The 260858-nt window shown below is 34.1% G+C and overlaps 3 protein-coding genes and 1 pseudogene across 6 annotated transcripts; 1 reads left to right on the plus strand and 3 right to left on the minus strand.

The window, feature by feature from the left end:
* Window positions 1-31339: 31339 nt before the first annotated feature.
* Dtwd1 (DTW domain containing 1) lies at window positions 31340-48986 on the minus strand. 4 transcript variants are annotated; one of them, XM_047538491.1, is made up of 6 exons: window positions 48770-48947; window positions 44673-44725; window positions 43707-44017; window positions 39874-40017; window positions 38307-38562; window positions 31340-31795 (listed from the first exon to the last, which is right to left on the minus strand). In XM_047538491.1, exons 3-6 carry the CDS (start codon window positions 43962-43964, stop codon window positions 31548-31550), a joined length of 906 nt encoding a protein of 301 aa, XP_047394447.1. In that variant the 5' UTR covers window positions 43965-44017; window positions 44673-44725; window positions 48770-48947; the 3' UTR covers window positions 31340-31547. The 4 variants fall into 4 exon arrangements, with proteins under 4 accessions (XP_047394447.1, XP_047394446.1, XP_047394445.1 ...); XM_047538490.1 differs by lacking the exon at window positions 44673-44725 and adding an exon at window positions 44920-45014; XM_047538489.1 differs by lacking the exon at window positions 44673-44725 and having other exon boundaries at window positions 48886-48986.
* Window positions 48958-239147, plus strand: Fam227b (family with sequence similarity 227 member B). Its single transcript, XM_047539284.1, has 12 exons — window positions 48958-49070; window positions 58741-58860; window positions 61128-61181; window positions 94187-94424; window positions 95932-95996; window positions 98580-98615; window positions 99099-99203; window positions 100752-100850; window positions 107605-107731; window positions 127547-127684; window positions 234720-234808; window positions 238956-239147. Exons 2-12 carry the CDS (start codon window positions 58813-58815, stop codon window positions 239145-239147), a joined length of 1191 nt encoding a protein of 396 aa, XP_047395240.1. The 5' UTR covers window positions 48958-49070; window positions 58741-58812.
* Window positions 145606-201731, minus strand: Fgf7 (fibroblast growth factor 7). Its single transcript, XM_047538492.1, is given in 5 exon segments — window positions 145606-149326; window positions 150392-150495; window positions 200325-200525; window positions 200528-200876; window positions 201470-201731. Coding segments are annotated over 4 exon segments (582 nt in total). The 5' UTR covers window positions 200610-200876; window positions 201470-201731; the 3' UTR covers window positions 145606-149131.
* LOC124975957 (casein kinase II subunit alpha-like) lies at window positions 232818-233972 on the minus strand (annotated as a pseudogene).
* Window positions 239148-260858: the final 21711 nt, after the last annotated feature.

Here is a 260858-nt window from a genome sequence, read left to right on the forward strand (position 1 = left end):
TGCTCTTTAGCTCAAGGAAATTTGCTGTCATTTTTATTTGTATTTGTTCTAATTAGTTATACATGACAGTAGAATGCATTTTGATACATCATACATAAATAGAATATAACTTCTCATTCTTCTGGCTAAACATGATGTAGAATTACATTGGTTGTATAATCATATATGCACATAGGGTAATAATGTTTGATTCATTCTCCTATCCTTCCTACCCCCATTCCCCCTTTCCTCTCTTCATATCAATGATTATAGCAGTTCAATTCACAATAGCTAAACTACAGAGCCAATCTAGGCTCCCTTCAACAGATGAATGGATAAAGAAAATGTGGTATATATACACAATGGAATATTATTCAGCCTTAAATAAGAATGAAATTACTGCATTTGCCAGTAAATTGATGGAGCTGGAGAATATCATGCTAAGTGAAATAAGTCAATCCCAAAGGAACAAAGGCAGGCTGAATGTTTTCTCTGATATGCAGATGCTAATTCACAATAAGGGGGCAGGGTGGGGCGGGGCTAGGGAAGAATAGAGGTACTTTGAAATATGTTGTTTTTAATTTGCATTTCTAAGAGAATATTCTGACCTTTTCATAGTGATTTCCAATTTCATTGCATGTAGGTCAGAGAATGTGGTTTCTTGAGATTTCTTCTTTGGATAATTTATTATGATTTATCTCATGGTCTATCTGATCACATATTTTAACAAGTCAAGAGTATTTGAACAGTCTATTCTCTGTTCTATGTATATATCTACCACTGCATTTTAAAACTTGCCTCTTTAATAATCTTTCTTTTTTTGTTCATCAGTTTCTAAAACATGTTAAAGGCTACTCTAAGTACCTGAAATTTGAATTTCTATAAATCTCTTTTTGTGTTTCTAAGGTATTTTGAAATACATATTCTATGATTACACTTGATGCATAAGCATTTTTGCTTTTATATACTTGTATATATTTAATGGTCTTTTAAAATATTACCTTAATATTAATGTTGCTCTTTTTACTTTATTTGAGCTAACTTTTGTTAAATTCAACTCAATCCATTCCTTATTTTTCAAAAATTTAGGGCAACACTTGGAGTCAGTTACTAAGAACAAGTTTAGCATGGGGTACAAATGAGAGTAGCAAACGCCTCAGCACAGATACCCAGAGTTTTATAGAGGAGATGCATGTGCTAAGCTTTGGTTTCCCAACACTTCTTTCCCCTTCCTTAGTCACTGACGAGACATAGTGATAAACTACTCTTTTTATTCCTTTGTTCTGGGACCTTAATAACTTTTTTTTTTTTTCAATGAAATGGTAGAAAGTAGGAAGGGAGAGACAGTAGGCTTAAGCTGGTTGGATTTAAAAAAAAAAAAAGGAAGAAAGAAGAAGATGACTTGTGTGGGGAGAAAAAGCAGTTATTCAACTGACCAAGTGGGCAGGCGGTAATGGACTTGAGAAACGAGTGAAGCAAGAATACAACCTCTACAAATTCCTCTGGCCCTAACCTTGTACCTGAAAGTTATGTGTTCTCAAGCAAATGCTCAAGGACCCTGGGCTCCAGTTCTGTGATGAGATGCTGCAGATAAGTCCATGAGAAGGTTGTAGACGTAGAACCAGTCAGAGTATCTACAGCTACATCATCTTCCACCGACAACTTCCTTAACCCTTTGGTCCTAGAGATGGACAGGCCATGCACCTCAGTACCTTGTCCATATGACATATTTTACAACTACAAGTGCTGACATTTTAATTGCAAAGTATAGCAAAGAGGTGGTGTTGGGGAGGGTCAGTTGCATTCCTCCTTGCTGTTCTCTGATCTGGTGAAGGTTTCACCAACGTTTTTGGTTTTATTGCTTTAAATTTTTATTGCTTTAAAATTATCCACAAAAAATGTACTCTCTAATTGCCTGTACCCAAAGCATATTATTCCCACATCTTCCACCATTACCTCCCCTTGGGAAGCCACTGCTGAGTTCTAACATAGATATCAAAAATTCACAATGGCAGTTCCCAGAAAACTTCCTCATGCTCTTTCATCAAAATTCCTTCCATAAACTATCAGCAATGCGAAGAAAGAGCCTACAGAGTGGGAGAAAATCTTTGCCAATCATACTTCAGATAGAGCACTAATCTCCAGAATCTATAATGAACTCAAAAAACTCTACACCAAGAATGCAAATAATCCAATCGACAAATGGGCTAAGGAAATGAACAGACACTTCACAGAAGAAGACCTACAAGCAATCAACAAACATATGGAAAAATGTTCAACATCTCTAGAAATAAGAGAAATGCAAATCAAAACCACCCTAAGATTCCATCTCACCCCAATTAGAATGGTGATTATCAAGAATACAAGCAACAACAGGTGTTGGCGAGGATGTGGGGAGAAAGGTACACTCTTACATTGCTGGTGGGGCTGCAAATTAGTGCAGCCACTCTGGAAAGCAGTGTGGAGATTCCTTAGAAAACTTGGAATGGAACCACCATTTGACCCAGCTATCCCACTCCTCGGCCTGTACCCAAAGGACTTAAAATCAGCATATTACAGAGATACAGCCACATCAGTGTTCATAGCTGCTCAGTTCACAATAGCCAGATTGTGGAACCAACCTAGATGTCCTTCAATTGATGAATGGATAAAGAAAATGTGGTATATATATATATATAATGGAATATTACTCAGCCATAAAGAATGATAAAATTATGGCATTTTCAGGCAAGTGGATGAAACTAGAGAATATCATGCTAAGTGAGATAAGCCAATCTCAAAAAACCAAAGGATGAATGATATCGCTAATAAGTGGATGATGACACATAATGGGGGGTGGGAGGGGTTAGTGTTAGGGTTAGAGTTAGGGTTAGGGAGAGGGGCAAGAATGGAGGAAGGAAGGACTGTATAGAGGGAAAAGAGGGGTGGGAGGGGTGGGGGGAAGGGAAAAAAATAACAGAATGAATCAAACAACATTACCTTATGTAAATTTATGATTACACAAATGGTATGCCTTTACGCCATGTACAGAGAAACAACATGTATCCCATTTGTTTACAATAAAAAAAAAAATTCCTTCCATAGACCTCCCAATTTTATCGGCAGTTGGAGGAAAGCTGAGAAACATCATGCTTTCATGCCTGCAAGAGACTACACGAGAAGGATGGGTTTTATTTTCTGGGTTAAAAGGATAGGCAGGATTAGTCAGGAAGATTTTTACCAAAAAGGCTTTGATTACAGCTTGCAGTCAAGAAAAAAAAAAAGAAAAAAAAAAAAGAGAGAGAGAGAGAGAGAATTGGACACAATGATTGTTGACTTGGATGCATCATATTGATTTGTATGAAGTGGAAATTCTATATTGGAAACCAGGAGACCTGGATCCAGACCCTAGTATCACCATTAACTTTTTCAATTATCTTGAACAGGCTATTAGATGTGTCTTAGTCTCTTTTTTTAGGTGGGTTAATCTTATCGTCTGTCTTTCCCAAATGGTTGTTCTGTAATAGTTTGAAGATGATTAAAATGGTTGGGCAATAAGAGTTGAAGAGAACCTTCCCTGCCTTACTACTCACTGAAAAACGGGCCTCTTCAGCTGGCTTCTGGGTCTCTGTTTCCAAAGTAAATAAGTGAGCTCTTACTAAGAGGCATATTCCACAATGCTTCTACTGGGTATAATCATTGATTTTACAGATAGACTTGGAGTTACTGTTTTTTATATTCTTTGTGCTACCTGAAGATAAAAAGCTGTGTTTTGAAACAACATACCTTTGATAACTTGATTTTTATAATCATCATAATTATTTATTTTCATTGAATTAAAACATACATAAGAAAAACAGATAAATCATAAGGATATAAATTGTCATAAATTGAACAAATCCATGAACTAGCACTGAGATCAAGAAATAGAACATGAGCAGTACCCTAGAAATCTCACTTGTGCCTAGTTCCCTTCTTCCTACCCTTCTTTTCAAAGGTATTCCCTATCTGACTTCCACTACTTATAATAATTTTCCTGGTATAATGACTTGGATATGAGGTGTCCCCTGAAGCTCATGTGTGAGAAAATGCAGGACTGTTCAGAGGCAAAATGAGTAGATTATGAGAGCTGCAACTAATCAATGGGTTAATTCATTTGATAGATTTATAATTTGAAAGGACTACTGTACTGGGTGGTAACTGTAGGTGGGAAGGATGCGGCTGAAGGAAGTACCTCACTGGCTGTGTGCTCCTTGGGTTTATGTTTGTCCCTGTCTCCTTGCTCTCTCTCTCTCTGCTTCTTGGCTGCCATGAGCTGAGGCACTTTCCTTCACCACCCCTTCAGTTATAAAGTGCTGCCTCACCTGAGCCCAGAGTACTAGCACTGGCTAACCATGGGCTAACCCCTCTGAAATCATGAGCCCAGATAAACTATTCCTCCTCTAAGTTTTCTTGTCAGGTATTTTGGTCACAGTGACAAAAAAACAAAACAAAACAAACAAACAGAAAAACAGACTAACACACCTGGTAGCTCTTTTACAGGAGAGATATGCTACTTCTATACAGTTGTTACCCTCTCTCAAAATTACAGATTAAGAAACAAGTATGTTTTTTGGTGATTTAATAAAAGACAGGGAGAGAGATAGGTCAAGTGAAAGAGCATACACAAAAGATCAGACTGGAAATTATCTTTTCCATAAAATATTGTCAGTTAAGGCTACGGTGTCATTTCTAGCAGGCATACAATCTTCTAAAATTTTGGAAAAGGAAAGTTTAATTAAGTTGGAACATTTGTATTTCTTTTGTCTCTGATATATTGCAAAATACCATTTATAGAAACTTTTATTTTTTAAAAAGGAAAGCATTTCTTTGTGGCTTAACTTGGTACTTGTCCTTCTTTGGTGAAAGTTAGAGATTTTTCAATATAATATTAACATCTTTGATTTTTTTAAGGTCATTTACCACAATATTTCCAAGAATACAAACAGAATCCAAATGCCAAATCTTGCCCAAATCACCAATGTATTTCTGAGGTGATGATGAGAGGTTGGGAAAAGGGAGAGTGACAAGGGGAGGGACCAGGGTCTATGAACCAACTGCCTCAGGGCAGGAAACTTGGTTTCCTTGACTTTCCCCCCCATATTGAATCCTTAACTGCATTCCATTTTCCGCTGGGCTGCCACAGCTATAGCTGTTTCCAAAATGAAGATGGAATTTAGCCACACTTGGATTTAGTATTCTCTAGAACTACTGTTCCTCTGGGCATTATTTTCCAAAGAATCACATTGCATACGGGCTTGATTTTCCTAACTAGCTTTCAAATCCCAAGATATAAAAGATTCATGTAAAAGTCTTCTGTTCATTACATTTTCTTTTGGGATATCCTTATCTAAGTGGAAAAAAGAGTGTGATTTCTTGGATCCAGCTATCTGCCTAACAATAATTCTGCCTAGCAGATAAACCATATATCATAATAGCTACAATACAGCATGGTATTTGACATAAGAGTTTATGAAGTGAAAGACTCCATGGCAACTTCTTATTATATGATCTGTTCAACTTAGATCAACCAACATTTTCTAAGAGCCTGCACTGTACAGGTAGTATTGGATACAGATGACAAAATAACAAGACATTGTCCCTGCCACAAGGAGTGCATAGATCAATGTGAAAACAAATATAAAACCAATAATAACCACATAGTAATTGCTAGCTGAAATGAAAGTGGTATGTACAATATTTTGCAGAGGAAAAAGTGATTAAGTCTCCCTAAATGCATAGTCAGGGACGACATCACAGAAAAGGTGTTAAAGAATAACTGACCAGTAGAAATGAGAACCATACATGCCAGGCAAAAGGAATAGAAAATGTTAAGAATACAGAGGAATGACATAGCATAATGTTCTTCAGCAACTCAAAAGGAGATACAAATTATTTAAGCATAAGGTAAAGAATGGCAGTCACAGGGCCTAATGCAGAAGTTTGAGTTAATTTCATGAGGTACTTCATCCTCTAGAGTTTTAAGCAAAGGACCAACAGTTAAATTTGCAGTTTAAAGATTGACTCTGACAAAGAAACTCTACTCTCTTGCCTACATCTCTCTTCTGTTTTTATTATTGGCCTTCTTCCTCCATACTTCTATGGGCCGTCATTTTATTTTATGTAACACTATAAATTTTTAAGACAATTCTTAAAAAATCCTGTATTACTTTACAGCTAATATGTTCAAACTCCAAAAACACTTAGAAAAAATGTGGAGGGTTAATATAACCCATTGAAATAATATGCTAAATTTTCTATTATAAGTATCTAGGAAAAGGTCTTGTTAAAAAATAAATGTGTCTGGTAGTCCCTTTGCTGGCTCTGTGTGAGTGATAGCAGAGTTGTTAGCAGAACCATATATGATTTCATTACACTAATATACAACTAAGAAGAAAGTTTCTCATTACTACTAATAATGCCTGGAGAGCTTACTTGGTCTTCAGCCCTTAGACAACCAGCTCTGATAATTCACTAGCTATAACACAAGTGATTCCACTACACACTTCTGTATGGGTTAGTTGGTTTCCTTGTGGCCTGCTCTCTCTGAAAGAAAGAGAAAAAGGAAGACAGGAGAAAAGGAAGATACCATCTATGGGAGTGGTCTGCTCCACTTCTGAGAATACAGATGAGCCACAGTCAGACCAGTTAGGTTAGAAAAAACTTTAAGGAGGAAAAGAAGCCTACCCAAAGACCTCAAGATGGGTCAGGTATAAATATGATGGAGAGAAATAAATTTCTTTCAACATGAGGTGTCACCCTGAAGGAATGTATATAAAATCAGAAGGGCAGGTCATGAAGAATTCCAAAAAAGTCTAAAATTGTTTTTTTTAATTTTTAAGTAAAAAATGTTTCATTTCCTTAGAAAGTTTAAATGTATCAGCAGGAAAGTGCAGGACATTTGTATTTGTACAAAAGGAAACATGGGTTTTGTTTTGTTTTTGCTCTTTCTTTAAAACTAAACAAATGCTGCTTGAACCTACCCCTCTTACTCAAAATGATTAGAAAGAAGTGGTCAGACAAGAGAAAAAGGCTCAAATTTGATACCTGTTACAGTAGTTTAAAAGACTTCTTTCTTTCATTACTGTGGGAAGTAGTGATTTGGATCAGGGTTTCTGATTGCCTCATGGTTTGGGTGTGCTTTCACTGGGAACTTCTGTGCAAAAGTTCAGATCAAGATTGCCTACTTGCTATGGTGAGGCCCCGCTGAAGAGGCCTTATGCAAAAGCACAGTTATGAGTCTTGACCTTAAGCTCAAACACCTGCTCCCACTCCCCAGGGGAAAGAGAATTCTGATCATGAATAATAACCACAATGTTTCACCAGTGCTGTGACCTCCAAACCTGCCCACCTAGTAGAAACTTTGGGCAATGGGCTTTCTGGGTGCCATAGGAAGCTCCTAGTATTGCAACAGTAGAATAGCTACAAAATGTTTCTAATCCTGTAACTTTCTAGTGCACAAAGAAAATGCCTCTATAGTTTTTAACTTCCTGATTGTGAGACTGTATATAATAAACATGCTGTGCCAGCTCTGGGTAACTGCTTCTCCATCAGAGATCAGTGCCCACCTGATTCCAGCTTTCTCTATATAAATGTTTTTGTGTTTTTCTGAATCCCCCACCACCCCTTGCTGGTTTCTAGAGTGTGCAGGTCATGGCACATTATGCCTCAGTTTTTCCCTCTATAAAGTAGTCTGTTGACTCTAGAAGTATCCTTTACACTGATGGCTGAAAGGGAAAGGTTTGCAATTATCTGTTTGCAAAGAATAAATAAAATTTGTACATTACCTAAGTAGTTTTGACTTTTCCTCTTTAAGCAAAAAATAAAATTCACTTCATAAGATAAATTTGGGTTAAGTATTATGTTGCAAATAACAAAAAAGTTTTTAGAGCTTTTAGAAGTTTTTTATGCTTCATCATGGCATAATTAAAAGAATATCAGCTTTGAAGTCAGAAAAATGGGTTCAAACTGCAACTCAAACTTCCATTGCTGGTCAAGACACAGTAAGCCTACAAATACAACCTATCTCCCCCACTGATTATGGAACCCTTGAACAACACAACCAATATGATCTAATTGACATTTAAAGGAAACTCCAAACAATAACATGATATACATTTGTTCTATGCCCATATCAATTCATGAAGATAGATCATATCCTGAAACACAACATAAATAATAGCAAATTTAAAATAACTGAAATCATACAAAATATATTCTCTCATCAAAGAAGAATTAAACTTGGAATCAATAACAAAAACTCTCCATAAAATCACCAAATACATGGAAATTAAATGGCATACTTCTAAGTAACCCATGGGTCAGAGGAAGTTTTCAAGGAATTGGAAATTATTTTGAACTGATTGAAAATGAAAATATAACATGTCAGAATTTGTGGGATACAACTACAGCAACTGGGTATATATCTAAAGGAAACGAATAAGTAATAATAGCCAAAATATGGACTCAACCTAAGTGTCCATCACTTAGGATGAAAAAAATTTGATATGCATATATAATGGAATATTATTCAGTCTTAAAAAGAAGTAAATCCTGTCATTTGTGGCAAAATGGATGAATCTGGAGGACATTGTATTAAATGAAGTAAGTTAGTCATGGAAAGGCAAATACCATAGGATCTCATTTACATGTAAAATCTAAAATATTTGGAATTATAGAAGTAGAGAATGGAATGGTGGTTACCAGAGGCCAACTCCCAACTAGGAGTTGGGGAGATATTGGCCAAAGAATACAAATTTTCAGTTAGATAGGAGAAATAAATTCAATTTATTATACAACATGGTGACTATAGTTAGTAAAAATATACTGTATTAATGAAAATTGCTAACAAGAGTAGATTTTAAGTGTTCTTACCACAAAAATAAGTATCTGAAATGATATATATGTTCATTAGCTCAACTTAGCCATTCTACAATGCATATGTAATTCAAAACAGTTGTACACCATAAGTATATATGATTTTATATGCCAGTTTTAAGAAACAATAAGTGACAGGTGAACAATATTTGTCAATCCAAGGAGGGCATTTACTTTACTGGAAACATAAAAGTATGTACCTTATTTACAAAAACAAACAAACACAACCTAGCAATGAATGGTAAGTGTTCCCACAATGGAGCATAGCCTAGTAGGGGGTGGTGAAATAATAGATGCATTAAGCAGGGTAAAAGCTTTCTTTGGATCAATCGAGTTTTTGATAAAAGGTGGAAAACATGCTTGTATAAAGAGAATGCTAGTGTTTAAAAACTCAGAATGACAAGTGCATGGATTGAGACCTAGAAAAAGAATTTTTTTTATAACAACATAGATTTGTTACTTTCACAATGTTGAGTGAAAATCACCACATATAAAAAATTATAAACTATATGGTTCTATAAGATGAAGTTGGAAAGTATGTAAAACTAATCAGTGATTACAAAGATTACAAGGCCATTCACCCCTGGGAAAGTACTGAGAGGAAGAACAGTAAATATTACTATAGTGCTAGAAACTGTCTATATCTTTTCTTTTTTAAAATAATTTATTCAGGTTATCAAGATGGCGGACTAGAGGGCGGCTGCACTTCATGTTGCTCCAGGACTCAGGATTCAAAAGAGGAGATAGTGAGTGACTTGGGACGAACTCAAAGCCGCCAGGTGAGTCTCTCCCATTGGGGAGGCATCCCGGATGGGGGGTAGTCCCGGAACGCAGGGAACTTTGTAGAGAAAGCTGCTCAGCACAGCGCTTGGTTTCAGAGTAAACTGCCGGGCTTCAGAGGCTGCCCAGAGGACGGCCTGCATAGGCAGGCGATTAGGTGCAGAACAGGGTCCCAGGTCCTAGGCGGCTTTTCAATGGAAGAGCTGCAAAGACAAGCTGAGGAGTGGAGCGAAGGTTCCAGGACTGTGGGCAGATTCTCTGAGGAGAGGCAGCCTAAGGAGACTCGTCTGTGAAGGGTGAGGCTCCCAGGCCCAGGAGGTAGGTCCGGGCCCCTGGGAACGTTGCCTGGGAAGGTTGCCCTGCCCAGGCGGCAAGATACCCTTCTCCCCACTGGAGCAGTGAACATGGACAGCGGGAAACTTTGCAGAGGAGGCCGTGCAGCACAACGCTTGGTTTCGGAGCAACCTGCCGGGGCTCCGGCGGCTGCCAGGGGAAGAGCTGGGCAGCGAGCTGTTTGGACTCAGCAACCTCATGAAAAACGGGGGGGGGGGGGCTGTCCTGAGTGGCTGCCTGGAGGAAGAGGCAAGCGGCGGGTCACTGGGGCTCGGAGCATATGTACGAGGCTCCAGGTGGCTGCTCAGAGGAGGAGTCGCATAGCCAGGCGATTAGGTGCAAAGCACGGTCCAGGGACCTAGGCGCCTTTTGGTGAAAGAGCTACACAGAGACAAGCTGAGGAGCGGAGCGAAGGTTCCAGGACTGAGGGCAGCTTCTCTGAGGAGGGGCAACCTAAGGAGACTCATCTGCGAAGGTTGAGGCTCCAGGCCAGGAGGTAGGTCCGGGCCCCTGGGAACGTTGCCTGGGAAGGCTGCCCTGCCCAGGCGGTAGTTGTGGACTCAGGGGAACCTCTAGGAGGGGAACTGACCAGCGAGACCTCCCCACCGGGTGAGTCTTCCCTATCGGGTGAGGTTTTCCCACAAGGACGGTAAAACCAGAGACACAGGCCCAAACAAGCCTTGCCTCAGCCCGCAGTCTAGTTCCCCTTTGGATGACCATTGGTCAACAAGTGGAGGCACCTCTACCCACTAGCAGGGAATATAACCCACCTGAAGACCACCACCCCTAGAGAGGCAGCTTCCTTGTGGAGCACCGCATTATCAACTTCCTCCAAGACTTCAGGCTACTGAAGGATAAGAGGGGATACACTAGCATCTTCAGGGACATTATAAGTCAATAGAGGAAATCTGCAACTTCTCATCAGTCCACTGATACCTGAACGACATGAGAAAACAAGGGAAGAAAATGCCTCAAACAAATCTGGATGTTACATCAATAAAATCCAATGACAGAATGAAAGAAGAAATGACAGAAAGGGAGTTCAGAATGTACATAATTAACATGATAAGGGAAGCAAACAATGAAATGAAAGAGTAAATGCAGGCATTGAATGAACGCACCAATCGACAGTTAAAAGAGCAAATACAGGAAGCAAAAGATCATTTCAATAAAGAGTTAGAGATATTGAAAAAAAAACAAACAGAAATCCTTGAAGTGAAGGAAACAATAAACCAAATTAAGAACTCCATAGAAAGCACAACCAATAGGATAGAACACCTGGAAGACAGAACCTCAGATATTGAACACAAAATATTTAACCTTGAAAACAAAGTTGACCAAACAGAGAAGATGGTAAGAAATCATGAACAGAATCTCCAAGAACTATGGGATATCATGAAAAGGCCAAATTTGAGAATTATTGGGATTGAGGAAGGCTTAGAGAAACAAATCAAAGGAATGAACAATCTATTCAATGAAATAATTTCAGAAAATTTCCCAAATCTGAAGAATGAAATGGAAAATCAAGTTCAAGAGGCTTATAGGACTCCAAATACACAAAATTACAAAAGACCAAACCAAGGCACATTATAATGAAAATGCCTAACATACAAAATGAAGACAGAGTTTTAAAGGCTGTGAGAGAAAAGAACCAAATTACATTCAGGGGGAAACCAATACGAATATCAGCAGATTTTTCAATCCAGACCTTAAAAGCTAGAAGGGCCTGGAACAACATTTTTCAAGCCCTAAAAGAAAATGGATGCCAACCAAGAATCTTATACCCAGCAAAACTTACCTTCAGATTTGATGATGAAATAAAATCCTTCCATGATAAACAAAAGCTAAAAGAATTTACAAAAAGAAAGCCAGCATTACAGAACATTCTCAGCAAAATATTCCATGAGGAAGAGATGAAAACAAAGAAGCAAATCAGCAAAGGGAGGAGCTATCCTAAAGGAACTCTCAAATAAAGAGGAACCAAGTAGTGTCAAAAATAAACAAATAAATGAATAAAATGAGTCAAATGACCGGGAATACAAATCATATCTCAATAAAACCCTGAATATTAATGGCCTGAATTCATCAATCAAAAGACATAGACTGGCAGATTGGATCAAAAAGAAAGATCCAACAATATGTTGCCTGCAAGAGACTCATCTCATAGAAAGAAATACCCATAGACTAAAGGTGAAAGGATGGGAAAAAACATACCATGCACATGTACTCAGCAAAAAAGCTGGGGTATCCATTCTCATTTCAGATAATGTGGACTTCAAGCCAAAGTGAGTCAGAAGGGATAAAGAAGGACATTTCATACTGCTTAAGGGAACCATAAATCAGCAAGACATAACAATCATAAATATCAATGCCCCAAACAGTGGCTCATCCATGTATGTCAAACAAATCCTTCTCAATCTCAGAAACCAAATAGACCATAATACAATAATACTAGGTGATTTTAACACACCTCTCTCACCACTGGACAGATCTTCCAAACAAAAATTGAACAAAGAAACCATAGAACTCAATAACACAATCAATAATTTAGACGTAACAGACATTTATAGAATATACCATCCAACCAAGAGCGAATACACTTTCTTCTCAGCAGCACATGGACCCTTCTTTAAAATAGACCATATATTATGCCACAAAGGTAATGTTAGCAAATACAAGAAGATAGAGACACTTCCTTGTATTCTATCATATCATAATGGATTGAAATTAGAAATAAATGAAAGAGTAAAAAACAGAAACTACTCCAACATCTGGAGATTAAACAATATGCTATTATATGATGAATGGATAACAGAAGATATTAGGAAGGAAATTAAAAAATTCTTAGAGGTCAATGAGAACAAAGAAACATCATATCAAAATCTCTGGGACACTATGAAAGCAGTACTTAGAGGAAGATTTATTTCATGGGGTGCATTCAAAAAAAGAAGTAGAAATCAACAAATAAACGACTTAACACTACAGCTCAAAGCGCTAGAAAAAGAAGAGCAGACCAATACCTAAAGTAGTAGAAGACAGGAAATAGTTAAAATCAGAGCTGAAATCAATGAAATTGAAACAAAAGAAACAATACAAAAAATTGACAAAATAAATAGTTGGTTCTTTGAAAAAATAAACAAAATTGATAAACCCTTGGCCACACTAACAAAGAGAAGATGAGAGAAAACCCAAATCACCAAAATTCGGAATGAACAAGGAAATATCACAACAGACATGACTGAAATGCAAAACATAATTAGAAGCTATTTTGAAAATCTATACTCCAACAAAACAGACAACCTTGAAGATATCACAAGTTTCTAGAGACATATGAATTGCCTAAACTAAACAAGGAGGACATACACAATTTAAATAGACCAATTTCAAGTAATGAAATAGAAGAAGTCATCAATAGCCTACCAACAAAAAAAAGTCCAGGACCTGATGGGTTCTCAGCCGAGTTCTACAAAACCTTTAAAGAAGAGCTCATTCCAATACTTTTCAAAGTATTCCATGAAATAGAAAAGGAGGGAACTCTCCCAAACTCATTCTATGAAGTCAATATCACCCTGATACCTAAACTAGACAGAGACACATCGAGGAAAGAAAATTTTAGACCAATATCCTTAATGAACATTGACACAAAAATTCTTAACAAAATTTTAGCAAATCGCATACAAAAATGTATTAAAAAGATAGTGCACCATGATCAAGTGGGTTTCATCCCAGGGATGCAAGGTTGGTTCAACATTAGGAAATCAATAAATGTAATTCACCATATCAACAGACTTAAAGTCAAGAATCACATGATTATTTCAATAGATGCAGAAAAAGCATTTGATAAAATACAGCACCACTTCATGCTCAAAACACTAGAAAAAATAGGGATAGTGGGAACGTTCCTTAACATTGTAAAGGCCATCTATGCTAAGCCCATGGCTAATATCATTCTAAATGGTGAAAAACTGAAAGCATTCCCCCTAAAAACTGGAACAAGGCAGGGATGCCCTCTTTCACCACTTCTATTCAACATCATTCTTGAAACTCTAGCCAGAGCAATTAGACAAACCAAAGAAATTAAAGGGATACAAATAGGAAAAGAAGAACTCAAACTATCCCTATTTGCTGATGATATGATTATATACTTAGAGGAACCAGGAAATTCCACCAGAAAACTCTTAGAACTCATAAGTGAATTTAGGAAAGTAGCGGGATATAAGATCAATGCTCATAAATCTAATGCATTTTTATACATAAGTGATGAATCTTCAGAAAGAGAAGTTAGGAAAACTACCCCATTCACAATAGCCTTGAAAAAAATAAAATACTTGGAATCAATCTCACAAAAGAGGTGAAAGACCTCTACAATAGGAACTACAGAACACTAAAGAAAGAAATTAAAGAACACCTTAGAAGATGGAAAGATCTCCCATGTTCCTGGATAGGCAGAATTAATATTTTCAAAAGGCCATACTACCAAACGTGCTATACAGATTCAATGCAATTCCAATTAAAATCCCAACGACGTACCTTACAGAAATAGAACAAGCAATCATGAAATTCATCTGGAAGAATAAGAAACCCAGAATAGCTAAAGCAATCCTTCGCAGGAAAAATGAAGCAGGGGGTATTGCAATACCAGAACTTCAACTATACTACAAAGCAATAGTAACAAAAACGGCATGGTATTGGTACCAAAATAGACAGGTAGATCAATGGTACAGAATAGAGGACACGGACAGAAACCCAAATAAATATAATTTTCTCATACTAGACAAAGGGGCCAAAAATATGCAATGGAGAAAAGATAGCCTCTTCAACAAATGGTGCTGGGAGAATTGGAAATCCATATGCAACAGAATGAAACTAAACCCATATCTCTCGCCGTGCACGAAACTAAACTCAAAATGGATTAAGGAGCTCGGAATCAGACCAGAGACCCTGCATCTTAAAGAATAAAAAGTAGGTCCAGATCTTCAACATGTCGGCTTAGGACCAGACTTCCTCAATAGGACTCCCATAGCACAAGAAATGAAAGCAAGAGTCAACAACTGGGATAGATTCAAACTAAAAAGCTTTCTCTCAGCAAAGGAAACTACCAGCAATGTGAAGAAAGAGCCTACAGAGTGGGAGAAAATCTTTGCCAATCATACTTCAGATAGAGCACTAATCTCTAGAATCTATAAAGAACTTAAAAAACTCAACACCAAGACTACAAATAAACCAATCGACAAATGGTCTAAGGAAATGAACAGACACTTCACAGAAGAAGACCTACAAGCAATCAAAAACATATGGAAAAATGTTCAACATCTCTAGTAATAAGAGAAATGCAAATCAAAACCACCCTAAGATTCCATCTCACCCCAATTAGAATGGCGATTATCAAGAATACAAGCAACAACAGGTGTTAGCGAGGATGTGGGGAAAAAGGTACACTCATACATTGCTGGTGGGGTTGCAAATTAGTGCAGCCACTCTGGAAAGCAGTATGGAGATTCCTTAGAAAACTTGGAATGGAACTACCATTTGACCCAGCTATCCCACTCCTTGGCCTATACCCAAAGGACTTAAAATCAGCATACTACAGAGATACAGCCACATCAATGTTCACTGCTGCTCAATTCACCATAGCCAGATTGTGGAACCAACCTAGATGCCCTTCAATTGATGAATGGATAAAGAAACTGTGGCATATATATACAATGGAATATTACTCAGCCATAAAGAATGATAAAATGATGACATTTGCAGGCAAATGGATGAAATTAGAGAATATCATGCTAAGTGAGATAAGCCAATCTCAAAAAACCAAAGGAAGAATGATCTCGCTGATAAGTGGATGATGATACATAATGGGGCGTGGGAGGGGTTAGTTTTAGGGTTAGAGTTAGGGTTAGGGAGGAGGGCAAGAACGGGGGAAGGAAGGACTGTATTGAGGGAAAAGAGGCATGGGAGGGGTGGGGGGAAGGGAGAAAATAACAGAATGAATCAACCAACATTACCCTATGTAAATTTATGATTACACAAATGGTATACCTTTACTCTATGTACAAATAGAGAAACAACATGTATCCCATTTGTTTACAATAAAAAAAAATAAAAATAATTTATTCATTTTGATTCATTGTAAATAAATGGTGTACAACTTGTTTCTCTCGTTGTACATGAAGTAGAGTCATACCATTTATCTAATCATACATGTACATAGGGTAATGAAGTTTGTCTCATTGTTATTTTTCCTTTTCCCTACCTCTTCCACCCCTCTTTTTCCTCTATACAATTCATCCTTCCTCCATTATTGCCTCCTTCCCACCTCCCATTATGTATCATCATCAATTTATCAGAGACATAATTTGGCCTTTGGTTTTTTGGGATTCGCTTATCTCACCTAGCATGATGTTCTCCAACTTCATCCATTTGCCTGCAAATGCCATAATTTTATTCTTCTTTATGGTTGGGTAATATTCCAATGTGTGTTTGTGTGTGTGTGTGTATATATATATATATATATATATATATATATATATATATATATATATATAAAATCACAGTTTCTTTATCCATTGATCAATTGAGGGGCATCTAGTTTGGTTCCACAATCTAGCTATTGTGACTGCAGCACCTATGAACATTGATGTGGCTGCATCACTGTAGTATGCTAATTTTAAATTCTTTGGGTATAGGCCAAGGAGTGGCATAGCTGGGTCAAATGGTGGTTCCATTTCAAGTTTTCTAAGGAATCTCCACACTGCTTTCCAGAGTGGCTGTACTAATTTGCAACCCCACCAGCAATATATGAGTGTACCTTTTTCCCCACATCCTCGCCAACACCTGTTGTTGCTTGTATTCTTGATAATTGCCATTCTAATTGGGGTGAGGTGAAATCTTAGGGTAGCTTTAATTTGCATTTCTCTTATTACTAGAGATGTTGAACATTTTTTCATATGTCTGTTGATTGCTTGTAGAGCTTCTTCTGTGAAGTGTCTGCTCATTTCCTTAGTCCATTTGTTGATTGGGTTATTTGTATTCTTGGTATAGTGTCGCTGCCCGCGGCAACAATTGCGCGGGTATTTATCGGAGGTGGACTGAAAATAAACTACTTTTCCTATATTCACTATCTTATAGAGGAAGAGAGACTTTGAGAGAAAGTTAGGCTTTGCTTACAGAGAAAGTTTTAGAGAAAGAGAGGCTTCTATGCTTATCAGAGATCTATTTCTTCTTAGAGTTCTACTGCTTCTTCTTAGAGGTGCGTCCTGCATCCTGTGAACTAAAGGGTGCAACCTAGAGGTGTGTTCTCAGTTCTCCGCTTTATGATCTGCCTTTTGCCACTGCCTACTACTTCTTACTGCTAGCTGCTGCTTCTGCTCTCTGCTAGCTGCTTCTTCTAGCTGCTTCTTCTTACTGCTAGCTGCTTTCTCTTGCCTTCCGCCTACTGCCTGCTTATATTCCCTCCAGGAGGCAGAAGGCAGGGCCACGCCAGTTGAGATCAGGCAAGGAGCCAGCTGCCCTATCACGGCAAAGGTTAAAACGAGCAGGCCCAAGCAGGAGCACTCGGGAACACCTGTGCACGCTTTGTGTGCCTGGACTTAATTGAATATGGCCAATGACAAATCACCTGAGTATGCTTATGTTAATCAACCTCCTCACTGCCAATGTGATCAAAACAACCTCCGGCTGGCCTCCAGGCGCCATCCCGGCACAGCCCCCAACAGAGTAGTTTTTTGAGTTCTTTATAGATTCTGGAGATTAGTGCTCTATCTAAAGATTGTGTGGCAAAGATTTTTTCCCCTCTGTAGGCTCTCTCTTCACATTGCTGATAGTTTCCTTTGCTGAGAGAAAGTTTTTTAGTTTGAATCTGTCCCAGTTATTGATTCTTGCTTTTATTTCTTGTACTTTGGGAGTCAAGTTAAGGAAGCTGACATGATGAAGATGTGGACCTACTTTTTCTTCTATAAGATGCAGGGTCTCTGGTCTGATTCCGAGGTCCCTGATCCATTTTGAGTTGAGTCTTGTGCAGGGTGAGAGATAGGGGTTTAGTTTCATTCTGCTGCATATGGATTTCCAGTTTTCCCAGCACCATTTGTTGAACAGGCTCTTTTCTCCATGGTATGTTTTTGGCACCTTTGTCTAGAATGAGGAAATTGTATTATTTGGGTTTGTGTCTGTGTCCTCCATTTTGTACCATTGACCTACCTATTTTGGTGCCAATACCATGCCATTTTTGTTACTATTGCTCTGTAGTGTAGTTGATGTTCTAACCCAAGAAGTGAAAGACCTCTACGATGAGAACTACAGAATACTAAAGAAAGAAATTAAAGAAAACCTTAGAAGAGGGAAAGATCTCCCATGTTCTTGGATAGGCAGAATTAATATTGTCAACATGGCCATACTATCAAAAGTGCTATACAAATTCAATGCAATTCTAATTAAAATCCCAATGACGTACCTCATAGAAATAGAGCAAGCAATCATAAAATTCATCTGGAAAAATAAGAGACCCAGAATAGCTAAAGCAATCCTTAGCAGGAAGAGTGAAGCAGGGGGTATCATAATATCAGAACTTCAACTATACTACAGAGCAATAGTAACAAAAATGTCTATATCTTTTCTTTTCTTTTCTTTTTTTGTTTTTAAAGAGGTCTTTTTAAATGTATGAAGGTAGAAAAAGGGCAGCTTTTTATCTGCATTCATCTGCCCATAAAAGACTTTGAATATCATATCTACAGTCAGTTATTTATCAACCTATAATTAAAACCTTATATACAGAATGTTATATACATTATGGCCTACTTTTTAAGGAACTCAAATTTGAAATATCAAATATTTATGATTATTACTAATATATGGATATAAAAGGTAATTTTCAGCAGTTTGCAAACCCACTTCCAGAAGCAATGTGCTACCCATAATTTTTAATGTGTACATTAAATTTGAAGACCTGATGTGAGCTACCTTGGGGTGGGGGTGGCAAATCTTCAGATTTCATCTATATAGTAAATGCTGTCAAGTAAGGCTACTTTCATATAGCAACAGAATTACTGACTAAATAACGAAAAAATTCAGTCAACCACCTGGTTGCTTGATACAGAGTTTATATGGTGTTTTCCATTCCTCCTCCCTTCCAGTGTAGCTATTTTCAATAGTTGCTTCAAGTGAATGTTAACTGGGGTTACTCTTGTGATTGCATTTACCTATTGATGAAGCAGATCTAGTGGGTTTAAGAAGGCTCTCTTGCTTATCTGAAGCTTTGGTGCTAATGACTGGAACACTCCGGTTATTTCCATACAGACTTTATTTTCTTACAGTGACTTCAGAATCATGCCACCTGGTCCTTTCTAGTCAGATAGCCTAGTTTTCTAAGGATTCCATGTCCAGCTTTAAATACCTCTGTACATTGATTTCACATGAGAAGTAAAATTAATTTACTTTTGTAATAGCTTCTTAACTCCATTGTTAAAATAAATTGAAATGTCCAGACTTAAATTTGGAAAACGTTTTTAACTTTACAAAACATTTTCCAAAAGTAACAAAGACTTCTATTTTTCAAATTCAAACAACATGTGTTCAGGGAAATGTGTCTTGGGGAAGGAAAAAGGAATTCTTTCCCCTAAGATTATAAAACATTAGGACACTTGGTTATGAAATGTTCTTCCTTCCTTTCCTCCTCCTTTCCATCTTTTCTTTCCTTTGGACAAAGTGTTATGAAATCAGAACTGATTGTGCATTGAAGTGTTAGTTTTCTTTAGAGTTTCCTAAACTGTTTGTGAGATATTTGCTTGAAAAACTCAAGGGGGAAAATATTATAATAGAAACATTTAATAATACAAAAGAGAGAGAAGTATCACTATGAAAATATCTTCTATAATAGGTGCTTTAAAAAAGATTAAAAGATTAAGGCATTTTCTCTGAGAATAGAAGAAATCTAAAATTGTTTTTATTTTTGTTTTAGAATCCATTATATTTAGACTTTCAATGTCCTGAAGGCAAAAAAACAATTTATCAGAGTCAGGGAGATTATAAGATTCTGACATATGATGAGTTAAAAAAAACAAAAGGCAATTACTTACAATTAGGAAATCCGATTCAATAATTTAGATTCCATTTGCATCATTGCCAAAGATATATATTTATTTAAATAAACCAATAATTTGATAATAAGATTGAGAACACTAAGTTACTGGTGCTCAAGAGTAAATAAAGTAAATATTATTTCATAAGTATTTGAATTTTTATTTAATTCCTCTCAGAGAACCAGATGGAATCAATATGTTCATATAGCACAAACATGAAGTATTTCTTGGGCTTAGAAATAGTTAGCCTTCACTTTAAAAGATAGTCAGAATTTTTACTTACACTTTTCTGCTTCAAAAATTGATGGTTGGTCAATAGTCATGCTATAATTACACTATATTTCATTAAATATTTATCACACATTTAATCAAATATCAGATATAATCTCTAAGTTTAATTAATATTCATATTAAATGTTATTCTGATTTTATGAATGCTTTAATTGTTTCTATTCATTATTATTTTTATTAATTTTCAGAGCTTTTCATCATGGGTTTAGATATAAAGGTAAAATATGTAGACATCATATCTTCTTATAAATTTTTAGCACATCTAGAGTTAAGTCTTTGAAGTATTCCTTACTGTTTTCTATTCCCAACTTCACCAGCCAGAAAAATATTCTTCTTGTCATTTATGGTCTCAGGGCAAAGAAAAAGTCTAAGGATCTAACAATCCCAGAGTTAAGATAAATCAAAGTCTGCAAAATCTTTTGTGAAGACTTTAGAATCATTTCAAGCAATGCTTCATAAACAGAGACTCCTTTGGACATTTTCTACAGCACCCTGATTCTCAGTCCAAGAAAAGGGGCTTGTTTCAAGACTTACAGAGTAGCTTTTTGTCCAAGGGGCTAATAATTTAGTACAAAGGCTCAAAACCTGTTTATGAAAATGGTATTGATGAAGATACTACCAGACAGTTAGAAAAGAGGTATCTAGCCACCCCACCGCCCAGCAACTACTACAGGTCTTGTCTTCCACCCCCCACCTTAGCCCATCTTCCACAAAACAAAAGTACTGTTGTATAAGTGATCAGCTTCTATGTGATGAAACATCCCAAAACCTAATGGCAAAAAAACAATGATTTTTTAAATTTCTCATGTTTCTGTGAATTGACTAGTGATTCTTCAACTTTAAATGATGCCACTTCAGGTCCCCCATTGAGCTGCATTCAGATGCTGACTAAGCTGAGTTAGAAGGTTCAAAACTACTCACACTTGTCTGGGGACCTGGTACTTTCTATAGATTGAATATTTTTCCTCCCCAAATTCATATGTTGAAGCCGTAATGCTCACTATTATGGTATTTGGCAGTAAGGCTTTAGGAAAGTAATTAGGTTTTGAGAGGTCACTTGATGAAGCCTCATGATGAGACTGATGCCCTTAAGGAGATTAATAAAGAACACTCGATACCATGTGAGGATAGAGCAAGTAGATGGCTGTCTGCAAATCAGGAAGAGAGCTCTTACCAACACCCCCAAACATGCTGGAACCCCAGTCTAATACTTCCAGACTCCCAGCTCCTGAAATGTGAGAAATAAACTTCTGTTATTTAAGTCTCCCAGTCTAAAATTTTTGTTACAGTAACCCAAACTGACTAGGAGTGTTGATACCTGGGGCAACTCAGTTCTTCCCTATGTGGCTTTCCTTCCATGAAGTGGCTCTGTACTCTGCACATTGTCCTCTTTCCAGCAAGATAACTTGGATTTATGGTCGCTCAGGAGAGTGAAAGTAAAACTATCAAAATGTAATTTCATTGTATTAGGTAAATTATGAGGCCACCTCAGATTGAAGGGAAAAGGAAATGAACTTCATTCCCCTGAATAGAGGAGTGGCATGTGTATCAGAGGAATGGGAGAAATTGAGAACTAAATTTGAAGACTATCACTACCCTCTCTGATCATCCACCTCACATGCAAAAATGTAATCATTCTATAACCCAAAATTCTTACTCCATTACAGCATAAATTTGAATTCAGTATCTTATTATCTAAATCAGGTCCATAAATGGATAAAACCCCTGTAATTGTTCCTCAGGTGCAGATGCTGGGAGTGGCTTTTCTCAGCCAATGTTTTGTAGGAAAGGAACACAACAGAAAAGGGGGTCAAGGAAACAGAAGGCATAAAACTAAAATTATTGTCAGGGTCCTCTATATTAAAGGCAGGGAATATTCCTCAATTGTAGTTCAGTTCATTCCTCTGGGAGTAGTTTCCTTTCCATTGCTCTTCTTGCTTCTTGGCTCTTCCCACTGGGATTTTGACTACATGCTCCACTCACCAATTTTCCACAAAAAATCACAAGTAATGGGTTGAAAATATTTCCTCTAAATTCTGCTTTCAAATTGAACAATTTCTTCTTTAGTTCCTTTGTATCTTCCTGTACATCATCATAAGTTCATTGGTACCTTTGATATTCACTTGGAAATCTCCTGAAGAGATCTAAAAGCTCATAAGGTTTATTTTCTATATTTTATATTAAGACAAGCATTCTGTCACTGCAAAGCTCAGTTAATAACTCCAGTATATAATAATTGCTCTGCTTTCCATCTCCTAGTGAGAGTTTGTTCACTATTCCTCAAAACTTGGCTAATAGCTCATTACCGTTTTGCTCTTGCTTCTGTAACAAATTACCACAAATTTAGTATGCTTAAGCAACACAATTTATTATTATACAGTTCTGTAGGTTAGAAGTCTAACACAGATCTCACTGGACTAAAATCAAGATGTTGTCTAAACTAATTCCTTTCTGGAGGCTCTAGAGAGAATGCTTACTTTTTCTAGTTTCTTAGAGATTGTGTGCATTCTTTGGCTTAGGGTTCTCTCTGTCCCTTTGCAAAGCCAGCAATGGTGAGTTAAAAACTCATTTTTCATCACTCTGACTTCCTCTTATGTTATCTTTCTTCCACTTTTAAGGATTCTGGTGCTTGTATTGGGTGTAACTAAGTAATCCAGGATAATCTCCCCATTTCAACGTCCTTCACTTAATCACATCAACAGAAAAAATCCTTTTACCACATAAACAGTATATTCAAGGTTTGGGGATTTGAATATGGACACCTTAAAGTGACAATTATTCTGCCTACACTGTCTTTTCAGCATCCATCAACAGTTTCTTTGCCATTCTTTTAATCTCCAACTGCCACATAGCCCTAAAGTCAATACCATGTTTTAACTTTTTGTTACTGTAACACTCCACACCTGATAACAAGTTCTGCATTTATTACTGAATAACAAACTACTCCCATATTTTGCATTTTAAAATAATTTGTTATTTCTCACAATTCAGTGTTTGAACTTTCAATTGTTTTTCTACCCATATACGCTAGGTAACTTTTGCCTAAAAGAAGAATGAAATCATGGCATTTGCCAGTAAATGGATGGAGTTGGAGAATATCATGCTAAGCAAAATAAGCCAATCTCAAAGAACAAAAGACCGAATATTTTCTCTGATATGTGGATGCTAATTTACAGTAAGAGATAGGGGGATATCTTCTAGGGAACAATAGAGGTACTTTGGATTAGGCAGATGGGAGTGAAGGGCAGGGAGGGGGCATGGGGTAGGAAGGACAATAGAATGAATGGGACATTATTACCCTACATGTACATATGATTACATACTGGTGTAATTCTACATCATGTCCAACCAGAAGAATGAGAAGTTATACTCCATTTATGTATGATGTGTCAAAATGCATTCTACTATTATGTTTAACTAATTAAAGCAAATAAACAAAATAAAAGTACCATATGGAGGATTAAAAGTGATGTTAAGGAGTGGAAAGCACCTCTGCTTCTACCTTTGTACCTAGCCCTAGGAATGAATAGGTTCCTACATGTGCATATTATTCACCTTAGGGCACATGCCATACCAAGGTCTTTGTTCCAAAATATAAACTACATCTTGGAGTATGGTACCCTGCCCTTGCAAGGTATTACCTCTGAACTGATGGTCACTTGTACCTTCAGCAGATTGTTCAAATGCTCTATCAAGCTGGCAGTTTTGAGTGGTGAGAGAAATGATACTCTCAGTGAATCCTGTAGATATGGGTCCACTCTGCTTCATTTTCTATAAAATGGGTCTGACGCGTGCCATGTGGGATCCCATGCTGGTGAAACTAATACTACATAAACACTTAGATGATATTGGCTGAGGATATGTGGGCAGGAAAAGCAAACCCATCAATATTTGCATCTATTTCTGTGACAAGGAACTGCTGGTCCTTCCAGGTTGGAAGGAGCCCAAGGTAGCCAACTTGCCACTTGGTCCTGAGGAATGTTATCATACCAGGGTCTCCTGTTGTTGTCTTGTTGCTGTTAGGTTGGGTGTTTAAAAGTAACAGGAGCTAAATTGGCCTAGATAATTGGAAAAACATGCTGTTGGGCCCATGCTGTCTTCATCCTTTCCATAGTGGACATTCTACTTCCATGCCTATCATACCAACACTCAGCAATGATCAAGGCAAGACAGATTTGTGTCAGCTGGGAAATTTATTTAGTTTACTTTTTTGTTTATTGCCCCTATAGTACTGGATGCTCTCTGGTGGTCATTATATACAATATAAAGACCTTGACTGCTCATTCCCACACTTGGTACATGTATGTCCTTTCACATGCCTCTATTCCAGACTTCCTGTGCTAGATCATCAATATTTCTTCTTCCAGGACAATTATCAGTTCAGGAGTTTGGACTATTAAGTTATGAATGAGTTTTGTATGCAACTAAAGTGGACCTCTTTCTATAAACCATCATCAGTAGCACTTAGGCATCCAATTCTGTTATTCTTACATCCACTAGTTCTTTCATGAGCCTTACTGCACTCACTAGTACATTCTTGTCCACAGGTAGATTCTCTCATTTTACCACCATGAGCCATGGGCTTCTTTTGTTTCATGTGTCACAAGTGATGGGATCCTCATTGGCAGCTCAGACCATTCTTGGTACAAAGTATCATAGGTTGGGTTCTCTGAAGGGAGATGCTGAGATGAATTTTAGGTTTTTCTAGTAAACATTTGTTTACTAGAGAACACACCTTCCAGGGAAGAAGAAGAAACAGAATTGAGCAGAAAAAGAAGTCAAGTTACAATGGAGGAACCTCTGGAATAAGTTTTATGTGCAGTATGATAAATTAGACTGAAATGCCAAGGTCTTTATACCTGCATGGTGCTGTCCTTAGATTAGGAAGCACGTAGCCTCAGGTAAGGTGTTTTTTAATAGCTGCTGCAGATGAAGCACTGCTAGCTGGAAGATATCTATTTTCCACACTCCCTGCAGCTAATCAGCAATTCCTTTCTGGAATACACGGAAGGTAAAAGTTTTAAGACCTCCTATGTCGCACCTGACTATATGATTGGAAATAGAATCCAAGTAGAAAACAGTTTCACTTAGAGAACTGAAGGCAATGCATCTTTCAGTTTCCAGTGTTGTTTTTGAGAAGTCCTCTGACATGTTGATTCTGATATGTATGACCTGCTTTTTCTTTCTGAACACTTTTAGTATTTTTTTATCAGTGGTTAATAAACTTTAATTATCTTTTCTTATTTGTTTCATTATGAAGACTTTTGTCCTCAGTTTTAGGAATTTAAAAAAACAAAAACTCCCTCCACAGTTCCCATTCTCTCTGTAACTCGCATTATTCAGATGAACTTTCTACTTTCTGAGATTTCCTCAAGTGGGAAAAACAAACTTCATGCTAGGGTTAGAAATGACCTTTACAAAGAAAGTCAAAACTATGTCTTATTGATTACCTAGTTAATTCCCTCTTCTAATAGTGGCAGAATCACTGAATAAAGATACAGAGTAACAGGTAACAGATTAACCAGGCAAGTGTTGATAAGAACACTGAAACAAGAGTCACTTTTCTCTTTAGAAAATATGTAATAAACTGGGTGCAGTGGGTCATGCCTATAATCCCAGCAGCCCAGGAGGCTGAGGCAGGAGGACTTCAAGGTCAGCCTCAGGAACTTAGTGAGGCCCTAAGCAACTCAGCAAGATCCTATCCCTAAATAAAATATAAAAAAGAGCAGGAGATGTGGCTCAGTAGTTAAAGCTCCCCTGGGTTCAATCCTCAGAATTTTATTTTATATATGTAATGAGAGAAATACTACTTAATACAGTCAACATGTAAAATAAGACTGTAGCTGTCAGAGCCTCAAATGTATAGTATGAAAATGCCATGGTCAAAAATAATTTGAAGAGAGCAGCTTTGGCCCATCTCAGAAATCCCATAGAAACTCAGTACCACAATGATAATACAGTGTGTATGCAAAGTAATAGTGTGAACAGACTTTTGTTCCATCAAACTAATGCATTTTTTGTGAACTTATGATAGTTATTATGAATCTCTAACCTCTCCTTTACAAAAAGGATTAATAATAGGCACTACTGCCTTTTCATTTGTTTTCTTCTACATTAAAAATAATGCACATGTACCCTATGGCTTCAGTTACAACTTTTAAATAAGAATGGACTTCAGTATTTTAGAATTTTCTATTCTTGTGCAATATTTTACTTCCAACTCCTGTTTTGAATGTTTTTAGCAAACAGGATCTTTTTAAAAGAATTTATTGCTTGCTATTTTTCATACTATCTCATTCTGGTTCTGTGAATATAATACAGTTTTTTTTTTCTGAAAACATTTTTTTTTCTTTTGTTATCTGTTTCCTTTGGATTCTTCTCTCCTTTCCCCTATATTTTTCATGTAGAGGATTGTATCAATTAGCTAGTGATACTTGACTCTTAGTATCTAGTGATACTATGGGTGATTCTTGGTAGTAACTTTTGGTGGTCTTCAATGTAGGTTCATTGAATGTTTAAATAACCTTTCATTGGGGCCTTTTATTATGAGTATTTGGAGAAAAAAAATTAGTAAATTATCCTACAACTGGTAGACAGAAAATGTATATGATGCACTTAAAGCATTTGGTGAGATTTTGAGGCAGAAAAATTTTTAAAGAATAAGTTGGCTGATAGTCACTACAATAGATAAGGTACTACAAGAAAAAGACAAGCTCAAAAAAAGAAAAGGGGGTCGGTATATAAATGAATTTAAAGGATATACAGAGCTTAGGATATTAAGGATTGGAAAATGAAGTTGTTTGTCATCAAGTAAATGTGATCATTAAGCAAAGCCTTAGCACAAAGGAAATCAATATAGCCTCAACAAAAAGGCCAAATAAATACCATAACCATAAAATTCTTGTATAAAACTTCTGGAGGGATTAAGGGGGTACCTGTTTGCTGAACCAAAGGGCTCCTACAAAGATTAAGGGAAAGAGGAGCTTAATATGCTGAAGACTTACATATCTCCATAAACTAAGCTATGGGTAACTTTACATTCAGGTAAGCTCTATTTCCTTTATTAAACTTCTTTAAAAATTATGCAATAATTATGAGTTTGCTTTCTTGACCAAATCTACACTAAAACACCTGGCTTCCTTAGAAAAGAGACTGAGAAAAAGATTAAATCTACTAGTTTATTGAAAAGTATAACTCAGGCTGGTTAAAGTAAAGGAGAAAGGAAGTGAGACTAGCAAGAATAGGAAGCAAATGCAAACTGACAAATTACAGTATAGCAATTGCTACTATTTCATGAAAAGCCATTGTTAATCTTTTACCAAGTATACTTGCTTAGCTGCATGGTACATCTCTAGACAAACAGGATTAAAGACAGTGCTTCTAAACAGTCCATCAAAAGAAGGAAGAGGAATTTACCTGACACTTCTTCTGGTCCATTGACAGTTAACTTTGCTGATCTTCCAGATTGCATCCCCTAGCCCTTCAACAGTCACTAGGGAAGCCCACTGGCATGTATTTCCTGGAGTGCAAAAGTGTTGGGATGGGTCAAGGATTCTGGGCATATGTCTAGTTCACCTAAAGCAGAGCAATCACAAAATCCTGCTAGTAATCTATCACTGCATAAGGCTATAACTAAGGCAAAGCAAGTGGTCAAGGCACTGAGATATACTGAGGCTGAAAACCTTCTCAGGTGCTTGAGATGCATCTGACACACTATCCAACAATGGTATATATATATATATATATATATATATATATATATATATATATTACCACAATAATGTATGATCAACAATTAAACTTCAGTGGCATAACAACAGACATAGCTTGCTTACATGTCTAAAATCGGGTAGGGGTCAATTAGGTGACACTGCTGATGTTGGCTGGGGATAATTTATATATCTAGGAGTTGGCTGGCTATTAGCCAATCTATACAGGATTCAGCTAGGGTGATGGGGCAACCTGGCTCTGCTCTAAGGGTACCTCATCCTCCAGTAGGCTAAAAGTCATGCATGTTTATATGACACACCAGAAGCATAGGAGTAAGTAAAAATACAATAAATTTTTGGAAACACATATGGCTCAGATTCAGAGTCAAAGGGTACTTCAAAGGAAACCAAAAAAGCACCATGAATGGGGAAGAACAAAGAAGTAAAGCCATTATCGTAGTCTATCACACCAAAGGAAAACAAAACAAGTGCAGTCAATTCTTTGTTCTAACAGGTATCATCATCCTCTTTTGGAATGAACTATAGATTTTATTTGGCTTTAGTTGTTTAGTTGAAGTATGTGGGTCATCTTTCTTATGCCAGCTGTGAGAGGGGGGCAGATGAGTGATAGGAATACTCACTCTTCTTTACCTTCTTCCTTTCAACTGTTATGTTTAGTTGGTTTTTAAATGGCAATAGCTTTTGGGCTCAGGGAAGTCCAAATTTAGCCCAAAGAAATCCAACTTTGGCCCTGCTTAAATCAATTCAAACATTCCTCTATTTCCAGGGCCAAGTTTTACATGTGAAGCAATCTATTTTAATTCCATTCTTGTAAAATAACTGCTAATAAGTAAGCCAGTTAGTTAATCTTAGTTACATGTAAGTAAGATTATGGAGCTAGTAATGTTTAAATCTTACATAATCCACTGTTATGATTTGGATGTGAGGTGTCCCCCAAAAGCTCACATGTGAGAAAATGCAAGAAGGTTTGGGAGGAGAAATGATTGGGTTAATGCCTTAACATAATCAGTGAATTAATCCCTGATGGGAATACCTGAGTGGTAACTGGAGGCAGGTGGGGTGTGGCTGGAGGAAGTGGTTCATTGGGGGCGCTGCTATGGGGTCTATATTTTGTATCTGGAGAGTGGAGTCTCTGTTTCCTGATCATCAATGTAAGCTGTGTCCCTCTGCCACTCTTCCATACTCTTCTACCATGACCTCACCTCTAGCCCTGAGGAATGGAGTCAGCCTTCTATGGACCAAGACCTCTGAAACTGTGAGCCCTCAAATAAACTCCCCCCGCCTCTACAATTGTTCTGGTTGGGTCTTTTAGTCACAGTAGCGAAAAAGCTGACTAAAACATCCACATTTGTTTTATGAATAGCAAATATAATGGTGATCTCACTGAACAAAACCAAATCAGAAGTCCAGGACTATCTAGACCAGGTCTGGCCACTAACTATGTGACCTATTGGCAATTTACTTAATCTCTTTAGTTCTGTTGCTCAGGAGCTGCTCTAAACTACAATATACCAAATGTTCTATTTCCATGGATATTAAATAGGCATTAGATATTTAAGGCATACTAAATTAAATAAAGTACAGAATGTTTACTTCAGAACTTTTCAGAATCTTTAATGTGCTGTGCCTTTTGAATCTTCAAGAGGGAAATATAATGTTCAGCAAAACTAATTTCACTAAGGACTGTTTTATTTTTATGAATTTTGTTTTTTATAAAACATGTCCCAATGCACATGCTTTGAGAAATGTACTATAATTCCTAGTGTCTAATACATATTAGTCATAGAGTCCCAGAAAGAAACAGAAACTTCAAATGAAGGAAAGCAAATTCAAGTCATTTTATAAGAGCATAATAAAATGACTATTTATAAAGGTATGGGTAGGGGTACGGAAAATAACAAGTGGTAATCAGCTACCCTGAGACTTGTAACAAGTGGAACTCAATACCATCCTTAAGTGAAAATGTGCAAAGGGAAGGACAGGGATCTGAATCTAGAGAGGAAATTGGGATAACTGCTTGGGAGAGGAAAGGATACCTTATAAGATAGCATTTAGTAGAGGGACACAACCAACCCATGAGGACCTGGCAAGAAAGGAGTAGAGAAATAAATGATTTCATTTTTCTCTCTAATTTCCTGCTGGTGCATCCCATTTGTTGAATCAAACCAATAGTTAGAGAACAAGGGAACCTATTTCATAGGCAGAGAAAAGAATGGAAAAGAGTTAGGGGTAGATACAGAGGGGCAAACAGAAGCTATACAGCTTAATAGGGTTCCATTCACAAGCACCTACATCTGTGCTTATGTCATTGAGACTTGGTTTCTCTTTTTATTTCTCCACTGTTTTCCTCTTCTGGCTTCATTCTAACATTGGTCACTAGCAGCTCCACCTTTAAATCATTCTTAGTTACAATGCCAAATAAATAATAAGGGCTAGGAGTAAGGCACTTAATACTCTAGGTGCTGCTGAAAGCCCTTTTATACATTCATTCAGTTACTCCTCATAGTAATTCTATAAGTAGCTACAGATGAAAAAACTGACATATGGCTGTTACATAAAAAAGCAAAGTTGAAATTTAGATTCACTTATTTAGCTCTAGAATATGTGCATTTAGCCACTGTACCATATTGCCTTTTGAAAAATAAATCACATCTCTGTCTCTCTTTTCAGTTTAAGGATTGAACCAACCCTTTTTGTTTGTTTGTTTGACGCAGTGTCTCACTAAGTTGCCTAGGCTGCTTCAAACCCAGAATCATTCAGCCTTAGCCTACAGAATAACTGGGATGATCATCCTGCACCACTGTGCCCAGCTTAAACCCCACCTCCTACAGCATCCATAGCACTCTTCAAAAAGAACTGCCCTGAACCAGTCACTGTATTTTGGATGGGCTACAACATTCAGCTTGTTAAACTAGGTCACATGTTCATCCTAGTGGAGGACCTCATGAATCTTCCCTTCAAAAAGATAATAGGCAGATCTAAGAGGCAGTAAACATCCATCACAGGCAGTGTAGTCTTAGAGAAATAGCACTAGAAACAATCTAGAGCTCTAATTCTAGTTCTGCCTATGTTTGTCACTAACCTCAGAAAAGTCATATATCACTTATTTTTCAGTATAAACATTTTGACTGCATCTAAATCCAAAGGTGATGAGTATAGTTGAAAATAAAGAACTCTAATCAAATATTTAATTGTAATTACATAGATAAAATAAAATGTAGCAATAAAACAGGTATGACAAAATTGAGCAAATAACTTTCAAAATAAGGTTTTAATCAAATTTATCTCTGAAAAAATGCCTCAGATACAATTTCTTTTTTAAAAAAATAAGAGGTAAAAAGTGAAAATGGAATTTTTTCAAGTGATCTTACAGCTATTATACACTATTATTTCCCAAGAATAAACAAAGCACAACTATAAGTTTATTAATTTTAACAAAATAAAATGACAGGTGGCTTGTTAACAGCTAATGGCTATGTTTTGCTGTTTCCTTATGTCCAGAGCACCTGGCATTCTTTATCAAGTGGTACATAAAAGAATAGAAAAATAAAAGATTGTCATATTGTCCTTTGTATTTTTCTTTTAATACATCAGTATGGTAGTCTACTAGAAAGTAGTAAATGGCTTCAATTGTGGAAAGGAAAGTATCTGGCTTTCCTTTTTGATGGCGCCAAAAGCAAGTTTTTCTTGTTTTCAATTCAACTTGTAACAACCCTGCCAAAAAAAAAAAAAAGAGAGAGAAGAAAAAATATATAAATACTTCTTAACCAAGGGTGTGATACAATAATAATGATTTCTTTTAATTATTTTAAGGACTTTAAAGAAATATAGGTAAATTCCTTCAACTCAAATTCTAAATAGGATATAATTTTAAATGTACTGAAGCAACATAGGATACAGAATGAAATCTTATCCATGACAGTCTTCCACCTTGTACCAATGGAGTAAAAAGTAGCTAACTTTTAAGATATTAATTTCTATTTTCTATCTACCAGTCTTTTTAAACTTTAACCCATGACAAGGCTAAATTCGTCAACATTCAAAAGGATTTCATTTTTTTTGATAAACTGAATTTAAAATGTCATTTTTAAACTTACTGAGAAAGACCAGAAACTTAATGGTCCTTAATATTGGTAAAAGTTTACTTTTAGATTGTCACTTTTAGGTTATATCTTCATGATCAGACTACATAGAGCTATTTCTTTAGCTCCATCACATCCATGCTTCAGAGCCTCAATTACAGTCAGCTAGAATGACTTGCTCTTGTACTTTTAAAGATGAAATGATTAATGATGCAGAACTCTTTTTCTTTTACAACTCAGATGTCAGCATACAAACCCGAATGCTTTCAGTTCATCAGACCAGTACTTAGGCTCGTGTTACATTCATTGGCCATATTTTTAGCATATTATATTTTAAAGGGAAAAGGTAGCATCAAAATCAGCCCACTAGCCAATCAGGGACTTTGAGACATCAAGGATTTCCTACTGTCAGATCTCATTTTCATCCCAAAGCTACCTCAGAAGTATAAAAAGTGACAAGAAATAAGTAAGAAATTTTACGGTATTAAGAGATATGGAGGATCAAATGTCTAACAAAAGTTTAAGAAGGAGAAAATAAAGAATAGAGATAGCATTTAAAGAGATGGTGCCTATGACTTTTCCAGGAATTATTTTGAAAAATACAAAGCCGTAGATACATGAACCATAAAATATCTGAAGCAGGATAAATTCAAAGAAATCTGTCTAGAACCTATACATAGTAATGTAAGTATAAGACATAAAGGATTAAAGCAAAGATTTTAAAAGAGGTTATGTAAAAGGGACAGATCCCATACGAAGGAATGATAAGTAAAGTGACAGGAAACTTTTCATTTGCAACAAAAAAATGTTGAAGACATTGAAATAATATCATCAACCTGTCAAAAAAGAAAAGAAAAAAACTGGCAACTTAAATCGTGTACCCAGCAGAATAATGCATCAAGGAAAAGCATGAAAATATTAAAAATATTAATAGACAAAAACTGAAGCATGCCAACAAAACACCTATTTAAGAGTTCCTAAAGGATGTGTTTCAGCAAAGACAGTATAAAATAAGAGTGCTGAGCAAAGAAAATGGTAAACATTTATGCAAATCCAAATAATGGTTGCCTGTATAAAATAAAAATGAAATAATATCTAATTCATGGGCTAACAATAAAGGACAGAACAAAATAATGAATAGTAACAATAAGATTGTGAACCAGGAGGAGGCTAAATGAAGCTTAAGTGTACCAAGTCCTTATTGTGTTTAAAAGGAGAGGTTAAAATAGTTTGATTTTTAACATCTTAAAGTGACATATACACAATCTTCTGAAAGAATTCAGAAAGGAATATTAAAAAATAGAATTTTTTTATAAAACTTCATTCAAAGAAAAGCCAGAAAAATATATTATTAAAAAAAGGTCAAATAGAAATAAAAATTAAGATGGTAAAAATAGATCCAAATACATCAATATTCACAGCAAATGTAAATAAACTTGCTCTTTAAAAGACAGATTATCAGACTGAAACATGAGAAATATGACCTCTACAGAGTTTTCATTCAATATTGCATTGGAGGTCTTAGCACAGCAAAAAGAAAAATAAAATTAATTAGTTAATGAATTGATTGCATAAGAACTGGAAGGAATACAAGTGACATTATTTCCACAGAAAATGCAAAAAAATACAAAAATTTAAAATATAGTATCTTGAGTTAAAGAAGGATTTAAAATAAAGAAGAGACAAAAAGGTATAAACAAAGATTTATAAATTCCACACTAAGAAAATTTCCTCAAAATCTACCATAAAGAAATTACAAAGATGAATCAGATTACAAAGATATTTCAAAACATTAGAGGATAACTAAAACACTAGAAATTTCACAGAATAGTCCATGTATATGGCAAAATAAACAAAATGCTGCTCAATCCAATTAGTAACTAGAGAAATGCAAATTAACACCATAATGAGATACCATTTATACACAACAGACTTGGAAAAAGCAACATTTGACAATACTAAGGTAGGAGGGATTATGACTCAGTGGGAACTTTTATACATTAATGAGGGAAGTATAAATTTATATACCCATTTTGAAAATAATCTGGCATTGTCTCACAAAGCTGAACATTTTCATATTTAACAAACAACCCAGCAATTCAACTCCTAGGTATGTTTCCTAGAGGAGCTTGCATATGCACAATAATGCTTACAGAAGCACTATTTAGAATTGCAAAACCTAGAAATAACCCAAATGCTTCATTAATAGGAGATGAGACAAACTCTAGTATAGTCATATAGTCAAACATTACACAACAATAAAAAACGGATAAACCTTAGGAGCAAAATGATGAATTTGGAAAGTAAATCCTGAGAAAACAATATACAGATCAAAAACAAAGCAAACAAGACAACACATAGCTTATGGAAACACATGCACTTACCACTACATTCTAAAAAGAAGCGAAAGAATGAAAAACACGGAATTCAGGAAAATAATTCACTGTCAGAGGGAAAGGGGAATGATATGGGATAGAAAAACCAATTGGAATTATTGCTATTATTCTAGTGCTGGGACTCTTAACTGTTCATTATATCACTCTGCTCTATAACTTAATATTATGTATTTTTAAAATATACATAACTTACTTTAAAATATAATACAATATCCCTCACCCTGCTCCCATAAAAAAATCCCAACTCTGCCTATATAGTGACAGAACTGGGCCTGGAAGTCAACTCCCAGTTCAGTTCTTTCCATTACAGTTAGAATAAAAACTAATCATGTCAACCACAGGTTTAAAATTCCTTTGATGATGCCACACCCCTGTGGATAAAAGACCAAATTCCCAGGTATGACATTCAAGGGCATTTATAATTTGAATTTCTCTAGTTTCTTCTACCATCCACATTTTGAATGCTAAATTATTTTTAATCTTTATGCATATGCTATTCCCTTGGTCTGAAGTGTCCCTCCCTCACTACTTTATTCATCAAGATTTCAACAGACATCAACTCTAAAGTCTTTCAGAGATTCCAGGTAGTCTCCTGAATAATGCCACTGCACTCCAAACCCAGTAAATTTTCTTATCTGTTTACCTGTTTGTTTCCTAAAATAGATTGTTTAACAGAAAATGCCTTTTTCAACATCTACTCTTTTTCTCATGTTAACAAACTTTCAATTCTTTTCAGTGTGGCTAAAAAAACAATTATCCAGGCAAGATGTGAACCAGTTCTAGTCAAAAAAAAGAAAACAAATCTGTAGGGAGAACCTTCAGGAAGGTCACTGTTTTCTACTTATTTGGCTTTTGTATTAATAAATACACATACACACACACATACACACTCATTTGCCCCTTGTCTTGCCTGGAATATATACATCCTAACTCCATGACAAGCCACCATCTGATAAGCATGAGGATGGAAGTAACCGTGGATGAGGAAAACAGAGAAGTCTGGGCTCTCAATGGCATTATGAAGTCCCTGTACCAACCCTAGACTATCCACCTCTGAACTTTCTTATGTGAAAATGTAAACCTGATACTTGTTTAAAAGGTTCTAATCAGGTTTCTGTTACATGCAATTGAACACAGCTCTAATTCATAGCCACTGTAATCAATGAGAAGGCAGAGTTTGCCTCTGCTTCCCTCAAATCTAGGACACTGCCTATCTAATAACAGGTATTCAACAAATATATGGCACAATATTCAATAAATAATGGAATAAATGGACAAATTTAAAAAAAAATTCTGCCTTTATTCTATCTAGGTATTTTAAAAACATTTCAATTTAAATAATTCTGATTCAAAGACAAACAATAGTTATAGCAACCAAAGACTAAGTCCTTTTAAATACTTGTATTAATGTTAATTACAATCAAGAGGTAAAGGCAGACATTTGAAAATGTTCTAAGTTCTTAACTATCCTTAAAACTACTGGTTTATCTAATATTTCTAGTATGTTCTAAGCAATGTTAAATATAAAAATAAATGTTTAGTGGTTATCACCACTAATCCAATATGTTTTAAAAATATGTTTGAAAATATATAGGAATCTTTAAAAATATGTTGAATTATATAAAAATGAATATTTTAAAAAATTCAATATATACACTTTAAAAATTCTCTTTGTAGTAGATCTAACAATTAATAACTTTTAAAGGAGAGAATTATAAAGAGCTTTTCCCTCCAAAATTGTTGAATTTCTCCAACCATAAAATGAGGAACTCTTGACCTATCTGTGGTAGTTGTGAGAACTGAATAAGGTAATTTGTACAAATAGTCTCCAATTCAGAATAATTTGACAAGGAATATGCTTTTTGATAGAAACTATTCTTCAAATTTTCATCTTTTCCCAGGCTAATGATATGTGATGTGATACACTGCTAAGGTACTGGGCAGCAGCAGAGAAGTGCAGCTTCAAGTAAGCCATGCAATCTGGAGGGCAAACAACGGTTTTATAGTGTACAGTGTTACTAAGCTATGATGTTTCATAGGTTAAGTACATTAAATTCAATTTCAACTTACTGATCTTACAATTTATGAGTTTATCAGAATGCAACCCACCATAAGTCAATGAGCATCTATATATGATATGATTATTAACACAGTGAGTATAATTTGGCAATGCTTATGATATAAAAAGTATCACTTTACAAGTTTTATCAGTATAATCAGAAAGAAGGAAAACATGACTAATTTTCATAAGAAATTACAGTACACATAATTTTTAATAATTTGGACCAACTACCACAAAAGGAAACCAATTTTCTTCCATATTTTCCCAAAGCTCCCTATGGTCAATCTTCAAAACTTTTATGTCACTCTATTCTTATAGTTTTAAGTTAACCTTTTGTGATTAAATTAGGCACTACACCTTTCTCTGTGTTATGATTTAGATCTTGGTTGTCCCCCAAAAACTCATGTTTAAAACAACTCAAGGAAGTTTAGAAGTGAAATGACTGGGTTATAAGAGTCTTAACCTATATCAGTGCATTAATATTTGAATGGATTAATTGGGTGGTAATTATAGGCAGGTGGTAACTATGGCTGGAGGAGGTCACTAGAGGCATGATTCTGGGGTTTATATTTTATCCTTGGTGAGCCAGCGCTCTCTCTGCTTACTAATTTTCATGTCCTGAACTGCATTCTTACACCCCACCTTCATGCCCTGATGTTCTGCCTTACCTTAAGCCCAGAGGAATGGAGATGACCATCTATGTAATGAGACCTCCGAAACCATGAGTCCCAAATAAACTTTTCTCCTCTAAAATTGTTCTTGTCAGGTATTTTGGTCACTAGTGGTGATAAAGCTAACTAAAACACGCTGTTTTGTTTTGACACACAGAGAAGATTACCTCCAGAAATTTATTTCATGATTTGAAGGGATTCAGAAACCTCTTTTAAAACTTATGATCTAGCACAGAATTGAAACATATACTTTCTATGTGAATTGGGAAGAAGTAACAGAAATCTTTGTACAAATCTATTTTAGGCAAATCTAAAGTACAAGAGACTTTGAATAGTGCCATAATAATCGCTTACATAGTTTTGTCAGGGATTTTCACTTATCTTCTTTGATCAATTCTTGCAATAACCATGTAAGATAATAATTGGTAAAACCCCTATTATTCCCTGCTCCTACTGGCTCTGTATTGTACCACAGGGAATAATTGGGGCTTTCCAAATACTTACACCCTCTATACATGTGAAATACCAATTGCTGAACAAGTTGAGTTACTTCTACAGAACAATCTATTTTTGTTATAAATCACTGGTTTTCTGTTTTAAAACATTTTATCATTTGATAGGATTAAGCTGAACAAACTAACTCCAAATTTCAGTTTAGTGTATTAGAAATTATGTTTTCATTATCTCATGAATGCTGAGCTTAAGAGAGCACCTTTAAAAATGTGAAAATGTATTATTTGCCAGAGTTTACAGAGAAAATAGATCTGGATGTTTTACCAATGTAAAGCATTGAAAAGCCTGCAACTTACTTTCAAATGGTTTAACACAATATATATAAAAATACATATATACATATCTAATACAGAAAGATATATAAAGCAAATGTGGCAAATGTATAGATATTAAATGTAATTTTCCTTTCAATTTATCTACAAATCTAAAGTTTTTTACAATAAACGAATGTAGAGGAGGAATCAAAAGAAAAAAAAAAAAAAAAACCTTTTTTATCCTCACCTTGAAGTCGCTCATCAGAGAATATTTTGTTTGTTTGGTTCCAGGTGCTATCTATAAAGACAATTTTTTTTAGTATTGTGTTTTTGCATATACTGTCATTCAAATCACAGTCCTGTTCTTCAGTTTTTTTGCGTTTAAAAGATGGTTTGTCCAGGTCATTATTTTGGTCTCTAATTTTATTTTGAATCCTTTTTTGCAAATGAAAAGAAATATCTTTTATTGAGATAGACTGAGGTCCAGGAAAAACAAGTGCAACCTAAAACAAAAGAAACTCAGGTTAGTTGTGTGCTGTGATCAAAGTAAGTTCAGAGTGACTTAAAACTTTAGGAAAATAATATGCTGAATATGTGAGAAACAAGTATTAGGTTAGTTCTATTGTATGTGTTTCTTCAATATTCATGATAAAGTTTGTGGCTCCTCCCTAATCTATAATAATAATATACCATCTTAAAGTATTACTTCAAATTAATTTATTTGCTGATTGACAGGGCAAAGTTAATTGTATCTTGAATCAAAAATCAAAACTAATATTTCACAAGATAAAAAGGCAAAGTACATGATACTTTATAAAAGAACTACTGAAAACTGCTCACTGATTAAATGTCATTTTCACCTATATGATAAACAAAGATAAATATATAATATAGTGAATGCTGGAAAGGAAATGGTATAATGGGTCTTTATAGCCATCATTAATGGCAGTGTTAAAAAATATAATACAGTGTGTTCCATTTAATCAATGTAAGTGGTATCTAGATCACCAGAGAAGGAAATACAAATATATTCCTAGATCTACAAGTCAGATATTATTTACCAACACAACTTGGTAAATAAATTCAATCAAAACATATACAGAATGATAAGAAAAGTAAAAATTTACCATGTTCTTTCTGGAACAAATGAATGTATAAATTTTTTATTTTGTTTCTAGATTAACCATACTCACAAATAGCCCTCATGAAACCTAAAAGAGTTTAATGTTTCTTTCAGAAGTACCCAAGACCTAATTTTTTGAGATCTAAAAGACCAGTAATATCCCACCAGTGTAATAATATAAACTATGTGGAAACCAATTAAGAATCTAGATATGAACAAGGAAGACATCTGAGCAGTCAACACATATTACAAAAGCTATGTACTAAGCTTTTAATTTAGAGAAAATTCATGAAAACCTTCTATCTCAGAATTTCTTCTCTTCTTATGGAGATACTCCAACAACATTTCTAAATTGGTTTCCCAGTTTGCCTCAAATTAGACCATCTACATGTATTAGAGGCAGGAAAATGAAGAAAGGAGAAAGCAAAAGTAGGCATAGTAATATTGGCAAGGAGTAAAACCCTAAAAAATAAAGTAGAAAAACTATGAAAATTTAGCATAAGACTCAAAAAAGCATAATAGCTTAGGATCACTTGACGTGTGAAGACACCAATGAACTAAACTACGTATTGTTAAATGTTACATAACACTAGATTAAGAAAAAAATTAAATTATGTTTAAGTTCAGGAAGGCAATTGGAGTTTAAAATTTATATTTAATATGAAGAGTTGTAAAAAAACAAGCTTCCTACTTCATGGTCCTTTTCGTCATATTCTGGAATACAAGGGTATGTGTAAATGTTCACAAATTCAGGTGCTAAGAGTTTTGCATGTATAGCAGTACTTTTGCCATCTGTTTCATTTGGATGTTTAATGATGTCAATCTTCAGTGGAAGCTAAAGTAGGGGGAAAAAAGACAAATGAACAAGACAAATATAAAAATTATAATTTTATGTTAATAAAAAATCTGTAAAACAGCAAGTTCACACTAAGTTTCTATGAAATCATATTCTTCTGATCATAATATTAAGAATGGTGAAAGTCAAAACAAAACCCAAATTTCTTCCTCAATATTGTTAATCACATAGTAGATCAAATATTTTCAACTCATTTTCTAGTGTTATTTTATTTAAATTATATAGGTATTGAGTCTAATTCCTCACATTTCAGTATTTTTTATAATTCCTATAAACTCTAGGATTGTTTATTTTGTGCTATTTTTAAAGGAAATGCAATGCTGAACAATACTTAAGATTTAAAAATCCAGCTGAAATTCTGTTCCTTATAGAGCCTCTCAAGCCAAAGGTATCCTCTCTTTTGAATGCTGTGAGTTTCAGCAATACATTTTAAGAACATAAAGTAAGTACTTGTCAATTAGAATAACAGTAATAGGTCTAAGAGATGTAATCTTTCTATCACAAATAACTTTCTTCAAAATTACCTTGCCCAAATATTTCCCATTCACTTTGTTATGAATTACGCCTGCCTCTGGACAAAAATAATACTCTCTTGGATTTCTTGAGTTAGAGATTTCTGTTATTTTACTTTATTTGGTTTAGCTCTCTTTATAATGCCTATGCATATCTTGTATTCAGCCATGATTATAAAAATGAAAGTCAAGTTACATCTTCCCCATTATGTACATAAGAACCCCTCCTGAGATGGTTCTTTACTTCAGACTTTAAAAGACTTTTTAAAATGCTATTTAAAAAACATATTTCTCACCATCTTCAAGTGCCCATTCCATATTAAACAAGCAGGATTCTAGGAATTTGCCCTGAAATACGAAACTATTTTTCTTGTATTTTAAACTACACATTGTAAACAAAGTTACAATCTAATAATTTTAATTTATATTACAATTGTGAAGCAATCATCACAATCAAGATAATGATTTGCCACTACCAAACTCTTTTAGTGTCCCTCTTTCTCCCCTATCAACCACTACACCCCCAATCCTCAGGTAACCATTGATTAGCTGTCACTTTAGATTGGTTTACTTTTCTAGAATTTTAAAATAAATTGAATCATAAATACTCTTCATCTTCCCTCTTTAACTGAGAATAATTATTTCGAGATTCATCCATATTGTTGTATCATTACTTCCAAAGCTATTTTTAAAAGGAGCAATTGCACACCACTAAGTAGGCCCAATATCATACATAATTTTTTCTGGACAATTATGTAAGGAAAAACGGTGTAAGTAATATACTCCAGAAAGACCTTGGCCCACAAATAAGTATTTTAAATAGTTTTTAATTAGGGTTTTAAACACCAGTATTTCCTACCCTTCCCGCTTAGGCCCAGTGATTGATTATACATTAGAGTCAATTGCTTCAAATCATCAAAACAACTTCTAGTTACTTAAGTAAGCAGTTCACAAATTATTTTATATCAATCTACTTTCTGGCTGAACTCTACATCAGGCTCTCCTCATGGTGCGCAGTATCAGTTGAAACTATATTCCCTCTCCCCAGGAACTCTGATTACCAGCATTATCTTAATCCAGGTAAAGTAGGCAAGAGAAAAGAAAAGGAAAAAATAGAAAGCAGATCAAAAAAGAGTTTTTTTTTTCCAATTCCATTACTAATAAAACTGACTTAATTATATGACTGATGAGTTGAAAATTCCAAAAGCTATAACCAGTATTTCTGACCAGTTGGCTATCTTGAATGACATAATTTATATAAAGGGCACAGAACTCTCATTAATGAATTTTGCAAATAATGTGTCTAGCCTAGTTTATAAATCACACAATAAAAAGAGAAAGCCTTATGGACTAAAGTTTCTAAATATCAGACAATTATGTAAAATTTGTGACCCCAGAACCCAATCCAGGTACCATTAGTTCTCAATAATAAGTCTGAGTTTTCTGATGCTATGAACCACACAGAAACAGATCAAATTATAGAAATAGATGTTTGTGTTCTACATTCACACATTTTGTGATCTAGATTCACACATTTTAAGGAAGAGACATCTTAAATAATTGAGGGGACAGCATTAACACTAATAGTGTTGACAAGAGAGCAGTTTGAGTAGAAATGTTCTGTTTTCAAATATGTAAACAATATCAATCTGTTCTCTAACACCTGTTTTCCACAAGTGGCTTACTATAAACCTTTCTGATCAAATATACCAAAATGCATCTAGTAGAGTGACCTAAGCACTTTCCCATGTGATTATTATTTTTCCCATGTGATTATCACTTTTCCCAAAAAGAGCAAAATGTCCTTTAAATTAGTCTTTTAAACTAGGACTCTAATAAACTTGAAGTTTTCTTTTACTTTCTAATTTTTTGTCTCATTTTAAATAACTCCAAGAGTACAATTTATCTTCACTTATGCATTTGTCATGACTTTAAAAAAGATCACATTCTGCATTAAAACATGGGTATTTATGAATGTATTCCTTGAACTAAAATTTAAACATGGGAGGGACTTTCTCTTTATATTGTTATCTTGCCTTCCCAAACAGGCTATCTAAAGGAAATGCTGAAGAATTTTTTAAAACAAAAATAAGGTAGAAACTAGAAAGATCATTTTTTTTTAGTATTAATATATACTAATATAATGAGTTCTATATGTGGCCACTAAAATATAAACAAACACTTCAGAAAACTTTGCTAAGTCCAGATCATTTAGAAGTGATCAAATACTTGACAGTGTTTTGAGTAATATCTATTTAGTCTTCACTGACTTGGAAAATAATTCTCTGATACTAAATTTCTATAAACGTCTATAAAAATCAGTCCTTTAAATTTATTATCAACTTTTATTTTTCTAATCTGTAATCTTTCTGAACACATCTTAAGATTAAACTTTTAAGGGGACGTCATCTTTATGAGGCTATGATATAAATAGAAGAATAACCATGTATACTTCAAAAACTATACTTTGAAATGTAACATTTCTGCAGGATAATGGGAAATTTTAAAAGAATTATTAATATTTAATAAATTATTCTTTGATTACTGACATGATGATCTATAGATATCTTTATACAAAAATAGTCTTGATAAGCACCAAAAATAATAAAGATAAGCAATTAATTCAAATCAACTTTTAAATCTGGCTTAAAAATCACTATAACACTGCCCAATGAATAGGCTTTAAGAGTTTTTTAAATTTTATTTTAGTTCAGTTTGGGTAACTGAAATCTATTCCATCTCCACATACAGAATGGGGCTAAGTCACAAAAGCCTAGGCAAAATCAACCCTATTTCTGTTAGGATAGTGTTTTCTCAAGGAGCAGTCCAAGAACAGGAGGTAGTTTTCAAAGATCCTTCAGGTGAATCTGTAAACTTGTCTTTTACAGAATTCATGGATATACCACATTTTCTCTGTTATAAATAAATACTTACTGATTTTAAAACATAATTTCAATAAAAACAATACCCAAGTGTTTTTCCAGAAATAATAAAAACAAAAAGGTAGTAGTCTACAGGATTGAATTTTCATTGATAAAATTCATTTTTGTAATGACATTATTTATCCAGCTTATCAATTACATTACAACCAGTATATATGAAACATCTTTTGAAAATCTGTTTTCCTACTTTCAAACAATTTAATTTTTTACCAACCTTCACAAGTGGAATCTGTTCAATAGGTACATTTTCAACTGGGACATAACATGTATAGCAGTAGAACATCCTGGAACCACCACATTTGAGACACTTTGATCTCCCGCTTTGCTGGGCTTTTTGAAGAACTTCTTGAGATGCTAAGCATAAGTTTTGAAGGGGATCCTCTGAAGCTATGGAAGTAGTTTGATTTGCTTTCACAAATTTTGAATTATTTTCTTCAATTTCTTGAAGAAATACAGATGGATTGAGAGACATTCTTCCTTCAAACTGAAGTTTAACACCTATTTCTAAAACATATTATAGGTGTACTGTGGGAAAAAAAAAGTTGAGGGGCACAAAGTTAAAACAGGAAATATGGTAGTTTCTATAAAGAAAACTACTCAATTTAATTCACAAACATGTGCTGGTTTCAGTACTTACTAAGAAATATTAACAAGTTTTAAAACCACTGAATTGGCATACTTTAAAATATAAAAAATAATAAACTCACAATAACAAATTATAGTTGCACCTTTGGGTCCTTCCTTCCATTAAAATAGAAAGGTGTTATCCTAAAAACTTTATTTCAAATATAAAGTTTAGGCACTGACAATCCATTTTCTAGCTCCCTTTTTATTCCAGAGATGGAAATTGTGTTTTATAAATGTTAAGAATTCAGTGGTTTCATGTTAGTATCAGTCAGGAATATACTCAATTCTACAGTGACCTTGAATTGACACTAAATAAGATCATGGCCCTAAATTTCATGCCGAACTCTAAAGAAAGTAGAAGGCTGCAGTGATATCAGTAAATTTTGTTGGATATTGTAATATTATTAAATATATACATATATATATGTATTATATATATATATATATACACACATACATACACACACACAAATATTTCTATCCACAGTTCCTGGTCCATAACTTTTACCCCCTGCAGATCACAGAAATTTTAACCTTAAATTCTCCCACCCACCTTGTCTGATAGTGGATAAGACTCGGGATTCCAGAAAGGATTCTGCCTCATCCCTGGAGGAAAGAAGGCCAAAGAATCTAAAAGGACTTGCTGAAATTCCCCATCCAGTCTATCAGTAATTATGCCTATGCAATACAGTCTCCTTAAAAACCCAAAAGCATTGGGTTTAGGGAGCTTCTGGATAGCAAAACACTTGGAGGTTCCCAGAAAGGTGAATGAAGACTCTTCCACAAGCCAGGAGGCCCACCTCAGTTCCACAAGGATGAAGATCCTGCACTAGGAACCAGACTTTTCCCTGTGTATCACTTCATTTGGCTGCATATTTATGTCCTTTAAAATATCCTTTATTTAAAAAATAGCAAAAGTTAGTATAGTGTTTCCCTGAATTCTGTGAACCACTCTAGTAAATTAATCACATTTGAGGAGGGGACTATGAGAATCCCAATTTATAGCTGATGAGTAAGAAGTTCTGGGGCCCATATTTGCACCTGGGTCTGAAATTGAATCCTCCTTGGGAAGTGAGCTCTCAATCTGTGGAATTTGATCTTATCTCTAGGTACTGTTGGACTGAATTAAATTAGAGGATACACAGCTAGTATCCACAGCAGATGGATGGGGAGAAATCCCTACACCTTTGGAAGTCACAGGAGTTTTCTGTGATTAAGGTGTGAGAGCAGAGGAAAAACCAGACACTTCGCTTTTCCTAACACAGATATGTTCTAAAAGATTTATTCCTCTCAACTTAAAACACATATAATATATCTACTACACAGAGAGAGATCTATTATCAGTTATAATTTATAAAATATCCCATAAGGTGAAATAAATGATATTAAAGCTTTAAAATTTTACACAATAGCATTCTATTAACATTGTCTACTAAAAGACTTTTTACTAAAAATTATACAGCATTCAAATTCCTTAGTACCAAAGATAAAATAGTAAAATAATTTTCCCACTTATATATATTCTTCAAAGAAGCATGATGGCTGCATACCCTGGATGCAAGGTATCTTTCAAAGGAGAACAGAGACTGGGTCCTGTTATTTGATATGCATTCCACAGTTGCAAAATAATTCTCTAACTATAAAGCTATATGGCATTGTGGTGTTTATAACAATGAATATTCAGGCACTTTTGAGTACAAACACTAACAGAAGAAATGTTATAACTCCAACAGGAAATTTGCTGTGGTATCCCAAAGATAAAGTGAACGAAAAGTCCAGAGAAGCATAAAATACAACAAAATTTGCCAACAAGAAGTCTGTGACACTAATTTTAATTATTCATGAAGAGTTTTTTTTAGATTGTAAATCCCAGTGTGTTTGAGACTCAAAGGGATGTAAAGAAAAGAATGCTGGTGGTCACTGAAGGAAAAGGAAAACATATTTGCCAAGTTTATGAAAGACAACCCACCATTCTGCAACCCTGGTGAGAAAAATGTTTTCATTCCTCCTTTTATTCAAATTCCCAAAAAACTAATTATATTCAAACAAAATATGCCATAGTAAATATTTCCACTGACAGGCACAGATTTACATCTGAGGCTGCTCAGCAAAAGTGATTTTTAGAAAATCCATCCAATTCCTCCTTCCTGTCTTACAAATAGAAAACATGTACTCTGAATGCCATTCCAAATTACCTGCCTAAAAGTGGCATTTTCGTGAACAAGCTTTAACAATTAGTAGAGGTTGAGATTAGATATTTAGATACCACCTTTTTTTTTTTTTTTGAGTCTCAGAAGAATTTAGCAATCAGATGAAAATTTTTTTCTTTATCTCTAGAAATGTACATAAGGACCCAAATATTTTCTACACAATTTTGGGTGTTTTACAAAGTGTACCTACAGATTGAGAGAGGAAAAAAAAAAAAAAAGCCTAAGATAAAAAATTCATAGGGACAGAAGCAACATTAAAAGTTTGGGAAGAGATCCTATAAGACCCCAGAAATGAGAACTACAGTCAGCCAACAAAGTTTCAATGATCACAAGCAGTACTGTACTGCCTTGTTGCTTTTAGGAGAGTAATTATGTTATGCCTACACCCTGTCAGTCTGGGTTTGTTCTGGTGTCACGTCAGGTACCTCCTGAAAAGGATTTTAAGACTATCAGTTCTGAGTTACTCAGATCAAGAGACCTACCAAAAGAGAAAAAAAGAAAAAAAAGAAAAAAAAAAAAAAAACTGGACTGGACTAATTCTGGGTATACATGTGCTTGCTACCAAAGGGCCCAGACATAGTGGGGCTCAAGAATCCAATTCCTGGGTATGCTATGAAGTTCACCGTTGATTGCCTGATATTCAACAGAAAATTATTTGTAGACATTCCAGAGCTCACAAAGTATACTCTCTTGAGATGCCTCAGAAATATAACTCTAAATGTCACTGGCCTTCCACTAACATAACCAGGTAGATATCAGCAGAACTTTATATAAATGCTTTTTTTTTTCTCTACAAAAATAAAACAACACAAATATCTGAGATAGTGAAAGGAAAATATTTCTGACTCCTTCCAGTGTCTCATCAACTCATTTTTTTGTGTGTTAGCCACACAAAAAAGGCCAAGAACTTGTAAATCATGGACAGCTCCCTCCAAAAGTCTCTCAAACCACGTGATCAAGACATTTACTCTGACCTAACCAACAGCCTGCCTCAAATGTGTATAAATTGTTTGTTGCAAACATGACTATTCAAAACCTTCAAAACACACTTGCTAAGATCAGTGGGAATTAAAGAGAAAACATTATGACTATTCCTAAGAAACTAACAAATACCTGATGATTTATCTACCATTCTGCAACCCTGGTGAGAAAAATGTTTTCATTCCTCCTTTTATTCAAATTCCCAAAAAACTAATTATACTCACCAAGTTGTACCATTTCTACTTTGCACATAACCTTATCTGTTCAGACTCAAAGTCAGGACACTAATTCAGTTTCTTATGAAGTCATATGTAAGCTGGGGCAATCTCTTACACCTGTTTACCCCTTAATACTTATAACTGATTCCACATATTTGATATTGAAAAAATGTACTTAAAATAGAAGGACCTTTCAGAGAAGATTCACTCCTAACTTTCAATCCTGCAAAAGTAGAATTCTTTCCTGATCAAAGATATTTCCGATTGAAGATATTCCTGATTCTTATGTAACAGGAGATAATCAACAAATACTTGTTAACTAAATCAAAACCATTCTGAGAAAAAGGTATACGGTATGCATCTCATCCCACTACTGAATTACCTGATAAACTACCTTTAAAAATCATCTGCAGCCTGCACAAGCGGCAGCCTGGCAACTTTTCTTCCCACACACTCCCCCACCAAAACATAATGTAAAAGACTCCTAGATTTTCCATTATTCTAAGCTGATTGACTTCCCAGCTAAAATTCCCCTGCCATATGCTGTGTGGGACCATTTCAGTACTGGATAAAAGCTACTTCAAATTTTCTTTCTGGAGTATTTTCAAGAACTGGTCACATAATATGTACAGGTTCAACATTTTTTTATATATATCTAAAATACCGCCCTTTTTTATACAGGACTAATGGCTCCTTCCACAGCACCCAACATATACTAGGCACACGGTCTTAAGTTTTTCAAGGTATACTGGGGTCCAATCAGAAATAGTCCTTAAATGTTGCTATCGTAAGTACTGATTTCATCATTCCACTCCGTGGAACTGGCACGTGAAAATGTTAATATACTTCCTTATTTATCTTACTTACCCAAGAAAGAATTTAGACATAAGAATCAGACTCAAACTCCTCTCTACGCTGATTATGTAACCATAATCTTAATATTTTAAATACACCGTAAGACATAAGTATCCCTGTATCTGTCCTAAGTTCCTCCTTCCATGACTACCAATTCTCCGCAAACCTCTCCAAAGACTAAAAATTAAAGAATGGGGTCCTTAGAGGACTGACTTTGCCATTACAGACTTTACTGGCGGTAAGAAAGCACATGTTGGGGGAGGGTTTTTTGTTTTGTTTTGTTCTGCGGAAAAAAATTGGGAAGCCTTTTGCCCAAATGTCCCTCAAGACTCTCAAGAGCCCGCGCAGGGACCAAAGTCCCCATCACAGGTGACACCCAGCACAACCTCTGCTAGGCTCCTGACAAGGAAGGTCCTCTTCCCGCGGCCGCACCGCTCAGGCCATACCACTGGTCTCTTCACACGCGCAGAGAGCAGCACAGAACCCACTGAGGGACGCAGACCTGCACAACCCGCGAGTCCTCTCACAGATCCACGCGTCTTCCGCTCCGCCCAAGGCCGAGGCGCGCTCCGGGCTGTGATAGCGCGCGGACCAGGCGGAGCGCTTTCCAGGAGACACCAGAGGGCGGAGCCAAACCGTTGCTAAGGCCGTTGCTGGGACTGAGCGCTACACCCGCCCGGAGCAGAGGTAACCCGCCGCGAGGAGAGCGGGGCGGAGTTAGATGGGAAATCCCGCCCAGTCCCTCAAGCCTCTCAAGGCGGTGTAGCCTTTCCTTAGAGAGGTAGGCCGGGATGTCCGCAGCCTGGCGGGAGTCGCCAGGCCCACATAGAGGTCCCTTCCGAGTCTGGGCGGCGCCACTGAACTGGAGGAAGTTCCAGAAGTATACTTTCAAGCCTTAGTTGCAGTGAGTTGTGAAGAAATGCTGCTCCCACAGAACATTTCCCACTTTATCAATCCCCAGAATATTTTAGTCATGAAAATTTAGTTCGATTACTTTTTTGTGACTGTATCAAGATAAATATTCCGTGTGAATAGTTATTGAAAAAGTTGTATATTGATGACTTGGCATGTATAAAAGCATGTATAGAGTTGGTATTTTTCAAATTTGAAATTAAATTTAATATGTGGATAAGTTATTAAATCGTATTTCAACGACCCACAGCAAGGAAATCCAAACTGAAGGAGTGCATGTTACCAATTTTAACATTCAGAAGCACAATAATCAAATACTGAGCAATGTATTTATTAAGTAGTATAAGATGAGTTTAGCAAGTCAGAGCTAAGCAACAAAGCCTTGCCCTGGAAATGTTTATGATGTAAGGTATGAGTTGTACAGAAAATACAATATGGCAGGAATTTCCAATAAAGCTCAGAATAGAGTGGTTAATAGAGTGGTTAATTGATTGGATTTTGGTAAGGCCTCAAATAATGGTTATAATTTAGAGCAGTGTTTGTCAGCTGGAAAGGGGATTGTATAGGATGTGTTGGTAGAGGACACATTTGTAATAAAGAAAATCTCTTTCACTTTTTAAATAGTGAAATAATACAAAGTAGAAATATCAGTGAATGGAACTTAGTGAAGTATTGCTTCATAGAGCTTTTAATTATATATATGCATGTACTAGGTTCTTTTAATTATATGCTTACACTAGGTTTAATTATACACACACATGCACGCATGTGCCTGCACTTGCCCACATACCATGTTGTTCATGTAAAATATATTTCTTATGTGTAGTGCTCTGAAAAGTTTGGAATCCACTAATTTAGGAGAAAGATGAATTTTCTGGGTAGAGAAAACAGCAATGGTGAAAAGTCTCTAAGCCAGGAATAAATAATTCACAAGCATTTTCTTTTTGAAATCTACTCTGTTACCAAAGCAGTTCAGTTATACAGATTAAAAAGCAAATGATACTATTTACTAGAATACCGAGTTGCTATATCTGTGTAATAAATTACTCAAAATATGGTAGCTTGAAACAATCATTATGTTCATAAATTATGTGGTCAGTAGAGCACAGTGAATCAGCTTTTCTCTGGTAACTCAACTGGGAAGTCTGCATGCTAGCAGAAGACCTACTGTAACCTCTCCATGTGGCTGGGCTTCCTCACAGGATAGTCAGACTTCTTAGTAGGCCCAGAGCTCCAAAAGGAGTGTTGCAATTAACAAGGGAGAAACTGCATGTTTTTCTTTCTTTCTCTTTCTTCGTTCCCTTCCTTTCTTCCTTTCTTCCCATTTCTTTCCTTCTCTCTCTCTCTCTCCAACCCTCTAAAAGTAACAGAAATGAATCCTGTCCAGCTTATAGGGGAAGAGACAGATCCCACTTCTCAAAGGATGGTTAATTTGTGGTCACTTTAAAAAAAAATAGTGGAAAATGAAAGAAGCGCAAGGAACCACAGTCCAAAGCTAATCACTGGAGAAGTTCCAGTTTATTTTTAAAATGCACACACTTATATAGGGCCGGGAAGAGGCTGATTGGTTGGGGCATGAAACAGGGTGAGAGTTGATTGGATGAGCCTTGTTGCTAGGGGTCTGGGAGGGGTGTCAAGCGCAGATTGGGTGCCAGTTGGCTCCGGAGGGAGAAGGTCGATAATTGGGTAAGCCTTGTTGCTAGGGGTCTGAGCACCAATTGGGTGCGAGTTCCTGCCATCTGGGAAGAAGTTATGAGGAGTAAAATCAGGAAGAGAAGCTCAGCCAGTGCCATGTTGGCACCTAAGGGGGAGGGGGTGACCTTATAGAGAAGATCCATTGTGAATGTCAGAAGAACAGTTTGACTCAAGAACACGGGCTTTACTTTTCTTTCTTTTTCTTTTTTCTTTTTTATTGGTGGGGGGATGGTTTCTGCCTCCTCCTAGGATTTGGGGTCCATAGCTTATTGATAAGAAGGAAAGGTGAGTGTGGTAGTAGGCACCATACTCTCAGCGGCTCCCAAGCTACCTGGGAGACTGAGGTAGGAGAATTGTAAATTCAGGGCCAGCATGGGCAACTCAGTGAGACCCTGTCTCTAAATAAAATACAAAAGAGGGCTGGGGATGTAGCTCATTTGTCAAGTGTCCCTGAGTTCAATCCCTGGTACCAACCCCAAAAATAAAAAATAAAAATTTAAAAGGGCTAGGTGTATTGGTCAGTGGTAGAGTAAGTGCCTAGCAAGCATCCTAGGTTCAATATCCAGTATCACAAAGTGGGGGTGGAGGAAATGAAGACCAAAGGGGAATCACAAAAATTATAGCAGTCAGCCTTAAAAATTTGATGTATCAATTTGACCAGAATTAGTCCCAGGTTCCCCCCATCTTAAATACAAGGGAGACTGGGAAATGTAGAAAAACTTGTAAACATTGATAATTACTAATAGTTTGCCACCTTCTCAGTTTTTAAACTAAATCCTATGGTCTCTAACCCCTACACTCTGTTCTCAGTTTTTCTCTCCAAAGGAAATTGCTTTCAAATCTTCTATTATTACTTCATGTGTCAAATATACTGCAGTTTCTTGTTTTTCAAATTCAGACATTATCCATTGTCTTTCTCATTTTGAGAAAAATGATCTAGTTAGTTCTTTCTTGACATCACCCCCAAGCATGTGAACTTTCACTCTCTCCCTACGTACACATTCCTCCTGTCCCGTGATCTCAAAATATTGACTGATAATTTTTTGTTAAATAAAAAGTTAGTGTTACCACTATTATGTCTTAAGTAAATGTTCAATCTAGTGTCACATAGTGTACTGTGATCACATTAACTTTTAATATAAGCTTTTATTTTCCTTAATCCCTTTTTATGTAATTATTAGTAATCTGTCCTCAAACACAATCAAAATGATAAAGCATCACAGTCAAATACATCACTCTAGCAGATATTTTCTTTCTTACATATATTCATCTAAGGGTATTACCACCACTAGTCCATTCGAGATGAGTCACTTTTACTAATCTAAAACTACTATCCTCTGTTGGATCACTCATTCCTTTTTCTTTTTTTCTTTGTTTAAACCTTTGTTTTTATGAAAAACATTCTTTAGTACCGTCCTGAAATAATGTAAATGGGAATGTAGGAGACAAAGTTGTGCCCCCCTCCACATAAATCCACATCCTAGTTTTGAGACCCTTGGCAAGAGGAACTATATCTGTAATTACGTTAGATACTGAAATGGAAAAACTATTCTGTATTACCAGGCTTTATAAGAGGGAGAAAGAAGACAGATGGGAAAATATTCTACACTCTTGGCTTTAAAGTTAGAAGACAGAACTGTGAGCAAAGGAATGTAGGTAACAGCTAAAAGCTGCAAAAGAGAAGGAAACAGATTCTTCCCTAGATCCTCAAGAAGCATAGCCCTGCTGACCCATTGCAGACTTCAGACCTCTGAAACTGGCTTAAAAATTTGTATTATTTGAACCACTAAGTTTAAAACAATTTATGACAGCAGTTATATGAAACTAATATGGGGAAAAATGATGATTTTTTTTTTAGTACTTTGCAGATGTGAAAAATATCACAAACATAAATGTTGTCTGTCTATATTTAAATTTATAGATTGAAAGTCATTTTCCTGGAATAATCCTCTAAATTCTTTTTCTTTCTGATTCTTGTTTTCCTTAACATGTTTTTTTTCTAGCTTCTAGATTCCTTTAATATTTTTTCCACATAAACTTTTTGTTGACTATTTAATTTATACCATTATATTCATACTTTTTTTTTCTTATTCTCTATTCATGTCTTTTGTCTTATAACATTGTAGTACCTCCCACTTTCATAAGCAGAATATATTTCCCATCCTTTGGCTCTGGACTTATCCATATGACTTAATATGGCCAATGGGATGTTAGCAGATAAGATGAAAAGAAGAGCTTTTTGTCACTTGTGCCTCTGCCATCATCATGAAAAAGAAGAGCATCTTCCAACTAACCTGCTGGTCCCAGGAGGAACAAGAAACAGCTGGGGCAGAACCGGAAGCAGGGCTACCAAAACAAGTTTAGGAAGTCTACAAGAGATGTATAGCCAGCCAGTTGAGAGACTAGTCTAGATCAATTAAATATAAAATCAACCTACAAGTATATGTGGAAAAAATTATAAGCTATTGAGTTCTAGGGTGGTTTATTACACTGACTAGTCAATACAGAAATACATAGACTCTAAAAAACTAGGTGCAAACACATTAAGCAATATATTTTAAAAAGAGAATACACTAATGACCAAGTGAGGTATATTCTGGGGATTCTAGGTTGGTTTTATGTTTGGAAACCTATCCATATAATTCACCATACTATTAAAGTATGATTATCTCAAAAGGTGTTGAGAAATCATTTATAATGTTTAATACCATTCATGTTAAAACTCATGAGCATTTTAGGACTAGAAGAGAATGTCCTTACTCTGCAAAAATACCTATAGCAAATAATATAATTATGTCAATGTGTTGAAAATTTCCTCTAAATATTGGGAACAGAACAAATACAGTTATTAATGTATTGCCAGTATTATTCAGTATTATTCTATTCAGTATTATGAAGTACTCATTCAGTGAAGTCCATTAAGAAAAAGAAATAAAAGCTATAAGAATGAAAAACAAGAAACTTTCATTACTGGCAGACAACATGGTTCCATTTGTCCAAATTAATCTGCATACCCTGTTAAAATTAACATGTGCATTTAGCAGAGTTACTGGATAGAAAATGAGCACTTAAAGTGAATTGTAAGAACTGATACAATCAGACTTCAAGATTTACTATAAAATAATAGTAATCAAGACAGTATTCACGAAAAAGTAGAGATCTCAGAAATAGAACTGTACTAGTATAGTCAACTGATCCTTGACAAAGGAGGAAAGGTAATACAATGAAGAAAATATAATCTGCTATACATAGTGTTAGAACTGGATATCTTTATGAGAAAAAAAGCAGAATCTAGACAGACCTTACACCCTTCTCAAAAATTAATTCAAATGAACAAGAGACTGAAACAAAATGTGAAAAATTCCTTTAAAATAGGAGAAAACCTGGACCTTGGTTTGGGTGATGATTTTTTTTTAAGTTATATCACCAAAGGCATGATCTGTGAATTGACAGGCCTTATTAAAACTTAAAACTTCATTAAAACTTTAAATTTCTGCTCTGAGAAAGATACTGTCAAAAGAATGAGGAGACTGGGTGTGAGTCAGTTTTTCATTACAATGACTAAAATACCTGAAAAGAACAACTTAGAAAAGGAAAGTTTTATTTTGGTTCATGGTTTCAGAAGTCTTGCTCTATGATTAACTGGGTTCAAGGCAGAAACATCATGGCAGAAGGATGTGGTGAAGAAGGCTTCTTAGCACATGGCAACCAGGAAGCAGAGAGAGGTGAGAGAGAAAGAACAAGTGGTGAAGAGTCAGGAACAAGATGTAGTCCCCAGGGACATGACCCCAGTGATCTATCTGCTCCAGCCAGGTCTCATCTACCTATAATTACTGCCCAGTAGGCCATTCACCTATCACTGGACCTTGGTACATTGGGGATCATGCTATCAAAACATGAACTTTAATACCCAAGACCCTGGATTCAATCCCCAGTACCAAAAGAAAGAAAAGAAAAAAGAAAAATAGATAAGCTTCCAAGGAGACATTCCAGATCCAAATCATATCCTAGGTAAAAATATTTGCAAAAGACATATCTTATAAAGTACTGTTATCCAAAATATACAAATAATTATTAAAACTCAACAATAAAAGGTGAAAGGTTTGTTTTATAACCATAAACATCTTAGAACATTTGGGGAAACAGGAAACTGCTGTTTTCACGTACTGGATAATAAGGAGCTCAGGATTAAACTTTCTAAGAGAAAAATGAAATGAGTCCTACAATACTCTCAACATAATTTCTGAAACACTTTTTAGAACATGTCACTGTAAGGTAAAAAACCAAGCAGAACACATAATTCTTGCTGAATCAAAGAGACAACTATCAGAATTTAAGGAAGCCAAGAAGCTGGATTTTCAGGGAAAATATTGAGAATGTGGAGATAATACAGAGAAACAATGTCTGAAATTAAAACTTCATTAGATGAACTCAATAGCAAATTAGCTATTCCTGAAAAAAAACTCAGTGAACTTGAAGACATGAAATTGAAACTATTCAAACTGAAGCACAGAAAGAAAATAAAAGTTGCAGGGGCACAGGTTTAAGCTCTCTTAAAATAATACAACTAGAGTCCCAAAAGGAAAAAGAGGGGCAGAAGAAAAAACTGAATAAAGAATGTTAGAGGACTGGGGAGATAGCTCAGTCGGTAGAGTGCTTGCCTTGCAAGCATAAGGCCCTGGGTTCGATCCCCAGCACCACCAAAAAAAAAAAAAAAAAAAAAAAAGAATGTTGATATTATCCAAATTTGGTGAAAACCATGAATGTACAGATTTAGAAGTTCAACAAACCAAAGTCAGGTTGAGAAAAGAAAGAAGTAAGGGTAGGATAGAGGGGGGAAAGGGAGAAAGCAATCCCATTAACTGTTGAAAATGATAATAAAGATAATTTTCTTAAAAGCCATCAGAGAAAAGATTACATATAGAAGAACAAAAATAAAATGAGCTAGAAAGTGTTCCCCCTTTCTCTGTTTTCTGCAAGAGTATGTGTAAAATTGGCATGATTTCTTAAAATTTTGATAGAATTTACTGGTAAAACCACTTGTACTTGGAGTTTTATCCATAAAATTTGTCATTACAAATTCAGCTTTTAAAAATTGACATAGGCTGGGTGCAGTGGCACATGCCTGTAAACCCAGTGGCTGCCTTGGGAGGTGGAGGCAGGAGGATTGCAAGTTCAAATCCAGCCTCAGCAAAAGCGAGGTGCAAATCAAAGTGTCATTATGCAGTGCAACACTGTATATACCTTAAACAGTTAAATAGGAAAAGTCATAACTTGTCCACAGAAACACTTGCATGTAATTTTCATAACTTACTTTCATAATAACTTTACTCAAACTCTGAAAACAAACCAAATTATATTTATACACACAACACACACACACACACACACACATGAATACTACACAGCAATAGTATGCAATGAACTCCTGCCACATGGGCTACAGGATGACTCTCAAAAATATGTTGATCAGAAGAAGCCAGACCTAAGAGTACATAACCATGAGTTCTTTCTCATGAAATTCTAGAACAAGCCAAACTAACCTATAATGAACTAATTTTTACACAAACCTAACTAACCTATAATGAACTAATTTTTACACAAGCCCAACTAACCTATAATGAACTAATTTTTACACAGATTTAAAAAATTCATATGGTGAGGATTATCAAATTTTGAATTATACTCAACATTGTTTTATTAAAGATATTATAAAATTATTATAATTTATTTTTTCATCCCCAAGATAAACCTCACTTGAGCATGATTTATTATTCTTTTTAGACCTCTCTGGGTTCAGTTTCCTGGTAATTTGTAAAATGTTTTTTAATTCAATTTTCTTGAGGAATATTTGAATCCATAATTTCCTTTTTTAGTATCCTTGTCAGATTTTGGTGTCAAAATTATACTAGTTTCATAAAATGATTAAGAAACTGTTCCTTCCTCTATTTCTGAGTTTATGTTAAATTGCTATTGTTTCTTTCTTTGATTATTTTATGCCATAGCCATCTTGATCTGGAATTTATAAGAACATTTTTAGTTATGAATTCATATTTTAAAAAATTTATTGAGATATTCAAATTTACTATGTCCATTTTTATTATTTTTAAGGATTTTCCCCCTTCATTTATTTAATTTATTGACATAAAGTTTTTAATTATATGATCTTCAACCCCCTCCATCATTTCTGATATTGGTCATTTATATTTCTCTCTCTCTCTCTCTCTCTCTCTCTCTCTTTTAAATTTACTTCTACTAAAGGTTTCTCAATTTTTTCATCTTTTCAAGGACCAACTTTTGTTTGTTGATTTTTGTTTTCAAAAATTTTTGTTTGTTGATTTTGTTTTGTTTAATTGATTTCTGATCATATCTTTATTTTTATCTTTATATTTTCTTTTCATTGTTTCTCTTCCTAAGCACATAATTTTAGTTATATGACACAAATGTTGATATGTTGTATTTTAATTACCTTTCTCATTCAATTCTAATTGTCATTATTTATTTTCAAGTCATGTCATTTAGAAATGCAGTACTTAATAATGAAGAATTTTTTAATATATTTTCATAACTTCTATTTTCATTCTATTATAGTCAGAGAACATACTCTGAATTCAAATAATTTCTAATAGTTTAATTACTTGAAAATTTTTAAGACTTGTCTTATGGTATAGCATAGGTCTATATTGTTGCATGTTCCATGTTCCATTTACTTTAAAAGACCATTATGTTTACAGTTGTAGGATATGTTTGTTCTATAAACACCAATTGGGGTAAGTTTCTTGATAATGCTGCTCAAATTTCTTATCTCCTTTTGATTTATTTATATGTGTATACTTGATTCATAAATGACTCATAGAAGTACATTAAAGTTCAACTATAAGGATGGTTTATATTTCCCTTTAGTTTTTACCAGTTTCTGCTACATTTATCTTAAAACTGTGTTATTAGTTACAAGCACACTAAGCATTATTGTTTTCTTAACTGACACATTATCAGTATGAAATATCCTTATTTATATCTGATTATACTCTTATTCTTGAAGTCTACTTTCCTTGATATTAATATGGACACACCAGCTTCCTTAGTACTATATGCATTGTTCTATAATTTCTATTTCTTCTGAAATATCCCATGTCTTCTTGCACTATCATCCAATATGTTGTAACATATTTAACATATTTATAGTAGTTGCTTTAAAGTCCTTGTCTACTAATTACAATAAATGTTTTCTCAGTTAATTGATTTATATTGGAAGTGATTTCCCTGGACTATGGATCCCATTTTCCTCCTCCTTTGTTTACCTTGTTCTACTGTGTGTTAGACATTATATAACAAACATTGAGGAGGTTGAAATGTAATTTTGTTTACTTTTCAAAGAGCCTTTTCCTCTGGCATTTAGAATGGGTGGCTCATCTCTTAGAATTCTCCTAAAGTTGATTCAAACTTTGCAGGGTTAGCTGCAACTTTAATTAGATTGAATTCACTTGTGATTAACTCAAACTCCAACCTCTCTTCCTTCACAGCTACCTCTTATATCTTGTCAATATTTCATCTGGGACAAATTTGAGCTGAAGTTTTAGATATGTCCAGGTCCTGGAATCTAAGAATCATGAGAATGTGTTGATCTATACAATTTCTTTCTAGCCCCCTCCTCCACTGCAGCTTTCTTGACAAAATTCAAAACTAAGGTCTGAGGGTAAGGGGAAAGGATTGTTTGAACCATTTGTTTTTGCATTTGGTGTCTTTACAGTTTATTCTCCTAACTCACACTGACGCCTAGAACCTACCTAATTTCTGTTCATTTCTGCAAAGTTACTGCACCATGGCAGTTCAATGGAAGCCTCCAGGGATAAGCAGAAGTGCCTCCCGGGTAAGGAAGATATCACAGCTTTATGATCACTTATTAAAGGGCATATTTCTCTTTGGAATTCAGGTAATCAAAGCTATAAGGCAGGGCTAGACGTGAACTTGAAACCTCTTCTGTTGCACAGGGACTCATGTTTGAAAGGATCCTGCACTCAACTTAATGCTCTAATGTCCATGTCTTTAAATTCTTAAAAGTTTCTGAAAAAGGGAATTTTTATGTAATTGGTTGTGCATTGTGATCCACTGATTTTTATTAACCTCACAGAAAAGTATGATTTTTATTTTGTCCATGTTTTTCTTGTTACCATGGAGCATCATTTTATATCCTACCAAAAGCAGAAGTCTATTTAATTTATGCCTCACCTCCTTTTAAATTTATCCCAGAGAACTTTGGAATTTTATTTTGAGATTAGTTGAAACTTTCCTGTGCAAGTTTTACTTCCTTAACTCATTTTCTTAATTCCATTTAATTGAAATTTATTATTTTCAGTTTGTACTAGAAGTAGTTTGACAGCCATTATAAGAAAAGGTCAATATTTAAATTGTTTTTGTTCTGTGCATTAAAAAATACAAAACAATACCCTGCACTTTAGTTTAATTCTGTGCATTAAAAAATACACTGCTAGTACCTTTTAGTCAAACTGTTATACTCAGTATCCCTGAAGACATTATATCATGAACATTTTTCTGTCTCTAAATCTTTGTCTTCCATCTCTCATATCTCTTACCCTTCTCAATCTGACTAGCCAAGTCCCACTTTTTCTGTAAAACTTAAATGACTGCTCTAGTCATCTTTTACTTTTTTTTTGGTGTGGTAGGTACCAGGAATTGAACTCAGGAGCACTCAACTGCTGAAACACATCCCCAACCCTAGTTTGTATTTTATTTAGGGAAGGGTCTCACTGAGTTGCTTAGCACCTCAAGTTTGCTGAGGCTGGCTTTGAACTTGTGATCCTCCTGAGCCTCCACCTCTTGAGCCACTGGGATTACAGGTGTGGGCCACTGCACCCACCATCTACTCGTCTTTTGTTCTATCTGAACACTTATTTTCTGTAATGGTTGTCATATATGACCTTTATTATTATTTCTTATAAGTCACATATTTATTTATATTCATCATATATTTTAAATAATATTAAGAGAGGTAAACATCACTTTTAATTTAAAATATGTAATTAATTTACCAAGCATATCCCTATGAGTTTTTAATGTGGACCATTTTATATAGTGAAGTGAAATATATGTTTCAGTAAATAAAAACATGATGCAATCTCTTCATCCATGTCCTCATAGCCATTAGGGCATTAAGCTTCTGAATTCCTCTTATTTTTGCCTTCTCATTGGTTTTTTATTCTCTAGAAATATTTTTATGGTTATTTTTCAAATACCTGCACACTTCTTACATTCATCTACTCATTTATTTATTAATTGATGCACACAGCAAATACTTATATATTTGACTGTGGTACAGCCACTCTGAAATTTAGATATTCAGCCATGATCGCACCATCATTTCTATCCTTATAGAGCTATGAAATCTGTTATATGTTACCATGAAGAAACTTTTGGGACCAATAAAGCCTTCCTAGAAAAAGTGACTTTTAATTCAATATTTAACATAAAAACTAAATAGTCCAGAACTGTTTGGAAGGAGAGGTATCAGGACAGGGAGACTTCTAAGCAGAAGAAATAATGTGTGCAAAGTTTCTAAGGCAAGAAGAAGCAAGGCTTGGTTGGTCTCAATTAAAATTACTTTCAACTCACAAAAACTACTAAATAATAAAAACAGGATTATTACTTATTAGACTAAAACATCCAAATATTTAAATTGTTTTTGTGATCTCAGTAGTGTGGCTTTTTGAAATACTGCATCAAGAGGATAATATTATACATACTATCCATAATAGCCCAAAATGTCTTAAAACTCTTGAAGGAATTTGAGATGAGGACATTCAGCAAGAGTCATGTAGAATTTTTTTGTAGATATTATGTATCAAATGCAACCTTTTACAGAATTTGGTTTAGAGGCTCACAATTTAACATTTATCTCTGTTCCTTTTGAAAGTGCAAGGGCTTGCAAAGTCAATATTTAATACCTTATAACTCTGAAATTTGTGCCATATTTTATTTAAATATGTATAAGTATTTAAATATAAGTATTGTGTTTATTTAAATAAATACAAGTTACATATTATAACTTGTAGCATATTTTATTTAAATAAATATAATATAAAATTATATCAGTGAACAATATCTATTTTGCTTCATTAGAAATTTCAAGAACCTCCAAAGAGCACTGAAGAATTCTTTAAACTTCAAAATTGGGTGAGTAGAACATCCTACTTTATACGCCAATATATCTTTCTTTTATAGTTTTAAATTTAAAGTTTTAAATTTACATTTGTAATAATATTGTCTTGTTTGGAAACAGTAATATCTTTTAATATGTTATTAGCATATATGTTATATATTATGTACAATTAGATGTATAAATTAATCATAATTGTATATAATAGTAGGCTTCATTAGGATACCTGTGCATAGTATAATTTGGCCTATTTCATTCCCCAGTGCCTCCCATTACCTTTCCCTTTCCTTTCCCCTTGAACCTAGTTCTTGACTTTACTGATCTCCCTTATTTTTTTGTGGGATCCCTTCTTTCCCCTCTTTTTCTCTCTAGCTCGCATGAATGAGAGAAAACATAGGATCCTTGACTTTCTGAGTTTAGCTTATTTCTCTTAGGATGATGTTCTCCAGTTCCATCCTTTTACCAGCAAATGACATAATTTCATTACTGTTTATCACTGAGTAAAACCCCATTGTGTATATATATTACACTTTCTTGATGTACTAGGTTGGTTTCATAATTTGGCTATTGTGAATTATGCAAATATAAACATGAATATGCTTATATCACTAGAGTATGCTTTCATTCTTTTCAATACATATGGAAGGGTGGTATAAATGGGTCATATGGTGGTTCCATTTCTAGTTTTTTAAGAAACCTCCATACTGATTTCCATAGTGGCTATACCAATTTACTATCCCACCGTCAGTGTGTGTAAGTGTTCCTTTCCCCCCACATCCAAACCATCATTTATTGTTATTTGTATTCTTTTTTATTGATTCTTTTTGCTATATATAACAATAGGATTCATTCTAATGTAATTATAAAAGCATGGAATATAATTTGTTCTAATTCAGTCCCCAGAACTTCCCCCTTGTTATTTGTATTCTTGGTAATGACCATTCTGTGGTGAGATGAAATCTCACTGTAGTTTTGATTTGCATTTCTCTGACATTTTTTTTATGTGTGTGTGACCATTTGTATTTCTTCTTTTGAGAAATGTCTTTTTATTTCATTTGCCCATATATTGATTAGTGTTTTTGTTTTGTTGTGTGTATGTGTGTGTGTGTGTGTGTGTGTGTGTGTGTGCACACACATGCTAAGTCTTTAAATTCTTTTTCAGGATATTAATCTTCTGTCAGGAGAGTAGCTGGTAATGATTTTTTCTCATTTTCTTCACTTTTTATGCTCTTGTTTCTTTTGTTGTGCTGAAGCTTTTAAATTTGATTCCATCCCATTTATTATTTGTTTTCTTTCTTGAATTTCAGGATTCTTTTTGAGGAAGTCACTGCCTGCATCTTTATGTTGGAGTATTGACTCTATTATGTTTTTACTAGCAGTTACAGATTTTCTAGTATGATTCCTAGGTCTTTGATCCATTTTCAGTTGACCTTTGTGCAGGGCGATAGATAAGAATCTATTTTTATATCCAATATTCCCAGCATCATTTGTTTAAAAGACTGTCTTTTATTCCAGATGATGTTTTGGGTAGCTCTGTCAAGAATCGATAGCTTTATGTCTCTGCTTGGTCACAGTGGTGCACGCCTGTAATCCCAGTGGCTCAGGAGGCTAAGGCAGGAGGATCAAGAGTTTAAAGCTGGCCTTAGCCACAGCGAAACACTAAACAACTCAGTGAGACTTTGTCTCTAAATAAAATACATACTAGGGCTGGGGATGTGGCTCAGTGGTTGAGTGCCCCTGGGTTCAATCCCCAGCACCAAAAAAACAAACAAACAAAAAAACTTTCTTTCTCTCGGTGGGTTTGTCTCAGTGCTTTCTGTTCTATTTCATTGGTCTTTGTGTCTGCTTTTATGCCAGGACCATACTGTTTTTATTATTACAGTTCTGTATAATTTGAAGTCAGGTATTATGATACCTCTAACCCTTTTTACTCAGAATTGCTTTGGCTATTCTGGGTGTTTTATTCTTCCATATGAATTTTTTTAGACCTTTTTTTTTTTTTTTTTTTTTTGTCGTGTAATGAATGTCATTGGGTTTTTTGGTGGGAATTTTACTGAATCTGTAGATCACTTTTGGTACTATGGTCATTTTAACAATATTAATTCTATTCAAGTACATGGAGGTCCTTCCATCTTCTGGTGTCTTCTTCAATTTCTTTCTTCAGTGTTCCATAATTTTCATGTAGAGGTCTTTCACAACTTTGCATAGATTTATTTCTAAGTGTTTTATACTTTTTGAGATTATTGTCAATAGGATTGTTTCCCTGATTTTTCAGCAATATTATTTTTAGGATATTATTATTTATATATTTTAGGATGTTGATTTATTTTATTCTGCTACTATGCTGAATTTGTTTATTAGCTTTAGAAGTCTTCTGTGAAGCTTCTTTGATGTTCCAATTATAGGATCACATTATCCACCAACAGTTGTAATTTTGTAATTTGATTTCTTCCTTTCCTATTTGTATCCCTTTTATTCCCTTCTCTTGCCTAATTGCTCTGCCTAAAATTTCAAGTACTATATTGAGTAAGCTTGTGGAGAGTGACATCCTTGTCTTGCTGCTGATTTTAAAGGAAATGCTTTCAGTTTTTGGCCTTTGGTTTGTGGTATAGAACCTTTACAATGTTCAGGGAAATTCCTTCTATCCTAGTTTCTTCAGTGTTTTTATCATGAATTGGTGCTAAATTTTGTTGAAGGTTTTTCTATATCTATTAAGATGATTATGTGATTTTTGTCCTAAATTCTATTTATGTGGTGAATTACATTTATTGATTTGCATATGTTGAACTCTCCTTGCATCCTAGGAATGAAATCAACTTGATCATGATGTATCATGTCCTTAATGTGTTTTTGAAAATAATTTTGATTGATGCATTTTAATTATACATAATAATGGGTTTCATTATACCATATTTGTGCATGCACAAAATATAATTTGATTAATCTCATTCTCTAGTACCATCTCTTTCCTTCCCCTCTTTCCTCCCCCACCCACTAATCAACTCTAATCTACTGATCTTCATTCTGTTATCATTATTATTTGATTAGTATATTATAATTGTATACATGTGTATGTTATTCATTGTGGTGTATGGACATAGCATTTGTTAGGTTTTGTACCCCAATATTTCCCAGTACTCTCCTCTCCTCCCTCCCTCTTGATCCCCTTCCTCTACCCTATTTTCTGCTTCCTGATTTTGTAAGATCCCTTAATTTCTTTTTTTTTTCCTCTCTCCATCTAACTTCCACATGTGAGAGAAAACATTCAACTGTTTGACTTCCTGAATCTGACTTATTGGCTTATTTCTTTCTTTTTTTTTTTATTGTGGTTGTTGTTGTTGTACTGGGATTGAACCCAGAGGTGCTTAACTACTGAGCTACACTCCCCGTTGTTCTTTATTATTAGACAGGGTCTCACTAATTTGCTTAGAACCTTACTAAGTTGCTGAGACTGGCCTCAAGCCTGCGATCTTCTGTTCTCAGCCTCCTGAGTCACTGGGATTACATGTGTGCAACACTACTCTAGGTTTCTAGCTTACTTCATTTGGCAGGATATTCTCCAGTTTCATCAGCCAGTAAATGTCATAATTTCATTCCTCTTTTGTGACTGAGTAAAACTCCATTGTGTGTGTGTGTGTGTGTGTGTCCCATTTTCTTTATCCATTCCATATTTTGACCAGCACCTAGGCTGATTCTATCAAACTTGTGATTTGTGTAGGCAATTATCACCCCAGTATGCTGATTTTAGTTCTTTTGAATAAATACCAAGGAATGGGATAGGTAGGTCATATGGTAGTACAATTCCTACTTTTTTGAGGGATTTCCTTACTGCTTTCTGAAATGGTTGTACAAATTTTCTGTCTAAGCAACAATGTGTGTGTCTTTTTGTCCCACATCCCCCAAGGAATTATTATTTTTATTTTTGGTGGTGACCATTCTAACGTGGGGGGGGGTGGTGAGATGAAATCTCTGTAGTTTTGATTTGCATTTTCCCGATTGCTAAGGATGTTGAACATTTTTTCATGTATTTGTTGACCATTCATATATCTTCTTTTAAGAAATGTCTTTTTATTTCATTTTCCCAATTATTGATTGGCTTATTTTTGTCAAGTTTTTTGAGTTCTTTATGTATTCTGGATGTAAATTTGTCAGAAAAGCAGCTGTCAGAGATTTTCTCCCATTGTATAGGTGCTTCCTTCATGCTCTTATTTCCTGTGGTGTGCAGAAACTTTTTAATTTGATGCATCTCGATTATTGATCATTGGTATTGTTTCTTTAACTATAGGAATCTTATTATAGAAGTCAGCATATATGCCAATACATTAGCAATTTGCTCATATTTTATTAAGGATTTTTGCATTCATGCTTGTCAGGGATATTGGTCTGTACAGGCTTCTTTCCTTGACAGGTCCATATCTGGTTAAATATCAGTGTAATACTGGCTTCATGAAATGAATTTGGGAGTGCTGCCCATATCTATTTCATGGAATAACTTGAGAAATTTTAAAGTTCTGGAAGTATCCCAGCCGAGAATCTAGTCCTGGAATTTACTTTTTTGGAACGCTTTTTATTACTGCTACAATCTCATTGCTTGCTATTTGTCTGTTTAGGTTTTCTAATCCTCTTGTTTAAATTTTAGTGGGTCAAGTGTGTCTGGAAATTTGTCCATTTTTTTTCTAGATTTTCCTGTTTATTGGGATGAGTTTTCAAAGTATTTCCTAATAATCCTCTGTATTTCAGAGATGTCTGTGATGATATCTCCTTTTTCATCTTTAATATCATTTATTTGGATTTTTCTCTCTCTTTTTTTTGTTAATTTGGCTCTTTGTTTAATTGGTCCTTTTATTATTGGTTATTCTGTATTTCAATTATTTTGGCTCTATTTTGGTTTTTTAATAGGGTAAAATAGTTAAGTGCAGGGAAAACTGGTGGGAAATTGTGTGACTCCACCCTCTGCACCTACAGTCCAGTCCCTAACTACAGCCCTACAAAATATATTGGACCTCCAAAATAAGAAGAGGCTTCTTAATCTCAAGATAGTCCACAGGTTCCCTAGAATGTGTATCTACTTCTGTATTTTTATTTGTTCTAATTAGTTATATGTGACAGTAGAATGCATTTTGACACATCATACGCAAATGGAGTATAATTTCTCATTCTTCTAATTGTAATGATGTAGAATTGCACCAGTCATGTAATTATACATTCACAAAGGGTAATAATGTCCATTCATTTACTATCCTTCTTGCACCATACCCTCTCCCCTACCTTTATTCCCCTTTGTCTAATCCAAAGTACCTCTATTCTTTCCTATCCCCTGCCCCATTGTGAATTAGCATCCACATATGGGAGAAAACATATCATTAAGCCTTTGGTTCTGTGGGATTGGCTTATTTCACTTAGCATGATATTCTCCAGCTCCATTCATTTACTGATGCCATAATTCATTCTTCCTTAAGGCTTGAATCATATTCCATTGTGTATGTAAACCACATTTTCTTTACCCATTCATCTGTCGAAGGACACCGACGTTGGTTCCATAGTTTAGTTATTGTGAATTAAGTTGCCATAAACATTGATGTGGCTACATCACTGTGGTATCCTGATTTTAAGTCCTTTGGGTATAAACCAAGGAGTGGGATAACTGGGCCAAATTGTGGGTCCATTCCAAGTTTTCTGAGGAATTTCCATACTGCTTTCCATAGTAGTTGCCCTGATTTCCAGTCCCACCAGCAAAGTGTGAGTGTACCTGTCCCCCCACATCCTTGCCAACATTTATTGTTGCTTGTATTCTTGATAATTGCTCTTCTGACTAGAATGAGATGGAATTGCATTTCTCTTATTGCTAGAGATATTGAACATTTTTTCCTTATATTTTTATCTATTGTATTTCTTCTATGAAGTGTCTATTCAGTTCCTTAGCCCATTTATTGATTGTGTTATTTTTCTGGTGTTAAGTTTTTTGAGTTCTTTGTTTATCCTGAAGATTAATACTCTATGTGAGAAGCAGGTTCTAAAGATTTTCTCCCATTCTGTAGGCTCTTTCTTTGCATTCTTGATTGTTTCCTTTGCAGTGAAGAAGCTTTTTAGTTTGATTCAATCTGATTTATTGACTCTTAATTTTACTTCTTTTGCTTTAGGAGTCTCATTAAGGAAGTTAGTTCCTAAGCCTAGATGATGGAGATTTGGGCCTACTTTTTCTACTCTTAGGCACATTTTTCTACTCTTGTTCCAGTGCCTAAGTCCTTGATCCACTTTGAGTTGAGTTTTGTGCATGATAGGGATTTACTTTCATTTTGTTACATATGGATTTCCAGATTTCCAGCACCGTTTGTTGAAGAGGTTATATTTTCTATAATGTATGTTTTTGGTGATTTGTCTAGTATAACTGTATTTATGTAGACTTATCTCTGTGCCTCCTATTCTGTACATTGGTATATGTCTCTGTTTTGGTGCCAATACCATACTGTTTTAGTCACTATGACTCTGTAGTTTATTTGACTCTGTAGTTTATTTTGAGGTCTGGTATTATGATGCCTCCTGCTTCACTTTTCTTTTTTTTTTTTTTGTTTTTACTTGAAACTCTAATCTTTTACAGTACTTTGTAGATCATAACTCCTCCATAGCTTTTTTTTTATTGTAAACAAATGGGATACATGTTGTTTCTCTGTTTGTACATGGAGTGAAGGCATACCATTTGTGTAATCATAAATTTACATAGGGCAATGTTGTTTTGATTCATTCTGCTATTTTTTCCCTTCCCCCCCACCCCTCCCACCCCTCTTTTCCCTCTATACAGTCCTTCCTTCCTCCATTCTTACCACCCTCCTTAACCCTAACCCTAAACCTAACTCTAACCCTAACGCTAACCCCTCCCACCCCCCATTATATGTCCTCATCCACTTATCAGCGAGATCATTTGTCCTTTAGTTTTTTGAGATTGGCTTATATCACTTAGCATGATATTCTCCAATTTCATACATTTGCCTGCAAATACCATCATTTTATCATTCTTTATGGTGGAGTAATATTCCATTGTGTATATATGCCACAATTTCTTTATCCATTCATCAATTGAAGGACATCTAGGTTGGTTCCACAATCTGGCTATGGTGAAATGAGCAGCAACGAACATTGATGTGGCTGTATCTCTGTAGTATGGTGATTTTAAGTTCTTTGGGTATAGGCCAAGGAGTGGGATAGCTGGGTCAAATAGTGGTTCCATTCGAAGCTTTCTGAGGAATCTCCACACTGCTTTCCAGAGTGGCTGCACTAATTTGCAACCCCACCAGCAATGTATGAGTGTACCTTTTTCCCCACATTCTCGCCAACACCTATTGTTGCTTGTGTTCTTGATAATAGCCATTCTAATTGGGGTGAAATGAAATCTTAAGGTAGATTTGATTTGCATTTTTCTTATTACTAGAGATGTTGAACATTTTTTCATATATCTGTTGATTGCTTGTAGGTCTTCTTCTGTGAAGTGTCTGTTCATTTCCTTAGCCCATTTGTTGATTGGATTATTTGTATTCTTGGTGTAGAGTTTTTTGAGTTCTTTATAGATTCTGGAAATTAGCGCTCTATCTAAAGTATGAGTGGCAAAGATATTCTCCCACTTTGTAGACTCTCTCTTCACATTACTGATAGTTTCCTTTGCTTAGAGAAAGCTTTTTAGTTTGAATCTATCCCAGTTGTTGATTCTTGCTTTTATTTCTAGTGCTATGGGAGTCCTGTTAAGGAAGTCTGATCCTAAGCCAACAAGTTGAAGGTTTAGATCTACTTTTTCTTCTATAAGATGCAGGGTCTCTGGTCTGATTCCGAGGTCCTTGATCCATTTTTGAGTTTTGTGCAGGGTGAGAGATAGGGGTTTAGTTTCATTCTGTTGCATATGGTTTTCCAGTTTTCCCAGCACCATTTGTTGAAGAGGCTATCTTTTCTCCATTGCATATTTTTGGCCCCTTTGTCTAGTATGAGAAAATTGTATTTATTTGGGTTTGTGTCCATGTCCTCTATTCTGTACCATTGATCTACCTGTCTATTTTGGTACCAATACCATGCCGTTTTTGTTACTATTGCTTTGTAATAGAGTTGAAGATCTGGTATTGCGATACCCACTGCTTCACTCTTTCTACTGAGGATTGCTTTAGCTATTCTGGATTTTTTATTCTTCCAGATGAATTTCATGATTGCTTGATCTATTTCTATAAGGTACATCAATGGGCTTTTAACTGGAATTGCATTGAATCTGTATAGCACTTTAGGTAGTATGGCCATTTTGACAATATTAATTCTTCCTATCCAAGAACATGGGAGATCTTTCCATCTTCTAAGGTTTTCTTTAATTTCTTTCTTTAGTGTTCTGTAGTTCTCATTGTAGAGGTCTTTCACCTCTTTTGTGAGATTGATTCCCAAGTTTTTTATTTTTTTTGATGCTATTGTGAATGGGGTAGGTTTCCTGATTTCTCTTTCTGAACATTCATCACATGTATAAAAATGCATTGGATTTATGAGCATTGATCTTGTAATCTGCTACTTTACTAAATTCACTTATGAGTTCTAAAAGTTTTCTGATGAAATTTGCAGGTTCCTAAATATATATTCATATCATCAGCGAACAGGGATAGTTTGAGTTCTTCTTTTCCAATTTGTATCCCTTTAATTTCTTTGGTTTGTCTAATTGCTCTGGCTAGAGTTTCAAGAATGATGTTGAATAGAAGTGGTGAAAGAGGGCATCTCTGCCTTGTTCCAGTTTTTAGGGGGAATGCTTTCAGTTTTTCACCATTTAGAATGATATTGACCATGGGCTTAGTGTAGATGGCCTGTACGATGTTAAGGAATGTTCCCACTACCCCAATTTTTTCTAGTGTTTTGAGCATGAAGGGATGCTGTATTTTATCGAATGCTTTTTCTGCATCTATTGAAATAATCATGTGATTCTTGACTTTAAGTCTGTTGATATGGTGAATTACATTTATTGATTTCTGGATGTTGAACCAACCTTGCATCCCTGGGATAAAACGCAGGGTGCACTATCTTTTTAATGTATTTTTGTATGCGATTTGCTAAAATTTTGTTGAGAATTTTTGTGTCGATGTTCATTAAGGATATTGGTCTGAAATTTTCTTTCCTCGATGTGTCTGTCTGGTTTAGGTATCAGGGTGATATTGGCTTTATAGAATGAGTTTGGGAGGGTTCCCTCCTCTCCTATTTCATGGAATACTTTGAGGAGTATTGGAATGAGCTCTTCTTTAAAGGTTTTATAGAACTCGGCTGAGAACCCATCTGGTCCTGAACTTTTCTTTGTTGGTAGGCTTTTGATGACCTCTTCTATTTCATTGCTTGAAATTGATTTATTTAAGTTGTGTATATCCTCCTCGTTCAGTTTAGGTAATTCATATGTCTCTAGAAACTTGTTGATGTCTTTGAGGTTTTCTGTTTTGTTGGAGTAGAGATTTTCAAAATAGCTTCTAATTATGTTTTGTATTTCAGTCGTGTCTGTTGTGATATTTCCTTGTTCATTCCAAATTTTAATAATTTGATTTTTCTACCTCTTTCTCTTTGTTAGTGTGGCTAAGGGTTTATCAATTTTGTTTATTTTTTCAAAGAACCAACTATTTATTTTGTTAATTTTTCCGATTGTTTCTTTTGTTTCAATTTCATTGATTTGGGCTCTGATTTTAACTATTTCCTGTCTTCTACTACTTTTGGTGTTGGTCTGCTCTTCATTTTCTCGGGCTTTTAGCTGTAGTGTTAAGTCATTTATTTGTTGATTTCTACTTCTTTTGTTGAATGCGCCCCATGAAATAAATCTTCCTCTAAGTACTGCTTTCATAGCATCCCAGAGATTTTGATATGATGTGTCTTTGTTCTCATTTACTTCTAAGAATTTTTTTATTTCCCATCTGATGTCTTCTTTATGCATGCATCATATAATAGCGTATTATTTAATCTCCAGGTATTGGAGAAGTTTCTGTTTTTTATTCTCTCATTTATTTCTAATTTCAATCCATTATAATCTGATAGAATACAAGGTAGTATCTCTGTCTTCTTGTATTTGCTAACAGTAATTTTGTGGCATAAAATATGGTGTATTTTAGAGAAGGATCCATGTGCTGCTGTAAAGAAAGTGTATTCGTTCTTTGTTGGATGGTATATTCTATATATGTCCGTTAAGTCTAAATTGTTGATTGTGTTATTGAGATCTATGGTTTCTTTATTCAATTTTTGTCTGGAGGATCTATCCAGTGGTGAGAGAAGTGTGTTAAAATCACCTAGTATTATTTTGTTGTGGTCTATTTGATTTCTGGAATTGAGAAGGATTTGTTTGATGTACATGGATGAACCAATGTTTGGGGCATAGATATTTATGATTGTTATGTCTTGCTGATTTATGCTTCCCTTAAGCAGTATGTAATGTCCTTCTTTATCCCTTCTGACTAGTTTTGGCTTGAAGTCCACATTCTCTGAAATGAGGTTGGATACTCCAACTTTTTTGCTGTGTCCATGTGCATGGTATGTTTTTTCCCATCCTTTCACCTTTAGTCTATGGGTATCTCTTTCTATGAGATGAGTCTCTTGCAGGCAGCATATTGTTGGATTTTTCTTTTTAATCCAATCTGCCAGTCTATGTCTTTTGATTGATGAGTTCAGGCCATTAACATTCAGGGTTATTATTGTGATATGATTTGTATTCCCAGTCATTTGACTCATTTTTGTTTTTTGACATGATTTGGTTTCTCCTTTATTTGGCTATTCCTTTAGCCTAGCGCCTCCTGTTGCTGATTTGCATCACTGTTTTTCATCTCTTCCTCATTGAATATTTTGCTGAGAATGTTCTGTAATGCCGGCTTTCTTTTTGTAAATTCCTTTAGCTTTTGTTTATCATGGAAGGATCTTATTTTGTCGTCAAATCTGAAAGTAAGTTTTGCTGGGTATAAGATTCTTGGTTGGCATCCATTTTCTTTCAGGGCTTGGTAAATGTTGTTCCAGGCCCTTCTAGCTTTTAGGGTCTGGATTGAAAAATCTGCTGATATTCTTATTGGTTTCCCCCTGAACGTAATTTGATTCTTTTCTCTCGTGGCCTTTAAAATTCTATCTTTATTTTGTATGTTAGGTATTTTCATAATAATGTGCCTTGGTGTGGGTCTGTTGTAATTTTGTATATTTGGAGTCCTATAAGCCTCTTGGACTTGATTTTCCATTTCATTCTTCAGATTTGGGAAATTTTCTGATATTATTTCATTGAATAGATTGTTCATTCCTTTGGTTTATTTCTCTAAGCCTTCCTCAATCCCAATAATTCTTAAATTTGGCCTTTTCATGATATCCCATAATTCTTGCAGATTCTGTTCATGATTTCTTACCATCTTCTCTGTTTGGTCAACTTTGTTTTCAAGATTTAATATTTTTTCTTCAATGTCTGAGGTTCTGTCTTCCAGGTGTTCTATCCTATTGGTTATGCTTTCTATGGAGTTTTTAACTTGGTTTATTGTTTCCTTAATTTCAAGGATTTCTGTTTGTTTTTTTTCAATATCTCTAACTCTTTATTGAAATGATCTCTTGCTTCCTGTATTTGCTCTTTTAACTGTCGACTGGTGCGATTATTTACTGCCTGCATTTGCTCTTTCATCTCCTCCTTCAATGCCTGCATTTGCTCTTTCATCTCCTCGTTGGCTTCCCTGATTGTTTTAATTATGTACATTCTGAACTCCCTATCTGACATTTCTTCTGCTCTGCTGTCATTGAGTTTTATTGATATAGTATCTAGGTTTGTTTGGGACATTTTCTTCCCTTGTTTTCTCATATTGGTCAGATGTCAGTGGGACTCTGAGATATTGCAGATTTCCTCTATTGACTTATAGTGTCCCTGTAGATTTCCAGTATATCACCTCCCAGCCTTCAGTAGCCTGAAGTCTTGGAGGAACTTGATAATGCAGTGCTTCCGAAGAAAGCTGCCCCTAGTCCGCTACTGGTTCCAGGGCTTGGAGCTGGCTCTGTGCAGAAAGGCTCTAACTGGGCGGTCTGCTCCGAGAAGTTGGCCATGAAAGGAGCCTGCTGCTGGAGGGAGCAGGGCTGCTTGGGGAAGTCCCTGGCTGCCCTGTCCTGGTCCCTGAAGCTGCCTGTGGGCCAGAGCTCGCTGCTGGCTCTGGGACATAGAGCTGGTTCTGTGCAGTAAGGCTCTCACTGGGTGGCCTGCTCCGAGAAGCTGGCCATGTGGGAGGAGCCCACCACCGGAGTGCGCAGGGCTGCCTGGGGAAGACTATAGCTGCCCTGCCCTGCTCTGAGAAGCCGCCCCTATCCAGGCCTGCTGCCTGGGCCGAGCTTCACCCGGTGGGGGAGACTCACCCCATGGCTCTTTCAGTCCGAGTCTCTCAATGCCCCCCCTTTTTGAATCCTGGGTTCTGGAGCGACAGAAGATGCAGTCACCCTCTAGTCTGCCTTCTTGTATCGCCCCCCCTGCTTCACTTTTCTTGCTAAGTATTTCTTTGGCTATTCTGGGTCTCTTATTTTTCCAAGTGAGTTTCACAATTCCTTTTTCTAGTTATATAAATAATGTCATTGGAACTTTAATAGGAATTGCATTAAATCTTTATAATGCTTTGGGTAGCATGGCCATTTTGACAATGTTAATTATGCCTATCCAGAAGCATGGGGGATCCTTCCATCTTCTAAGGTCTTCTTCAAATTCTTTTTTAAGTGTTCTGTATTTTTCATTGTAGAGGTCTTTCACCTTTTTTGTTAGATTGATTCCCAAATATTTTAATTTTTTTATGCTACTGTGAATGGAGTAGTTTTCCTAATTTCTCTTTCAGTGGATTCATCACTGATATACAGGAAATTGTTTGATTTATGGATGTTGATTTTATATCCTGTTACCTTGCTTAATTCATTTATTAATTCTAGAATTTTTCTGTTAAAATTTTTTTGATCATCTAAATATAGAATCATGTTATTGGCAAATAATGATAGTTTGAGTTCTTCTTTTGCTATTTGTATTCCTTTAATTTCTTTCTTCTAATTGCTCTAGCTAGAGTTTCAAGGACAGTTTTGAATAGAAGAGGTGAAAGAAGACATCCCTGTCTTGTTCCAGGTTTAGAGGGAATGCTTTCAATTTTTCTCCATTAGAATGATGTTGGCCTTGGTTTTAGCATATGTGGCTTTTATAGTGTTGAGGTATGTTCCCACTATCCCTATTTTTTCTAGTGTTTTGAACATAAAGAGTTGCTGTATTGTGTCAAATGCTTTTTCTGCAACTTGAGATGATCATATGATTCTGAACTTTAAGTCTATTAATGTGATCAATTACATTTATTGATTTCTGTATGTTGAACCAATCTTGCATCCCTGGGATGAACCCCACTTGATTGTGCTGCACTATCTTTTAAATATGTTTTTGCGTGCAATTTGCCAGAATTTTATTGAGAACTTTTGCATCTGTGTTCATCAGGGACATTGGTCTGAAGTTTTCTTTCCTTGATGTGTCTTCGGTTTTGATATAAGAGTGACATTAGCCTCAAAGATTGAGTTTGGAAGGGTTCTCTCCTTTTCTATTTCATGGAATAAATTGAGGAGTATCAATGATAATTCTTCTTTGAAGGTCTTGTAGAACTCAACTGAGAATCTGTCTGGTCATGGAGTTTTTGTAATTGGTAGACTTTTGATGACATCTTTTATTTCATTGGTTGAATTGATCTGTTTATATTGGGTATGTCCTCCTGATTCACTTTGGGTAGGTCATATGTCTCTAGAAATTTATCATTGTCTTCAAGATTTCCTATTTTATTGGAGTATAAATTTTCAAAATGGTCTCTGAATATCTTCTGTATTTCAGTAGTGTCTATTGTGATATTTCCTTTTTCATCACAAATTTTAGTAATCTGAGTTTTCTCTTTCTCTCCATTAGCATGGCTAAGGGTTTATCAATTTTATTTATTTTTCAAAAAAACAACTTTTGTCAATTTTTTGAATTGCTTCTTGCATTTAAATTTCATTGATTTCAGCTTATTTTAATTATTTCCTGTCTTCTACTGCTTTTGGTTTTAATTTGTTCTTCTTTTTCTAGGGCTTTAAGATATAATTTTAGGTTTTTTATTTGTTGACTTTTTATTCTTTTAATTATTGAACTCAATGCAATGATTTTTTCTCTTAGCACTGCCTTCGTAGTGTCCCAGAGATTTTAGTATGTTGTGTAGCAATACTCATTTATTTCTAAGTATTTTTTAATTTCATCCCTGATTTCTTCTGCTATCCATTGGTCATTCAAGAGCATAATATTTAGTCTCCAGGTGTTGGAGTAGCTTCTATTTTGTATTTTATTATTGATTTCTATTTTCATTCCATTATGATCTAATATAATACAGGGTATTATCTATGTTTTTTATATTTGCTAAGAATTGCTTTGTGGCATAAGATATGGTCTGTTTTAGAGAAGGATCCATGTACTGCTGAGAAGAAAGTTTATTCACTTGTTGATGGATGTAATACTCTATATGTCTGCTAAATCTAAATTATTGATTGTATTATTTAGTTCTTTACTTTCTTTGTTTTGTTTCTGTTTGGGGTGAGGTCTCCAGTATTATTGTGTTCTGGTCTATTTGATTCTTAAAATTGAGAAGGGTTTGTTTGATGTATGTAGATGTTCCATTGTTTGGGGCATAAATATTTAGAATTATTAAGTCTTGTTGATATATAGTTCCTTAAGTATGAAATGTCTTTCTTTGTCCTTTCTGATTAACTATGGCTTGAGGTCCACTTTATCTGATATGAGGATAGAAATCCCTGCTTGTTTACATAGTCCACGTGAGGGATGTTATTTCCCATCCTTTCACCTTTAGTCTGTGGACATCTTTGCCTATGAGGTGAATCTCTTGGAGACAGTATATTGTTGGGTCTTATTTTTTAATCCAATCTGATAATCTATGTCTTTTGATTGATGAATTTAGGCCAGTAACATTAAATGTTATTATTGAGATATTATCTGTATTCTGGGTCATTTGGTTTATTTCTAGTTTTTAATTTGAATTAATTTTCCCTTTGATTGATTATTCTTTTAGTGTAGTTCCTCCTTTTGCTGGTTTTCACTTTTTTTTTTTCCATTTCATCTTCACAGAATATTTTGTTGAGAATATTCTGTAGTACAGGCTTTCTAGCTGTGAATTCCTTTGACTTTTGTTTATCGCGAAGGTTTTTATTTCATTTTCAAATATGAAGCTTAATCTTATTGGATATAGAATTCTTGGTTAGCATCCATTTTCTTTCAAAGCTTGGTGTATATTATTGCAGGACCTCCTAGTTTTGAGGGTCTTGGTGAGAAAGCAGCTGAGATCTGAATTGATTTCCCCTATATGTAATCTGTTATTTTTTTCTCATAACCTTCAAAATTCTATCCTCATTTGTATGTTAGGTATTTTCATTATAATGTGCCTTGGTGTGAGTCTGTTGTAATTTTGTACATATGGGGTCCTGTAAGCTTCTAGTATTTGATTTTCCATTTCATACCTAAGGTTTGGGAAATTTTCTGATATGATTTCATTGAAAAGATTGTACACTTTTTTATTTATACAGACTGCATTTTGATTCATTGTACACATATGGGGTACAACTCTTCATTTCTATGGCTGTGCACGATGTAGATTCATACCATTCATTAATCATACATGTACATGGGGTAATGAAAAGATCGTACACTCCTTTGGTTTGTATTATCACACCTTAATCTATCCCAATAAATCTTAAATTTGATCTTTTCATGTTATCCTATAAGTCTTGGAAGCTCTGTTCATAGTTTCTTCACATCTTCTCTGTGTAGTCAACTTTATTTTCAAGATTATATATTTTGTCTTCATTGCTTGAGATTCTGTCTTCTAGGTGGTCTAATGTTAGTGATGCTTTCTATGGAATTTTTAATTTGGTTTATTGATTCCTTCATTTTGAGGATTTCTGCTTGATTTATTTTCAGAATCTTTATCTCTTTATTGAAGTGAGCTTCCACCTGAAGCTTCTCTGATTTCACTCCTTACATCATCCTTTATATCAGGGAAAAATTTAACTATATACATTCTAAACTCTTCTCTGACATTTCTTCTACTGTGTTGTCAATGGAGTCTATTATCAGAGCATCTTTGTTTGGGGTGCTTTGTTCCCTTGTTTTTTCATGTTATTTGTGTGTCTGCTCATATAGTAGTGCAGCTCTGAGGCAGTACAGTTTTTACCCTGTGAACTTATGGTGTTCTTGAAGGTTTCCAGTACCTCATCCTGAAGGGGAAGAAACAGTAACAGCACACAATGCTAACAATGTACAGCCTTAATTCAAACAGCTCAGATTAAGATGTCTAGAATTTTGTTGCATTAAACAGAAATGATGTGTTCAATTATTGTCTACAATATAAACAGTAAGTTTGCAAAGGGTTTACAATTTCAAATGGTGGACAAAGAGAGAACAGAAGTGGTGTAGGATGTAATGTTTATGTGGAAGGAGGGGAGAGGATAGAAGTAAAAAAAATATAGGAAGAATGAAAGAGGGATTAATAGAGGTTGGTTGTTAGGAGAAAAGAGAGAAAGAAAATCCAGGGACACAGACAAGTGAGAGGAAAAAATATATATAATGTAAAGATTTAAAAAATTAAAAATAGAAGAAAGTATAACTAAAAGAATACATAACAAAACTGTAATATACTATTCAGACATCCCAGTCCTCAATAAACTGATGCATAAAAAATACTTGGTTTCAAAAATGGTAGAAATGTGAGAGAAAAAAAGAAAAAGCAAAGAAGAGAGGGGGAAAAGAGAAAAAAATCTTGATGAAAAATTGAACAATTGTTTCTGTCAGAGTTCAAAAGTTTCTCAACTTCCCTTCTCAGCAGTTGGGTGGTGTTGTCTGGGGTTTGATGCTAGCTCCACCCTCAGGATGTTTGTGGTTGCTATGGTGAGAGGGTTAGTCCTGGAGGTGGAACTCCTGGAGGCAGGATGTAGGCTTAGGTATGCTCTTCACTAAGAGCCTATTGGTCTGGAGATTTTAAGTCAGCACATTTCCAATGCATTGAAATTGCCTGTTCACATTGGAAGATTTCACTCCTGGAATCTCTTTTGCATTCTACATGTGTGATGTAGGAGCTTGTTCTTAGCCCACTACTTTGCCTAAGAACCCCAGGATTCCTGGTCTCTGAGTCAGTCCTGCAAACCACTAGATTGGAGGGGAGGGGATAGCCAGGTGGGTTTCCCAACCAGTATTCCCCTGTGTCAATCTCTCTCCCTCCTTGATTTTTCTCCTGGTCACTTAGGCACACTCTCTGTCATGTGTGAGTTTGCCCAGCTCATTTTTCAAGCCAGACTTAGGTCTTCCCAATAATCAGCTCTCCCAGTTGCTGGCCCCATGCTGCAACTAAAAAATGGTTCCTTCTGCTGTCCTCTGAGCATGCCTCAGAAAGAAAGGGCAAGCTTCCCTCTTGTACATGGATACTGTGCAGCACAGTTTACAGCTTGTTTTTTCAAGCAGTGTCTCTGTTCTCTAAGCTCTCTATACCCCAACACACCTCAGGCTTCACTAGAATGGGGGTTCCTTTAATTCCTTTATTACTTTACCGTGTTCACATAGGGACTGTTCTGGTTTGCACCTCCAGCCCCTGTTGGCAGCTGTGGGGCTGGGGATCTTTCTCCCTTATTTTATTATGCAAGATCTCCTGAATTTCCAATGTGTTTTGAGTGTCCAGTATTAAATTCCAGTAAAGACCCCCCAATTCTTGTTCATTCACCCACCTTTTTGAAAAGCTGTCTGTTTTTATTTTTTTTGTTTTGTTTTGTTTTGTTTTGTTTTTCTTTTGTTCATGCCATAGATCCTCCAGGGAAGTAACCTCCCTATTCTACCATCTTACCAGTATCCCTATTTTGATTTTGCCCTAATAATTTCCTTCCTTCTACTAACTTTGGAGTTGGTTTGTTCTTCTTTTTCTAGTACCTGAAGGTGCATGATCACATTGTTGATTTGGGATCTTTCTGATTTTTTTATGTAAGCATTCGAGCTTTAACTTTCCTTTAACAACTGCCTTCATAGTATCCCAGAGATTCTGGTATGTTGTATCTCTGTTCTCATTAGATTCTTGTAATTTTTCAATTTCTCCCCTTATTTCATCTATTTTTCACATTGTTCAAAAGTGTAGTGCTAAAACTACATGTTTTTGTAGTTTCTATTAGTTTTCCTTGCTTTTGATTTCTAATTTCATTTCACTATTATAAGATGCAAGGGATTATATTGATTTTTTTATTTACTAAGAATTTTTTATTACCTAAAATGCGGTCTGTTTGTTAAAGGAGTCATGAGCTACTGAGAAGAAAGTATATTTGGCTGCTGTTGAATTAAATATTCTATAGATAGAATATATTATGTCCACTTGATTTATGATATTTATAGGTCTTAAGAGTCTACCAGTTTTGTATCTGGAAGACCTATGTACTGGTGAGAGATGTGTGCTGAAATCACCAATTATTATTATATTGGGGTCTATCTAAGTTTATACATGAAGTATTTATTGTTTTATGTAAGTAGAAGTACCAATATTTGGGGTATAAATATTTATTACCATTATATCTTCTTGTTGGAGTATTCCCTTTTTTTTTTATTGTAAACAAATGGGATACATGTTGTTTCTCTGTTTGTACATGGCGTAAAGGCATACCATTTGTGTAATCATAAATTTACATAGGGTAATGTTTGATTCATTCTGTTATTTATTCCCCTTCCCCCCCACCTCTCCCACTCCTCCCACCCCTCTTTTCCCTCGATACAGTCCTTCCTTCCTCCATGCTTGCCCCCTCCCTAACCCTAACTCTAACCCTAACACTAACCCCTCCCACCCCCCATTATGTGTCATCATGCACTTATTAGCGATATCATTTGTCCATTGGTTTTTTGAGATTGGCTTATCTCACTTAGCATATTCTCCAGTTTCATCCATTTGCCTGCAAATGCCATCATTTTATCATTCTTTATGACTGAGTAATATTCCATTGTATATATATACCACATTTTCTTTATCCATTCATCAATTGAAGGGCATCTAGGTTGGTTCCACAATCTGGCTATTGTGAACTGAGCAGCTATGAACATTGATGTGGCTGTATCTCTGTAATATGCTGATTTTAAGTCCTTTGGGTATAGGCCAAGGAGTGGGATAGCTGGGTCAAATGGTGGTTCCATTCCAAGTTTTCTAAGGAGTCTCCACACTGCTTTCCAGAGTGGCTGCACTAATTTGCAGCCCCACCAGCAATGTAAGAGTGTACCTTTCTCCCCACATCCTCGCCAACACCTGTTGTTGCTTGTATTCTTGATAATCGCCATTCTAATTGGGGTGAGATGGAATCTTAGGGTGGTTTTGATTTGCATTTCTCTTATTACAAGAGATGTTGAACATTTTTCCATATGTTTGTTGATTGCTTGTATATCTTCTTCTGTGAAGTGTCTATTCATTTCCTTAGCCCATTTGTCAATTGGATTATTTGCATTCTTGGTGTAGAGTTTTTTGAGTTCTTTATAGATTCTGGAGATTAGCGCTCTATCTGAAGTATGATTGGCAAAGATTTTCTCCCACTCTGTAGGCTCTTTCTTCGCATTGCTGATAGTTTCCTTTGCTGAGAGAAAGTTTTTTAGTTTGAATCTATCCCAGTTATTAATTCTTGCTTTTATTTCTTGTGCTATGGGAGTCCTGTTGAGGAAGTCTGGTCCTAAGCCGACATGTTGAAGCTCTGGACCTACTTTTTCTTCTATAAGATGCAAGGTCTCTGGTCTGATTCTGAGATCCTTAATCCATTTTGAGTTTAGTTTCGTGCATGGTGAGAGATATGGGTTTAGTTTCATTCTGTTGCATATGGATTTCCAATTCTCCCAGCACCATTTGTTGAAAAGGCTATCTTTTCTCCATTGCATATTTTTGGCCCCTTTATCTAGTATGAGAAAATTGTATTTATTTGGGTTTCTGTCCGTGTCCTCTATTCTGTACCATTGATCCACCTTTCTATTTTGGTACCAATACCATGCCATTTTTGTTACTATTGCTTTGTAGTAGAGTTGAAGATCTGGTATTGCGATACCCCCTGCTTCACTCTTTCTACCAAGGATTGCTTCAGCTATTCTGGGTTTTTTATTCTTCCAGATGAATTTCATAATTGCTTGCTCTATTTCTGTAAGTTACATCATTGGGATTTTAATTGGAATTGCATTGAATCTGTATAGCACTTTTGGTAGTATGGCCATTTTGACAATATTAATTCTTCCTATCCAAGAACATGGGAGATCTTTCCATCTTCTAAGGTTCTCTTTAATTTCTTTCTTTAGTGTTCTTTAGTTCTCATTGTAGAGGTCTTTCACCTCTTTTGTGAGATTGATTCCCAAGTATTTTATTTTTTTCGAAGCTATTGTGAATGGGGTAGTTTTCCTGATTTCTCTTTCTGAAGATTCATCGCTTATGTATAAAAATGCCTTAGATTTATGTGCATTGATCTTATATCCCGCTACTTTACTGAATTCACTTATGAGATCTAAAAGTTTTCTGGTGGAATTTCCTGGTTCCTCTAAGTATACAATCATATCATCAGCAAATAGGGATAGTTTGAGTTCTTCTTTTCCTGTTCGTATCCCTTTAATTTCTTTGGTGTGTCTAATTGCTCTGGCTAGAGTTTCAAGGACGATATTGAATAGAAGTGGTGAAAGAGGGCATCCCTGCCTTGTTCCAGTTTTTAGAGGGAATGCTTTCAGTTTTTCACCATTTAGAATGATATTAGCCATGGGCTTAGCGTAGATGGCCTTTACAATGTTAAGGAATGTTCCCACTATCCCTATTTTTTCTAGTGTTTTGAGCATGAAGGGGTGCTGTATTTTATCAAATGCTTTTTCTGCATCTAAAGTGTATTCGCTCCTGGTTGGATGGTATATTCTATAAATGTCTGTTAAGTCTAAATTATTGATTGTGTTATTGAGATCTATGGTTTCTTTGTTCAATTTTTGTTTGGAAGATCTGTCCAGTGGTGAGAGAGGCGTGTTAAAATCACCTAGTATTATTGTGTTATGGTGTATTTGGTTTCTAAAATTGAGAAGGATTTGTTTGACATACATGGATGAGCCACTGTTTGGGGCATAGATGTTTATGATTGTTATATCTTGCTGATTTATGCTTCCCTTAAGCAGTATGAAATGTCCTTCTTTATCCCTTCTGACTAACATTGGCTTGAAGTCCACATTATCTGAAATGAGAATGGATACTCCAGCTTTTTTGCTGAGTCCATGTGCATGGTATGTTTTTCCCCATCCTTTCACCTTTAGTCTATGGGTATCTTTTTCTATGAGGTGAGTCTCTTGCAGGCAACATATTGTTGGATCTTTCTTTTTAATCCAATCTGCCAGTCTATGTCTTTTGACTGATGAATTCAGGCCATTAACATTCAGGGTTATTATTGAGATATGATTTGTATTCCCGGTCATTTGGTTCATATTTAAAATTTTATTTATTTATTTATTTATTTTTTGACACATCTTGGTTCTTCCTTTTTTTGACAGTTCCTTTAGGGTAATTCCTCCCTTTGCTGATATGCTTCTTTGTTTTTTATCTCTTCCTCATGAAATATTTTGCTGAGAATGTTCTGTAATACTGACTTTCTTTTTGTAAATTCTTTTAGCTTTTGTTTATCATGGAATGATTTTATTTCATCGTCAAATTTGAAGGTAAGTTTTGCTGGGTATAAGATTCTTGGTTGGCATCCATTTTCTTTCAGAGCTTGAAAAATGTTGTTCCAGGCCCTTCTAGCTTTTAGGGTCTGGATTGAAAAATCTGCTGATATCCGTATTGGTTTCCCCCTGAATGTAATTTGGTTCTTTTCTCTCACAGCCTTTAAAATTCTGTCTTTATTTTGTATGTTAGGTATTTTCATTATAATGTGCCTTGGTGTGGGTCTGTTGTAATTTTGTGTATTTGGAGTCCTATAAGCCTCTTGGACTTGATTTTCCATTTCATTCTTCAGATTTGGGAAATTTTCTGATATTATTTCATTGAATAGATTATTCATTCCTTTGGTTTGTTTCTCTAAGCCTTCCTCAATCCCAATAATTCTCAAATTTGGCCTTTTCATGATATCCCATAGTTCTTGCAGATTCTGTTCATGATTTCTTACCATCTTCTCTGTTTGTTCAACTTTGCTTTCGAGGTTAAATATTTTGTCTTCAGTATCTGAGGTTCTGTCTTCCAGGTGTTCTATCCTATTGGTTATGCTTTCTATGGAGTTTTTAATTTGGTTTATTGTTTCCTTCGTTTCAAGGATTTCTGTTTGGTTTCTTTTCAATATCTCTAACTCTTTATTGAAATGATCTTTTGCTTCCTGTATTTGCTCTTTTAACTGTCGATTGGTGCTATCATTCAATGCCTGCATTTGCTCTTTCATCTCATCATTCAATGCCTGCATTTGCCCTTTCATCTCATCATTCAATGCCTGCATTTGCTCTTTCATCTCATCGTTTGCTTCCCTAATCATTTTAATTATGTACATTCTGAACTCCCTTTCTGTCATTTCTTCTGCCATGCTGTCATTGGATTCTATTGATGTAACATCTAGATTTGTTTGGGGCATTTTCTTCCCTTGTTTTCTCATATTGTTCAGGAATCAGTAGGTCATTAAGATATTGCAGATTTCCTCTATCGACTTATAATGTCCCTGAAGATTGCTAGTATATCCCCTCTTATCCTTCAGTAGCCTGAAGTCTTGGAGGAAGTTGATAATGCGGAGCTCCACGAAGAAGCTGCCTCTCTAGGGGTGGTGACCCTCAGGTGGCGTATATTCCCTGCTAGTGGGCAGAGGTGCCTCCGCTTGTTGACCAATGGTCATCCAACGGGGAACTAGGCTGCGGGCTGAGGCAAGTCCTGTTTGTGCCTGTGTCTCTGGTTTTACCCTCCCTGTGGGAAAACCTCACCCAACAGGGAAGACTCGCTCGGTGGGGACGTCTTGCTGATCAGTTCCCCTCCTAGAGGTTCCCCTCAATCTACAACTACCGCCTGTGCTGGGCTGTCTTCCTCTGCAACGTTCCCAGGGGCCCGGACCTACCTCCTGGGCCCGGGAGCCTCACCCTTCGCAGGCGAGTCTCCTTAGGCTGCCTCTCCCAGAGAATCTGCCCGCAGTCCTGGAAACTTCGTTCCGCCCCTAGGCGTGTCTAGGTGGGGCTCTTCCAGCAAGAAGCCACCTAGCTCCTGGGACCCTACTCTGCACCTAATCGCCTGGCTATGCGGCCCCTCCTCTGAGCCGCCACCTGGAGCCCCGTACAGTAGCTCCGATACCCAGAGACCCGCCACACACCTCCTCCTCCGGACAGCGGCCGGGTTTCCGACGCAGTCACTAGGAGCCCAAGCAATTCACTTCGCGTCTCCTCCTCCCGCCAACCGCCCGCAGCCCTAGGCAGTCACTCCAAGTCCAAGTGACCCACCCTGTTCCTCCTCCTCCTCCTCGGGGTAGCCCCCCGGGGGGTTCAGGAGCGGTGGCTCCAAGACCAAGTGACCCACCACGCTCCTCCTCCAGGCAGGCCACCGGTGTTCAGGAGCGGTCGCTTTTAGTCCAATCAACTCACCACTCGCCTCCTCCTCTGGCAACCGCCTGTGGCTCTGATGCAGTCACTCCTAGACCAAGTGACCCGCCGCGCTCCTCCTCCAGGCAGGCCACTGGTGTTCAGGAGCGGTTGTTCTGAGTTCAAACAGCTCGCCACGCAGCTCCTCCTCTGGCAACTGCCTGTGGCTCCGATGCAGTCACTCCCAGACCAAGCGACCCGCCGCACCTCTCCTCTTCCTCTGGGCACCCCGCCCCCCCAGTGCTCAGAAGTGGTCGCTCTGGGTCCAAATAGCTCGCCACGCAGCTCCTCCTCAGGCAGCCGCCCGGAGTCCCAGTGGTTGTCCGAGTCCAAGCGCTGTGCTGAGCCGCCTCCTCTACGATGATCCCAGTTTTCCGTGTTTACCGCTCCAGTGGGGGGAGGGGCGTCTCGCCGAGCAACTCTACCTCACAAAGTTCCCTGCGTTCCGGGGCTACCGCCCCATCCGGGACACCTCCCCAATGGGTGAGACTCACCCAGCAGCTTTGAGTTGGTCCCAAGTCTCTCACTATCTCCTCTTTTGAATCTTGTGTCCTGGAGCAACGTGAAATGCAGCCGCCCCCTAGTCCGCCATCTTGAAACTCCCTGGAGTATTCCCTTTACCAGTAGGAAGTGGCCATCTTTTATTCTCTGATTATTTTTGGTTTGGTGTCTGCTTTGTAAGATATAAAGTAGCTACTTAGGGGCCCCATTTGCATGCCATATCATTATCCATTTCTCTTTCAACCTGTGGCTTTCTTTACCTATAAAATGAGTCTCTTGCAAACAATATAATGAGTCTCTTGCAAAAAACATGGGTCTTGTTTTTAATCCATTCTGCTAGCCTATATCCTTTAATTGGAGCATTGAAACCATTTTCATTTAGTGTTACTATAAGGAGATGTTTATTAATTCCTGCCATTTTGATTCATTTCTAATGTTTCATTTTGTCCTAATTCTCATTTGCTTATCTACTCTTCTAATGAAAAATTTCCATACTTAAGGTTGGGAGTTTGTTTTTAATTTATCTGTGTGTAATATTTCTTTCTGAAGTATTTTTTTAGTGCTCTCTTAGTAGTCATGAATTCTGTTTATGATTATCTTGGAATGTTTTTCTTTCTCATTCCATTCTCAAGGATAGCTTTGCTGTATATAGCAATCTTGATTGGCAGTTATATTTGTTCTGTGCTTGTAACACATCTTTTCAAGTCCTTCTGGTTTTTGGAGTTGTACTGAGAAATTAGTAATTCTTATTAACTTACTTAAAGAAAAATAGAGAGTAGAATATTCAAAACAAGACTTCCTTGTCTGCTGCTAAAGGAGTTCAAGCAGAGTCTTCATTAATGTTATGGCTCCCCTCCCCTCTTTTTAAAATTTGTTCTTTTTAGATACACATGGCAGTAGAGAGAAGAGTGTATATGGACATATTATATATATAGGGAGTATAACGTATTCTAATTGAGATCCCATTCTTGTGGTTGCACATGATGTGGAATTACACTGGTCATGTATACATATATGAACATAGAAAAGTTATGTCCAATTCATTCTACTTTCTTTCCTATTCCCATCCCCCCGCCCTTCCCTTCATTCTCCTTTGTCTAAGCCAGTGAAATTCTATTCTTCCCTCCCCACCCTCCCTTGTGGTGGGTTTGCATCCACATATCAGAGAAAACATTCAGCCTTTGGTTTTGGGGATGGCTTATTTCACTTAGCATGATATTCTCTAATTCCATCCATTTATTAGCAAATGCTATAATTTCAATCTTCCTTATGGCTGAATAATATTCCATTGTGTATATATATAACACATTTTCTTTATACTTTCATCTGTTGAAGGGCACCTAGGTTGGTTGTCTAGCTTGGCTGTTGTGAATTGAGTTGCTATGAACATTGATATGACTACGTTACTATAGTATGCTGATTTTAAGTCCTTTGGGTATATGCTGAGAAGTGGGATAACTGGGTCAAATTGTGGTCCCATTCCTAGTTTTTTAAGGAATCTCCATACTGCTTTTCAAAGTGGTTGCACCAGTTTGCATTCCCACCAGCAATGTATAGTAAACCTTTTCCCCTACATCCTTGCCAACATTTACTGTTACTTGTATTCTTCATAATTGCCATTCTGACTGGAGTGAGATGGAATCTCAGTGTTGTTTTGATTTGCATTTCTCTAATTGCTAGAGATTAAAAAATGTTCAAAAAATGTAAGGCTTCCCCTTTAACTCCTCCACTGGGAATATGAGGGATTTCTTCCCTGTCAGTTCAGATTCCTATTTCTGATCTTATTTTCTGCTTATATTGAAAATTTGCTGGACTACTTTCTTTTCTTTTTTCTTTTTTCTTTTTTTCTTTCTTTTTTTTTTTTTTTTTTTTTTTTTTTTTTTGCTGGACTACTTTCTGATTTCTTTAACTCAAAGGATTTTCTTTTGTCTCATTGAAGGGAATCTTCCCTTTCCCCACTTAACCATCACTCACCAGTTGCTGCTGATGTCTGTTGGTTTTAAAAATTCTATTTTAATTCTATAAACCAATGTTTTTGGTTTTATACCTTGTTGCTAGCTCTCTGGGTTACCTACTTATGTTTTCCCACAGTTTTTCTACGTTAGTTTGCAACTGCAGACTTCTCTTGGGAAACTGCTGTGATATTGAGTTCCTTTGATGTGCCATTTTCACTTCCTAATATATATTTTTAAATATCAGATATGGAGTTGTGGAAGACATAGAAATTCAAGAAAATGTGTTTATATATATATATATATATATACACATATATGTATATGTGTGTATATACATATATATATATGTTTATGAACATTTGTTTCCTTTCAGTAGAGTCTATGTTATAGCCATTTTATTGTCAATACTTTATTTTTTTCACATTTAAAATTTTCTAGCCCTGTACAGACACTTCTATATACTTTTACCAATATAAGAATTTTGTCCCATGTATTTATACTTTAAGGAAAATATGACAATTATACTTATTTAGTTCATTTATCCATGTGCCATAGCTAAGACTTACAGGTAACCTATGGAGGTGTTACAACAATATTACTCGACAGTTGTATCAGAGTGAAAAATTCAGAATGCATTTTCATATTGAAAGCACCAGTTTCTTTGTTATATATAACTTCTAACTTCATCTGGAGTTTCTGGGATTGCTAATGATTTTTCCCTTAGGTCCATACATTTTTAAATGTGAAGGTTAGATTTGTTTTGCATTGAGATAGGTCATGTAAGGGTTAATAGACCTAAATGTAGAAGACAGAAAAGATGGCTTTATTATGAGGTATGTTCATATTTTGAGTGGAATATCAATAATTTGCATCTATTTTTGTTTAAACATAAAAAGAACTACTAAACTATTGACAATGGAGTTTCAGATATATCTCTTTAAACATCTATTTTATATTCTTGTATTTGTTTAAATGAGTTTTCCCCCAATGTTTTGAGAAAGGGTTGCATTTAGGAGCAAATAGAAAATGGAAACATTTCTACTTTATAAAAGGTTATTTCAATAATTGTGGTAAAGTCAAATATTTTAAAGTACTTTTATGACAAACTTCTTTCAATTTGTTTGACTTAGGTAGTGATGAAAATGTGCTACAGACTAATAATGTTTGAGGTTTTATAATGTCAAAAGAAAATGACTCATTCAAATTAAGCAAAATTCAACAAATAATGGAGACATTTGGATTATAGCATTATACAAAGTCACTGTAAATTCAAGAATGTAGTCAAATTCAGAATATTCTAATATTGTAATAATAATGGTTCATAAATCACTTTCAACTCCATTACCAAAGTTAAAAACAAAAATATTAAATATAATTATAGCTACAAGAATTTATTACTAGGTAACCAATACATAAAATATGTATATGATTACATCAATAGCATAAAATGTAGAGGGGGAGATATTAATTTGCTATAATCTCAAAATATAATGTAATAACTATAAGATAAAGAAAAATATGGTATAGATACACAAGAGATAAAGAGAAAGAACTCAATGCATACCACAAGGAGAAAGTAATCAAATCAAAAGGAAGATAGTAAAAGAGAAAAAAATGGAAGGAATATAAATTATGCATTAAGTGAATTAACAAAATGATAGTAGTAAATCTTTACATATCAATAATTACTTTAAACATAATTAATGCAGTTCTCTTATCAAAAAATGTAGGTGGTAAATAGATTTTTTAAAAAATACCAAACTATGTGCTGCCAACCGTGTGCACATAGTGCCTTTAATGGCATTCAGGTTGAAACTGAAGAAATGGGAAAAGACATATTATGCAAATGGTAATCAAAAAAGATCAGGGTGGCTATAATGATATCAGGAAGAAAAAAAGAGAGACTTTAAGTTAAAAGCTGACAAGAGAGATAAAGTTCATCATATAATGATAAAGGTTTAAATTCCTCAGGTGAACATAACTAAAAATATGTATGTATCCAAAATATAAACTTAAAATAAATTAACCCAACTGAAAGGAGAAATACATAGCAAATGATAACATTAGAAGATTCAGCATACTGCTTTCAAAAATGGATAGCTCATTCAGAAAGAAATTCAATAGGTAAACAAAACTTAACACTATAGACCAAACAGACCAAATAGGTTTATATAAAATATTCTGTCTAAGAGTAGCAGAATACACAATTCTTCTAAAGCACTGTCCAGAATAGATCAAATGTTACATCACAAAAGAGATATTAACAAATCTAAGGTTGGAATTCTATCAAGTATTTTTTCCATTCATGATAGAATGATAGAATGAAATTAGAAATTAGTAACAGGTAGAAAACTGGAAAATTCACAAATATGTAGAAATTAGATAGTAGATGTTTTTAATAACAGGTCAAAGAAGAAACCAAAAGGGAAATTAAAAAAAAATATCCAGGGGCAAATGAAAATGGAAAAACAATATGACAAAACTTATGGGATGCAATCAAAGCAGTTCTAAGAGTGACAATAATAATAAATGCCTACATTAAAAATATACTAAATACTGTGATACCCCCTGCTTCATTCTTCCTGTTAAGGATTGCTTTAGCTATTCTGGGTCTCTTATTTTTCCAAATGAATTTCATGATTGCTTGCTCTATGAGGTACGTCATTTTAATTGGAATTGCATTGAATTTGTATAGCACTTTTGGTAGTATGGTCATTTTAACAATATTAATTCTGCCTATCCAAGAACATGGGAGATCTTTCCATCTTCTAAGGTTTTCTTTAATTTCTTTCTTTAGTGTTCTGTAGTTCTCATTGTAGAGGTCTTTCACCTTTTTGGTTAGAACTTCAGATATACGACAGAACAATAGTAACAAAAATGGCATGGTATTGGTACCAAAATAGGTAGATCAGTGGTACAAAATGGAGGACACAGAGACAAACCCAAATAAATACAGTTTCCTCATACTAGACAAAGATGCCAAAAACATACCATGGAGAAAAGAGCCTGTTCAACAAATGGTGCTGGGAAAACTGGAAATCCATATGCAGCAGAATGAAATTAAACCCCTATCTCTCACCCTGCACAAGACTCAACTCAAAATGATCAAGGACCTTGGAATCAGACCAGAGACCCTGCACCTTATAGAAGATAAAGTGGGTCCGCATCTTCATCATGTCAGTTTCCTTAACATGACTTCCAAAGCACAAGAAATAAAAGCAGGAATCAATAACTGGGATAGATTCAAATAATAAGCTTTCTCTCAGCAAAGGAAACTATCAGCAATGCGAAGAGAGGGCCTCCAGAGTGGGAGAAAATCTTTGCCACACATACTTCAGATAGAGCACTAATCTCCAGAATCTATAAAGAACTCAAAAAACTTTACACCAAGAATTCAAATTACTCAATCAACAAATGGGCTAAGGAAATGAGCAGACACTTCACAGAAGAAGCTCTACAAGCAATCAACAGATTTATGAAAAAAATGTTCAACATCTAGTAATAAGAGAAATGCAAATCAAAACTACCCTAAAATTTCACCTCACCCCAATTAGAATGGCGATTATCAAGAATACAAGCAAGAAAAAGGTACACTCATGCATTGCTGGTGGGGATGCTCATTAGTGCAGCCACTCTGGAAAGCAGTGTGTAATTCCTTAGAAAACTTGGAATGGAACCACCATTTGACCCAGCTATCCCACTCCTTGGCCTATACCCAAAGGACTTAAAATCAGCATACTATATTGATGCAGCCACATCAATGTTCATAGCTGCTCAATTCACCAAAGCTAGATTGTGGAACCAACCTAGATGCCCTTCAATAGATGAATGGATAAAGAAACTGTGGTATATATACACAATGAAATATTACTCAGCCATAAAGAATAATGAAATTATGGCATTTGCAAGCAAATGGATGAAGATGGAGAATATCATGCTAAGTGAGATAAGCCAATCCCAAAAAAACAAAGGCCGAATGATCTCTCTGATAAGTGGATGATGATACATAATAGGGGGTGGGAGGGAGGCAAGAATGGAGGAAGGATGGATTGTGTAGAGGAAAAAGAGGGGTAGGAGGGGTGGGGGAAAGGAAAAATAACAGAATGAGACAAACATCATTACCCTATGTACATGTATGATTACACAAATGGTATGACTCTACTTCATTTACAACCAGAGAAACAAGTTGTACCCCATTTGTTTACAATGAATCAAATAAATAAATATTATTCACTCATAAAGAAGAATAAAGTTATGACATTTGCAGGTAAATGGATGGAGCTGTAGAATATCATGCTAAGTGAAATAGCCAATCCCAAAAAAACAAAGACCAATTGTTTTCTCTGATAAGTGGATGATGATACATAATAGGGTGGGGGTAAGAGAAGAATGGAGGAACTTTGGATTGTGTAGAGGGAAGTGAAGGGAGGGAAGGGGATGGGGAAGGAAAGATAGTGAAATGAGACAGACATCATTACCCTATGTACATGTATGATTACACGAATGGTGTGAATCTACATCATATACAACCATAGAAATGAAAAGTTGTACCCCATTTGTGTACAATCAATCAAAATGCAGTCTGTAAAAATAAAATAAATTAAAACAGGAAAAAAAGGAAAAGCAATTAAGAGTCATTAAACAATAGATTGATAAAAAGCATCCATACTAACCAAAAAAACATATAGATTCAATGCAATTTCCTATCAAAATTCTTTATTCACAAAAATATAAAACCAATTTTTTTTTAAAAAAACATATAACCAAAGAAAGTTTGAGCTAAAAGAACAAAGAAGGCATCATATTACCCAACTTCAAAATGTACTACAAAGCTATGGTAATCAAAAAGAATGTCACAGTGGCAAGGAAATAGACACATAAATCAGTGGTACCAAATATCCTGGAAATAAACCCATGTATTTATGGGCAATTGATTTTCTTTTTTTTAAATTTTTAGTTGTAGATGGACACAATACTTATATTTTATCTTTTTAATGTGGTACTGAGGATTAAACCCAGTGCTTTACACATGCTAGGCAAGTGCTCTACCACTGAGCTACAACCCATCCTTTGATTTTCAACTGAGATTCTAAGGATACATAATGTAAAAAAGACAATCTTCAATAAATGGTGTTGGGACTATTGAATGTTCACTTGAAGAGTGAAATTGAACCCTATCTCTTGCCATATACAAACATCAACTGAAAATGGATTACAGACTTTAAAATAAGACTCAAAGCTATATAACTACGAGGAAAAAAAAAACATTGGGGAAAGCTGCATAACCGTGGTGTGCACAATAGTAATTTGGATATGACCCCAAAAGCACAGACAAGAAAAGCAAAAATAAACAAATGTGATCACATCAAATTAGGAAGCTTCTGCACAGCCACAGAAATAATTAACAACACGAAGAGTCATTTCTACAGAATGACAGAAAACATTTGCAAAACATACATCTGATAAATGATTATACAAGGAACTGAACTTAGTAGCAAAACAACCTGATATAAAATGGGCAAAGATATTTCTCACTAGAGGCATACAGATAGCCAAGAAGTTCATGAAGAGGTGTTCACCATCACTAATTATCGGGGAAATACAAATTAAAACCATATTAGATGTTACCTCGCATTTATTATAATGGCTACTGTCAAAAGACAAAAAAGATAATGTGTTGGCAAGAATATGGGAAAATGACAACTTTGGAGAGTGCTGTTGGGATTGTAAATTAATAGAGCAATTGTGGGAATCAATACAAAAAATTAGAACTACCATATGGTCCAGCAATCCTGCTTCTAGATATATCTTCAAAGGAAATGAAATCTGTATGTTAGAGATACCTGCACTCCCATGTTCATTGCAACATCATTCACAAAAGTCAAGATATGCAATCAACTTAAGTGTCCATCAACATTTGAATGGAAAGAAAATGTGATATGTATGTATGTATTTTTGTATATGCATGCATGTATATACATATATACCCATATAATGCAATGGAATATTATTCAGTCTTATGAAAGAAGGAATTCCTGTCATTTGCAACACCACTGATGAACCTAGGAGACATTATGCTAAGTGAAATAAGTCAGGCCCCAAAACACAATTACTGCATTCTAACTTACATGTAGAATTCAAAAAAGTGGAACTCATAGTAGCAGAGAATAGAATGGTGATTGCCAGAGGCTTATAGGAAGAGTGGGATAAATGGGTTCAAGAATAAAGTTTGGGTTAGGATGAGTATTGGACAGCATGGTGACTCCAGTTAATGTATATTTGCTGACAGTAGATCTTAAAATTCCTTACTACAAAAACAAATCAATATAAAACCTATGTGAGTCAATGGATATGTTAATTAGCTTTACTTTGGTAAAAATTTCACAGAATATACATATATCAAAACATCATATTATATATCACAAATATGTACATTTTTGTTGGTTATACCTCAATAAAGCTGAAAAAAATGAAAAGTAAGAAAACTGCCTCAGACTCTTCCTCCTCTCTCTCACCAAAATACGAGAAACTACTTTAGACCCAAAGGGACTAAAATGACACAAAACCTAAATATAATGTATGATTCTGAACTTGATTATTTTTCTATAGAATACATCACTAGTTCAAGTGATGAAATTTGAATAGAGTGAGATTAGATAAAAAAAATATATTTATGCCAATTTCCTGATTCTGATGTTATATTGTTATTTTGTAGGAGAATGGGGTGTTTGGGGGGAAAATAAAGGCTAAAAGTATTAAAGAATGATGGCCCATAAACAACTTATTTTCAAATTATTCAAGATACAAATTTTTGGAAAAGCTCTTATAGCTTTTCTGAAGTATTTGTTCCAATTTTTCTTTAAAAATTTAATAAGACAATGCTGTGAAGTAAAATCTGCATTACTCACTGATTTTGAACTCTATTATTTAAATTTATTTAAAATGATTTAAATTATTTCCTCTCTATTGGCAGGATTATTGGCCTAGGGAAACCCATTTGAAAAATGATAAATATGCTCACGTTCTGATTCTGAACAAAATAAAAGAAGATAGTTCATTTACTTCAATTTATACACATCTCTGGAAAAATGTCCCTCAAATATTTGAAGCAGCTCTGAACATGGAGTCAAGATTAAAGGAATGTTCACTTCTTTTGCAAGACCATGCATCCAAAATATTTGAGTGTAACAAAGTTATTTGTGAAAAAACAAGTAAGCCTTGTTTTTTTTTTTTTACATAAGTAAAGTCATGGTATATGTGTCTGTGTGTCTATTGGTCTATCTGCTGCCTCTATATGTGTTCTCATAAAGAATGGAATATAACAAGAATGTCTTAAAATATAAAATATATCTTAAAATATCTTAAAACAAGAATATATATTTTAAAACCTCTTCATTTTAAAAAGGTCCAGTACAGATTTTTAGCTGAACATAAACATGTAGTTTCAAAGATACTAGGACAAAGTCTAAAAACAGTTATGAACCTTATAAAGTTAGATGGAGATAGCAAAATATCAGAGAAACATGGACACAAGATTGTATTAACTGATGTTAAGAGTAACAAGCAAATCAGCAAGAGTCAGGATAGAAGAACATAAATTTCTAAAAATGAAAGTAAAAGGGATTAGAATTGATCTACATGGGGTAGGTTAGATTTATATAGAGTATTTAGAATTCAATGTGGAATAAATGAATGAGTAAAAAGCATTCTGCAAGTAATGATAATGATAATTTTTCCTTTTTGGGATTTGTGTACTTTTCTTAATGAATTGTGTTGATTAATACTTCCAAAATAATTTTAAGTATTAATGGTGGTTCTTATCTTGATTTAATGGACAAACTTGTCATATAGAAGTCTTGAAAATGATGACTCTGGTGATTATAAAGTATTTTCTACTTTAAATAAATATGTTTAGTTATATATTTAGATATTTAGTATTTTCTTTTGACCTTAGATTTCCCAAATTCTAAGAATGTTTAAATATACTATTGAATTCACTATCTTAAGTTTTCATCTTGTTTTGTTAAAATTTTATCATTTTTTGAATTTATATATATATCTTACGTGTATGATATGTGGAATATGAGTGTATATATATGTACATATGTACACACTAATATGCATATCTATTCACACAGATGTAAATATACATATACACAGTATCTTATGTGTGTATACACATACATAAATTCTCTTCTTAAATAAAATATCTACAAGTACACAGAAAAATAGGAACATATCTCTTCAAACGTTCCTCCTGATTTGAAAATAATTATTATTTTATATATATATGTATATGTATTCATTGTCCTAAGTAAATATAAGAGATATTATATTCAAATCTAGGTTATCTAACTTCAAAGCCCCCTTAATCTTTCCAGAGGTCTTGCACCATAGTGTACACTTTAAGGTAATCGTGAAATAACCAAATGTAAGTCACTGAGTTGTTTGGAAAAATATGAACTTGTTCAGTAGAGATTGATTGAGGTAAAACTTTAGATACAGAAGTGCAAGTCATAGACATGTTAGGTGGAACATATATTTCAGAAAAACTAAAGGAAACAGAAGATATGTAACATTTCTAGTTATCTAGTATTATGCTTATGTAAATCATTAGTTGATCTCAGTGAATAGTTTCACATATAATTTCTTTAAAGTATTGAAATTTTTCATTTCTATAGGATACACTCACATGTTTTAAATTCTCCTTTTTTTAAGATTATGAAAAATTGGAAAAATACAAGGCATTTATAGAGAAGTACCATACACACAAAAAGATAATGGTATGATATTTATGTTTTTATTATTCTTCAAATATTGTATGTTCACAGAAAAATATAAACACAATAATTTCAAAGATAATCACTAATAATAACATTTAAAAATTATTCTTTTAGTCCTTTGTTATCTACCAACTATCTTTGTGTTTTAAACAACTAGCTGGACTCATCTTTTCATACTCAATTAGCGTTGACCTCTACACATCACTACAAGTTATTTGAAGATTCATTTTAGTGTATAAATATCCCATCCTTTGGTTATTTAACAATTTGTAATATACTTAGTAGTATATCAGCCCTCCTCCTTTAGAAAAAATTAACAATTTCTATGACCTTTATATTTGTCAAATTTAAAAATTTCCTTGAGATTTTGATTAAAATTATAATATACCTTTAGACAGTCCATAGTCCTTTTCAAAACTATGTTCTGAAAGCCACAGGTGATGGAAAGTGCATTAATCCCAGCAACTCAGGAGGCTGAGGCAGGAGGATAGCAAATTCGAGGCCAGCCTCAGCAGTTAAGCAACTTAGTGAGAACCTAAGCAACTTAGTGAGACCCTGTCTGAAAATAAAACATAAAAATGACTGGGAATGTGGCTCAGTTATTTAGTACCCCTGGGTTTCATCCCTGGTACCAAAAGGAAAAGAAAAGTTCTGAAATTGCATAATGTTAAAGCTATAAAAAGACTTTGTCTCTCACAACCACCCACCTCATTTCATGTTATTTTAAAAATTTCAAATAACTTCTGGTCTTACTCTTCATTATAAATGACTAAAGTAGTACTGTTAGAAAATTTATATTTTAACAATAGAATTTATGATTGATCCCTTACCCATTCCCTTTCTAATATTAAATACTTAATTAAATTAATTATTTTATTTAGTTGTTTATGCTTTAAAAATATTAGTTCTTCTCAGTAATATATTTATCCCACCTTCTTTTAGCCCAATATAGTATTTTTACTATATTAAATTTTATATTTTCATGAATATATAATTTTTATAAAATTCCATTAGGCATATTATATTTTAGAAGGCTTCCTTCATCACAGAGTAATAGATAGAGTCATATGTGTTCTTTTGTATTATTCTAGTAGTTTTTTAAAACTTTAATTCCTTATCTGATATTTATTCTAGTAAGGCCATGAAATTTAATCATATTATTTTAAGTCCATCAAGAATTTTGTGTGATTTTCTGCATCATAGTTTACACATTCCTTGTTTTTATTTTTCCCCTAGGTATCTTAAATTTTCATCAGTATTATCAGTGAGAATGTTTTCATTGTTATTAAATGTGTTGTTGTTTTATAGGAAATTATTATTGCTATATAGATATTACTCAGTTTAGGGAGATATTACTCAGTTTAGGGGTTTCTCATGCTGTCTCTGACATTAATATAAGGGCATTAGTACTTTGCTATTAAGTATAATTTTAAATATTTAGATACTTATATTTTTCACATTAATAACATTTATTTCATTCCTAGTTTATTATAGTGTATGTGTATATGGATGTAGATGTAGATTAAATATAACTATCACTGGGCTCAAAGACTTGAAGAACTCAATGGTTTGAAAGGAGATGGAATGAGTCCACTCTATTGAAAGCAGAAATTATTTTCATCCTTTAATCTGTGAATGTGGCAGATTAAAATGTCAGCTTTTCAGAAGTTGAACAACCCTCACATTGTTGGGTTATACTTTTTAAATGCATTACTGGATTTGATTTTGTTTTATTTAGATTTTTGCATTTTTGTTTGATACGTTATGATTTTTCCTGTTATCTGTAGTTGATTTCAGTATCAAAATACTAACTTCAGGAAATGATGTTCTTAGCTTAACTCTCTTTCTAATCTAAAATACTTCATAGAACATAAAGATATCATTTTTTCCTTTGGATTTTTGGTAAAAGTAGCTTGCAAAAGTTATTGATTAATTTATTATTTATGTTGTTCAATGGGGTTAGGTTGCTGGAAAAGCTGTGCGGAAATTAGTTAATTACATAAATAGCAACTCTAGTAGATAGAACTAATATTGAGTGGGAAAAAATCAAGTTACTGAGTAATATGTACAGTTGATATCATTTTAAATTTAAAAGCACAAAAGAAGTGTGTATGTATGTGTGTGTAAAAGTATTTTTAATGAAATGAAAGGTATACAAACTAAAAAGAAAAAAAAGGGCTTTAGTGACTATCTCAAAGAAAAAGGAACAAAAGAATAGAACTAGAGAACATGGTCAGAGGATCTAAACCTTTATTATGTAAACTATTTTATTTTAAAACTATAGTCTTAAAGCAAATACTGAATGTCAAAAATAACCTATCTATTCTGGGTTGAGGGAACTTTGGAACACTGGTAGTTATGTTATTCATTAAATTTATTCAAAAGTTTTTAAAATTCTGGTGAATTTTATTAGATGACTTTCAAGATCTATTGGAATTACCTTTAGATGAATTATTCTAACAAAAACTTTAATAGTTATTGTCATTAAATATACATATTTTATGGGAGTTCTTTATTGGAATTTTAACAAGTAAAAATCTTTTTATTTAGAGTTTTAAAGATTTTATTTTAAATATTTTCCAGCTTTCAGATGAAATGGAGACAGAGAAGAATATAGAGGTATTCAAAAATTTCTGTTTTGCCAAATCATATATTAAAAGTATTACAAGGGGCTAAAGGAATGCTTATAATAATATAGAAGTAACTATAAATATAGATAAAAGTGCCAGGAAAGAGAATTAAGAACAGGTATAGAATTTTTCTCTTTCTGCCTATTTCATATTTGTGTATGGTGTAGTTAAAATTTTTGATTATTTATTTGTGTACATGCCAAAATTAGTTCTGAATTGTGGGGCATTTATGTATTGATTTATTTTTGCTTTTGGATCTGTCATGAATATGCAAGAGCTCTTAATTTCATGGAAGCAAAAAATATGAAAATTTTTCTTAGGAGGGATATATTTTATTCTTAATAGAATAACATGAAATAAAATAATCATGTTGAGTAAGACTTAAATGTATCTGTCTTATACAGTCATATGAAACTACTGTACTGAGAAGAGCAAAATAATTACCATTCTATAATATTTCCCATTTTTCTAGGGTTGCAACTTCTCAGGATTCAAAGAAAATGAGCTTACTCGATTACCCAGACATTTGGATGCTAAACGAATTTTTCTTTTTATTTTAAAAGCCCATAACTTTGATGTATGTAAATATTTTTTTTATTGTATAATAAACTTTAAGAATAGGATTTAATGAATCGGGTCTTTACTTAAAGCTATGATAAATTAGGTGTTAAGCAATATGTATTTCCCAAAAGAGAATGTATTAGACACTACATTAGTGCCTCAGGAATCTGAGGATACTAGTGTGCGCTGGCTTGATATGTGACCGTACCAGGTGCTTTTGCTCCTTCCTGTTGATACTCTATCAGCTTTTAGGATAGTTTAGACTGCTACTTTGACCCTGAAATCTTTTGAGAGCCCTTCTCCACAGGCCTTTTATATATTCCTATTAAAGCCTAAAAACGTCGTGGGGAATTTTTTGTAGCATCTTTACAGAGTAACCAAATGATGAAAAGACGCTGGTATAGAAAGGTAACTAGGTCATCAACCAGTGATTATCAGGGATGGAATGAGGTTGGAATGGTTACTGATAAAACTGCTCATTTATTTTTGTGCATTTAAATTTTCTAATTTTCATGTTTGTATACATTACATGTATTATTTGTCATTAAAAAGTACTAAATCTAAGTTGAAACTCTCACTGGTTGCATCCATACTAACTGGCCTATTTAAAAGAAGTGCCTCACAAAAGACAGGATAATTTTCATGCTATAGAAGTTTGCATGATGCCATTTTTCTTGACTTTTATTTGAATTGATATTTTTGGATTTAATTAAAATAAATGTTGAAATCTACTGAATCTAGTATTTATAACCATTTGTGAAAAACAAAACTGATCTATTGAATCTACAATTTTAAATCAAAATTGTTAAATAGACTTAACTTTATGAACCAATTTTGATGAATTGTCTGCCTAAGGGGGAACACTATATTTAGACATATCAGTAAGATGGCTTATTGAAATAGATATTTTTGATTAATTGTTGACTTTTGTCTTCAGTGAGAATTAGGAATAAGAAAAATTATGGCATGTATCTTACATTTTTGCTACTCTTGGTCTATTCTAAATTGTATTTTGCATAGCTACTAGTCATTGAGTATATGAAATGTAGCTAATGTCACTGAGAACCTGAATTTTTATTATATTTCTTTTAATAAATTTATATACAAATCTGAAAAATGGCCTATGACTCAATTTTTAAAAATGTTCAATTTGCAACAAAATTGTAAATAAGTATTTTATGAAATCTAAAAACCGATCTGATATTTCTGATGAAAATATAATGTTTAAATTGAGATATGCTGAGTATAAATATATATTATAATTCAAAGATCTAATACCAAAAAAGAATGTAAAATGTTTTATTAATCATTATATATAAATTATACACTGATATATTTTAAATATATTCAGTTAAATAAATAAAATATGCCATTAAAATTAATTTCACCTTTTACTTTTTAAGTAGCTACTAGAAAATTTAGTATGTACATTGCTCATGTTAAATATCTATTGGGCAGTGATAGTCTATAAACATTGAAGACATACTCTTTATAAGGCATATTTTTGCTAACATGTTTTGTAATATATTTTAATTTGATTTCTATGTATCTTTTTTCCCCATAGGAAAGAATATTTAAAATCTGGAGGACTCATTTTCTCTCAGAACCCTCCATTGCTCTTTTGCATGACGCTTTTTGGTGGTGGTTTCTCCATAAATTTAAGGCAAATAAGATTTTTAAAGTTCTTTTTATAAGTTGATTTGTAGCATAATTAATTTGTAAGTAGAGATAACACTGGTAAAAATGTTTATCTTTTCACAGAGATTAATTTTTGAAAATGATTATCATGTATTTAATGTTTTTAGACTTTAAAAATCCTATTTACAATTTCCTTTTCCAGGAGTTAAGGCTTTCATATGATTTAAAGATTCTGAATAATCTTTAATCAGAAAAAAATAATGAAATCAAACACTGTAGTGAATAATAAAGTTGAGGCTTTATTTAATGTTGTAATGTGCTGATAAATACTAAACAGAAAGTCCACTGTAAATCAGTAATGTTGAAGAAATTCAGTTTGGAAAAAAAGTCTGCAGATTAGGTAGAAAGAAGGTCTTTATTTGATTCAGAAACATTAGAACTTCTGATTAGGACTAAAAGGATAAAGGGGATATCTAGGAAACAATAAGAATGGAAATGAGTAGCACACAAGACAGTGTTTGACTAGAAATATTTCAGTAAGGACATTGTATTATTCTTAATATTTTTAAAAAATTACCCATTGGACCTTGGTTCCCCCCAAAAGATGCAATAGGGAAAAAGTGCATCCCCTCCATACAACTCCTTAAGTCAACAAAAGCCATATAACCTGCAAAGTCACAATATTTTTGAACTAATCATACAAAGTAGATTCCAAAGCAAGTAATGTCATCAGGATGACATAAGAATCCAAAATATTTATGCATCTAGTAAAATTCTTCCGAACACATTTAATAAAAACTTTTAACACTTCAAGGAGAAATAGACAAACTCATAAGTATAGTTCATGATTTCATCATCTCACTCTCAGTAATTGATAAAATATACAGAAAATCAGAAACTATATAGAAGACTTGAGCAACACTGGCAAACAACCTGACATTTATGAAACATTCCTCTAGTCTTTGCTAACTTTGTGTTGCTATACAGATCACCACAGAATAGCTGATTTACAATGAACAGAAATTTATTTGGCTCACAGCTGTGGAATTTGGGAAGTCCAAGATCTAGGGTCTACAATCTAGTGTTGGCAAGGTCATTTTTACTGTATCATTCCATGGCAGAGAGCCATGAGGAGGAGTTGAACCATTTCCATGATAATAGCATGCTGCCATGACACAAATGCCTACTGTTAGGTACCACCTCCAACACTACAACCTCAGGGATCAGTTTTCTTTCACATTAACTCGGGGAGATACATCTAAATCATAGTACCTGCCAACAACAGAATAATATACATTGTTCTTGAGTACACATTAAATATTTACAAAGATATACAATATTCTGAAATATGAAAACATCCTAATAAATTTATAATAATTCAAACCATACAAAGTATGTTTTCATGCAAAATAGTATTGTATGATAAAATGAATAATGGTAAAATATCTGGAAAAATCTCCAAATATTTGGAAACTAAATAGCACACTTCTCAATAACCACAGGTCAAATCAGAATCAATATGGAAATCAGAAATTATTTTGAACAGGTTAAAATTTATAGAATATAACTGAAGCAGTACTTACTACATTATAATGTCTATATTTGGAAAAAGCAGAACGTTCTCATAAAATAATCTCAGATTCTATCTTAACAAGCTGGAAAGAGACGAATGAGTGAAACTTAAAGTAAGCGTAAGAAAAGAAATAATAATGATCAACACAAATTTTTAAAAAGAAATTAAAGAAAAATCCACCAATATTTAAAGAAGAATGAACATAAAACTTCATATCTTCTAAAAAAATGAAGAGGAGGGAATACTTACTATCTCATCCTACAAGTTAGGAAGCATTACCAAGGTAGCAAAGCCAGGCAAAGATACTACAAGAAAAACAGAACAAAAATTACAGACCAATATTTCTCATGATGAATATGGATGCAAAAATCATCAAAAATACTAGCAAACCAAATCCAGTAGCGTATTAAAAGGGTTAGACACCATAACCAATAAGATTTATTCTTGAAATGCAAGGATAATTTAACATATGTGAAATAACTTGATCTAATGAATATCTTGCTAATCCAAATGCCCAACAGCTACAAGATACTTTTTCTTATCAAGCTTACACAAAACATTTACAAAATAATGATCCTACCATCTTGCTATTTAGTTTCTTATGATACAGACACTAAGTTGAATCATATTAATAAAAAATATATCTTGTCACTCTTTTCTCCTCTTCATGGGGGTTAAATATAGATTGTGTGGTTGAAACATGCTTTCTTGAGTAAATTATATTTTTATTGTACATATGTAGATATATATCTCATTTAATTCTCAAATAACTATATGTCAGAACTACTGATATAAGTAATCAAGAATTGCTATTATTATTAGTACTACTACTATGGTAACAGCAAGGAAGTTAATAAACAGCTATGCAAATTGTATTGGAAGGTAAGGGACCTGGATTCTTGTCTAATTCTTGATTATTGGATTGCTTTAAATGTGGAAGCTAACTCACAATAAGGGCAAGAATGAAGGGAAGAATAGAAATAGTAGATTAGACAATGGGGAATGGAGGGATGGAATGGGGAATAAGCAAAGGAAAGACAGTGGAATGAATCTGACATCTGACAAAATTTTCCCATGTACATATATGAATATCATACAGTGAATTCCACCACCATGTAATCCATAAGAATGTACTCTAATGAGCATAAGATATATTCTGTGCTTGTATAATTGTATCAAAATGGATTCTGCTGTCAAGTATGACTAAAAGAACCAATCAATTTTTTAAAATAATAATTCTCTTAACATTTCTGAAATCAGTGCAGTCACCCACATAGAAGGATTTAAGCTAGGTGATATGTAGTTTCATTTTAAGTCCAAGATCTATGTGTCTATAAATCCCAGGTCATTTTGTTTGATGATTTCATAGCAAACTACCTCAAATTTGATAATATGGGGGGTTTTGTTACCAAAAATCTTTAATGCCAGTTTGCACTTCTATAGCCAATATCATAAATGAATTTGAACTGTTTAATTAATCTTTATTGTATAATGAATTTAGATTCTAATCCACCTCTTTGTTGCTTAGTAGAGCAAGAATCAGGGTGCTACATTGGGACTTTAATATTGACATTATCATTATATATAGATATTTTTTATAATATATTTCTTTTGTTTCTAATTTAACTCATATCACAATTATACTAGTTATGACAGTCTTGTTCCTTAGTTGCTTTAATTTCACACTGACTTACTGATAATGAATGAGTTAGAATTGTAGGGAACTAAAGTTAACTAAGCCATTGACTGCCTTCTACATAATAAGTACTATGCAAGAAAGGTCATTAACTCCTCATCTTTGTGTGTTTTCTGTGTACCAGGTATCATATTTTGTGTACAAAAACGTGATCTTTGTCCTTATTTAATTTTACTACACTTCTTTAATGCATTGTGTATCTGACCTACACCTGTCAGATGAGAAAACTGGGACATAATTATCTCACCAAAGGAATGCAACTAATAAATAACAGAGACGATGTTCAAATTCAGATCTGCATGATGCCAAAACCTATCCTCCTTCCTTTATACCAGTTGATCTTCCCTTTAAGAGTAGAAAAACTACTGATATAATACAAATAAATTCCCAATTGTATTTCCCCTTTATTTTTTATAGGTACGTTATAATTATACCTAATAGTGTACTATTGATTTTAATTTATTTTTCAGCCTAACAGAAAAAATCAAGATTGCTTATTTGATAGAATTGCAGAAAGTTATGTGACACTTTTCATTAGCATACCTGTAAGTCAGAAAGATGCATTCTTTCAGGTAAAGGTAGAAATGAACAGTTATGCTGATTATTTTTAGAGTGAATTAAATAGAAAAAGTAGTTATTTTATTTAAGCATATATAAGAACATATTTTGTTATTTGAAAGCAAAATTGTCTGATATACAGTAAGTAATGGCAATATTTAAAGTGTTATGCTATTACTGCCACTCCCACCAGAATTCCCTTGCCTCAGAGTCTACAGAATCTCTTTAGTATAATATTTTGTATGAATATTAATAATTTGAAAAAATTTACTTATTCTATATACATTCTTGTGTTGGTTCAATATACCTAAAATTTGATTTTTTATTTTACTTTGTGATGTATCATTTTATCTATTTAAAATAAATTGCCTGTTATACTTAAGAACAAATCATCTGTTACAGTAAAGTACAATGCATAAAATTATGAATCAATGCTTGTTTTTCTTTTTTGCTGTTATGCTAATGAATAAGTTTGATTAAAATAATATTCTTGAGTAAAGTAAAATGAAGAATGTAGAAATTTCATTGGACATTTTTACATTTAATAGCTAGCATTTCAAACGCAAGCCATATTCAAATACTTTGTTGCTTGGCAATCTATAAATCAGAAATACATAATTATTTTAGAATTTGTAAATGTTTTCATTGGTATGGCAGACTTAGAATACAAAGTGTCCTTCACAATGAAAATATATAGAAACCTGTATTCATAGTTTCCAAATACTTATGTTTATCCTTGACCTGTCTTACTCACGAATGCATATATAAAATGTGGTAGAGGGAAAACAGTAGTTGACTTGTAATAAAGAAATTCAGTTTCATGTCTGGAATCTGATACAAATAACCTATGAGATCTTGATAATCCACTCAACCTCTCAGGTTCATAACTAGGTTTTTGGTTACAGTGGTGAATCTTAAATTATTGTCTTATAGTAGAACAGTGCTCTTCTGAAAGAAAGTATGATTTCCTTTACTGATATTGAAATTGTTTTTTTCTTATTTTCAAGGAAAAAAGTTAATGATTAAAAGTTTTTGTTATTAAATTATCTGCAAAGTAAAAAAAACCACTTTTTTCCTAACCATATTCTTTTACTAATATATCCTTTTGTGGATTTTATATTAATGTGCATTTACTGAGTATGCCTAGCTTACCTACATGGCTTGATATAATAAAGCATGCTTTATCACAGGACTCTTTAATAAAGGATAATAACCCTATTTAAAGTGGTTGAAGTGGTCCCATTACGTATCTCCCATTCTTGGTCCTACTTTTATGATCCAAATGTTCTCCCCCAAGATTTATGTGTCATTTAATAGACAATACAATTGTTACATCTCTCAAATCATGATTTGACTTTTTCTGGATTCCTATTTTCAGTGTCTTTTCCCAAGGGAAAATTAGACGTTGTTTAATCAGGATTCAAAGCCTTGTTTGAGAACAAACAAAATGTACATACCTTAGTAATTAGACTCCTTGTCCTATGCTCATTTTCTTCAGTTCCCACTATTAAGTACATTAATATGAACCCCAAAATATTTAGTGTGGTGTTTACTTCCCTTTCTTCCAATGTCACAATAATATTCCTTCATACCTTACTCAACTTATTCAATATTTTAATTGTTTATATAATCTTATACACCACAGATATAATATGTGATCATTTCTGGTAGTAAAGATTTTCTTGGTTCATTCAAAAAAATTAAATACAATCCATTACAGAGTTTTCTCCTTTTCCTCATATATCTTCCCATCCCACAAAAAATCATGGAGGTTTTAAAATAAACACTATTTTACTAGCAAATTTGAATTTCCTATTGCTGCTTTAATAAGATATTACAAGCTTATTAAACTTAGTTGTTTAAAACAACATAAATTCATTTTCTTATGGAGTTATGGAGACCAGAAGCCCAAAATGAATCTTATAGGGTGAAAATCAAGGTATTGACAAAACTGTTTTCTTTAGTAGCCCCCAGGAATGATCCATTCTTTGCCTCTTCTAGCTTCTGGTGGCTGCCAGTAATCTTTGGTTTATGGTTATATCACTCTAGTCTCTGCCTCTACTATTATCACATTACCTTTTTCTTTCCTCTCTCATCAAATTTTGCTCAGCTTCGCTGTTCTAAGGACTTTTATGATTACATTTAAGAGCCAACAGGAGAATCTAAGATAAATTTTCCAAGATCTTTAGTTTAATTTTATCTGTAAAACCCTTTTGCCATGTAAAGTAACCTTTACAAGTTCCAGAGATTAGAACATGTATATCTTTTGAACCACTACTTAGTCTGCCACAGTGACCTCTAAGGACCCTTCTATTTCTAAAATTTTACAGAATTAAGGGATTAACTGTTGATTATAAATATTTATCTGAATAAAATATACAAAATTGTGCTATAAATCTCTTTAATACAGAAACTGTAACTTTCTAGGTTGTCATTACCTGAGAGAGATTTAATGGTTTAGAGATTTGAAAGCAAATTGATTACTGGTAGTTCCATATATTTGTTGATATATGATCATGTTTTAATATTTAAACAATTCCAATAATAGTATGTAAACTCATTGAAACAAGCTCTAATTATTTAAATACATACTGTTTATAATGATAACCCATATATGTCATTTTCTAAAAGTCAATAGCAGTAACAAGGTTAAATAAAATAAATGTCTAATCATCAAACTGTCTAATTATTAATTTCCTTCTTTATTAATAATTTTATGAAATGCTAACACTCAGATTAGCTTAAATATTTCAACTCTTTATGGTTCATACCCCTCAGAGTTACAAAGAAGTAATAAAATGGCTAAACACAAGTCATAAGAAAGAAGAGATATATACACATGCATATATACATATTTCACAAGCTAGTAATTTCTTTGATAGTTAAGATATGTTATATAAGACATGTTTATATGTTACATAAAATTAATTTATTATGAATCTGTTTTTGTAGGTATATCCTGATTATCTGGCACAAGCTATATATGCAACATTCCAGGAATCATTTCCAGAATCTAGTGACCTCTTTAATGATGAATTTAAAGAAGATCTGGGGAATAACATTTTTCTTTGGATGTCAGGTATAAAAATATTATTTAAGTATTGGTTATTATTTTGGTTCCTAAAATTTTTGGATTGCAGTGTTTTATTTTCTCAAAAAACTGGTAGTTCTTTGTCTTAGAAAATATCCCATATTGATAACTATTTAAAAATTTTTTCTTCTGAAAATTTTATCAAAATTAACTACTTCTTAATTTTAGAAGCCAAATAACTTTATGAACAGTGAAATCATTATATAAAACTGGATTGTCACAGAAATAAAATAATTTAATGTATTTGTAGAAGATAACTACTTTAAGCTGCTCTGAAGAGTGGAAAATTTTTCAACAGATTTTTTTATGGACTGAATTGTATTTCCCTCCAAATTTGTGTTGAAGTTCTGTAGTTTTAACCCTCATTACAACTTGTAATGTGACTGTATTTGGAGATAGTGCCTTTAGAAAATTTGTTCAAGTTAGGTGAGATAATATAGGTGGGTCCTAATCCAAAATGATGAATGTCCTTATGAGAAGAGAGAAAGTTGTTAAGTGAGCAAGATGACAGAGTAGGAACTATCAACAACAATAACAACAAAACCATTTAGCAATCCAAGAACAGAAATAGCTCCAAGGAGAGATTAGGAGTCCAACTAAGAATCTGTAGCAGGGTACCCTTTCTTTTTTCACTCTTCATGTCAGACAAAGTGACTTCAAGTCAAAATTAATCAGAAGAAACAAAGGTCACTTCACACTGGTCAAGGGAATCATCCAAGAATAAGACATAATGATTCTAAATACTTATGTCCCAAATAATGGTGCATTTATGTACATAAAACAAACTCTTCTCAATATTATGAATCAAACAGACCACAATAAAATAACATGGGTTGACTTCAACACACCTCTCTTACCACTAGATAGAGCATAAACACAAAAACTAAGTAAAGATTCTTCAGATTTAAAACAAACACTATTAACCAAATGGACCTAACGGACATCAATAGACTATTTCATCCATCAACAATGAATTTACCTTCTCAGCAGTGCATGGAACATTTTCTAAAATAGATCATGTTTTAGGTCACAAAGCAAATCTTAGTAAATAAAAAATGGAGGTAATTCCTTGCATCCTATCATATCATAAAGGAGTGAATTTAGAAATCAATGCCAATATAAAGGTCTGGGTGAGGTAGTTCAGTGAGTAGAGCACTTGCCCAGCATTCTCAAGGTCCTAGGTTCAATCCCCAGCACCACCAAAAAAGAAATAGGAAGAATGAAATTGATGCCAATATAAAAAACAGAAACCACTCTAACACCTGGGGACTAAATAATACACTTTTTAAAATATTTTATTTTAGTTATAGATGGACACAATGCCTTTATTTTATTTATTTATTTTTTATTTGGTGCTGAGGATCAAACCCAGTGCCTCACATGTGCTAGGTAAGCAAGCACTCTACCCCTAAGCCACAACCCCAGGCCCCAAATAATACACTTTTGAATCATTAATAGATAGCAGAAATATCAGGGGAGAAATAAAAAGGTTTTTTTTTTTTTACAAACAAACAAGAATACTGACACAACATATAAAATTTCTGGGACAGTATAAAGGCAATGTTAAGAGAAAAATTTATAGCGCTGAGTTAATATATTAAAAAAGTAGATACTGAATAAATAATCTAACATTTTACATCAAAGCCCTAAATAAAGGAGAACAAACCATCATCATAGTCAGTAGAAGACAGGAAATAATTGAAATCAGAGCTGAAATCAATGAAATGGAGAATTTTTAAAAATATAAAGGATCAATGAAAGAAAAAGTTGGTTTTTTGAAAGGATAAATAAGATTGATAAACCTTAGCCAAATTAACCAAAATAAAGAGAAAGAAGAGCCAAATAAATAAAATTAGAGATAAAAAAAAGGACATATCGCAGAGTCCACTGAAATCCAGAGAATCATCAGAAACTATTTTGAAAATTTATACTTTAATAAGCTAGAAAATCTTGAAGATATTAACAAATTCCTGGAGACATATGACCTATGCAACTTGAACCATGAGGATATAGAAAACCTAAACAGATAAATATCAAGAAATGAAATTGAAGCAGCTATCAAAAACATCCCAACAAAGAAAAGTCTGTGACTGGAAGCGTTCTCAACTGAATTCTATGGGACCTTTAAAGAACTATTACCAATCCTTCTCAAACTGTTCTGTTAAATAGAAAAGGGGGAATCATTGTCAAATTCATTCTATGAAACCAGTATCACCCTAATACCAAAAAACACATTTCCAATACCAAGACATATTAAAGAAAGAAAACTTCAGGCCAGTATCCTTGATACATGGATAAATGCAAAAATTCTTAATAAATTATTGTCAAATTGCATACAAAAACACATTGAAAAGATAGTGCACCACAATCAGTGGGTTTCATTCTAGGGATCCAAGGTCAGTTCAACATATGCAAATCAACAAATGTAATTTGCCACATAAATAGACTTAAGGACAAGAATCACATGATTATCTCAATAGATGCAGGAAAAGTATTTAACAAAGTGCAACACCAATTTATGTTTAAAACGTTATAGAAAATAGGGATACAAGGAAATTCCTCAACATTGTAAAGGCTATATATGACAAACTCAAAGCCAACATCATACTAAATGGAGAAAAAACTGAAAGTATTTCCTCTAAGAACAGGAACAAGACAAGGATGCCCACTCTTATCACTCCTATTCAACATAGTCCTCGAAACTCTAACTAGAGCAATCAAATAAGAGAAAGATATTAAAGGGATACAAATAGGAAAAGAAGAACTTAAATTATCTCTGCTGATGACATGATCCTATATTTAGAAGTTTAAAAAAATTCCACTGAAAGATTTCTGCAGCCGATAAATGTAGTAAAACTTCAGGATACAAGATCAACATACATAAAGCAATCACTTTCTTATACTTCAATAGTGAATCTGCTGAAAGAGAAATTAGGAAAACTATTCCATTCACAATAACCTCAAAAAAGTAAAATACTTGAAAATTCATCTAACAAATGATGTGAAGGACTTCTACAGTGAAAACTATAGAACACAAAAGAAATTGAAAAAGATCATAGAAGATGGAAAGACCTCTATGTTCTTGGATAGGCAAAATCAATATTATTAAAATGGTCATACTACCAAAAACATTATACAGATTCAATGCAATTCCCACCAAAATACCAATGACATTTTTCACAGAACTAGGAAAAGCAATTCTAAAATTAATTTGGAAAAATAAGAGACCCAGAATAGGCAAAGCAATCCTGAGCCAAAAGAGTGATACTGGAGGCATCACAATACCAGACCTCAAAATATACTACAGAGCTATAGTAATAAAAACAACTTGATACTGACACCAAAACAGATACAAAGACCAATGGAATAGAAGACACAACACAGAAATAAACCTACATAAATACAATTTTCTGATACTAGACAGAGGTGCCAAAAACATTTGCTGGAGCAAAGGTAGTCTTTTCAACAGATGGTGCTGGGAAAACTGGAAATCCATATGTAGAAGAAGAAACTTGACCTCTATCTCTCACCCTGCATAAAAGTCAATTCAGAGTGAATCAAAGACCTAAGAATTAGACCAGAAATTCTGCAACTTCTAGAAGAAAATGCAGGCCCAGCACTCCCAACAAGTTGACACAGGAACTGATTTCTTAACAAGATTTCGAAGTTACAAGAAATAAAATAAAAATAATAAGTGGGATGGCATCAGATTAAAAAACTGCATAGCAAAGGAAACAAGAGAGTGAAGAGATAGCCTACATAATTGGAGATCTGCACCACCTGCTATTCATATAGGGCATCAATATCCAGAATATATAAACTCAAAAAACTTGATATAAAAATGTGTATATATATATATACATATATATATATATATATATATCCCAATTAATAAATGTGCAAAAGAACTAAAGAGAAACTTCTAAAAAGGAGAAAAATTGCCAACAAATACATGGAAAAATGTTCAACATCTCTAGCAATTACAGGAATGCAAATCAAAACTACATTGAAATTTCATCTCACTCTAGTCAGAATGGCAATTATCAAGAATACAAATCATAATGTTGGCAAGGAAACTACATTGAAATTTCATCTCACTCTAGTCAGAATGGCAATTATCAAGAATACAAATCATAATGTTGGCAAGGATGTGGGGGAAAGGGTACATTCATGCATTGTTGGTTGGACTGCAAATTAGAACATTCACTCTGGAAAGTAGTAAAGAGATTTCTCAAAAAAATAGGAATGGAGTCACCCTACGACCCAGCTATCCCACTCATAGGTATGTATCCAAAAGATCTAAATCAGCATACTATAGGGATACAGTCACATCAATGTTTATAGCACCATAATTCACAATAGCCAAGATATGGAACCCTAGGTGCCTTTCAGCAGAAGAATGGATGAAGAAAATGTGGTGTAGGTACACAATGGAGAATTACTCAGCCATAAAGAAGAATGAAATTGTGGCATTTGCTGGTAAATATATGGAATTGGAGGCCACCCTGCTAAGTGAAATAAGCCAAGCTCAAAGCCAAAGGTCAAAGGTCAAATGTTTTCTCTGATATGTGGAAGCTAGTCAAAATGGGGGGAATGAGAAAGGTAAAAGGGGTAATATTCCATCAAACTAGAATAAAGATCAGTGGACTAGATGAAGGGAACTGAGAGGGCACTAGAAGGGACGGGTTAAGGAAAGAACAACAGAATGAATCAGACCTAAATTTCCTATGTTCGTATGTGAATGTACTACTGTGAATCTCACCATAATGTGTATCCACAAGACACTAACTAAAAATTAAAAAATTTTTAAAACTTAAATAGCAGGAAGAGTAGAGTAAAGGAAAGGGAACAGGGGAAGAGAAGAAGGGAGGGAAAGGGGAAACACAGGGGACCTAATTAGAGCAAATTATATTCCATGCTTTTATAAATGTCAAAATGAATCCTAATGTTATGTATAACTAAAAGGAACCAATTTCAAAAACCTGAAGGAACACAGGGGAGAAAAAAGTAGAATAAGTACCAGGAAAGATCACTGGGAAGATCAGCACCTGTGAAATATCTAGAAATGACTAAGAACAAAGAAGGGTATGGGTTATCAGAATTCAGCATGTGGCAGGTACTACTGTTGTCCCCAGAGGCCTGCTCTACAAAGTATTATGGCAGTTATTGTTGCCAAAGACCTCAACAAACCCCCACAGCAGGCACAGAGTCCCTGGAGATTTCACACTGGCTGTCCCCTTGGTTTTCATCAATGCAGACATTGGCAACCTGCTCCACAAAGAACACTGGTAACTTTTGCCATTGAGATAATCAGCATTCATTGCTGTTGTGGGCCTCCTGGAGAGGGAGAAGTTGCTGTGCTCTCACTTCAATAAAGAACCACTGTAATGCTGCCCAAGACCACCATATCCTCAAATCTATATATGCCCCAGATGTTGGAACTACTACCTCTCTGTGCACACCTGCACTCTGGGCCCAGGTTCTATGGCAGCAATGTGCATTCCCATACCCCACACATCAAAACTACCATCTCAGTGAACTATCTTACATCCTGGACCCCAAAGCCATAGTTACTCTGCACATGCCTAAGCTCAAGACTCTGGCCTTACAGCCATTCCATAAATGTCTATATTATGAACATCAGAGTCACTGCTGTAGCAGGAGCAGCCTCAAAGAAGACTCAAAAGCAACAGTAATCTGCATGTTCCCATGCCCTTGACCCCAGATCTTAAGGCAGATAGCCCACCCACAAACTTTAGATACCAGAGCTAGTGCCACAATGGGAGCACCCACACCCCAGACCTCAGAGATACTGTAGTTCTACATACATGCACACTCCAGAATTTATATCCTCAGTATTCCAAAAGTGCCCACACCATTACAAGTGCTATAGAAGGATCACCAGTCCCACAGTTGATCCTATACTCTGGAGCCGCAATTCCTCCTTCTGTGCTCTTACTTCAGGCCCTGGCTCCATGACTACTTCATGGGCATTGCATATCAAACATTTGGTGCTACTGCCACAATAAGCATTCCCACCAGTGGACCTGGCCCCAAGTGAGACTTCCTAAAGCATGACTTGTACCATGGGAGGAAATAAATTAAGAATGTCCCAGAAGCCTTTACCACTGAAAACCTTAAGAGCCCTCAGAACTTCTGTGAAGACCAATAGCCATGGCCACTGAAAACCTCTGCAATGCTGACTTCAGCTAACATTGCTGCATAGAAATTAAGCTGTTGCACCTTCATCTGAGCCAGAACCACAGTATCTCACCTATCTGGCACTTCCCACTCACCCACAGTTTAAATTCTTTCATCACAGAAATAACCAGTAAAGTCTGCAAGAGGTGAATGCTCCATCAGATTCACAGACATCAAAGTAAGGAATCGAAGAAGAAATTTTAAAAATAAATACAAGAGCACATTATACCATTAGTGGAAGAAAACATCATCCAGTAACCTACCAAGAAGAAATGGAGGTATACAAATTGCCTGATAAAGAATTCAAATAATTGTTTTAAGGAAGTGAAGTGAGCTAAAAGAGAGCAGAGACAGATAACTCAACAATATCAGAAAAATAACACTTGAACAAAATTGTTGAATAGATAGCCCTCCCAGAGTCTGAGCTATTAAGACCCCCCCAAGGTCGAGTCACAGTTACGTCCCTATCCTGTAGGCCTGAGCTATTGAGGTATGCTACAGAAACATAGACCCTAGCTTTGTGCCTCAGAGAGTGAACCTGTGACTCAAGTTCCAAGTTCCAAGTACCATATAGTTTGTAAGACCTGGAGCCCAGGACAGACTCCACAGACACTGAGAATCTGTGCCCTGAGTTCCCAGTACAACTATGACTGCCTAAGGACATACAGACCTAACAATAAGAGGGATCCTTTCAGTTAAGACATCACAATGTGGGGAAAACAAGAACAATAGGATCCCATAAGCCCTGCCCACTAAGGACTCTAATAAAATATGGTGCCATTGTCATAAATTCCTGCAACGTAGATTACTGACACAACTGCAATCATTGCAGACATTGACTTCAACTGAAGGATCTGCTAAGAGTTATACCACTGCCACCTGGGACCAGAGTCACAGTACCCTGATCAACAAGATTCCTCAGACCCATCTGCAGATGAAACTCTTCCCCATTGAAAACCACTCTGTAAAGTTTGGAAAAGGTAAACACTTTACCAGATGCATGGACATCAATAGGGCGCAGACACATGAAAAAGCAAAGAAACATGACATCATCAAAGAAACAAAATAATTCTCCATTAACTAATTCCAAAGAAACAAAAATGTATAATTGCCAGAAAAGGAAATCAAAATAATGATCTTAAGGATATGCAGTGAAATACAAGATAAATTAGATAGACCATTTGGTGATATCAGGAAAACAATTCACTATCTACGTGAGAAATTCAACAAAGACACAGATAACATAAAAAAGAACCAAACTGAAATGTTCAAGGCAAAGAATTTAATGAATGAAATTTTAAAATACAGATAAAGCAGAAGATTTTTTTTAACTTGAAGACAGTTCCTTTGAAATTACCCAATCAGAATATGATGAAAGAGAGAAAGAAAGACAGACAATTAAATAGAGTGAAGAAAGCTTATGAGACTGAAGAGACATAATGAGTGAAAAAATATTGCATTATTAACATTCCAGATTGAGAAGAGACAGATAAAGGTACATAAAGTTTATTTAATGAAATAAGTGCTGAAAATTTCCAAAGTCTTAAGAGAGGCATGGACCTCCAGATCTATAAGACTCAAAGATCCATGAACAAATTCAATCCAATGAGGTCTGATCTAAAGCATACTATAATCAAATTCTCAAAAGTCAAAGACAAAGGGAGAATTTTTTAAAGCAGCAAGAGCTAAAAAATATACAAAATATAAGTAAATTTACATTTGAGTATCACAGTATTTCTCAGAAGAAAACTTGTAGGTGAAAAGGGGGATGATATATTTCGAGTGATTGAAAAACAAAAACCTACCAATTGAGAATATTTTACCTGGAAAAGTTGTCCTTCAAAAACAAAGACGAAATGAAGTATTTTCTAGATAAATAAAAACTCAGGGCAATCATTACCACTAGACCTGCCTAATAAGAAATGCTTAAGGGAATGCTACAAGCTGAAATCAAAGGACAATAATTATAGCATGAAATCATAACAATGTATAAAGCTCACTGTTTGAGATAAATGCATAGTCAAATTTAGAATACTCCAATGCTGTAATGGTGGTATATAAATCAATCATATTTCTAGTATTAGAGTTAAAAATCAAAATGGTCAAAAATAATTAAAGCTATAAGTTTTTAAGGAATTCACAATATAAGATGTAAATTGGGATAAAAATATAATTCATGGAAAGGAGGGTAAAAGACCAGAGGTTTTACATGTAACATAATTTAAGCATCTACCAGTTTAACAGTTATAAGATGTTTTATGTAAGCTTCATGGTAACCATAAAACAAAAATTATAGAAGATAACACATATGATAATCAGCAAAGCTTAGCATTATGGAAAATACCCAAATCACAAAGTTATCTAACAAGAGAGGTAGAAAGGAACTAATGATTTAGAAATAAATGGCAGTAATAAGATCTTACCTATAAATAATTTATTGAATGTAAATGTATTACATTTTCCAATTAAAAGATAGAGTGTATATATTATATGTCAAAATACACTCTACTGTTATGTATATCTAAAAAAGAACAAATAATTAAAAAGAAATATTTTAAACATTTTTTTCATACTGGAAAGAGTTGAGCTTCCAGTTTGAAAGAGATTAAGGCAATGAATAAAGTAGCTGATACCACAGTGTGTAGTGGTGAATTTTTGAAACCCTGTGCACAAAAAAAGAGAAAGAAAATTAGAAACTTCCAAACAACAGAAAAATCAGGAGATAGAATGATATGAACCCTCTCATTAGCATCTCTGAAAACTAGACCACAATGGAACAATGTCTTAAAATTATTAATAATTTAGAGCCCTAAACCCAACCAAATTTTCAAGCATTAAGGATAAACTAAAGATATTTTCAGATGTAATGTCCTAAAATAATTTCCTTCCACACATCTTTTCTTATGAAGCTATTGAAGAGACAGTCACAAACATAGGTAATGAACAGAGAAAGAGACAAAATGGGATTTAAGAAATGAAGGTGAATGGAACTCAAAATAATAGTGATTTGAACTCCCAATATAGGAGTTGTATAACAGTCCTAATGGAAATTTTTTTCAGATTTGAACACAACAGAAGGCTTTGGTAGTGTTGTGGTTTGGATGTGATGTGTCCCCCAAAAGGTCATGTGTGAGACAATGCAAGAAGATTTAGAGATAAAATGATTGGGTTATAAGAACCTTACCCCAATAGGTGAATTAATCTCCTGATCGTAATTAATCCCCTGGCTGATAACTGAAGGCAGGTAGAGTGTGGCTGGAGGAGGTAGGTCAGTGAGGCATACCTTTGTACCATTTTTGTATCTTGAGTCTGTGCATTCTGATCATCATGTGAGATGCTTGTCCTTGCCACACTTTTCCACGATGATGTTCTGCATCACCTCAAGCCCTGAGTAATGGAGTCAACTGTCTATGGACTGAGACCTCTGAAACTGTGAGCCCCCAAATAGACTTTTCCTTCCGTAAAATTGTGCTTGTGAGGTATTTTAGTCACAGCAATGAAAAAACTGACTAAAACAAGGACAGATCCCAGTACAATAGTTGTGTAATGAAAAATAAAAGTTCAGATTGGAACACAATAGAAAGTTTTTGGAAGTTGATTTTAAGTATATAGAAAATAAATAAAATATTAGACAATTATTAACTTTAGAGACAACAAATTTTCTCAAGAAAGTAAAGATAAATGCAGCATACTACGTGGCTCAGCTGTGAATAGGATTTTTATTTAATTAATGTAATGAACACTAATATTCATACAATAAAAATATATGAATACTGCTATTTATACAATAAAAATTATAACGTTTGATATGAAAATTATAACATTTGACATTTGTTGAAAAGTGTAGAAAGTGATATTGTATATGGTGAGGATGGGATAGAGGGTGTAAGATTGCAAAATCTTCTTTCCTATTTGGAAATGAATAGATAATGCATAAAATTAAAATATCAATATGCCATTTTTTGGTACAATTATGGATATGAACCAAATAAAAATGTTTGATTCTAGGAGGCAGAATGTGGTGTCAGTGATATGTGAGGAACTATTAGAGTTTATTAATATTTGATTCTTTAAACTATAAGCCTGTATAAATTTATTAAGGAAATAAAAGTTGAAATTTAAAATATATGTAAACATTCAATTAATTGCAAAGATAATTTGGGGATTCAGCTATTTTATATTGTACTTCACTTTTTTCTAAACCCTGCATGATATAATTTCCTATGAAATTGAATAGATCATATAAAGTCTAATTTTCAAAAATGACACACTTCATCTGGGTCTCATGGCCCTATATTAATACCATTCTTTGCATTAGTCCATGTTTAGAAAGTAACTTGAAATTTTTACTTGTAAATAATGTCAAGATGTTGTTGCTCAACCAGTGGTTAATTAGGAAGAAATGAGAGAAACTGTTTGATATGAAGAACTTATTGTGGACCAGGCAATGTGCAAAATAATTTCACATCTGCCTTGACATAAAAATAAGGACTAAATTGAGTAGAATTTTGTATCTTTTGTGTCAACCACATAGTTTGGTACATAGAAAGCCTTCAAAAGTATTTGAATCAATACATTATCTTCCTTTTTATATCAGGACCAAGTACTTTTTATCCAAGAAAGGGAAGGATTATTCAACACTAGATTATATTAACCATGTCTTTTATTTTCTGTATTCTGGTGTTTAATATTATGGAACTTGCTGATCCTTGGTTCTTGCCCTTCTTGGTTGGGTTCTCCAGATTCTAGATATAGTGTTATCATTTGGATATGAGGTGCCCCCCAAAAGCTCACATGTGAGACAATGCAAGAATGTTCGGACATGTGGCTGCTGCCATTTTGAGACAACAGCCAGGCCCCGTAGGACCCCTGGCCGGACTGACTGAGCCCCGTCTCCAGGATCCCTCAGCCCCACCGATCACTCCCTGCCTCTGGGGCCCTCACATCGACTGACTGCTCCCTGCTGCCAGGACCCCCAGACCAACTGACTGCACCCTGTCACCGGGACCCCAGACCGACTGATTGCACCCAGCCTCCAGGATCCCGCAACCACACCAGACCTCCAGGACCCCGGCCTGACCAACCGCATTCCACCTCCAAGACCTCCAGCTGACCACGGCCACACCCTGAGCTGCAGCTCCCCATTTGCCAACACATTTCAAAGCCAGAGTGGCCATCTTGGATAATCCTGGAAGCCATAGCTCCGATCTTGAGGTGGGGCAAATCCCAACCTGAGACGCCTGCTGGAGACTTGAAGCTCATTGTCAGGTACCTCTCATGCATCAGGCTACTGAACACTGGGAGGTTTCATTACTATATGACTGTTATACTGTAGATTTTCTTTTTTTTTTCCTTATTGAAGAACTTTAAGTTTTTATTTCTTTACTTTTCTTGCTCTCTTTTCCTTTTGTTTACCTGTTCCCTCAGAGTCTCTTTCTCCCTTTTTGCATGCTAATGTCCAATTTCTTTTGATTACAACTCTCACCCTTTCTATTATCTAGAACTTCTGTGTATTCTTTTCTTATCCCATTAACAGCCACATTCTACATCCCTCTGCATCCTCTTTGTCCTCCATTTGAAACTGCAGACCTTATTGCAAATCTGTTTTACTGAAGATAATATTTGAACTCATTCTGTATATTATGACAATTTTGTTATTATCCTCATAGGAGCTATTTGGTCTAGGATTGAATAGTGTCTGAATTGGGCACTGCTAATATTGATCTCCCCTTAAAGAAAGGGTTTTGGATACCTATAGGACCACTATAAGCTATAGGGGGAAATCTGCATTACCCCAGATCTGCACTGCTAGAGGGGAAGATACATGAACAACATGAAAAAACAAGGGAAGAAAATGATCCAAACAAATCTAGATTCTATATTAATAGAATCCAATGACAGTATGTTAGAAGAAATGTCAGTAAAGGACTTCAGATTATACATGATTAAGATGATTCACGAAGCAAAGGATGAGATAAGAGAGCAAATTCAGGCAATGAATGATAATACCAATAAGCTGAAAGAGCACCTGCAGGAAGCAAAAGATCATTTCAACAAAGAGATAGAGATTCTCAAAAGAAAAAACCAAATGGAAATCCTTGAAATGAAGGAAACAATAAACCAAATAAAAAACTCAATGGAAAGCATCACCAAAAGACTAGACCACTTGGAAGACAGAACCTCAGACAATGAAGACAAAATATTTAATCTTGAAAATAAAGTTGCCCTAACAGAGAAGATGGTAGAAATCATGAACAGAATCTCCAAGAACTATGGAACATCATGAAAAGACCAAATTTAAGAATTATTGGGATTGAGGAAGGCACAGAGATACAAACCAAAGGAATGAACAACCTATTCAATGAAATAATATCAGAAAATTTCCCAAACCTGAAGAATGAAATGGAAAATCAAATACAAGAGGCTTACAGAACACCAAATGCACAAAATCACAACAGATCCACACCAAGGCACATTATAATGAAAATGCCTAACATTCAAAATAAAGATAGAATTTTGAAGGCCGCGGGAGAAAAGCATCAGATTACATATAGGGGGAGACCAATACAGATAGCAGCCGACTTCTCAACCCAGACTCTAAAAACTAGAAGGGCCTGGAACAAATATTTCAAGTTCTGAAAGAACATGGTTGTCAACCAAGAATCCTATACCCAGCAAAATTAACCTTCAGATTTGATGATGAAATAAAATCCTTCCATGATAAACAAAAGTTAAAAGAATTTACAAATAGAAAGCCTGTGCTACAGAATGTTCTCAACAAAATATTCCATGAGGAGGGAATGAAAAACAACAATGGAGGTCAGCAAAGGGGGGAAATACCTTAGAGAAAAACCACTCGAAGGAGAAACCAAGCAAACTTAAAAACCAAAAATAAGACAAATGACTGGGAATACAAATCATATGTCAATAATAACCCTGAACGTTAATGGCCTAAACTCATCAATCAAAAGACATAGACTGGCAGAATGGATTAAAAAGAAAGACCCAACAATATGCTGCCTGCAAGAGACTCATCTCATAGAAAAAGACATCCACAGATTAAAGGTGAAAGGATGGAAAAAATCCTACCACGCACATGGACTCAGTAAAAAAGCGGGGGTTTGCATCCTTATATCAGATAAAGTGGACTTCAAGCCAAAGTTAGTCAGAAGGGATAAAGAAGGACATTTCATACTGCTTAAGGGAACCATAAATCAGGAAGACATAATGATAGTAAATATTTATGCCCCAAACAATGGGTGCATCCCTGTACATCAAACAAATCCTTCTCAATTTCAGGAATCACATAGACCACAACACAATAATTCTGGGTGACTTTAATGCACCTCTGTCACCACTAGATAGATCTTCCAAACAAAAACCAACCAAAGAAACCATAGAACTCATTAACACAATCAATAATCTAGACTTAATAGACATATATAGAATATTCCATCCATCAACGAGCGGATTCACTTTCTTCTCAGTGGCACATGGAACCTTCTCGAAAATAGACCATATGTTATGCCACAAAGCAACCCTTAGGAAATGCAAAAAAATAGAGATACTGCCTTGTGTTCTATCAGACCATAATGGACTGAGAGTAGAAATCAATGACAAAATGAAAAACAGAAATTACTCCAACACCTGGAGACTAAATAATATGCTATTGAATGAAACATGGATTACAGAAAACATCAGGGAGGAGATAAAAAAAATTCTTAGAGGTCAATGAGAACAACGATACAACATATCAAAATCTCTGGGACACTATGAAAGCGGTACTAAGAGGAAAATTCATTGCATGGAGCGCATTCCAGAAAAGAATGAAAAGTCAAAAACTAAATGACCTAACATTACAACTCAAAACCCTAGAAAAAGAAGAACAGAATAACAGCAAAAGTAGTAGAAGACAGGAAATAATTAAAATCAGAGATGAAATCAATGAAATTGAAATAAAAGAAACAATTCAAAAAATTGACAAAACAAAAAGTTGGTTCTTTGAGAAAGTAAACAAAATAGACAAACCCTTAGCCGCACTAACAAAGAGAAGGAGAGAGAAGACTCAAATTACTAAAATTCATGATGAAAAAGGAAATATCACGACAGACACCACTGAGATACAAAACATAATGAGAAGCTACTTTGAAAATCTGTATTCCAACAAAATAGAAACTACTGAAGACATTGACAAATTTCTAGAGACATATGCTCCTCCCAAACTGAACCAGGAGTACATACGTAATTTAAACAGATCAATATCAAGCAATGAAATAGAAGAAGCCATTAAAAACCTACTATCCAAGAAAAGCCCAGGACCAGATGGATTCTCAGCTGAGTTCTACAAGACCTTCAAAGAAGATCTCATTCCAATACTTCTCAAAGTATTCCAGGAAATAAAAAAAGAGGGTACCCTGCCAAACTCATTCTATGAAGCTGATATCACCCTCATACCCAAACCAGGAAAGGACACATCAAGGAAAGAAAATTTTAGACCAATATCCTTGATGAATATAGATGCAAAGATCCTTAACAAAATATTGGCAAACCATATCCAAAAACATATTAAGAAAATTGTGCACCACGATCAAGTGGGGTTCATCTCTGGAATGCAAGGATGGTTTAACATCCATAAATCAATAAATGTAATCCATCATGTCAGTAGACTTAAGGATAAGAATCATATGATTATTTCAATTGACACAGAAAAAGCATTCGACAAAATACAACACCCCTTCAGGCTCAAAACACTAGAAAAAATAGGGATAGCAGGAGCATACCTGAACATTGTAAAGGCTATTTATGCTAAGCCCATGGCCAACATCATTTTTTTTTTATTGTAAACAAATGGGATACATGTTGTTTCTCTATTTGTACTGGAGTCAAGGCATACCATTTGTGTAATCATAAATTTACATAGGGCAATGTTGTTTGATTCATTCTGTTTTTTTTTCCCCTTCCCCCCACCCCTTCCACCCCTATACAGTCCTTCCTTCCTCCATTCTTACCACCCTCCTTAACCCTAACCCTAAACCTAACCCTAACCCTAATGCTAACCCCTCCCACCCCCCTGTTATATGTCCTCATCCACTTATCAGCGAGATCATTTGTCCTTTAGTTTTTTGAGATTGGCTTATCTCGCTTAGCATGATATTCTCCAATTTCATCCATTTGCCTGCAAATGCCATCATTTTATCATTCTTTATGGTGGAGTAATATTCCATTGTATATATATGCCACAGTTTCTTTATTCATTCATCAACTGAAGGGCATCTAGGTTGGTTCCACAATCTGGCTATGGGTGAATTGAGCAGCAATGAACATTGATGTGGCTGTATCTCTGTAGTATGCTGAATTTAAGTCCTTTGGGTATAGGCCAAGGAGTGGGATAGCTGGGTCAAATGGTGTTTCCATTCCAAGCTTTCTGAGGAATCTCCATACTGCTTTCCAGAGTGGCTGCACTAATTTGCAACCCCACCAGCAATGTATGAGTGTACTTTTTTCCTCACATCCTCGCCAACACCTATTGTTGCTTGTGTTCTTGATAATCGCCATTCTAATTGGGGTGGGATGAAATCTGAGGGTAGTTTTGATTTGCATTTCTCTTATTACTAAAGATGGTGAACATTTTTTCATATGTTTGTTGATTGCTTGTAGATCTTCTTCTGTGAAGTGTCCATTTCCTTAGCCCATTTGTTGATTGGATTATTTGTATTCTTGGTGTAGAGTTTTTTGAGTTCTTTATAGATTCTGGAAATTAGTGCTCTATCTGAAGTATGAGTGGCAAAGATGTTCTTCCACTCTGTAGGCTCTCTCTTCACATTACTGATAGTTTCCTTTGCTGAGAGAAAGCTTTTTAGTTTGAATCTATCCCAGTTGTTGATTCTTGCTTTTATTTCTTGTGCTATGGGAGTCCTGTTAAGGAAGTCTGATCCTAAGCCAACAAGTTGAAGGTTTGGACCTACCTTTTCTTCTATAAGATGCAGGGTCTCTGGTCTGATTCCAAGGTCCTTGATCCATTTTGAGCTGAGTTTTGTGCGCAGGCCCGGATAGAGGTGGCTTATGCATCATTCTTAATGGAGAAAAACTAAAACCATTCCCTTTAAAAATGGGAACAAGTCAGGGATGTCCTCTTTCACCACTTTTATTCAACATTGTCCTCAAAACTCTAACCAGAGCAATTAGGCAGACTAAAGAAATGAAAGGAATACGAATAGGAAAAGAGGAACTTAAGCTGTCACTATTTGCTGATGACATGATTCTATATTTAGAGGATCCAAAAAACTCCTCCAGAAAACTTCTAGACCTCATCAATGAATTCAGCAAAATAGTAGGATACAAAATCAACACGCATAAATCTAAAGCATTTTTATACGCAAGCGACGAAATAGCTGAAAGGGATATGAGGAAAACAACTCCATTTGCAATAGCCTCAAAAAAAAATAAAATACTTGGGAATCAATCTAACCAAAGAGGTAAAAGATCTCTACAACGAAAACTACAAAACATTGAAGAAAGAAATTGAGGAAGACCTTAGAAGATGGAATGATCTCCCATGTTCTTGGATAGGCAGAATTAATATTGTCAAAATGGTCATACTATTAAAAGTGCTATACAGATTCAATGCAATTCCAATTAAAATCCCATTGATGTACCTTACAGAAATAGAGCAAGCAATCATGAAATTCATCTGGAAGAATAAGAAACCCATAATAGCTAAAGCAATCCTTAGAGGAAGAATGAAGCAGGGGGTATCACAATATCAGAACTTCAACTATACTACAAAGCAATAGTAACAAAAACGGCATGGTATTGACACCAAAATAGACAGATAGATCAATGGTACAGAATAGAGGACACGGACACAAACCCAAATAAATACAATTTTCTCATACTAGACAAAGGGGCCAAAAATATGCAATGGAGAAAAGATAGCCTCTTCAACAAGTGGTGCTGGGAAAACTGGAAAACCATATGCAACAGAATGAAACTAAACCCCTATCTCTCACCCTGCACAAAAATCAACTCACAATGGATCAAGGACCTCGAAATCAGACCAGAGACCTTGCATCTTATAGAAGAAAAAGTAGGTCCAAATCTTCACCTTGTTGGCTTAGGATCAGACTTCCTTAACAGGACTCCCATAGCACAAGAAATAAAAGCAAGAATCAACAACTGGGATAGATTCAAACTAAAAAGCTTTCTCTCAGCAAAGAAAACTATCAGCAATGCGAAGAGAGGGCCTACAGAGTGGGAGAATATCTTTGCCACTCATACTTCAGATAGAGAACTAATTTACAGAATATATAAAGAACTCAAAAAAAAAAAAAAACCTCTACACGAAGAATACAAATAACCCAATCAACAAATGGGCTAAGGATATGAACACACACGTCACAGAAGAAGATCTACAAGCAATCAACAAACATATGAAAAAATGTTCACCATCTTTAGTAATAAGAGAAATGCAAATCAAAACTACCCTCAGATTTCATTTCACCCCAATTAGAATGGCAATTATCAAGAATACAAGCAACAATAGTTGTTGGAGAGGATGTGGGGAAAAAGGTACACTCATACATTGCTGGTGGGGTTGCAAATTAGTGCAGCCACTCTGGAAAGCAGTGTGGAGATTTCTTAGAAAACTTGGAATGGACCCTCCATTTGAGCCAGCTATCCCACTCCTCGGCCTGTACCCAAAGGACTTAAAATCAGCATACTACAGAGATACAGCCACATCAATGTTCATTGCTGCTCAATTCACAATAGCCTGATTGTGGAACCAACCTAGATGTCCTTCAACTGATGAATGGATAAAGAAATTGTATATATATATATATATATATATATATATATATATATATATGATTATTACTCAGCTATAAAGAATAATAAAATTATGGCATTTGCAGGCAAATGGATGAAATTGGAGAATATCATGCTAAGTGAGATAAGCCAATCTCAAAAAAGAAAAGGATGAATGATCTCACTGATAAGCGGATGATGACACATAATGGGGGATGGGAGGGGAGCAAGAATGGAGGAAGGAGGGACTGTATAGAGGGAAAAGAGGGTGGGAGGGGTGGGGAGAAGGGAAAAACAACAGAATTAATCAAGCATCATTACCCTATGTAAATGTATGATTCCACAAACGGTATGCTGTTACTCCATGTACAAACAGAAACAACATGTATCCCATTTGTTTACAGTAAAAATAAATTTAAAAAAAGAAGTTAATAAAACAGAAGGAACTCTAGAAGTAAATGGGCACAGAAAAAAAAAAAAAAAAAGAATGTTCGGAGGAGAAATGATTGGGTTGTAGCCTTAAACCTGATCAGTCAACTAATCTCTGATGGGATTAAGTGAATGGTACCTGGAGGCAGGTAGGATGTGGCTGCAGGAAGTGGTTCATTGGGGGCATGGCTATGAGGTATATATTTTGTACCTGGAGAGTAGAGTCTCTCTCTCTCTGCTTCCTGATCATGTGAGCTGGTTCCCTCTGCCACACTCCTCAGCCATGATGGCCTACCTCATCTTGAGCCCCGAGGAATGGAACCAGCCTTCTATGGATTAAGACCTCTGAAACTGTGAGCCCTCAAACTTTTCCTCCTTTACAATTGTTCGGGTTGGGTCCTTTAGTCAAGTGGCAAAAAAACTGACTAAACAAATAGTAAACAATTTCTTGGGAACATATTTCTCAGATACAAACCAATCAATCTAGAGGCCACCTCACAACCACCTCTTTTATTGTCTCTCATATCCCAGGCACTATCTGCCCTAATCATCCTAGGACCAGATACCAGACAACTAGATAGGATCAGTCCCTATCCCTAGAGCCTGTTGAAATTATTCAAACTAGTTGATCATAAGCCTGTTTACCTTACCTTGCCCATTCCTTCCTAAGGAAAACGGTTCTTGCCCATAGTTTTCTCCTCTTTCTCTACCTCCTGATTGGTCCCCAGTGCTTCCCCATGTGGTATACCCTCTCCTCTTGGGAATTACAGGTAATAAACTGTCCTTTCAATGGCGTCTGTTGACTTCATTAACATAAAAGTTTCTATTGATACCCAAAATTTTAAGCACAGGCAATCTATCAACAAGCACTCATGTGAATCAAACTGAAGGCTTTTGCATATTTTTTTTAGTAGCAACTAATGCTAAAGAGGTGATAACTGTAAATGAAAACATTTAGAAAATTCTAATTTGATAGTAAATCTTGTTAGATAATCCTCATTGAAAAAATCACCACTGAGAAAATATTGACTGTATTTACAAGCACAGTACATATATGTGTATAAGTATAGTAATAGTAATAATAATAATATTACATCATGTTTGTAGAGCGTGTTCCTATTTACTGAACGCTTTAACATATATTTCAATTAATCCTGAAGTACCCAAAGGGATTTTAGTATTTTCAATTTTAAATACAGAAGTTTAGAGTAGTTAAATAGCTTATCTAACTCTACACAACTTAAAAGGAGCAAAAGTGGAACTTTTCGTTGTGAAGATGAAATTTGTAAGTCAAAATTCTTTGACAAATGGAAAGGTATTTTTCAAAATCCTAATGTCTTTAGCTAAATGTACATTCCATATTAACAGGTCTAAAACCACGAAAAGGCTTTTGGATTCACTGGAAACTAAAAGACCTCTCTACAACAACCATACATGGCAGCAAGAGAGCATCTACAAAATCAACAAAGGAAAGGATTGCAAGTAGTCAAGAACACATGATATCTAGTGAGTAAACCTTTTGTAAGTACAGAATGGAAAAGGGAGCCAAAATCAAGGATATTAGACTATGTATTAGACAAATTTTTCTAATAATTTATTTTTATGAAAGTCTTTAAATACTTGATGTATAGAGTGTCATTATAATGGTAATATAGCTGTCTTTTTTCCATTTGCCTGTTATGATATTTTTATATCAGTTTTTAGGAACTTTGTGTCTTTATATACACTACAGATATTCTCACTTTTGACTTTATTACTAACTGGACAATAATGTCTTTCTAACAGATTAGTGTGTTTCTTGTAAAAAAAAAAAGTCTGACTATTGTTTTTTATTTAGTCTGATGATATTTTCATTTTTAATTGAAATGATAACATATGTAACATAATTATTCATAGAGTTGGTTTTATTTCTACTATGTTCCTATTTTTTTCAATTTTATCTTATCCATTCTTTGTTCTTCAATTCCCCTTTTCTGGCTTCTTTGGGTTAATTGAATATTTTTAGTATTCCATTTTAATTCTTCTCTTGGCTATTTACCTATACCACTTCGTATTTTTTGGAACTGCTTAAATAATTACAAAATGCGTCCTTAAGTTATCAAAAGAAGTTAATATTGTCCTGCTTCACTTAAAATGTAGGAACTTGGAGCTGTATGGTTTACATGTGCTCCCCCATATCTTTTGCACTATTGTTGCCCTATCTATAGTACATGTAAACAAATTAACAACCTTATATTGGTTCTGATTTTTGTTTCAAATAATTAATTTTTTTTCATTTTGAGGTCTAATTGATATATAATAACTTCATATTTTAAAGTGTAGGACTTTGATGAGTTTTGATATATGTATAAAGAAATTGAAACCCCATCACAACTCTTGAGATAGGAAACATATCACTCCCAAAAGTTCCTTATGCTTTTTAAAAATTCCTCCCTCCCACCCAGTCTCTAAGCAATCAAATATGTGATTTTTTTCAGCATAGTTTGCATTTTCTGGTATTTTATATAAACAGAATCATAGAATGTGTGCTATTTTGGGTTGGCATTTTTTAATCTACATAATTGTTTTGAGATTCATTTGTAATGTTTCATGTCTTAATAGTTTGTTCCTTCCCAATACTGATGAGAGAGTCCAGAGTAAGTGTTTATTGATTCATCTATTAATAGACTTTTGCCTTATTTCTAGTATTTAACTATTACAAAATAAAGCTGCAGTGAACATACATATACAAATTTTTGTAAGAACATAGAATTTTACTTCTCTTTGGTAGACGTCTAGTAGTGGAATGCTTCCATAGTATGCTAGGTAGATGTATAATATTTTAAGAAATCGTAAAACTCATCCAAAATTTTATATTCCTGCCAGTGTACAAGTTATACTCATTCTACTTCCTCACTAATAGATCTGTAAACAATCTATGATGGAGTCTTGTTTTTAATGATGTAAATTTTTAATTTTATAACGGCATTTAGTTAGGTTTTATTTTAGTTTCTCTAACTACTAGTGATGATGAGCTTCTCAGGCTGGGGCTGTAGCTCAGTGGTAGAGCACTTACCTAATCTGAGCAGGGTTCTAGATTTAATCACCCCACACTGAAAAGATTTGTTACTGCATGTTCTCTTCAGCAAAGTGTCTGTTCAATTTTTTGTACATTTTTATTCAGATTATCTTTCATATTTTCTTTGAAAAATATTACAGTATAAGATTTTACAATTTATGCATGTAGCTCTTAACTTTAGATCTCTAGTTCATTTTTAGTAATTTTTGCTTAAATGAAGAAAGCATCAAAGATAATTTATTTACATATTGTTTTAGCACCATTGGTTTAAAATATTATCCTTTCCCCTTTTAATTGTTTTGGGGCATTTGTTAAAACAGTGAATGACCATGTGTATATTGGTCATTGTACTCTATTCTGGTCTAATGATGCCAATACCAAACTATCTTAATAACTGTAGCTGTATAGTTTATCTTGAAACTAGGAAGTAGAAATACTCCAACTTTGATTTTCTTTTACACAATCATTTTGGCTATTATAATTCATTTAATTTCCATAAAAACCTTTTCATCTTCTTGTTTCTAAAACATATACAATTTTGATTATAAACACATTTAATCTATAGGTCAATTTGAGTAAACTTGATATCTTAAATTTATTTTTTATCTCATGAACATTTTTACTCTAACAACACACCTTTGTTATAATATTTTTAAAATTTCAATTTCTGATTTTTCACTGCTAGCATATACAAATGAACATTTTTATATTTAGCTTGTATCCTATAACCTTAATAAACTTGATTATTGGTTCTAGTAGTCATTCATAGGATTCTTAGCGTTTCCTGCAAGATGTGGACAAGCATGCCCTCTGAGAATAAAGATCATTTTACATCTCCATTTCTTATCTACGTTTTCTTTCCTGCCTCTGTTCTTTAGTAGCTGTGTAACACTAAGCATCTTTTAAAATTTTTAAAAATTGACATGTAATATTTATACATATTTATGGTCTATATGTTTTATGTTTATTTTTCTTGCCAATGTCTAGAATTTCCAGAAAAATACTGACTTAAAAATGGTATCCCTGTGTAATTCTTCAACTTTGAGGTAAAATGTTACATTATTTATCTTTAAGTACATTTTAGTTATAGGTTTCTCTTGATGCCCTTTATAAAGCTGAGGTAATTCTAGTCTCTTCCTAGTTTGCTGTATTTTTAAAAAAATCATGGATAGATTAGAATTTTGACTAATACAATTAATGTTTTTTTATCACATATTGTGATGAACATGTACATTTTTCTTTTGTGGTCTTTTAATGTAATGAATTATGTTGATTTTTTTAAATGTTTAACCTAACGTTGCAATCCCATGTATCATGGTATATTAACATGATATATAAATAGTATGATGTATTATTCATATTCAATTTGCTAAAATTTTGTTTTCTTTTCCTATAATATTCTGTTCCATTTAGTAATGTGTGTGATGTCCCCACACTTCTCTTTTCAAAAAGAGTTAGTGTAAAATTGGTATTATTTCTTTCTTACATATTTGGTAGAATTTACCAGTGAAGTCATCTGGGTCTGGAATTCTCTTTGTGAGAAGCTTTATTACTACAACATCAATTTTTACCATAGATATAAAGCTACTCAGATTATTGATTCCTTCTTGAGCAAACTTCTTAGTTTTGTGTGAATATTTTATTTTTTTAAATATGTTTTAGATTTTTTTTCTGGGAGGTAACTCAGTAACCTAGAAATCTTTTTAGTCCACTTGAGACTTTCTTTTAAGCTTCATTAGATGAGACTAGAAAAGTCTTTTGTCTATGCCTAATTTGTTTCCTCTAATAAAGATATCCTTTAGTACTTCAAGCTCTATGTATTAGTTTCCCACTCTGACTTTCTGGAACAACAGATTTCTGTGAACCCCAAATACTGTTCTGCCTCTCCTTCATGTGGCTCTTTATCAGCTTCAGACAAATGTTTAAGGAAAATCTATTAAGGTCTCCAGTATGCTCTCTCTGAGTATCTCTCTCTCCTGTAGTATATTATCCTGTGAAGTTAATTCCCTGGGCTTCCTGAATGTTAAAGTTTATTTTCTCAACTTGGTGAGACCACTGGGTTCTATTTGAATTTCCACTCCTTGCACTCACTGTACACTGAAAATTCATTTTAGATATATTGAATCTATAGATCAATTTGGGGAGACTTGATATCTTAATAAATATATTTTCCATCCCATGAACAAAGACTACATTTATTTATAATTTTTAAAATTTATCTCAGCAATGTTTTCTAGTTTTCACTCTAACAACACATCTTTGTCAAATAATATTAAACAACTACAACAACTGAAGGGTTTGTTTGTCTTTTCTTGAGAGTCACTGTCCTGTACTGCCTATTGTCTAGCAAATAGAAACCACTGTGTCATATTTTATCCAATTTTTTAAATTAAGACAGAACAGTAAATTCAGTCCTGTTACTCTATTATAGTTAAATGTGGAAGTGATAATATGTGTTCTTAAAAGAAGAGAAATTTTAAAACTAATCTACATTTATTCACATATTTATCTTTCCTGGCTTTCTATTCCTAACCATAAATCTGAATTTCCATCTAGTGTCATTTGTCTTAAGCCTGAAAAGATTGCCTTTTGACACTTCTTATAGTTCAGGTCTGCTAAAAATGAATATTATCAAGTCTATGTATCTAAAAATATCTACATTTTCCCTTTTTTTGAAGGTTATTTTCACCGATGTAGAACTCTAGACTTCCCTTTATTTCTTTTCCTTCCAGTAAATTATTGGTCCATTATCTTCTGTATTATTTAATAAAAGATCAAGACATTATTTGTATCATGATTCCTCTATGTCTGAGATCACCAAACTTTACCTGTAAAAAGTCTGATTGTAAATATTTTGTCCATATACGTATGTTTTCTTCCACAGAATATTATTTACAACTCTCAAAAATGGGAAAACTATTCTTAGCTTTGCAAACTACATGAAAAATAGGCTATAGGCTGGATTGGATCTGGAACCTATATTTTGTTGATTTCTACTTCTATGTAATATGCCTTTTTATCTCTGTCACTACCATTAAGAATTTTTTCTTTTTCTTGGTCTTACTTGTAGCTCATTGATTTGATGTTTTTCATCAGGTTGTGAAAAAAATTTCCCTAATATTTCTTCAAATATATTAGTCTGGGCTGGGGAGATAGCTCAGTTGGTAGAGTACTTGCCTCACAAGCACAAGGCCTTGGGTTCAATCCCCAGCATATATATATTAGTCTGTTCTATTTCTTTTCTCCTCTGGGACTCCAATTGAATATGCATTATATTGCTGAATATTGTCACAACTTACTAGGTCTTTTTTCACTTTTTTCCTCTATGTTCCACAGATTTTATACTGCATTTCTTATGAAATGATCATTTTCATTTAAAAAAACATACCTAATTTTCATGTTAGTGAGAAATCTTGATAAATGTACCTTCTATTTAGCCCTGAATATACAGAAAAAATACTTTATACATTTGATCCTAAACCATGACAAGATTTTTCTGTTTTGTATGAGATCATCTAAGTCTGTGAGAATGGGAAATGAGGAGAGAAGGAGAAGGGGTTAGAGGTTTAATGGATCCTTCTCTTTATTGCTCAAAATTAAAATATAATAATTTATGTTCAACCTGGAAAAATCTTCCATTTGAGGTATATACTTGATAATGTGTGTTAATTTAATAGGACTTACTAATAACCTTATTTGGCAAGTGACTTTTATTATCATCCTAGTAAATGAGAAAACTTAAACATAAGGAGATTAAATAACTTGCTCAAAGTCACATAATTGATAAACGCTAGAATATGAATTCCAATCCATGAATGTTTGGCCTTAGCATATGAATTCAATGACTTCATGTACTGCCTCTAAGTCATTTAATTTTATATGCCTATAATTTATTAAGGCTTAAAATGATCATCATAGGATAAGAGACAACTTCTGATTTACTATAGACATAATCTTTCATTCATGAAAAATGTGAATGAGCTTTTATATCCTTTCCTGGATTAAATTTTAATAGGTGAGAAGAAAGAAGAACAGATGTTAGTAGAAGGACCAGAAAAGGGGCAGAAAATGGAATTGCAGGGGAGGAAGGTACTTTTTTCCTAATTATATTTGCAGATGCCTTTAGAAATAGTAAGCAGTGATTTGGGGTCAAAGTGGTACAGAGGCATTATGACAGCAAAGATCTCAAAGTTCTAAATCTCTAAGAGGAATAGCACTTTCTTTGGCAAAGCACATATCTGCTACGTAACCACTGTTTATGACAGGGGAACTAAAAAACAAAACTGTACCATTTTTAAAAGATAAGGATTAAAGAAATTTTTTAAAATTTTGTTTTTGTTTTCTGTAAACTGCTTAGATTATGACTACCAGGAAATCTGTTTAAGGAAGAAATTTCTTCAGAGCTCTATCTGCTTTTAAGTTTGTTTCTAAGTTTTTATATCAGTTAGTGTTGGTAAATACCTCCTTCTCACACAGTGACTCTGGTTCTAGATTACTTTAATCTTCTGTATTCACCATACTATTGAACTCTGTAGTTATTTTAATTCATCTGTGTTAGAGAGTAAAAAGGAGTAAGTCTTGGTTCAGAAGTAGCCCACATCACTTTCAAACCCATGCCATTAGTGTAAAAGACATGGTTATACATAGATGTAAGGATGTCAAGCACATAAAAACGCTGACTGATAAACTGTTACATGGTGATTATACTATGGAAGGGAAGCACAATTTTGGAGGACAGCTAATTGTCTCTGCCACAAGCACTCAGTTAAAAGAATGGAGAGTAAACTTTATTTAATACCATGCTTTTTCTATGACCAATAATAAAATTTTAGCTAGCTATCAAACAAAAATTTTAGAGAAGTTGTATCCACCACCATGGGTGCATCCAAAATTAAAAGATTTTTTTATGAGAGTAGGGTCATGTTAATGTATGTGAATTTTTGATGTTACATAAAGAAAGGTATCAACATTTAGAAGATACACATAATTTATTAAACCAGTATTTTCCAAATGACCACTACTTCATGTTAAAAAAAATCGTACATGAATTATTTTTAAAATGCTAGACCAATGAGCTTAATGTAACAGAATGCATATAACACAGTAATAAGGTTTCAGATTCCACATTGCAACTTACCATTAAGAAATTATACCTTCTTAAGTTTCTGAGTAGTATCAAAGAATATTCACAGTTATAAGGAAAAGGGCTTAAAATATTTCTGTTTCTGAATAATTCTAGCATTCTATGGCACAGCAGCATGAATATAATTAACAATAATGCATTATTGTCTCTCAAAATAGTTTTCAGGGGGTGCTGTTTTGTTTCATTTTTTTGGTATCAGGGATTAAACCCTGGGGTGCTTAACCTCTGAACAATATCCCCAACCCTTTTCATGTTGTGTTTTGTTTTTGTTTTTGTTTTTGTTTTTGAGATAGTGTCTAGCTAAGTTGCTTAGGGCCTCATGAAGTTGCTGAGGCTGGCTTTGAATTTGTGATCCTTCTGCCTTAGCCTCCCAAGCTGGTAGGATTACAGATGTGCACCACTACATCTGACCCTCCAAATAAATTGAAGAGAGAAATTTGAATATACTCACCATAAAGAAATGATAAAATTTTACAATGATGCATGTGCTAATTACTCTGAGTTGATCACTACCCAATGTATACATATATAAATAAAACATATCATACCTCATAAATATGTACAGATATTGTGTTCATTATAATTTTTAATTTTTAAAATAAAAAATTCTTCTAACTACTTATCTGTGTAAAGCTGTATTTTCCTTATATACTTTAATACATAAATATGTACTTCATAAAAAATCACAACAGAATCAACATTGACATAGATATGTGTTTTAGTCAGCTTTTTTGCTACTGTGACCAAAAGATCTGACAAGGACAATTTTAGAGGAGGGAAATTTGTTTATTTTCCACTTGCGTTTTCGGCATCTTCAGAGTTTTCAGTCCGTAGACGGTTCCATTGCTCTGGGACCAAAAAGTGAGGCAGAACATCATGGCAGAAGGGTGTGGAGGAGGAAAGCAGCTCAGCACATGGCAATCAGGAAGCAGAGGGAGTTTGGTTCACCAGGGACAAAATATAAACACCAAAGGTATGCCAGGGATCTACCTCCTTCAGTCATAGCCCACCTGCCTCCTTACCTTCCAGTTAATCCATATCAGTGAATTAATGCACGAAAGTCTCACATAACCCAGTCATTTCACCTCTAAACTTACTTCTGTCATCTCACACGTGAGTTTTGGGGGAATCCTCATATCTAAACCATAACTATATGAGAATCTAGCTGTATTCTACCAAGCCAGGTATTAAAAGAATGAGAAACAATGTTACTATTCCCAAAATTTTTTTGAAAGTGTAGTGTTTTCATAAAAGATGCTTTTATATTAACCATGAAGTGAATTTATTGCTATATTTAGTGAATTTACAAATATTTAACATTTTGTGCCTTTTAATTTTTAATATAACAAATGATTAGTACAGTAAAAAACCCACATAAACAATAGTTCCAGTTTTTCTCAAGACTATACAGGAGTTCTAAGACAAAAACTTTGAGGACAACTATCCTATTGGCCCATGGCACATCCTACTTGTATTTTAATAGTGTCAGTGTTGCATATGAAGAATCCCTGAACATAATAATCAGATAGTTTATTTATTGGTACCTAAACATGAGTTTATCTGGAGACTTTACTGTAGTCTCCAATGTTTCTTTGACTTTCATGTATTCAGCATGTACATAGAAGACTTGAATGTCTTTGATTCAGTCATATAACTCCCTGAGTCTTACTTTTCCAACTGAAAAATGAAGTGACTATAATAGATTATTTTAAATAGTCCCTTTTCTGTTATTCCATGACTTCTAGCCATAGGTACCACATAATCTTCCAAAGTGACTGCTGACTGTTGAGGTGGGATTAGCAATAGAAGTGGTGATGTAGGCTTCATGACTTTAGAGCTCTTCCTTCTCCATAGTGTGTGGTTGTGGTTGGAGGAGTTGTGTATATTAAAACTTATATTTGTGTTTGAGGAAGGCAGAGGCAAGTCAGAAACAGAATCAGGGTAAAACATAAGTATGCATATAGACACATGCTTATGTATGACTTTCAAGGAATAGAGTAATCTGTGTTCCATGTTATACTTGCTATTTCAAATTTTTTTCTTCTAATCCAAAACATATTTTTTCTTCTTGACCCTTGGATGCTTATTGTCATGTGGACTTACTTCCAGAATTTTAATTTAAAGAACTTTCTGTTTTTGTTCTTAATGAAATAGACAGTGAATGGTTAAACTTTGGCTTCCAAACAAACTGACATAAATCTCCCTTTTTAGGACTGTAATGTAAGCAACTATAGAATTTTAGTATCTGGAATAGTATCTGGACTCTGGATTTACAAGCCAACTCCCCTGAACCAGTATATTATCAGATTATTTTATAATACTAAAGTTTTAATGTTCGTTTCTCTTATTGTGGTGCAATACCATTTAAGCTTTTAAACTCAAATATTGTTTGTAAAACAATATTTTTATACTTTTCTCCAATTTTTAAACCCAAGTTTTCCTCTTTATCTGGACTTCAGAGTTAACATGAATGAACCTCATGATTCTTATAAACTATAAACCAAAGCTGTAAGAAAAATCCTTATGTTCAACTAGCATGTAATTTTAAAGTAAATGGTACATATCACTCTCTTGGTGTTATGCAGAAATAAAGAAACATAGTAGTAATTTATACCCAAGTATTATTTGGTATTCAGCAAATGACATGTTACAGAAATACTTTAAGTAATAGCCAAATGGATTAGGACTCCACGTTATAAAGAACTGTTTAAATTTTAAATTGTACCTCTCTTTTTTGCTATCTTTTAATTGCTAGCACTGCTCAGGGACAATAAGGGAAGAATCCTTAAACTAAGACATGAGGTAATACTTTGAGATTTAAGCCTGTAAAATCTCCACATTGTGATTCTCATCATATATCATCAAAAGAAAACCAAGAAATGTATGCAAAAATACAAGTGAGAAAATCCCCAAAATACTGTTAAGAGGACCAAAACTCTCAATATAGTAGCAGTCTCATTAAGTTGTATTGTGTAACTATTGGTTAAATATTATACTGTATGGAGAAAGACTTATGAAGAGAAGTGTTGTATAAAACATAAGGTATAGAATAGAGGTAAACCAAAAAAGGAAACACTAGAAATAGGCAGTGTTTTATAGGACTATCCAGATTTGATCATTATGAATTAGTTTTCATAATCATTTAGATAATATATGCTTATATATTTTAAAATATTTTACCATTCCTCCATACTCATCAAAAAATCTCTTAATTACTAATTTAGCTTCAAAGATCAGAATCCATACTACCCTAAGAGACAGAAGCCTCTGCATATCCCCATTCCTGAAACCCCACAAATATTTCCCCATACTTGCATAGAGTTTGAAACCGTACAAACCTGACTAAATCCAGATGTGTAGTTGTGACCACAACACCCAAATCCTTGCACATCTCTGCACTAAAGGTCATTTAGCACAGCAGGGGTTGCCACCAGGGAATCAAGGTGCTTCCTCTCTGGGACTTGGGACACACCCACCACCCACTCTCAGTGCAGCTACCAGATGTTCTTGCCACCAGAAGCACTCACCCAAGCAGGGCCTAGGAACATGTACATCATGGCCCACAACCACTTCCATTTCTCGAAGCTACCAGTGGAATTCGCCCTTGCAGATCCTAGCGACCTGTCCCCTGTGCACTCTCCTACTGCTGCTGCTGCCATTTCAGGAGGCCTCCACAATAGCAGAGTTTCCCCAGCAGGGCCATGATTCCCTTTGCTAAAGTGGCCACACAGTAGATGCCTCATCTCCACTGCCTTGCACACTATACCTGCCTGAGCTACTAGAGTGCCTCCATCCCCAAATGACCCTTGGAAACAGATGGAATCTCTGAACCTGCACACACACACACACACACACACACACACACCACCGAAAGTCGCTGATGAAGAAGCTCTATGGAGACTACACCACAGTGTCCAGATGGAACCAAAACCAAAGTCACACCCTAAGTCAACCTCAGGAGAAAAATTTTATTACAAAAGCAACCCTTTGGCAGGCATGGTGACTCACACCTGTAATTCCAGCAGCTCAGGAGGCTCAGGCAGGAGGATCACAAGTTGGAAGCCAGTCTTAGCAACTTAGCTGTAAGCAACTTACTGAGACCCTGTCTCAAATTTTTAAAAAGTAAAAAGAGATGGGTATGTGACTCAATGGTTAAGCACCTTGAGTTCAATCCCTGGAACACATACACAAAAAAAGACTCCCTTTGAGATTGCTAGTGACAACTAATCTGCCAGACACACAAATATCAACAAAGGGTCATAAGAAGTATGAGAAATCAAGGTAATATAGGTAATATAATGGCTCTAAAGGAACACAGTAACTCTCTAGCAACAGACTCAGAGAAAACTAATGAAATGATAAAGAACTCAAAAGAATAATTAAATTCAATGAGCTATAAAAGAATACAAACACAATTCAGTTCAATCAGGAAAAAACTTAGGAATGAGAAATTCAGCAGAGATAGGAATCATACAAAAGAACCTAGATTTTGGAACTAAAGAACTCGATAACTTAAAATATACAGTAGAGAGCCCCAACAACAATTGAAATCAAGCAGAAAAAAAGTACTTCTGGGTGTGATGGCTTGTCTTTTGAAATATCTTAGTTAGATAAAAGAAAAATAAAATAGAAAAAAAGGATGAATAAAATTTCTGAGACATGAAACATCATTTAACAAACAAATATTTTAATTATGGAAATTCCAGAAGGCAAAGAGGAGAAAGACAATAAAAATATATTCATTGAAATAATAGCTGAAAACTTTCCTATTCTTCAAAAAAGCTGTGGACATTTAGGTTCAGAAAGCCCAAAGAATCCCATAGATTTGACCAAAATATATCTTCTCTCAAGCATATTATCATTAAACAGTTAAAAATCCAAGACAAAGAATTCTAAAAACATCAAGAGAAAAGCATCAAGTCACATTTAAGGTAACCCCACTAGACTTTCAGCAGTTTTCTCATTAGAAACCTCACAGGCCAGGAGGGAATGACATGAGAGTGTCAACATTCTGAAAGGAAAAAAAAAAAATCTACAAAGAATATTGAACCCAGCAAAGCTGTCCTTCAGAAATGAAGAAATACTTTTCTAGAGAGGTAAAACCTGAAGGATTTCATCACTACTATTCTGGCCCTACAAGACAGAAAGGCTGACAGTCCTGCATCTGGAATATACAAGATGATAACTACCATCAGGAAAACACATGAAAGAATAAATATAAGGATAAGCAGATACACAAATGAAAAAGAGAAAGGAATCAAATCGCGTCACTGAGAAAAACCACCAAACCACAAAAAGAAAAAAAAAAGAGAGAGAGAGAGAGAGAATCAAAGGGAACAAAATAGAGCAATTAGAAAACAACTAAAATGGCAGGAGTAAATCCCAACTTATCAATGATAACCTTGAATGCATAAACAAATTCCCCAATCAAGAATATAGAGTGGATGAATGGATTAAAAAAACAAGAGCCAAATATATTGCATGTAAAAAACTCACTTCACCAATAAAGACATACATAATTAAAAGTGAAGGGGTGAATGTGAAAAGCCTACAGAGTGGGAGAAAATCTTTTCCACACGCACTTCAGATAGAGCACTTATCTCCAATATTTATAAAGAACTTACAAAACTTTATACCCAATCAATACATGGACCAAGAACTGGACAGACACTTTACAGAAGAAGACATACAGATGATTAATAGATATATGAAAAAGTGTTCAACATCTCTAGTAATTAGAGAAATGGAAATAAAACAACTCTAAGATTTCATCTTACTCCAATTAAAATGGCTATTATCAAGAACACAAACAATAATAGATTTTGGTGTGGATGTCGGGGAAAAAGTCACACTTTTACACTGCTGGTGGAGTTGCAAATTGGTGCAACTACTCTGGAAAGCAGTATGGAGGTTCCTCAGAAAACTTGGAATGGACCCATCTTTTGACCCAGTTATCTCACTCCTCAGTTTAGACCCAAAAGACTTAAAATCAGCATACTACAGACATGCAACCACATCAATGTTTATAGCAACTCAATTCACAATAGCAAGATTGTGGAACCAACCTAAATGCCCTTCAACAGATGAATGGATAAAGAAACTATGGTATGTATATATATATATATATATATATATATATATATATATATATATATATATATATAATGGAATATTATTCAGCCATAAAGAAGAATAATATTATGACATTTTCAAATAAATGGATGGAGTTGGAGAATATCATGCTAAGTGAAGTAAGCCAATTCCAAAAGGTTGAATGTTTTCTCTGATAAGTGGATGATGATATATAATGGGAGTGGAGGGGTGGGGAGTGAGAGAAGAATGGTTGAATGTTTTCTCTGATAAGTGGATGATGATATATAATGGGAGTGGAGGGGTGGGGAGTGAGAGAAGAATGGAGGAACTTTATGTAGAGGGAAATGAGAGGGAGGGGGTTTATGAAAAATTGTGGAATGAGACAGACATCATTACCCTATGTACATGTATGATTACATGAATGGTATGACTCTACATCGTGTACAACCATAGAAGTGAAATGATGTACCCCATTTGTGTACAATGAATCAGAATGCAGTCTGTAAAAAAATTACAAAATAAATAAATAATTTTAAAAATTTTTTTAAAAAGTGAAGGGGCGGACAAAATATATTCCACACAAGTGAAAACCAAAAGGGAACTGGATTAGCTATGTTTATATAAGGTAAAATGGACCTGGAACAAAATACTATAAAAAGAGACAAGACAATGATATAATGATAAAGGGATCAATTCAGCAAGAGTGAAAAACAACTAAAACACATATACACTCAGTACTGGAACACCCAGTTATATAAAGCAAGCATTACTAGATCTAAAAAATACAGACAGCCTTACATACAATAATAGTTGGGGACTTCAACACCCAACTTTCATCAATGAACAGCTCATCCAGACAAAAATAATCAACAAAGAAACATTAAAGTCAACCTAACAGATATTTGCAAAACATTTTCTTCAACAGCTGCAGAATTCACACTATTCTCATTAGCACATGGAACATTTTGCAGGATAGACAATATGCTAGGCCATAAAACAAGTCTCTATAAATTCAAAAAAGTTGAAATTATAGCATGTATCTTCTCTGATTACAATGGAATAATGAGAAATCAGCAAGGAGAACTTTAGAAGTTATACAAATACAAGCTTTTGAATTACCAATGGATCAATGAAGAAATCAAAAAATAAACTGATGTTTCTTGAAACAAAAAATAGAATATAGAAATAAAAATAAAAATAGAAAATAGAAATAAAATCTACCATAGCCTATGAAATGCAGCAAACCAATACAATGAGAAAGTTTGCAGCGATAAACAGCTTTAGCAAAGAGAAAGGCAGGGGAAATTTTGAATAAACAAACTAATCTGAAAATCAAGAAACTAGTAAAGCAAGGAAAACCCAAACCCAAAATTAGTAGAAATAAAGAAATTATAGAGATCAGAGGAGAAATAAACAGAAACTGAAAAAAATATTCAAGTTGGGTTTTTGAGAGGATAAACAAATAAACAAACCTTTAGCCAGGCTAGCCAAGAAGAAAACAGGATACCCAAATAAATACAATCATAGATGAAAAGAGGGAGGTTACAACTGATACCACAGAAATATAAAGGATTATGAGGGACTATCATGAACAACTATATGCCAACATATTGGAGAAGCTAGAAGAAATTAATGAATTTGGGGGCACATATAACCTACCAAAATTGGACCATAAAGACACAGGAAACCTGAACATACCATAAACAAGCTACAGGATTGAATCAAGAACTAACGGTGTCCCAACAAAGAAAAGTCCAGAAGCGGATGGCTTCACTGCTGAATTCTCCAAATCATTTTAAAAGAGCTAATGCCAATTATTTTCAAATTATTCCAGAAAAAAATTGAAAAGTGGGGAATTCTTCCAATCACATCCTATGATGTCAGCATTACACTGATACAAAGCCAACCAAAAAGAAAACTACAGTTCAATATCCATGATTAATATAGCAAAAATCCTCCACAATATATTAGTTAACCAAATCCAACAGCACACCAAAAATATTAACATCATGATTAAAGGGGAATTATCCCAGGGATGGAAAGATGGTTCATCATATGGAAATCAATAAATGAATGAATATTCTAATTTTAGAACTTTTATTCTCTTATTAATTTTAATAAGTTAGTTAACTTTTATTCTCTAATTAATTTTATTTTTAAATTGATATATTTGTACTTTTGAAGTTCATTATTATATTCGATGCATATATACAATGTGTAATGATGAAATAAGGGTAATTAAGCATTTCTATCTCCTTAAATATTATCATTTCTATGTGTTGGAACATTCAAATTCATCACTTTTAATTATTTGGAAGTGTATATCTAATTATTATAGACTATAGTTGCCCTACTGTGTAATAGGACATTAGAACTATTTGCTCTCCAACTATATCCCCTCCAACTTGTTATCTACCCTTTCTATATCTTCCCTTCCTAGCCTCTAGTGGCCTCTATTCTACTCTCTACTTCTATGTGATAAACATTTTTAGCTTCTACCAAGTGAGATCATACAGAGTTTGTCTTTCTGTACCTATCTTATTTCATGTAACATAATGTTTTCCAGCACTGTTGATTGGAATGTATTTTGGGAAAAAAAAAAAAAACCTTCTGAAAATCAATTTTTCAATTCTACTTTTTGCAAACATCCTAAGGAAACAATTAGAAGTATAAATAAGATTGGACAAAAATATTCATATACATATTAGTGAAAATTTTGAAACAACCAAAATAACCAATAATATTCAGTTATATAAATACTAGTAAAATAGAAGCCCTCTTATTTAGCCTAGTCAAATCTATTAATTGATTTATTAGTAGAAAAATTTTGAATGTGGAATAATTTTAAAGTATAGATGTATACTTTAAATATTCTATTTTTACTGCAAATATAAAACAGTGCATTCATCTGTCAATTTTGATGCAGGGCTATGGCCTTTATTCTGAGTATGATTCTAATAATTATCATACCCATTAAATAAAGTCTATAATGTCCAATTTCAGTTTGTTTAAAATGAACTGAAAATTCTGTGATATCTGCTAAGCAATCTGAATGCATAATTCTATATTTTTATTATTTTTTCCTGTTTCTTTGCCCATGCCTAATTCACAAAAAAGTTTTTAATCGCTTTCTCGGTGTGCTACTCCATAGACTTCTGAAAGAACTTGGTATTCTGTTCTGTAATGTGGAAAATGATTGCAGTTTTGAACAGAGGAATTTTGTATTATCTGAAATATATTTTAATAGAATCACTCTGGCTGCTTTGTTTGAAAATGGACTATAGAGGGGAGGGAACTTTAGTGCACTTTGTATTCTGTAATTATTTCAATGCAAAAACAAATGTGTTTCTCCTTCTGGTGTTTGCATTTCATTTTAGCTCCAACTGTGAGTAACAAAACATGACGGGGTCTAGGAAAATCAGGAGAAATTTAAAAGTAAGTTTCTTCAAAGTGTTTAAGAAAGAAAAGACAAAGATGGAAAACCAGATATAGCTCCTCAGGAAGCTTTTTGCTCCCCCACCCCCCTATTTTTCTAGTTAGTTCTCAATTGCAGAGGCACATCAGAACCCCTAAAACTTATAAAAATACCAGTGCCTGTGCCCCATCCCAGACATACTAATGTAATTAGCCTGGAATGGCATTTAGTCTCCATTATTTTAAAAAACAACAAAAAGCAAGCAAGCAAACAAAACTCCAAGTACTTCTATTATGTACCTAGCATTGAAATCAATGGCTTTCAGGTCTTCTTAGGTTTTTTTCTATGCTCAGATGGTCTTATACAATTTGTGACTGATTGCCTCTACCATCTAGGATAAAACTCTATCTGGCTAATAGGAAATTCAACTAACATCTATACTCTGACTCTCTGAAGGAAGGCAGTTATGGGTGGGATTATTGTCAGACTGAGTCTGAAGGCAGGGTATTTCTTTCATATGGAGCTAAAATCCTACCTTAGGATTTCTAAGAAGCTGCAACTTGGGCAGAAGTTCATACTGTGGTTCAAACCTTTTTCTTAAAATTTCCCATATAAGAATGAACCATATGGTATCCCTCAGTATTCCTCAGGGATGGGTCAAAACTGTCTCCAAAGAGAATACACCTATGTAATCTGTTTCTCTGCTAAATGACTCACCACTGAAAACCACAATCCAAATTTATCATGGTGGTCTTAAAAGCATCTAGTTTATGACTTGTATTAGACAGCCTGTATGATGGCCTTCAATGAGCCTCTTATGCTTATATTTATTCTCTTGGGTAATAACTTCCCCATAATTGTAAACATAGTAACATAATATTTGAAATTATTTTTTTAAACTGTAGCTTTCATTTGGGTACTTTCACTCTCTCATTCCTTGCTCTGTAGAAAATTGTTGTAGGCAGTGCTATTGTAGGCCCCTATAGTGAAGAAATGATATGTCTAAACCAATCGTTAGTAAGGACCTCAGCTGGATCCCTCTTTGAATTGAATGTTGAAACAGATAACCGCAGTCCTGGTTAACAACTTGATGGCAATTTTATGAGGGATTACAATCAGAGACACCTAGCTGACCCATACCCAGATTCCTGGACCACAAAAACTATGAGAAAATAAGTGTCTGTTGTTTTAAGCTATGAAGTTTTAATTGTTATACAGCAATAAATGACTAAAGCAAAGCTGGATTCATCAAGAAAAGGATTTGTCATCTTCAAGCTGAATGTTTTTACTTATAGGACATTTCAATTATTAGGATGTAAGTACTGATCTTGTAAAAGAAAAAAAAACTGTGTAGGCTCTCATAGATTCAATGATGATGATTTGGAAAATAGACATAATTAATAATCAGAAAACAAAAGGAAGTATAAGAGGTATCTTCTCAGATAAGAGTAAATTCCTGGTTGCCTAAAAGAAAAGTTTGAAAAGGGAGAAATTGAAAATTGTTGGGAAGAGACTAGAATTTTATACTTCTTTCTTCCTGTCAAGTCTCTTAAATTCAAGAGAACAAATTTGCTTGACAAACCAAAATTGTAGGATGGGTGGGAGCATATGTGGGAACAAGTCACTTTCATTGAGGACAGCAGCCTTCTATATTGAATAAATATAGTAGAATATGATGGAGTAAAAATGGTTGAATAAAGAGAGGCCTGACAACAATGTTGAAACAAAAATGAAGTTTTAATTAACTATTTGATATGAAGATACATGTCAAAGACTCAAACAAGAGAGATCAATTAGTAGATATTTTTTTAGATGATCACAGGGTTGACGTGGTATCTATCAATCATAGTGGCCTGCATCCATTCTGATGATCAGTGTTATTCTAATTGTCAGGAACCATACAACTGAATGTTAAATGTTTTTAATTACTCCTGGACTTGGTAAACTTGGATTAATTTTTGGATTTCTTGAGTATTGTGTTACTTAAGTGTAAAGCTGGACTATAGGAGGTAGAAGATCTCTTGTATCTTATTTATCCCCAAGTATTTGGCAGGGAGTAGAGGTGTAAATAAAGCCTCATGATAAACCTTATATGTCCTGAATCTTTAATTTTGCTCATTGATGTTAGTAGGAGACATTTTCGTATTAAAATAAACAAACATATTTTGAAGGAAAATACAAAAATCATGGGTATTTTAAGAGAAAAGATTTTCAGGAAGTTTTCTGTCTTTGGTGAACTGTCTGCATTTTTCCCTAGACTATCATTTTATAACTCTTCTGTTTATAGGTATTTTAATAGAAAATCTTGAGGAGCACCACTTCAGGATGTTTGTACTTAGAGAATTGCTTTTATCACAGCGAGACTTCATTGACAATCTTTATATTCTTTGGTATGCTAAAAAATCAGCATCCCATCTCTATGGTCATTATATTGCCAAATTTATAATCAACTAAAAGGCTGCCAATTTTATTAGGATTTACCTAAGGCAAAATGTTTTAGTTCGCTTATTGCATTGAGAGTAACTTTTTGTTATTTATTTTATTAACATTTCATATTCTTTTCATTTTTTTCTTTCCTAGTTATTGGAAACCCATGCATTTATCTATTTTTCTCTGTTAAAGAGCATTGTAGAGAGGATTACTCTGCTTATAAGAATATTTTGCACAATGCTTTCCATTTATAAATAAAAAGGTGCACATAAAAGTTTTAGGAGTCGGAATTGAGAATTGCATTATTTCTTTTCTCCTTTTGAGTGAAATAATCACAGTATAGATGAATCATTGTATATAAAGTAAATTACCATATTTGTTTGCAAATGTTAAGATCATATCTCAATAGAAATAAAAACCAAACAAAAACAGGAGACCATGAGCTAATAATCACAATAATCTATGAGTAAGAAGCATATGCTAAGTAACCTAGACTCTTGTGACAGTTCTGCATCTATCCAGCTGCAGGATGTTGAGTATATCAAAAACCTAATTTTCCTGATCTACAAATGACCAAGAAGGATGAAGTTCCCATGAAATTTTTAGGATTCTAGAACTCTAAGTATATGTAACTACAACAGATTTTATTTTTCTAAATTTTGTATGATAAATGTGAAAATTAGAGCAAAAACAAGAATTAAAAGTAACAGGTTTTAGAAAGATTATTTTATATTACCTATACTACTAGAAATGGATTTACTACTATAGTTCTTGTCTAACTATGTCCTATATGTGTACACACACTATTTGTTTAAATTTCTGCATAGTGATATTTCACTCCAATTTTTAATGAAGTATTCATTACAACTTTTCTTTAATACTCAAACATTGACTTAATTCATACAGAAAATCAATTAAGGATAAACACTCTGCTAGGCACTAAGGAAACAAATATGAAAAATGTTAGTTCTCCTCTTCCCTCAATATGCTCACTCATAAGATTTCAGTCACAGAAGCCTGATCTAGGGACCCAGACTAATAAGCCCTTTGTGTTAGATAATAGTTCAGAATACCATTCATAGTATCTCCCCAGAGAGTAACTGAAGAGTGGTAATTCTTCCTAGCTTCCTGCAGCCTGATCATGTACATAAAACACAAGAAAATCAAATATCTGCTATTTCTTTTGACAGAGCTTTTTCATGTAACTCTCACTTATAGATGTGTTACCAAATAATATTTTATATAATGTAAAGGGACTTGAATGACAAATATTTTAACATCAAAAGCACAACATATAAAGTACTACCAACATATGACAAGGGAAGAAGAATTTTGAAGTAGTTGTTCGTCTTTCTGATAAACCTGATATTTGTGACCTGACCTAAAACCCATATCCCTAACTAGATTCTCTATTTGGAGCATTGTGCTTTTGCCATCTACCATGAAAATACCTTTCATCTTTTGGATGGCGTATATTTCTAGAGATCAGAAAATCATTAACTTTATATATACACAGTTTTTTAAAAATGATACATGTCTACTCATGCACTCAGATATATTCTAATTTTAAAACCTTGTAACTTCTTTTTTCTGTAAAGATTTTACTTATATGATCCAATTTAATTGGCAAGAGTGTTGTGGCAAAACATTTTTCACATATTTGTATTGTTCCCTGTGAGACTTCTATTGTAAGCATTGCTGCAGGCTGTCATTTTTGTCTGCCATCCAGAATTTGCTGGCCCCAGTGTTGTGTACTAGTCCTGTTGTTGGTCACAAGGAGGAGGGGAAATTTGCAGTTCAGCCAGACAGTTTTGTTATTCCTTTAAAATTAAAAGCATATGAAACAGATACAGCTTATTAAGGTTGTTTTTTATAAATAACATAAACTTAAATAACAAAACAATAAATTCAAATACAACTTAAAATAGAGTTTAATGCTGTAACCACAGAAAAAAAGCATGATTATTTGTGGGGAGAACATTATTTAAAGTCATATTCCCAAATATGAATTATACAAAGGATAGATTATATTACTTGAAAAAAACTTAAAGATTTCTGAATTTTGCTTTTAGGGATTATAAAATGTTATTTTGTGGCAAGTGAGATGAAGTACAGTATTATCATCATTATTGCTATTTTATATACAAGATTTTTAAAAAACATCCTTTTAGCAATAGCCTTTCAATTTGAGCAGCATTAAGAATTTTGTTCTTGTTAATAGGTGCAAGCATGTTCTAAGCCAATAATTTTGAAAAATTATCTACCTTATCCATTTCCATAATAGATTTTTTCTGATTAGAACTTAAGTGGATTATAATTTTTCATTGGAAAGAATTTCAAATTACTGCTCATCTTCCTTAGTGTTGGCTTGATTATCTGACAAATCATTCCAGCAGCCTTTAGGTCTGACATATCTTATATAACATCATCTGCATTATTATTATTATAGCAGCCATTTTATAAGCAGAGAGGAATATTTAAATAATCATTATCAGATAATCAAATCTACCATATTCTTAAGGGTAAATTAATTTAAGAAGAACATTACTATTACTAACATCATGATTGTACAACCAGTTTTACAATTTTTTACAACTTTTATTACTAAATCTGATTTTTGTGTATATTTTTCAACTTTCTTTAATGCAGTCTCTTAAAATAAACATAAATGCGCAAGTCCAGCTTGATCAGTTTTTCAGTAGTTTTCCAGCCTTTCTTGGTTACTTCAAAAAAAAAAAAAAAAAGGAAAGAAAGAAAACAGTCCACTTAAAGAAATCTCCCTGCTGGAACTGGTTTCTTATATACCATACATGATTAGGTTATTGCCATAGGAAGAAAGTGGGCTGTTTTTTGTTCTTTCTTTGTTTTTTTCCCTCTTACAGGAACCCCCTTTTGATTCAAGGCAACAAACATTTCTCCTCCACTGTGTGTCCATTTAGCTGATGCATAGGTGTTGTAGTGGTTTTCAAGAATTAATTCTTTGAAGTTGCAGTCGTCATTGCATTCTTTCTGTTAAAACAGCAAACAACATATTCACATGAGTTTTTAAGGTGTTCAATTAAACAATAGTAAACAGGTAACATTTGGTAGAATTGAAGTATAGATGACTTTTTTTAACCTCAGATTGAGCAGGCCTAATATAGTTTAATAAATATATCTATGTGGTATATTGGCAAAAAAAAAAGGTCATCCTAAATCTAAAACAAAAGAAAATTAAAAAGATAATAATACATATGTAGTTATGTAACGTGGTCTCAACATTGTCATTTTTGGTCAGTCACTTCTATGGTTCTTTAATATTAGGATCTATTTCTCCTTAATTAATAGCTCTCATCATCCTCTAAACACTGGAAATTTTGTATGGTTAATACAGCCTCTGTATCTCTCAGGTGTAGGACCTATTTCACAACCTTTTCTCATTTGCCACTACATTGTCTTCAATAGTAATAGGAAATAAAAAGTTAATTTATTTGTTCATCTATGCAATCATTCATTTAGTTAAACCTATATTCTATGTTTTGCCTGTGCCAGGCATTATGCTGAGCTATGGAAATACAAAGGAAAGTCAATTATACTTTATTACAGTGGGATGAACTGTTACATAGTTCACATTGTAATAAAGTGGGAACAATGTGAATGCTTATAGTTCAAAGCCCATGATTGTGAGATTGATGTTGATAAGTGAACTAAACACATCAGGACTTTTTCCCCAAGAATTTTCATGTCAGCAATGTGCAAATGGGTGAACTTTAACAAAAAAAGCTTTAATACTGAGAGATGGAAAATTTCAATTTCAAGTATCTGAAATGCACATGGAAGTACAGAGCTGGAAGGATCCTTAGAGGTCAGTTATTCCAACTCATTTAACAGATGAAAAAGCCAAAGTTCAGATAGCTTAAGCCAAGTCCAAGGTCATATAAATATTGTTCTTTTAATGCTTGGGCTTATAGCATTTTAAATTATTAAATTATACCATTGGAGAGAAATTAATTCTATTTTTACTTTTCAGAAAGGCAAGATGTTTTGACAAAAACAAGTTTGAAAAATTAAGCCTAAACTATGAATTATCAATACCTTTGCATACAGCTTGCCTTCCTTGTTCATTGCAAGATAGTATTCACTTTCCACCCCTTTGATTGCCACAATTCCAACTGCCACGGTCCTGATTTCCATGATATCTGCAAGGAATCACAGAAAGATATACCAATTATTCACTCAACTTTGCAGATTATCCAAGAATGGCCATTTGTTCTTATTTCTGTTACACCTGGAAGTTATTGAGAGTATTATTACTATACTTGTTTCCTCAGCTCACATTCCTCTACCCTTTACACATACACAGAAATAGTAAAGTAGCTATTTAATATGGGAAGTGCGTTACTTTTTTATTTTGTAGATATCTGTGTTCAAAGAAATAGTTACATATCCAGATATTCTCTAGAACTACATTTCTAATTTATTGTAATAAGAAGAACAATAAAAGCTCGTGTTTACTGAACTCCTACCACATGCCAAGGATTATTCCAGTGCTCTTTTATATCAACTTATGGAATCATCACAATAGAATATGAAGCAGTTACTCTTGTTAACTCCATTTCACAGATCAAGAAACAAAGCAACAGAACTAGAATTTGAACCTGGATAGTCTGACTCTTTTTTAATCATTATGTAATGCTATAAAATTATATAATAATCTAACATTTTTATTCTTCTATTTGGTTAAAATGCATCTTATAAATTAATGCAGAAAGAATAATTCTCAAATATACAGAAAAGCAATAAAATTCCAAGTGAAGCAATTTTAAATGATGGTAAACAGAGCAAACTGCCTTTAAAAAAGCATTTAAACTAAGTGTTTTTATATATGAAAGGAATAATTAAAATGAAACTATGAATCCTATTCACATAATCTTTTATAACTTTGTTTCTAATTAATTTTTAGATGTTTTTATACAATATGCACTTACATAAGAATATTAACCTAGTTTCTCATCCATGTCTTCCTTAATATTATTTTAATGACATACTAAGTACAGTAAAATCTTATAATGATGTAAGAATTAAAAGCTTAGTGAACCTTTTACATAACCTGATACTACTTATACTTTCCTGCATGAAGGTGCAGTCCTGAGACATTCTCTTCACTGTGCTAACACAGTGCAAAGAGAATTCTAAGTGAAAATTATTTGTAAATTCTCTCCAAAAGCTGTTTTCTAAAATATTCATGTAATTAACAGAAAATATTATTTTTCAGTCCTAACTGTACTTCATCCTCTTATTTATTATTTTTGCTTCAGTTTTTCCTATCTGAATAATAAGATTGCTGTTTATATCACAGGATTTAATGTAGCTAACTAGTATTTGTTATCTCTTTCATATATATGCTGCAAACAGACGCTCTTTTCCCAATATTCCAAACTTGGCACTAGTCAAAGCTCATCTAGAGTTTCACAGCTGCCATCTAGAAATGGAGGTCTGTGAAGAAACTGCAAAATAATGGGTATTGATTTTACATATTTACAAACCGTGATCAAATACACAGAACTCTAACATAATTTTAGGATACAAATTAAGAAAAATAGTCCTGGTTTCTGAACTCCAGAAGATAATACCTAATATAAATAGAAAACACATCTACTGATAAACCTTAATTAAAAGAGAAGAAAGCTTTTTGGAGAACACAGTCTTGACCAGGCTGTAGAAAATTTTAGTAATCATTTACAAGAACATGACAGAGTACGATGCTGACAGTCACATAATATTCAACAAAGTTTTACTGAGAGTCAATTCTGTGTCAGGCTCAATTTAAAGACAAGCACTACCTTCTTAGAGACTCTTATCTGGCAACTGTACATCTTCATTTTCAATAAAGAAAGAGTAAAGGAAAATAATATACCAGGCATCAGAATCCCATGAGGCTAAATTTGTACTAATACAATGAGGAATATTGAAGAAATTCTTTGATTCAACATATTTGTAATGCCTTCAAAATTGAGTATATCATTTTAAGAACACATTACACAGTTTATAAAGATCTTACCAATGTAAAATTTTATGAAGTCAATGTTTTCCTTTCCTTCAAGTCCCTTTACTCCTGCCATTCCTCCCTTTACTCAATGTTACATTTTCATTCAGATAGAAAGGAGAATGCTGGTATGAAGGCTTAGAATGTCTTTCATGATTGGCAATAAATTAGAAAGTGTAGTTGGTAATGTTTGCTGGCTTTTTTTTACTGAACAATTATCCATCAAATATAACTGTTGAATGATAAAGTTATATATATATCATATGTGGGGTCCTTCCCTTTTAGCTTGGGTTATGACAATATGTTCATATTGCCCTACCCCCAAAAGCTTCTCCTCTATACCCTGCCTGTCCAACGCCCACCATTTCTACAACGCACTGACAATAGGTGATAGAGATTGCCAATCTTGCCCCCTCCACATATTAGGGCTAAGGATGAAAATAAACTTTAATAAGGCTAGGTTCCTATACACTTAATTGCCTGATACATTTTTTAAAATTCTTTCACAGCAGGAGATCAGTATATCTAAAAATCAATGGTAAAGCATTAAGGCAGTATTGGCAGAATCAATACACTATCAACCCTGATTTTAATTTTTACTGACTGCATTTTGTTTCATTGTACACTAATGGGGTACAACTTTTCATTTCTATAGTTGTACACAATGTAGATTCACACCATTCATGTCATCATACATGTGCATAGGGTAATGACGTCTGTCCTTCCCCCACCCCCTCCTTTCCCTTTCCCTCTACACAATCCAATGTTCCTCCATTCTTCTCTTATCCCACTGCCACCCTCCCATTACGTATCAACCCTGACTTTCTAGTCTGTTTTGCCCCATGTGCTATGCTCCTCTTTTATTTCAGAAAACTCAAGAATGAAATATTTGCATAATCATTTTTTGTTCAGGTGCAGAGTAAGAAGTTATGTTCTTTTTAATATCCACAAAAATCAGTAGAAGTATTAACCATGTAAAATTATGGAATTCTGCACCATACCCCCAGGCCAGGAGTCAGTAAATTGCTCACAAAATACAATATAAAATATATAATGTGCACATAGTAAGTTAGCAACCAACATAAATTAATTATACTTCGTCTTTTGATCTACAATATATTTGTTGTTTTATGTAGGATGGAAATAAGATTTTGTCTTGTAGAAATCTAGTTTTGTTTAAGAGAAGCTTGTTCATATAAAAAGCATTCATAGGACATTTATTCCCAGTGAGGTGAGGCATATTACATAGTGCATCAAATTGTTAATATAATGACTATAATAACCCTGGTAGAGTTCAGAAGAGAGAGAGAAATCAACTCAATAAAAAATGAAAGTTGAAACAATATATGAAGCACATTAATCATTTAAGTCTTCTCAACAATATTATCATCAATAGTAGAAATTCATTATTTAGGATATCATTCTTTAAAATTAGTGAATATGCCCTAAATGGTTTCCCTGTTTACTGCCCCCACCCCGTGGCTTAGTCATTTATGAATTAATTTAAATCTTTTTGCCCATTTATTACTTAAACCTCTATCACACTTGGAATAAGAAGTAAAGAACATTGGGATGAGTTGTTAACACTTAAAAAGTTCTCCAAAATCTACCTCCAGAATTTTAGGTATTCCTCCAATCTTGTGTTTTGGATATTGATGCTAATTCTTTGTCTTTATTACAAATAGCTTTATGATTTTAAGATTCTTTAATGTTCCTGTTTGAAAAGTGATTTTAATGCTTTATCACACAGAAATCCACCCCCCATTCCAGCATATTAAATATATGTCTTTACTGAACTTTTTAAGCTTTATATAAAAGGTCCTGAGGAACCATATATTGATATGACTATGCTAACATAATTAAACATTAAAGCTGAAAAAGGTTGAGCTAATTAGATGATTAAGCTAATTAGAGCTTTTAATTTTGTCCTTGACCAAGTTTACCTTCTTTGGGCACATTAAGAGTAAGAACTTCAGCCCTGCTTTGTGGCACATGCCTGTAACTCCAGTAGCTTGGAAGGCTGAAGCAGGAGGATTGCCAGCCTCAGCAAAAGCCAGGTGCTAAGCAACCCAGTAAGACCCTGTCTCTAAATCAAATACAAAATAAGACTGGGGATTTGGCTCAGTAGTCAAGGGTCCCTGAGTTCAATCCCTGGTTGCCCCCCCCCAAAAAAAAGTAGGAACTGGTATCAACACCACCACACACACAAAAAAATAACCAAACAAAAACAAAACAAAACAAAAAATATAATGTTTCTGTCAAGCCTGGATTGTTGAGTGGAAACTTTTAACTATCATACATTTATATTATATTTAAGGCTATAAATTTCAATCATTTTATTTCATAAAATACATTTACATATATTTGTGTATATAAAAATGCATCCAGTATCTTCAAAGTATATTTAAAAAAACCCTTAAAATACAAAAATAAGAGAAAAAAAAACAGTTCAAAAGTGGGTAAAGCATCTGAATAGACACCTTTACCAATGAAGATATATAGATGGTAAATAAAGGATTTGAAAAGATGCTCAATGTCATATGCCATTAGCATTTATAAATTAAAATGACAGTGGAATACCACTATACAACTGCTATAATAACTAAATTCCAAAATGTTGACAATATTATATGCTTGCAAGGATGCAAAGCAACTCAAACCCTCTTTCATTGCTAGTGGGAATGCAACATGCAGCCACTTTGGAAGAGACTTTGGCAGTTTCTTCCAAAGTGAACATACACTTATTACACAACCCAGCAATCATACCACAGGTATTTGCATTATTGAATAAAAAGCTGTTGTCCACACAAAAATCTGAACATGAATGTTTATAGCATCTTTATTTACAGTTGCAACCAACGTGTTCAATAGGTGAATGGATAAACAAATTGTCTTTGATTACAGAAATCCTTTTTAAATTTTTCCGCATAATTAGGGTTGTTTTAAGATTTTCATGAACCTCAGATACTGTTATCTCCTGAAATCACCCTACACAGATTATTCTTATTAAAATACACCCATTTTGCTCAATTGATACATTATTTTTAATTAGTTTTATGTAATTTTTCTTTTGAAAATATTTAGCCTAAAATATATCAATGAACTTAGTCTTAGCTATAAATTTTCTGCAGCTATTATACAGTCTCGAGAATTCTTACAAAGTGAAACAGTATTATCAAATATTTTTTCAAATAATAAGAACAATTATTAAATATAATGAATAATTAAGATGTTTTATATGTTAAGTATTTGTGAATCTCTATTTTTTATTTTATTTTCAAATTTTACTGCCAACATCTTAATTTTAAAGTTTTAAATATATTTGTAGGCCCTTAGAATTTTCATAGGTTTTATGTTCTATGCCTGTGAGCCAAATGAATAAAATGTTACTGTCCTTAATCCTGAAATCTTTTCAAAAAGCCTACTCTGGTTCCTTTTTGCCCCCCACCCCACACTTTTTTTCAATGCATTCTAACTTCTAATCTCTTGATTGGTTTTCTCTTGTCAAGGTCATCAGTGACCTCCTAATTTCCAAATCCAGGAGTTTTTTTCAACAATTATAACTTTCTTTTATGCATCCTTTGGCAGTCTTGATATACTTATTCTATTCCTTATCCTCTCTGTTTCACTGATTCCTCATGACCCTGGTATATTACTTTGCTCAAAATAACTAATTTTCATGTAGCCATATCTATGTGGTTTTGATGATTTATTATACTGTTTTTGTACTTAAGTTTTTTCATATCCCATTGTCTAAAATATATTTTACTTTATAGTTTAAATTTCAAAAATGCCCTTAATTTCACTGCATTAATTCAAGGTATAGTATGAGATGAGACCCTAAATAGTTATTTTAATCTTACAAATAGATATCTTATTTTTTAATATTATTTATCATAATTTCCATTCTTTTTTTACTAACATGATGCCTCTCTTTTACCTTTTATCAACTCTTTTGTCTCAATTTATTATCGGTTACCAATTTTTATTACATTTAAGGTAGCTTCGATTCTAAGTGTTACCAATTGTTCATGGCTCTATCTCTAAATCTACACAGAATAAATCAATACCATTTCCACATAGCCCTTCAGAAATGGGGAAACATTGTTCATGCTCACCATCATTCATAGCTTGTTTGGCCATTATTCATACAGTATGAATTCCAGACTCTTCACCAGCTATATTATTTGCTAAAAATCAGTATCTCAGCAATAACTGAACTAAGCCTAAGATACAACATTCTTCATTATTTTCCTTGATATAGACTATATACTTATTTTACAGTAATATGATCTCACATTTTTCCATATGACTATTTTTATACTCATTATTTTAGAGTTTGTATATATTAAAATGCATGCCTGTGAAAAATAATTTTGTTTTGTATTAGTATATTTTTCAAGGTTGTATTATAAAGTTTATTTAAATAAGGTAGCGTATTTTTACACATAAAGACAAAATGTTAACTGTTCCTCTCTAACAAATGAAAGCTTTTTATTTCCTTTTTATCAATTATATATAAAAATTCATGATTTATAAACTAATAAATTTCAAACTACTTTATGTGTGTATACAGAATCAAAAGTATATTAAATAAATGTAAACTGAAACATAAATATGACAACATCAAAGGTCACAGATCATGTTTTCCTGATAGGATTATTAGACTCCTTCTGTTCTATGCATTAAAATAGCTCACTTATTTATACAATTTCTTTAGCTTCTAAATAATGCAATAAGAAAATTTTTTTCTGCTATTTGCAAATAATGCTGCACAAATAAAATATTGCAGGGATAGTTGTTTTACCCCAAAAACATGTTAGAAATTCAGTATGATTGTCAGAATATTTTCTATAACATACAAAATTATTTCACAGATATTTATTGAATGCATATTACCAAACCCATTCCAAGCACTTTACTGATTGAAGGAGATTATCCAAACATGAACTGTGACTTGCCAAATATACCTCAATAAAAATAAAATTAATAGAAGTGAACTTTGAATTTATTTTATGCTTCTTATTAGCTTATATTTAACTCAATGTCTTTTGTACATTCTGTTGTTAGCCATCAGCCTATTCAGTTTATAAATTTAACAGGATATGAACATGAATCAACCGATTTATATAATAGTGAAAGTCATCATGACTTGATTAAATGATGAAAGGTTGAGTGAACTAAATCATGAAACAAACTTATCTCTCCAGGTACCAGGCATTCATATTTAATGTTTGTGAGGCATACACACCATTCTTTTCTAAAGTAGAAAAATATAAAATTGATTTTTAAAAATATGTAGGCTGAAAAAAAGATTCTATTTTTACTTAATTCAAATTAATCCCCCAAGTACCCTGGAAACTTGTTAATTGTTCCATATACACTTGCTTAAGAAATGGTGAATTGAAGTTCTTAATAAGATCTTGTTAACTATTTTAGAAGCAGTCAGACATTGATGGTTTATATTGAGGTTGCAAAATGCCCAGGACTTACTTTATGTGAATTAATCACATGACTTACAACTTGCCATCATGCAATTCATTTTTCCACTAAACTTCAGGTTTTTATATTTATGCATAATATTCAGTATTCCTGTCTGTCACAATTTTTCAACTTTTACTTTAGCATCCTCAATCTTGTTTGTAAGTTGGCAGGAAATCCTAAGGACATGATATATGAGTATATTTTGAATTATGGTATCCAACAAATTAATTATTCCTTTCTTTTTTGTCATTAACAAATTTGAGATATGTCTTTCTCATCACATAGCTCTCTTCTATCTACTATTTATCATTATGTCTGTCTTTTTTTAAATACTCATTTAAAGTTATACATTTCAAAACTGGTCCTTTTATTATTAGCTTTCTGTTCACACATTGTCATATCTTTGGTTTGTAAGTCTTCAAGTTTATGATATACAGTGTCGTTTGTTGTATCATTCATTCAATTATATGCAAGCATTTTTCTCCCCAAATTTCTGAGCAAAGTGTAATAATTGTTATTTCCCAATTTCCATTTTCCTCTTTCTACAGTGATAGAAATTTTATCTGTCTGTGCAAAATAGACATTAAATTTCCTAGTCTCCCTCACAGCTCAGTGTGACTATGTAACCAAGGTCTAGTGGATAGAAGGTAAGTTAAGTATCCTATGGCATCTTCCAGAAATCTTCCAAAACAAGTATTTCACAGGAGCTCTTTATACCTATTTTTTCCTCCTTTTTTTTTAACCTTTTATTTTTTATTTTTACAGACTGCATTGTGATTCATAGTACACACATGGGGTACAACTTTTCATTTCTATATTTGTACTTGATTCACATCATTCATGTAATCATACATAGGGTAATGATGTCTGTCTCATTCCATTATCTTTTCTACTGCTGCCCCCTCCCCCCTCTCATTTCCCTCTGCACAATCCAAAATTCTTCATTCTTCTCTTACTTGCCCACACCCTCCCCATTGTGTATCATCATCCACTTATCAGAGAAAACATTTGGCCTTTGGTTTTTTTGGGATTGGCTTATTTCACTTATCATGATATTCTCCAATTCCATCCATTTACCTGCATATACCATAATTTTATTCTTTTTTATGGCTGAATAATATTCCATTGTGTATATGTACCACAGTTTTTTTATCCATTTATCTATTGAAGAACATCTATTGTTATCTAGTTATTGTGAATTGAGTTGCTATATACATTAATGTGGCTGCATTACTGTAGTATGCTGATTTTAAGTCCCTTGGGTACAAACTGAGGAGTAGGATAATGGTATCAAAAGGTTGGTCCATTCCAAGTTCTATCCTCTTGCTGAAATTTGGATTCTGCCTTGGATTGTAAGAATGAAGTTACTGTGGAAAGGTGTACTGAATAAACCTGAAAACTCCCAAATACGTGTGTGTACTTAGCAAAGTTTTCATACTTCAGATATTTATTGGATGGAGAAATACTATTCCATCCAATAAACCATCTCAATTTCATTTTCTTGTCAGGTTCATTCTTCATAAAAGTCATATAAAAATCCAGTAGCCCTTTTTTTTTCAGTTATCTGAAGCTACTGAAGAAGAAGGCAAGTCCTATTTTCAACACTATTGCTAATAACCAGATATTTATTTTCATGGGGTTTTTTTTGTTGTTGTTTCAAAAGTCATGAGATTAAACTAGAAGAAAAATGAAATCAATGAAAAAAATGTCTTTCATTTTCCAATTCAGAACTTCAGTGTCACTAGAGATTCAAGGTTTCTTCCAGTGTTGTCATTCATTCTGCATCTAATAAATCTTCACCAATTCTTCTTTACATCTTGATGTACATGGGCGGAAGGCCCAAGCCCCCCATAGTAAACTATATCAAATCTGTGTCCACTTGCTTCCTAACCAGGAAATTACCTAACTTCAGATAACTTTTCTGAAAGCTCTGTTTTTGTTACAAAAAAGCATAAGATGCTGTTGTGATTCTTTCAAAAAGATCAGATTCACCATTTTGTTTAGAATATCATAATTGTTCATTTGTGAATGAGACAGTTTATTGAAACTTAACTATGTTCAGTACTCTGTATGTTTGTTCTCTTTCTCCTCTATCAGTTTATTCCATTTGTCATATTCTTAATGGTACTTAGGATTTTCTAAACTCTTTAATTTTTTTCTTCTTGGCTTCCCCTCTGAATAAGTTTTTCTGTTCTCACTTAAAATACTTACCTTCTTAAACAAGCTGTAACATAGGAAAAGTATCTCAAGTCTTTTTACTTTCACATCTAGCCATGAAAAACAGTTTATATTTACATTGCACATGATCATTGACCATCTCAGACACAAGAACAAACACAACAACTACATTCCAAGTCAATCACAATAGTTTCCTTGATGTCCTTACATCCAGGAGGATAGGAAGCTATCTCAGCAAGTTGTTGAGTTCCCAGAAGCATTTCTTTTAATTCTTTCTGGCCGATTCCTCACCTTACTACTGCTATACTTTGTTAGTCTTCTATGAAGTGGTACATAATACTCAAATGTACCACTTTCATATCAAATCTATCTTCCTTAGCAAGTATGAGAGAACATAAATATTCAACATAAACTTGACAACAATGAACCAAATTATTTCCACCACATTTACACATTCCTCTTGCTATGCCCATTCCCTCAACTTCCAGGCCTAGTAGATGTTGAGGCTAAGTAATGCATAAAGAGTAGGAGAAGCCAGGATCATTTCAAATCCCAGTCATTTTGAAAATAAACAGATAAGAAAAGTTAGGGGATGCTATTTTTACTGGAGTGGTAATGATGATGTGTTGGAGTTTTTATGATGATACTAAGCTTGAAATGATGGTGGTTTTATGTATTCTGTTCATTAAATTTGGCATGAGCAGATCTCTTTGTGATCTAAATCCACAATGAAATTTTAGTTGTACAAGGTAAAAATTTAAAATTTAAAATTCACAGAATTTTAAATAAGAAGTTTATATAGCACCAAAAAAAAATTCAGAAGTGAATCTGATTTTTAAAATATAGTGATAAAATTAATGTTTTTAATCAGCATTCCCAGTGTTAAAGAATTATCTGTAGATGTCACTAAAGTGTCTTCACATATGATCCTCTATCCTACTTCCCTATTTTATCATTAATCTGTAGTCACATTCTAGAATTTCATCGTCCATGCATGGAGCACAATACTGAGGTCTTCAAAACATGGAACAAAATCAAAATTTCCCCACTTGGTTGTATTCAGAGATTAAACTTTAGTAACAAGAATCACCCTAAGAAATGTATTAAAGCCTGATTACCATTTCTACATAATGCCTTCATCTATGGATAAGAAGGAATTACCCAACTCTTTTTTTTTCTTATTAATTAGCACATTTATTGCCTATAGATTTTTTTATTCATTGTACACAAATGGGGTACAACTTTTCATTTCTCTGGTTGTACATGAAGTAGTCACTGTTTGTGTAGTCACACATGTACATAGAGTATTGATGTTTGTCCCATTCCATTATCTGTCCTTCCCCCATCCCCTCCCCACCCCTCATAGCTCTCTACACAATCCATCCTTCCTCCATTCTTCCCTCACCCCCTCCCCCAACCCCATTATGCCAACTCTTAATTGTACTGTGGAAGTGAGATTTCTTTGGTTTGATGAAAATATAGTTTCTCAGTTCTCTCCTTATTATCATTTCTCATTCGAATTTATTGTTACTATGACTCTCTGAAGTCATAAAAGATCGAAAGATAATTGCAATATATTTCAGCCAGTAGCTTCTCAGTTACATTATATTGTTATCAATTTTAATGTTATCAGTTACTTTTAAAGGCATAGATATCGTGGCCACTATCTTGGTAATAAGAAGAGTTTATTAACTGATGCCAGTCATTATTGCAGATAAGGTTCTCATCTACTTTTCATGTGCCTCTTCATAAAAGCAGGGCATTTAAATATGTAACTTACTGAATTTTTTTTAAAGTATTAATTTATTTTTTAATTTTTTACAGACTGCATTCTTATTCATTGTACACAAATGGGGTACATCATTTCGTTTCTATGGTTGTACACGATGTAGATTCATACCATTCGTGTAATCATACATGTACATAGAGTAATGATGTCTGTCTCATTCCACCATTTTTATACCCCCCCCATTTCCTTCTACATAATCCAAAGTTCCTCTATTCTTCTCTCACTCCCAAATCCCCTACCCCTATTATATATTGTTCTCCACTTGTCAGGGAAAACATTTGGTCTTTGGTTTTTTGGGATTGGCTTATTTCACTTAGCATGATATTCTCCAATTCCATCCATTTATTTGCAAATGCCATAATATTATTATTCTTTATGCCTGAACAATATTCCATTGTGTATATATACCACAGTTTCTTTATCCATTCATCTGTTGAAGGGCATTTAGGTTGGTTCCACAATCTAGCTATTGTGAACTGAGCTGCTATAAGCATTGATGTGGCTGCATCACTGTAGTATGCTGATTTTAATTCCTTTGGGTATAAACAGAGGAGTGGGATAACTGGGTCAAAAGGTGGGTATTCCAAGTTTTCTGAGGATTCTCCATACTGCTTTCCAGAGTGGCTGCACCAATTTGCAACTCCACCAGCAATGTAAAAGTGTGACTTTTTCCCCACATCCATGCCAACATCTATTATTTTTTGTGTTCTTGATAATAACCATTCTAATTGGAGTAAGATGAAATCTTAGAGTTGTTTTAATTTGCATTTCTCTAATTACTAGAGATGTTGAACACTTTTTCACATATTTATTAATCACCTGTTTGTCTTCTTCTGTAAAGTGTCTGTCCAGTTCCTTGGCCCATTTATTGATTGGGTTCTTTGTATTTTTGGTGTAAAGTTTGGAAGTTCTTTATAAATTTTGGAGATAAGTGCTCTATCTGAAGTGCATGTGGAAAAGATTTTCTCCCACTCTGTAGGCTCTCTTTTCACATTACTGATTGTATCCTTTGCTGAGAAAAAGCTTTTTAGTTTGAGTCCATCCCATTTGTTGATTCTTGCTTTGATTTCTTGGGTTTGGGGAGTCTCATTAAGGAAGTCTGATCTGAATTCTTAATGACACCTAATAAGTTAATCCATAAGTCACTATTTTGGTCTTAACTACAGAAATAAGCTGTTTTTCCTATCTTTTTAAAAATATTTTTCATTGTAGCTGGACACAATACATTTGTTTAATTAATTTATTTTTATGTGGTGCTGAGGAGCTAACCTAGTCCTCACATGTGCTAGGCAAGTGCTCTACCACTGAGCCAAAACCTGTTTTTCTTATTCTGACTCTAAGGAAGGGAATAAAAATTGTGCTATGAAAAGCCAAATAAATGATTTGTTGATTTGAAATTTGAGATTGAAATAACGCTAATACCAATATCATTTATTAGAATTGAATATAAAATATTCTGATGATTAAACTGATTTTAATGTTCCAGACCCTTCAAATAGAAATAGAATTAAATTTAATTTTAAGAGTATTTTTGGAAGAAGTAGCAGTTTTGTATATAGACAATACTTAGGGAATATTTATCTATAACCAAGAAATGATTCATTAAAGCAAATATATTTGAAAACAAAATAACATCATTTTACCTTATCCATTGAAAGAAATTGCTTATAAGGAAATAAATGACACAAGTACCATTTTATGTTTACTTCAGTCTGACATCTAATTTTAAGATGGTTTATGAATCATTTTTTGTAAATAACATATAAGGGACTTCTGTCAAGAAGTGAGTTTTATCAAAATGTCAAATTTATATAGGATATATTCATTTAAGAACATGTAGCTATCAGTGTTTAGCTTCAACTGAAACATAAGCAAATGACCTTTAATAGCATATGCATATTATTGAAGCCAACTTCCTCAAAAGTTATGCTGGAACAGGTAGACAAAGCCCAAATTATGATCACTTAGATTAGAATAAATTTGTTTTATCAATTAAACAGAAGGACGGCTTAACATAGAAGACAAATCTCTTCTTCCAGACTAATGCAAGATTAGGACCATTAGATGGATATGCTATGCACATGTTGACTTTGCTGCTGTAGGGAGTGATTTAGAGTTCAAAATGAGAAAGAAGTGAGTTCACCTTCCTTATGTTTTTGTATTGACTTTCCCTTGGAGGGGGTGACACAAAGGATTTTGTGGAGGCAGTAACCTCTAGCAAGCTGGACACAAAACCCACTTTTAGATTCTCTTTCCTTTCCCATGAATCCTGGGATTCACTATTTAAGATAACAAAATTGATACATATGGTTGATAATCTGGAGTTTGGATCAGTTTACTCTAAGAAAGCATGCCCTGTAACTGCTAAATAACTGATCTAAGACAGACCCTTGGAACACACTAAAAGAAGTTAGAAAATTAATCAAATCAAAGCCAAAAAGTAAGAACTATATGTAGATAAATTATTACTGAAACCCAAAGAATTTAATTCCCTTAAATCAACATGAAACTCAAAACAGTTCCACATGATTGCATAATTACTGATATCAAGTATATATGTTCTGCAACAAGAGAATTGAGTTCTCATCATTACCATTGTGGAGTAAATCAATTATAGTTCTTATCAATCCTGTATATATTTTATAATTATATTTTAAAACATTTGAAATACTTGTCAGGTTAAGTAAGGAGAACTGTGTCCTTCTTTCAGGGATTTTTTAAGAATATAAATCAACATCAGAAAAATATTTAAAAAGTATATCAGTACATAGTACAGTGATGGAACTGCTTTCTTTTTGGAGGGGACAGATTTGAACCCTGGGGGCATTTTACCACTGAGCTACATCCCCAGCATTTTTTTTTTTTAATTTTAAGACAGGGTCTCACTAAATTGCTTAGGGCCTTATTAAGTTGCAGAGGCTGACCTCAAACTTAGGTTCCTCTTGCCTCAGCCTCCCAAGTCATTGGAACTGTTTTCTGTTGAAAGAATTTAAGTTGAAGCAGCTTCTTTGAGCAGGATTAGAATTAGCCAGAATTAGAAGCAAACTATTTGGTTGTGCAATAAATAGGGTGATATTTATCCAGTAGCATATTACTGGAGAGTGTCTTGGGCACATAGTTGAACTGTGTTGTGCAGAATTTGTTTCTTTGCCAAGGTACTAGGCTTTTTTTCCTTATCATTTATGACCTCTCTGGAACTCAAAGGGTTAAGTTTTCTCCTTCGGGTCAAGAAAGGCATGCTCCCTGAATTATACAGGAGGAAATACGCTTTGTATATAATCACTAGAAATTCTAAATTTTATTCAGAAACAATTGCCTAATCATGTAGACTATTTACATTTGCTAAATACAACATATTACTGTGTTGTAAATGGCTCCAAAACAGTCATAATAGATGTGGAAATCATAATCCCAGAATATATTGGAAAATATCAGATTTTTATGTGAAATAGAAATAATTGAGGCAACCTCTTCCTATCACCTAGAAAATCTCTCCCACTTTCTGGCTTTTCCTAAAGTATCTTCAATAGGAAACCAAGTCTTTATTACATAGGATTAGAGAGAAGGTTCAAAATACAGATATTCCAGAGAGAGGTTAATACATAGACATGAATTCATATTGTCGTGTAGATATCTATATCTTTTCTGAGTGCAGAATTTGCTTGGACTTAAAAAGAAGTGAGCACAGGCACCAAGAGTACAACTGAAAGGAGAATATGATCATAAAAGGAAGAAAATAAGAAAGCTTACATTAACATTTTTCCTATTGCTGGTTGTTAGAATCAAGGCATCTTGTTAGATGACTTCTAATTCATAGAGACAGCAACTTAGAAAATCATCTACATAGCAACTTCCTCCTCTGTTTTAACTATTGCTATACCCTATGAAATTGTGCTATCTGGTAGATACATAATGTAGTATTTCTTCTTTCTTTCTTTAACTAGTGTTTGACTATTCTGCCACTCAAGCAATAAGATCATTCTAAACACTTTGGTTTCAGACCACGCTGGTCATAAGCACTGAGAAATCAAAGCATGATTTAAAGTCATTTTGACCATTAGCTCCGGAGTTTTTAAGTTAATGTTCTTTGCTAGCAGTCTTAACAATGAAATCTGATATGGAGAAGTTATATTTTTCACAGAAATTAAAGTGAAAGAAAAGAGGTAGAAATAAAAACATTTGAGTTTATACTGGAAGATAGTAAAAGGTCACTCAGGACACCTCAAGTTCTTATAAGGAGTTATTACATTTCTTCTATTTCTATATTACAAATGTGTATCTAGCACTTCTCTCCTGTTCCATTTTCATCAACATTAGTCAAGGCTTTCATTGTCTTGTGCCTCAACAGTTATTATGGTTTCTTAACAAGAACCCAGCCTTCAACCTTTCTAGCTTATATTTACCCTCTATGTAGTCATAAAGGATGTTCCAAAGTTTACTCTTATCCTCCAAAATTTTCAAGGTGCACTTCCTTAAAAAACAAAGCAAAACAAAACCTTTTTCACATAGAATTCAAAGCCCTCCAAAATCTGACTGCAGTCTGCTCTTAAAATTGTCTCCCATTGTTCCTTTACAACTTATCCTTTGGCTTCAAACAAACTGATTTACTCATTGAATTCCTCTCCCAAGAAAAATGTCATACACTTTCCTGGTTCTTCTCACCCATAAGGACATACAGATTTTCTGCTTTGCATTTCCCAAACATTGCCTGAGGGACAGGACTAGCTTAAGGTTCTGCAAATGCCCAGTACTTGGGACAGGGATGGGTACTTGGCACACTTTCATTAAATCCTGAAGTAGATAGAATGATATATAAATCTCATACTTATTAGTGTATCAGATTATAAATCAGCAAATTAAAGTTATTAATCATTCTTGGATTAAGGATTAATGATTATCTTAATAATATTAAATGTCAGAAGAACTAAAATTAAAAGATTGGTTCACCAGAAGTATTTGCTGAAGTAATTTTCATTCTATTTTTGGAGTTTGTCTAATTGGATAAGCACAAGATTTCATGGTTAATTTAAACAATAGTTTATCTCCGATTGTATTTCATGTTACCAACTCAAAAAGATTGAGAGAACTCCAAACGTCTCTAGTTGTCCCATCAATTATAGGTTTTTCTTTTTTAGTTTTGGCTAAACCTCTTAAATCTATTTGTATTTTTAGTATGCAACTCCTACATGGGGAACAGCTTCCATGTTTTCTGTTTGCTATGTAATATAGCATATCTACATATCTGTCTTGCTCCTAGTACAGTAAGATATTAAGAAGTGCACACTAGTTTGAATATTTCATGAGTTAAGTAACAGCTCTTTTCTCTTTATCCACATTGTTATGATTCTACAAACATTGAATATAGTCTATCTTAATATTCATCTTAAATATTTCTTACTCTAGATGATAGCCCAAATTCTTTTTAGCTTGTGTCTACAGTATATGTCCGACATCATTCATTCTAAATCCAGGATGCTTTCATTTAAATATGTAGTCTTTATTAGTGCTAAGCAGAATAACAGGGGGAGGGAGGAGGGAAGGAAAAGGGGAAGTACTGGGGACTGAATTAGAACAAATTTTATTCTGTGCTTTCATAGTTATGTCAAAATGAATCCTAATGTTATGTATAACTAAAATGAACCAATAAAAAGTAAAAATCTGTATTTCAGATGTAGATATACCATGTTGTTTACTCAAAAGGTATCATAATGTGTTCTGTTTTGTATCTCAATATTCTTCCTGATAATGCTCATTACTTTATTAGTGTTTTGACCACAAGTGCACATTAAGATAATATCTTGAGAGAAATATCCAAAGTGATTTATTTTATTAGTAAATCATTATTCAGTGCCTTTTATCTTATAATTTCAATTTTATTGCAAAATTTATTACTTTATAACTCATCTGTTAGTTTTCTGTCTACCTGTATACAAATGTTCTATCTTACAACATTTATCATGGTTAGCTTAGTTCACTAATTTAGAGTCATTGGTGTAATCTGCAAACTTGGAATTTTTACTACATACTCTCACTTTTAGATCACTACTAAAAATGTCAACTGATTTAGATCATTTCACTGATCCCTGAGGAATTCCCCCTGTAACACATTTTCACTTAAAATATTAATTCAAATTCCATATTTATTCCTTTAAAAAAGTGTGATAGACTGAGAGTAGGAGGGATGGGAAGGGTATTGTCGGGCAAAGAACATCCTTCTAGAAAAAGGTGTGAGAAATACAGAAACTGTTTCAAATTACCCATTCTCTGTGGAGATTCTGATTACCCACCCTCCCCACCCCTTCATCCTAGGAAAGTTGTCCTCTGCCTAATCCATCCCTCATTAGGCTCATCAAAGTAATCAGCTAATAATATTAATTAAATTGTTCTCAATAGGTATTCATGGGTGAAAAATGTTTACACTTGATTCAAAGTTTGAAAAATTATCTCATCTCTGCAATATAAAGGATCAGCTTTGTCTATCAAGTCATTTTGAGAGTCTAATAAATTGCCCACGTGTTTATTTTCTCAAAGACACCGTTAGTAAATAGATATAATTTTCCACTTACAGACACTATCTTGCACTTCCTCAACATCTGTTCCATAAACATTCTATTTTATAACAGCATAGCAGTGAAAAATGAAAACCAGACAGAAGAAAATATAAATATAAATATTAAATATAAATATAAATATGAATATAAAAAGAGGAGAGAAGCATTAAAATTGTGGCATTGGTGGATTAGTTTACTGTGCTTGGAGCATACACAAGATGAACTGCTAGGAGAGGAGAAACAGAAACACAGGCAGGGTGACATCATGAAAAAACCTTATGTGGCCACTTGACTTTGGATTCTTATTCTATAAAGACATGGGGAGCCACTGAAAGGTTTAGAAAGTTGACTTTAGTAGCACTGTGACATATGGATTGGAAAGAGACTAGACCAGTGAAGAGAGAGAGATGTGGGGGTAGTGGAGAGATGGGGATGGGGGATGAGATACTCAAATAGGTTGTATTTGCATAAATGGTTCCTACAAATCCTAAATCCTATTTTGAATGATTTAAGACACAAGATCTTAAAAGACCTCAAAGTATTATTGATATTTAGAGAAACTTATGAAGCTATCACAGTATGGTTCCAGCACACCAAAATTTAATGTATATATGCCTAAATTAGGACCTAGAGAAGAAAAAGTTGCATTTAACTTAAAGAAAAATAAATTTATCAGGAGAAGGAGGTAAAGAAAGCAGTAATAGAATCATTGAGCAAAGGAAGGTTAGCTTTCCTCTTCCTAGTAACTCATGACCTGCCCTTAACTGCCTACCCTACACTTTCCAGTTCTGTGCCATGGAGAGCAGATGGTATACAATGAATCAAGAGATGCAAAGTTGAACTAGAATTGTGAGAGATTTACAAACTATTTATGTGTGTTGAAAAACAGAATTGTGAGTCTAAACTAAAGATATTTCTGAACAAAGTCTGGATCTCTAGCTAATGTGAGGAAAGAAAAGATTGTGAACAACCCTATATTAAAAATCTTATTTGAGAACATGTAAATTTGGTAAAAGTATCTGAAGAGTTTATTATTCATCTTGCAAAATATTTTTTTGGAAAAGGTTTTCTGAAAGAAATATTAAATAATGGGATTCTTCTTAGTGCATTCATATGTGAATAAGGCATAAAGAAAAGCAATAATCAATCTTTCAAAGCTATAACTATTATATGTCAGGAGCATAGTAGCCATATGCAAATAGTGAGCTTTCAGCTATTTAGTTCAAAATTAAATCAATTCTATAGTTAGCATAAGAAAATTAAACTTGAATTTTCCATAATTTCTCTTTAATATTTTAATCAAGTATACAAGCTTTTCCTAAAAAAAAAATTAAAAAAAGTCAGGATTGCCTTTATTACTTTTTTGATGCCTTGAGAATGTATATACTATAGCCACACTGTCTGAATGCATAGTGTACAAACTATTCTATCCAATATCTGCAGGAATCAATTTCATGTGTTGAAATTAGACAGGAGTACATGTTTCTTTCTCAGATATGGTATTAGTATAGTAGTAAGTGTGGAAAAGTAACAGCACACAATATACAGTTTCTCAGCTCAGAAAAAAATCTTCACTGACAGTTAGATATGATGTCAAATAAGCAACTGCTCTCTTTATAGCTCTAATGATGATCAAGGAGTATGCCATTCAATCATTTCAAATTGGCATAAAATGAACAAGTCTATGTACTTATTCAGTGTTTAACAAACATTGTGTGGTACATGGCAACACAAAAAAATAAGTTGCAAGTTCTCTATATTTGAGAAACTAACTTTTGAATAAGAAATCTACAGTTAACCCAAATGACGAGGAAGACTCGATGCAAAGTAGTAAGGAAGAAAATGATCCATCAAGTTCTACCAAGGAGGACTTTTGATGACAAGAAGCCCTTGAAGAAGTCCATCAGAATGGGCAACATTTGAATCAGGGAGAAACAAACTAGAGGGAAAATGACTGAGACCATGGAAAAGGTGGGTTGAAGGGCACTGTGTTCAGGGGAAGGCTTAACTCATGATATAAATGCCACCCTTCCTTTGTGGTCCATATGAATGCCAACTATCATCACTGAATTTTTACATAGTAGAATTGAGCTTGGGTGATATTCTTTGAAAAAAGGAAAAGAAAAACTAAACGCAAAACAAAAAAATCTGAAAAACAGAACATAATAAACAAGCAAACAAAAACCTCTTTTTTGATATTTACCTCATAAAGACCACACAGCTGTGGCTTCTAATATATCTCTCTGCTCAGGGCAGAAAATCATATTACCAAAACAGAGAAGCTGCAGTTTTACAAGTGCCAGAGGGGTTTCAGATTGTTTAAATCATTATATACATGACTGGTATCAAGAATCCTATTTTTTTTTCAGAACGTAATGAACACAATATGTGTGGGTTAAAATATTTGTTTTATGACTTGGCTGTTGCTAGAACATTTTTGGAATTCACTAATACTCCCACCTCGTGTATTTAGTAATGATCGTTTGGACTGTGAAGAAATATCAAAATATAATTAGGAGAAAAAAAATCCTGGTACTACAGATTTAGTCAGAATTGAGTAGACTCCAGTATATTTTTTTCCAGACTTTGCATGAAGTTGGAAATTATTTGTGGCCAACTAATACACCTGCTACAACTGCATTTTTTTCCACTAAAATCAAACCTCATCTTCCATAAGCATTACCATAAGTGTGTCTCAACATATTATTGTCTGTGTGGATCAGTCATGTATTATGTAACTAAGTGTGTAATTTATCTATCTGGGGGGCACTGAGTTTTGGGGGACCCTTTATTAAGACTTCAGGAGTACCTTCAGTGGGTACCAAGGGAAGGATATAAGGATATAATTTCCTTCCTCTCTTCAGAGTCCAAGGCTTGACTCTTCAGTGATGCTTGATGCTCTGGCTTTACCTCCTTTTCACTTGGTGCCACAGCATTGACAAAATCTTGAAGTCTGAAGTCTGTTCTTGGTAGAGACAAATAAGGTAGTTGTGAGGTATAGTGTCAAGGGAGGAAAGTGATGACTATGGAAAATTCATTAACAGACTGGGGATGCATCTCGATGGTAGAGTGCTTGCATAACAAGCATTAGGTCCTGGGTTCAATTCCCAGTACTTTCCCCAGAATTTTAAATCTATAAGCAATAGGTGGACTGGTAAATATTTGACAATGTATTCTCCAGAAGAAAAGAAAAGGCCTGATTTATAGCATTTGTCAATCTCACCAATTTCCAAGGTATAAATATTTCTACCACCGTCAGTTTCATGCCCATATCAAGTTACCAACATGGTGTTGGGAAATGAATGTGAAGTTGGAAACATGCACACTATTGGTTCTCAGGAGTCAAGGTAAGCCAGCTCCCTACAGGTCTCAAAAAGGGTTCATACAATGAACCATAGCCTGGTCTTGGCCCCTGAAATTATCTAAGATCATAAAATAATAATATATGGTACTCTAAAAATAATAGTTATAATTACCCCCAAGTTCTATGATTTTTACATAAAAGCAAAATTTGCAAAATAGTAAAATAGATAAAAAAGAAAATAAGAGGAGTTTAAGATATATTAATTAAGAAAAAAGAAGACAGTAGCTCCTCTATCAGATGGGAAAGGAAAAGCACTTAACACAATGTTGAATTCAGGTTCATTTTAAAAAAAGAAAGAAAGGAAAAATCACTTTTCCCTTTTCTATCTCTAAATAAGGATAGAAAACAGAACTGTAAGAATATGCAGCACAAGTACCAAGAGGTTCAGAAAATGCACTGATTTAATTTACTAATTACAGTTGTTTTTATTCTGAATTTTTGTGTTTGCTGCAGGCATCAAAGTGGTTATGCTGTTTCTCATGAGAGTGCCAAATGGAGAGAACCTTTTGGGATCCTCCTCCTTCATGGTTTAAAGTGGTTAAACACGTATAATTCCCTTCTACTCTATCTAGGAAAGCTTTCATCTACACACCAACTGCAGTCAGATAGGAGAAAGAGTTATATATACAAACATTGTTTCTCCTGGACAAAAATTTTGGAGCAATTTGAAACTGTCCAGGGAATTCATAAGATATTCTGTAATGTTTGTATTCATATCACCAAAGAAGGAAGAAATTCAATTGAGTATTAATTATATGACAATAGTTTACTTTAAAAAAATAGAAATTAAGGACAATCGAAGGAATTGTCTTATCAACTTTTATAGCAGATCAATAATTTTATAGTCAGTGGTATTTTTTACTAAATAGCCTAATAAAAATAAACTGATTATGATTAAAGGGTAGATATTGGACAACCTAGAAAAAAACAAAATACAGGTACAGAAAAATAACTTAAAATTATCTGCAAGTTTTATTTTTTCTATAAATTGGATTTGTAAAACACATTTCTAAAAGACAAAATTTGAGGAACTTTGAAATTATCTACAACTATAATCATATTGCTTTTATGAATTATTATCATAAAGTTGCTTTTGAGTTTTGTTTTTTAATGTATTACAATTTCATTTGTATGAAAGTCAGAAAATATGAGAACATAAAGTTCATTCTGATTTCTATAAAGACAAGAGCTTGGCAGTGGTAAAAAGCAATATTTAGTCATTCTGCTCTTAAAGAGTTTCTTCTCATGAATATTATCTTAAAATGCATGAAGTGTGTTGAATCTTAAATTGGGAAAAAGGGAACAGGAAAATCTTGGATGAAAAATAACCCAAATAAAATTGAAACCTTTAAATGATAATTAATTAGAAACACAAGTTTACTATGCTGGAAGTGAATGTTATGAGTTTAAGTGACCTTTAAAGATGGTCCAAAGCCAAATAATAACTATTTGTGGATTATGACTATCTAAATGTTCTCTTTCTGTTTTGTTGTTCTTTTTTCCCCAGAGAATCAATACTTTATGTTGGTAAATATAAACGTCTTAATTTATCCATCTTACCAAGCTAAAATTTTACCTTAGTACCTTTCACTAAGTTTTCCAAGTAGTTTTACGTATTGTATCTCTTCTGATCTCCCCAACAACACTCTTACTATGAAATAAGTAGTATGCTTCATGGAAGAAAATAGTATCAATCAAGAAAGTGCTACTTAACCAAAGAAATAACATCAGTAAAGGTTTAAAACATTGGCTTATTTCATCAGCAAAAAAAATTAGATTATTTTGTTAGGTTTTTGTACTATTATCAGCCTTTTCCGAAATACACCATTTAATTGATGACTACTACAAAAATCCTTTGTTTCTTTAATATAATGCATTCATAAATCTCTTAATTTAAAAATAATATAATAAAACTTCAAGGCTTACCATCTATTTTCTAAATACTGAATTAGCAGACATTAGAAACCTACTGTTATTGGTACCCTGGGACCATTTCAAAGATTCTGCTCAAAGACCACACTCATTTTATGGATTCATTTTCCAAGACTACATTGTATGTTTTCTCTCCTCTTAAGAAATGGAAATGGAAAAGTTTCTGATCATTGAGAAATTTGATATGTTCATTCTTATAAAATTTTTACTATATATTTTATAAAAAAAAGAACTCAAGTAGTTACATCTTACCAAAAATGTTTAGTTCTCTTGATTTTCCTGTTTTAGTTCATAGATCACATTATATAAACCATTCAACTTTGAAATTTAAATGCATTTTTTAAAATTTTATTTCTCATCTCCCATATCTAATTGCCACTTTCCATGAATTTCATCTACATGGTAGTGTACACACGGGTCCCATTTTTTTTCCATTGCAATTATCAACACCATTGTTGCCACATTTGGATTATAGTATATTTGAACTCTCTCCTCCTACTCTGATCTGTCTAATAAGCTGCTCCTGCTTTCCTGAAATAAAAATAAAATAAAGAATGACTTTATGACATTTGCTAGTAAATAGATGGATCTAGATACTATCATACTAAGTGATATAAGCCAATCCTAAAAAAGCAAAAGTCGAAAGTTTTAACTAATATGTGGAAGCTAAACCACAATAAAGGGGGAGAAGGGAAGAAGAGAAGTTCAGTAGATTAGACAAAGGGAAACAAAAGGAAGGGAGGGGATAAGAATAGGAAAGACAGTAGAATGAATCTAGCATAACTTTATGTTAGATTCCTATATACACATGAAAATACCTAAGTGAACCCCACCATCATGCCCACCCACAAGAATGGTGTCCTAATTAGAATAAGATATATTCTATGTTTCTATAATTTTATCAAAATGGATTCTACTGTCATGTATATCTAAAAAGAACCAATAAAATAAAATTTAAAAAGAAAAAGAAAAAAAAAACTTTTTAAATGTTTTTAATAGTTCTCCACTATTCATGAAACAATATCCAAATCCTTGCTTTAAATTATGAAGACTTCCTATTTTGGTACCATAGAGAATAGTGTCAACTGACTTGGAAACCTCACTATAAATTTAGATTCATCCACTCCTTAGCTCTGTGATTTGAGCAAGGTTACTAGCTTTTGCAATATTGAGCTTTCCTCTTTATAGTATGGTACTAATGTTATCCTTTTAAAAGTTAAGTTAGTTTGAGTTGTAGTACACTTAACATAGTGCCAAACACATAATAGAAATAGTTACCTATCCTTTTCTAATCTTAGTTCTCATCACAAAGTTAGACTACTGCTGATTCTCACAACTGCATGTTTTGTTTATTCAACAGGCAAAATGACCTCCCGCCCATGTTCAACTGTCAACAAAGCTGGGCTCAAGTGCTTTCATTCTTCCTCTCCATTTTGCCTTTTACAGAAATCCCCCAAATATATCTCCCACTCTTTTAAAAAAAGAACACTTAACATTTGTAGTTATTTGTGGGTTACATTATCTCCCTGCTAGAGCATTTACTTCTTGAGGAGGGAGAAGTTAAAGAATATTCTTCTTGATATCTTTAGGGTTATTTTATATATCTTGTTGAATCCTTTCCCATGGTAGAAATGCTAAATTTATTAAATTAATGGAAGTATAAGATTTGAGAAAATTTACTTAAAATATGTTAACACATAGCGTTACATTTTACATTAACCTTTCTTAACTCTGTCTAGAAATCTTAAATGACAGAAAAAACTGTCATGTAAGATATTGTCCAGTTGCTTTCCGTTCCATTATTTCTTTCAATTTCTAAATATAACTCTCTGCTTCTTACTTCTTTCATGTAGGGTCCTATTATGATTATCACATTATGAGAATTTGGGTTATAAGTCAAATCTCGAATGGAAATGGAATAAAAAAAGTGAAGTTCTGAAGAAACAATCCTGAAATGCAGTTTATCTGGAATAAGAAGAACTGGAAAAAATCTCAATAAAATGTGTTTAACAAAAATAGAATTCTTTAATACATAGTCTAGACTTACTTTAAATTTTTAGAATGCCTCATAAGGGGAATTATAAAAGGCAGAAATGGCATGAATATGTGGTCACTTTAGTCAACTTCCATTCTGGAGCAGCTTCCAATATATTTGAACTCTAGATGAAAATCAAGAGGTGCATATTTCTGAATACCAATTGGGAAAAAAAAAAAGCCATGGTTCAAAAATACCCAACAGTTATAGCATACTTGAAATGAACTTAAAATTTTCTTCTATTAACTATTTCCAAAGTAGAGCCTATTTTCTTACTGCTTCCTACAATAAAATAGCATGATATGTACTTAAAACACACACAAAAATGATTTAAGTGCTGTCATTTTAAAATGTCTGCTGAGAAGTAAATATATTTGATAAGAAAAATATTTATTTATGTTTTTTAGTGCATTATAATTATACATAATAGTTGAATTTATTTGACATAATCAGAGATGCATATACATACTTTGTTCCATTTCAATCCGCCATGCTTCCCTTTTCCCTTCCTTCCTTCCTCAGTCTCCTTTCCTCTATTCTACTGGTCTTTCTTCCATTCATTTATAGTATTTTTATTGGTGCATTATTGTTATACAAATGAAATTTATTGAGATATATTCATACATGAACATAGCATAATTTAATCAGTTTCATTCCACAGTTCCTCCCGCTTCCTATCCCTCCTCCTTCATCCTTAATCCCTTTCTTCTACTCCATTTTCTCCCTTCTATTTTTATGAGATCTCTCTTTTTTTGATTACTTATGTTTCTCTAGTCTGTGCATATGAATCAGCATAAGCCTAACCAAGGAGGTGAAAGCCCTCTACAATTAAAATTATAAAACACTGAAGAAAGAAATTGAAGAATATCTTAGAAGATGGAAAGATCTCCCATGTTCTTGGAAAAGCATAATTAGTGTTGCCAAAATGGTCACAGTACCAAAAGTGATCTATAGATTCAATATAATCCCCATAAAAAAATCAATGATATTCTTCACATAACTAGAAAAATCAGTCCTGAAATTGATATGGAAGAATAAATATATTTGTTAAAGTTTCTTTAAATTCTTTTCCATAACAGTGATTAACCAAACCACAGTTTTAAAAAAAAAAATTGATCTTACCTTTTTCAGAGTGCTACGTTTGAACATCTATGTATATGGCACTTACTATTTTTAATTTATTTATAAATATTTATATATAAAAGTAGAATTCACCATAGTGTATTTATACATTCATATAGTGTAATTTTATTAAGTTCATTCATAATTTCCTTCCCTTTACTGTTCCTCCTCCCCTCCCTGTCAATCTTCTTCTACTCCACTGATCTTCCCTGTCTTTATTATATCCAACTCCTTCTTCCTTCCTCATCCCCCTCCCCTGCCCCCACTTATTTCCTTTCCTTTACTCTAGCAACATATGAGCTAGAGAATGACTGACCCTTAATTTCTGAGTCTAACTTATTTCCTTTAACATGACCAGTTCCATTCATTTACTGGCAAATGCCATAATTTCATTCTTTATGGCTAAAACTCTATTGTGTGTGTATATACATTCACACACACACATATATACATATATAATATATATATATACATATATAAATTTTTCTTAATCCATTTATCTATCAACAGGTATGTGGGCTCATTCCATACCTTGGCTATTGTGAGTTATGCTACTATAAACATTAACGTGGCTGAATCACTGTAGTATGTTGATTTTACTTCTTTTGGATCAATACCAAGGAGTGGATTAACTGTGTCAAATGGTGGTTATATTCCCAGTTATTTGAGGACTCCATACTGTTTTCCAGAGTAGTTGTACTAATTTGTGGTCCCATCAACAATGTATGATGTATCTTTCTCCCCAATACTCACCAGCATTTATTATTATTTGTATTCTTGATAATTGCCGTTATAACAGGAATGAGATGAAAACTCAGTTTACTTTTGATTTGCATTTCCTTGATTAGCATTTAGTATTTTTAACATGGCCTTATTACATTTTTGTTACTTAAGAGAATACATAAAGTTATTTTGAAAAAACAAACTTTTGATACAAATTCATCAATAGATATTTAAAACCAAAAACAATGTAGAAATACAGGGTGACCTTGCTTTTCACGCTAGATGAATTTATGACATATATGAACACTCTACATCAGGGATGTCTTGTGCCCTCTGTTATCCTTTGTGTTGAACACCTAGCACAGTGCCTGACCCATAGATGAACAGGAACGCCACCTAGACTTGACATACCTAATCTATAGTATATATACAAATCACCTGAGAAGACCATTCACAACAGAAATTTTGATTCGGTAGATAAGGGTTGAAGCTTAGAGAGTATGCTTTATAACAAGTAAAATGAGTGATTCAATACAGATGATACCCAAACTATATTTTAAGTCATACTGCTCTATAGGTGCAGAGTTCTTGTTGTCCAACCTAGCTTACTGGAGTTCCTGGAATTGACTGATGGAGGATAGTAAGACTGAAGGCCTGCATAGAGTGTTTGGAAGAAAAGTTATGGGGAATCTCAATCTGAGAGGCCTTAGGAAGATTAAAGTTCAAATGAATTAAGTGTAACAAATTCTCTCTTCCTAATAGGGAACTCCACCAAGAACTGAATTTATGTGAGGATATGCTTATAGGTAAATATTTTCTACAGCAGAGTAGTAACCAGGCAAATATTGGCTATTATTATTATCATTACCAAAATTTTTACTCAGGATCACTGTTTCTTCCCCCACTTTATCTGTATATGTTTGTCTGGAAATGGGGAAAAGAAGAGCAAATACATATGAAAGAAAGGACAGGTGCTCTTAACTCTGTGAACCTCTGAGTAATCCATTGTATATTTCAGGAATTCCAAGTCATTTACTTAGTCTTCTAAGTAAATTTACTTCTGATGATACATATTAACTCTATAATCTCCAATATGGCATTTACTCCATTTTTTAAAATTATGCACCGTGGTTGCTCAACAAAGAAAGGGAGAGTGATTAGCCAATGGAAATACAAAGACAAGTCAAAACCTGATGTATTTAAGGCACAGAAAGTCATAAGGTATAGAATAAAATCTAGAATGTTAAAGGGAAGGGGGTAGCAAGAGATGTCAGAACTAGGGTATTTGAATTTGATCCTCTAGGTTCTGGAAAACCATCAAATTATAAATAGGAATGTAATAATCAGATTATGATTTTAGAAAAACATATAATGACAGTCTGGAGGACCAATTGGACGCTGATAAAATGGAGAAACATAGATCATTTAAAAGATCATTGCATTGACTGAGGTTGGAAGGTATGATAAGTGCCTTAACTAAAGCAGTGTCAGTGGGAAATATTGGTAGTGGAAAAGGAAAGGGAAGGGAAGGGAATTAGCTCTTACTAATAACCACCTGTTATTCACTCCACAGTTTAAATATTCTGTGCCCATTTTACAAGAAATTAAAACTCATGAGCATTACATTTATTGCTCTAAATTATATTTATTAGTGGTCAAACCACTTAAAACATAGGCTTATTAACACATCTTCTATCATACCATACTACCTCCCAGCAACTTCCTAGGAAATTTGATGATCCAGCTTGAGAAATACTTAAGTGATAGAATAGTAGAACCTGGCAACCAAAATCAGAGCTAAAAGATGTAGGAATGAAAGACTTCCAGTGTGGTCAACTGAGTAGATGATGGTATAATTCATTTGTAAAGAATACAAGTTAAGAGCAGGTTTGGGGAGCAAGATCATGAGTTTATTTGAGAACATGCTGAATTTTAATTTCCTGGAGGTGATTTTAAGTATCTAGTAACCACCAGATATATACACCAAGAATTTTTTAAAAAGGAAGAATAAAATTTTAAATTTCAGAATAATAAATATATGGGTCACAATTAAAGTCATGCATATAGATTCAATAATCCAGGACTATGTGAATAGAAAAACACAGTTACTACAATGGATATTATAAATGCAGAACAAGCATGCTATAACTTTTCATTGACTTAGTTATCATTTTTTAGGAAGTTTATTCAAGATGGTTTATAAAAGCACATTTCCACAGTTTTAATAGAAAACAGAGAAGTCATTATACTAGCAGCACAATTATTAACTAGAGTAACCATTTTATAAATTGGGGCACTGTGAAAGGAATCCTGTTTAAATAAAATCCTGACTTAGGAAGATCTAAAATATTTAAAGAAATTTAATTTTATCATCTTTTGTTCCTACCATAATAAGGCATATAATAGCTAACATTAGTATGTTGTGCTATGCTTCACACATATGCATTATCTTAATAATCATGTACTCTATAAATTGTATATTATCCCTGTCACTGTAGTGAAGAAACTAAGGTTCACAGTGATTAATTTCCCAAGGTTAATAGCATTGTGTCAAATCTTGGATTTGAACCCAAACTACAATCTCTTTATTACACTTACAAAAGGGTCATACCCAGGAGAGCTCTCCTTAAGATAATTGTTCAAATGAAAAAAAATAACAACTGATAAACATATAGTGATTTTACAAAAGACATTTTCTTAAAGTGCCAGAAAATGACATTTCAGTTTCTCTAATAGCTTTACACTTATTAGTTTACTTAGCAAACATCCTTTTTAACAAAAAGTATAAAGATAAATGTCAACAAGATTTTGTTTTAATTTTCACAAATTAATCTCACATTGTGAATTAACAAGATAGCTAATCTTTAATATTCTGGTTGTATTGTTAACCAATTTTTGAATCTATGTCAAGTAGTGAAGTAGGATAGCATATGGAGAGAAACTTTTTTTCCCAATACCTATTTTTTTTTTCTAGTTCTAGAACCCAATTTCTCAACTTGTGAAAAGATCCTGAATCCTGGGCTCTCATTTCATGAGTTGTAATTGGAAGAACCATGTGTAAAGCAGTCATTGTCTAAGAGATTACAAAATAAGTCTTAGCTTTTTCTAAGCAAAGGATTTACTTTACCTATATTGATTGCTATGTAAATATGGCTTTAAAACCTTAGCAAATTATTCTAAATAAAATTTAGGCATACCAAAACTTAACAAAGCCTTGAAAGTTATAATTTGGACAAACTTAGATTAGGTTTATGTGTTTCATTTCATGTTCACTCAAAAGATCAACGTAATGAATGTATTGCATATTCAGCACAGATAAAAGAAGAATAAGAGAATTTGGAAATGTATATGTATGTGTTTGTGTATGTATATAGACTAAAATTTTAGTAAAGTTAAGGTTTCAGTAATTTGATATTATAATCCAATATATACACATATATTTCAGAAATATACATGTATTTATGTATATATTTCCAGCAAGTAATAGACTTCTAATTTGAATGTTACTGAAAAATATTTAATATTTTTATGCCAATACCATACTATTTTTTGCTCTTTTTTTCTCAGGATCATTTTGGCTATTTGGGATCTTCTGTAGTTTCAAGTAAATTTGCAGATTGTTTTTTCTAGTTCTATGAAAATGACATTGCTATTTTAATGGGACTGAATTAAATTTGTAGATAACTTTGGATAGTATGTATTTCAACAATGTTAATTCTTCCAATCCATGAACATGGGAGGTCTTTCACCTTTAAGGATATTCTTCAATTTCTCTTTTAAGTGTAGAGGTCTTTCACCCCTTGGTTAGGATTTTTCCTAGGGTGTAAGGGGGGTTTGTTTGTTTGTTGTTTCTTCAGTTTTGTTTGTTTGAGGCTATCATGACTGGAAATGTTTTCCTAATTTCTTTCTCAGTGATTTCATTATTGGTATGTAGAAGAGCTACTGATCTTTGTTGATTTTATATGCTGCTACTTTGTTGAATTTGTTTATCAGTTCTAAGAGGCTTTTGGTGGAGTACTTAGGGTCTTCTAAGTATAGAATCATATCACCTGCAAACAGGAACAATTTGACTTCTTCCTTTCCTATTAGAATCCCTTCCTGCCTCTCTTCCCTTGCCTGATTTCTCGAACTAAAATTTTCAATACTATATTGAATAAAATGTGGTCAGATTGTAAACATTTGTCTCATTCCTGATTTTAGAGGAAATGCTTTCCATTTTCCCCGTTCTGTATGATGTTGGCTATAGGATTATCATAGATAACATTTTGTGACCTAGTACTTCTGTCATGAAGGGATGTTGAATTTTATCACAGGTTCTTTCCACATCTATTGAGATGAGGATATGATTTATATCCTTGATTCTATTTATGTAATGCATTACATTTATTCATTTACACATGTTGAAACAAACTTGCATCCCTGGTATGAAACCAATTTGATCTTTGTGAATGATCTTTTTTAATTTTTTAAGATACAGATCTTGAAGCAGTAATATAAAGTCTCCCAACAAAGAAAAGCTGATGGATTCACTACTGGATTTTAAAAGACTTTTGAAGAAGAATTAACACCAACTCTCCTCAAATTGGGTACCCTTTCTAAGTTCATTCTACAAAGACAGTATTACACTGCTGCCCAAAACTGATAAGGACACACACACACACACACACACACACACACACACACACACCACATACACACAAACTACAGATCAAATCCTTAGTGAACGTAAATGCAAAATCTTAATAAAATACTTTCAAACAAAATTCAAGAATTTGTTAAGGATTTTTTTCACTTATTACTGCTTCAGTGTCATTGCTCATTATTGATCTGTTTAGGTTTTTAATTTTGGTAGGCCAAATGAACCACAGTGTCCCTTAATATATTGGAAGCAAATACATAGAAATTCTATAGAGAATTGCTTTTGATATACTTTTTCTAGGTCATCAGATTCAAATCTGACTTAAAATTTTTGCTGAATTAAACTGTGTCTTAAAAATTTGAGGAAGAAATTGAATATTTCCTTGTCCACATATACTTATAGCACTGACTAAAGCAATACATTTGGGGGTGGAAGATTCTCTTCAAAGGAATCAATTAGCTAAAGACATGCTACTACATCTTTAGGTTAGCTGTATGTCCCAAAAAAGTTTAGAAAAAAGAATAACGAGGATGGTCCAGAGAATATAAATTCCCCAATTGCCTGTTAACAGGTTTTACAGGAAATCAAAATGAGATTTATTAACATAGCAAGTTTAATTTTACTAATTTTTTATTGAATTGGATTTGAAAATTGAGAAATTAATTGAAAGTCTATGGTGTGAAAATCAACAGGCATGAGGAAATTTTTCTTCTCTGAAATACCTCTTTTATATCAAACTCCTGCCTGCTGCAGCCCCTGAAATTGGACATTTGGAAACTAATCGTTCTACATTTAGCATCATATTTCCAGGGGATGTAACTAAAGGTCACTATTTCTAAGAAATATTACATATTGAGCTATTAACCATTATAACATTAACTTATAAAACTGATCTCTAGTGCCATGGCTAGCTGAGAGCAGGGCTCTGGGTTGGGCAAAGAAGAGAAGAGAAATGGCATTCAGGAAACTTGAAAAGGTCAGAGCAAGGGAAAGAAACTGGTCATTATTAGTTAATATTTCCTGTTACCTGAGTCTTGACATATACAATAAATTCACTTTTCTGTCATTCTAATTCTATTATTATGAGTTTCTTTACAGTTAATTTCCCTCTAAGAAAGTACATTTCTTCTACAACTTTATGTTTTAAATGTGTTTTGGTGTAAGTTTATACAACTTGGACACATGCATAACTGATCTCTTCTTTGTGGGGTCATGCAACTGCATTTGTATGATGGTAGTGTTGATCTAGTTTGTGATTGAGTTTGATGAACTCCTACTTATGTCTGTGGATTGTTCACTCCATGCATTTCTAAAAGCTTATTTCCTAACTCAAAAATTATGGCATTAGGGCTGGGGTCGTGGCTCAGTGGTACAGCGCTTGCCTAGCACGCGTGAGGCACCTGGTTCGATTATCAGCACCATATATAAATAAATGAATTAATAAACACATAAAAGGTCCATCAACAACTACAACATTAAAAAAAATTATGGCATTAGAAATTCATAGGATGACAATGTTTCTAAAGTTAAGTAATATCTATAAATAGCTAACCTTTCACATGTAACTTTTTAAATAATTGAATGCAATGTTTGGAAGAAGCCAACAAAATAAAAACTGAAGAAAGAGAATGACAAAGTGCTAAGAATACAGGTTCAAAATAGCAATTGCACAAATACAGAAGCAGAGGAGAGGTCTGCTTGGCACTAATTCATTTGAAAAAGATCTGGAACTTTTAATAGACAAGCTTAAAATGTACCAACATCTGCTCCAAACTTTATTAATGGCAAACTTGAATGTGTTAATGTAAGTATAGTGTTGCCAAGGAAGCAATAATCTTTCTGTTCCTGGCCCTATGCTGCTGTTTGAAGCATTGTGTTCTGGGTACTCTATTTTAGATGATATCCATAGAGGACTGACTGGTAAGAGCTCATACTTAAGTGTAGTCATTGAGGGGATTTACATTGCTTAGCCTAGCAAAGATAAAATTAAATGGAACTATAACTGCCTCTACATATTAAAATCACTGCCCAATAGAGGATAATTTGTAAATATAGAGTAAAAAAATATTTATCTAGTCATGCTCTTATTTTATATTATGTATAGATGGATTTCATGATAGTTATATTTCATATAAAAATAAGTAATAGTGCTAGGAGCCCTATATGAGCCTGTGAGCTTGTAGATGGAAATTTCTTTAAGTGTCAAAGAAACCTGGACTTGGTAATAGTCTAAGGTAGTTTTGCAAAGAATAAGTAATTTTCTACTGACTGGAGGTATCATTTCAAGTCTCTAATCTACTCCTTATCTATTACCCAGGCCAACATTTTAAACAACCAAAAAATAGATAGATAGATAGATAGATAGATAGATAGATAGATAGATAGATAGATAGACAGATAGATAAAAATCACTTTAAATTGTTTTGGGAATTCTTAAGATATTAGAGCCAAAAGAGATCCTAGAAATCAGTTGGTTTAATCTTCTGATAAAGAATTGAGGCTGAGAAAAAAAAATGATATTAGTAACTTTCAGAATTTATCAAATTATTTCCTATGGAAGCACATTAATGGTAAAAATTAAAAATTCATATTATTTATCTTTGTATCCTTTATTACCTCTATATTAAAGGTGCTCCATAAGTATTGAATGATTTGCATTCTTATTTTAAATCCTAATGAAATAAACTGAATGGCCCCTTGATTCCACATGACATTCAATGAAGATCTTCTATTAGTAGCTCTAAACTTTAAAAAAAAGTGTTCCCACTTTTATCTGAGTGACACCTTCTCCGGTGAAATTTTTGTCGACCTATGCCCAACTGTCATATACTAATTACTTTATCTTTATTTTAAAAATGGTAAATAAGATCACTTAATTAAACATTGGCATTTTAAAGTATACCATAATTTTATTATACATGAAAAATGGAAAATAATATATTTACTCTTATAAGGAGAAAATTCGTAAGTTGTGTAAAATTATAATGAAGACTGAGAAACCTGATACTTTGGCACTAATTTAGTTCATTTTATTTTTGCTCATCTGACTTCACACCAAGAAGTACATTTTAGTGAATTTTATGTAACCCGTGTGAGAACTGAAATACAATATGGTTGCAATTTCAATTACATATTTGGACTTACATTGTGGATAATCAACTATAATCTATTTTCTGGTTTTTTCCTATATATAAACACCATATATATATATATATATATATATATATATATATATATATATATATTATAAACACCATGGTGCAATCTTCCCTCTCTGAAGACTCTTTTACAGTATCATCTAACAATGGGAATACTGAGAAATGTATCAGTAGGAGATTTCATTGTTATATTAACAACATGGAGAATACTTACACAAACCTAAATAGTATAGGGGCAGTCACTCAATGTGACTTCCTAATGCCATCAAGAAATTCAGTAAACAAGGTAGGTATATGAGGCAGCTTCTGGCATAACAGCATATTGCATCACAGTAAAACTTTTTCTCTAAGTTTAAGGAGTACACTCTAATATAACAATAAAAAGTATGATACAGTATTGCAGATACATAAATAGTGATATAGTTGTTTATTATCATTGTCAAGCATTTTATACTACACATAATTATATGTGCTATACTTTTATATGACAGTCTGTACAGTAGACTTGTTCACACCAGTACCACCACAAAACATGAACAATGTGTAGCAGTACAGCCTTGGCAGCCATGGCATCGCTTTGCAATTGAAATTTTCAGTTGCTTTGTAATCTTATGGAATCACCATGATAAACATGATCTGCCAATAACAGAGCATTGCTATGTGATGCATGACCGTACTTATATAAGATATATCCACTTTTAACACTTCGGGGGGGCTGAAGGGAAATATCTACATATCAATAGTATATATAAAGAGAAGAAAATCAATTAGGTTTTTGGTATTACAAACCTACTAACACTGCATTTTTCATACACAATTGGTTTAAAAAAGAAAATACTAAACTGAAAAGCTGAAAATTTCAGTTGCAATCCAAACCAATACTGCTATTAATTCATGATGCAATTTTGAAAAGTTATCTTCTTTGCAACTCAGTTCCTTCACCAATTAGACAAACATGATGGACTATATTAGCACTTTTAGACTTTTGCAGAACTACAGATACTTTCAGACTCTGGTGAAAACTCTACATTCCTTCCCCAATATTTTCTGTATAATTTTTTCTTACTAGTTTCACTAAGGGCCATTGGCAAACTTCATGCCAAAATCTCTGATCTTTCCAGCTCTTGGGTTCTTTCCAGCTCTATAACTCCAGAATGAAGTTTTCCTTGTTTCATACAACCATTAGTGTGCTTTTATGTGACCAATAAAATAGAAAGGAAATGATGCATGTCACATTGGAGCTTTCATTGTGAGTATCTCTCTGTCTCTGTCTCTCTCTTTGCTCAGTTTGGGGGAGGTCAGTTGCCATGTCACAGAATACCCAGGAAGCCCGTGGAGAGGTCCACATGCCACATGGCCAAGTGGACAACTCTGGCCAACAATCTTCTAGGAACTAAGGTCCACCAACAGCCATAGGAGTGATCATAGAAGCAGATCGTTTATCCCCAGTTTATTCTTTGGAAGACTTCAGCCTTAGCTGATCACTTGACTGCAATCTCATAAAAGACCTAAACCAGATTACTCTAAACTACTCCCAGATTTCTGATCCTCTGAAACTGTGAGATAATAAATATTGTTTTAAGCTGCTAAATTTTGGGTAGTTTATTATGCAAAAATAGATAACTAATACTCTTTCCCTACCTCCCATTCTCTGTCTCTGAGAACTTATAGAATCATTGGCAACATTTTTAAGTGAAATTAATTCAAACAATGTAATCTAATTCCCTTAATTTTATATTAAAAAACCCCAGAACCAGGATGACAAAGTACTTGCCAAGGTCATTCAGTTAATTAATGGAAGAAAAGGGATCAAAACCCAAAACTCATATTATCTAGTATTATTTTTAGACCCTCATGCTGCCTCTCATGTTCCTATCTGTTCAATCTACTATTAGGTGATAAATAATATGTTAAGTGCTTATACTAAAATAGTACAATTGGTGTGATAAACTAAGACCAAGCCTACTTGTTCCGCCTTTTCTTTTCTCCAGTTAACTACCTAGACCATTCATAAGCTCTGTATCTGAATGAAGGGAGAAAATTAATGGATAACATTAACATTGTTGGTTTTAATACTTGTGGATAGGTCTGCTAAGAAGCTTTGATACGAAAAGAGGCTAGGCTTTTGTCACGAAATAATTTTGGGGATTATTAACAGATATTAACTATACAAGTTATTTTTGTGAATAATATAAATAACTTTTTTATTGGTTACTACTTTCACTGTTCTTCAATAACTCCTTACTATCTATAGGTAAAGTCCATGGAGATATTAGACTTCATTGCAGTCTCATCCCTCCCTACTTCCTACCTTGAACTTGATGCTCCAAGAAACACTAATTCCCATACATATCTACCAGTACATCACTCAGCTTTTCCTTATATACTCTTTACCAGGAAGGGATGCCCTTTCTTCTGGTTTCCTTCACCATCCTTACCCCTGTCTCTAGCTGATTCATTTCCACCAACTTTTTGAAATGTGTTTCAAATGCCATGCCCTTCAAGTATCTTGCCCTGTCTCTCACAGATTCTCTTAGCTGCCCTCCACTATAGTATCCTAACACCCTCAACATATCTAAAATTTTGACTCTTAGGTGTTGGTATCCCCAAATGGGCTGAAATTTTTCCAGTAGTAGGTATTTCCCCTATATATCCATGCCTCTGAAACATATAGCACAGTATATACTCAATAAATAAAGACTATTCTAATCACTGGAAAGAGCCACTGCAAATTTCAGAATACAAACTTTCTAAGGTATTTTTAAGAAACTGGAATAACATAACATCAAGCAGGTCACAAACAATCTATACATCTAGTATTCAGAAACATCAAACCATGGTTATAATGTGATTTACCCAGAACTATATTTTAAAATTCTCAAAATAGAAATCCAGATAGACTGTCTATGCCTTGACTCATCATTTTTATTCCATTTATTTTACCTCTTTATTTTCATTGGGAACAGTCCTAAAAGGATTAGAAATAAATTGAGAATATAATAATAATGGACAAAAGAAAAAAAACAGTTGCCAGTAAACTGTTCAACCTATCCTTCAGAAGTGCTAGTTGGAACAAACTCACTGATGTTTGTTTTATTGTTTTTGTGTTTGTTCCATTTGGATTTAGTGACCTTAAGAAAGAAACTATCTGGATATACTCCTAAAATTCACTAATTTATTCTCTGACTTTAAAATACATATATGTATGCATTCTATAATAATTATACAGACAATTACTAATGAACAGAAGTACAAATATTTTAACAAATATCAGAAACATGTCTAAAACACAACCAAAATAACTTTTCCAGCATCTTTAGCAATTTGTAAGCAAAATAAACTGAAGGTTGCTACGCCAACTCAGGAGAAGACAGATGGAGATGTTTTATACAAGGAAAATTGGAGTAAAGCATTTATTTAATACAAGAAGATAGTGCCAAGTACTTATTGGGTCATAATACAAAGAAGAAAATTTATGTTTATACTTTTTTTAGCTGCAAGTTATCCCACCGCATGGTACAAATTATTATGTGATGTTTTAATAACACCAGTGACAATATAGTGATACATGTGATGATAACTAAAATTCTGCTTGGGTTGATATCCAACTCTGACAACTACTACCTATGTAACCTAGAGCAAGGTTACTTAACTCTGTGGACCAATGTTTCCCCATCTGCAAAATAAGTAGAAATCTGCCAACTTTACATGTACTCTGTGAAGATTAAATTAGTGTATATGAAGTGCTTATCACAGTTACAGGTACACAGAAAATCCATTTGTAATAGTAATTTTTGTTGCTATCTTAAAATAATATTCATGACTATGTTTTCATTGAGGAAAGATCTTGCTTTAAAATGCTTCACTTTTCCCCTTCAAATGTGTTAGTTACACATCTCAAAAGAACAAATACAAACGGCCAATAACTATATAAAAATGTTCAGCATCCTTACCATTAGGGAAAGGCAAATCAAAATTACACTGACATTTCATCTCACACCAGTCAGAGTAGCAGTCATCAAGAATACAAACAAAAATAAATGCTGATAGGATGTGGAAAAAAAGGAATATTTTACAACTGTTGGTGGGGATTGTAAATTAGTACACTACGGAAATCAGTGCAGAGATTCCTCAAAAGACCTCCATACTGATGGAACCACCATATGACCAAGCCACACCATTCCTCTGTATTTATCCTAAAAAATTAAAGTCATCATACTATAGTGATACTGCACATCATGTTTATAGCAGCACAGTTCACGAATAGCCAAACTATGGAACCATACTAGGTGTCCATCAATGAATGAATGGATAAAGAAAATGTGGCATATACGCACAATGGAATTTATTCAGACATAAAGAAAAATGAAACCATGTCTTTGCAGTAAAATGCATGGAACTAGAGGACCATTATGTTAAGTGAAATAAACCAAACTCAGAAGGTCAGGGTCATGTTTTCTGTCACATATGGAAGATAGAGAGAAAAAAAGGAAAGAAAGTTGTATGTTGGGGAAAGGTCATGAAAATCAGAGGGAGACCAATAGAGGAAAGGACCAGGGGATGAGAGAGCAGAAGGGATGGAGGAAGTGCTGGAGATTAATATTGGTCAAATACATTGTTATATATTGTGCATATACAAATATGTAATAATAAATTTCACCATTTTGTACAACTATAATGCATCCATAAAATGTGGGGAAAAAAGTGAAGAAGAAAAAGAGTGTGTCTTAGTTATAAATAAATTAAAAGATTTAAATCAGTATCCTATACATAAACTTCTTGCTTTTTAATTTTTCTTAGTTGTAGATCAACATGATACCTTTATTTTACTTATTAATTTTTTTATGTGATGCTGAGGTTTGAACCCAGTGCCTCACACATACTAGGCAAGTGTTCTACCACTGAACCACAACCCTAGCCTCAAATGTCTTGCTTTTAATGTAAGATATTACATTGTTATATTGAATTCACCAAATCTATTATTCAATCTATTCTGTAAATTAACTACCCATACAAATACTTCTGGAAAACAATCAATCATTGCACTCAAAATATTTCTATTTGATCAACTATTTACCAAGTTTTAAACACCAGTCTTTCTTAATTGAAGTAAACAACACCTAAGTAGGAGGAAAAACATGACTACGTATAATTTTTAAACTTCTAGTTGATAAACTATTGATATACTAGTGAATTTATTAAACTGGTCAATTTCCTGAAGTTATTTTCTCCTTCAAAGAAATAAATTAATAGTGTGATTGCAAACTTATAGCAGGAAGAATTTTGAGAAATAATTATCATGGAATAAAATATTCCATACCAGTTATACTGTTGGCAAGTATTTTCAAAGACCCAACCATATTTTAGCCATATACTTATATTCAGACACTCAATAAAGTGTTTCCAGTTGTACATTACATAATTTTGCATGGACTAAATTGGAAATTTATGACATAGTAACAAACAAAATTTATTTCTATACAGTTCAGTAATTTTAATGCTAATATTAATGTGAATACCTGATGAATGAACTATTTAAAGTACTATAGTACTTTAAACATCATAAATATTAAAGTACACTTAACAAACATGACATAGATTTATGCTCAGTTCCTTTGGATGTATAATTTTTCAATATATGATCAACTTCAAGAAAGTTAAGAGAAATTGAAGACCAAATTTGCCCAGAATCTTCCAAATTCAAAAGTGTTTCTGTCAATTAAGCAACCAACATTACTTTATAGTACATTATTTGTACAAGAGGATGAGCCTGCTTTCTCATAAACAGTTCAGTAGTCTTTGTAGAAAAGCACCTCATTTCTTTGCCAGCTTCATGAATTAGAGGGAGTAAAACTCTGTACAGCTGCTAGCTACTGATTGTTATAGTTATGTAGTTGAGATAGGTGATCTAACACTTATGAGAGTAAAAATACATCTTAAAGAATTCAACAGATAACTTCCATAATTTTGTCCTTAAATGCTAAACATAAGCCTGAAAATCATCATTTCTCTCACTCCTTGGCTACTATTATGGAAAAAAAATTGTCGTAATGATAATGCAGTTTTGAAAGTCATTATTTGTGAACAGTTGACTTAAGCAGGTTACCAAAGGTGGCTATCAGAGATTGAAAAGGCACTAAAGGAGAAAAATATGCAGTTATCAAGGAAAACATAAAAGCTATCTATATTATTCCAATTAGCAGAACTTGAATTATGCCTTCAAAAGCAGTTGCCCTTTAAAGGAAGACATCATACAAACTTCTGAAAGATTAATGACCTCTTTTTTTCAATTCTTTTACTTATTCAACAAATAGTCATTGATGCCTCCTTTTTCCACACTGAAGAAATCCCCAGTCTGTGTTTTTAGAGATTTAACAGTTTAGTTAGGTAATATATGAGGTTATACAGCCTGCTGGCATTAAAACAAATGGAGAGTGGATTCACCAACTTTCTACTTCTCCCCAGTTCTCTGTCGCCATATATATACCCTTTCCTCCCTTCAGTGCTGATCACAAAGCCCAGGAGCAATCTTGTAGGAGCAAATCCCTATTCCTATGACTAATATGAATTATGAATTTTTTTCCACATATATATGTATACGTGTGTTGTGTGTGTGTGTGTGGTGTGTGTGTGTAGTTTGGTTTTTTTGTTTGTTTGTTCATTTCTTTTGATACCAGATTGATCATCCCGGGGTGTTTAACCACTGAACCACATCTCTAGCCCTTTTTACTTTTTTATTTGAGACAGAATCTTACTAAGTTTCTGAGGAAGGCCTTGGGCTTGAAATCCTCCCACCTCAGCCTTCCAAATCACTGGGATTATAGGTGTGGACCACCACACCTAGCTCTGCATATATTCTTTGATATGCAGAGATTAGTTGACAATCCGGTAAAAATAAGAATGAATACTAAGGAGGGCCACAGTTCTTCCAGGATCTGTCTTCACCTACCCTGCCAATCATCCTTCCAGTGTCACCATTGTCCTTTAAAATAAAACAACTGTCCCACTAGTCCCTCAAAATTTACCTAGAAATACATTAAATCAAATTGGTCCCGGAGGTCTTTTTTTTAAATGATAGAGAATAAGAGGGAAGTGAGCTATATTTTGTTTTCACTTTAGCAAGGTTTTTAATTCTTATCCACATTAAATTTTCATGATAATTTAGCAATGTGTTTCCTATTTTTAACTAATTTTAAATATATAATAAAGGAGAAATACATTGAATGACTATGTATCTTTCTGCCTTCTTCCACCTCTCTCATTGGGCTAATTGCTGCATATTCTACTTGGAGAGATAGAATAAAGAGTAAGATATAGTGCTTTTCTTTACAGAACTGACATTCTAGTGGCAGTGCCAAATGCAAACAGTAAGAACCACAGACAAGGTAAATGTACTCTAATGAAAAGAAAAACCACAGAGGCCCAGAAGAGAATAAAAACAGTACTGGTTCTGTCTCTATTTAAAATATCAAATGAATGACCTCTAAGGATGTTGAAATAAAAATTAACAATTCTTCCATCAGATTATATTAAACATTAAACTTCTAAATAGCTTTTGGCCAGTAAATGAGACTTGTTCTTTACTGATATAATTGGAATAATCATAACTTTGCTCAACCGCTTTTTTTAAAGCATTCTCTTTTTTATCTTATTTTATTTATTTATTCATTCATTCATTCACTCATTCATTCATTTATTTTTATGTGGTGCTCAGGATCAAACACTGTGCCTTATACATGCTAGGCAAGCACTCTACCACTGAGTCACATCCCCAGCCCCACAAACTGCTGTTTTAAAAAGTAAAACAAAATTTATGGTTTTAGGTTGATATGACAAGAATTTTTCAACTATATTAGAATCCTGAAACATTTTTAAGTTACTATATGACAAATGGTTTTTTTCAGTTTATAGGTTGCCCACATAATAGCTACTGGGCATCATTTTACAATGGGAGATTTGTCCTATAAAACTGTTCAGAACTAAGGAAAGACTTTGAACCAGGCTTAAATTCCACTACAAATCTCTGGTTTTCATCTAGCATCCATGCCCAAAATATCACTTAATAGTTCAACTCAAAACTCCTGATTTTGGCATGATTCTTTAGTTAAGCTAAGTCATTCTTAAAATATTGGTTCAGGTCAATTTATAGCATTTTTATTTAGATCAAACAATGGAATGGAAGCTTGATTTAGTTATTGACTACATTATCTTAGACAGGTTTATCTATCTAAGATAGATTCCAAGACTATACCTCTCAAACTGTAATTTAATGAAATTTATTCTTATTAATTTAATGAAACTTATTCTTAGATAGACACTACCTATACTCCCAACCACTATACCAAGTAGTATACCAAGTACTCCCAACCACTCCAGAAAAAAATTTGACTAGAGCAACTGGAGAATCTCTACAACCAACCCTCCCCAATATATGTCAAGCTTTCTCCCTTTAAGAATGATGTTGCCAACCTAATATGGGTGTTGGCTAATTCTCCTCTCTTCTTTTCCACTGCAACCAAACACATTTATACCTATAACTAAGGAACCTAAATGGTGTTTTGTTGTTGTTGTTGTTATTGTTGTTGTTAGTGAATTTGATATGTCTTCTCTACTCAAGTCCAGATTTAATTTCAAAAGCATAGATGAAACTTGGTCAAGAAAGAGTTAAATATTCAGTGACTCTTCAACATGGCTTTTCAAATCATGGAGGAGGCAGGGATTTTCTTTTCAACCTCTTTGGGTGTAAGAATTTAGATGTGGTTTGGAGAAAGGAGTAGATGATATTGAAGCCTAATTTCATGTAACAAAAGTTCTTTCTTCCTCCATATTACTTAAGTATACACACATGCTGCCTTTTCTTCTATATGTCATATATGAAATTTAAATATGGAAAACTGTCATATTCCAATAGTAATGTTAGGGAAATGCTTCCAAAATTGATACAAAAGAAAATTTTAAAAACTTTGCCTCATGTTGTCTAATCATCCCAGTCTTACGAAGAGAACAAACTTCTACATTCACATCCTTTTCACTAGTCTGGATAGACCCCCTAAACATGTGGTTCTCTCCCTGCCATAGGTTTTCTAGGTTGTAAATTGTTCCTTTAAACCTCTCCCTTTGAACTAAGTGGGGTGGAGATAGGAGATAGGAGCCTAATTTGGAGGTATCTGGGTTCATAGTCAGAAATAGCTCACTTGTGTGCCAAATAAGCTGGTATTGATGCTTATATTCCAGGTACCTTGAAGCAGCACCATTTGAAAGGCATCAGAAGAGATTCAGATTGTGAGACTATGGCAAAGGACCTATTCTTCCCTGCAGTAAAAGGAACCTTCTTAATAAGTAGCTACAGTGCTTGTCATCACATGCATATCTAAGCAAGTTTATCAAACGTTGAAGCCACTAAGATTTGTCAGGTCAAAAGAACCCAAAGAACTGCACAAATTCAGAGATTTCAAGATTAAGCCTATTCCAAAATCCTCTCTAGTTAACTCTGAAGCCCGTTAAGGGTTCCAAAATATTCCCAGGACCTCTAAGAGGGTTCAGGCTCAATTAGAATTCTTGGTCCCTATAGCAGTAATATGCAGCTTAGCTGCACATTAGAATCACTGGAGAACTTAACAAAGACTGATTCATGGGTCCTTTCTGTCTTCATGAGATTCTGATTTAACTGAGCTATGGTTTCCCCAATAATTAATGTGATTCTCTTAGTTCCGTAGTCCTCAGCCTTGGCAGCATGTCTAAATTATCTAGGGAGTTTTTAAAATTCCTGATACTCAAACTGTACCCATATCAATTTAATTAGGATCTTTGTGGGTGGATCCTGGCATTAAATTGTTTTAAAGGTCCCCAGCTGATTATAATATTGAGCCAAGTTTGAGAAAGAAATATCTACAAAAGGCAGCTCCTCCCATGTATCTAACAATTGGCTTCTTACATTCTCTCCAATTCAGATGGGCCTCTGAATGCACAAAAACCATAGGCTGAAGCTGTACAGCTGAGTCAGAGAGATCAGATGCTCTGGTTCAACAGAGAAACAACAGTGATATAGAAATATCAGTTCAAATGAAGATTCAAGAGATGATAAGAGATACACCTGTGGCAATACATGAAATTATTAGTATTTACGAAGTGCCAGGCACTTATGGCAGCCAAAAAGGAAGATTATAAAACAAAATATAAGCCTTAATAGACCAATTTCAAAGAACAGTTAATATTTAATATCAGTTCTATAGGCTTCCATCTTGTCAATAATTTCTAGGATTTTCTTTCATAGATATATTCCATAGATATATTTCTATTATCATTTTTTCAAAGGCAGAAATTATCTTTATATTATTTTTATTTTGACAATGTGAGTTATTATTCTGTTAGACAACTTGCCAAGAACTGTTTGAAACATAAGCAAATTTACCTTTTCCATATTCAGAGGTGATAGCTATATTTGATAGCTACTAGTAGCAATTATTGTTCAGTTGGAGCCTATCCAAAGAATTGTTGACAATTGAAGTCGCTGAGGTTTTGTGGCCAAAGACAAATCCACAATGCTGTGTTTATTTGCTTTTCTCCAATTGTTAGGCCATATCCCATCACAGTCTAACAATCCAAAGAGGAATATTGCCAAATCATTGGCCAGTTTGTCAGAATGGCTAACCCTTTCTTGCTATGGAGCTAACAATGCTCATTGATATCCATGAAAGATATGCTTTCTCTTGGATCAGTGGTTTATGACAATTAAAAAAGAATGAGTGATATTTACTATTTTGAGAGGAACACAATTTTAGTAATTAGCTATCAAAAGCAAGAAATTATCTTGAGGGATTGGGTTCTCTGTCCACATCTGTCTTTCAGGGCAGTGACGGGTGCCCAGCACACTGCTGCCATCTCTCACTCGGCACTTCAATTCCCAACTAAAACAGCAGTGTTATTTTTGTCAGGTGTGGAGTGACTGACTCTGTCTGCTGATGTCCAATAATTATCTAAATTCACCCTCTGGCTCTGGCTCTGAGAGGAAAGTTCTGACAACAGAAGTGGAAGTATGGACCATTTTTTCCAGTTCCTTTATGATGTTATCAATTCTTCCTCTGTAGAGAACACGAATGTACTTTTTGGAGGGCCATTTTATGCTTTTAGTATCCTTAGTATTTGCTCAGGTTAGGTTTCAATTTCATCACTGAGAAATCTACTTTAAGGCTAACTGTGGAAGCACCAGAAAGAACAAGTAAAGAGAAGCAGTTTTTTGCCTTCTGGGTAGGAGCACTGTGCAATTCCTTAGAATCATTCTCTGGTAACGAATGCCCTACCCTCAAGTATCAGAAATAAGGTCCAACTTTTCTTGGCCTTTCATGAGTTCCCCCATCTACATAATTAATCTTGCTTATATGTTATAAATATAAGTCTTATTTCTGGTGAATCCTTGGTACACTCTTTCAGCAGTGTGTTCATTATAAACTAAATTTGTCTCATTTCACAAGATGCCACTATAACTAAGGTAAGACTGAATTAAGTGAGATCTTCATAGTCCAGGGTAGTTTAGTAATTTTTCAAGTTCCTTAAAAGATATGAGACATAGTAATCACATCCACCTCTCCAAACACTCCCCTCTTTGCCTCCCCACCCTTCCTTCTCCTATCCCAGCCCAACTTCTAGAAGCAAGAACATACAACCAGATATTTCATCTCCCCTTGCTAATGCCAATCTATATTTACAATATCTTATAAATTACATTCCGAGGGACTGGTAGTATGGCTTAATGGTAAGCACTTGGCTGGCATGCACAGTCCCTGGATTCAATTCCCAGCCCTCTACCAAAACAGTCTTATGTGGGAGCTGTGCTTCTGTTTGTGGAACTAAGCATCCCTCCAAGCGCTATTAACATTCTCAAGTCATTTTCCTTTTCATTCAAGAAAAGTCTTGAGAATGGACTGGGTTTTTTCTTATGTTAAGAAAAACAATGTTTTATATAGTTGGCATCTTACTTTTCATGTAAAACTTTTTTTTTTAATCTTAAGACATTAAAATCTATACCAAGGACCTCCAATCTCAACACCTGTTAAAATTTTTAAGTTATAAAACATGGAAAATGAAATTCAAAATTTTAATTCTGAATCTTCACTAGTTACACAAGTCTGGTACATTTGAATCTAGTAGGCAATCCGATATCATAACTCAGGAAAGGAACTTGTTTTGTTCATTCATTCATTCATTCATTCATTCAGTTAATTGTTGAAGGTGGTAAATAATCTTTAAATTTGGAATTTCAAGTTTCTCATCCTCTTGAATTATTTTAAAACAAATTCTCCTAGGAATTTCCTTTGTTACCTGTCTTTCCTAATAGAATAGCTTCAATTGCACCCTTGTAAATTTGCATGTTCATGTATGGGAATTCACTCTTAAAATGAGTAAGGCTGCTTCTTAAGTAATAGGAAGTAGTTATCAGAATTTTCTTCTAGTAAATTATTCTCCACAGATTCTTCATTAAATATTTCTTCTGTATCTTAGTATTTTCTATAGCCAAAACTATCTTAACCTCCTTAACTTTGGAGAAACCTTACTGGCTCATTTTCCAATCAGATAGCAGCACAACTTGACAAGTATTTAGAGTTTGCTATTCTGAGGAAGGTTCTCTATCCAGGAGAATTTACCATTTCAAAAAGTAATATCACATATATAGACCTAAAAAAGATTGTAAGTGAAGATTATTTATGTAATGGTGTCATGTCTTTTTAATACACTGATATTGTGATATTCTAATTTATAATGACATAGGATGACTTTTTTCCTTTCTTTTTACTGTAGAATTAGTGTTAGAAGAGAAATGATTTGCCAAAATAGCACTATGATAATCAAAGTTAGCAAATTGTATTTCAAACTATAGAATGCTTCTAGCATTTGTATTATATATATAATATAACATATATTATATATATATGCACACACAAATTAACTGGGTTTCACAGTTTTAAGAAATTTTAACACAAAATAAAATTTACATGTGTGAATGCATTCTAATTACAAATATTTTTGATGCCAAATAATCATACATATTATTCATTTTCACTAAAATTTTACATCTGTTTACTTTTTCATTATTGGTAAAAGTATTCAAAGGAATTTGAGTGTAGAAGAATTCTACAGTTTATGTTTGATAACCTTTTTACTAGCATTTGAAATTAGCTCTGCAACAGATCTTGTGATTGAGATAATATTCACTTTCATCTCATTCATTATGGGTGATAGTTATACAATGGATACTACATTTCTTTACATTTATGCAATATGCTCTGTGGTCAAAGATAGAATAGACTATAAGAACTAGAAGGTTATGTTGAAAAACACATTCCATGTTTTACAGATGAAATTAGAAAAACTGAGAAATTGTCCCAAAGTCATTCACAGATGGGGACTGGAACCATGTGTCATAACTTGCCTCTGAGCTCTGGCCTTTCTACCAGATTCCATTTCCATGATAAATCTCAATAATTTTTAAATAAACTGATAATAAGCCAAATTCTATTGCTCACATAGAAATGATATCCATAAAACTTCCTCCAAATGGTCATTTCCTTAGCTAAACTTCAGTATAATCAGAACAGTCTTCTACAACTAACTTCAGTATAATCAGAACAATCTTCTAGAACTAACATGATACCTTTGTTAATAGCAATAATGATAATAATAAAACCATAACTGTTAACAGTTCATCAAAATGGCCTTAACATTCTATATCAATTATGGTTAAGATCCTCTTGTTTTCATATTGCAAGCATGATTCTCCCAAATTCTCATTTATTGACTGATTAGTTTAGAAGCCTAAAGACATTTAGTAAACAGGAAACAAAAGTTCTAAATAATCACTGTGTGTCTGACACAGTGCTAGGCACATGATCACACCACTATCCCATGCATCATTTTTCAACTGACTTTAACACACCTAACATGTTTAATATCAACATTTTCCAAGTCCTAGCAATACAAATAAAACTAATTTTAAATTCTTAGGATAATGTTGAAGTATATGTTTTACATCATTAAATATAATACTATTGAAATTGGTTATGAATCATAGCCATTAAATGAAAAATCCAGTCCTGATATTTTAATATGAAATAACAACTGATTCTTGGGGCAAATGTAAGGCTTCTTAATTATAAATGATGAAAATAACATCTCTGTCGACTTACTTTTTATTTTTTCAGATGTTGACAGAACTTTATTTTATTCATTCATTTATATGTGGTGCTGAAATTGAACCCAGTGCCTCACACATGCTAGGCAAGTGCTCTACCACTGAGCTACAACCCCATCCCTCAACTTACTTTTATTTCCTGACATTTCCGTTTCTCTTAAAACAAACTATATCTTATATGACAGTAGATTTAGATAAAGAAATGTCAGAAAGAAACTATTTTTCTGCCTAGGTAGATAAGTAAGCAATCTAACACAAACTCATTATGACATGAATGGATGAGGATGCCACAGATTACCTTCAGTTTTATAATTATACACAAAGAAACAAGAATGCATGTTTTTGAACACAGATTAAGTATTTTGCATCATGGAAATATTCTTTAAAGGAAACTAAACTATAAAAATAAATAAATTTTCTCTTCCTCAAATTTGTGATTAGTACTTTGGTGAGCATTTACTGAGAAGTATGTGAAAGCTCCTAAAAAGTTTTACTAGGAAAAAAGAATCACATTTCAATGTGAATAATACTATTTACATTTTGCTTAACATAAGAGAATTTCAAGCTCAGCACATGAAGTATGTGTTTTCCCGTTGACTTAAGTTTTAAGTTCCAACTATAATAGTAAATTTGCCCTGTTCCAAGATATATTTTTAGGAACATAGTTCACACAATCCCAATTTACAGAAATTATAAAGCAATATTGCATTTAATTATTATTTCACAAGTAAAGGAAACTGTGAAAGCTTGTCACCTGAAAATTGATCCTTTAACACATGGTCAAGGGCTATAAACACTGCTTTAAATAAAGGACATACTTACTGTAATTGTTCTTCATCTCTTGGGTCCCTTTTACTTTTCCTCGTTTATCAATCCTCAGATACCACTGTGTTCGACAGAAAAGTCTTCTCACTCTTATATCCCCTCCTTCCATGTAATCATAACTTCTGGTATGTCGTTCAGGACTGGAGCAGTTCACATTTGTAGCCATTTGCTCTGGAGTCATGTCATTGCAAGCTAAGATAGAGTGCCCACTAGACACATAATGTGAAAGCATGATGTGTAGAGCAAGGTTGGCAGGATCCATGTCAGTATCCATTTGTGCATTATAGTGTAGTGCTCCGGGTGTTCATGAATAACATAATGAAAAGTAAAATCTTGAGTTGATTGTTATTCCTAGGTCATTGACCTCTTCCTATCTGTGAATTACAGATTTATTTAAGAAAGAGTAGTTGCTCTTTCCAAATTGTTACCCTTATCCTTTTAGTTTCTGATATCAATACAGAATCCTCCTTAAATAACTCTGTGTAGATAAATCCTTATAAAACAGGTTGTAATAAGCCAGTTGCTGTGGCGCTGTTTGCTACTTGACTTCTGTTTGCAATGAGAGATTAAGAATGGGGAGGGAAAGAGAGAGGAAGATAAAAAAAATTGTGTTATAAATTTCAGTGAGTAAATAGGATGATACATTCAGTGTACTTAATACTTTGAATATACATTTAAGACAGCTTTCACAGAGGATGCCAACAGCTTTGCCGCTCTACATATAGATTTATAAAAGTTATGTATTATTAGAAACAAATCAGAATATGACTAGACCATTCATTTCAGTCACTCTTTTATAAGAAACACCCTGCAATCAGAGCTATTGATTTAAATCGAGTTCTGCAATTACTGCTAACAAAGTATAAATGCTTTCCCTGCATTTCTTTATTATATGCCTTTACATTTATGGTTAATCAATAATTTTCTCCTGAACTACCCGCATTTTTCAAGTTAAATGTCAGGATTGCTCTGGAGAGCTTCAACTTTATGTAAGCTCTACAACATAATGACTCTAGATATTTTTTACATGGTTCAAAAATCTGGTAACTTTTACCTTCCCCCTCGATACCATAACCAGAGAAAAAGATAAAGTTTTAGAAAACATTCAGAATTGTTTTTAAAGACAAATAACAGTAACTTACTTGTTCTGTTTATAACAGCTGGATACACAAGAATTCCATGTCTGTTGTCTGCCTTGTGCAACTTGAGCCTCTCTACTGTAGCTACAAACTATTTCTCAGCTGAGAAATCCTCCAGCAGAATCATAATTGTTTCCATAAATCAACAGGCAAGAGGATTTTCTCGGTGTGTGTGAGCGCGTGTGTGCTTGTGTGTGTGTGTGTGGAGCCTTTTATTCAGGGCTTTTCGATAAATACCTTTGCTGACCTCATTGGAAGCAATTAAAACTTAACCAGTGAGCTGTTAGTTGAATGCAACAGCGAGAATAGAAGGAGACTTGTATAATATTCAATGGTCATGAGAGGGAGCTATGAACATGCTTAAATCTACAAGTGGGTATCCACTTTGTAGAAACAGATCTCTGATTCTGAAGCAGTTAGCAGGGGAAAGGAAATTGTTAGACCTTCTTTACAATACAGCAGTTACATAATCTTTGGAAAATATTTCCTTGAACGTATATGAAAGTGGTTTTTACTAGTTAGAAAATCTTTTCTACAGCTTTATGATGCATGTATTTCTTTAATTACTCTTTTGTGCTCAAATGTCAGAACAAAACTAATGTGTTAACTCAAATATCAATGTCTTAAAACACTCCGTTGCTGAGTTAAGTATTTATCTTTGCACATGGAGATCATTCACTATTGCATATGAGTATAACTTTTACGTTCCTAGGCTGAAAGCAAGAAGACCTAGTTTTTTTATTTGACGTGGTTTACTTATAACCAGTATGACCTTGGGTTAGTCACTAGACATCCCTGAGTCTCAAATGTTGCTACATTTGTAAAATTAAAGTATTCATCTAAACAACCCAGTGGTGCTTTGTACTCTTAAAATTCTGTATCCTGAGACTTATACCAATGGCTAACATAAGGAAGAGGACACACAATTTCAACAATTGTTATTCTTAAAATTAAAAGTAAAGAAAACAGTTTTACCTTGGTACCAGGGTTTGACTTTTGCCTCAATGAGAACATTGGCCTAATAAAAATATCATTTTAGGGATGGAATTATAAAACCTATAACTAACATAAATAACAGAAATCTATTATACTTTTCAAAATGAGTTGTTCTCTTTATTCCCTGTACTAGTGTATATATGGCAGGGTCCAAGTGTTTTATTAGATATTTGGTTAGAATAATTGCATCATCAGTCTAACTCAGTATTTAGGAATGTATATTAAAATTTTTCCCATGTTGTACACTTACACACACACACACACACACACACACACACACACACACACAAAACTTCTGTACTTAAAATGCACTATTTTACCACCAGGTGGTGCATGTAGACCAAATAGGAAAAAAAAAAAATGAAATCAAGTCCATTCAATTGGATTATGGCTTGTGTTTTCCTATATGTCTATGCTTTTAGGGAACAGAATCAATAGCATGAAATATTTTAAACATACCCAGTTACATTTTATTTATGAAATATTAAAAGTGTTACATTTTAAGCAAAGCAGGGTGGGCTTTTCTATAATTACATCTGTGGAAAGCAAGATGACTCAAAACATTCTGTCATCCCTGTAAAAGCAGAAGAGGAATGAAATATGAGGCTATTGTGTTCTGAATTATATCCCACTAGTTTTGGAGCCAACAGTAATGAATGGGATCAGAATTCCTAGGACTTGGAAATTTCTCCCAAAGAAATGAAAAGTTATTAACAGTCAGTACCCAGTTTAAATATATTCAAGAACTACTAAATTTATCTGTTCTACACTGACCATGTAGACTGCATAACCATGTGATCCTACGATATGTATAATCAGAAAGATGAGAGATTACACTCCATTTATGTATGATCTATCAAAATGTCTAAATGCATTCCACTTTCATGTACAACAAATTAGAACAAACAAAAAGTAATTAAAAAAAGAAATCAATGGATTGGAAGTCAATATTTGCTAACTAAATGCCTAGGATTTAAATAAAAGAAACGGATACTTTGCTCCTAAAGAATGCTTAGTAGTACCCTAAAATCTTCTATATAGAACTGACTGTAGAACCAGAAACAAAGAATAAAATTATGAGTGAAGCCTTAGATGCTACTATATTCTGATTTGGAATTAGGATGTAAGTAATAATGAACAGATCAGTCTCAACAAGGAAATTATATGAGGAGTTTGAGTTCTTTGATGATCAGTTTCCTAGTTGAAGAATAATTACCTTCAGATAGGTGCATAACCTGTTTCACTGGTATCACACCTATAAAGCAGAGCCTCACATAGACTTATGTCCAGATTATACCTACATTCACGAGGGATTCTCCAAGAACTAATAACCTTAGTTAGCTTCAGATGAAGTAACCCTCTTGGATTTTATTTCCAGTTTGATTTTAGGAGAGAATATATGATATATAGAGAATTTATTTCTGTGAATATCATAAAAACAGAAGTTGTTAAATAATTTACCACATAACTCTGTTTAAGCAACCTCCATTGAATCCTTTATTCCATGAAGAAATAAATGAAGCACAATAACTTTGATTTAATGGATTTTGAGATTCAATAATTGTAAAATGGTGCATCTTTTATAATTATGCATAATATAATCAATAGAAGGAAACATCATTAAATATTTTCATTTCTTTGCATTTTTACGTACTATCCTGTTGCCCATCCTCCCAGTTTCCATCTTTTCCCCAAAATACAGACAGTTGTTATTAGTTTCTTGTTTTTTTACTTTACTTCTTTTCATAAAGTAACATTCCCTACATACTGCTCTGCATGTCACTTTTTCACTTAGTAAAAATATAGAATCTCCCCATTTCAGTATTCAAGAAGATCCCTTGATTTTTTTTATCACTGCATAGTATTCCATTGAGTGGGTTTATCCCTGAGTATTTAACCAGCTTCCATTAAGGAACATTTAATTTATTACCAAAATATGTTATAGTGAATAAATTTACAAATATGTCACTTTATAGTGTACAAATATATCTGCAGAATCAATTTTCAGCACTGGACCATCTGGGTCAAAAGATGTGTGTGTGTGTGTGTGTGTGTGTGTGTGTGGTGTATGTGTTTATATGTGTGTGTGTGTGTGTGTGATTTTTGATGTTGCCAACTTATTGTCCTTGAAGAGTTTACTTTTTTTAATCCTACTAGCAATACTTAAAAATAAATTCCCATTTGCTCAACAGTATATTGCCAAAATATGGAATTTTGCTAAACTGACAAGTGAAAATGGTATTTCATTCTTATGAGACAAGATTACCATAATATACAAATACTACGAAGTCAAGATAAGTGGTGCTGTAAATGTCTGCAATAAGTGGCAGAAGAGTTTTCCCTGGAAAACTGCCAGCAGAGCTGCAATTGGAAGCATGAGTGGGAATGAACAAGGTGAAGAGGTGCTAGTGAATGTACGAAAACCCTGTGTTGAATGAATGACAGCATCCTCTTTTCAGCAAGAAACTAGCATGCCCCCAGTAGAAAGAAGAGGGCCTGGCATGCCCCTCTATTAGGGAAGTAGAGGGCCCATGAAGAGAATGGAGAGGCGGGCGGGATCTCTGTGGGCCATGTTAAGGAGATTGATCTTTATACTAAGAGCAAAGGGAAGCCATTATGGTATGTTAGGCATAAGAGTAGCCTGAGAACTGCACTTTGTCTCTGTTCCCATCACAACTTAATTCCTACTGGCAGAATAAGTTTATGGTATATTAAACTCTATTCATTCATCCTGTTTTTTCTGTTCTTCATATTATCAAAAAGATAGCCAAATTTTTGTAACTGGAAAGGCAAAATTGTAGGGAAAAGTCATGTTTCCTGACTTGGGTAAAATCTAAATCCATTTTAAAAATTCATGTGAAGTGCCCTAAAAATAAGGGAAGCATAAGAATGTTTTTGAGAAGCAGCACAATAAAATTAGAGTTCCATGGACTGGGGAGCACAGAGAAGTCTATAGGTCCGATATGTGGGGGGCCATGTCCCTGTATTTTTAATTTCACCACACATCAGAGATTCAAAACGCCAGAGAACAAGGACTGTCTCTTGTGTAAACAGAGTGACCCATAAGCATCCCTTGAAATAGTTCTCATGTTTAAATAAAAAATCAGGAAACATTATGGAACCCAGTCCTGAAGGAACTATGTAAATAAAGTCAGTGAACACCCCAGAAATAACAAAAGTAGCCAAATGACTCAATGATTAAAGCCTTTGCCTTGGCTTTGCATAAAATCCTTGAAACCCAAGAATAACAGAAGTTAAGTTTTCCATCAACCTGGGAGGGTGGAATTCTCAGAATTAAAGCTAGGTTGATTTATATTTATAAATATAAATTTATCCGTTCTTCCTTGCATATCTGAAATTGTGGTCCAAGATTTATTTCCACTACATTCCTACAGCTGTTCTCAGACTATGAATTTATCTTCATCTTTTCTCCTGTCAGTTCCATTCTATAATTCAGCCTCGACTCTGGATCATACCACACAACCAATTCTACTTATCTCCTTGATTCATCTATTTAACAAATATTTATCAAATAGCTGCTCACTACCAGATGTTGTGTTAGCCATCTGAGATACAATAGTGCTCTTTCTGGAAGTGAACTCTGCCCTTACAGAGTCTGCACTCCAGTGAGAGAACAAACATGAACAAATGGGTCTGGGCACGGTGCAGGTGAAGGGGTAGTTGAAGATCTTGTGTTCCAAGAGGTCAACATGAATGAAGTACGTGAGCAGTGGGGAGAAAGGTACACAGGGATTCCATCATTAAGAACTTGTCATGATAGGAACTTGAGCTTATTCTAAGAAATGGGAAACTGGAGTACAGGTATGTCTTTCTGAACTTGATTCACCTGGTCAAAGACAATAGCTTCAACTCAGGAGTAAAATCCCAAAAGGAATTAAGCAAAGCTGAGGTCCCTATAAATCCTCAATTATGTAAACTTTGTGCTTACCCATGGCATAATGCCCTAACATTTAAAAACTAACTGTATATAAGATGTGAAGTCTGAGTCATATGCTCAAAATTGTGGTGTGCCTGTGACTCAACTATGTAAATATCTCAGTTTACAAATGTTATTTGATTCTTTGAATCTCTGAGTTTATAAAACCTTTTGTTTTATTTAATTTATACTTATAAATTCTCTGTAATGCTAATCTAAATTTAAAGTTCCTCAAATTATATTATTAATTTACTGAATTATGGTTCAAGTTTATATAGCTGGAGCAAGCTCTCTAGTTAGAGCTTCTAGGTTTTTGCAAGGGGTTGCTATTTGATTTCTATTTTTTGTGAATTTCTATGTAATGAATGTGAGATACAAATTTAGGAATATAGAGAAAAGAACTCAGTCTTAAAAGGAGAAATGTCCCTGTTGGAATGTAGAATTGCTGGCTTTTGGACAACTTGTAAGCCACGAGCCCAAGAGTCGAAGTGATAGAAAAAGACCATTAACTTTGTGAAGCGAGGGTCAAATACTTGTTTGGACCATAACCCTCTGGCCCAATCAACCACCCAATCAACTGCCCAAATGTCAGAGACCTTGATATGAGCTCAAAGATGCATGCCAGATCAGACACCCTATTGGGGAAACACAATCTTGCTCAATATTTCCCAATCCCAAGGAAAGTCCAACCCCTTTGCATCATACATGTTCTACCTAATTATGTACCTTAATAAAAACTCAGACCTTAAGCCCTGGCAACACATCTCACTCTTGAGATAGCCCACGTTCTGCCCTGAAAATGTATACCTTCAACTTTTGCTTCCTAATAAAGTTCTGATCCTTTCTTTGATAAAATTTGATGCATCTTTAAATTCTTTTCTACAATGTGTCGAGCATCTGGAAAGTCTGAGTAGAGGTCTCTTCTGCCTCTGGACAGGCCTCCTTGAATCCCCTTACAAGGACAAGGGCATTTGTCTCTGTATAAGTCATTCTTAATAGTCTTGATTTCCCTTCAGTTACTAACTTTACTAACTTTCCCTTAAGTTACTAAAGAATCAATCTCCTTGATTCAATGCTATACATCAGTGCTTGATTTTAACAACCTAATGTCTTTCTAAAAGTTGAAAAATGTTCTAATGAAGAGAGTTGTACTTGACCTTTAGGAGAACATCTTGAAAAACACAAAGATCCTGTGTAATTATGCTATTACATTGTTTGCTTTAAATTGTCATTCTTGGGTTCCATATTAATCATCTACATAGTAAGACAGCAGAATGAGGGGTAAAGTTAGCATAATAACTTTTTTAAAAGCTTCATGAATGTCAATGTGTCAGTAGTGAACTTGGGTTAATTTTCAGTTCATTAGCTTAAAACCATGACTTTTCAGCACTAGATGAACTCTTCAAAAGTAGGAGAAAAAGGAAGAATAAAGATAATTATGATAGTAAAATAGAGAGAGAGAAGAATGTTACGGAGTTCACCATCATTAGAATAAAGATTGAGGAGTTCATGAAATGCCACCCCAAAATATGATACTTTGGTTCCCTGATTATTTTGAACTGAGGGTATTTGGGGAATAGTGGACACAGGCAGAGACTTTCTCTGAGAGATCAGTCCTTCAAAGGAAACTCAAGTTTGGCTTTTGTTATTTATAATAACCACTTCTGAGCACACCGGAGTTTATACTAGTGAGTGATTCAGAGTAGGACCTCTCAACAGCCTCAGAATGAAGCCAGTCAGCAGAAAGACCAATTTGGTCAGTGGACTTTTGGCCCACTCACCAGTACCAGGGTTGAGACTTGAGGTTGGAGGTTGAGTTCTATAAAATCTCTCAAATGATGAGATTTAAAGATCTTCTAAGTTGGACAATGTATCTATGTGCTGAAATGGCAGTATAGCCCATCTCGAAGCGAATAAAAGCTCCTGTGCTCTGGAAACTTCTAGACCTCTCCCTATGTGTCTTTTCATCCAACTATATCCTTTGTAATATATTTTATAATAAACTTGCATTAGCAAGTTAAAAAATTCAATTGCCATGAATCTCCTCCCAAAATATCTCATAGAATCTAAGAGGGGGACTGGAGGTCAACACCATACCCACACGATCCAATCACCTATTCTGAGAGCTGTTTGGAGACATTTTATTACTTGAGTGACTATTTAATCTGCATAAAAGACAACCTTTCTTCATCATAATTTTCCCACTTCATCCTCCCACATCTTGTGTCACCATAACCCCAGAGAAGCCCCAAGCCTCTTTCTACTCCTTTCTGGAATACATGATGATGATGACATGTCAGCTCCAGTCAGTCTCAAATTTTGCGGGACTCCTGAGCATATATATGTAATTAAAATAGTCTGTCCTGCTGTTAATCTGTTTTATGTCAGTTTCATTCATATCCAAGCCAAGAAATCTGGAAGGATAGAGGAAAGCCAATTTTCACTCCCCAAGAAAATACAGTCACAAAAAACTAGGTACCTAGTAAAAGTTGTATTTGTATAAAACTGGTGGCTAACACAATAACATATGAATAAGAAAAAGGCAGTTTATACTTACCGTTAAGCTTCTCTTTAAGGTAAACAAACATCCGTGCTATCTTCAAATATTACTCAGTTTTTCCCTCAAGGGCATTTAATATTAACTAGACACAGTGAGTCCTTCTTATTCCTATAATCAGTTCCAAAAATTATCAGTTCTACCACTATAACTTCTCTCACACCTGTTTCTTCCTATCAATCATTACCTCCAACTCCTAGGTCACGTCATTGTTTTTGCTCATGTTAACTCTGTTCCTAACCCATCTCTGTGCATCTCCAATTTCCAATTCATTTTAAGTGTTGCTATCAGACTAATCTTTTTAAAGCACAGTTGCAATTGCTACTTTTCCACTCAAAAGTTTTCACTAATACCCCAATTTTTCCTGAATAAAACCCTCTTCGTCTCTTTCTGATGTGCAGACTACCATTTCCAGTGTCCTCTGTAACTCTCAGTATGCCCCAAGCACTAGGCTCTCTCACTTGGTTTGGGGTAACAGAAGATTCACTCCACCGCCACCACTTCTCTTAGTAAAGAAAAGAACTACAGGGAAGATATCCTCACAAATTCCCTCTCTCTACCTTCTCTCCCTAGCGCTCCCTCTCTTTCTTTCTTCCTTTTTATATATTCCGTCTGGGTGAGGAACTCAAGAGTAACGAAAGCTTATCAGATATTTCCTTTGAAATCTTACATATTGGGTTTTCAATGATGCAATAAATTCTTGGTTCTGTTTATTCTGTTAACTAATTACTTCAAATCAACACTATGTATTCAGAAAATGCATGATGTAATAGAGATATACTGTTAGGTAGGATAAGCAAGGTCCCTGACCTAATGGAACTTAAATTATGCAGGAGGGAGCTGATAATGAACATATTAAAATAATTCTGATAATATTTCAGGGAAAATAAGTAGGTTACTACAGTAGCAAATGATACAAAGGAGAAGAGGTACTTGGAATCTGATCATATAAAGTCTTTCTAAGGAGGTGAATTTAAGTTGAGACCTGAAGGATAAGAAGAAATCAGAAGTAGAGTTAGAGAATTCTAGATGAAAGTAACCAGGAGAACAAAAGTTCTGAGGTCAAAATGAGTTTATTGTTAGAAATTAAAGATGGTATAACTGGGACATTGGTGAACAAAGGAAAAGTTAGATGATAAGACCAATATACATAGAGCCTAGATATCAATAGGGATTTGATCCTAAGTGTAATGGGTTATAATTTAGTGATGTGACTATTCTGAAAACCTTTGTGGAGAATGGTTTGGGAGATGGTAAAGATTGAAGTAAGGAACCTCTACGGGGGATATGGTTGAAATCCACATCAGAGATGGTGATATCTCAGACTAGAATTATGGCATGGGAGTTGGAAATTAGTGGGCAGAAACATGTTGAGACAAAACTTGATGATAGATTTAATTAAAGGACAAAGAGGAATCAAGGTTAAATTCCAGAGGTCTGACATTGTATCTAGATTAATGGTGGTGTCTTTTGCTGAACCAAGGAAGATTGGGAGAAGACCAGCACTGTAAGGGAAATCAGAAAGTTGGGAAGTCTGGGGATGGTAGGAAGGAATGCTATAGCCCAAAGCCCAACTCACTCTAGTGCAGAGGAATCTGAACCTCTACTTCCTTGAAATGAGAACCAGGAAGCATCGTGGAAATCTATTACCACAAAAGTATAGAAGTACAATCTTTTTAGACCAGGCACAGTGGAATATACCTGTAAGTTCAGCAATTTAGGAGGATGAGGCAGGGGGATCAAAAGTTAGAGACCAACCTTGGCAATTTAGAGACACTTGTTTCAAAATAAATTTAAAAGAGGTGGAAATGTATCTCAGTGATAAAGTGCTTGCCTAGCATACATGAGACCTTGTGTTTAGCCCTACCTTACCAAAACATAAATAAAATCTCTATTTTAAGGATATCTAGTACATAAAGAAAACTTCGTATGCATTATTAATTATGTATTTTGATGAAAATGTTAAGAAAAATCCTCCCTAGCTTTTCTAATTAGGAATGTCTGACGACCATAATATGATAGACCCCAGCAGTAAAACACAAGAAATACATCAGAAGTCAAACTATGTTGTGGGACTTTATTGTAAAAGCCTAAGGAGTTTTATTCTTAAACAAAATGGGTTTCAGAGTTGTCAAATATAAGTTAGTGTGTAGTGTTCATGTCAATTCTTGGGACACAGAAAAATTTCTTAAATATAACAATATTGGCATTTTTTAAAAAAAAGAAATCAAAATTTAGTATCTTTTCTGGTTATTTCACCTAAAAGAAAATTGCTTTTATATTTTATATTTCCTTCCAAAGAAGAAAATATGTTAGTAGAGAAACATATTAGAGTAATTCATAAAACACCATAGTGGATTGTACAATTAAAAGAATATGATAAAAATCAAAATCTATCCAATGCCAAGAAAAATTGGTTAATTTGGCAAAAAGCAGGACAGGGGTCAGGGAGACAATCATTTCAGTCATTGATAGTGACCAAAAGAACTAACTGATTTATTTTTTTCTAATAGAACTATTTGGCTGCATATGATTATAGCTTTGATTTCATAGCCTAAAGAACTTGGGAGTTGGAAACATTGTATTGAATTTAGAAAGTTGCTAAATTAGCAAAAACCCCAAATTGTAACATATTTTAAGAGAAATTATGTTTATTAATGCCAAGCATTATATATGTAATAAACCTGGCTTAATTAAATCTTTAAGAAGAATAGGGAAATAGCTTTTTAGCTTATCTGCAATTATAAATGTGGAAATACTAAAAAATGTTAAAAAATTGCTTATCTCTTAAATATGTTGAAATTCCCTGTGACAACTGATATATCCTATTATTTTGCACAATCCTGGAAGCATCTTCAAAGCAAAAAGACAAGTTTCACTCCAAACTCAATTTCAGTGGTAACAAATTCTGAATTAAGGAATGTTAGATGTATGATGTTTTACTATTATTTTAAATTTTTCTAAGAATGGATGGCATATTAAGATATTATTCATTATATTATTTTTGCCTTTGGTAAATAAAATTAAAGAAGATAATTCTTACTACAATGAAAGGTTCGATTTAAAGACTAGTTCAAAAATGGTAACAAAATTACTTATGATGTGTTTCTTCTCCCTTCCTTTGACTTATCCATGACTTTCATTCCATTTTATTCTACTTTGCATACTGACATATTGCAGTAGTAAATGTACTCTATTTCTGAAATAACCAAACATAAAACCAGGATACAAACTCAAAAATATCGAAAACATTGTTATTCTTTTTATCCCTCAAAAAAAAGTGAGCAAGAATGGATGAAATACAGAAAGTTTCTTAACCATTTTCCCATATCTAAAACATATTTTATATTTAAAAGATTTTCATTTCTTTCAACAATAGTCCTCATTCCATTAGTACTTCGTTTAATTCTTCTAGACTGAGAGAGTGACCATCTTTTCTCTGCTTTTTATTTCCTTGATTTACTAGTTAAAATTAAATTATGCTATTTCCTTGATGATACTAAATATTTACAAAGATTGGGAATTTTTGTTGTTGTTGAGTTCTCAACTCCTCCTTCCTTTTCTGTGCTTTTCAACTTTGCTTTTTTTATTCTACTCATGTGCCCTTCCTCCCTTCCTTTACTCTCTCTCTTTCTCTCACATGCACACAGACACACACACACACACACACACACACACACACAGTCATATGCTTCATTCTATCACGCCCATGATAAAGGTTTTTGGAAACCTCCTTATGTCATTCTTATATTAATTTTCTGTTTGTTTATCTCTTTTTTTTTGTCAAGTTAAAAACACATCTGGTTTCTATTCTAATCAGTTTTCCTCTGAGAATAACTTCATATTATAGAAAGCAAACAATTCTCAAATAATAACCTATAATGATGCAACTGCTGGTAATTTAAACTTTCATCCAATAATTTTAAAAGTGCTATTCATGCAGTCTAACTTAGCAGACTAAGATAAAGTTTATGGAGAAGTGAATTGTATGGGTAATCATTTGAATTCATTAATACTTGGAAACCTGTTTTCAAAATGAGAAATCTTGGAAACTAAACACGGAAAATGATTCACTCTTCTCATTAGTAATTCACTTCTGAGAGTTCACAAGTTAAATGACACATTCAAAGTGTTATGGGAATGGAGGAAAAGCAAAGGAATTAGGAGAGAGCAAAGCCTGTGCACTGAAAACAGGAAGACAAAAAACAGAACTACTAAAAAACAATGAATAAACATTAAGTGAGAAATTATTGAAAACTACCTACAAAACATGAAACTATGTAAACAGTTCTCTCATAATGAGAGAATGTAGTATTTAGAGGTCATATGAGTAAAGCTGGTCTATGAAGAGTTTTCAGGATTCAGATAATTTGCATCCAGGCCTATCCAAATTGGAATTATTGTCCTTAGTAATCATGTGACAGAGGCAAGTTACTTAACTTCTAAGTTCATCATATGTAAAAAGAGCAATAAGAACTAATTTCCCTTCAAAGAAGCCTAAGTGACTGGGGACTAGATTTGAAAAATAAATACTTTTAGAGATTCTGAAGTGGGTGTATAGTTTTGAAAGAGGGATGTTTAGGTAATTCTAGTGAGAGCAGTCTAGGTTATATTGAGCAGGAATTTTTTGAGGGAAGGTAAGCTTAAAAGGAAATGTGACCAGGGAAATTATAAGAGCACAGAGGAGCATAAAGAATAGTGAAAACAAAGATGAATATAGTAAGAATTAGAAAGAGACTAATTTGCTAACATATATCTCTAGTTTATGTATTACATGCCTACATGGCACTTATTGGCAATTTTCTAAGCATTTTATAAAATTAAGTGATATAGTTCTTCCAAGTTGGTACTGTTTTTATCTTCATTCTTCATATATGGAAACTAGTCTTGAAGTCTTGATAGAGAGAGAGAATAAAAAGTATAGCTACTCTTACATCCTCATTTTGTCAATGAGGAAATAAGGCACAAGAGAGTTTGAATAATTTTCACAAGGTTATGAAGTTAGAAATAAATTGAGAAATTTATACAGATGAGTAGTGTAGGAACCTGAGCTACTAATCACATTTGTATTCAATATAGAATTTATTTTCATAAAGGGTATGGAGGGCCTAATCTTCTTACTTCTTCAAGTACACAGAACTTTAGTATTGATTATGCCAGTTGCCATAACCAGTTCATATGTAAAGAAATTATGGGAAGAAATTTGTTGAGAAAAAAGCTTTAAATCTCAAGAGAAACTCATGCTAATCATCTATAATAGTAAACTTAATCTTTAATTCAGACATATGAACAAAGAATGACAGACTTGGGGAAAACATGAAAGGGAAGGATCAAGGTGAAGGTATCAAAAGCTGATCCAAGAAATATAAAATATTTATTTCAAATTCTCACTAGAATTACTACACAATTTCTATAAAATTCTAAAGAATTTTAACAAGTCTTCACTGAACATCTCCTAAAATGTTTTGAACTCTGAATTTTAGTACTAACTGCCATGGTGATACCCCAGTCTTGTACCCTCAGAAAGAAATCATGATACCTGCTCCCATGGAGCTTATTTGAAATCATATTGCATCACATAAGAAACATAGGTTAGCAAGAAAATGAAGAAGAAAAAAATAGTTCTTGGGAATCAGTAAGATGATGTCTGAGTACATAAATTAGCAGAATGGTTAAGTAGCATAGAATTGTTATGGCTAAAGAACAAATGATTTGGAATATCACAGCATTCAAAGGTAGAACAATAGGGATATAAATTTTAAAGAAGACGAGAAATAAAAAATAGAGATATCAATGTTAAAGAACATAGAAGATCATGAAGATGATAGTTCATCTTCACTCCAGGAAGAGAACATGATGGAAAACAGAGAAAGAGCACTTTTTAAAACTAAAGTGGTCAGATTTAAATGACCAACCAAGGACCAAGCAGAATAAGTAAAGACCTACACATTGGTGAAAACTCTAAATTCTAAAAGTAGAGAAAATTCTGAAATTTTCAAAAATTAAAAAGTTATACAAATTGCTTATGAGGAACTAGAATCAGATTGGCATCAGTTTATACAATTCAGCAGCACATGATGCTAGAGGAGTACAGAAATACCTTCAAAGGCCTGAACAAAGATATTTTTAAAAATACACCAACCAAAATATCATTCAGATCACACAAATAAGAACTTCAAAGGTTTACCAACTATAAACCCACCCTGAAAGAATTACTGTAGCAAAATAAAGTTTCCAAGTGAGATTGTGGAACACAGAGAATTATATTCATCTTGGAACAGTTTTATATTTTTATTGTGGTGATTATACAGCATATGCTTTTGGCAAAACTCATAGAACAGTACACAAAAGAAGGTGATAAACAGAATATATAAATTATACTTCATAAATATATGTAAATATGCATGTATTAATATTAATGAGGAGCAAAACCCAATGAATAAATAAACTATTTTAATTTTAAAACTTTTCAAATAATCTTGCACTAAAATCCCAATGAGGACAACCTTGAAGTGTTGGAAGAAGTTTAGGAAGAAGAAAAATGACTTCACTGAAATTCTTCCTTCATTTAAGAGCAGATAGAAATAGCAATATATTTTAGATATTGATAAAATATGATTAAGCATTTTTGGATTAACCTTTAGGAGAATGGAAATGGAATTTATAACTTCAAAGCAGATGAATAATAATAACAAAAAATGGAATAAAAAAGTAAAATAGAATGACTCATAAGTATGACTGAAAAAGCAAGAAAAACTAAAATAAGAAGGTAAAAATAATTTCAAATAAATTAATCATCATAATATATGTGAATGTATTAGACTTTCATATTAAAAGAAAGACCCTAAGATATGGTTAAACATGTGCACAAATAAAAATATATATTTTATCTAAGACATATCTAAGATAAAATGACACAGAGGGTGATCATATTATTGAATGCCAAAAAAGATAATAATTAGCATGGTTTAATATTTGTTTGTGATAAAAATTAACTTAAATTTAGTTTGGTATGACTGAGAGAAAACTTCATTAGTTTGATTTAGAGAAACTACAACAAACCTGAAGATCATCACACTTAATGGTGATGTACTAAAACAGAATCACTGCTTAACTCAACTTTGTTATGGCAGCTTTTAATCAACATAATAAGAGAAAAGAAGAATTTTAACACCAGTATGTCTGAATATGACAGCTAATCTCAATCTAGTAATTACTCCTACCAAGATATTTGCTTGTTTTTTGTCTTTTTGTCTCAATAATTTCACAAGTGCATTGTTCTGAACAGTTTTATTCCTATTTTCTTATTTGACTGTACTAAATTGGCTCTTGAAAAATTATTGGTGCTCCCTACAGACCAGCCTGCCTTCTGTTAGACAGCAGCTGTAGCTTGGGCTGAGGGATGCCAGATCTCACTTTGCCCACACATAGAGGACCAGAATTAATAGCCCCTGAGGCAAATTCCTTAATCAGTGACTGATGAGAGAGGGTCAATAAGTGTCACAGCTTTCCTCCCTTCCTTGGCTGGGATAATTATGTGCTTTGCCCTTTTATTTTTGTATTTATTTTCAAGAGTCTCCTTAGGAGATTACGGTCCAGTTACTCACTGGGATAGCCGGCTTGATACTGCATCTTTTCATTGACTGCCCTTCTTTTCCTGGACAATCCTTTCCCTGCCCCCATGTTCCTTGCTCCTTCCAATAAACTGCTTACCCTTGAATCCTTGGCACAGGATCCGCTACTGAAAAACATGAATTATGCATAAACAGTAATAATCAGAGATATGTAAATGCTTTTCATTTGCTTCATTTTTAATGCACTCAGTTTCAACTTATTCTCAAAATGAAAAAAAAAAAAAGTAGAAAAGCTGCCAAACCAATGAGGGTGGGGCAAGGAGAGTGAGGGAAAAGGAACAAGAAAAATGAATGACAGCTGAAGGACATTCACCAGAAAAATGATACCATGGTATAGAAGAAAGTTATAACTAAATACCACATATTTTGAAACTTTAATGATGTACTTCTGTGAATGAAAATCAAAAAGCATAAAAGCAAAACTATAGTGAAGGGTCAGATTGAAAAGATGTGAAAAACAAAACCATCGAAAGAATCGAGGGTGAAACTGGAAGACACCCAAGAGAAAATAAGAGACTGATGAAAAGATAGTAAGGGACATACAGGAAATGAGCAAAATGGAAATAAAGAAAAGTTTTAAACGTTAGGGAAAATGATAATAAAGACAGGCACTCACATTTGGAATATAAAAAGTTGATCTCATTCAAGTTGAGAATAGAATGATGGTTATGAGAGGCAGAGAGATGCAGGAGGAGAAAAGTTGGTCTATGGGTAGTAAGTCTCAAGTGTAAGGAGTTGTGGTGTGCTAGCGCACAGAATGGTGTCTGTAGGTACCAATCATGTATTGTGTATTTCAAAAACTAGAAGAAGGGACATTTGGGGAAAAATGAATACTTTCACCATAAAAATGATAAATGTCTGAGAAGGTAGATAAGTGTAAACTGATTTAAACATTATGGAATGTACACATATACCAGATACATGATACCTTATTAACATGTATGATTCTTTCATATTAATTAAAGAGAAAACTATGAATAGACTAAGCGGGATTAATTTTGTGTCTGGCAAAGTCTGCATTTGATATATTTAAGAATATTTTTGTAGAATATTTATTTCCAGGTTGGCAGTGGATTTTGTTTGTTTGTTTTGGTTTTTAGGCACTTTAAACTAGTTTCCACTGTTTCTGTTGAAAACTCCTACTGCTCCTTTCAAGGCAATATATATCTCTTTTCAGTCTGAGTCTGTTGTACCTTAGAATGGTTTTCTTTATATTTATCCTCCTTGTGGTTTGCTTTCCCCAGCCTTCCATGCTACCACATAACTCAACAAATGTACCATGGTAAAAAAATAGCAGCCATGTATGTGGGGTTCCTCCAGATCTAACATCAGCCTAAAGTCCCAGTGGATAACATCATAAAGTCCTAGTTGACTCAATAGTGCTCAGAACCAGTAAATGCTTTCAAGAGACAAAATTAGAGATTGACAGCTCACATCGGAAGGACTTCCCTCTCTGGAATCTTAACTTTTCTTGTTCTCGTTGTATCCAATGTCCTTACAAATAGTATCTTTGTAATTTATCTGGGTTTTTTTTCTTTTACTTTTTAAGTTGTTGAAGTAAAAACATTGCCTGTGAGGCCTACTACATCCTGCTGAAAAAGAAGTCTCAAATAGGTTTTTGGGTTTTTTTTTTTTAATTGGTTCTTTTTAGTTATTCATGACAGTAGAATCCATTTTGACATAATTATACAAGCATAGAATATATTTTGTTCTAATTCAGATCCCAGTACCTCTACTTCCTCTTCCTTCATCCTGCCCCTTCTCTCTTCCCTCTATTGCTCTCTCTGCCCTTTACCCATTGTTATCTTTTTTAATTAATTTCTTGTGGATGTACACAATGGTGAGATTCACTATGGTATATTCATATATGTACATAGGAAAGTTATGTTAGATTAATTCAGCAGTCTTTCCTTTTCCTATCCCCTGTCCTATCCTTTCATTCCCCTTTGTCTTCTCCACTGAACTTCTCTTCTCCTCCCACCCCTTATTGTGGGTTAGCTTCTACATATCAGAAAACATTTGACTTTTGGTTTTGGGGGATTGGCTTATCTCATTTAGCATGATAGTCTCCAGTTCCATCCATTTACTGGCAAATGTTCATAGTCATTCTTCTTAATGATTGAGTAATACTCCATTGTGTATGTATACTATATTTTCTTTATCTATTCATCTGTCGAAGGGTACCTAGGTTAGCTCTTTAGCTTAGCTATTGTGAATTGAGCAGCTATAAACATTGATGCAGGGCTGGGGTTGTGGCTCAGTGATAGAGCGCGCACCTAGCATGTGCAAGGCACTGCACTGGATCCTCAGCACCACATAAAAATAAACAGATAAAGTAAGGGTATGGTATTCAAATACAATTAAAATATAAATATATTTTTAAAAATTGATGTGGTTACATCATCTAGTATGCTGACTTTAAATCCTTTGGATATATACCAAGGAGTGAGATAACTGGGTCAAATGGTGGTTCCATTCCTAATCTTTTGAGTCATCTCTCTACTGCTTTCTAGAGTGGTTGCACCAATTTGCAGTCCCACCAGCCAAGTAGGAGTGTACCCTTTTCCCCACACTCTGGCCAACATTTGTTACTTGTATGCTTGATAATTGCCATTCTGACTTGTGTGAGATGAGATCTTATTGTAGTTTTGATTTGCATTTCTCTAATTGCTGGAGATATTAAACATTTTTTCATATATTTGATGACCATTCATATTTCTTCTGAGAAGTGTCTGTTCTGATTGTTTGCTAATTTATTGATTGGGTTTTTTGGGTTTTTTTTTTTTTTTTTTTTTTTTTTTTTTGGTGTTAAGTTTTTTGAGTTCTTTGTATATCCTAGAGATTAATGCTCTATCTTAAGTACAAGTGGCAAAGATTTTCTTCCATTCTGTAGGCTATCTCTTCATGCTCTTGATTGTTTCATTTGCTGTGAAGAATCATTTTAATTTGATACCATCTCATTTATTGATTATTGATTTTACTTCTTGCACATAAGGCATTTTGTTAGGAAGTCCATATGTCAGAGTGTTCGGCCTTCAAGTAGGCTTTTTTTCATTTTTTTATTGGTTCTTTTTAGTTCTACATGACAGCAGAATTTTTCTAAACCATCTTTATTCTTTTTACAAAAAGAAAAAAATCTAAAACAAAATCTCAGAGAGGAGTTAAAAATAGATCAATAGGAAAAATAATATCATGTAAATGTTCACCAAAAGAAGCCTCAAGTAGTAGGGCATGCTGTGTGAATCAGTGGTAGAGTGCTTGCCTAAAATGCATGAGGCCTTGAGTTCCATTCTCAGCACCACACACACAAGACACACATACACAAAAAGCCAGTATAATGGTATAATAATATTCCTATGAGAAAAAATAAAATTAAAGGAAGAAAACTCTAAAAGGTATATAGAGAGACTACTTAAAAACAATCCAACAAGAAGACAGTGTAAGTGTAAATATGTGAGTACCAAAAACATTGCCTAGAAATACATAAAACAAAAATATTTTGATTTTAACAACTAACTGATAAATTCATACTTGCAGTAGAATATTTTAATACCTCTCTGGATAACAATAGTTAGATCTGACAAAAAGAATTAATAAAGAAAATATATTAGGAAAGCATTAGTAAGTTTGACGTGTGTGAGAGAAGAGAGAAAAGAGAACATTCAACTTATCTAGACTACACATTTCTTTCAAGTACAGTAACACACAATATTCCATATACCATCATAAATGAAATCTCAGCAATACATTCTCTTTTACCTCCTTGCCTAAATAAAATACCATAGTATTTTAGGAATAGTAGAAATCATTGCAGTTATTCCTTTACATTAACCTTAAATTTCTTTTTCCATTTATCAGTTTATTTGAAAAAGCCACAAACCTAATTAAAGATAATTCTCTACCTTCTTTACACCTTAACAAATACAAGTTAAATAGATACAGAGGAATCATGCAACCATGCTGACTAGTCTCATTTTTAGTTCACAGTTATATAACTTAAGCGGGTCTTAATATTGTGTGCTCTTTACCATTTATCTCAGTATCTACACAACTATTTCCACCCTTTTTTCCTTCAGATCTCTAGCACTACCTCCCCTATCCTAAATCTCAAATCCTAATTTTGCTATTTCAATGAAAAATATTAAAGTAATAAGAACTTTCACCAATTCCCATAACCACATCTACCAATTTCCAGCATTATCTACCATATTCTCTGCTTTCCTTCCTGTGCTGATAACTAAGATCAACTTTGTCTAGCACTTCACAAACATAATTTCATTTACTCTTCCAGTGATCCTATGGACTGCCATCAATGGTATCATTTCGTATCTGAGAGCACAGATTTAAAATCACATTGTTTGGGAAGAACTGTTCCTACTTGGCATTCTCTATCCCTTACTGCTCAAAGGGTGGCTCCACATGACATAGAATCACCAATCCCTGTGATATGAGACCCCAGACCTACTTAAATTTTTAAAAATGCATTTTAAAAAGATTCCCTGTTTTTTTCTTATGCACCTTGATATTTAAAGAACGCTCCTGTTCTTTTCCATGCACTTTCTACTATAAAATAGCGCCAATTATTTTTAAAATAAAATTGGTTCTTAGATCATATAATAACACTCAGTCTCTCTCCCTCGGGAAACAGCATGGAAGGACAGGTCTTCCCAAGGTACTAACTAATTCAAACCTTTCAAAAATCCTGTTAATGTCTGTGGTCTTACAAATGAAGTTTCTGGTGGTGTTCCTTCTCTTCCTGTGATTGATTTGATTAAGTTTGGATTCAGGGAGTCTCAGCAGTCAGGGTAGGAGATTAGTGGTAGTCAGATCAAAGAATTTGGGATTACCAGCCTTATAAGAGCCCATTCTTATTCTAATCATTCATTTTAACTGTTAATTTCTCATTCACTGAGAAAAGAGTTTGGCTTAATTAAAAGCAGAACCAAATTTTGCAAATTTGATCTTGGAATATGGACTTATTTTAAGACATATTGTTAGTGGTGAATATTGAAAATCCACCCATGGAAAGAGTTTGAGAGCCTATAATTTATTTTTTTAAATAATGGAATCAAATGCTAGTTTCTTTATTCAGTACAGAAGTCTGACTTACAGTAAACATTCTGATGGAAAGATTCTGGTGAGAGGGTGGGGAACTGACACTGCGTCACTAGGACTTCTGCTAGCATTTTTCCCATTAGAGCACAATGACTCCAAACAAAGAGGAAATGATATGGGTGAACCACAACACCCTCGATTTAACATTTATACCAAGAGAAAGCACAATGAACTCTTGCAAAAGTTTTCTCCCCACTGTATTTGGTACTTCCACCCATAATTTGAAAGAATCGTGTATTTCACATATAGTATACATAACATTGACCTCATGAAAGTGTAAATCCTTTATCACTTTGATTTCATTATGTCTAGGGTTTAATTTTTAAATGGAAAATACTTCACATTTTTCTCTACAGTAATACGAAACTATGTATTTTCAGCACCTATTTTCACCATAATTCTCATAGTGGTAGGGTTAGTCCATTTCTGTTGCTATTACAAAAGACTCCAACTGCTAACAAAAAGTTCGAAGCCTTTGGCAAAAGTTTTAAATTATTAGATGACAATAAGTAAAAGAGACACAATTGCTTTCAACTTCCAACAAGCTATCATGTTACCTTTCTCCCTTACAAACAATCTATGGGGAAATGAAGTTTATGATAATTTGAAATAATTAGGTTTATTAACAACTTTATGACTTAAGGGGTAAAACCACATTACTCACATCATTTGTTTAGCAACCGTAGTATTTAAATTAACTCATAATTACCCACCAATTATTTCAATCATCCTCAAAGATTTGAATTCAATGTATTATTTCCTGACAGACACATTTTTAAAATCTTCTTACACTAGGACAACCACTCCATTTTAATGCCCTTTGCTTTTTTTCTTCTGCACATTCTTGAAGTAAGGACACTCCCAAAGGAACCCTTCACTGCAACCAAGGTGGTCTTTTCATGGTCCTGCCCAAATGCCTTGTTACACAGTCTTATTCTTGGGTATCAGTGGTCTAAAATTTTGCCCATGTCTGAACCCCTACAAATCTAATCAGTTTTTAAGTGAGACTTCTTTAATTATCTCATCCTACAAATAGTCCCCGTCTCATCCTAAAGTTTTCATTTCTGATACAATGTATTTGCTTTTTCATTTCATATGAACTTTATAATAGATGCTGAATTTTCTACAAGTATGACCTATAATGTGTTATCAGCTTATTTAATTAAAATAATGAACTGCTAAAGCCTGTATCCTTTGTTCTCTTAAACTTTGCAGTATTTTTCATGTAGTATTCAAGAAATATTACTTTCTTTTTTTTTTTTTTTTTTTTTCCTGGTGGTTCTAAGGATCAAACCCAGGGCCTTACTCATGCTAGGCAAACATTCCTCTCCTAAGGCACAAACCTAGCCCTACAATAAATATTTATTAAGGGAATGTGTGAATAAACAAATAAATGGAAAATAAAAGATTCAAGTTTGAGAAATCACATTTATGTTTTTTCCCATTTAACAGAAGTAGATTAATTTGATCTATCTCATATCTTAATAGAATTTAAAATAAGAAGCAACATTTGAATATTAATTAAATTTTTTCAAAAAGGCCTTACTTTTACAAATGAAAAAGTTGAGACCCAGTTGGAAAGCAGATTGCTTTAGACTACATATATAGTCTGTGGGAACATTAAATCAAATCTTGGATACCTAACTCCTAATATTTGATCTTTCTAAGGACAATGTTTTCCAGTGGGGATACCAGATTGATAGTGGTCTTAGGCATTAGGCTATTTGAAGGAAAAGATAACTGAAAGGTAAGGAAAAGCCAGGCATGGTGGTGCATGCCTGTAATCCCAGCAACTCAGGAGGCTGAGGCAAGAGGATTGCAAGTTCAAAGCCAGCCTCAGCCTTAGTGAGGCCCTGTCTCAAAATAAATAATAAAAAAATAACTGGGGATGTGGCTCAGTGATTAAGTGTCCCTGTGTTCAATCATGCAGTTCAGTTCATATTATATGTCACATGTTTTAGATTACAGCAATGGACAATAGACTCAGGGAGAATATATTTCTCTTCAACCCTCATAAATTTATAGTTGAGATGAACCCCTATAACAAAAGACAGATTAACAAGAGAAAAGCAAGTTTATTAACATGCACAGGTCACATCGTGTAAGAAAAACCTCAATGAAATGCAACTCAAAGCAGTAGCTTGACACTCTGGCTCATATGGAATCTTCAACAAAGAACAATAAATTTTAGAGAAGCATCAAAGCAAAGGAAAACAGTTTTAGAGGCAGGTAAATATATGGGAAGAAATTAATGGAGTACACTTTGCTTGTAGATTCCTCTAGTGGTATCTCCAGTTGATAAGGATCTATGGGTGTCTCCAGTGATTAACTTCTGTCCTTTCTAATAAAGACAGAATGCTTTACAGATTTATGTTCTGCTTTGGGGAAAATAGTGGGAGGGCAGAGGGATTTTCTGCATCGGCTTCTTCTTAATTGTCTTCATTTCAATAATTCTTTATATTTTGGGGAGGCATATTCTGGTTTCCCATAGTCCCCACTTTGAAACATTATTTTCAGAAAGTTTTACATGTTAAAGGAGATTTGGTCGCTATGGAGAGATTTGGGTTTTAAGTTTTGAAAATAAGAGATTGGTAGAGAGAGAAAAAACAGATTGGGACCAGCAGAAAAGAACAGACATGAGTGTATTGTCCCATATCTTACTGAATTGGTCTCTTAGATCTGAGAATAGGTCAGTTCAGGTAAACAATTGTGTCTTATTTTAGGAGGTGGTATTCTAGGTAAGCTCCCATCAAAATTAGGCCTCACTCTCTACACTGCCCCTCAGGCTATACAATGGGATTCTTTGTCCAAATTATAATTCCAGAGTTCTCTATATGCTTCCAACAGCAAAGAAAATCAATACATCTCTGATGGCTGAATGGAGGTACCAAACACTCTCCTCCTCTCCTCCTCCTCCTCTTCTTCCACAAAGAAGAACCAAAGCAACAGCTGAACAGCTGCATTTTGAGTGAGTCACCATGGCAGAACACTGGAACTCAGGAAAGGGGAGATTAGAACATGGCAAGACTTGGAGACCTGGAATAACCACATAGAAAGAGGAACAAAGAACCCCAGCAACTACCACCTTGGCTTCCCAGTCAGGGGACAGGGATTATATTTTGCAGGGGAAGGAGTGAACAAAAGAATCGCAACAAACTCCATCACCACAAGCAACAACAATTCTAGCTACCAGAAAGTTTCATAATTATCACAAATTTGCAGCCCAGTTAGGGGAGAAACCTGGAGTCCACACAGCAGCTTTCTATGGGAAAGGAACTCACATCAGCTCCTTGGAAAACCCCAGAACCCAGGCTGCTGTGTCTTATGCCATCTTCAGAAGGAACTCATTGTCTGAATTCATACTTTTCTAGGAATTAGAATACCCTTCAGATACCCATCTCTGGGACCGCACAGTTATTCTACCATACTAGTGTAGATATTGAATTGCAGACCCAAGAAGACCAAGAAAGGCAACTGTGATCCCAGCACCCAAGCCTGCCCAAGGCCCTGAATTTCAGGACATAGGTGTCTCAGGACAGAGAGGAACCAAGAGTGCTATCCTAGAGAACTGAATGACCATGGTGCTTTTATATTGGGAACAAGGGAATTGCCAATCATATGTAGACTTACACCATTGTTAGAACTGAAGGCACTCACCTGTATGGTCACCACTGGCCACATCCCCCCATCCCCTGAGTCAATGCATGTTCCTCTCCTCCAACTACTTCTACCCACAGAGTGTGCGGGCCATATTGCTGGCAGGTCTGAGTGCAAGGTGCTTCAGGCCCTCTATCACTGCTGTAGATGCCAGTGCCAGAGACCCTTACCAGCAGGAGTGCCTGAGGAAATGCCCATCACCCACCTGGTGGCATCACTCTCATTGTTGGAGTGGCTACACAGTTGGCACCCCACACCTACTGATGTGTATATCACAACTGCCTGCGCCATAAACGTGTCCCCACCTTCATGAGGCCTCCAGAAATAATTAAATAATTTAATTCCATGACACCCCAAACTGTACCCTTCGTCAGTTAAGCCAAAGAAGCTATAGGGAGAGTACACTATGTTACCCAACTAGAACCAAAGTCAACATTGCATACCAAACTGACACATCAAGACACGTCTTCAGGAGAAAGTCTTTTACTAAGAAGTCTACCCTCTTAGTAGTAGAGATAACTGATCCACCAGGCATGTAAATGTCAATGTAGAGGCATGACAAAAGTGAAAAAAAACAAGGTAAGAAAATGCCTCCAAAAGAACATAATGGCCCTCTAGTAACACATCCCAAAGAAAATGGTATTGCTGAGATGCCCAAAAAAGAATTTAAAAGAATGATTACAAAGAAGCTCCTTAAGATTCAAGAGAATACAGACAATTGAACACAACTGGGAAAACAATCCACGATAAGAATGAGCAGTTCAGCAAAGAGAAAGATTTTAAAAAGAAAAAAAAAAAACAGAAAATCTTGGAAATGAAGAACTCAATTAGTTGAATAAAATGTACAATTGAAAACTTCAATGACAGACTAAATTAAACAGAGAATATCTGAACTTGAAGATAGGTCTTTTGAAATATCTAAGTTGGATCAAAAAATTAAGAAAGAAAAGAAAGAAAAAGAGAAAGAGAATTTCTTTGAGACTTCTGACATGTCACATTTTATAGATACCTGAAGGAGGAAAAAAAAAGACATAGAAAACCTGTTCAATTAAATAATAACTGAAAAATTCCATACCTTAGAAAAGATGTAAACATGCAGATACAGGAAACCTTCGGAACTCCAAACAGACATAACCAGAAAACTTTTCCCCCTTGACATATTATATCCCAGCTGTTAAAAGCACAAAACAAAGAGAAAATTCTAAAAACTACAAGAGAAAAGTGCAAAGTCACACTTAAGGGAACCCCTATTACAGTAATAACTTTTGACAAAAAATAGCTGTCTACCCAAGAATACTATATCCAACAAAGCAATCCTTAAGAATGAAGAATAAAAATAATTTTTCAACACAAAAACTGAGGGAATCCATCACCACCAGACTGAATTTTCAAAAGATTCTTAAGGCATTCCTATGTCTAGAAGCAAAAGAAAGATTCTTATCAACATGAAAACATACGAGTGTATAAAATCCACTGGTAGACACATGAAAGAGAAATAGAAAAGAATTACACTTTATCAATACTATAAACCACCAAGCCATAAAGATGAACAACAAGACAGGAAGAATTTGAAACAAATAGAAGAACTTTAACAGAATAGAGTAAGTTCTTACATATCTATAATAACCTTGTGCATAAATGAACTAAATTACCCAACTGAAAGATAAAGATAGGTTGAGTGGGTACAAAAACAAGACACAATGATATGCTGCCTATAAGAAACTCACTTCACCAGTAAAGATACACAGAGACTGAAAGTGAAAGGATGGAAAAAGACGTTCCATGCAAACAGAAAACAAAAACTAGCAGGAGTAGCTGTCAGACAACATAGACTTAAAGACAAAAACTGCAAAAAAAAAAAAAAAAAAAAAAAACCAAAAAAGGTATTTATATAATAATTAAAGGATCAATTCAATAAGAGAATTTAATAATTGTAAATTTAAATAAACTTGATGCCAGAGCATACTATTTTATACGACAAAAATTATTAGATCTACATGGAGAGATAGGATCTCTCCAATAAAATAATAGTGGGAGACACTGCACTTTCATAAATGAACCAATCATTTAAACAGAAAACCAACAAAGAAACAACAGAGGTAATTCATGGCTTAAATCAAATGAATTTAACATTATTTATAGAATATTTCATCTGACAACTACAGAATACACATTCTTTTTTTCTAGCACATAGAAGATTCTCTAAAGTAGACTATATATTAGTCCAAAAAACAAGTCTCAACAACTTTTTTAAAACATTGAAATCATATTATGTATCTTCTCTGACCTAAATAGAATAAAACTAAAAACTAACAACAAAAGAAACTTCAGAAGCTATATGAATTCATAGAGACTTAGAAATATGCTACTGAGTGAACAATGGGTCATTGAAGAAATCAAAAGGGAAACTTTTAATTTTTCTAAACAAATGAAGGAAAAAAATAACAAAGATCAGATCAGAAATAAATGGAATGTGGAGACTAAATTTTTAAAAATTGATGAAACAAAGAGGTGCCTTTTTAAAATGATAAAATGACAAACCTTTAGTTAGATCAATTAAGAAAAAAGAGAGAAGACCCAAATAAAATCAGAGATGAAAAGGAAACATTAAGCTGATACCAAAGAAATATAAAGGATCAGCAGAGACTATTATGAACAACTATGTGCTAACGAATTTAAAAACCTGGAATAAATGAATATATTATGGACATGCATAACCTACTGAAATGAAACCATTTAGACAAACAATGCCTAAACACATCAATAATGAGTAGTCAGAATGAATGACATAAAATTAATAATGAGATTTATCAGTAATAAAAAGTCTCTCAACAAGGAACAGTGTTCACAACAGACTTCACTGCTGATAACTGTCAGGCTTTTAGAGAATAAATAGCACCAATTCTTCCCAAATTATCCCAAAGAATTGAAAAGGGAAGGAACCCTTCCAGATAGCTTCAATGAGGCTAGAAATTACTCTGATACCAAAACCAGATGAGGATACAACAACAACAACAGAGGAACTATAGACTAATATCCCTGATGAACATAGATACAAAACTTTCTCAACAAAACATAAGCAAATAAAATCAAGTAGCACATAAAAAATATCATTCACCATGATCTAGTTGGATTTTCCCAGAGATGCAAGGATGACTCAACATGCAAATCAAAAATTGTAATACATCATATCAACAGAATAAAGGATACAAAGTATATGACCATCTCAATCAATGCAGAAAAAGCATTTACTAAAATATAACATGACATTGTGATTAAAAATCCTGGATAAATTAACTATAGAAGATCATACAGCAAATAATAAAGGTTCTACATGGCACATCTGCAGCCAGCATCATATGGAATGGGGACCACTCTTAATAGAGCACCAGAAGTTTTAGCTAGAGTGAGAAACTCTAACGAGGCAAGAGAAAAAAATAAAAGGCATATAAATAGGAAGGGAGGAAGTCAAATTATCCATTTACAAATAAGACACTGTATTTAGAAAAACCTAAAGACTCTGCTAAAAGACTGATAGAACCAATAAATGAATTCAGTAAATTTGCAGGATACAGAATCAACATACAAAAATAAGTAGCATCTTTATACACCAATAACAGGATGGCTGAAAAAGAAATCATGAAAGCAAATTTCGTTCAAAATAGTTTACACACACACACACACACACACACACACACACACACACACATACTCTAGGGACAAAATTAACCAAGGCAGTGAAACACCTCTACAATGAAAATTAAAAAAAAAAAAAAAAAAAAAAAAACCACTCATGAAAGAAACTGAATAACATACAAACATATGGAAAAACTTCTTGTGTTCACAGATTAAAAGAAGATTTTTAAATGTCCGTACTACCCAAGCAACTTACAGATTCAATGAAATCCCCATCAAAATACCAATGACATTCTTCACAGAACTAGAAAGAACAATCCTTAAATTCATATGGAAACACAGAAGACCCTGAATAACCAAAGTAATCTTGAACAAAAAGAACAAAGCTATAGGAATCACAATTCTGTTTTACAGTGTGTTTATGATGTTTGGTTCCTCAAAGCCTTAGTTTATAAATACATTCATTTCTTACTCAAATACTTATCACTTTGTTCTTTATATGAAACCACAGAAATACTTAGAAAGCTAATCACTTGTTTCTTGGATCTATAAGTTGTTTGAGCAATGATTTAGTCCTTGAAGATAAAATAGAATTCAAAGTAAGAAACTTGAGAAAAAAGTAACCTCTCCAAGTGCCAAAATAAAATAAGATGGCAATTTCCTTGGAAATCAAATGTGACAGAAATTCCTATTTTATTATAAGAGCTTCATGTTCTTGGATATACTAAATTCAGTTCAGAGTTGATGAACCAAGGATGCTAATGATGCCCTACCTGTACATAGTACTTCATAGTTATAAGAAATCAAAGTGGATAACCACTCCATAGTAAATCACAATTATATGTTAACCTAACAATACTAGGAGAAGCAATTTAATTTTACTGTATAGCATTGTGAAGTTCTTTGTGCTGCTATTAAACCATAAATTGCAAACAAAAAGGTATTAGGGTAACTCTGCTTGTAGGCATGCAGACAGATATAACCTGCTTGAGGTCTAATATGAAGATGGCAATACTGAAGAGATTTGGGAGGTGTGTGTATAAGGAACTGAAAAAAAAGAAAAGCATAAGAAAATATATACAATAAGACAATAAGAAAATGCTCATAGGTATACAATGCTTTCTTTGAAATACTCATCATTTTCCTACACCACTGAAACAAAATTGCATTCATGTCTTATTTCTTATTTGTTCATATCACATGTATTTTACTTAATGGCTACCTATGTTTTCTCTTTCTTTTATTTCCTATTGCATAATAAAAGTCACTGTGAAAGTAGTTTTGGTTTATATTAGATAGATCATAAAATTGATCTGTGTGTATTGTTTTTTCTGTTTCTATAGTGTATTCAATTACTGATTAATATGTATGACCTACTTGATCTTGTTTTAAGTATTCCAAGATATGTGAGTCATTTACATTTCAGAAAACTACTAAAATAAAAACTGCAGAAGTGCACGGAGATAGCCATACTTACTTGTGTAAAAGTCTCTTTTTAAGAGAAACAACATCCCTAAGATAAATAAGTGATAATTATGTAAATTAAATTTTCTCAAAGCAAGTAGAAAAATAACTGAATTTTTTTTTCACTAGTGAAATTTTGAAGACCTAGTAAAAACACTGAAGACATACTTTCTTAGTTTCATCAAGTAGAGTGGTTGTGGTATTTCAGGTACTCTTCCTAAGCTTTCAGAGATGCTGAGAATAGAGAAGATATGAAAACTATAACTAAGATTTTTCCCTTAAATAAATTACTGGGTTAGAGGAAAGTGAAAAAGAAAAAAGTTGATAATACAGTTATTTTAAAATTGTTTACTAACGTTTGTATTTAGTGGGATTTGGGGGTTTTGTAAGTGTTTTTGCAATTTTTTTCTTTGATTCTTTTTCTCCTTAAACTTATTTGCTTGTTTTGTATTGATTGCCAATTATCCCTAGTTTAGGTTCTATGCATGATATTAATGTATACTACTTTCTGTAATATGCAAACCAAAATCAGGTGATCTGGAAAGTAAACTTTTGGTTGTGGGTACAGTGGACATGAAATAGAGGTTCCTTTATTATTCAAATTATACTTGTTCAGAAAAGTCCAAAAATCAATATCACATAAATGTGTTTAAGGATGATTCAAAATTGAGAAAATGTTTAAAAATTATATAACATATTACTTTTCTGGCCCAGTCTAATTCCAACTTACTTGGTTCTACTTGAATTTTTAAATGTACCCTTTGGTTAACTAATCCTTTAATCTCGGATGGTGTTAAATGTTCACCTGTGTCTAGTCTTTCAGGTTATTGTTCAATATTTCTGAATACATTACCTTAAAAATCAGTTCAAGTGACTTTCCTCAACTCTAATGAGGCTTGTCATCAACATTACAACCTCTAGATCTGATCAGTCTACGTGGTAACTGACGATCAGTACCAGAATCTAGAACAAATCTCTCAGGTCACCTTCTTCCTCTGCCCTGTGTTTAGATATACTTAATACCTAGCTTGTGCTTTTAGGTTAATTGACATGACTAATTATATCAAATGACTTCTCTTTTTTTTTTTTTTTGATAAATAAAACCAAACGTTTATTTACACCAAAGAATTCCAACACTGAATCTCTCATATATGAGGGACAAATTATTATATATATACACATGGCAAGGGGTGGCAGGGCTGTAACAAGAGTTACAGATCTACCATTTCTGTTTCACTGGAGATAGTGGCTCTGCTCCTGCCTCTTAGACACATTTACAAGACTGATGAACAGGTCTTCTCATTGGATGGCATGTAAAGGAAGAAGAGATAGGAGGAAAAGAAGACAGAAAGCTGAAAGTGAGACTCAGTGTGGCCTCAGCTCCTATTAGCTCTTAAAGTTGCTTGCATGAATCCTATATAGAATATGTTTCTTTTGAGAAAATCAGCAAGTTATGCCCAGTAACTAACTGACTTCAACATGGCCAAGTCAAAGAAAATGAAGATTTTTACCTTCTCCTTCCTAACAGCTATCAAGCATAGCATATTGGGAGACAAAAGGGGGGAAAATACCAAGGCAGGAGCCTGAGAGGAAAGGTATCACAATTTTAAACTAAACTAAAACTAAAATTATAAGTGAGCTGGATTTAGGGTTAGGTCAGTAAGACATAATGCATACTAAACAGAAATTCTTAGGATCTGTCTGTACTTTGTATAGATTTTCAGCATCTCAACATAAGTAAGACACACTTCCACTAGCGTTGCCAGAATAATGCCACTGAAGCACTTCTGGAGTAAAGTAATTTAAACGCCCAGCAGTACACTGCTCTTAGATTGAGTCCACCCTGCCTCTCTTTCTTCCTGACTCTGAGAAAGTACATTTTTTTAATCTCTGAAGAAGAGCAAGAGATACGACCCACTCCAAATTATAGAATGGTGGGGGAAGCAACAGTGAAAATGAGAAGAAATCTCCTCCCAAATGCAGCAACTGGGATTGAGGTTGGTTTATCTTTGTTCTTTAGTAATAAGGAACTGAATTTGGAAGGGGAGAAAATAATTGTCCACGAAATATTCCACCTGCAGGTAATTCTTCAAGGAATTCCCTGAGTTTTAAAATTTTTGAGTTAAAAAAAAGAAAAGAAAAAGAAAATCAGCCTATTTTATATATATATGTATATACATTTTTTTAATGACTGAATACTCTAACTCCACAAGCAACAGTTCAGACACAGTGCTTCTAAAGCGTTCACCCCTCCTCACCAGGCGCAAGGTGCCTCAAGGAGAAAGTAGACTTCCCCACCTCTGCTCAGGCACCAGGAAACAATGGGGTTCAAGCATCAAGAAAAAGATGGGGCCATTACTGTTGAGCAACAGCAGAGGTTGGAAGAGGCATCCCAAGGGGGTTAGCAGCAGCAATCATGGGTGAGCCTGCCAGAGGTTCAAGGGGTGATGGGGTTGACACTAAGGAAATCCCTGACATCATGTTGCACTGCTGACAGGTGTACTGCTCCCTGCACGTTAGATGAACCCATCTGAGCCTGGTCCTTTACAACAGTGTAGAAATTGGGGTGCTCCACGACCTTTCTTGCAGTGAGCCGTGACTGGTGGTCATACCACAGCAGCTTGTCCAAGAAATCCAAGGCCTCAGGGCTGATAAGGTGCTGGTTTCACTATGTACAAAGCATTCCTATCACTTACAAGAGTGTCTCCCCAAAATAATATTGAAATGTGGATCTAATTCATTGTTGTATTTGTCAATAAAGTCATATAAATCTTCTATCCCCAAAACCCTGGCTATCCTCACCAACTAATCAAAATTGTCATGTCCATGGAAAAATGGCTCCTTCTGGAAGATCATACTCTCCAGCATACAACCCATGCTCCACATATCCAAACTATAATCATACATCGGATAGTCTAGAAGACGCTCAGGGACTTTTAACTATTGGGATGCAACTCTGACATTATATTCTTGGCCAGGATGGTAAACCTTAGTAAATCCCAGTCTATTAGCCATAGCTTTCTTTGCACATGATCAATCATGGCATTATGGGGCTTCACATCTTTATGCATAATTCCCATGCTATGACAATAATCCAGGGCCTTCAGAATTTCAGACTTGTAAAATCAAATATCATAGTCTGTTAACATCTTGTACAATTGCTTGAAGTCTGTGTTGTTTATGTGTTCAAAACCCAAGGCACACAGGGTCTTTTACAATGTCTGCCAGCATGATGCTGTTGGGACTTTCTCTTAAATTCTCCAAAATCTTTATTTCATGTCTAATTATCTTCTTTTTTACTGCTCGAGAATTTTAACAACATTTTCATTATTTGTGATGTTGACGGCTTTGAATACTTCACTGTATTTACCCTGGCCTAACTTTCTAAGGAGCTGGTAGTCATCTTGATTTCCCCATTCCACTAAAAGTGACTCAATCCCAGTATTCTTGGGTTCTGTGTTTATTGACATCTGTGTAAACTCTGGCACTGTGTGGAATGGGTCCCAACATTTCAGGTTGGTGGACAAATCTAAACTTGAGGCTTGAAGATCTGGCAGTCACTGTGTACAGAGATAGCTGCGGGTAAGACCTTGTGTCACACCTTTTTTCTTCAAACTGTGGTGGCAGCTACCATGGCAGCCACTCTCCCCCCTTCTCACCCAGACAATAGGGAGCTCAAATAGTTCTTTTCCTTTGAAGGTGTAGCAAGTTTCCCTCAGTACCCTCAAGCATATTCATACTAGTTGAAAGATTACCAGATCTCTGAATGTGCTGTCAGAATATGGGGAAAGGGGACTTTGACATGCAGAGGCCCAAGCTCCTACTGGATTTAACAGGAGGGTGTTGAAAAGAATTCCAAACTTAGAAGCAAGGGACTATCTGCATCTTCTCTCTCCTTTACTTCATTAACAGTGGCCTAACCTCGTCATGAAATTTTTTGCACTTTAGTTTTCTCATCTGTAAATTGTGGAAAATGTTAACTTAGCTCATAGAATGGTTTTGTGAGGATGACATGAGATAATGTAAATGAATGAATTTTATAAGCTCTAAAGCCCTATTTGGAAAAAATATAAGATGGGATAGTCATTTCCTATGACTGGAGCAAGCTATAACAATTTTCCAACTCCCATCCATGTTTGCCTCTCTCCATGTTTCAGGTATAGTGCCAGAAAGAAAAAAGGATATTATGCTTTCTGTGAAGGGAAAAAACCCACAATTTTTAAATTTTATTTTATTTTATTTTATTTTTTGTTCTAGCTATGGACTCCAATGTGGCAAAAATTTTGAAGAAACCAAGAGTAAATGTAATATCCACAGTCAAGGAAGACTCAGAAGCAATAACAAAGGTTTGGAATATAGTAGTTATTGTTAAACTGTTTACTTTGCCTTATAATTGGAATTGACCAGGTTCACATAGGCAATTTCAGTTATTACATTCTCAACATTTTTTTAGAAAAGAATTTAAAGATCAAAGGAGTTTTTTTGGAGACTCATTTATTAATGTAATATCTTAATATTAAAAAGCTTTGTTTTCTTCTGAAAATATCCCCATCTCTAATGGGGAAAAAAAAATCATACCATTTATCTTTTCTTCACAACATTTCTTGTTACTGCTTCTCCTTAGGTTGACAGGCAAAGATTTCTTCTAGTGTTTTGGCATAATTGTAATCTCAATAAGCATCAAAGTTTCAGGGACAACTTCAAAGGAGTATCAGCAATGGTCAATCTGCCCTCATTGCTTAAGCTATGGTCCATATGTAGATACCGAGGCTCTTGATGCTCGAAAGCTTTGTTTCTTCACATTCTTTAAGGTTCCTGGCAAGTACAGATCCCATAACCTTGCTGCCTTGTGTTGCTTCAGCCAAGATTCAATGAGGTCATTGGCTTATAATTCTGAATTTGAGCTCTTAATTTGTTAGGTAATTAGGTTTTAAGTCAGTTATCATCTTTATTGCTAAAATTTTATCTAATTTATCTAGCCAAGTCTATTATTTAAAATGAGAAATTATAGTAATATAAAGTCTACTTTCTGAAAGTTAGTATTTATATATTTCTTGGTCTTTAATAATCCAATTTTGTAAAATCTCTTCCTACCTTCATTCAACTTTCACAATACTGCCAAGGATTATTTGTAAATACTCAGGATATAATCTGGCAATCTGTAAAATTCCACTGTGGAACGATGGCAATGCCATGTCCTTTACTTTAGGGGCAAGATTGCTAGATTTAGAAATCAGGGAAATGTAATAGAAATTATATATTTAATATTTAGAAAGAATAAACAAATAGGAATATATGGGTTTATAACTAACTAAACAACCTTTTCCAGAGGACACTTAAAAGATAGAAAGTCAATTGAAGATACACCCTTAGTAATACATCAAATTTCTGCCCCATTGACCCTGTCCCGTGTATTACTCAGCTTGGGCTAACATTTTTTTTAAATGTCTTAGACTGGGCATCTTAAACATTTATTTCTCATAGTTCTAGAGGCTAGAAAGTTCAAGATCAAGGAGCCTGCCAATGTGGTTTTCCAGAGAGGACTCTCCCTCGCTTATAGATGACTTCCTTTTTGTTGTGTCCTTACATGACAGAGAGAGCAAGCTGTGGTCTCTTAAGACACCACTCCCATCATGAATGGCCCCACCTAAACCTAATTATCTTCAGAAGGCCCACCTCCAAATACCACCACAATGGGAGTTGACACTTCTACATATGAATTTGGGGCAAGGGAGACAAATATTAACATCCCATAACATAGGGGATCTACTCTACTAATTAGACAATTTATATATTTATGCCTAATTTTTTGGAAACCAACACTGAAAAATCCTGTGGACAAACAGATGAAGGGCTATGAGACGATATTACTTAAACAATGCCAATATATTTAAAGTTATTTCTGTTAGGGAAAAGACTCTGGAAGTCATAATAACTGTTTTCAAATATGTGGAGAGCTGCTATAGAATATAAGAATCAGACTTTCTGTGTGGCTCCAAAAAAAAAAAAAAAAAAAAAAAAAAAAAAAAATATATATATATATATATATATATATATATATAACTTTTACCAATAAATGAAAGGTTTGGGGAGACAGATTTCAGTTCAACATAAAGAATTTTCTAGGCATCAAAGTTGTTTAAATGCTGAATTGGTGCCTATGAGTCCCAGTCACTGCAAGTGACATGGTCAATGAGCATAGGCAGAACACATATTCAATCCTCAAAAATCAAAATTTAACTTTTAGTCACTGTCAGCAAGTAACCTTTAATAAAGTAACAGAAAAATTGGACACCAAAACCACACTTTGGACTTTCTAGTTCACCCCCTGTAATCCTTTCAAAGTTTACATGATTGCTTAGTTCTTCAAATTTGTGTTAAATTAACTTTTTACTGTAAAAGTCTTATTTATGGAATCTTAAAAAACTCTGTCAAATTTCTGCCTTTATCTTTTGTGGGATGAATAGAATCATTAGAGATTTATTTTAATTGACTTAGTTATACAGAGTGACTCTAGCAAGACCCTCTTTGGGCAACTTGAGAACTTATGCTTTAAAGCACTTAGAACATGGGCATGGGTTCACAAAACACTGAATGCACATCTAATACGTAGTTCAGCTCTTACCTGATTGATTACCCTTAAAAATCATGGATCCTCAGAGAGAAAAAGGGAGCTGTGAACTGTGATTTTCCTATTTTAAAAACTGATAACTGCAGAAAAATAACAGAAATGCCTATTTCTAGAATTTTAGTAAGATAGAACATTTATCTTATACTACCAAAGATAGAAGGAAGAAAAGATTTTTCTTAACCTAAACTGAGCTTGTTCTGTATTATTAGTCAACTTTGCATACTGTGAATAAATGCCTGATATAATAAGCTTCAAAAGAAGAAAGATTTGTTTCACCTCACAATTTTGGGGGTTTCAGTCCCTGGTTAGTTCCCATATTGCCTTTGGACCTGTGGAAGGCGGTACATCATGGCAGGAGCACATGGTAGAGGCCTGTTTACCTTATGGCAACCAAGAAGCAAAGAAAGAGGTCTGGGGAAGGGGTTGGGGCCTTAATATCGTTTTCACTAACCTAACCTCCCGCTATTAGATCCTACTATTATGAGATTCCATCACTTCCTGATAGTGCCATATCTTAGGACCAAGTCTTTAACACACAGGCTTTGGAAAGACATTTTGGATCCAAACTGCAGCAGGTGAGTTTTGTACACATTTTAAAGACCAGGCTAGATGTAACCCTATGTGAATTACCATGGGATTTTTTTTGGGGGGTGCAGTTTGCTGGGGATTGAACTAAAGGGCACTCAACCACTGAGCTATATCCCCAGCCCTATTTTGTATTTTATTTACAGACAGGTTCTCACTGAGTTGCTTAGCACCTTGCTTTTGCTGATGCTGGCTTTAAATTCACCATCCTTCTGCCTCAGCCTCCCAAACTGCTGGGATTACAAGTGTGCACCAGCTATCATGGGATATTAAGATGAAGGAAATTATTTACATAATAGAAAATATGACTAATAACATGACTGATATGTACATTAAGTTTTCATCATCAAATAATTGCTATATTCCCATTTTGATTATGGTACTCCCATATTTTAAATAATTCTGTATCAGGAATTCTGAAACACATATTATTCATAAAAACCTACAGCATAAGAATATTTCCACAAAAAAAAACTTTAGAGAGGTTTACGCATCAATAAAACAAATAACAATAAAATCTTATTTCCCCACAGGAAGTGGAATCAATAATAAGTCTCTCAACATTACAAAGATTGAAAAAAGACTTTAAATGAGTAGCTGCAATGCTGCTCTTGTCTTCCTTTAGAATAACAGAATCTTGGAGTAATTATATTATGGCCATTGTTTTCGTGACTTACAATTCTTGGTCAACAATTTTTTTTTTCATCAGCACTTTATCATGTTATCCCACTGCCTTCTGGTCTCCCTGGTTATGATAATAAGTTAGCTGTTACTGTTATTGAGATTCCTATATGTGATGAGCTGTTTTTCTCTTATTGCTTTTAAGATCTCTCTTTAAAAATGTTTATTTTTAATTGTTTGTCTGTGGTGTATCTAGGTGTGAATTTATCTTACTTAGAATTTGATCAACTTCTTGGATGTATTTTTTATAAAATTTGGGAAGTTTTGGGCATTATTTCTTCATAATTTTTCCTGCCCTTTTTCCTGACTTTTGTGCTTCAAATATTTATTTTTCTTTCTGTTCTTCAGACTGAATAATCTGTATTGACATAGTATACTCAAAATCAAAAGGCTGGAAGAAGCTGCACATGCTCGTGGACTCATAATTTGATAAATTTCTTTAATTAAGAAGATACTTTGTAGAATTTCCTATTATACATTTTAAAATGTCTAATAGCAATTTTTATTAATGCTATAGTGCAGTTAGTTTATTTGTAGTTCTTTAAAAACAAAATGGCAATAATTGACTTGATTTTCTTTCTTTCTTTCTCTTACAGACCCATCATGGGAGCATTGGTCCAGAGTTTTACCGTATTCTCTTCAATTTGGGAGGTCAGAGTCCACTGATTTTGTACTATCTTAAGAGGAATAACCTAGCTGGCATTTCCAAAACCCCTAAACAGACCAAGGTTAAACTCACTGAAATATTACGAGAACCATATCCTTTTTTGAGCTTTAATTTAATATGATTATTTTCTAAAATATTGGAAATTTTTTGCTAAATATCTCAATTTTTTTAAAAAAAGAATGTATTTTTTAAATTTTTTATTTGTTCTTTTTAGTTATACATGACAGTAGAATCTATTTTGACATATCATATATACATGGAGTATAATTTCTCATTTTTGTGGTTGTACGTGATGTGTAGTTACACTGGTCATGTATTCATCTATGAACATAGGAAAGTTATGTCTGATTCATTCTACTGTCTTTCTCATTCCCATCCTCTTTCCCCTACTCCACTTGTATATCAGAGAGAACATTGGGCCTTTGGTTTTGGGGATTGGCTTATTTCACTTAGCATGATGGTCTCTAGTTCCATTCATTTACCAGTAAATGCCATAATTTTATTCATCTTCATGACTGAATAATATTCCAATGTGTATATACACCACATTTTCATTATCCATTCATCTATTGAAGGACACTTAGGTTGGTTCCATAGCTTATCTATTGTGAATTGAGCTACTATAAACATTGATGTGGCCATGTCACTATAGTATGCTGATTTTAAGTCCTCTGGGTATAAATCAAGGAGTGGGAAAACTGGGTCAAATTGTGGTTCCATTCCAAGTTTTCTGAGGAATCTCCATACTGCTTTCTAGAGTGGATGCACCAATTTGTAGTCCCACCAGCAATATATCAGTGTACCTTTTCCCCCACATCCTCACCAACATTTATTGTTACTTGTTTTCTTGATAATTTCCATTCTGACTAGAGTGAGATGAAATCTCAGTGTAGTTTTAATTTGCATTTCTCCATTTGCTAGTGATGTTGAACATCTTTTCACATATTTGTTGACTATATTTTTTCTTCTGTGAAGTGTCTGTTCAATTCCTTTGCCTAATTATTGTTTGAGTTACTTGGATTTTTTGGTGTTAAGTTTTTTGAGTTCTTTGTGTATCCTGGAGATTAATGCTCTATCTGATGGGCAGATGGTCAAGATTTTCTCCCATTCTGTAGGCTCTCTCTTCACACTCTTGATTGTTTCTTTTGTTGGAAAGAAGCTTTTTAGTTTAATATCATCTCATTTATTGATTCTTGATTTTACTTCTCGTTCATCAGGAATCTTGTTGAGGAATTAATGAATGAATATTTGACCAATGCTTTTATATAACATTCAATACCCAAAGCCTTTGTGCATATTTGGCTCACCTATTTCTCTTTTGACCTGAGGCTATGATTTTGCCTGTAAGAAAAGTAAAACAAACATAAAACCCAGGAAATTTAAAATTCAGTATACTGAGCTCTGTTATAAAAAGCTAATTTTGCAACTTATTTTTCAGTATTCAAGTATTTATCAGAAGTGATGGTCATAGCCTTCTAGGCTTCTCCAAAGAGATTTAGACATGTTTTGGATAGAAGACTTTGTTCAAATGAAAATTTAACAGAAAGCTCAATGTTTTAAACAATGTTTTTGTCAAAAAAACAAAGAAATTAGTGATCTTTAGTTGTAGCAGGAGTGGAAGCATAAAGTTTTATCTATTTATACTCCTGTACCCTTAAAACCCATCCTGGCCCAGGCTTTACTGGGGACTCAGATGACCCCCAAAGAGATATAGTACGGTGGTCTCCAAATTGGTGTATTTACTGCTGTGAGTACGGAAGAATATTTAGGACTCTTATTTGTAATTTTTATTTCTATCTTTAAGAATGGAACTTTCATTTTACCACTATTGAGTGAACATACATCCTCACTCAGCTGATATCTCAGGCTACACTCTGCTATGTTGAGGGATAATGATAGCATATTTTTGCTTGTATTATTTTCTGACTATTACAGCACATTGCTATTGTTGCATATGGGAGATTAAGTGGATTTATATCATCTGATTTTAACTAAATTAATACTCATTAATGATCCAAAAGCTTGAGAATATTCCTGAAAAGACACTGGGGATTGATACACTTATAATGTCAGAATAAATGCTAAAAACAAGAAAATGGCAGAATATTTCACCCATTTCCTAAAACAGCTGCTTTTCAGCCATGCGGAGATGAAATTAGTGATGACCCACTCTATTCTGATAAGATAGTACAAAATAAATTAAAAATTAAAATTTTCAAAAAGACTTTGAAAGATGAATATAATCATTATTATAAACAATGAATCTAACCCTAAGTGTAGGTTTTACTTTTTGATAGTACCTAATGATGCTGGTTTAATTTGCAAGGTCTTTAAAAGCCCACTGACTAGACATCTATACAAAACTCAACAATTTGAGGACAAAATGGTTTGGTGCACCCACTAATGAATAATGAGTTAAATTTTATTTTTAAAATATTTTATTTAATCTCTTCCTTTTCTATTTATAGATTGCATGTCTTTAATAATATGTTATAATACAGATTGATGTATACATAATTTCTGAATTTAAAACTATTCTTGTATTGGAGTATGTTCACATATGTAACCCATGGGATACACAATCAAACAAAAACAGAAACCATTACTCTAGCATATTCTTGGGACCCTTTCCAGGACACTTCTTCCCCCACATTTCAATCAAGACAACCTCCAGAAACTCACTGATCATAAGCACATGGAATTAACTTGGACAGCCCTGGAACACAAGGAAAGAGGTAAATTACAGGGTTAAATCAGTCTGTTCTCCAATTTGTAACTTAAGTAGTGATGCAAAAATACCCACCTGTGTTGGATTACGTCCAAAACAAGATTTTAAAAAAATGCTTATGAGTGAAATTTGAAATTTTTTCATAATAGATTACTTTTATGTTGACTAATTTTCATTGTAACTATTAAAATGTCAGACTTTGTGTTTGAATTTCTGATGGGCATGTGTTTACTCAATGCCTATGCAAACCTTCATACCACCGATTACTGAGACTGTGAGTAGGTGTGGGCAGAGAAGGGAGGAAATGGAGATCTAAAGCACAAAAGTTGGCTGGGCATGGTGGTATACCACTGTTACCCCAGTGTCTGGGGAGGCTGAGGCAGGAGGATCACAAGTTCAAAGCCAGCCTCAGCAACTTAGTGAGGCCCTAAGCAACTCATTGAGACCCTGTCTCTAAATAAAATACAAAAAAGGGCTAGGGATATGGCTCAGTGGTTAAGCACCCATGGGTTCAATTCCCAGTACCAAAAAGGGAGGAAGGGAGAGAAAATTTGACATTTATATTTAAAATTAAGAAAATTAAGAGGACAGAGATGAAAGAGAAATTTTGGGGATGATAGGTACAAAGTTAATCATTATCAAAATGATGCATCAAAATTTTATCAAAGAGTTACTGTGTACCAAGCAGTGTTCTGAGTACACAATTCTCATGCAGACTTCTGAGATAGATACTATTGTCATTTCCTACTTTACAGATAGGGAGAATGAGGCACAGGAAACTCAGGTAACTTGCCCGATGAACACTAGAGCAAGTGACAACCCTTGGAATCTATCATTGGTGGATTAGTTTCAAAGCCAAAGCACTCCAACATTCTGGTACTTAATTGTTTACAACAAGAGAATGTGCAGCTCCTAAAGAAGATAAAAGCATATTCCAGGCTTTGAAGAACAATCAGAATTGTAGCTTGAGGGGAAGGATGGTGAGAGGCACAGGAGTCAACAGAAGACAGAAAATACAGGATGCAGTTATACTCTTCTCACATTGGAGGATAAATGGTTTTTTAAAATTTCTGACTAGTTCTTCATTATATCACTTTAGCAGTTTTCCCTCTAAACATTTAAGATTGAAAGGCATGCACAGTCTATTTAAGAATCCCTTCTTATATTTAATAAGATTCTTCTTTCTTAAACAGATCAAATATAGGATAATATTATATTTGATCACTACACACCCTTTAAATCAGTCTTATAGAACAGAAACATTTTAAAAACTAAATTTAACATCGTAGGTATTATTTATTGTTAACTTTTTAAATAATTTTTAATTAACAAATCATAATCATGTATCTGTGGGGCATGAAGAGATATTATCATATATGTATAAAACGTGGAATGGTTGAACCAAGCTAATTAACACATTCATCACCTTAAATACATATTATTCTTCCCATTTAACTGCAGCTTTGTACCCTTTGATCATTCCCCATTCTCCTTATCCCTCATACATAATATTTTTATTAATAGAGTGATTTGCCCAAGTCACAAGAGAGAATGAGCTCATTGCTGATCACACATAAACACTGAGAGAACTGGAAATGTGTATGGAGACAATGAGAGAGAGCCAATGAAACTGTAAATCACAAGCACACCTATGTCTTCTGAAATAATTTTTTAAAATATTGTTTTAGTTGTTGATGGACCTTTTTATTTTATTCATTTATTTATATGTGGTACTGAGAATTTAACCCAGTGCCTCACACATGTAAGGCAAGCACTCTACCATTGAGCCACAATCCCAGCCCTTCTGAAATAATTTCTAATGTACATTTATAAAAATAATATTAATTTCTTTTTTAAAAATTCAATCACTTAGTTATGAGTAAAACAGTAAAAATGTTTGACTTCTGGAGGTTTAGGCCAAAAAAAGAACTTTGATTTCTAGGACTTAGAACTAAAAGTGAGTGCATCTCCAAATGGTGCAAAATCTTATACAAAATGTATTGAGAGCTCCTATTTTCCTTTCACACATTTTCTACATTTTGTAAACCATCCAAGCCCTTCACATGTTGAGACTAAACTAAGAAAATAATACCCCAAAATCTAATAACTTTTTAACATGTGAACTACAAGTGTTTTAAAAATTGAAAACTCAGGAACAAAATGTTGGTGCAGTTTGTGTGGGTCCTATTAAAAAGAAAAGTTTGTAGGCTGTACCTGTATCTCTAATATGAGTTTTAATGTCACAGTGAGTGCATCATGTTACTATAAACACATGCCCCCACCAGCACACACTCATGGGAGACTCTTTTTTAACATGTCAAAACTATCCAGGGATGGATTATTTAAACTCTACAACTGAAAACAACATGGAATATATCAACATTTATCCAGGCATAAAAATGTAAGCTATACAAAGGAATCATCTGCTGTGAATTATCTGTGATGTGGGAGAAGCAAATAGTCAACAGTGAAAAAAAGTAAAAAAAGAAACTGAGAGACCAGAAAGATCATCTACTCTAACACTCCATCTTCATACAGTAGTAAGGGTCCAGAGGAACAATTTTGGAATCATGTGAAAATTCTTTTCACTTTTATCTAGATAAATAATCTTTGTCATACATGTACATATACATTTTCCTCATTAACCAATATGACATAGCAACTTGTAATTTGTTACTAAAGTAACTATCAATTATGTCAAAATTTTTTTTCCCTTTTGTGTGTTGGGGGGGGTCAGTGGGCAGGGAACGGGGATTAAACCCAGGAATGCTTTACTGAGTCACATCTCCAGACTTCTTTTTTTTGAGAGAGGGCCTCACTAACTTGCTGTGGCTGACCTTGAACTTGTGATCCTCATGCCTCAGACTCCCAAGTCACTGGCATTACAGGGGCCACGCCAATACACCCAGCTTTTCCCTCACTCCTTCTAAAATACTCATAGTGAAGTAAATAGGAAATTCTATAGTACTAGAAAGTTTGTTCCATTATTTATGAGATCTTAACCCCCCCCCCAAATTAACCCTCTGTTTCCTTCAACCTCAAATATTAGGGTGTGGGTATTATAATATTTTCTATCAATGAAACCTTTCAGATCATGGAAACCAGATGTGAAGTCTTTTTAAAGTACATTTTTGTTCAAAGCACACACCCCTGAAAACTCCTTGCAACACAGAGATAAAAGATTCCCTCTGTCACAATATAATGGAGGACCGATAATTTCCTCTAATTGTCTGAAAAGAGAAAAAAAAAAAAAGAAAAACAGGAACATAGTGGGCTCAGGCAGGTGAAAGGAAGAGAATAAAGAGAGGAGATAAGGAAGCACACAGGAGACTTAGAACACTTGAGTGGGCCTTTTCAGAAGCAAAATTTCACTCTAGTGTCTGAGTTGGGTGATTCGGAGGCAGAGAACTTTTTTGGGTCTGGAAATGAGCTTGGATGAACAAACTGTGTTAGATAGTTTACTCTTATCTTCCAGAAGAAAGCTAAGTTATTTTTGTTTACTCTCAGCCTTGTTAAAAATAAGGACCAAAAAGAAAAGCATGCATGGTCCCCCAATTTTTAAATACAGGGAAAGGAAAATCCACATGATAGATGCTTTGATTAGACAGCTGGTGCTGCATCTCTCCCAAAGCCATGTCATAGGACAGATTTTATTTTTCAAAAGTATCCATAACAATACTGTCCATCTTGCATGCTTTTGTTACAATGTGACCTTGCCACTTTTCCCATCAAGACCTAGTTAGTACCTGTGTTCACTGTCCTTGAACTTGGGCAGTCCTTTTTAATTTCCCCAATTAAGAGTGTGACTTTGTGACTTCTCAGGCTACATCATAAATGATTTGTAGCTTCTGTTTCGCTTTTGTTCCTGGAGTGCTTGCTCTTGGGAACAGCTACAATATGAGGAAGAAGTTCGCACCCTGTGGTGAGGCCACTTTCCAGCTATCAGCCACAGCTGAGTTGAGCTACAGCCAGCATCATCTACCAGACACACAAGAAAGGAAGCCTTTCCAGACCAGTCCCATCCGACCTCAACTACTTGAGAGACTCCCAACTGAGAAGTCCAATAAATACCAAGAACAATAGAGTCAATAACAATAATGCTTGCAGTAAGTAATGATAATTGTTCCTACCTCAACACACAAATCCAAAGGCAGCATTATGGTGAATGAGGAAAAACTGAAAGCATTCTCTTTAAAATCTGGAACAAGACAAGAGTGTCCCCTCTCACCACTCCTATTGAATAAAGTACTAAAAATTCTAGACAGGGCAAGCAGGCAGGAGAAGGAAATAAAATGGATAAATACAGGGAAGGGGAAAATCAAATTACCATTGTTTTCAGATGATATAAGCCTATTCTTAGAAGACCCAAAAAGCTCCACCAGATGATTTCTGGAGCTGATCAACAAATTCAGCAAAGTAGAAAGTTACAAAATTAACATACAAAAATCAATAGCTGGGTTGGGGTTGTAGCTCAGTGGTAGAGCTCTTGCCTCAGCACCACATATAAACAAAATAAAGGTCCATTGACAACAACAACAAAAAATTTAAATCAATAGCTATCTTATACATTGATAATGAATCTTCCAAGAAAGAAATCAGGAAAACAATCTTATTGACATCAGCATCAATAAAATAAAATACCTAGGAATAAATCTAAACAAGGAGGTGAAAGATGTCCACAGTGAAAATGACGGAACAAAGAAAATGACAGAAGAAAGAAATTAAAGAAGGCATAAGAAGGTGGAAAGACCACAGACCTCCATGTTCGTGGATAGGCAGAATTAATAATGTTAAAGTGGTCATACTACCAAAAGCAATATTCAGATTCACTATAATCCCCATCAAAATATCAATGTCATTCCTTACAGAACTAGAAAAAAACAGTTCTAAAAGTCCTTTGGAAGAATAGAAGACCCAGCATAACCAATCTAATACTAGGTCAAACAAGCAATGCTGGAGGCATCGCAACATCTGACTTCAAATTATATTACAGAGCTAGAGTAACAAAAATAACATGACCCTGACATAAAAACAGACACATAGACCAGAATAGAAGACACAGAGATAAAACCATGCAGATACAGTCTTCCAATCCTTGATAAAGGTGCCAAAAACATAAACTGGATAAAAAAAGTCTTTTTAACAAATGATGCTAGGAAAACTGGTTATCCATATATAGAAGAATAAAACTAGACTCTTGTCTCTCACTGTACACAATAATCAACTCAAAATGAATCAAATACCTAGAAATTATACCAGAAACTGGGCAACTCCTAGAAGAAAATACAGGGTCAAGACTCCAACATATAGGCACAAACAATGATTTTCTCAATAGAACCCCTAAAGCTCAAGATATAATGCCAAGAGTTAATAAATTACAAAGTTTCTACACAGTAAAGGAAACAATTGAGAATGTGAAGAGAGGACCTACAGAATGGGAGAAAATCTTTGCCAGTTACTCTTCTGACAGAGAATTAATATCCAGAATATAAAAAGAACTCAAAAAACTTAACACTAAAAAAATTAAAAATAAAAAAATAAATAAACAGCAAATGAACAGACACTTCTCAAAAGAAAAAACATAAATGGTGAACAAATACATGAAAAAGTATTCAATCTTATTAGCAATTATGGAAATGCAAATCAAAACTGCACTGAGATTTCATCTCACACTAGTGGCAGTCATCAAGAATACAAACAATAATAAATGCTAAATAGGATGTAGAGAAAAAGGAACACTTACACTGTTGGTGGGATTGTAAATGAGTACAAGCACTGTGGAAAGCAGTATGGAGTTTCCTCAAATAAATGCATTCTACTGTCATGTACAACTAATTAGAAGAAAAAAATTTAAGAAATTTAAATTTAAAAAACAGTAGGCATGGAACAACTATATGATCCAGCTGTACCACTCCTCAGTATTTATTCTAAAGAATTAAAGTCATCATACTACAGAGATAACATGAATACCCATGTTTACAGTAGCACAATTCACAACAGCCAAACTGTGGAACCAGCCTAGGTATTCATCAATGGATGAATGAATAAAGAAAGTGTAGTATATATATACGCAATGGAGTTTTATTCAACCATAAGGAAAAATGAAATTATATCATTTGCAGGGAAATGGATGGAATTTGAGAAACCATTACATTAAACAAAGTAAATTAAACTCAGAAGTTCATGGGTCATATATTTTCTCTATTTGTGGAAACTAGAGACGAAAAATGAAAATAAAGGTGAGTGGGGGGTCTCCTGAAAATTGAAAGGAGATCAGTAGAGCAGAAGAAAAGGATCAAGGGAGGAAGGTAGGGGAAGGAAAGGAGAAATACTGGGAAATAATATTGGTCAAATTGTTAAATTGTGTACAAATATGTAACAACAAATCCCACCGATATGTACAACTATAATTCACCAGTAAGAGAGAGAGAGAGAGAGAGAGAGAGAGAGAGAGAGAGAGAGAGAGAGAGAGAGATTATAGTTGTTGCTTTATGCCATGTTTGAGGTTGTTTGCTATGTGGCAGTAGATAATTGGACCTTGCTCCCTTCCCAAGACAGTCCACCACTGAATAACATGATATGTAAAGATCTGGCCCCTTCTTCCAATTCATGATGATTCTAAAGGGTGCCTCCAGCTATCAAGTCAGCTGAGACTTCCATTATCATAGTTCAACTTTTCCCTCTGCTCATTTTTACTTCCTTTCCTTGTAAACACAGGTGTTAGTTTCAAGAGCACTCCCTAATAAACCTGCTGAACCTTAAGAAATCTGCTGATCTCCATCTCTGGGTCTGCTTGTCAGAAAACCCAACTTCAGACAATATATTTGTTCCCAGTATTATTTAACAAAGAAGGAAGAATTATGTTATGCCGGTTCTCACCATTATAAAGGAAAGAATACATTTATTGCTTGCTAATTTTCTTCTAGATCCCCAATAGTCAAGTAAATAGAAGCAGATGGGGAAATGTGTGGGAATTACATTTGTGCTAAGATCTCATTTGCTTCCTTGAAATGGAGTTACCTGTTCCAGTTTGGGCATACACGACCAAATAGCTTTTTATATTTTCTAGAGCTCATTCTTGGTAAGGAAAAACTTTAACATAAAATCTAGGAGTAGGTAAGTGCTGAATTAAACTTAAAATCCCACAGTTAGTGGTCATCTTTGTGTTGTTTAAAAGACATTTGAAACTCGAAATCTTGTATTTGCATTAAACCACAATATGTATGTAGTTCTTATTTCTCCACAACATAAATTCAAAGAGTTGCAAGGGAGTTTAAGAAAAAAATATATACACAATAAATAATAATAGATGGAAGAGACTGAGAAAATCTTACTGATCACAAGACAGGACCACAGCATATTGTTGAATAGGTTTTGGGCTGTCCAGTGTGGTCCCTGTAAGAATCAAGCAGCATACGCGTGCTCAGTGGTACTTGATGGCTTTGACAGTATGTGTTTAAGGGCAAGTGTGATGCATGTGAAGAAACCTGTTTCACACAAGGGATAAGAATGAGACTACAGTCTCTCCTTTGCACCTATTCACTTCCATTTATCCTGCCTTTGACCCTTGCTTGGGCTTTCCCCAGATCCTCATTTTGGATTTTAGATCCATTATCTATACTAATTACCTTTCAGAGATTTCATTTAGTGTCTGATTGTGCCCCATTACTTAGACATGCCTTCATTACCTGGGTCTAGATTCCAAGCTGTTTTTTGTGGCTCATTTAGCAATATTTGAAGTTTTACTTTGTTTTCCTCTTGCCACTTGCAACCTTCTAATTTTAGAAGGAGAGGGACTTAAGAAATTTCATATTAGCTTATTCATCCATTCAGCATTCATCCATCCAACGAAATTGCAACAAAGTTAATTTCCCAAATTCTTTCTTCTCATTATGCTTTTTCTGAGTTGGATTTTTCCCCCCTTTTACCTCTCATAGAGTTTTATTTTGTTTTTGTTTGTTTGGTTGATTTTTCTCAATGAAAACCTCTCAGTACCATGCAGATTTCTGGTTCATACAATATGGCTTCAAACCACAGAAGAAAGTAGACCAATTTCTGTACAAGGTCTGTAACTTTATAAGTAGACTTGAGCTGTGTAAGAGTCTGTGATTGCCTTTATATAGTCAGAAGACTGCTGATCCATACATCCACTTAATTTATTCCCTTTGATGCTAACATATGTCAACCTAAGATAACCTGATAATTTTCTACTTGGCTCCAGGAATTCCATAATTACCTTTTATATATATTAATTTTTAAAATTAATATATTAATTTTTATATATTAATTTTTAAAAACCACATCTAAAACTTATTTAGTTAATCCCTTTATAAGCAAAAAGTAAATCGTGAGGCATAGTAAGATAAAGAACACACAATTATTCAAATTATACTCAGAGTATCTTTTTGTTGGCTTTTACTTGAAGCTGGTCTAAATTTCATTGAATAGGTTACTAAGTTTCTTCCTTTCACAATCTCTGGCAGTTAAGAGTTGGGGGATGAGTTTGTTGTTGTTGTTGTTGTTGTTATTTTAATGAAAATGATGTTTTAAAGAACTTAAGGAACAAAGTGTTGTTTTTTTTTTTAACATGGGTGAATCTGTATGGTTTGTACCATAAGCATTTTTATAAGCATTCTGCAGTCACCTTGAGTCAGACGCAATTACAGAATTGTTGGTAAGATCTAGTCCTTTTTTGTTATAGACTCAGTTTAAGTTCTAGTAAGATTTTCTTTCATTTTTAATAAACTACCCAAAACACAGACCACAACTCACCAACTCATTATTATACTAACTAGTGAAATAAATAGAAAACTTCAGTTGCTTTAGGTAATTAGGCTCAAGGAACTGGATTGTATCAATTTTTTAGCCAGCTATGGACTTTATAAACATGGTTCAATGGGAAAATAAGAGTGGTAACAGGAGGAATTTTCATCCTGGAAAGTTAGTAATGGTATTGGGTACTGAACCCAGGGCACTGTACCCTGAGTTACATACCCAGCCCTTTTAAAATTTTATTTTGAAACAGGAGCTCATTAAGTTGTCAATATGGCATTTAACTTGCAATCCCCCCACCTCAGCCTCCCCCGTTGCTAGGAATACAGTCCTGTGCCACTGTGCCTGGCTAGTTTAGTTTTTCAAAAAATTCAGTAGAAATGTAGCAAAGTTTAGTTACTATTGAGTATGAGAAGAAAGATTCATTTTGAAATAATTAAATGATCATCAAGTACTGGAGAAAAGGGTATTCTTGCTAAAAATGTTATGGCTCAATAAAAGCAGGTGGAAAGGCTAAGGCTTTTTAAATGCTTGGAAAAACAATATCTCATGTGCATGTACAAATATGTATCAACAAATCCCACCATTATGTACAACTGAAATACATCAACAAAAATATGGGAAAAAACAATATCTCAAATACAGAAAGTTAACTAGATGAGAACTTTGTGTTCATCCACCGCTTTTCTCCTCTTATGAGGTAAGCAGGCAAAGGAGTTAATGTGTACTCAGGCCATGAAAATCATAGCTGCCTCTGGTTCCAAGTGATTCTGTGAGGTGCTCCAAGGCATCAGAAATTAAGTCATATTCTAACTTAGAGCTAGAGTCCTGTTTATTCAGGGAAAAATCAAACTGGCTCCTTTAGATGGTTGCTTCACCTATTTGTGTTCTCTGTTTGGTGGCCAATACTCAAATTTGGTCAAACTCAGGGAAGAACTCCAGAATTTCTGTTTCTATATATGAGAGACTTAGATATTCAATCAAGTTACAATCAGGGTGCTAAAGAATGTGTGTCAAACATGTATTTGCAAAGCAAACCCAGAGTTTGTGTGTTTATTTGGAATAGCTTTGAGGGGAGGGGAAGGGCTAATGGAAAGAATAGATATGTTTGAAGTCCTTTCAAACAGCCCTTGGAGGTGTCTCTACCTCTCTGTTAAAGGTCTTACATTGTAAAACCACTGGACTCTCTAAATCAACAACTTATTTATCTAGCTTTATCAGGGAGTAAACTTTTTCCCATAATTGAATTTTCCAGATAACTAAAGATGACCATTTGAAGTACTAAAATGTCTTATGTTAGCCATTTCAATGGAAATTTTCATTAAAGATTATCATAGCAAAAATAATTAACTTTGTGATAATGATTAGGTCTCTTAAGATGAAATCTATGAAATAAGGACAGAAAACACTGTTTACCACATACTTATTACATGGCAGCACTGGTACTCATGTAAGGGTGGTGAGCCATCCAATAGCAAGGACAGGAAATAGTGTCATCAGCAATCTATCCTACACCCTGGATGCTATTAGTATGGAGAAGCACTTCCATTCTATTTGAGACACTCCTGGCGAAGCAGCAGACTGCTAGGCTTTCATGGTCTTTATGCCTATATTTTATAGTTCTTCTAGCCTATATCTGATAGTCTTCTACTTCAAAACCTTTGTGTTGTCATCTCTCATCCCTTCTAAAACCTCAAGGGCAAACACAGTGTCTTTAGTCGTGTTGGTGTCTCAGTGCTTACTACAAGCCCTGCAAATTTGTTGAATACCTTTAGTTTAATATATGTCAATACTTCCAGTAGTCTCATTCCCTCAATTTTCTAGACTATGCTATAAAAATGTACCAATCATATATTAAATAATGAAAATTACTAAAACAGTAACCCTATTTTATACATAATATCAGGCCATACAGAATCTGGGTAAGAGTCCAACAGTAATATCTCTTATAGAAAAAGGCATGTGTGTTTAATGAAAACTTCTTTTTCTTTTTTTACTTTTTAAAATTTCTAGATATATGGCTATGTTGTAGGTGTTTGGTACTCTTACAAATCTAACATTAAAATATTTGAGGTATAAGCAAAGGTAAACATTAAGCAGAAGATAACTGCTCTAAGAGTCATTTGGACTACATGATAATATATTATTTGAAGAATTTAGTTTTAGAATTAAGAATTATACTAATCCTGGTGTATAAAAGAGGAAATTCTGGCACTGCTTTCTACCTAGGTTCCATTTGCTTATTGTATAATACTGTATATTATGTGTATAATGGGCACATTAGCCTAGGAATCTCATTGGCTACTCAAGATACTCCAACGAGCATCTCTAAGGGATATGAGCTGTGACTTCCTTCTAATACAAGATTTTTGGAAAGTCAAAACAAAATTTATCTTGGGCAATCTTCTATATCTCATGCACACCCAAGATCTCAAAGACAAGATCCTTTACTTTAGAAGCCTCAGTTTCTTCATCTGTTGTACAACTCAGTTGGACGTCTTGATTTCAAAGATTCCTTGTTTCTCTGATATTCTGTGAGTCTTAAAGAAGATTAACATCTCAAGAGTCTGAACAGAGACCTCTGGGATTCTAAGATGTTGGTTTGTTACAAAATAGGAGTGTGAATTCCAAAATAGGACCATTTTATTCATCCCCAAATGGCTCCTTCTCCATGCAGTAGCTTGCCCTGTAGCCTCCATGTAGTGGTGAATGGGAAAATGAAGCATGAGGCCAATCCAGACAGTGGAGTTGGAAAACATGTTGTCACAGTCCTCCCTAAGGAATACAAGATAGCCAATATTCATAATTTATAAGTTTTAAGTACTCTATTTTTCTATAATTGGGAAGAAATGATGGCCTTAAGTATCTGAAGAAAATAAAAATTAGGATACTCATTAGCACACATTAACAGAAGTCTACTGAAAACCATCACCAGTGAGTAGCACAAGAAAATGCTGAGGTCTTAGCACCAACATAACACAGCCCAGATCCTCATTCACAGCATAAATGTACAACCATGACCAAGTTCTGTAAATAATTAGAATAACTTTATAAAGAATGTATACTCAGTACATTTCAATAAAGCCATATGTTCAAAATTAATACTTTATAAGAATACATAACTCTTTATTTCATTAGCAATAATATTTTCTTTGAAAATCCAATTAGTTCGGTGATAAAAACATTATCTCTGTCACAAATGCTCAATCATGGAAGTCATCCTGGAAAGGACAGTGTAACTTTGTAGGATCAAATCTTTGAAATTCTAACAGGCACTCTGAGGGATAAATTAAGTAACAACAGGAAGTAACTACATGCAATAAAGTTTTAGCAGCTCAAGAACCATCTACACTACAAACAGTATATTATGAGTTGTATGAATCATTCCATAAGAATGGTATTTGATTTTCTGTAACCTTTACTAGAAAAAGTCTTAGTTTTTTGGTCATGTGGTGTGGGAAGGTAGAATAAAGCAAGCATTAAAAATAACCTGATAAACTTCAGGTATCCCATGTCTCAAGAAGATTGCTGCAAAAGTCAACTCAAAATGAATCAGACACAAAGGAATTAGACCAGAAACGCTACACATACTAGAAGAAAATGTAGGCCTAACACTTCAACATATTGGCTCAGGAACTGACTTCCTTAACAAAACTCCTAAAGCACAAGAAGTAAAATCAGTGATCAATAAATGGGATTGCATCAAATTTAAAAGCTTCTCCATAGCAAAGGAAATAAGAAGGTGAACAGAGAGCCTACAGAATGGGAGAAAATCTTTGCCACCTCACCTCAGAGAGGGCATTAATTTCCAGGATATACAAAGAACTCAAAAAACTTAATACCAAAAGAAACAAATAACCCAAGTAATAAATGGGCAAAGGAACTGAACAGATGTTTCTCGAAAGAAGAAATACAAATGGTCAACAAATGTATGAAAAAATGTTCAACTTCTCTAGCAATTAGAAAAATGCAAATTAAAACTACACTTAGATTTCATTTCACTCCAGTCAGAATGGCAATTATCAAGAATACAAATAACTATGTTGGTGAGGATGTAGGGAATAAGGTTTACTCAAACACTGCTGGTGGGACTGCAAATTGGTGCAACCACTCTGGAAAGCAGTATGGAGGTTCCTCAGAAAACTTGGAATGGAACCACAATTTGACCCAGTTTTCCCACTCCTTGGTTAATACCCAGAGGACTTAAAACCATCATATTATAGTGACGTGGCTACATCAATGTTTATACCAGCTCAATTCACAATAACTAAGCTTGGAACCAACCTAGGTGCCAGTCAACAGATGAATGCATAAAGAAAATGTAGTATATATATACACAATGGAGTATTAGCCTTAAAGAAGAAAGACTTTATGACATTTCCCAGTAAATGGATGGATCTGGAGACTATCATGTTATGTGAAATAAACCAGTTCCCAAAAGCTAAAGGTTGAATGTTTTCTCTGATATGTGGAAGCTAACCCAAAATAAGTGGGGAAGGAGGAGGGAATAATAGAAGTTCAGTGAATTCCACAAAGGGGAATGAAAGGATGGGGGATAGGTAAAGGAAAGATAGTAGAATTATTCAAATACAACTTTCCTATGTACATGTGAATACACCATAATGAATCTCCACATCATGTACAAGAAGACTGGGATCCTAATTAGAATAAGATATCTTCCATTCTTGTATAAATATATCAAAATAGATTCTACTGCCATGTATAAATAAAAAGAATCAATAAAAAAAGATTGTTGAAACTTCTCTGCTAATGTTGCCAGACTCCTTCATAGACTGTGATGGGCAAAGAAGGAAAACAAACTGAAGGTAGAAATCCAGCGTAACTGCGATTGCAGAATTCTTGCTTATGTAATGAACAGGAGACCACTGTTTCTTTTTTTCTACCATGTGCATCACTCCAGTTCCAAGTTAAGCGAGACCAGAGCTATCTTTCCCCAGAATTCAGAGGGACCTGAGATAGGAGAAATGCAGGCCTCCCCTGTTAGACTCCAGGGGAGGAAAATGTCATATTGGAATACACAATTGGGGAAGAGAGCAGAAATTGGTGATTTCATATAAGAAATCCAGCAAAGTTTATACAATGCTAAATAATCAGGGCAATAGAGATCCTCTTGCACATACACTCAGTGAAATATTTTGCAAACATTAAAATATTCATTATAGTTGGGCTTGGTGGTGCACATCTGTAATCCCAGCTACTCAGGAAACTGAGGCAGGAGGATCTTAATTTCAAGCTCAACCTGGACAATTTAGCAAGACCCAGTCTTAACAACGACAAAAAAAAAAAAAAAAAAAAAAAAAAAAAGCTGGAGAAGTAGGTCAGTGTAGAGTGCTTGCCTAGAATGTGTGAGGCACTGGGGTGAATCCTCAGTACCACAAAAAAATTATGAAAACTGGATGTGTGGAGAAATTATAATGATATCATGAAAGCAACTTATATTAAAACAATAATATAATACATAGCTCATATAGCAGATGAAGAAACAAAAATAGAAATAGATTCTTTTTCTGAAAAGTAGGATTATGGGAGAATTTTTCTTTTGATTAAATTAATGCTTCTATATTTGACCAATGATATTTTTAAAGTCTTGCTGAAATATTCATCAAGATGAGCAGATTTTGTAAGAATTAGTTTTTCTCTGTTTTAATTACGTAAAGTAAGATATCCATTACATCTTTTTTAGATTTGAGGACTAACGTGTTCTTAATCTCAAACATCCATTGGCTAGTCAAAACTATTACTATACAGAATGAAATTTTAAAGCCAAAATGTGGAAGTAATCTGGACTCAATCTAAGAATGTTTCATTTTGAAATAATACCATTCAGATTTGACCCAAATCAAGGGAAAACTGTAGACTTACTCCAATAATGTCACTTAGAAGAATGCTGAAGGTAAAGTTATTTGTGTAGTGTGCTCAGATCTCATGAATGTCATGTGATTCCTAAAGATTATGCCATGTTTCTGACTGCAAGCTTGTCTGACTCATCTATTAAAAACAGGAAACTCCCGGAGATAAATTGGCAATCCAATAACACTTGCTGTTTGAATATAAGCTACAATGCCATGAAGTTCCTCTCCTGGAGTGAAATGAATTGCCCTCAGAATCACACTGAAAGTGGGACTCTAACCCGAAAATGAACTTCCCACTAGGAAAAGACCTGGGTTGGTCTTCCAGCAAGGAACAGGACAGTGTTGAACAGTGCTACTTTTATGTAAATGAGAATAAGGATTAGCCTTCCTTCCTGCTTCACAGCCTCAAACACTGGCCCCAGGGTGGAGCAGGAGTTTGCCTCCACAGGTGCAGAATTGGTGTCTAGAGCCATGGAAATTGCTGAAATTGCGGTGGTATGGAGCCCAGGGCAGGCTTGGAACCCAAGTCTGTGGAGGAGGTTGGGAGCTGCTGGGTCCCTCTTACCCCCAGGGTCAGACTGAGCACCGGGCTTTTTGGTGCAGATCTAGTGCTGGAGTCTAAGATAAAGCCTGGTGCCCACTTCCATCTCCAAAGGGAGGGTGAAACTCACTCACGCTGTGCTGCTTAGTGCAGATTACTTTTTCTGTAAGAGGATGAGCCCTGGAAAGTGCAACAAATGGTTTTTTTCTTTCATCTCCACAACACTTCCAACTTCCTGTCCCCCACCTCACTGCCACCTTACATATAGCCTCTTCAAGGTTTCCTAGCTGACCCCAACCCACTGCAGGCTAACCTGATAAATAAATGCAAGGTTTTCGGGAGCCCAGGCCCTTTAGAAGTGTGCCGTCAGCCTTCTGAGTAGCGTCAGCTGGGTGGGGATGACAAGGGCAGGCCAACAGGCAGGACTCTTGCCCCAAACTATTCATAGAATTTTGATCCTACTCAGGATAACAAAATTATTCAGACCCTTGCGAATTATCTGCTTGGTGGACTATAGTACGGTCTGCTTTCCTCTAAGTCAGTGGTGCTATGAAGCTGATTTCTTTAAACAAGTTTTGTGGCAGAGAACAAGAAGTCACTTCTGGTGTTGCTGAGAAAGTCATTTTCAGGGCACAGAAAACCAGGTGTTCTTTCCTTGGATTCTAAGATCTTCATGTTCAAATTATAAGTGATCAAAGATACTTCCTGAATAGTTTAGAACTTCACAGAAAATACGTAAATTTGGTTCAAGTTTATTGGGAGAATCTTTGTTATAGATCCATTTACATTTTCCCTTTTAGTCATTTCAATTGAGAAACAGCTCTCAGAAAGTGAAGGTCACATGGGACTTGCCTACATGGCTTTTGTCCAGGGGCCGAATCTACTGGGTTCCTCCTAACATTCTTATACCAGTTAATAAGATTAAAATTAGTATCAAAAACAGACTTGAAGTAGAAAATTGTGTTTTTAAATGAGCAAATTGCATTCAGAGAAAGATAGCAATAACATTAAAGTTATTGCTTTATAACATTAAAGTCATTGCTCCTGTGGGACCACAGGAGACAGTCTCATTCCTTGCATCTTGGAGACAGCAGAGGCTGAGGAACTCCTAGTGCAACAAAGAGGCTGAAGTTTTCTTTTATTCATAAGCACAAATCCCAAATACAGTACAGTGGTACTACCTATAGTACTCATGTTGCACATTAGACTTCTAGACCCATTCTTCCTACATTATCTGCCACTTTATATCCTTGGACTTACATCTCCCTCATTTCCTCCCTCACCCACCCATCCCCACCCTTGGTGACTACTATTTTGTTCTCTATTTCTGTATATTTGAATTTTTTAAGATTCCACATATAAGTGAACTCATGCAATATGTTTTCTTTCTGTGCCTGGCTTATTTCCACCTGTGCCAAATGGCAAGTTTCATTCTTTTAGGGTCAAATAATATTCCTTTGTATATATGGAAAATTTATCCATTTGTCCTTCAATGAACATTTGGTTTATTTTCATATCTTGGCTATTATAAATAATGCTATGGTAACATGGGAGTGCAGATGTCTTTACAAGGCTGTGGGTTTTGCATCCTTTGAGTACATGCCCAAAAGAGAAAATGCTGGGTCACATGGTAGCTCTATTTTAAAATTTCTTTAGAAGCCTCTTTAATGTATTCCATAATGGCTGTACCAATCTACCTTTCAATCAGCTGTGTACAGGAGTTCCCTCTTCTCCATACCCTCACCACTACTGTCTATTTTTTTGACTTTTGATACTAGGAAGGTCTTCTTTAACACAGGCCGAGAGGCTGCCTGTGTCAACCACTTGTTTATTTGCCAGTTGCTACTTCAGGGGGAAGTCTCTGCTTTGGCAGACACAGCATGGGTTAAGACCAGGTTAGAGACACAGTCACAGGCTGTACCAGAAACAGACAGGCAAGAGCCTGGGCCTGGTTAAGAGTATACATCCACCTTTCACCTACGTCTTTCTTCTGTGCAGTTGGAAGAAGTCAGGCTAACTGAGGCAGCCACTAATGCTGCCAGTTACCCCCAAAGCATCTCAGAATTCAAGAGACTTCAGGATTCTTAGTATACTAAAAAATGAAGGAATGCCTAAACAGGTTACAAAAATTTTGATAGATTTTTAATATTTACATGTAACAAATTGCTGTTTTTAAAACACATACATTTTTTAAAACACATGAAACAATCATCACGGGAATTATGAAAGCTTAAGTTATAGTGTCCCATGGTTGATATGGTTCAGAGGATGGAATATGGGTTTTAAGTGGTCCGAGGGGTGTTGTTTTCTTTCAGTCCTGTCTCTGTAACTCTAGACACAATATTCATGTTTACACTTGAGACTTTTCATGACTAGGAGGCCCAGGCCAGATGGTCCCATTGGTTTCCCTGTGGCTGGTACTGTTTACCAAATGTTCCTAACTTGGACTCTTTCCTTAACCATAAGCCTAGCACGCCACCTGCTCCAACATACCGTGATATCATAAAGGAGGCAAAAAGACAATTTGCAAAGAACCAAAAGGATTTTAGGATGTAAGTTCACGCCATATTGTTGTTTAATATAAAATACTTTTTTAGAGCTGAAAGTAACCAAAGAAATCATCTAAACTTAGCTCCCTATTGTACTGTTGAGGAGAGTTGTTTCTGACTCTCCTTCAAGTTCAGATTCTTGTCGGGTAAGAGTCAAGGATACATGTTGTACTGGTGGGGGCCAGAGCAAGTGTCAGGGACTAAAGAAAGCAAGCAAGCTTTTCTGTAATATAATTGGGGATATACACCAGCAGAGCTCCAGGCAAAAGAGATCGGAGTATCATCGGTTTACAGAGATGAGTCCTGGAAGAAGAGTAGAAAACTTATCTATAGTAGGAGTTCCCTGGAGCTGGGGTGGCAGCTGGGTTGGCAGTGAGGAAAGCAGGACAAGAAAGTCCTTTCTGAAATGTATTCTTAGGGAACATTTTCAGTTTTCTGTGCTTAATTTAAATGATTACTCATGGCTAGTCATGGTATTTTTATGTGCTAGGAAGTTAGGAATGAGTTGTGAGATGATGCCCAGGAACTTTAACAAAAAAGAGTTGGCAGGATTGTTCTTCTCTCCATGGTCTAAAGTTACTGCCCAAAGATTTTGATGCCTTAAGGAGAGAGAGGATAGGGATCCTCAGCTTTAGATACCTAATGCTGTTCAGGGAATGAGAGAGGTAAATGGAAGAGCAGCCAACTGGGTCTATCCAGCAAGCAGAACAAAAAGTCTGAGTCCCTGCTTTCCATAGGCTCCAGGCCCCTCTCACCCCACACACTCAGGGCACACATGCACGCCCCTTAGGATCCCTAGGCTTAGTGGGAAGAGCAGGGAGGGACACCTTTCTAGGAAGCCCCACAGAAGCAGTGGGGCAGAGGGGGAGGTCCTGGCCACCCCAGGCATCCTGGGTGATGCCTTTGGCATATGCTTCTGAGGGGAATGGGCTGGGGAGTCCTGACACCAAGCAGTCCATAGGGCTGGAAGGGATGGGTCTATAAAGAAATTTTACTGACATGCAGATGTCAGTAAATTGTTGATTTGCCTTTCCAATTAGGATTGGCTGCCTTACTTTAAATTTTAACTCCAAATTTTGATTTTATAGAGAAAAGCAAATAATTAATGAAGAAATAAAACGCATAAAGCAGCGCCATCGAAGAATTGTCAAGGAGCTTGATAGGTTTGTTTCTTGTTTGACTTTGCAGTGCTTACAATCATTTTTAATTGAATGAATATGTTATGTAAAACCACAATGGGTTTATTATGTAAAAATATATCAACTAGAATGTCTACAAAGAGGGTATTATATTTAACAGTTCATCTTCAGTAACACTTTAGCTTTTTTATCCAAAATATTACCTACCCTCTGAATTTAATTGTTAAACA

Source organism: Sciurus carolinensis, chromosome 2 (genome assembly GCF_902686445.1).
Source record: "Sciurus carolinensis chromosome 2, mSciCar1.2, whole genome shotgun sequence".
NCBI classification, from domain to species: Eukaryota; Metazoa; Chordata; class Mammalia; order Rodentia; family Sciuridae; genus Sciurus; species Sciurus carolinensis.

What these genes read in the sequence shown, in the direction of transcription:
- Dtwd1 (XM_047538489.1), bottom strand. Translation starts at nt 43,964, where the DNA reads ATGTCTCTCAATCCATCTGTATTTCTTCAAGAAATTGAAGAAAATAAT. An exon ending in ATGACGAAAAGGACCATGAA is followed by an intron (nt 38,563 to 39,873) that starts GTAGGAAGCTTG and finishes CTTTTGTTTTAG; the next exon opens with GTTGCACTTGTTTTTCCTGG. An exon ending in CTCTGATGAGCGACTTCAAG is followed by an intron (nt 31,796 to 38,306) that starts GTGAGGATAAAA and finishes TTTTTTTGGCAG; the next exon opens with GGTTGTTACAAGTTGAATTG.
- Fam227b (XM_047539284.1), top strand. Translation starts at nt 58,813, where the DNA reads ATGGCAGTTCAATGGAAGCCTCCAGGGATAAGCAGAAGTGCCTCCCGG. An exon ending in TAAGCAGAAGTGCCTCCCGG is followed by an intron (nt 58,861 to 61,127) that starts GTAAGGAAGATA and finishes TTGCTTCATTAG; the next exon opens with AAATTTCAAGAACCTCCAAA. An exon ending in AGTTATTTGTGAAAAAACAA is followed by an intron (nt 94,425 to 95,931) that starts GTAAGCCTTGTT and finishes CCTTTTTTTAAG; the next exon opens with ATTATGAAAAATTGGAAAAA.